Here is a 251,244-nt window from a genome sequence, read left to right as displayed (position 1 = left end):
TTCATAATCTAACACAGTGAAGTCTCAGAAATCTGCAGTTCATGGGATTTGCAGTTGACACGATTTATTCGGGGAGCGCACAACGTCTTCCTGGACAGCCGCCATGTTTGCTGCAGTTGTCACCAACTGAACCACTGAAGACCTTTTTTGCATCTGCCCCTGAACCAGTCTGTCAGAATGCTGTCACCCGTCTCCTTATGGCTTTGTCTGCTGGTGCTGATCTCACACCACGTGGTATTCGGCATTCACACTGTGCACACACAACACTGCAACCATTTCGGAGCCGGGTGACACGGACCAACAACTCGGACTACAGCTCTACAATCAGTGCCCACTGCTGAAGTGTCCACTTGTCTATATATAAATAAACGTGAGTTGTCTGTGTGTCCGCGTTTTATTCAGAGATGGCTCAACGGATCTTCATCAAACTTTCAGAAGTTCATCAGTGAGTGCCTGGGAGTTTTAGCCCTCCCCCCACCCCCCCCAAATATATATATTTTTAAATTATCCAAAAAAAGATTCGTTTTTTTTGGAGTTTAAAAAAAATAAAAAAACAAGTACAGATACATTCAAAGTACACCGCCCCCATGCCAAATAATTAAATATCCTACAGCGCGGCATTGCCGGGGCACCTCCGGCGCCCGGGAATACCGCAGTGCAGCTCATAGAGACTGTATTTAGAGGGAGAGGTGTACAATAATTGATCGATTAATTGTATAATTAAAATCAATAAAAGATTATCACAAAATATTTTCTTAATCAATTGGCTAATAGCATAACTAAACCACTAGTGCTTCATCCAAAGATGTTTCATGAAGATGCTTCATCCCTCTCCCTCCCACACATCTCCCTGCTCTTAAATGTTGTGTGCCCTCCAGTGTTTGTGTGCTTCCCCTTCTCATCTTCCGCTCCCTCTTTTTGTGTATTTTGTTTGTCTGGTTGATTTGTTTGTGAAGTAAATGTCAGCTCTTTCACAAGCCTCGATTCAGTATACAAAAAAATATATATATATATATTAATTGATTAATCAATAAATAATTAATCGATTAAATGATTATTCATTAAATCAAAAATATCCTTGATGGCCACATCACTTGGTCACTGTCATGTCCAAATATTAGCTTCCTCGCTCAAAAGGTGCCTGAGATATTGGCCAAATGAGAAAGAAAATAAATAAATGATTAATAATGAAAGTAAATAAATAATAATCATTTAAAAATTAAATTATTGATCAATTCGGTCAAAGAACACAAACCACCACCATTTCATCCGAATCTGTAACTAAAAACAAATAATTTTTTACTCATTAATCGAATAATTAAATAATTAATCGATTTATTTAATCAATAAATCAAAAATATCCTTCATAGCCACATCACTTGGTCACTCATGTCCAAATATTAGCTTCCGAGCTCAAAAGGTGCCTGAGATATTGGCCAAATGAGAAGGAAAATAAATAAATGATTAATAATGAAAATAAATAAATAATAATAATTAAAAAATTAAATTATTAATCAATTCGGTCATAGAACACATAAACCAACACCATTTCATCAGAATCTGCAACTTAAAAAAAAATTTTTTTTAATCATTAATCGAATAATTAAATAATTAATCGATTAATTAATAAAATAAAAAATAGGCTTTGCAGCCAAATCACCTGGTCATTGGCATGTCCAAATATCAGCTTCCTAACTCAAAAGGTGCCTGAGTTAATTGTCAGAAGAGAAAGGAAATTTGATTAATTAAATAAGTACTTAATTAATCGCTAATAATTAAATAACTCCTCAATTTATTGATAATCAAAAAACAAAAAATAACGTTTTTGACAAAGCACTTTCTCACTATTGTGCCGAAATTTCAGCTTCCTCGCTCAAAGGATGGCTGAGATATCGCCCGGACAAACAAACAAACAAGAAAGCAAGAAAACAGAGTGAAAACTGAGTACTCCCTTTCAGCGTGCGTCACTGCCGAGCCCCCTTCGGTGCCCAGCAATGACGATTTGCAATGCCTGGAGATGGCATAGGAAAGGTGTGGTGTACAACAAACAAACAAGAAAACAACCAGAGTGAAAACTGAGTACTCCCTTTCAGCGTGCGTCATTGCCGAGCCCCCTTCGGTGCCCGGCAATGACGTTTTGCAGCACCTGGGGATGGCATCGTAAAGGAGCGGTGTACAACAACGAGTGAAAACTGAGTACTCCCTTTCATTGTGCGTCACTGCCGAGCCCCCTTCAGTGCCCGGCAATGACGTTTTGCAGCACCTGGAGATGGCATAGGAAAGGTGCGGTGTACAATAGTGCCTAAACCTTTTAAAATTAATGACAGTTATATACAAGTGCACATTCGCATGAATAAAAACAAAACAATTACCAGACATTTGAATACAAATAAATCAAACAATTCCGGAAGTGTACAAATTTGGTAGTACGGCTTCTTCTTCTTCCTGATCGGCATCACACTTAACTCAGAAACGTGAGCCACATTCACTCAGAAACATGAGCCACTCCCCTTCCTCTCCTGTCTCCCCTTCCCTCCCTCCCCACTCCCCCCTCCCCCTCCTTTCAGATATAAATTCTCTGTAAAAAGCCTCCACTTCTGACTGCTCCCCTTCCCCCTCTCCCCACCCTTCCCCCCTCCCCTCCTCCCTCCCCTCCTCGTCGTCTCCCTCCCCTCCTCGTCTCCCTCCCCTCCTCCTCCCCCCCTCCTCTTTAAGATATAAATTCTCCGTAAAAGAGCTTCCACTTCCGACTGCCCCCCTTCCCCCCTCTTCCCACCCTTCCATCCTCCTTCCCCCCCTCCCCTCCCCCCACTCCCCCCTTCCCCATCCACCAAACCAATACATCCCCCAAACCAACACATCAGCCAAACGAACACATCCATCAAACCAACACATCAGCCAAACGAACACATCCACCATTCCAATACATCCGTCAAACCAACACATCCGCCAAACCAACACATCCGCCAAACCAACACATCCGCCAAACCAACACATCCGCCAAACCAACACATCCGCCAAACCAACACATCCGCCAAACCAACACATCCGCCAAACCAACACATCCGCCAAACCAACACATCCGCCAAACCAACACATCCGCCAAACCAACACATCCGCCAAACCAACACATCCGCCAAACCAACACATCCGCCAAACCAACACATCCGCCAAACCAACACATCCGCCAAACCAACACATCCGCCAAACCAACATCCGCCAAACCAACACATCCGCCAAACCAACACATCCACCAAACCAACACATCAGCCAAACCAACACATCAGCCAAACCAACACATCCACCATTCCGATGCATCCGTCAAACTAACACAGCCGTCAAACCAACACATCCGCCAAAGCAACACATCCGCCAAAGCAACACATCCGCCAAAGCAACACATCCGCCAAAGCAACACATCCGCCAAAGCAACACATCCAAACCAACACATCCGCCAAAGCAACACATCCGCCAAAGCAACACATCCGCCAAAGCAACACATCCGCCAAAGCAACACATCCGCCAAAGCAACACATCCGCCAAAGCAACACATCCGCCAAAGCAACACATCCGTCAAACTAACACATCCGCCAAAGCAACACATCCGCCAAAGCAACACATCCGCCAAAGCAACACATCCGCCATTCCAACACATCCGCCAAACTAATACATCCGCCAAACCAACACATCAGCCAAACTAACACATCCGCCAAAGCAATACATCCGCCAAACCAATACATCAGTCAAACCAACACATCTCAAACTAACACATCCGCCAAAGCAATACATCTGCCAAAGCAATACATCCGCCAAAGCAATACATCCGCCAAACCAATACATCAGTCAAACCAACACATCTGTCAAACTAACATATCCGCCAAACTAACACATGCGCCAAATCAACACATCCGCCAAACCAACACACCCGTCAAACTAAGAAGATAGCAGAAGATAGATAGTATAGAAGAAGATAGCAGAAGTACCCAGCGTTGCTGGGCGGGGGAAGGGCGCAGAAGGTGGAGTTGGGAGGGGGGGGATAGGAAGGTGGATAAGGGGGCAAAGGGGGGGAAGGGGAGGAGGGGGGGGGGGGGAGGGGAGGGAGGAAGGGGCTTCATCATCTTTTCGTTAAATATATGCATATGCTGGTGAATGTGGGTTCGTCCCATTTCTGCGTTAAGTGTGATGCCGAACAGGAAGAAGAAGAAGCCATACTTCCAACTTCGTACACTTCCGGAATTGATTTATTTATTTGTATTCAAATGTCTGGTGATTGTTTTGTATTTATTTATACGAATGTGTACTTGTATTCATATAACTGTCGTTCATTTAAAAAGGCTTTTTTTTAAACTCCAAAAAAACGAACCTTTTTTTTTTTCAATTTTTTTTTTTTCTTTTTGCCGAAAACCCTCCCAGGCACTCATTGATGAACCTCTGAAAGTTTGATGAAGATCCGTTCAGCCATCTTTGAATAATGTTTGGATGGACGGTACAACACATATGAACAAAAGGTGGGAGCAAAGGGGAAGCCGTAGGCAGAGGTACTCCTGGGGGTGAGGTGGAGAAAGGGCAGTGCAGGGAGAGCGAGGAAGAGTTTTTGATGAAGATAGCAACCCCACCTCCAGGATGAGTTTTAAGGGAAGGGGTGAGGGGGGAATTTAGGAGGGGCAGGGTGAGGGGAGGGGTGAGAGAGTTTGGGAGGGGAGGGGTGAGGGGGGAGTTTAGGAGGGAAGGGGCAAGGGGGGAGTTTAGGAGGGAAGGGGCAAGGGGGGAGATTTGAAAGGGATGGGTGATGGGGAAGATTAGGAGGGGAGGGGTGGGTTTGGATTTTAGAAAGTGTTGGACGATTAATGGAAAACGAACATTTATTGCAAAATTAGTTTCTTGTGATTTTCGAGTCAGAGATCCGTTTGAAAACGTTGGAGGAGGGGTGGAATGCAGGTGAGTTTAGGGAATGTAGGATGGAAGAACTGTAAGAGATGGAATTTTTATTTGAAATGAAGAGATTTGGTGAGCAAGTCGAAAGTAACCTTTTAAAGAAGAAGAAGAAAAATGTGTTATAATATACAACAGAATACAACACTTCAGGGGAAAGTTTAAACATTTTAAAACTAAACCATGAAAACTATCTGGGGAAATTGAGGTGAAACACGTGATCAAAGAACGAACACAAACAAAGAAGAAAAAAAAAATTTGTTTTTTTTGAATTAAGATTTTAAACAAAGGGTAAGATGTTCGGGGAAGTATGGGGTGAAAAGAAGACTGGGAAAAACAGTGAGAGAACAAAAGTAAATGGACCACAAACGACCGCTGAAAGAAGACAACAAGGCCTCAAGGCAGGAAACTTAAAAGACCAGGCCTGAAAAATGTGGCAGGAAATAACCGACAATTTTATACAGGTATGCATGATTTACAACGAGATCTTCCTAGAGACACACAGTAGGTACACACACCGTAAAATAAAAATACAGTTTTGACAAAAATACAAACAGGAACAATTACTTGACTGATAGCGTGGAGATCTTGGAAAAAACACAACCTCGCCGGCAAAACCGGAGGCGGAACTCCATTTGACTTCCGGAAATTAGTTATTAATCGTACTTTGTAAAAGTACGGCGACTGAAAACTGAAGTTGGGGATCGAACAGTAATGTAATTATATATTTTCATATTCCTGGGGTAAATATACTTTATTTTAGGTGAGTTAACTCTTTTCCAACTATGTAATTAAACTATTTTGAAAACTCTATACGTAATAAATTGTTTATATGGACCAACTATAGAATATAACATTTATTAAATAATAATGTTTGGTTTTAAGAAAATTTTAATTTGTAAGGTGAAGTTATTTTGATCGTTTCAAGTTTAAAAATGAACAACAGAAGTCAATCAGGTCAAGGTAGAGGTGTCAATATCAAGTCAAGTCAATCACCTCAACTCTGTGATGAGGTGGGAGGGAGGGGAGAGGAACTGTCAAGCTGTTTTTTGCTGTTAAAAATATATAACCTCCCATTTTTGAGCTCTAACAGCCAGCACAAGAATAAAAGGCTTAGTTTTCTTTTTTTTATACCGTGGTATTTTTACCATGGGTTTCTGCTCGTATAACATTATTTATCTACATCCATTACTCTGCCTTTTATAGACACAAGTTAATGTCAAATTTGAACCACCCTCAGATGTGCATGGCTCAATATAAAAATATATATCTGTGATCACAAAGCGATCACCAAGGGTAAGCCTCCCCCAGTACTCGCGACCCAATGATGGCCATATTATATGACCGCCATACGACCTTGACCTTCAACATTCAGGGATAGAGTGTAAATCAAGAAAACGTGTCCCCCATCTACAATGTATCCATAAAACTCAACATCGTGAAAATCGAGGAACATTATTCAAGGTATGAACACAATTGTTTTTTGTTAAATAGGTCACAATCTGTGAAAAGTATGTCAAATACACTAATCAAATATCAGGTGCACAACTTCAGTACAGGTACAATACTACAATGCAAGAACATCTTGGAAAGCCAAGAGACCTTTGAGATTCTGTATTGACGAAATTGAGAGATGACAAGAAACGTGTTATTTTTGTTCAAACTGCAATTTGACCTTGACCTTTAACCTGGAGGAGTATGATACAAATAAAGCATAAATGTGCCTTCCTCTAGGTCTATGCTATTTAGAGAGTGGAATTTTATTCTCATCAGACAAGGCTTGAGTTTTGGTGAAAAAAGTTAAAATATCCATAATTCGGTCATGATTTTAAAAATTAGGTCAATGTCAAAAAACATGTCAACCCCGTATATTTGTATTCCCATTATCCCATTGCCCAATTTCATTCTAAAAGTCCAAGCAGGCTCGGACAAAAGATACAGCTCGGACATCGGCAGAAAAAAGGGAGAAAACCCCAACTGGTAGTTTAGCAAGTACTCCAAGGAATTGAATAATCTGAGGTACCATTAAAACTTACAACATTGTAGAAACAAACCCACCAACACGTATACACCTGGTGGAGGAGTATTAAAAATGAAGATGAAGAGTAAACAAAACTATTTTTTTTAATGAAAATTCACCATCAATACAGAAAAATTGCACTCAGATCATCAAGTTTGAAATACCATAGATTCACCAATATACTGTTAATATAATAGTTACTAGCAAAAACAAACAAACAAACAAAACTCCCTGGATCTACTTCTCGCATTTTATAACCAGATACAAAAAGTACAAATCTCTAAATTCCACACACGTCAGCAAACTCTCATTGTCAACCTAAAGACATTTTCACGTGTAAACAAGATGCCTCTGGAAACAAAACTATGGAAGCTATTCGTTTGACAGCATTGTGTAAAAACAATTCATAACTTGTTCATGATGTCAACAGAATTTGTAATTACAATGAATTGCATTACGACATCGAAAATAAAGTTCGAATCTATTTATACTTGGCTTGACATTAAGCCACGTAGTTTCGTGTTAAACATCAAGTACAATCTCCTCGATACTTGTCTCTTAATTTCGATGTTATTTGCAGGTGATGCATTTTGACATCAAAACAATATTAACTACAAATGCTGAAAATATTTGAGTATACATTGAATTAATTGTGTTTTATGCAAAACAAACTTCAGTCAAGGTTTGGTTCCAGGAAGTCTTTCTTTTCGTGCCTCAACGACTTGTCGCTCATCTTCAAACACCCCTCTGTCGGCCGTTTCATTCCAGATGACCGTTCCGTCTGATTTCCCACCGAACATCCATTTCCATTCCCCGTGCTCTCTTCTTTTGGCAAATACAAAACTACTTCTGAAAAATAACGTCAATGAAAATGTAGCATCAATAATTATCTTTCAACAGGAGATCGGATTGAAACAAAACAATCACATTACACACCTCTTCATAAATATAAAAGACAAATAATGGATTTTTACTCCACCCTTCCAGCAAATCAAGCTGTTCAACTTTTTCAGTGTTCAAGGGCTCTTTTCAGGATCATCACCGAACCCCGGATTGCCTCCAGTTGCATTTCATTTGTGGTAATATTCCCGGGGATGGTTTTAAAAACTCAGTGAGGTTCTTCTTCATCATTCATGTTGCCCCAGTTATCACTGGTACAATTTCGACGCTCTTCAGCTTCCAAGATCTCTTGACCTCATTTTTGAGGTCCTGGTATTTGGTCATTTTCTTGATTTCTGCATTGTTTAGGCCAAAATCGCTGGGTACTGTTATCTCAATCAGCAATGCTGTCTTTTACTTTTTGTTCCTGAGTACTATGTCCGGACGCAATGCTTTGTTTTCTATGTTCACACTTAATGGAATTTATAAGGTCGTACGTAATCATGACGTCCTCATTTTCAATGATTGCCTTTGGTTCATGTTTCCATGAGTTTTCTGGGACCTGGATGTTTACATTTTTGCAGAAATGCCAATGAATCACTCTGCATACTTTGTTGTGCCGTTGTGTGTAAAGTTGTTCTGATAATAGTTTGTTGCACTGGTTTTTGTAAAACATTTTGTGGATGGTAAGGAGTTTTCTTGTTTTGATGTCTAACTTGTTGATTTCTGATTGGGCCCAGTTTATTATTCCGCAGCTATATTGGAACAATGGTACTGCGAGCTGGTGTATGGCTTTGATTTTCTTTCTTGGGGAGCGGTATGTTTTCAGGTGTAATGTGTGTCCTGGCCTTAACCTTTTACCATTTGCACTTTTGTCATCAAATTTTCAACAATCCTTTATTTTGAGAATATGGAGAAAATAATGAATAACTGGGTCAACATGTGAAAGGGATTAGTTTGAGTACAAAGCCGACGCAGATGCGTTCTATTTTGAGATGCTTTCTAGTCTAGGATTAAAATCCAACAGGTGCAATCAAGGTCAACATTTTTGGACTCAGTTTATTGAGATCAATGAGCCTCGCTTCTGTAAAGCAAAAAATAAAAAAGTAATAATGATAAAAAATAAAACTTGAAAAACTTGAACTTGAGACCTTGCAACTCAAAACCCAAATTGAGGACTTACTGAAGTCCACTGCAACAATATTTCCACAGTTGTGTCCTGAGAGTCAATCTGATCCTTGAAATGTATTACCTATGTTTGAATGTCAAACCTTCTGTATACAAAACTCGATTCTGTATACAAAAACCTAGCTGTAAATTGTCATCCTGGTGGTAATGAAGCAGGGCAATGGATCAATTTGTGAGATGGCCATTGGAAGGACCATTTGCTAGCACAGGTTGTTAGTGGACGTGAAAGATCGCACAGTGTTTTACATGAAGCGTAATTGCCGACATTGGGAAAAAATTACAAATTCCTACCACTTTCATTCAAACGACAGGCCGAGCCAGCCAGTTTGTGAAAGGCTTGGGCCAAAAACGTTCCTTGATTGTCCAAAAAGAAGATGGAAATCGTTTGGGCCGCTATAAAGGGCAATTTCAGGTTTTTGGCCAGTCTGAAATGTTGGAAAAATACAGAAGACCACATAACCTGGCGCTGTTACATGTTTTGAGGCACAAAATCCAGGTAGCGAAGGACAAACGTCACTGCAGAAAGACAAATGTGCTGGTACCTGGCCCTAGCTTCATGTGGACAACATGCAGCCGAGTCTGACTCCAACATGCGACTTCTAAGTCACCGATGACACAATAACGGCTCATTTCATCATATAAAATTAACACACACACACACACACACACATAAAATATTGTTACGTTTATGGGGGGGGGGGGGGGTAGGCAATGGATTACCTTAGTCCAGGTAGAATTGTACAGTATAGTGTGCTTCAAATGTCACGATGAAGAAGAAGAAACCCCACATGTACGTTAGCAGGGACCAGTTAGACCGGATGTCGTGTAAGAATGTATCTTAATTAGTTAGGGATTAAAGGTAAATCCCCTGCATGTAAATGGCCTCTGTGATTTCTCCTTTTTTTCGTGATAACATACACCACACCCCCCATGCACTCCACACCTAAAAATAACACTAAATAAAACGAGCAGGAAATAGGACATTCAACTACCGCTGATACCACCGAACCGGGTGATCACAAAGGCCAGCAAGTGGCCGTGAGGCCACGCCCCAAAGAACCATTGGTCAGGACGGCCATAGAGTGATGAGATGGCACTCGCTGATAGGAGCCCGCACGGACATCGTCTGATGACGTAAGAGCCCTGGGTACAAAATATTTGGGGTTCCGACATATTCTCTCTCTCTGCTTCTGGATTTGATCGCGTGCAGTCGGCATTTTATACATCTCTCTCTTTAGGTCCCGAGCTGACGAAAAGCGGTCACATTTCGTCTTCTTCTTAGTTCTGGATTTCATTGCGAACATTCACATTTTCCGATCTCTTGGGCCAAGGACATTGGTGTCGTGCAGTCGGCCATTGGTGCTTTTTGGTCCGGGCGATCGGTTTGAGTGGCCGCATTTTCCTTTCCCTGGCTCGTTGGTGCTAATGGTGTGGGGGGCTGTCCACGCTGAGAGACCGCGGTGCTGTGTGAAGCAGACGGTGAGTGGACGGGCATGGCCTGCTCGCTTCGCGCTCGGCGGCTGGAGGAACGAACTGCGCGCCAAGGCCTGCTTTCCCGCACACGGACTCGGGGACCCATGCTGTGGCTGGCGGGTGAACGAACTGCGCACCAAGGCGTGTTTTCCCGTACAGGGACACTGGGCCCCAACGATCTCCGACGAGGTTCAAGAGCCGTTCAAAGCTGAGTACACTGCATTTTTACTTTCGTTTATTTTATCATCCCCTTGTGTTGTATACGTGTCTGTATGGGAGTGCTCCATTTAGGAATTTTAGTTTACTGAGCATTTCTTTGTTTCCTGGCTTTTATTTTAATAAACCTTTTTATTATTGCAATTGAATTCCGTGTCGGGTTGATGGACATACCACTATGCTGCATGGTGGAAACGCGATGCATCGACCCAATGTTACATATTTATGTGAATGTATGTGAATTACCATTCAGGTCTTTGCTTATCCGTGTGTAGTATATTAAGTTGTTGTGTAGTTGTTGTGGTTGGAGGGTCAGGAGCCCTTCTGAGGGAGTGGCCGGAAACGGAAGTGACCGGAAAGGGAAGAGAAAAAGACACGAGGAAAAAAGGACGAGGATTCTTCTTCCTCGCCCCGCTCCGACAAAAGGTGGGATCGACCTTGCGCTGCGTGGAAAAGCGGCGTTCCGAAGCCTGTCTGGCGAGAGGAGTTACCGGGACGGAGACCTGCCCGGTGGACGGCAAACTGTCGTGTGGCCGTGCACCGATCCAGCGTTTGGCGCCGTGCGCGACACCGTCTAAAAAGACGCGTACGGGTCGCCCGTTGGGGCCTAACACGCCTGGCAAGCGGCGTGGGGCTGTTGGCTTGCTTTCCCGTCCCCGCTTCGCGTGGCCACGAGGGGCTGTAGCCGGGGTGCCTGGTACGATACCTGCCCGGTGGAAACACGTCCACCCGGGGTTCGTTCAACCGCCCGAGTGCGGTGACGCCGACCATCATCTTGGTCAGGAGGGGCCCAGAGACATTGTGCGGGACCGAGACCAAAAGGGTGTCGTGAGTACTCACCGGGACACCCGGATATAAGATGGCCATCTTACTCATAGGGAATTGATTGTGGCTGGGGAATTGTTGATGGTAGTGTATTGTTGATTGCTCGGGGAAAATCTCCGTGGTTGTGTCATTGAAATATTGTTGATGGTTGTGTATTGTTGATTGCTCGGGGAAAATCTCCGTGGTGGTGTCATTGAAATTGTATGGTATCATTACCATTGAAATATATCCTTGAACGTCAGTTGTCTCTTGGGTGAAATTCATATGGATTGCGTGGCGAAAGCGCATATATAATACAGCTTTCTGGCGAAGTTCCTCTCACGGTCCGGGGGTCACTGAGACCAGGTATTCACCGAGGGGACCACGTAACACCAACCAACCGCATTTTTTCTCTGGATAAGTGGAAATTTTATGCTGGAAGGAACTACAGATGTAAATTATTGCAATGATGTCTATAAATGCTTGCTTGAGTACTAAACCTGGCATTGAAGGCCACTTACCTTGCTGTGAGCATATGGAGGTGGGTTGTTTGGGACAAATAGCCCCGACACACTCACTCCTTGGTCCAAGCATTTGAACTGCCACTCGCTGTAGAGAAGAAACCCTTAAAAGGTCTCGATGCGAGTCCACATCAGAACTGCAGGCCGAGTGTCGAGTGACAGTCGTCGATGCGTCCAGAGCATTGGAAGAGTCCGAAGGACAGGAGCTCAAGCTAGAGACGTCCGTTCCGTCATCACTCTCATTTTCCGATGGCCCATAAACACTGCTCTCTTCTTCAAAAATGTCCGACAGGTCTGGAAGCAAATTTACCACAAGGAAAACCAAAAACAAACAAAAGGAGCAGGTGAAGTAATGAACCACACATTAAAAACAAACACCAATCAATGACTGTCCGTTTATCATGTACCCACAATACATACAGGAAAATAAAACAAAAAGAAAACACAGTCCCTTTAAATGTCGATTTCAGAAGTTCAACCATAAACCACACCTGAGAAGGAGCCAACATGGAGATGCATAGCAGCCAGCTCCTCTGTGAAGTTATCCTTCTCCTCAGCCCCAACGCCACAGCCTCGTTGACCCAGAGACATCTTTCGCCGGTGATGAATCTCCTCCGAGATCTGTTCGAGGCCGTTGAGTGTTGCCCCATAGCGCTGCTTTGCACTCGCGACGGCTGTTTGCAGCTGTTCCACACGCTGCTTCAGTTGCTTTCCATAGGTAACACAAGAGGCCGAACTCATACATTTCATGTTTTCCTTTTGCTACAAATTAGGCTGAAAATCTATTTTTAGCCCAGCTGATGGAACACACAAACAACTCGATGAAATCAGACATCTGGGGGCTGCAGAACCGGTGGTTAAATGTTTAAAGCACCTGTTTAATCACCATAGTCACCCAATGATGCCAATCTGTGGATTTGCTAACCAATGACGTTTTATTTTTACTGTATTTTTGGATTTTCTTGCAAAAACAAGTCCCTGTAAACCTTGAACTTTACAAATATAATAAAGAGACGGAGATCATCGTACCTCCATATGAACGTAATACTTCACTTTCAGGTCAAAATACGGTCTGAAAACAGAAAGAGTGGACAGGGATATTGAAACATGTACTAGAGGAAGCATTTCTTGAATTAAAACTACAACTGAAAGAAATATCAGTACAATGCTGCATTATTACCTCTGATGACATTATTATAAATGTGTAGCTTGGGTAAAGACTGCAATCTGCTCGTTACCTTACAAGAACTTTAAGATGTACAAGTTGAGAAAAGTCCATCTTATCAGGTTGCACGAGTAAATGATTGAGTCTGAGATGCAACCCTCCCTCCAAACTTGCAACATCAGTTGTGGTTGTGCAATAAGCATGACAAACATTAACACCAAGAGCTCTGCATGTTGGTGGTGCTGCACACCGAGACTTTTTGATGACACGTTTAAGTTTCTTCTCATGTTGTCTCGTGCGAGCCGCAGCATGGCTGTAACGTTCAGATGTCACTCGGTGCTCCAGTTCACTCTTCGTTTTCTGCTGTTCTGCCTCCCACACCTGAGCAGCACATAATGCACGGAAGCAGGAAGCAATAATGCACGGAAGCAGTGCACTCGCATCGACTGGGAGCTCAAACAGCTGACATGTTTAATCAACAGGGTACAGATAACAGAAGCGTCTCAACTTGCTGCTATTCAGTCACGATAATATGACGCAACCATTTAGTTTTCACTTTCCCTCACTGTTTCTCCCTCACTACATCCCCCTCACACACAAAATAGTTTCATTTTCAACCACACACCCCCAACATATATATATATATATATATATATATATATATATATATATATATATATATATATATATATATATATATGTGTGTGTGTGTGTGTGTGTGTGTTATATATACTAGGGCATGCCCATACGTGGGTGCAAAAAAACATGCGTGCAAACAACAACAACAAAAAAAAACTTTGAAACCACGTGGCAGTAACGACCACAGAACCCCCCCCCCCCCCTCTATTTACATGAAATGGTTTGGGTCCATTCGCAAAGCCAAAGCGAACGGCTTGCGAGTACGGTGACCATACCTTGGGAACCACTTGTCCGATTAATTTCAAACCTTGAAAAGGCACATCCTCGGGTCCCCAGCAATATACCTGGCAAGTTTCAAGTATATCGGACCCGTGGTTGTCGAGAAACAGCGGTCACAGACAAACGACACACACACATACACACAGAGATTACTGGAATTATAGATAGATGTGGATATATATATATATATATATATATATTATATATTGTTACTGATCTCTCCGTCGGCCTTCTCCCCTTAAGAAGGGGGGGATTAGTCCCCTTGTCCGCGACTGACCGACGTGAGTCCTGGGGGTCCCAACGCTCCTCCCGGTCGGGTGCAGCCAGAGTATTTGGTCTACAAAAAGTCCCAAGGACCTGATTGCCACTCCTGACCGCGAGCAAGGGAGGGACTCCCGCTCGAACCCCGGTTTGGATGGTCTAGTTGCCGAGCGGTTTTTAGAAACCCGAAGTTCGAGTCATTAGCAAAGACTAAACCCGATCCTGAAACGTTGGCCAAATCGTGCCACAGGTGTCCAATGAGGGAAATCACAACGACGACGGATGTAAGGGAAAGAAAGGCAAGGTAGGAAGAACAAATCTAATTTATTATTATTATTTACAAATCATCAAAATAACCAAGGAGAAAAGGATAAGAAAATAACGACAGAAAGGAGCCAGGAGACACAGTGCAATGATTAGCTTATATATATCAGTCTTACTTAACCCCAAGGACAAGACAAAGACAGACAACGAGCACACTTACACGGGGAATGATGGCAGGAACGAATGCAGGAGGTGGATGGCTGGAGGGAGAGGGAGGTCCACGGGAACTGTGTACTGATCGGGCCTGGGAGCGGCAGCTCCGTTCCTCCGCGGCCACGGTCGGCACCGCCCAAGCTGCGGTCGTGCGAGCTGCCGCGGGACGAGCTCTGCCGGTCGAGTTAAAGCTGCCTGGTGGAGCCAACGCTGCTTGGTGGAGTCAAAGCTGCTGGTGGAGCCAACGCTGCTTGGTGGAGTCAAAGCTGCTGGGGGGTGGGGGGGGGGGGTCTGGCTGGCGACGGGTTCTCTCTCTCTTGAACTCTCTTGAACTCCCTCCCATTTCTCTCGACCCTCGCAAAGGCTTCCGCGCGCGTTTATATATCGCCTCGGGCGATCAAGCCGCCGGCCTCCCGGACACGCCCATCGGTGAGCTCGCCTCGGCCCTGATTGGTCGTGAGGACTCGCCGATCCCGCCCTTAGAGGAGGTGTTGGCAAGGCCACGCCTTGTTCCCGGCGCTGGGCCGACTCCTCCCACCTTCGGCTCCGAGATGACCTCGTGGCTAATGGAGTCTTGCAGCGAAAACAACAACAACCCCACAGCAGCGGCAGAATGCAGCAAACCGCTCAATGCAGTTGGCAATTGTTGAAAGGGGAATGTGAAAGGAATCTACCTTGTTTGAATTTGGTGCAATGGAGTGTTAATTAATGGAAGACAGCCTTAATCTAATACACATAATAAGGAGATAACTACTGAACAAGGAGGAAATCTACGATTGGCTACGTGTGGTATATGGAATAACTAACGGGAACGACCTTTGACCTTTATACACAACAAATGGAGGAAGGAGGGTGATATTTTACAATTACAATAAAAAAAACACAATTCTCAAATCCATAAACTATATATATATATATCTATATATATCTATATATATATCTATATATATATTGTGAGAAACCCCCCGGTGAAACCACCTTTGTTCTCACCCAAAATGAGTGCCCCGCCCACCACTGACGTAACCTCCTTGGAGCCTCACGCGATTGGGAGGCGAGTCGGGACGTGATTGGTGGAGGGTCAGAGAGCGCGGCCGCCATCTCATGATACGGACGCAGCTCGGAGGTTCGAGGCCTCGAGGCGAGGGAACTTTCGTTACGCCTCACGACAGCGAGTTGTGCTGATCGTTTATAGTTATGGATTGTACGAGTGAGTGATTCCGGAAGAGAACGAGTGATTCCCGGAGATCGTAGATTGGAACTGTGAGTCCTATAATTGCCTGCTTCGTGTTGGAGCTCCTGGCCGACCGTTCCTGGCGGCCTTGTGTGGTATTCCATCCTGGTATCCTTCGAGTCCCGGAGCTCGTCGATTGGAGCCGCGAGAGATCTTACCTGCGTCTTGTTGGAGCGTCTGTGGCCGACCGTTCCTGCCGGCTTGTGCAGCCTATTCCATTTGTTACCTTTCATGGTTTTTGTGATCGAGCCAATAAAGCATCGTGCCTTACCCCTAGAAGGCCGATTAAAACACAATTGTGTTGATTACGTCTCTTTTGTCCACTCCGTGGATTACTTGAAGCCCGGACATTCACGTCCGTATTCCGTGCTGGGAACATTTACCAGGCGGGATCGCGACAATATATATATCTATATATATATATATCTATATATATATATATATATCTATATATATATATCTATATATATATATATATATCTATATATATATCTATATATATATATATATATATATATATATATATATATATATATATATATATATATATATATATATATATATATATATATCTATATATATATATTGTTGCGAATATGGAATTTGGCCTCCATATCCGCTTGTAAATATTCCCCTATTTCCCCAATACTCCCCAACTATCCCCAATCCCCCATTCCCTAGTCCCATTGTCTGTAAACAACAATCAGTAGAGCCGACCTTCCCCTTTTTCCCCCATTAAATGTCGTGCCCAGGTCCACCGCATCTCACGTAGACAACTTTCGGACATCTTGCTAGTTATTCTTAGTCTATGTCAGTTAAGGACTCCTTTCCATTAATTCTGACTCTTCGTTGCACCAGAATGTGATTATATGGCACCAGTAGTGAGTTTAGGGCCTTTCCCATACCTCCTTCCATCTTCTTCCCCAAACAACAACAACAACAACAACTACAGCTACAACAACAACTACAACCACGGCGCGCGGGGGGAGTGTGCGTCCTCCCACCAGCTCGGTTAGCCGCCATGACCATGCGCTCCACGGGGTTACCACGAAGGGGCTGGCTGTCAGCTCCTCGTCAAGGGCGGAGCCTGGTAAACCCCCCGCACGCACCCAATGAGAAGCAACGTGCCGATTCCACGAGGCGGAGCTAACGAGCCGAGGGCGTGTCACTCCCCGCCGGATATACGAAGCGACTCACCGGATGTGAGGTCAGATGCGCCCCCAGCTTGAAGAAGAGCAAGTCACTACCTCGAGCGCTGTGAGACCTCCCGCATCTCTGGACCGGACCGAGTCGATTCTGTCCCTGAGCCCAGGTGCACCTGGAGCCATCGATCCTGCCTTTCCTAGCCATCAATCCCCGTGTGAGTCAGCCTTTTGTCCCGTTTATCTGTCGTCTGTTGGGGTTAATATAAGATTGTTTCTAAGTGCTTGTCTTTCTATGCTGTACCTCTCGTCCCTGTAATCTGACCTTCCGAACGAATATAATCTCCTCCGGAGGTCTTGAGAACCGTATCCATGGTGTCGTGTCATTTTAATCCCAGCCGTGTCTTTTCCTTCATTGACCTAGTGTAGCGCGATTAGTCAACGTTCGGGTATAATCGGGTAACTTGTGCAGACGTGGTCATACCAAACCGCTCGGTAAATAACATCTAAGCCACGTCTGTAACAATTGGTGTCGAGGAGTGGAATTCGAACCCGGGACTAAATTTATTAGGCCCAAATTTGTAGTAGAGTCGATTCGGAGCGCGTTTCCCGCGCGAAATTATAACGGCGAAATTTGATTTTGTTATACGGAAATAAAAACCCGAATTTTGAAAGTCGCGCTATGGCAGACCAAGACAGCTGGGGTCCGGTAGTGGAGAGTGAGGCAGGGTCGGTCCAGGACCAAATTGAGGGACGCGAGGAGAGCGAAGCAGCGAGGGTAGCAAACGCACAAAATGGCGCCTCGCTGGTCACCGCGCCCGCGACCGTGGCAGCGCCCCCGGTGGATTTGAACTTGTTTTTTATGCAAATAAAGGCGCTCATGGTCCGGACAAGTGAAGACCTGAGGAATGACTTGGGGGGCCAAATGGGGGTAATGAGGGACGAAGCGAGGGCTCGGAGTGAGCAATTGGGGGTAATGGGAAACCAAATGGGGGTAATGAGGGACGAAGCGAGGGGTACTGGTGAGGGATTAGACAATAATTTTAAGGGATTAGACGAGAAATTTGGGAAATTAGACAATAGATTAGGGGAAATACAGGAGGGGTTAATGGGGGTAGAAAACAGAATGGCCGCTCAAGAGAATCAAATGGAAGGGATGCAAAAGGGGTTAGAGGGGGTAGAAAATAGAATGGCTGCCCAGGAGAATCAGATAGAGGGAGTGAAAAATGGGTTAGAGGGGTTAGAAAACAGTATGGAAGGCAAATTGAGGGACATGAGGGACCAAGCGGAAAGGGAAGTTAAACAAATGGGGCAGCAGATAGAGGGGGTCAGAATGGGGGTAGAAACCAAACTGGATGCTCACAGGGAGGAAATGGAGCAGATGAGGGTGGCATCTGGGCAGGAGATGCAAGTGATGGGAGAGGAGATCAGAAGAGGAGTGAGTGAGGAGGTCGGAGGAGTGCGCGAGGAGGTGAGGCACTGTAAGGAGCGCATGGAGAAGGAGGTGAGAAAGGGGACTGTAAAATTGCAAGGGGGTATAGAGGAGTTGACGCTGGGAGTAGAACAACTGACAGTGGGACAAAAGGAGTTGGGGGACCAGGTAAAGAAGAACACAGCAGTAATAGAGGGTTTAAAATCGACACAGAAGGAGATGAAAAAGGACGTAGGGGTAATTAAAAAAGAGTGTCAGACGGTACATGAGGACCTGACGAGGAAAATGGACAAGGTGGTAGAGGTGATGGAGGTTAAAGAGCGGGAGGTGCGGGAGCACATAGAAAAAAATAAAGTGGAGTTAGAGGAAGAACTTAAAGGGGCGCACGAAGAGATGAAGGAGGTGAAGCAGAAATTAGAAGAAGTGGAAGAAGGGATGAGCGAAATTAAGAAGCGACGGAGAGGGGATAAGAAAGAGATAAAAGAGGAGATAAAAGAATTGGTCCAAAGTCTGTGTTTGGATCGTGATGATGTGCTCATTAACCGGATGAGGGATTCGCAGGTGATGGAGGAGAAGCGAAGAGGAAGAGGACCCGGTGTAAGTGGTGACCAATATGGTCGTGCGTATGATGCGCCAGGTGATTTAATAAGCTTGGGGGTCGAGATGGACCCGGGTGTTCGTGAGAGGCCGTTGGTGAAGTGTGCGACAGGTCTGGTGTGCGAAAAAAGAGGTGTGCGAGAAAGTCCGACTCTGGGGTGTGTGAGGAAAAAATGCGTGCCAAGGAGTGTGTGCTGGCGAGAGTGAGTCGGTCGTAGCGAGTGTGCGAGGGAGCACATGGAAGCGCGGTGTGGTAAGTGTTACAGAGGGTGTGACGGGAGAGTGTGCGCAAGGGTGTGCGCGAGAAAGGTGTGTGACGGACAGGTGCATGGGGAAAGAGTGCGCTGTCAAAGGCAAGGAAGAATGCACACCTGTGGTGAGTGTTACAGAGGGTGTGACGGGAGAGTGTGCGCAAGGGTGTGCGCGAGAGAGGTGTGTAACGGACAGGTGCATGAGGAAAGAGTGCGCTGTCGGGAGTAAGGGCGAGTGCGTTGTCAGGAATGGAGGTGAAAGTAGTGAGAGTGACATGGAGCGTGAGTTAGTTGTGACAGGTGAGCGAGGATGTACACCTGGGATGGAAGGATGCACACCTGGAATGGTAGAGCGTGAGTGGGAATGCACGCTGGAGTTGGTGGTGAGGCACGTGGTTGGGTGTGCGAATGAGAGCACACCTGTGATTGTCACAGAGGAGGTGACAGAGGAGGGGGTGCGAAGAGGTGTGTTGGTGAGGTGTGCGACCAACGAATGTGTGCCAAAGTGTTCGGTGGTCAGGTGTGTGACCAAGGCTGTGAGTGGAATGGGTGTACCGAGGTGTGTAAGGAAAGGTACGAGGAGCATGGAAACGGCTGGATGTGTGAGCAAGGAACGGGCTGCGGGGTGTAAGCGTCCAGGTGAAGCATCGACGTTAGACGGGGTAGAGTTTATAACGACTTATAGCCGAATCGGGCCCTCGGTGCGTGCTGGGCCTCGCTTTGAACGGCCGCGTCCGTGCTCCACTAGGCGGAGCGGGCAGCCCGATAGAAAGGGTCGTCATGGCGACCACTTTTTGGTGAGACGTGCCGGCAGGTCGAGATCGGGCAATTGGATGGCTCCACGCCGAGGTGGTGCGTGGGATCTCGGCCCGGGTAAGCCCCCGTCCCTGCACCGAATGCGGGACGTGTCCTGCCGCCGGCACAAAACAACCAGCATCCATTGCTTGGCTTTACGAAGCCGGGCTTTGGACAGGAATTGGCGCACCGAGAGGCATTATTGAGTAGACTGGGTGATGAGGTTAGTGTTTTGGACCCAAAATTAGAGAAAAACAAAATTTGATGATTGACAAGGGATTGGCAGTAGTGATTGGCAGATGATGGGTAGTGATTGGCAAATTTTTAATTTGTTGAAATTTGATGTGCAAAATTGGTAGTGAGCGATGGGCCCGATGGGTAAGGGGGGCATCCCTGCCACCCTTCCCATAGTGGGGGCAAAGGAGCAATAGCTTATGGGGTTGATGGCAGTGGAAACTAGCCCGGGTGGGTTAGGTTATTAGTAGGGATCTAGAAGAGATTGACATTAGGTAACGTTAAGTTTAGTTAGTGACTGATACCTGTAGTGGGGACGCAGGTAGATTAGTGTGGATGATAATGACGAGGGAGCGCAATAGTTTAAAGGGACGACTGGGAAGCGCAAGTTTCAGAAGGGAGTAGTTAGCTGAGATGATGCCGTGTGTGTGAGAATTGAACAGGTGTGATTGCACAGGTGTGCAACTGGACAGGTGTGTGGAGCAGTGTGTGAGTAATGAGTGTTGTGGATCAGTGCGAATGCGCTTGGGGAGAGAAGGGTGCAGGTGGCACCAGGTGTGAGAGCACAGGTGTGCCAGTACAGGTGTGTGGAGAGAGTTGGAGTAAGTGGTACGGAGTGGTGTGCATGGTGCGAAGGTGTGGATGGGGGAAGAGTGGACCCCTATCACGGATACCCGGGGCGGGTAGTGTAAGTGTTAGGTAGAGGGTACAGGTAAATTGTGGTTGGATATTGGCATTTGTGGTGCGGTTGCAGAATGGTGTTGTGAATGGGTGCATTAGTGTTGTGGAAATGGCTGGGCGTGTAGCCTGTTAGTGTGTGTAGTTGGTTGGGCACTCCACCACTGTGAGGATGTCGGCCAGGTGAGGCCGCAGGTGGGCTCTGGGAGCCGGTAGTTGTGAGTGGGTGCCTGAGGATCCCGGGTGTGGATCGGGCAGCCCAGTGCCAGAGAGGGCACCGAGTGGGGAGAGCGCCAGAGGGCCTTCCCCAGGTAGTTAGGTTAGGGTAAGGAGCAGGTAAGCTCGGAGGCAACCGCAGTGGTGGAGGTGTGCAGGTGGGTAGACCCGCTGGGAGAGGTACACGCCACAGCCCAGAAATTGTGCGAGGGCACCGGGAGATGAATCGGGGGAGTGGGACCCCAAATTGAAAAGCACCACAGTTGGCCAATGGGAATTGGTTTTTAGAACCCATAGTGTAAGAGGGCCAATGGTTTGGCCGGAGAAAGACCCCGGGTAGTGTAAAGTTGTTAAAGTCATTTAGGAAATAGTTAGGATTGATGAACCTGTCGCACCATACGCAGCCACTTACCTGTGGTGATGATGATGACTCCACACCTGTGTTTTCTTTGTTTTGTTGCAGGAAATGAAATTGCTGTGTGGATTGTGAGACGCATCACGACGTGGATGAGACATTGGGGTGATTCCATCTCTCCCTCCCTAGGAGGGACTGATGATGAATTGGTAATGGCAAATTATGATGTTGAGTTGGAGATGGCAAATTATGATGTTGAGTTGAAAATGGCAAATTTGATTGGTTAGGAGGGAGAGAAGACGAATTTGGTATATGGGAGGAACGGGGAAGACAGTAGGGATGTTTGTTGATTTGTAAAGTAGATGTTTATGGGTAGTGTTGTGTTTTGTGGATACAGTAAGGGGTAAGGGAGGGGCCATGTAGGTTACCTGGTGGGGGGGGGGGGGGGAGCGTACGGTAGGAACGTACCTGTCTCACCTGGTTCCCATGTGCCCCCAGTGTGCATTACCTTGCATTGCGTGCACTTTTGCGCCCTTACCACCTTACTCACTTGTCTGCTTCTTTTGTCTCCCACCTCCGAGGATCTGGCTTTGGGGTAGAGAGAGAGGAGAGAGAGGTGCTGGCTTCGCAGTTGTGGGCCTGCACTTTCGCTGCTTGCTGCTTGGATCGATACACCATATGGACCGCAATGTTTGTGGCCACCCACAATGGACCGCAGTTCTTTTGCGGCCAAGCACCACCCATGGATGGACCTATGGGTCAACGTGGCACCTATGCCATACAAGGTGAACCACTAACAGTTGGCCCCCTGACGGCCACAATAAAGAAATGGACGCGGTTGGCGCCTTTCTTTATTTTTCTAAGGAAGTAAGAACACCAAGTGCACCACACGAAGGCAAGACCAGCGGCAGAACATCGGCCGGCTGCGACACCACACAATGATTTATAGACACTTTATTGGTGCACCGGATGGTGCTCACTGTGTGATGGGGTGGTGCTTGATGCTTGGAAGGGGTGCTCTGCACATTATTAAAGGCCGTAGGCCACAGAGCACTCGTGGGTTGGTGTATCGATGCTAGCATGCGTGCTCTCTCTATGCATAACATCTGCATGTGTTCCTCCAAAAAAACAGGTCCTGGATCGTAGTGTAAATATCAGCGTAGTCTTGTGTAAATAATGCTCCCTACCGGCTGTATGTTTAGTTTGAGGATTCTTTCCGGATTCGGTTATCCTGTGGGTGTGTTTCTGTGAGGAGAAGGGTGCAACGTCGCAGGGGGACATATTTACTCATTTGTGAATATCTGTAAAACTGTCGCACTCAGGGTAGAGTTAATAGTAGAGGGAACTACATTGCGTGCCACACTAAAGTAGGTAAAAATTTATCGGGTCGGGACGCCCCGAGGGTAGAGAAGGGTGCAATGTTGCGAATATGGAATTTGGCCTCCATATCCGCTTGTAAATATTCCCCTATTTCCCCAATACTCCCCAACTATCCCCAATCCCCCATTCCCTAGTCCCATTGTCTGTAAACAACAATCAGTAGAGCCGACCTTCCCCTTTTTCCCCCATTAAATGTCGTGCCCAGGTCCACCGCATCTCACGTAGACAACTTTCGGACATCTTGCTAGTTATTCTTAGTCTATGTCAGTTAAGGACTCCTTTCCATTAATTCTGACTCTTCGTTGCACCAGAATGTGATTATATGGCACCAGTAGTGAGTTTAGGACCTTTCCCATACCTCCTTCCATCTTCTTCCCCAAACAACAACAACAACAACAACTACAGCAACAACAACTACAACCACGGCGCGCGGGGGGAGTGTGCGTCCTCCCACCAGCTCGGTTAGCCGCCATGACCATGCGCTCCACGGGGTTACCACGAAGGGGCTGGCTGTCAGCTCCTCGTCAAGGGCGGAGCCTGGTAAACCCCCCGCACGCACCCAATGAGAAGCAACGTGCCGATTCCACGAGGCGGAGCTAACGAGCCGAGGGCGTGTCACTCCCCGCCGGATATACGAAGCGACTCACCGGATGTGAGGTCAGATGCGCCCCCAGCTTGAAGAAGAGCAAGTCACTACCTCGAGCGCTGTGAGACCTCCCGCATCTCTGGACCGGACCGAGTCGATTCTGTCCCTGAGCCCAGGTGCACCTGGAGCCATCGATCCTGCCTTTCCTAGCCATCAATCCCCGTGTGAGTCAGCCTTTTGTCCCGTTTATCTGTCGTCTGTTGGGGTTAATATAAGATTGTGTCTAAGTGCTTGTCTTTCTATGCTGTACCTCTCGTCCCTGTAATCTGACCTTCCGAACGAATATAATCTCCTCCGGAGGTCTTGAGAACCGTATCCATGGTGTCGTGTCATTTTAATCCCAGCCGTGTGTCTTTTCCTTCATTGACCTAGCGTAGCGCGATTAGTCAACGTTCGGGTATAATCGGGTAACTTGTGCAGACGTGGTCATACCAAACCGCTCGGTAAATAACATCTAAGCCACGTCTGTAACAATATCTATATATATCTATATATATATATCTATATATATATATCTATATATATATATCTATATATATATATATATATATATATATATATATATCTATCTATATCTATATACAGACTTGGCATTTAATATGGAATATTTTTTTTGTGGGGGTGAACTTACTTTTCAAGATGTCTTAGAACCAAAAGTTCATTGGAATTATGTTGAAATTATTCTAGATTTTGTTAATGTGACCATTAAAAGAAACAAAAACCACATTTGACATTTTGAAACAAATAAATTGATCCTTGAAAGTGATGTAAACTGATATCGAACTCAATTCATGGACAGTACTGTGTTAAACTTCTGTACGTTTTCCAGAAGTATCTCTTTATTTTGCACATTAGCCAAATCTTTTTTTAACAAAAACAAAAGTTAAATTACGACTGGGATTACGGACAGTAAAATTACAGTTCAGGACTTCGTGTAACCGCCACGAGCATTCAGGAGAGCACGTACATGTTGACGCATGCTGTTCACGAGATTTGCCAAGGTTTGGACAGGAATCGCTGGCCATGCAGTGACAATAGCCTGCTGCAATTCACGCACAGAGGTCGGCTGCTGGTCCAAGTGGTCGATTTGACGCGATAATTCTGCCCACAAGTTCTCTATCGGATTCATATCCGGGGACATGGCAGGCCACTCCATATGCTCTACACCACGGTCAGCAAGAAAGTGTTGGATCATCCGAGCACGATGAGGCTGTGCATTGTCATCTTGGAAGACAAAGTTTCCTCGAAAGGCTGCACGAGCAAATGGAAGCGATGTTTCTTCCAGAATGGCCCTGTACTTGAACTGGTTCAGGTTTCCATTCAGAACAACCAGGTCAGTTTTGCCCCCTGCATGAAAAGCAGCCCAAACGGTCACCCCACCACCTCCAGCTTGGACTCTTGGCACTATACAATCTTTGTTGTAGGCTTCATGCACTTGTCTGCGCACTCGGACGCGGCCATCTTGACGATAGACCAGAAATCTAGACTCGTCACTGAAGATCACGTGATTCCAGTGTCCTGGCTGCCATTGACGGTGCTCTAAGGCCCACTGCAATCGGCGCTGGCGGTGTTGTCTGGTCAGGTGTGGCTTTCTCAGAGGATGCCTGGCACGATAGCCTGCTTGAACCAGTCGTTGGTTGACTAGCCTTCTGGATACAGGCACATTTGTCAGTTGCTGCCACTCAGCCCTAAGCCAATTAGCTGACTTGGTACGGCCATTGCGGACTAACCGGTGCAGCTGGCGATCATCCCTCCTTGTGGTTCTGCGGGGACGTCCTGGCCTCGGTATTGGAGTAGGGACAACCCTCTGAGCATTTCGTTTCAGGATCTTTGACACCTGACCTTGAGTGATGCCATACTGCCGAGGAATAGCACGCTGTTTCATGCCGTAATTTCGTAAAGCCACAACTCCAAGACAAACAGCATTGTCGAGTTGACGGACCATCTCCAGAGGAAGCAGCAATAACTTTTGGAGACGTGCAGCAGTTGTTTTCCACAAATACAGAACGCAACAACCCTTGTATACCCGACTGTGAAGCCAATCATCAAATGCACCTGTCCATACATTTTGCCACGCCACCTGTGATATAATCCTGTTGTTGACTTCTTGCTGCGACAGACAATCAGTGACATGGTTATTTTAACAAATAAATCACCAAAGTGTAAAAGGAACTCACCAGATTGATATACTGAGTTAAGAAAGTAAACCCAAGTCAAGAAAAAATATATATTCCATATTAAATGCCAAGTCTGTATATATATATATATATATATATATATATATATATATATATATATATATATATATATATATATATATACATATATATATATATACATATATACAGTCACATGAAAAAGTAAGTACACCCCATATAAAGTTTTGACTTTTTCAACATATTTCAACATACAGCGATTCAACATACTATTTGATCTTCATTTCAACAATATTGATAGATAAAGGTGATATAATATAACAAATATCATGAAACATTTACATTTTGTAGTCCATTGTATAATTTAAATAAACATAAATGCAAATTTTGCATGTGGAAAAAGTAAGTACACCCCTACATTTGTCACGACTTCAAATACCTAAAATTAGAATCAGGTGCACCAGCTCAGGTGCAAATGATTAGAACATCATCAGAGAGGATCTTGGAGGAACCTGTCTTATTTAAACCTCAGACATTTAGTTTGGTTTGCTCTTTGTTGTTTAAGTGTGCGGCGTCACAGTGCCTAGATCAAAAGAGTTCTCTGAGGCCTACAGAAAGAAGGTTATAGATGCCTACGAGTCTGGGAAGGGATTTAAAAAGATATCCAAACAATTTGAAATCAATCATTCGACTGTCCAGAAGATCATTACAAGTGGAGAAGATTCCAAACAACTGCCAACTTGTTCAGGCCAGGCCGCCCCAGCAAGTTCAGCCCGAGAGCAGACCGCAAGATGCTGAAATAAGTCTCTAAGAACCCCAGAATGTCATCACGGGACCTACCGGTAGCTCTTGCCACTGTTGATGTCAAAGTGCATGAGTCTACCATTAGAAAGAGGCTGCACAAATTTGATCTACATGGGAGGTGTGCCAGGAGGAAACCTTTGCTGTCCAGAAAGAACATCAGGGCAAGACTAAAGTTTGCCAATGAACACCGAGGCAAAGACCAGCACTTCTGGAACAATGTGCTCTGGACAGATGAGTCAAAGGTAGAGCAATTTGGCCACAGTACCAGAAGACATGTTTGGTGAAAACCAAAGACAGCATTTGACCACAAGAACCTGATACCAACCGTAAAGCACTGTGGTGGAAATATTATGGTTTGGGGCAGCTTTGCTGCATCAGGGCCTGGGCAGCTCACCATCATAGAATCCACTATGAATTCTTTATTGTACCAGAGGGTTTTTGTTTTTGTTTTTTTGTTTTTTTTGTATACTGAATCGAGGCTCGTGAAAGAGCTAACATTTACTTCACAAACAAATCGACCAGACAAACAAAATACACAAAAAGAGGGAGCGGAAGACAAGATGGGGAGAAAAGGGGAAGCACACAAACACAACATCCGAGAGCAGGGAGATGTGTGGAAGGGAGAGGGTCCGGGGGGAGGAGGCATGGGAAGGGGGGGGGGGGGGGGAAGGGAGAAGTATAAAGCACAAGGACACCAAGGACTTCCAGGACAGAAGTTGGTATTTCAAAAAGTGGAATTGGGGTGAAATTAGCGGGGGTAGAAAAGATCAAGGTTTTGGATGGGGGAAGATAAGAGATGGTGGTGAACAGCTGTTTTAAAGACTTGGAGGGTGGAGTGGGATTGAAGAGAGTGAGGGAGTTTGTTCCAGAGGTGGGAGAAAAGAGGAATGAAGGAGTGAAGGTGAGCAGAGAGTCTTGATTTTGGCAGTTTAACCAAAAGAGGGTTGCAGGCAGATCTTGTGCGACCTGTAGGAATGTTTGCGGGACAGAGCCCAGAGAGAGCTGGGGGGGCAAGGCCAGAGAGGAGTCGGTAGAAGATGGAAAGACCACCAACCTGCCTGCGGTGAGTGAGTGAGAGGCCCTTGGAGTTAGCTTCATCACGGGAGATTCCAATGATTCTGAATGCTTTGGTTTCAACAGCGCGAAGGCGAGCTCGGTGTGAGGCAGGAGCACCAGCCCAGAGGGGAGAGCAGTATTCCATTGAGCTGCGGATGAAAGCCTTGTATGTGGTGAGGAGCTCAGGTGTGCCAAGGAAGGACTTCGCACGACGGAGGATGCCCAGTCGGCGACTGGCTTTGGAGGCCAGATTTGAAATGTGGTTTTTCCAGGAAAGATCATGGCAGATAGTGAGACCCAAAAGCTTGAGTGACAGAACTTCTTGGAGAGGATTATTCAGAAAGTGGATGGGAGGGTTGTCCAGTCGGTCTTTTCGGAGAGACATCGTAAGAGTGTGAGGATAATGTGAGGCCATCTGTCGGAAAGTTGAAGCTCAACTGAAGGTGGACCTTGTAAAATGACAATGACCCTAAACATACCAGTAAATCCACCAAGGAATGGCTGAAAAGAAAGAAATGGAGGGTTCTGGAATGGCCAAGTCAAAGCCCGGATCTAAATCCCATCAAGATGTTGTGGGGTGATTTGAAACGAGCTCTGGTGTTGGGCTGGCGGCTAGGGTGCCGGCTTAGGATCCTAGGATCCTGGGTTCGAATCCCGGTCGCTCGCTGAATTAACGCCAGGGGGGTTGACTCAGCCTGTCATCCTTCCGAGGTCGGCTAATTGAGTACCAGTTCACTGGTAATTCCCTGTTTGTCGTTAAAGGCGGCAAAAAGGGTTGGCGTCAGGAAGGGCATCCGGCCGTAAAACATTGCTTCAAAAAGGGGACCAAAAACAACAACAACTACCACGGTCCCCGAAAAGGCCAACCCCCGCTCTGCGGGGAAAAATGGCCTCTAAACGGTGGTGTGCATGCAAGAAGCCCCTCAAACATCGCACAGCTGAAAGAATTCTGCATGGAGGAGTGGGCAAAAATTTCTCCCAGTTGATGTCAGAGACTGGTAGACAGTTATAAGAAATGCCTTCTTGAGGTTGTTTCTGCCAAAGGGGGCAATACCACCTATTCGAGCCAAAAATAATAATCAAGAAATAGGGACAGTTTGGAGAAACTTTTTATCCCATTTTTTTTTCATTGGCACCGTGGTTTATATTATGGGTGCATATTATGTGCATCCATTTGAGCTATCAATTTAGCAATAAGTTGGAAACTCAGGATTGTTTCTTGATTATTATTTTTTTGTATTAGTGACTGTCCCTATTCACCCGTAAAACGGGGTGAATAGGGACAGCCATAAAAATCCTATTTATTCCTATTTAACCCATATATGGGGTTAATAGGGACTATAAGTTGCTTTTTAAAAAAACAAGAGAACACTTTCAACCCAAATATCAACAAATCAGTATGGTTATCAATTTTCAGCGAAAAAAGTTTCCGAACTTTTTTTCAGTTTGTGTCCCCATTCACCTTGCTGTCCCTATTCACCCCATTTCACGGTATATTAAGTTCTGAATCAAAAACAAATGTTCTGTAATATTAACAGTGAAATAAAGAATTATGGCGACCAAATACTTTTGTCAGTTTCAACTTATTTTTTACAGAAAATTGTGAGTTATTTGAAAAAAGTGCAAGGGTGCCAATATTTTTGGCCACGACTATGTACTGTATAGGTATACCCTTTGAAGTTTTTATATATTTAAACTTTTTAAAAACAAACGTGTAAACTATTTGTCCATATGTTACGTTCCACAGCCACGTTCTCCATTCCCCATTTATCCCATAAGGTCTTCGGCTTGCATGACAGTTTTGCCCGACGCGGCGTTTTCCAGGAACAGAACCCCCATGTTGGACGAGGGTTTACTGTAGCTATTCAGAGAAGCCACCAACCCGTTGAGTCGCATGGTTAAGCATCTCCTGCCATGCAGAGTCGAACTGCCGAGTGTTGTCATTTAAAAGCCTCTCTTCAGCCAGCGATATGGTCTCCTTGGCCACACGTAGGACCTCGGCTGCTCGCTGGAACTCCTGCGTCGACTTTTGTACTGATATCTGTGCCTGAAACAAAAAAAGAAGAAACCCGGCAGTTTAACAGGAAACTAAATGTATAATCCCAAATAAATCTAATATCTTGAGACAACGATTAAGCTTGGCCGAGCACCACCTGTGGGCTAAACCAGGCAATATATCCACTCGCTGAAAGTCGCATCAAGTTTGGTTTAATTTAAATTTTCTGAGCAAAGTGTTCATTATTCATTCCCGTAGGATGAGCTTGGTTGGTGGATGCTTAGGAATGAAATCCTTATGTTCACTACTTACTGCCTTTGGTCAGATTGGAGCTCACAATCTCTGGAATGCCAACTATTAACCCAACAAAATGCGACCATACCTGTGTTTTACGACATATATGATGATGAAACCCAAGAGTGGTGAAGAAAAAAAAAAACAATCATAACAATAATATGATCCAATAGACACTATAGTGAACATTCTCATATAGCAGGGAATCAATAAGAACAACACTTATACAGGCTCTACAATTGATATTTCTATGAATTGGCCCAAATATTTTACCCACTGTTGGGTCTGAACAGAAGAGGTGTCAGAATGGTACGTTTGTACATTCGGGTGATTCCAGCGTGCAGACCTGCTTGGCAAGTCTCCGTGCCTCCCAGTAAGGCTTCGACTCTTCTACCGCCTTCCCGCTTTTCTTAAGCTGCTCGTCCAGCTTCTGTGTCGCTTCACTCAGCACTTGCCGAAACTTGCTCCGGGCATCCTGGAAATATGAAATTAAAATTCTGTTCATTTGGACTGGAAGGTACAGTGCATATTTTCTACATTCGTCTTCCTTTATACAGTTGGGCAAGGTTTGCATTCCAATGCTAACTTGCGTTCCTTGGCACAGTAATGCTGATTTGTATAACTAACCCCATTAGCTGTGAAAATGACACAAACAAATTCAAGCATACCTCCACCTGGTGAACAGTTTATGTTTTGTATCCCACTGATAGGCCGGATCCGGATCTGGATTTTCACCAAAATCTAATCATTTCGTCCGTGTCACATACGCTATGTCTCAGCCAAATTTCGTCCGAATCCGTTCACAACTTTTTGAGATTTTTTTTTCACAGACAGACAAACAAACAGACAGACAGACAGACAGGGGTGAAAACATAACCTCCATACACCTTTGGTAGTGGCGGTAATTACTTGCAAATGCTACAAACACTGAGGGAGTTAAGTTTGCGTCCTACACCAATAACAAAATGTCCAACCATTTTTACCTCCAACTCAATTTCCAAGTGGTTGATATCAGCTGCGGCTTGGTTAAGCTTTTCCAGCTCTATCTAAAAGACAAACAGTAAACTCATTATAATAACGAATATAAAGAACAAATGATTCAAAAACCATCATAAAACAGGGTATTCTCTCAGTATAAAGAGGATGGGAGTTTGGAGCATTCTGTGATCAGTTGCTTTTTTCATTGAATTTGTTTTGGTCAACATAATGGCAAACACTCCAACACTCATGCAAGTGACGGCGTGTTCTATGTTGGTTAAACGCATTGGACATTGGATGGAATCAGATGCCAGTCATGATTGATTTAAATCCATCAATTATTGGCAAACAAGTGTTACGTGCTCCTCCCCAGACCCCGGTCACGGTGTACCTCCGAGCCCCGAGAGGAGTCACGGCAGAAAGAGGTGTTATTCTGTATGCCAAGGATCAATGGTGAAACCACACCAATTGTTACCAACAAACAAGTATTGTATTAAGGTCACACAAGAATAACGGTACAGTAACAATATTAATCAAAAGTACAATCAATATATATCATTCCTATGATGGTACCATCAGTTTCATAATATATAACTCACTGTGCTCCAAGTGAGCGAAAAGAACATCCCCAATGTCTCTTTCCCAGCTTCAAGCCAAAGTTGATTCCGGCTTCAAGCCAAAGTCGATCCACTCCAATGATCGTCCGTACGATGTCGTATCGAGACCAGAATCCCGTTGGGTTGACAGTTACACTGCCAAAGATGGGCGAAGGTGTCCTCGAGAAGCGACGGGGAAATCACACCTTCAGGTATGGACGTTTGACGGCTCTCAATCGGCAAACCGCAGATTTCCCACTCAAAAGCCACGTTACACATACACACCAAATTAACGTCTGGATGCGGTGAGAATGGTTGAAGCGAAGTGAAAAACCTTGAGCGATGCACAAAGCGCGCGAGTCAAAATGGCCGATGGCCCGTTCGAGGCGTAACGGCACCCCGATGATTCTCGTCGGAATCAACCGCAAAACCTGTCACGCAGGTTTATCTGTCACAGCGATAACAACTCTGTCGCAGGAATCCCTTTCCCGGGAAACCTGTGGGATAATATATATATTCATATATATTATCAGTATATGTTAATATTGCTAAAAACAGTTCAATTGCATCTCAATGTGATCTTGTGTAAAATGGGTTTTCAAATCGTGCAGCTTGAGCGCTTGCACTGGAAATGGGACCAAGACGATAAGCGACTATCTGTGAGATTGAACCATTGTGAAAGGCTCAGGGAAGAGTGTTGACTCAGCCTGGGTTAAATGCCAGAGTCAACTGACAGATTAAATTGTCAGAGAGTGTTGACCTTTTCGGCCCAAACAGTGACCCGGTTCCCTTCTTCCCATGATCGCCATCTTTTGTAAACCTTGAGTGACTGATAATGAAGACCAGATGGGTTTTGGCACCAGCCGCTGAGTTCTGTGTTGATCTCTGAATTTCAATCCCACCACATCAAAGGAGCAAAGGTCTATTTAAGCACCATGCTCCGAGGGCAGAGGAACTGGTCATCAGAGGAAGCAAGACGAGAGGGGAGAAGATTTCTTCAACCAAGCGTTGCGTTATGTCTTAGTTCGATTTTGTGTAACAAGTTTCCCTCTAACTTCAGAATAAACCTCGGCTCGGAGCTCCTTGAATCTGAGTTTCGTCTTGAGTGATTTCCTTAGATCAGGGTTCAGTAAAAGTTCCCTGACAAACCCAAAGTTCACATGTAACCCGCGTTCGCCAACGTTCGCTCAGGACCTTGAAGCAGCTCGGCTTCTTGTCCGACTAACTCGCTCCGCCTACTCTTCCTCCTCTTCCTCTTCCTCTTCGTCGTCGTCCGGTTCCGGTTTCATTTAAAACATTAACTTTTTTACCTTTTGAAAATATTAATCTCTATTTCCCTCAAACGACAACAATAATTGTACATGGAATCAAAAATCTTTACAGTGGATGAAAACCACAACAACGGAAGTGACGAATCCATAGCACCAGCTGTCAATCAATACTGCAATACTCTCAACAGTGTCCGTGCTATGAAAGTAGTTTATGGGAAAAGGTTATGTTGGGAGGTTTACCATTGTCTTGTAAGCGGTTATTCCGAGCAGGAATTTGTAATTTATTTCAGTGTGGTGGAGATGACTAGTCAACTTCTCACCAAAGACACCGTGGGATATTTAACATCAAACAATGACCAGTGCAAACAGATGTGTCCTTGGCCTAACGTTTGAGGAGCTGCAGTTGTGAGTATACATAGTTTGTATATGTATTCATGGGTATATATATATATATATATATAATTATATATAATTATATATATAATTATATATATATATATATATAATTATATATATATATATATATATATATATATATATATATATATATATATATATATATATATATATATATATAATCTCTCTCTATATATAAAGGAGGAGTGTGTGTGTGTGTGTGTGTGTGTCTGTCTGGATGTCCGCCTATAACTCAAGAACTACACATCGGAGAAAAGTTTTAGACACAGATTCGGAATCAGCATAAAATCCCGGTGGCTTTAGGCTACGTTTTATTTTAATATCAATGGTTTAAAAAAACCGCGCCAGCTGCAATTCCATGGTGTAGTTTGTGGCGGCGCTAGACGTTCGGGGTGTATTGCAATGGTTTGTCGGGTTTGGCTGTCGGTCGAGAATAGCTCCCATTTCCTTATGTTCTTCCACTTTTATTTTGATTCTTCTGTTACAACGCCTTCCTTATCTACCTTATATCCCCCCGACGAGGCCTCTACATAATTTCATGCGGCAGAATTTCGTGCATTTTGAGTGAAAGAAATGAGACGAGGTTGTAGGAGGAAGAAGAGGCGCGGACCCTGTGGAGGCCTCGATCGTGAGTGGAAATGGCGGGAATTGCGTTTGTATCGCAAAGTAAAGGATCTGCATTCATTTCTGAACTTGCATTGGTGGATTGTTATACATCTGCATTATTTTTCATAAAAAAACTTTATGTTGAACTTGAAGGCTCCAAGCACAGACTATATATATAGCCCTCATTGAGGTAAAAATAAAAGTAAAAAGCCTGCTATCGCTTGCCAAGCTAGTCGTTCTCCCCTCCCCCTCCCTCCCCCCCCCCTCCCCTCCCCCTTCCCTCCCCCCCTCCCCTCCCTTCCCCCTCATTCATAACCAATCAGGAAGCGACTCATTGTTACCCGGAAAGCTGGGAATTTTTGTTCATAATATATACAATACATGACCAAAAGTATGCGGAGACCCCTTCTAATTAGTGGATTCGGCTATTTCAGCCACACCCATTGCGGACAGGTATATATAATCAAGCACACAGCCATGCATTCTCCATAGACAAACATTGGCAGTAGAATGGGCCGTACTGAAGGGCTCAGTGACTTTCAACATGGCACCGTCATAGGATGCCACCTTTCCAACAAGTCAGTTCGTCAAATTTCTGCCCTGCTAGAGCTGCCCGGGTCAACTGTAAGTGCTGTTATTGTGAAGTGGACACGTCTAGGAGAAACAACAGCTCAGCTGTGAAGTGGTAGGCCACACAAGCTCACAGAACGGGACTGCCCAGTGCTGAAGCACATAGCGGGAAAAACTCGTCTGTCCTTGGTTGCAACACTCACTACCGAGTTCCAAACTGCCTCTGAAAGAAACGTCAGCACAACAACTGTTCGTCGGGAGCTTCATGAAATGGGTTTCCATGGCTGAGCAGCCGCACACAAGCCTAAGATCACCATGCGCAATGCCAAGCGTCGGCTGGAGTGGTGTAAAGCTCACCACCATTTAACTCTGAAGGAGTGGAAACGCGTTCTCTGGAGTGATGAATCACGCTTCACCATCTGGCAGTATGACGGACTAATCTGGGTTTGGCGGATGCCAGGAGTATGCTACCTTGCCAAATGCATAGTGCAATCTGTAAAGTTTGGTGAAGGAGGAATAATGGTCTGGGGCTGTTTTTCATGGTTCAGGCTCAGCCCCTTAGTTCCAGTGAAGGGAAAATCTTAACGCTACAGCATACAATGACATTCTAGACGATTGTGTGCTTCCAACTTAAGGCAACAGTTTGGGGAAGGCCCTTTCCTGTTTCAGCATGACGATGCCCCCATGCACAAATCGAGGTCCATACAGAAATGGTTTGTTGAGATCGGTGTGGAAGAACTTGACTGGCCTGCACAGAGCCCTGACCTCAACCTCATCGAACACCTTTGGGATGCATTGGAACGCCGATTGCGAGCCAGGCCTAATCGCCCAATGTCAGTGCCCGGCCTCACCAAAGCTCTTGTTGAAAGTCTGGAAGATAATGGAAGCAAATCCCTGCAACAATGTTCCAACATCTCGTGGAAAGCCTTCCCAGAAGAATGGAGGCTGTTATAGCAGCAAAGAGGGGACAAACTCCATATTAATGCCCATGATTTTGGAATGAGATGTTCGATGTTTGGATGTCCACATACTTTTGGCCATGTACTGTATATGTTCTTGTGACTCGAGTAGGATCGCGTGAGATCTCGAGAGAGTACGCCACAGTGTATGCCTGATGAACTAGACGGTATTCATAGAATACTTACCCTGCACAGTCAACTTGGTGCGAGCCAACTCTTCCGTTTTTCAAGGGTTTTTATTTGATCCAATATGGCTGCCAGACCACTTGAGCGATGACATCATAAATTTACATTCGGAAATATAATTGTTCCATAGATCATGCTCAATAAATTTCAAACTGATCGGACTAAGCGTTGTACTTGTCGAATTATGACGTCATAATAAAGGCACCGATGACATCATCATTAACACATCATATTCCCTATGCGGAGTACTTGACAACGCACCCCGTTACAATTTCTTCCATTGACCGTACCATGTGACTTATGACATCATAATTATGAATAAAAAAATTATAAAAGCGGAGTCGCTCGCATTGTAAAAGTTTTGTGTCAATTGGACCAACGGTTGCCGAGAAAATGAATTGTAAAAACGCAGGCACGCACGCACTGATCATTCAAGACTACTTTTCGCTTCACGCGCGCAGGGTAATAATTGAGGCAGTTATCTTACACCACCCACTCCCTCACCCTCCCCATCACCCTCACCCGGTCAATCACTCACACTCGGTCAGTCACTCACACTCGGTCAGTCACACACTCGGTCAATCACTCACTCAGTCAATTGGTCAATCACTCACTCGGTCAATTGGTCAATCACTCTCACTTGGTCAATCACTCACACCTGGTCAATCACTCACACTCGGTCAAACATTCACACTCGGTCAATCATTCACACTCGGTCAATCACTCACACCCGGTCAATCACTCACACTCGGTCAATCACTCACACCCGGCCAATCACTCACACTCGGTCAATCACTCACACCCGGTCAATCGCTCACTCGGTCAATCGCTCACTCGGTCAATCGCTCACACTCTGTCAATCGCTCACACCCGGTCAATCGCTCACACCCGGCAAATCAATCACACCCGGCAAATCAATCACACCCGGCCAATCACTCACACCCGGTCAATCACTCACACCCGGTCAATCACTCACACCCGGTCAATCACTCACACCCGGTCAATCACTCACACCCGACCAATCACTCACACTCGGCCAATCACATTCGGCCAATCACTCACACTCGGCCAATCACTCACACTCGGCCAATCACTCACACTCGGCCAATCACTCACTCGGTCAATCGCTCACACTCGGTCAATCGCTCACACCCGGTCAATCGCTCACACCCGGTCAATCGCTCACACCCGGTCAATCGCTCACTCGGTCAACCGCTCACCCGGTCAACCGCTCACCCGGTCAACCGCTCACCCGGTCAATCGCTCACACCCGGTCAATCGCTCACACCCGGTCAATCGCTCACACCCGGTCAATCGCTCTCACCCGGTCAACCGCTCGTACCCGGTCAATCGCTCGTACCCGGTCAATCGCTCCCACGCGGTCAATCGCTCACACTCGGTCAATCGCTCACACGCGGTCAATCGCTCACACGTGGTCAATCGCTCACACGCGGTCAATCGCTCACACGCGGTCAATCGCTCACACGCGGTCAATCGCTCACACGCGGTCAATCGCTCACACGCGGTCAATCGCTCACACTCGGTCAATCGCTCACACCCGGTCAATCGCTCACACCCGGTCAATCGCTCCCACTCGGTCAATCGCTCCCACTCGGTCAATCGCTCACACCCGGTCAATCACTCACACCCGGTCAATCACACACCCGGTCAATCACACACCCGGTCAATCACTCACCCGGTCAATCACTCACACCCGGTCAATCACTCACACCCGGTCAATCACTCACACCCGGTCAATCACTCACACCCGGTCAATCACACACCCGGTCAATCACTCACACCCGGTCAATCACTCACACCCGATCACTCACACCCGGTCAATCACTCACACCCGGTCAATCACTCACACCCGGTCAATCACTCACACCCGGTCAATCACTCCCACCCGGTCAATCGCTCCCACTCGGTCAATCGCTCCCACTCGGTCAATCGCTCTCACCCGGTCAATCGCTCTCACCCGGTCAACCGCTCACACCCGGTCAATCGCTCGTACCCGGTCAATCGCTCGTACCCGGTCAATCGCTCGTACCCGGTCAATCGCTCACACGCGGTCAATCGCTCACACTCGGTCAATCGCTCACACGCGGTTAATCGCTCACACGCGGTCAATCGCTCACACTCGGTCAATCGCTCACACCCGGTCAATCGCTCACACCCGGTCAATCGCTCACACCCGGTCAATCACTCCCACTCGGTCAATCACTCCCACTCGGTCAATCACTCACACCCGGTCAATCACTCACACCCGGTCAATCACTCACACCCGGTCAATCACTCACACCCGGTCAATCACTCACACCCGGTCAATCACACACCCGGTCAATCACACACCCGGTCAATCACACACCCGGTCAATCACTCACACCCGGTCAATCACTCACACCCGGTCAATCACTCACACCCGGTCAATCACTCACACCCGGTCAATCACTCACACCCGGTCAATCACTCACACTCGGCCAATCACTAACTCGGGCAATTCACTCACACCCGGCCAATCACACACCCGGCCAATCACGCACACCCGGCCAATCACTCACACCCGGCCAAACACTCACACCCGGCCAAACACTCACACCCGGCCAAACACTCACACCCGGCCAAACACTCACACCCGGCCAAACACTCACACCCGGCCAAACACTCACACCCGGCCAAACACTCACACCCGGCCAAACACTCACACCCGGCCAAACACTCACACCCGGTCAATCACTCACACTCGGCCAATCACACTTACTCGGTCAATCACATTCACTCGGTCAATCACTTACAGTCACACTCGGTCAATCACTCACAGTCGGCCAATCACTCAAACACCCGGTCAATCACTCACACTCGGCCAATCGCTCACACCCGGTCAATCACTACGCAGTCAGGTATCCTGTATCGGAATGGTTACCCGTTTGGGATTGTAAACCTTGTAAAAGAAAATGATCCGGCATAACCGATGGGGAACATTGATGATGATAATGATGATGATGATGATGATGATGATGATGATGATGATGATGATGATGATGATGATGATGATGATGATGATGACTAGAGCCACTATTATTGTATAAATTTAAATTGATAGATTCGGCCAAGAGCAAGGAAATCGCAATTCGCCATCTTCATGTGATGCACATTCGTCACATCATGTCATGTCATGTATCACGTGTTGGGACCGTTACATCCGGCCGAATTAGACACTCATGGAATACGAATACGATGAGGAAAAGTAGTACACATTTACGTATTGTCTAAACACGACACACAATTCGACACCAACACTACAACAACCTCGGAAGCTGGTCACGACCCTAACACCCCCAGCCTCCCGGGCAGCCCCGAGACACGACAAGACCCACAGCAAGCGGACAAACGCCGACGAACACCTTAACCCGCGGATCCACATCTTCTTCTTCCTCATTCGGCGTGGTCGTTTTGCTTTTGTCAGCCATGCCGAGGTGGAGAAGCGGCGTGAGGAGATAACGGGATAACCGGCTGTCTAGCCGAGTGGGTGGATAACACGGATGGATGGATGGATGGTTGGCTCTCCAATTTCGGAGTTGGTGATACACTGGATCTTTTCAATCCACCCACCAACGCATTGCAACATCACTGACATGAAGGCTCATTGGTTCATTTTACTCTATTTATCAACAACACGTTAATTTTTATGAAGGGATTAAAAAAAACTTTTTACTTATTAAATAATGTTCAACACATCACGATATGTGTTTATTTTATTGACAAAAAAGACAAAATATTTGAGAAATTAAAAAAATAGTAACATTAAGGCGAACCAGTTCAGCTATCTGTTCATTTCAACACACCCTAAAAAGAATAGCATCTGTACATGGAAAGAAAGGGACATTTGAGCCATCAGGTATGGCATGCGGATCATGCTCACAATGTATCTAATACATGACATACATGACAAATCCATCCCACTGTCGTCCTCTCAGTTCCTGTACAATCATAATAATATATCTACCCAGAATGGGGCAAAATGGGTCGACTGTTACAGTAACGTGTTAGAGCATTCGCTTTGAATTTGGGGTTGGTGGATCGACTCGACCTCGGTCCAGTCATACCAAGTACTTCTTTAAATGTTTACGTGCTGCTCCCTTGTTTGATAGTCAGCATTTTAAAAGGACAGAACACGGACAAACAACCATTGCACAAGCTTCTTTCTTGTATTGGGGAAGTCAGGGAACTCTTAATCTCTTATGCGTCAGCTTGCAATACCGCACCGCGCTTTCGAAACGAAATGACGCATGAAGCGCATGCGCAGTCTGTGTGTTTGCAGTGACTCGGTTCTGCTCAACGGGCACGACCTGCCGTTACTGGCGTGAAATCTGGGATTCAAATCGCCTTTTAAACATAATTTTCAGCATTTACACGAGAGTGTGGTAATTTTTTCTAAGAATGGTTAACCATAATTGTTCTGTTCCTAAAAATTGGACTTTATTTTATTTTATTTTATTTTTTTTGGTGCACAAGATCGAAGCTCGTGAAAGAGCTAACATTAATCATACAAAAAGTCAAACCGACACATAAAACACAAAATAAGGGGAGCGGTAGCCAAGATGTGGAGAGAGGGGGAAGGACACAAATACACCATTTGAGAGCAGGAACATCGAGAGAACTGTGGGAGGGAGAGCGCTTGGGGGGAGGTGGGAGAGGTATAAAACATATGAACACTTCAAGGACTTCTAGGAAAGAAGTTAGAATTTCAAAAAAGTGTATCTGGGGTGAATTAGCGGGGGTAGAAAAGATCAAGGTTTTGGATGGGGGAAGATAAGAGATGGGGGAAGATATGTGGTATGTGGTGAACAGCTGTTTTAAAGACCTGGAGGGAGGAGTGGGATTGAAGGGAGTGGGGGAGTTTGTTCCAGAGGCGGGAGAAAAGGGGAATGAAAGAGTGAAGGTGAGCAGAGAGCCGAGATTTCGGCAGTTTAACCATAAGAGGGTTGCTGGCAGATCTTGTGCGACCTGCAGGAATATTTGGGGGACAGAGCACAGAGAGGGCTGGGGGAGCAAGGCCGGGGAGGAGTCGGTAGAAGACAGAAAGACCACCAACCTGCCTGCGGTGAGTGAGTGAAAGGCCCTCGGAGATAGCTTCATCGCAGGAGATTCCAATGATTCTGAACGCTTTTGTTTGAACAGAGTGAAGCCGAGCTAGGTGTGAGGCAGGAGCACCGGCCCAGAGGGGAGAGCAGTATTCCATTGAGCTGCGGATGAAAGCCTTGTATGTGGTGAGGAGCTCAGGTGTGCCAAGGAAGGACTTCACACGACGGAGGATGCCCAGTCGGCGACTGGCTTTGGAGGCCAGCTTGGAAATGTGGTTTTCCCAAGAAAGATCATGGCAGATAGTGAGACCCAAAAGGTTGAGCGACAGAACTTCTTGGAGAGGATTGTTGAGAAAGTAGATGGAAGGGTTTTCCAGTCGGTCCTTTCAGAGACAGATAGTAAGTGTGAGATTTGTCAGGATTGAAAGACATGTTCCCCTTGTTTGACCAGTCTGTGATTTTGTCCAGGTCTGTAGAGAGTGAGGAGGAGGCTGCAGACTGCCGATCTGAGGGATGGAGCGGCAGAGAGTGGAGTCATCAGCAAAGAGATAGAGAGGATTTTGCAGAGAGTCGGAGAGATCATTGACGAGAATATCACCCACGAGAATATAAACCGGAGGTGATGGCTGTACCACATATATATATATATGCGCACCACCCTCTCTTTGCTTCGTTCCCTGCGGCATCCCTCTCATCTGTTTCTCTTCACCATCGCTCCCTGAGCTGCACTTCATCTGTGCCGCACCGACCTGCATGAGCACACCATTGTGGAAGAGTCACAACCCAGCTTGTGCTAGTCACAAGTCCTTGCCTGTTGTGTTTTCCCCCTTCATCATACAGGTCCAGTATTAGCCGCCATCTTTTGGTTAGGTTTTATTTATTTATCTTGTACATAAGTTCAGGTCTTCACGTTCTATCTTCCCCATTTGTCGGTCCTCTGTTGTCTTATCGATACCTGTGTGGATCTGTCCGGTTTCTGTTGTCTTAAGCAACCTGCGTTGGTATTTCTCTTATAATAAACCATTTTAATAATAAGAAGCGTCTTCCCACCTTTTTGCCTCCCGCGCGTTTCACAAACAAGCTCGGCTTTCATTTGGTTGATCTTTGGGGAATGGTAAATAGTAATTAATTGAACGCAGTGTCGTAAATCAATGTAAACACCATTTTGGGATCTGCTCTGCAGAGGCTTTAACAAGACCTCCAGCTCAGAGTGGTCTATATGAATGGACACCTTTGACGCGACACTATTTTGACAGGGATTTTTGAATTTCTGCTCCACCTTCATGTGGCAGAAATTATTACTTTTTAAAAAACTAGATGGTATTCATAGAATACTTATCCCGCACAGTCAACTTGGTGCTATTGTTTTTTAAGGTGTTTTTTTATACAATATGGCTGCCTGACCACGTTACCAATGACGTCATAAATTTACATTCGCCAATATAATTGTTGCATAGAATCCGTAGATTACGCTCAAGAAATTTCAAAATGATTGGATCAAGCATTCTTGTCGAATTATGATGTCATACTGAAGCCACAGATGACATCATCATTAACATATCTTATTCCCCATTGGGAGTACTTGACAATGAGCCATGTTTCAATTTTTTCCATTGAACGGTTTCGGAGATATAGAGGTGCAAAGTTTTTCCAAGATGGCGTCCGTACCACCTATGACGTCATAATTATCACCAAAATTTATACAAGAAGAGACGCTCCTATGGTGCAAAATTTCGTGTCAATCGGATCAACGGTTGCGGGAAAAGGAATTTTTTATAAAAATGCGGACACGCACGTACATACGCCACACGTATGCATGCACCCGATCGATTAACCCCGCCTTTCGCTTCGCGAGCGCAGGGTAAATATATCATATTAAATGGAACATACCATACATGTCAATGTAAAAGTCAAGTATAAATTGTAATGGTGAGTGCATTATTACGTACTAGGGCGTGCCCGTACGTGGGTACAAAAAAACATGCGTGCAAACAACAACAAAAAAAAACTTTGAAACCACGTGGCAGTAACGACCACAGAACCCCCCCCCTCTATTTACATGAAATTGTTTGGTCCATTCGCAAAGCCAAAGCGAACGGCGAACGGCTAAATCGCCATAGCTCGGTAACCACTTGTCCGATTAATTTCAAACCTTGAAAAGGCACATCCTCGGGTCCCCAGCAATATACCTGGCAAGTTTCAAGTATATCGGACCGGTAGTTGTCGAGAAACAGCGGTCACAGACAAACACATACACACACACACACACACACACACACACACACAGAGATTACTGGAATTATAGATAGATGACTGAATAATGCAACACAAAAGCCATACATGAATAACATAAACAATTTTAATGAAAAAAAGAGACTCTCACAAAGGGGGTTGCAGTTTAAAACATACAGAACAACAACAAAAGTATTACATTAAATATAACAATGTGATAATGTAGTTAAGATTGATACAAGGAGCGCTCAGAGTTCTACAAACGAAATACTCAAAATTATTGTCTCGGACTTGCCAAACGGGTATAACGAGGCACCTTTTTAATTTTACCATAAAACGAGGGTACTGGTTGTGATGGAGATGATGCTGTACATTGCGGGGGACCTTAACGAGCATGTCGCTGTAGCGGAGCCAGGTGAAGAGGAATGTGTTAGTAAATTTGGTTTGGGAATGAGGAATAGAGAGGGTCAAGAGCTGATGGAGCTGGTGACAAGGAATGGGATGGCCATAGCTGGTTCATTCTTTCAAAAGCGGGAAAGCCACAAGATTACCTAGAGGAGTGGACAGAACAGAACAGAACTGGATTTGGTGGTGTTAATGAAGCGACAGCTGTGGAGGGTTAAGGATTGCAAGGTAGTGGTGGGAGAGCATGTTACCACCCAGCACAAGCCTGTGGTGTTTGTGGTACGGATGAAGAAAAGGATAGAGGTCAAGAGTAGGGGTCGGAAGGTTATTAGGTGTGGAGTACAAGGAGAGGGTGAGGGTATCATACCTCTTACCGAGGTATGAGCAACTTAGTGAAGAAGCGGAAGGTTTGGAGAGGGAGTGGAAGAAGTACGGAGAGACTTTTAGGTGAATTGGAGAAGTGTTGTGTGGAAGGACGTCAGGAAAGGGTGCATCGTCGAGGGATAGAAACCAGGTATGTTAGACGGAGGAAGTAGTGAAGGCAGTTGGTGAAAAGGACGTTTGGACGAGGAAAGAGAAGATCACGGATAGAGAGAGGCAACCGGATGCGGGGTTTCTGCACCTGTATAGGCAGAACAAGAAAGCAGCAAGGAGAGCTGTGGATAAGGATATGGAAGAGGAGGTGTGCAACAAGTTGGAAGAGGCTAGTGGGAGGAAGGTGATCTATAAATTGGCTCATGACAGGGATTAGGATAGCAAGGACAGGAAGAGGTGATTAAGGATGGTGGCAGGAGGCTCGTGACAGAGAGGGGTGCAGTATTGAAGGTGTGGGAAGGATATTTCAAAGAGCTGTTTAACCGGGAAGGAAGCAACTGAGAGCTGGAGCTACCGAGTTATGTGGAGGGGAAAGTGGGGTTGGTGGAGATCATGGAAGAGGAAGTGTGGATGGCATTGAAAGGGATGAAGAAGGAAAGAGCACCAGGCATTGTAGAGGTATGTACAGAAATGATAATTGCAGTGAGAGAAGTCGGAGTCAGGTGGATGAAGAGGTTGTTGAAGGTATGTATTAGAGAGGGTTCAATTCAGGAGGATTGGAGGACATGGTTTATTTTGCCAATATGGAAGGGGTCATAAGTGACATCATAAGTGACAGTGACATATTCATTGCTTGATTGATTGTTATGGAAGGGGAAGGGAGATGTTCAAGATCCGGGGAAGTACATGGGCATTATGCTTCTTAGCCATGTCATGAAGGTGCTGGAGAGGGTTCGGGATGGGAGAACAAGGAAGAATGTGGAGAAGGAGGTCCGAGAAGAGCAGCAGGGGTTTAGAAAGGGTAGGGGAACGACAAATGGGATGTTCATGCTGACGCAGCTGGTGGAGGAGAGGATGGAGGTGCAAGACGAAAAAGATTAAAGATTAAAATAAATATAAAATTGAAAAAAAAGTTTGGAAATAATTTCACATGACGCCTCAAGGAATTAGATACCTCGGTAATATGTTGAAGTGAGACATGTGATACTGCAAAAACATCAATAAAATTGGGTATTAAAAGTGAACCAAAAATTGTTTGTTTACAAATATCATACAATGCAGCAGCTTCAACTCGGAAAATGAAGAAAATTATATTATTATACATCACAAAAAGGATTATGTTAAAAATGAAGAACACATTCTTCATTGAATTATTAAATTATTGATTAAAAAGTAATATTTTTCCTTTCAACGTCTTGTTTTTGTTTTGATCACTTCAATAAAAAGAGAAGAACCAAGAACCACGCTGCATGTGACTTTGATGAAAAGCTCAATGAGAGGTTTTGTAAATGACTCACAAATGGTCGTAATGGAATTGTCAAATTTCCAGTTTGTTCGTGCGGTGAATTAAAATCGACCGGTGAATTAAAATCGACTGTCTTTACTGCACCTCATTTAATAAATACTGTGATGTAATTATCAAAAGAATACATAATGGTATTGGGTCTTTAAAAAAAAACATCAAAAATGTTGCCGTCGGTGTGTTCGTTCTATTAACCTTTCGGAGTGACATCGAAAATTAATTTTAAGAATATCAGTTCGCTAAACATGACCATCGGCCTGCTCTTTCCTGTTTGTTTCAAAATTGCTTGAGTTGCACTTAATATTAGTATTTGTCTGCTGGCTGTGTTTATATTTGACAGCAAAAAACGAGACAGTTTTATCCACACGATAGATAGGTACTTTACAGTACCGGTATATACACAACAGTGCAGTGTGTATATACATATATATACAGTCACGTGAAAAAGTAAGTACACCCCATGTAAAGTTTTGACTTTCTCAACATATTTCAACATACAGCTATTTGATCTTCATTTCAACAATATTGATAGATAAAGGTGATATAATATAACAAATATCATGAAACATTTACATTTTGTAGTCCATTGTATAATTTAAATAAACATAAATGCAAATTTCGCACGTGGAAAAAGGAAGTACCCCTCTACATTTATCACTACTTCAAATACCTAAAATTAGAATCAGGTGCACCAGCTCAGGTGCAAATGATTAGAACACCGTCAGATAGGATCTTGGAGGAACCTGTCTTATTTAAACCTCAGACATTTAGTTTGGTTTGTTCTTTGTTGTTGGTGTGCGGCATCACCATGCCTAGATCAAAAGAGCTCTCTGAGGCCTTCTGAAAGAAGGTTATAGATGCCGACGAGTCTGGGAAGGGATTTAAAAAGATCTCCAAACAATTTGAAATCAATCATTCGACTGTCCGGAAGATCATCTACAAGTGGAGAAGATTCCAAACTACTGCCAACTTGTTCAGGCCAGGCCGCCCCAGCAAGTTCAGCCCTAGAGCAGACCGCAAGATGCTGAAAGAAGTCTCTAAGAACCCCAAAATGTCATCATGGGACCAACAGGTAGCTCTTGCCACTGTTGATGTCAAAGTGCACGAGTCTACCATTAGAAAGAGGCTGCACAAATTTGATCTGCATGGGAGGTATACCAGGAGGAAACCTTTGCTGTCCAGAAAGAACATCAGGGCAAGACTAAAGTTTGCCAATGAACACCTAGGCAAAGACCAGCACTTCTGGAACAATGTGCTCTGGACAGATGAGTCAAAGGTAGAGCTGTTTGGCCACAGTACCAGAAGACATGTTTGGCGAAAACCAAAGACAGCATTAGACCACAAGAACCTGATACCAACTGTAAAGCATGGTGATGGCAGCTTTGCTGCATCAGGGCCTGGGCAGCTCACCATCATATAATCACTTTGAATTCTTCATTGTACCAGAGGGTGCTTGAGGATAATGTGAGGCCATCTGTCAGAAAGTTGAAGCTCAACCGAAGGTGGACCTTGCAACATGACAATGACCCTAAACATACCAGTAAATGCACCAAGGAATGGCTGAAAAGAAAGAAATGGAGGGTTCTGGAATGGCCAAGTCAAAGCCCGGATCTAAATCCCATCGAGATGTTGTGGGGGGATTTGAAACGAGCTGTGTATACAAGAATCCCCACAAACATCGCACAGCTGAAATAATTCTGCATGGAGGAGTGGGCAAAAATTTCTCCCAGTCGATGTCAGAGACTGGTAGACAGTTATAAGAAATGCCTACTTGAGGTTGTTTCTGCCAAAGGGGACAATACCACCTATTAGAGCCAAGGGTGTACTTACTTTTTCCACATGTGAAATTTCATTTATGTCTATATAAATTATACAATGGACTACAAAATGTAAATGTTTCATGATATTTGTTATATTGTATCACCTTTATCTATCAATATTGTTGAAATGAAGATCAAATAGCTGTATGTTGAAATATGTTAAACAAGTCAAAACTTTACATGGGGTGTACTTACTTTTTCACGTGACTGTATATATATATATGTATGTATATATATATACATATATATATACATACACACACACAGTCAGAACCCGCTATTCACGGTTCTGCTATTCGCGGGTTCCGCATATTTGTGGTTGATAAAATGTGACCTGTTTCTCTATTTGCGGAAAAGTGTCCCATGAATTTGTGGGTTGTTTTCGATTCGCGGCCGTGTCCTGCAAATTCCCAGTTTTTGGGAGGCGCAAAAAATTTTTTTCCATGAGCCGCGAGCATGACATTTATAAAACCCATCTTTCACCAGCCATGCACAAAGCAGCTGGACATACGCAAAAAAACCATCTTCTATGAGCCGCGAGCATGACCTGATTCTACATTCCCTGCCATGTGCTTCGCGTTTTCATGGCTTTCGTGGGTTATCATTTTACATTCACGGGATTTGCCTCGCCATTTCCGGGATTTTCATCGACCTTCGCGGATTATCGTCGACATTCTCGGGATTTGCCTCACCATTTGCGGATTTTGCCTCGCCATTCGTGTTTGTTCCTCTCCATTCGCGGATTTTCATAACTCGGGAACCAATCCCCCCTTTTTCCATCGAAACAATGCCCCGCCATTCACAGTTTCGCAATTCGCGGCATTTCCCAGGAACGTATCCCCCGCAAATAGCGGGGTCCGACTGTACATACATATAAATACATACATGCACATATATATAGACAGAAAGACCACCGACCTTTCTGTGATGGGAAAGTGATAGGCCTATAGACTCAGCTTCATCGCTGGAGATTCCAATGATCTCGAAGGCCTTGCTTTTTCACTTTTATCAGCAAATCCTTACGAGCAAATTTTAATCGATTGCAATCACTGGATTGACAAACGCATTTGAATTATGTGAGATTTCCTCTACGAGATTGAGGCTCATGGAAGAGCTAGGTGACGTGACGGAGCATTCTAACGTTTTATCCTTATTCTGCTTGAATATTTTACTTGTTCAAAGAGGTTTGCAGTTACAAATGAAGTGATGTTGCAGTCAAGCGATGAGTTTATGTGCACATTTTAGCTAAGCATCTGTACATTCTCCTTTATATTTAATTCCTTCTACTTCTTGGCTCTAATTTCATGCATGATATTTTTCCTGTTTCTGTTTATACTTTTCAGATGACAATTGTCTTTGAAGATGCTTTTGCAAATACACCTACTTCTGTTTTACAAAATGAGTGTGGTGCATGCGGTAAAAAAAATTCCACTTAGTGCGTGGTGCACAGGCTGGGTACTTTGTTGGTGATCATTCCCGCAGAGTGCACACACTTCCCCTGGCCTTCCACAACCCCATCGTGCAGCTTCTCATTTAGACCCTTCACGGTCATGCCCAACTCTCCGCGCTTCCGTTGAATGTAGGCCAGTATATCTGCCGGGCTAACTGGTGGCTGATCCCGGGAAGCCAAACTCGATCTCTGTGGTGATCGGAGATCCGATCTGGTGACCGGCACGTCTGTAATAGTATGGCCATTGGGACAGGAGTCTCCAATCATCGGGATTCTGGAGAGCAGAGATGGGTCCTTTGGAGAAGATTCATCAATGGGTGTCGAGTGCTTCTCCGAATTCTGCAGTGCAATCAAACTGCAACGAAACAATGATGTACATCAATTGCAGGTTTATTTGCGGGTTTCACACCATTTCAAATCTCAACATTCACAAGCTAGGTCAGGAATTGTCTGGACTTTTGACATCAATATTTGTCACATTTTATTTGGAGGATTGGAGCAGCTTTTGAGGCCTATAACTGCTGACAGACACTAAATGAAATGAATATCAGTTGAATCTTTCACCTTCTCTTTTCTAATCGTCTACTTCGGAGCTCAACAACTGCATAGCAACCAACCGTTCTTTTCAGGGCGACCTCACTAATACTCACCTCTTTCCAGTTTCCTCCTCACACCTCACCCACTCCTCATACTCACTCCCACTTCTCCTATACGCATCTTAGACACCAACCAGTCTTCCTCCTTTTTACACCCTTCCTCAGAGAATGGACAACGGGGACTCGTCAGTCCGCACCTGGTGAGCGAAGAGGTGGCAAAAGCCCCGCACTGCTCCATCTTGCTTTATCTAGCTTCCTGGGGATGATTATGATTGGCCACCCTTGTAATGTGTTTATGTAAGCAACAGGAATAAGCTAGATAGATCGGGATTGTTCTGCTCTCTGTCCCTGTGCTTTATCAAAATCCCTTGTACATAATAGATTGATTTGAAATTCACCGTATGCTCCCCGCGGCCCTCTTTTCTTGTATATAAATCCTTCACTTGTTACCTGCGTCACCAAAGGTGAATGGAGGTTATGTTTTCACTCCTGTCTGTTTGTCTGTCTGTCTGTGAACAAGACATCTCAAAAGGTTGTGGACGGATTCGGGCGAAATTTGGCAGAGATGTAGCGTATGCGACAAGGACAAAATGATTCGATTTTGGTGAAGATCCGGATTCGGATCCGGCTACTATAATTTTTTAAGTGATTCTTCACCATTGGGAGATGGGGACAAAAACGATATATACACGATATCTCAAAAAGGTGTGGACGGATTTGGATGAAACTTGGTGGACAGGTTGGGTGTGTGATAAGGATTAATTGATTCGATTTTGGTGAAGATCTGAATATGGATTCGGATACATGAGTTATTTAATTTTTTAAAGTGATTTTTCACCATTGAGAGATCGTTCGAAAAGCGATATATAACATGATATTTAAAAAAAGTTATGGACGAGTTATGAATAAACTTGGTGGACGAGTTGGATACAGCAGTTGACAAGAACAATCCGATTAAATTTTGGTTCAGGTCTGAATCCAGATCCGGCCTATCAGTGGGATACAATACAAACTGTTCAGCCTGGCGGAGGTATGCACTCTACCGAGTGCAGCTCTAGTTGAATTCTGCTTTTCGATCTGCTTGAGGTGTCTTTTCCTTCATTGGTCTAGCACTGTCAACACCTAGTGTTAGCGTGGGAGACTTTAATTCCCCCAACTAATTGGCTACAGTCTATGTCTGGTGTGCAATGGCAGTTTCGCTCGGCTGCATTCCATTAAGATTTGATGATAAGACAAGATCAGTGCATAACTGAGGGCTCATTCTCCAACTAGGAAATCATGTGACCCCATGTAAATGGTAATCAGACGGAGAACCCTGGGCCACATGGTCAACTAATTGGCGTTCACGGTTGATTTAGCGACAGATTATCCATGTTCTGGTAGTCCAGGAGGACCGAGGCAACCCCACCACCCACCTCCATCGTAGTAGATCACGAAACCAATAGCTGTAACAAAATTTATGTTTCATGATCGTTATGGTAGTTGGAATAATTGAACCATTATAAATTTCATCTTTTAAAAATTTCACTTTTTTGTTATTTTACCAACAGGTAATTTTGGCACTTAATGGAAGATCTATGACTCAAGTCATTCCCAGGAAGCAATGGTATACAGCAAACAATTGTAACTTGAGAGATGACTCATCCACCAAATTTTGTCATAATCTGTCCACAACTTAAGAATTACTTTTAAAATTCTCGTATCCGGATCCATATTCGGATCCTCACCAAAATCTAATCAATTCGTTCTTGTCGCACACCCAATGGGCCCACCAAGTTTTGTCCAAATCCATCCACAACTTTTTGAGATATTGTGCTATAAATCGTTTTTGGTCCGATATCTTAATGGTGAAGAATCACTTTTTAATTTAAAAAAATGCTCTTATCGGGATCCGGATCTTCACCAAAATTGAATCAATTTGTCTGTGTCAGACACCCAACAGTCCCAACATGCCCACCAAGTTTCGTCTGTATCCGTCCATAACTTTTTCAGACATCTTGCTTACAGACAAACAGCTAGACAGAGGCGAAAAGCGTCGGTAACGGAGGTAAAAATGCAACTTGAATAACAGTGTTTCTTGCTAACACAGGGGTGGATCATTTCATTCTTTTTGAAATGGGGGAATCAGAACGAAGAAGAACCACCTTTCGAGGCCATTTTTCCCCGCAGAGCAGCGGTTGGTCTTTTTCGGGCACCTTGGTCCCCTTTTTTGAAGCAATGTTTTATGGCCGGATGCCCTTCATGCCGCCAACCCTGTTAATCACCTCTTGCGATACAGGGAATTACCAGTGAACTGGTACTCAATTTGCCGACCTCGGAAGGATGACAGACTGAGTCAACCACCCTGGTGTTAATTCAGCGATCGACCGGGATTCGAACCCAGGATCCTAGGATCCCAAGCCGGCACCCTAACCGCTAAGCCAACACCAGGCTAAATGGGGGAATCAGATTATTGCAAAAATTCTTCCTTGTGCATATTTTAAAAATGTAGAATCCATGAGCATACCAAGTGTTCTCCACACTGTCAATGCTGAGACATAGAGGACGCAACTCCCCCAGCTCCTTCATCCTTTCCTCAGTGCAGCATGCCGTAAGTCTTGCCTCCGCGTCCTGTTCCCAGCATTCCTCTATCACCAATTTGAGGTATACCAACGCCTGCAACAAAGGAATATGACACATTGAATGCCACAACATAAGAGAGCTTTGTGAAAGTTTTCGTTGTTACTGCCAGTGGAACAGCAAGAAAAATCAGGCATGAGGAACGTCTATTTGGTCGAAACCAAACATATATTTGGCCACGACTTTAGGTTTATGCAGCAAACATCAAATAAAAGAAACAACAGGCATTTTAAGGCCATTTTCCCTGCTAGAGCGGGGGTTAGCCTATGAAATAACAGAAACAAAATTAGAAGAGGAATCTCAGGAAACGTATTATTTTTTGAAACCAAAGTCAAGGCTCGTGTAAGAGCTAACACATATAACATATCATAAAGGGCGTGGGAGACCAGAGGGGGAGAGAGAGAGAAGGACGCCAACAGTAGGTAATAGGGACATTGGGAGATCTGTGGAAGGGAGAGGGCTGGGGTGGGGTACACGGTATAAAACAAATGGACCCTACAAGGAATTCCAGGAAAGAAAACGTAATTAGAAAAAGGTGGATTTGTTGTGGATTAATGGGGATAGAAAAGATCAAGGTTTTGGATGGGGAAAGATAAGAGATGGTGGTGAACAACTGTATTGAAGACCTGGAGGGAGGAGTGGGATTGAAGGGAGTGTGGGAGTTTGTTACAAAGGTGGGTAGAAAGAGGAATTAAAGAGTGAATGTGAGCAGAGAGTCTTGATTTTGGCAGTTTCACAAGAAAAGGGATGCCGGCAGATCTTGTGTGTCCTGAAGAAATATTTGGGGAACAGAGCACAGACAGAGCTGGGGGAGCTAAGCCAGAGAAGAGTCGGTAGAAGACAGAAAGACCACCAACCTGCCTGTGGTGAGAGAGTGAAAGGCCATCAGAATCAGCTTAATCGCGGGAGATACCAATGCTTCTAAAAGCTTTGGTTTCTACAGTGTGAAGCCGAGCTAGGTGCGAGGCAGGAGCACCAGCCCATGAGGAAGAGCAGTATTCCATTGAGCTGAGGATGAAAGCTTTGTATGTGGTGAGAATCTCAGTAGATCCAAGGAAGGACTTCGTGCTGTTTTGCCGTCGGCTGTTTTGTCGTCTGCTCTTTTGTCGTCGGCTGTTTTGTCGTCGGCTGTTTTGTCGTCGGCTGTTTTGTCGTCGGTTGTTTTGTCATTTGCTGTTTTGTCGTCGGCTGTTTTGTCATTTGCTGTTTTGTCATTTGCTGTTTTGTCATTTGCTGTTTTGTCGTCGGCTATTTTGTCGTCGGCTGGTTTGTCATCAGCTGTTTTGTCGTCGGCTGTTTTGTCGTCGGCTGTTTTGTCGTCTGCTGTTTTGTCGTCTGCTGTTTTGTCGTCTGCTGTTTTGTCGTCTGCTGTTTTGTCATCTGCTGTTTTGTCATTTGCTGTTTTGTCATTTGCTGTTTTGTCATTAGCTGTTTTGTCATTTGCTGTTTTGTCATTTGCCGTTTTGTCATTTGCCGTTTTGTCGTCGGCTGTTTTGTCGTCGGCTGTTTTGTCGTCGGCTGTTTTGTCATCGGCTGTTTTGTCGTCGGCTGTTTTGTCGTCGGCTGTTTTGTCGTCGGCTGTTTTGTCGTCTGTTGTTTTGTCGTCTGCTGTTTTGTCATTTTCTGTTTTGTCGTCTGCTGTTTTGTCATCTGCTGTTTTGGCATTTGCTGTTTTGTCATTTGCCGTTTTGTCATTTGCCGTTTTGTCGTCGGCTGTTTTGTCGTCGGCTGTTTTGTCGTCGGCTGTTTTGTCGTCGGCTGTTTTGTCATCGGCTGTTTTGTCATCTGCTGTTTTGTCATTTGCTGTTTTGTCATTTGCTGTTTTGTCATTTGCTGTTTTGTCATTTGCTGTTTTGTCATTTGCTGTTTTGTCATTTGCCGTTTTGTCATTTGCCGTTTTGTCGTCGGCTGTTTTGTCGTCGGCTGTTTTGTCGTCGGCTGTTTTGTCGTCGGCTGTTTTGTCATCGGCTGTTTTGTCATTTGCTGTTTTGTCGTCTGCTGTTTTGTCATTTACTGTTTTGTCATCGGCTGTTTTCTCGTCGGCTGTTTTGTCGTCGGCTGTTTTGTCGTCGGCTGTTTTGTCGTCGGCTGTTTTGTCGTCGGCTGTTTTGTCGTCGGCTGTTTTGTCGTCGGCTGTTTTGTCGTCAGCTGTTTTGTCGTCGGCTGTTTTGTCATTTGCTGTTGTGTCATTGGCTGTTTTGTCGTCGGCTGTTTTGTCATCGGCTGTTTTCTCATTTGCTGTTTTCTCATTTGCTATTTTCTCATTTACTGTTTTGTCAGTTGCTGTTTTGTCGTCGGCTGTTTTGTCATTTGCTGTTTTGTCATTTGCTGTTTTCTCATTTGCTGTTTTGTCATTTGCTGTTTTGTCATTTGCTGTTTTCGCATCGGCTGTTTTGTCGTCGCATGACAAAATGCCAATGAATAAGATATGCAGGAAGAGGATGAGAAGAGTGAGAGATCAGAGTACTGCTGGTACGTCACCAACGGTATGCCAGGACAAAGTGGGTGTGGTGTGTGGGTAAGGTTCAGGGCGGAGCTGGGGAGGGGTGGCTCAGGGAGCATTCAACAACTTACTAGTGGAACTTGCTGCATCATTTATTCGATATTTGGTAACTAATTTGGCACTCATTGCGGTTATTTAACACTCGACTGAAGCACAATTGGTGAAAATCCAGTGTTTTTGAAGGATTGTTGCCATCGATCGTGTTGTCCTGCTCCGATGGGCAATCCTCCCATAACCAAACATGGAACAAGTACAGATACAATCATTCAAAGTACACCGCCCCATGCCAAATAAATAAATAACATATCCTCCAGCGTGCGACACATGGAGATGATATTGGGAGGGAGAGATGTACAATAATGATTGATTAATTGATTAATTGCATAATTAAAAAATAATAATAACAATCAAAATGCTAATAGCATACCTAAACCACCAGTGTTTCATCCGAATCTGAAACTTTTTGAAAATTAATTAATTGGGTAATTATTTGAATAATCGCCCAGACAAACAAACAAACAAACAAAGTGAAAACCGAGTATGCCCTTCCGGCGCACGTCATCGTCGGGTCTGCTTTGGTGCCCGGTGATGACATCATGCAGCACCTGGAGATGTAAGAGGAAAGGAGGGATGTACAATATTCGAATCAAGTGATGATGCTCTGTTAATTGTATGATACATGCTGTTATTGTATATCTCAATACTTGTTTAAACTTCATGATTCACCGCCGTCAATCCATCACGGTCTCGGGGTGTAGAGCCCGACATTTATCTGGGTGGTGTATAGGCTACGGATCACTGGTTCGAACATCTCCTCTCAGGCTTTAGTTACTCCAGGGTAATAAATACATGCTGTGGCTGTGTGGTAACATGAGACCGTTTAAAACATAATGTTGCTGGAACATTACCAATGGATCGTCCTGCCAGGATGCCGGGAAGACCGGTCGGTGGCGCTCACGAGCTACCAGTTGCTGCATCTCATCAAAGGTGGGATGTGACCCGAGCTGTGCTTCGAAGGCCAAGGAAAATGGTGGTGCGACATGTCCTGGCAAAACAAAGCATGACCTTCGCATTACATATATATATATATACATATATATATACATCCTGTGTGGCATCCCTTCATACGGTCTCTTGGTAATGGTTATGCTAGGAGGTTTGCCGTTGCCTTTGAAAACTGTCACTCAGGTAAGGAATTTGGAATTTGTCAAAGGTGCCGGCGATAAGTCGCCTGTTTTTTGTAGAAAACGCATCTTTAACATCTACCAACGACCAATGCTGTCAGAGAGGTCCCCCGACTTAAAGTTCTTATCGCCATTCATAACTTGTAGTCATTTTGTCGGTGCTTCATGTTTTGTTTTGTTTTATTTCTTCCATTTAACAATTGTAAATAGCAACCAGTGTTACCGAAAACGAATTACTAATACATCACCCACAGCCTTGCCGAATATTTTTCCACATTACAAATCTGGCAGGAGAACAAAGACAGACACCAAGCTGGCAGAAGATATTTTTCATGTGTTCCATAAAATGTCTCTGTTTTCACTGTTTCAAGGATTTCAACTTAAGAAAAACAGTTTTGAGAAAGTATTCAGACATCGAGAATCATGAAGAGTACGACAGCACAACAAGTAACGTATTAGGATAGAAGAACAAAACATGACATTTTGAAAGGTTTTATTGCTTTTATTTACAGGAGCGAGGCTCATGGAAGAGCAAGGAAATGAAGTGGACAGGAAAAGAGGAGACGGAGGAGGGTAAACAAGATGATGGTTGAGTTATGAAAATCCAATAAAAAGGATCATTAACACATCTCGATCATTCAATACAGTCTGGTATTCTGCCTTGCCCTCCAAAGTCTCTGCCTATATGACATTCAAGGCCAACTCCACACATGGATTACTGGCCATCCTCTACTCTCTTAGCCAAGGTGTCGCTCTCAACGGAATCCTTTAATCTCCTCTCCCTGTCAAGACTGGAGTGCCCCAAGGCAGTGTTCTGGGCCCAGTCCTATTCCTGATCTTCATAAAGATCTCTCTGACTCTCTCGAAAATCCCTTTTATCTATTTGCTGATGACTCGACCCTCTGCCGTGACATCCCTCACCCTTCAGACAGGCGGGTGGCAGCCTCTTCCCTTTCTTTAGACCTTGACAAAATCATAAGCTGGTTATAAACACTAGGAACATGACTTTCAACCCTCACAAATCTCACACACTCACTATCACTCTCCAAAACAACGGTCTGTTAACCGCCCCCCTCTCCCCTCCCCCATTTCCCCCTTTCCCCGCCACCCCAATCTAACTTCTTACCAGTCTTCTTGAGCAAGGTCAGACACTCAAACTCCTGGGTCTCACGATCAGCCATGATCTTTCTTGGGCAAACGATGTTGTTGGCCTCCAAAGCCAGCTGCCGACGGGGCATCCTTCGTTATACAAAGCTACAAGGTATTCATCCACAGCGTGATGGAGTGCTGCTCTTCCATCTGGGCTGGCTCCTCTTGCTCACATCTTGCTCAGTTCGATTCAGTTGAAACCAAGGCCTTCAAGATCATTGGAATCTCCCGTGATGAAGCTGACTCTATGGGCCTATCAATTTCCAATCGTAGAGAGGCCGGTGGTCTTTCTGTCTTCTACCGCCTCCATTCTGGTCTTGCATCCTCTGCCCTTTCCGGGCTTTGTCCCCTCCCCCTCCCCCCCGAGGTTTCTGCATGGCACACACGGTCTAAAATCAACCCCCTTCTGGTGAAGCTACCTAGATCCAGGAACACTGCTCACCTCCACTCATTTCTTCCTCTTTTTCCCACCTGTGAAAGCAACTTCCACATCCTCTTCAATCTCATTCTTCCCTCCAGGTCTTCAAGATAGCTGTTCACCCCAATCTCAGATTGTTGCCAATCCAAAACCATGATCTTTTCCACCCCTGTTAACTCCCCACCCCAATCCCTCATCCTTTTAAATTTCCAGCTTTTTCCATCCTGAGTTTCCTTCTCTATCCATCTTGTCCACCCCATACGTCCTTTCCTGCCCCCAATTCCTCCCCACACCTATTGATTGTCCAGGTCTCACTCTATCATGCCCTTCAACTCTGCTGTTGGTGTTTCCCCTCTCTCTCTCTACTGTTCATTTTGCCCTGTTACGTCCCGATCCATTCAGTGTACTCGCTCTTCCACGGGCCTCGACTATGTATACAAAAAGAGTCATGGATGAGAATGGGAGTTGACATATTGGGGTACACTGTTTCATTGAAATCCTGGAGAGAAGAGTGAGAGAGAACAGGCTCTGGAAGGTGGTTCCATATATGGGAGAAGCAAGGAATAAGAGTTGAAGTGTGTAGTCAACCTGGATTTTGGAAGGATAACTAGGAGCAGAGCAGAGGAGCAGAGAGGTTAGGTGTGTGGCTGCTGCCTAGCAGAGGGTTACTGGAAGAGCACGTGCATCCTGCAATTGCTGGGGATGGTCATAGGACAGAGAGCAGAGGGAGCAATGTTGGAGAATAGACAGTAGAGAACATGGATCACCATCCTGCCCGCCATGTGAGAGCAACAGACCACTAGATTCGGACTCATCACAGGAGATGCCAATAATTTTTAAGAGCTTTAGATTCCACAGAATCCAGGAGAGACAGATGTAAGGCTGGAGCGCCAGCCCATAGTAAAAAGCTGTACTCCATCAAGCTATGGACAAAGGCCTTGGAGACCGTGAGTAGTTCCGATTTTCGAAGGAAATTCTTGCATCGACGGAGCATGCCATTGCGCACTCTGCGGCTGGCTTTGGAGGCCAGCTTTGCTATGTGATTGGCCCAGGGAAGATCATGGTCTTCAGATCATGAGGATCTTCAGATCACCAATCAGATGGTGAGGCTTGGAAGTTCAAGAGAATGAACCTCTTCCAGTGGATGACTAAGGAAATAGATATGTGGGTTTGTTTGATTATCACTCCGGAACGATAGGGTGAGACTGAGATATTCCAGGTTTGAAGGACATCAGACTGGAATCTAATAATTTCCAGATCAGCAGAGAGAGACGCAGCTTGCTCTCTGCCTAGCAGCGGGATGGGGGTAATGTAGAGTGTAGAGCATAATGCGGATTCATCTGCAAAAAGGAAGAGAAGGTTTTCCAGAACATCGGAGAGGTCGTTAATATTAACAAGGAACAAAACTGGGCCCAAAATACTGCCTTGGGGAACCTAAGCCTCCAATAGGAGAGCTCGTGGAAGAGGGTTCCATTGATGGCAACATATTGACTGCATGAGTGGAGGAAGTTTGAAATCCAGGAATAAAGGCGGCCATCTCTGCCACAGGCAGAGAGCTTGGTAAGCGAAGCAGGATGCCAGACTGTGTCGAATGGCCTTGACGTGTCTGGGGACACAGTCCGAACCTCGTTTGAGATTGAGTGCCTGTAACCGTTGCCGAGAGAGGAGCAGAAGCCTTTCCAGAGTTGAACGACACCGACATAGAATCCAAACTGATCTTCAGTGAGTTTGTGAAAGTAATCCCAAAGTTTGTGAAAGGAAAGATTTTGAGGCATGCCAAAGGAAGAAACAAAAATATAGGATTTCGAAAAATAATTAAAACTGACGAAGTTAATTGACAGAGGAAGAGAATAATAATTAGAGTGAAGCATTGACTACATTTTGTAACTTTGTTGAACTTACCAGGGTAAAGATCTGAGCACCGACTGAACAACTCCCAATACATCAAACCCAGCGCATACACGTCCACTTGTTTCAACGCCGTTTGGTGGTCGCTCAAGTTAATGGCGCCATCCAGAACCTCGGGAGCCATGTACCTGTAGGTTCCCACCTGCAGCGCAAGAGACAAACCTCATTTCAAAGGGACGCTCAGCTGTAAAGCTAAAACTCCGTCACGTGCATAAACGTATCCGAAACAGAGTTGAATCAATGGGGAATGGAGATGACGAGAGTTGAATACCTCTAGTGCTGATCAATAACTTCATTCATTCATGTGTGGGTGTGTAGCTGCAAATTTGCATAATTCCTGGGTGTGTGGCTGCTAATTTGCATAATTCCTGGGTGTGTGGCTGCTAATTTGCATAATTCCTGGGTGTGTGGCTGCTAATTTGCATAATTCCTGGGCGTGTGGCTGCAAATTTGCATAATTCCTGGGTGTGTGGCTGCTAATTTGCATAATTTATGGGTGTGCGGCTGCTAATTTGTATAATTCCTGGGGGTGTTGCTAATGCAGTGCCCCCTATCGGCTAGAGCAGGACCTTGCTCAGCTGTAAAGCTAAAACTCCGTCACATGCATAAACCTATCCGAAACAGAGTTGAATCAATGGGGAATGGAGATGACTAGAGTTGAATATCTCTAGTGCTGATCAATAACTTCCTTCATTCATGTGTGGGTGTGTAGCTGCTAATTTGCATAATTCCTGGGTGTGCGGCTGCGAATTTGCATAATTTATGGGTGTGTGGCTGCAAATTTGCATAATTCCTGGGTGTGCGGCTGCTAATTTGCATAATTTATGGGTGTGTGGCTGCAAATTTGCATAATTCCTGGGTGTGTGGCTGCAAATATGCATAATTCCTGGGTGTGTGGCTGCTAATTTGCATAATTTATGGGTGTGCGGCTGCTAATTTGTATAATTCCTGGGTGTGTAGCTGCTAATTTGCATAATTCCTGGTGTGTGGCTGCTAATTTGCATAATTCCTGGGGGTGTTGCTAATGCAGTGCCCCCTATCGGCTAGAGCAGGACCTTGGGATTTGTTCATGGTGCCAGTGATAAGTTGCTCCTTTTTGCCAAGCATATTGTGCAATATTTGACGTCCACCACCAGCCGGTGCTGGCAGATGGGTCGAGATTCGACAGACAGGTCATGGAGCAGACAGTAATGGTATTGTAGACAGGATAGCTTGGAAGAAGCATATTTGCTAAGAATCTGTCCAGTTTGTATTTGAATCATGACCCAGACCAAGAAGGGAATCACATCAATTACGCCATCCTTCGTAGCGGATGTTAAGCTAGCATTCATTGGTGGACATTAAAGTCCAATGTTAACTTCTAAAAGTATGCCACCTGTGTGCCAGTACCTGGGCACTGCATCAGCAGTATCGGAGTCACTCCAAAAATTGGAAATTATGCAACCTATGAAAGAATGTATATTTCTACAATTCTTTTTAAATATATTGCTCAGATCTCATCTCAGTGGTCTGTCCTCTTTCTGCCCCATGTGCCCCCAAATGAATGCACTTAAACTACTCGTTTAAGACGTCGAGGTCCCGAGGGCATGCTCAGTTATTATTAGTCCCCTACTGGTGTACACCGGAGGGGACTATAGGTTTGCACGCCGTCCCTCCGTCTGTCAGTCTGTCAGTCCGTCAGTCCGTCAGTCCGTCAGTCCGTCAGTCCGTCAGTCCGTCAGTCCGTCAGTCCGTCAGTCCGTCCGTCAGTCCGTCAGTCCGTCAGTCCGTCAGTCCGTCACGCAAAGAACAGTTTTCCGGACTTTTTTGCTAAACTCTTAATGCTAATGATTTCAAACTTGGCACATGGTTTCCTCATGATAAGTTACAGATCAAGTTCCAACTTCACGACGTTTCGATCATTTTTGACAAAGTTATGGCACTTTGAACTTTGGGAATTCTGATAATTCTGATGATCCTTAACTCAGTGCCATTTTAAGTTTTGATTTCCTTTTAAAAAGATTTTCTCTGCAATAATTGGACCGATTGAGATCAAATTTTCACCGTAGGGGGGACTCGGTCTGTAGAATATTTTAATGGTAATTATGACGTCACATGTCACGTGGTTCGGCCGCCATATTGTTTTTCGTGAAAACACGAAACCCCTTTTTCTCTGCAACGGCTAAACAGATCGAGGCCAAACTTTGCAGGGAGAATCGCATACCCATGACGAACAAAAAAGTCACCAAGCATGACATCATGCGTCACATGGTTTCAGAGTTATGACCTTTTTAAGCATGAACCTTTAAAACCGAGCTCCTCCCTCATTTTTTATCCAATCGAGGGGAAACTTCACAGATCTGTTCAGCACGTCAGTCTACTAAAATGTCCTTTTGAAATTTGCGATAGGGCACGTGGTTTGGCAGATATCGTTAATTGAACGAAAATATTTTTTTAAATGGATATCTCTTGTTTATTCTAGTTCTCCTCAAGCCGCACCGCGCGCCCTCAGCCTCGTCTCGCGAACGTCAACAGCGCGACACAGCGCGCGCTTTCAGGAGGGGCGGAGCCAAGCCGAGCAACATATATATACACATCGATCATTGATCGTGAACCGGAAAATATAATAAATTACTGATTTAGCGACTCGAAAGGTTCTTTATCCACAACTTATTTAGTCGTGCTTCTGCTGACCTGTCTGCAAGGTGTATAAATCGAAGTCCCGAGTGCGAATCACAGGTGAGCCCGTCCTGAGGTAATTAGCGATTGGGAACGATTCAGAACCTGTGGGTGAATAACCCTTGGTAATTTCCCCAACAGTGTTCCGGACGACAGACTGCCGGTAGGGGACATGTATTGCAGCGCAATACTCACAATGCTTGTTTTTACAGTCATTTGATGCAGTCACTGATCACTGTTTCGAGACCATGTTCTCCTTCTCCCCTCCCTTCCCCACCTCATTATTTTGTAATAAACCCTTCCTTGTTAATGACTACTTGTTGTGCGTGGTCATTGGGAGCAGGATCCACACCAAATTGTCAATTGGAAAATTAACCCGCTAGATGGGCAAGCTGAGTTTGCACTGAAGCACGTGTAAAAGGAATCGCTTAGTGGATTCGATCGGCCAATCTTGTCAGGCAGATTCACCCTGGTCGTGTTTTTAACGCCAATTCATTCACGCTTAGCGGACTCGATCGGCAAATCTTGTCAGGCAGATTCACCCTGGTCGTGTTTTTAACGCCAATTCATTCACGCTTAGCGGACTCGATCGGCAAATCTTGTCAGGCAGATTCACCCTGGTCGTGTTTTTAACGCCAATTCATTCACGCTTAGCGGACTCGATTGGCCAATCTTGTCAGGCAGATTCACCCTGGTCGTGTTTTTAATGCCAATTCATTCACGCTTAGCGGACTCGATTGGCCAATCTTGTCAGGCAGATTCACCCTGGTCGTGTTTTTAACGCCAATTCATTCACGCTTTACGGACTCGATTGGCCAATCTTGTCAGGCAGATTCACCCCAGTGGTGTTTTTAATGCCAATTCATTCACGCTTAGCGGACTCGATTGGCCAATCTTGTCAGGCAGATTCACCCTGGTCGTGTTTTTAACGCCAATTCATTCACGCTTAGCGGACTCGATTGGCCAATCTTGTCAGGCAGATTCACCCCAGTCGTGTTTTTAATGCCAATTCATTCACGCTTAGCGGACTCGATCGGCAAATCTTGTCAGGCAGATTCACCCTGGTCGTGTTTTTAACGCCAATTCATTCACGCTTAGCGGACTCGATCGGCAAATCTTGTCAGGCAGATTCACCCTGGTCGTGTTTTTAACGCCAATTCATTCACGCTTAGCGGACTCGATTGGCCAATCTTGTCAGGCAGATTCACCCTGGTCGTGTTTTTAATGCCAATTCATTCACGCTTAGCGGACTCGATTGGCCAATCTTGTCAGGCAGATTCACCCTGGTCGTGTTTTTAACGCCAATTCATTCACGCTTTACGGACTCGATTGGCCAATCTTGTCAGGCAGATTCACCCCAGTGGTGTTTTTAATGCCAATTCATTCACGCTTAGCGGACTCGATTGGCCAATCTTGTCAGGCAGATTCACCCTGGTCGTGTTTTTAACGCCAATTCATTCACGCTTAGCGGACTCGATTGGCCAATCTTGTCAGGCAGATTCACCCCAGTGGTGTTTTTAATGCCAATTCATTCACGCTTAGCGGACTCGATCGGCAAATCTTGTCAGGCAGATTCACCCTGGTCGTGTTTTTAATGCCAATTCATTCACGCTTAGCGGACTCGATCGGCAAATCTTGTCAGGCAGATTCACCCTGGTCGTGTTTTTAACGCCAATTCATTCACGCTTAGCGGACTCGATTGGCCAATCTTGTCAGGCAGATTCACCCGCTGGTGTTTTTAACTCCAATTCATTCACGCTTAGCGGACTCGATTGGCCAATCTTGTCAGGCAGATTCACCCTGGTCGTGTTTTTAATGCCAATTCATTCACGCTTAGCGGACTCGATCGGCAAATCTTGTCAGGCAGATTCACCCTGGTCGTGTTTTTAACGCCAATTCATTCACGCTTAGCGGACTCGATTGGCCAATCTTGTCAGGCAGATTCACCCCAGTGGTGTTTTTAATGCCAATTCATTCACGCTTAGCGGACTCGATCGGCAAATCTTGTCAGGCAGATTCACCCTGGTCGTGTTTTTAACGCCAATTCATTCACGCTTAGCGGACTCGATTGGCCAATCTTGTCAGGCAGATTCACCCCAGTGGTGTTTTTAATGCCAATTCATTCACGCTTAGCGGACTCGATCGGCAAATCTTGTCAGGCAGATTCACCCTGGTCGTGTTTTTAACGCCAATTCATTCACGCTTAGCGGACTCGATTGGCCAATCTTGTCAGGCAGATTCACCCGCTGGTGTTTTTAACTCCAATTCATTCACGCTTAGCGGACTCGATTGGCCAATCTTGTCAGGCAGATTCACCCTGGTCGTGTTTTTAATGCCAATTCATTCACGCTTAGCGGACTCGATTGGCCAATCTTGTCAGGCAGATTCACCCTGGTCGTGTTTTTAACGCCAATTCATTCACGCTTAGCGGACTCGATTGGCCAATCTTGTCAGGCAGATTCACCCGCTGGTGTTTTTAACTCCAATTCATTCACGCTTAGCGGACTCGATTGGCCAATCTTGTCAGGCAGATTCACCCTGGTCGTGTTTTTAATGCCAATTCATTCACGCTTAGCGGACTCGATTGGCCAATCTTGTCAGGCAGATTCACCCCAGTGGTGTTTTTAATGCCAATTCATTCACGCTTTACGGACTCGATCGGCCAATCTTGTCAGGCAGATTCACCCGCTGGTGTTTTTAACTCCAATTCATTCACGCTTAGCGGACTCGATTGGCCAATCTTGTCAGGCAGATTCACCCCAGTGGTGTTTTTAATGCCAATTCATTCACGCTTAGCGGACTCGATTGGCCAATCTTGTCAGGCAGATTCACCCTGGTCGTGTTTTTAACTCCAATTCATTCACGCCAAATTAAAGTGATGGATGCAGTGACCTTTTAGAGTTACCTGTCGATGGTGTGACCGTAACAATATTATCCATGCGACATTGAATTCACTAACCAGAGTACAGAGAAAAAAGATTTACCTTGAACTATGTAAAAATTAAAAAAAACCTGTTGAATTTTTACTGTGAACATCAGTGTTTGTTTTCACATGCATTTCTGTGGTACCTCCGCAATGGCCGCAGTTTCCTCCTCTAAGGGGCGACTGAAAGGCCGGCTGAGAGCCATCGCCATGCCAAAATCACTGATGGCACAGGTGCCATCAGAATGAACCAGTACATTACGACCATTAAGGTCTCGGTGAGCGATGGCTGGCTTGTACAGACCTATGGACCATGAAAGAGTGAGAGAGAGGTAGATATTCACAAACATATAGTCATAAATTTTACTGTCAATGGTATTTAGTGTAAGCCGACATGAAGAACAATGTTTACCAGCACGCTGGAGCTCTGTGTGAAGGTAGGAGAGACCACGGGTGATCGAGTGCGCCATGCGACATGCTTCCGGCCAGTTACAAGTTTTATGCTTCAGGAAATTGTTCAAGGAACCCTGGTGGAGGCATAAAATATCCAAAATCTTCATGAAACGTGTAAGTGGAGCAATAAATCTATATAACTTTGAAATTTGAAATGGCCCCGTATAACGTTGCTCCGGTTAGCGTTGTTTTGCTTCAATGTCCTTAATCAGGTAGGGAACAATGATTCGCTAAAAATCGCGACGTTCCACTTTTAAGTTGTGATGTGGCGACGTTGCGACGTCCGACTTTGAGTCGTGCGCCAAGCGGAGTACTTTGCGTTGCGGTGTAAACAGCTTTGCTCCATCGGTTTCGCTGCGCGGCTCGTCTTCCTGCCTCAAATCTCTCCCTGCCACCATTTTAACTGGGTTTTGGTGATAGCTGTCTGCCGCCATTTAAACTGGGTTTTGGTGCTTGCTGTGGGTGGTTTGAACGATTTACGAGGCGTTCACATTTACATAACATTGAATTGACTGGTGAAGCAGCTGAGCTGGTGCAGATAATGAAGGGGCTCAAGCATTCCTTGCCCCGTTAAAGGGAATAATACAATATGGCGGCTACTTGGCCCCTAAGCAACCAACAGACCATCTCTGTTGATTGTACATATTTTTTAAGGCCACGATGCACAGGAAGGATGAGCACGTACACAAAATGTGAAGTCGCAACTCAAGCAAAGTGTTTATATGAGGTACATTTCAGTCTTTCCATCCCTCCCGAAGTACTAAGGTTTAGCCGACCACACACCAGCGGGTAGTACTCGAGAATGATGAGCAACTCTGGTGCTTTTCCAGGAAGTTGCCGCTCTGTTGCATCGATGAAGCGTGCAATGTTTTCATGTTCCATCATTGGCAGTCGGTAGATGTCCCTCTCATTGAGGAAGTTCTGCCGGTTGTTCAGAGACAGCTGCTTCACCGCCGCACACTGATCCACCAGCTGGCCCATCCACACATTTCCGTAACAACCTCTTCCAACTACCTGCACAGAACACATGCACGAAGTAACCTCTTTAGAACAGGTTTATGCAAAAGTGAGTCAAGTTAATGTACAAACTTTGTGTCTGTAAGTAACAAAGTGATCACTGGGAAGAAAAGCTGCAAATGCATGCGTAGGCCTACCACGTGTACAAGCTTGTACTTTGGAATCACAGAAAGATCCCTACAAGGCACTGCCATGGACAACTACCCTAAGGAAGCAGTGTGCAGTGGTCACTTGGATTTTTAAGTTGATATCAACAACAGTCTCCAATGGAGTTGTTTCAGACTTAATGTTTTCATCAGCACGAGTAAACATTTCCCCCCCTTTTCTCACATCTGCGGAACTTCTTCCACATCCTGTCAGATCCTGCTTTGCCTCCAATCTCTTAAGGTGTCCCCTCAAATCCATTTGATACGGTGTCGCATACAAGACATGTGAGGAAAGTCTGTTGGAGGCAAAAAAAAAATCCGAGAGAGCACCTGCAGAAGCTGGAGCTGGCTGAAGTCCTTGTGCAGGTCACCTTTCTCCATGTCTTTCTGCCTTTTCTCCTTCCTTCGGGCTGGTGAAACATGTTTTCCACATAACGTTGGTTTGCAAATACCAAACAGCAAATCATTCCATTGGATGATATAAAACAATATACATGAATACCGTCACGTTGATAGGCTCACCAATACACCCTCTCCATTACCCACCCACCCCCATCCTCCCAAACCCCCGACACGCTAAAGCAATGTGTTTCGCAAATGGCCGCGTTAAATGAAGCCGCGTTCGAGCGGAATTGCAGCTTCTTTCCCCAGACAGATACTTGTAACTCGGCAGTCTCTTAAATGAGTTTCATTAACTGGTTTGTCTGTCCAATGAGGACTGTTCGTCTGTTCGCTTATGGCCAGCATTGTCCAGTCCAATGAGGTGTCATCAGTTATGACGTCACGTGAACGGGGTGTTGGCATCGCTGTTGTCCAAACCAATGACGCGCCACTGTTTATGGGACAGTGCCCTTCAGGTCCTTGTGAGGGCCGATGTCATGCCAGTCTCCTTGCACTGAGAGCGCGGACCACAAGGAGGGATTATCGGCAGAACACCCGTCCCGTCCTTTACATGCTTCACTGGCTCCCCATCCCCCAGAGAATCCAGTACAAAATCCTCCTCTTGACATACAAAGCCCTCCATAACCTGGCCCCATCCTACCTGGCTGACCTCCTCTCCAGACACACTCCCACCCGCAACCTCCGCTCTGCTGGTACCAACCTCCTGACCCCCTCCATCCGGACCAAATTCAGATCCTGGGGGGACAGGGCCTTCTCCATCGCTGCTCCCACCCTCTGGAACTCACTACCTCACACCATCAGAGACTCCTCCTCACTCACCACATTCAAAACATCACTAAAGACCCACCTGTTCAACACTGCATTCAACATTCAACCCACAGCATTTAACCCCTGACTATCTCTTCTCCTTCTCCCTCGTTTTGCTTTAAATATTTCCCTATTGATTCTTGTCTTTTTGCAATTGTTGTTTTCATGTATTGTTATGCATTATGTTTTCCACTCTGTCAAAGCACCTTTGGGCTTCATGAAAAGCGCTATACAAAATAAATGAATTATTATTATTATTATTATTATAAAACACAAACCGCTGAAACATCCAAAGCAGCCCCTCTTCTTACTTTGCCTGGTTTTACAGGGATTACACGTATGTTTACACTTTCCTATCTAATCCATTGGTGAACTATACCACTCGTCACGGTATACATAAAAAATAGGGGAAATACCCCTGGGCGCTCACCTGGTAGAATAAAGCAGTACACTACACTGACTAAAGGTATTTTAAATAATATCACGGTATTTTAAACCAATTTCAATGGTTGCTAGAAGACAGGGCAGCATGTACAATCATACTAACGTAATCATAAGACTTTAAACAAAAAAACAATAACTACCTCTTTTGGGGGGCAACCCGCCCCCCCCCAAACTCTCCCCCCACATACCTCCTCAGACCCCAATTTTTCTAATGCTTTGAACAAACAATTGGCACATCACCGGTGATGAAGGTTGTGGTCAAGTTTCATTGAAATTGTGTGTGAAGTTTCAGAGAAAAGAGCAAACACCTACTTTGTGGGGCAACCCCCTCGAACCCCCCTATAGACCCCTCTAGGGCCCGATTTTTTTATGATGTGAACAAACTTTGGTACATCATGGGTGATGAAGGTTGTGGTAAGGTTTCATCGAAATAGTGTTTGAAGTTTCAAAGGAAAAAGCAAATACATATTTTGGGGGTGTCAAACCTGGATCCACTTTGACCCCCGGTAAACCCCCTTAGACCACGATTTTTTAAATGCCGTGAACAAACTTTAGTCACAACAAAACAAATATCACTTGTGCCAAATTTGGTCACAATCCCATCAGCGGTTTCAGAGAAGAAGTTGCAAGTGTTTACAGACTGATGGACTGGCAGACTGACGTACTGACAGACTGACGTACTGACAGACTGAAGGACTGACAGACTGAAGGACTGACAGACTGAAGGACTGAAGGACTGACAGACTGATGCACTGAAGGACTGATGGTGAAGGACTGACAGACTGAAGGACTGACGGACGGACGATGTGCCATCACATAAGTTCCCCAGAACTACATTCCAGGTGTGCTAAAAACAGGACAACTTCATACTAATGGGTCCCTGGTTACAAAAAATGTTCTAACCTATACGAGCACACGGATCACGATAACTTAACATTCTATCTAGTACGTATCCCCTCCAACATAACAATACTTTGATATGCAGGAAGACAAATTAACCCCACCTACCAGTCCAAGGTTCTACTTGTGAAAAACATACATTTAGACTATTTACAAAGGATAGCATGCTCCCTGATGCAGTGCCTCCTGCTGGCGTTATGGCAGATGGCACTGTTAATCAAAACGTACTCTATCAGGAATCAAACCCAAGATCCGACAGCTGAGAGCGAAGCACACGAACAATGAGCGATGATGTCAGTGATAGAAATACACGAGGCCGAATGGATTTATTACCAACCTTCCTCCACACCCTGCATCCTCACTTCCTCCTCAGTCCTCAAGCTCCTTAAGGACCACCAAATACAAATCTTGGAACAGAAAAGAATTAATGCTAGTTCCAGCAAAATAATTTTTTTTAATTGGCACAAGATACGGAGGTGGTTCTGGTGGTAAAGTTGTTTGCTTCACTTCACAAAAGAAAGAATGTATGGAAAAGTAGAAGGAAGTTGTAAGCAGTTTCAATCCCATCTGACGGACAAGAGATTGTACAAATCCTATACTCCTGGCGTCTCGGATAGACAGGTGGATAATATATGGAGTAACAGACGAAGCGTTGACCGCTAAGATGGGTGACTGTCTTTCGAGGCCGATAGCTCCAGAGATACAAACACAGGTGGGGTGGACCCCTCGTGCCAGAGTCAAAATGGCCACGAGATTACCCCGAGGTGGTAACCTGGAACGATCCACCCCTTTCGGCTCGGTCCGTATTATTTTTCCTTGGCCTTGGCAGGCAGTTATCATTTGTTATCACAAGGGAAGTTTTCCAAGTCTCGGAGTGCCGTGCGATTCGCAAATCGACCGATAATACCAAAAGCATTGTCAACCAAATGAGTGAGATTAGATAAGAGCGACTTTCATGGAGAAATGGTGTGTCGATGTTACTGGGAGTCATACACATATGTAAGGGAGAAGGAAAGGGTGTGGATTGACAAAAATAGAATTGGGAAGAATGAAGGGAGGAGAAGAGGAGAGAGGAATTAGGGTATGAGAGGGAAGGTGTCATGGAGTAAGGAGCGGTGAGAGAGGGAGTCATGGAGTTAGGAGTGGTGAGGGAGGGAGTCATGGAGTAAGGAGTGGTGATGGAGGGAGTTGGAGTAAGGAGTGGTGAGGGAGTCATGTAGTAAGGAGTTGTGAGGGAGGGAGTCATGGAGAAATGGTGTGTCGATGTTACTAGGAGTCATACACATATGTAAGGGAGAAGGAAAGGGTGTGGATTGACAAAAATAGAATTGGGAAGAATGAAGGGAGGAGAAGAGAGGAATTAGGGTATGAGAGGGAAGGTGTCATGAAGTAAGGAGCGGTGAGAGAGGGAGTCATGGAGTTAGGAGTGGTGAGGGAGGGAGTCATGGAGTAAGGAGTGGTGATGGAGGGAGTTGGAGTAAGGAGTGGTGAGGGAGTCATGTTGTAAGGAGTTGTGAGGGAGGGAGTCATGGAGAAATGGTGTGTCGATATTACTAGGAGTCATACACATATGTAAGGGAGAAGGAAAGGGTGTGGATTGACAAAACTAGCATTAGGAAGAATGAAGGGAGGAGAAGAGAGGAATTAGGGTATGAGAGGGAAGGTGTCATGGAGTAAGGAGCGGTGAGAGAGGGAGTCATAGAGTTAGGAGTGGTGAGGGAGGGAGTCATGGAGTAAGGAGTGGTGATGGAGGGAGTCGGAGTAAGGAGTTGTGAGGGAGTCATGTAGTAAGGAGTTGTGAGGGAGGGAGTCATGGAGTAAGGAGTGGTGAGGGAGGGAGTCATGGAGTAAGGAGTGGTGAGGGAGGGAGTCATGGAGTTAGGAGTGGTGAGGGAGGGAGTCATGGAGTAAGGAGTGGTGATGGAGGGAGTCGGAGTAAGGAGTGGTGAGGGAGGGAGTCGGAGGAAGGAGTGGTGAGGGAGGGAGGGAGTCATGTAGTAAGGTGTGGTGAGGGAGGGAGTCATAGAGTAAGGAGTGGTGAGGGAGGGAGTCAGAGTAAGGAGTGGTGAGGGAGGGATTCATAGAGTAAGGAGTGGTGAGGGAGGGAGTCATGGAGTAAGGAGTGATGAGGGAGGGAGTCATGGAGAAATGGTGTGTCGATATTACTAGGAGTCATACACATATGCAAGGGAGAAGGAAAGGGTGTGGATTGACAAAAATAGAATTGGGAAGAATAAAGGGAGGAGAAGAGGAGAGAGGAATTAGGGTAGGAGAGGGAAGGTGTCATGGAGTAAGGAGTGGTGAGGGAGGGAGTCATAGAGTAAGGAGTGGTGAGGGAGGGAGTCATAGAGTAAGGAGTGGTGAGGGAGGGAGTCATAGAGTAAGGAGTGGTGAGGGATGGAGTCATGGAGTAAGGTGTGGTGAGGGAGGGAGTCATAGAGTAAGGAGTGGTGAGGGAGGGAGTCATGGAGTAAGGTGTGGTGAGGGAGGGAGTCATAGAGTAAGCAGTGGTGAGGGATGGAGTCATGGAGTAAGGTGTGGTGAGGGAGGGAGTCATGGAGTAAGGTGTGGTGAGGGAGGGAGTCATGTAGTAAGGTGTGGTGAGGGAGGGAGTCATAGAGTAAGGAGTGGTGAGGGAGGGAGTCATGGAGTAAGGAGTGATGAGGGAGGGAGTCATGGAGAAATGGTGTGGTGAGGGAGGGAGTCATGTAGTAAGGTGTGGTGAGGGAGGGAGTCATGTAGTAAGGTGTGGTGAGGGAGGGAGTCATAGAGTAAGGAGTGGTGAGGGAGGGAGTCATGGAGTAAGGAGTGATGAGGGAGGGAGTCATGGAGAAATGGTGTGGTGAGGGAAGGAGTCATGGAGTAAGGTGTGGTGAGGGAGGGAGTCATGTAGTAAGGTGTGGTGAGGGAGGGAGTCATGGAGTAAGGAGTGGTGAGGGAGGGAGTCATGGAGTAAGGAGTGATGAGGGAGGGAGTCATGGAGTAAGGAGTGGTGAGGGAGGGAGTCATGGAGTAAGGAGTGATGAGGGAGGGAGTCATGGAGAAATGCTGTGTCGATATTACTAGGAGTCATACACATATGCAAGGGAGAAGGAAAGGGTGTGGATTGACAAAAATAGAATTGGGAAGAATAAAGGGAGGAGAAGAGGAGAGAGGAATTAGGGTAGGAGAGGGAAGGTGTCATGGAGTAAGGAGTGGTGAGGGAGGGAGTCATAGAGTAAGGAGTGGTGAGGGATGGAGTCATGGAGTAAGGAGTGGTGAGGGAGAGAGTTGTGGAGTAACGAGTGGTGAGCGAGGGGATGGTGGAGGCTGGAAGTGTATCCTAGATGTACGCACACTTACCGTTTAGCTGTCTCATCGGGGTTCCAATCCCGACTCAGCTTTCAACCGTCACCCTGGTGTTTCTCATTCAGGAAGATGCATCGCAGTGTGCTCCATCCCTCAGATGGATTTTAACCCAGATAATCCACCTGCTACCACTGGTGGAGTTCGTAAACATGAAAGACTCCACGGTGTCTTTCACGAAGAGCAGGTGAGTTACAGACGGCATCCTAGTTAAATTACAATTTCTCCCATAGCCGAACATCTGACTTGACCAGCCAGTTCCACAAAGACTTGGACAGAATGTTCCTGTCGGCTGACCTCAATATTGGGTGGGAATAAATGAGCCCATTAGAGATGAAGGAAGAAGAAAGGGAGAAAAAGGAAGAGGGCGTGGGGAATGTGTGGGTCATGGATAGGAGGGATGACGGAGAGACCAAAAGTTCTGCTATTTTTACCTTCACCACAGAAGGTGGGCAGAGGATATATTTTCACCTATGTCTGTTATGACGCAAATTTTCAATTTGACGCTGGACTGGTCTCCCATCTCTACTGCGTCTGACATCAACACTTCCTTTTTCTTCCAAAGTAAACTGCTCTCTCTCATGCACAGATTTATCCCATCCCGTCTTCAGTTGTCTTACCCTTCCTCCCGTCCATGGTACACGGAATCTTGTGGTGAGGAAGTTGCCCTGAAACAACCTGCCTTCTCCTCATGGAAGGCAAATCCAACTGAAGGCAATCTCAGTTCCTTTCATAAAGTTCAGAACAAGTGTGAGTCTACTCTCAGGAGTGCCAGGAAACAATATCTCTCCGTTCTCAAGACTGAACTCTCAAACCTGTCTCCCTCCTCCAAATCCTGGTGGCATCTGGTCAAATCTGTTTCTGGTGTTTGTTCCCCTTCCATCCCCTCCCTCACCTTAAACGGCTACACGGCTGACTCCGCACGTGAAAAAGCTGAATGATTCAACTCTGTGTTTGCCTCAAAATCTTGTGTCCCAAACCCATCCCTCCCTGTACCCACCGTACCCAGTCGTACCCAGCTGCTCCTGGACTCTGTGTCCTTTCCTCCTGACAAGGTGGAGAAGTTTCTGTCAACCCTCGACTATGATTCTGCAATTGGACCACACGGCATCAGCCCACGGGTCCTAAAATCCTGCTCTGCCGCTCTATCTCACCCTCTCTCTGTTGTTTTCACCCTCTCTTTTGCTCAAGGTCATCTGCCAGCATCTTGGAAATCAGCAAACATCACCGCTTTACACAAAAAGGTGCAAAAACAGATCCTTGCAACTACAGACCAATCAGCCTGCTCCCAATTATCAGCAAGGTCATGGAATCCATAATCGTTTTGGTTATCAAATCCTTCCTCTTCTCCAATGGCTTGATCTCTGATCAACAATTTGGTCTGATCAAAAAACGTTATATGGCACGATATCCCAAAAAGTTATGGACGGATTCGGACGAAACTTGGTGGAGAGGTTGAGTGTGTGACAAGGACAAATCAATTCGATTTTGGTGAAGAGCCGAATCCGGATCTGGATACGAGATTTTAAAATTTTTAAAGTGATTCTTCACCATTGAGAGTTAGGGCCAAAAACAATATGTAATATGATATTTCAAAACGTTGTGAACAACTTATAACAAAACTAGGTGGATGAGTTGGATAGGGGACAATAACAATGGATTCGATCTTGGTTCACGTCCCAATCTAGATCTGGCCTATCAGTGGATACAAAACGTAAACTGTTCACCAGGTGGAGGTATGCACGAGGTATGTGTTCTACCGAATACCATTCTAGTTGATGTAAAACTCACCGAGGAACAAATGAAGCAGGTAAAACACAGCGAGGAACAGGAGGGCAGCTGCGATAACGCAGCCGAGAATAATGAAGGCACTGGCCATCTGGAGTGGAGGATGTTCTGGGTAAGAAAAAAACTGATCAGGTGCATCATTATCAACACCCACACACTAAATGATAATTGACGCCATCTTGACAGGTTGGAGTTTGAAACATAGCATTAAACAGCAGATGAGCATCTAATAAAGTATCAATGTGATGACTTTTATTGACAAAACTTATTCACTGAACAAATGCAATCCTAGTGTATAATTAAATAATTCTTTAATTTCAACCTAAAAATAGTTGACTTTACATTTTATTTAAGAACAAGAACAATGCGACTGTGTCGCCAATATGCCTCCGCATAGTCCCACAACGGATAGATGCCATCACTCTGCATATATATGGGTAATGGATCACGTTTGTGAAGTTTTGTGTTGATCGGACAAGGTTCGTTTTTCTATCCAAGATGGCTGCCAAACCACGTGACCTATGACATCTTCATTTTCAAACTATATGCAATAGTGCTGTTAGACGATATTTGTAAAATTTCGCATCGATAGGGTGAGCGGTTTCAGAGACATAATTATTTAATATTTTCCTTCAATCCAATATAGTTGCCAAACCATGTGACCTATGATGTCATAAATTTAATATTTCAATACAAATGGGTCGTAGATCATGTGCATGCAATTTCAGATTTTTAGCATAAGACATTCGATGAAAACATTTTTGGCTGGTATACCTCTTCTCACCTATGATATAATTATCATGCCTTTGTTCCCCATTGGGAGTACTTGACAATGTGCAAAGTTTCAAATTTTTCCATTCAGCGGTTTCCGAGAAATAATTTTTTTACGATTTGCATTTAATCCAAGGTGGCTGCCATACCACGTGACCTATGACGTCACAATTATCATAAAAACATTATGCATGGGGGTCACTCCTACCCTGAAAGTTTCGTCTCAATCGGACATGTGGTTGCTGAGAAAAACGAGGTTTAGCCCGGACGGACGGACGGACAACCCAAAAACATAATGTCTCCGGCGACTTTGTCAGCGGAGGCATCAAAAGTAATTTGACATAGCCATAGTGTTTTAATTAATGTGAAATAGCAAAAAATGCAATTACAAGCATTGTGCAATTACAATTATGTACAATTACAATTATGTAATTAATAATTACAATTACAATTACAATGCAATTACAAGCAGCAAAAAATGCAAAACATTTTTTAATGAAACTTTATACAAGCAATCAACATTTGGGGACACAAGAAATTTGTAACCATTTCTTTGGATTTGACCACCGGTTCATGCCCCAGGGGGCTTAGGACTTGGGGGTCCAGGGGTCAAAAACGGGAAAAAAAAAATTAAACTCAAAGTTTGATATCTGGTCATTCCTGGTGGATCTTTTTGCCATCTTCCAACATTCCTTTAGGTGGGAAGTGTGGGGATTTTTGATGGCGTGACATCGACTTCATTCCAGTCTAATATGTAAAGCTCTTTCCATCCACTGACCGACTCACTCATGTAAAAGTTTAGCACTTTCTCGGTGGTGGGGAAAGCTGGAATGTTGCACACTTAAATGTAAATTGAAGTCAACATTCCAGGACAAATCATGAAACTGTCCGTAAATGACCGTAAACGAAAATATCTGTAAACAAAAGTCAGTCCGTGGAGGTGGATCGAGATGATCACTCCTGCTGATGGAGGGTCACGTGACCAAAGACAATGGCACATCATGTGATGTTGCACGTGCACAAACGCTCGCGAGTGTTTCTCGGTGTTATTGTCGAATGGTTAGTAAAGTGTCTGTGGGTTTTGTCATTTACAGCTGATGTACGCTGGTACGAGGTTGTAAACATTTATCCTTTACAGTGTACAGTGACTGGTAAGTGTTACAGTGCATATTTTAATCATTGCATGTTCACTCGTACATATACAGTCGTACACTGTTTGAGACATCCTGGTTAAAACAAATATTCAGAACATATAGACAAACACATTGATGGAAAAACGGATATTTAGAAAGATCGTTTTGTCTCGACAAGTTGAACGCAGACGCAGGATTTTTGTCGTTTACAAGAATATGACAAAGTTTGTTTTCCACTTTGGTTTATATGTTCCAGATGCGCCCCCATAATGTTTGGCTTCAGCTTAGAATCATAAACTCTACCTCTTAACGTTGCCTAGCAACCAACTAAAATGTAAACAATAGATTTATTTTATAGCTTTTCACGTATTTACATTAAAAATGACTACACTTGTAAACTGTTAAAGAAAGAGCTCATTCTTCATTTACTTGAGTTATTATCTCCTTGCAGAATACAAACACAATCCACTTCATCTATGTACAGTCACGTGAAAAAGTAAGTACACCCCATGTAAAGTTTTGACTTTTTCAACATATTTCAACATACAGCTATTTGATCTTCATTTCAACAATATTGATAGATAAAGGTGATATAATATAACAAATATCATGAAACATTTACATTTTGTAGTCCATTGTATAATTTAAATAAACATAATTGCAAATTTCGCATGTGGAAAAAGTAAGTACACGCCGACATTTATCACTACTTCAAATACCTAAAATTAGAATCAGGTGCACCAGCTCAGGTGCAAATGATTAGAACATCGTTGGAGAGGATCTTGGAGGAACCTGTCTTATTTAAACCTCAGACATTTAGTTTGGTTTGCTCTTTGTTGTTGAAGTGCGCGGCGTCACCATGCCTAGATCAAAAGAGCTCTCTGAGGCCTTCATAAAGAAGGTTATAGATGCCTACGAGTCTGGGAAGGGATTTAAAAAGATCTCCAAACAATTTGAAATCAATCATTCGACTGTCCAGAAGATCATCTACAAGTGGAGAAGATTCCAAACAACTGCCAACTTGTTCAGGCCAGGCCGCCCCAGCAAGTTCAGCCCGAGAGCAGACCGCAAGATGCAGAAAGAAGTCTCTAATAACCCCAGAATGTCACTACGGGACGTACAGGTAGCTCTTGCCACTGTTGATGTCAAAGTGCACGAGTCTACCATTAGAAAGAGGCTGCACAAATTTGATCTACATGGGAGGTGTGCCAGGAGGATACCGTTGCTGTCCAGAAAGAACATCAGGGCAAGACTAAAGTTTGCCAATGAACACCTCGGCAAAGACCAGCACTTCTGGAACAATGTGCTCTGGACAGATGAGTCAAAGGTAGAGCTATTTGGCCACAGTACCAGAAGACATGTTTGGCGAAAACCAATGACAGCATTTGACCACAAGAACCTGATACCAACTGTAAAGCATGGTGGTGGAAATATTATGGTTTGGGGCAGCTTTGCTGCATCCGGGCCTGGGCAGCTCACCATCATCGAATCCACGATGAATTCTTCATTGTACCAGAGGGTGTTTGAGGATAATGTGAGGCCATCTGTCGGAAAGTTGAAGCTCAATGGAAGGTGGACCTTGCAACATGACAATGACCCTAAACATACCAGTAAATCCACCAAGGAATGGCTGAAAAGAAAGAAATGGAGGGTTCTGGAATGGCCAAGTCAAAGCCCGGATCTAAATCCCATCGAGATGTTGTGGGGGTATTTGAAACGAGCTGTGCATGCAAGAAACCCCTCATACATCACACAGCTGAAAGAATTCTGAATGAAGGAGTGGGCAAAAATTTCTCCCAGTCGATGTCAGAGACTGGTAGACAGTTATAAGAAATGCCTACTTGAGGTTGTTTCTGCCAAAAGGGGGCAATACCACCTATTAGAGCCAAGGGTGTACTTACTTTTTCCACATGCGAAATTTGCATTTACGTTTATTTAAATTATACAATGGACTTCAAAATGTAAATGTTTCATTTGTTATATTATATTTGTTATATTATATCACCTTTATCTATCAATATTGTTGAAAGGAAGATCAAATAGCTGTATGTTGAAATATGTTGAAAAAGTCAAAATTTACATGAGGTGTACTTACTTTTTCACGTGACTGTATATATATATATATAAAGCTTGTATATGTATTATGTCTCCACGTAGGATGCACCCCAGGTTCTGCTTGCAGTCTGCGCGCATCCCTCACTAGGATCATGATAACCGTATCCTTTATTTTCTGAACCTTTTCACTTTTTCAGAACTTTTTCACTGAACTTTACATTTTCTTTTGCAAAATTTGGTGGAGATTAGCCCAGCCGTGTTTTTTTTTTTTTTATCTCCACCACCGAAGGTGGATGGAGGTTATATTTTCACCCCTGTCTGTCTGTTTGTTTGTCTGTCTGTGAACAAAATATCTCAAAAAGCTGTGGACGGATTTGGAAGAAATTTTGCCCAGAGGAAGTGTATGTGACAAGGACGAAATGATTAGATTTTGGTGAAGATCCGGATTTGGATCCGGCTACTAGAATTTTTCAAGTGATTCTTCGCCATTGAGGCGTAGGGCTAAAAGTGATACATAGCATGATATTGAAAAAAGTTATGGATGGATTTGGATGAAACTTCGTGGACCGGTTGGGTGTCTAACAAGGACTCATTGATTCGATTTTGGTGAAGAACTGCATATGGATTCGGATATGAGAATTATTTAATTTTTAAGTGATTTTTCACCATTGAGAGATCGGGTGAAAAGCGATATATAACATGATATTTAAAAAATGTTATGGACGAGTTATGACTAAACTTGGGGGATGAGTTGGTTCGGTGACAAGAACAAGCCGATTCGATTTTGGTTCAGGTCCGAATCCAGATCCGGCTTGTCAGTGGGATACAAAACAAACTGTTCAGCCTGGCGGAGGTTTGCATGTGCTCTATCAAGTGCAGCTCTAGTTTTCTATGATTTTCAGGCGTACACACAGAGAATTGCCTTTTTTAGAATATTAGGATTAACGCATGAAATTTCAACATTTGGTGTGACAGTCTTTTTCATGTAAAAAGGCAGATATCCGATTGGGAATGCTTTCCTTTGATTTCGGGAGAAATTCCATTGGGAGGTTGTTCCGTGCATTCTGTTTCCCATCATTCGTCCTTTGATTGTGGTTGTTTTTCGTTTTTCTTCCTGGCCAAATAATCTCAAACAGCTTTTATGTTGTGAAGGTCAGGAATTTGAGGAGCAATTCTAAATAGTTGCGGAGTTCCTGACTGTAGTTTCCTTTGTAAATATGCGTTCGCGACATTTTCAGTTTGCTGGGGTCGTTGTCTTGCTGGAAAACAAAGTTGTCACCGATTTGCCTCCTTCCTGATGGGACACCATGGTGGATTAGGATTTGCTCAATTTGTACTTGTCAGCTTTCTTTGTTTCTTCAATTCTCACCAAACCACCAACACCGGCAGCAGAACTACATCCCGAAACCTGAACCGAGCCTCCGCCATGCTTCACACAGTAGGCTGTGCACATATATCCTTATACTTCTCACGAACTCTCCTTCTGACAAGTGCAACAGTGCGAGCGAGTGTGTTAGTACAGAAATGATGTTTGTGGAAAAAAAAAATTATGAAAAAAATTAAACTAGAACGCCACTCAGTAGAGCGCATACTCCCGCCGTGGGTCAAGTTGGAATAGTACGATTTCACAAAAGTTTGAGGGAGTAGTTCAGTGACAGCACAAGACAAGACAACACAAGACAGACACTGCACAGATATATATTGTTGCGGATATGGGATTTGCATCCATCCATATCCGCTTGTAAATATTCCCCTATTTCCTCAATACTTCCCAACTATCCCCAATCCCCCATTCCCTAGTCCCATTTTCTGTAAACAGCACTCTGTAGACCCGACCTCCCCCTATTTCCCCCATTAAATGTCGTGCCCAGGTTCACCGCATCTCATGTAAGACAACTATAGGACATCTTGCTAGTTATTCTTAGTCTATGTCAGTTAAGGACTCGTTTCCATTAATTCTGACCCTTCGTTGCACCAGAATGTGATTGTATGGCACCGTTAGGAAGTTTAGGACCTCCCAATACCTCCCCGCAGCTCTTCCTCACGGTTCAGCAACAACAACAACAACAACAACAGCAACAACAGCAACGGCAGCGGCGGGCGCGGGAAGTGCGCGTCCTCACTCCGGCTTGGTTGGTAGGGGGTGTTGGGAGGGCATCAGGCCTTCCCAACGAGCCGCCATCGAACATGTGCTCGACGGGGTTACCAAATAGGGGCTCCCTGTCAGCTCCTCGTCAAGGGCGGAGCCCGGTAACCCCCGCACCCAATGGAAGTAGCGGACCGGCCCCAGTGGGGAGGAGCCAACCAGCTGAGGGCGTGTCACTCCCCGCTGAGCATGCGCAGGGAGAGGGAGGTGACGTCAGATGCGCGCTGAGCTTGGAGCAAGCAAGACCACCTCCGAGCGCTGTGAGGCCTCCCCGCATCTTCTGGACTGGACCGTGCTTTATCCTGTCCCCGAGCCAAGGTGCACCTTGTGCCATCGAACTACCTGTCCCTCCCTGCCATCAATCCCTGTGTAAGTCAGCCTTGTTCCGTTTGTCTGTGGTCTGTCCGGGAATAGATAAGATTGTATTTAAGTGCCCATCTCTTCTGTGTCTTTTACCTCACTCTGCCGTGTAATCTACCCCCTTTTCTCCACCACTGTAATTATACCCTCCTCCGGAGGTCTTGAGAACTGTACCCCTTGCGTCGTTTCCTCTTTCCCAGTCGTCGTGTCCTTTCCATCATTGATTTGGCATAGCGCGATTTGGTCAACGTCTGGGTGAATCGGGTGAGTTGGGGAAGAATCGGGGGAACTGTTAGGTCGCGGCAATACCACCGCTCGGTAAATAACATCTAAACCGCGTCCGTAACAATATTTACAAAATATAGAAGATAATGTTAAAAAAATTCACTTACATTTTCGGATTCAGCGTTCAATTCCATATAAGTGAGTGTATTTTGAGGCATGTGTGACTTCAAATAAAATTGTAAGCCAGAAAAAACGTTCGTTTCATTCCTTAGGGATACAACATGTAAAACTGGCCCAAACGTCAAAACAAAACTCGCTCATTTTAAGTCGTACAAGCTAATGCGACCACTCATTCTGGGAAGAATCCCGTGCACATGCTGGTCACACTTATAAGTCACCTAAGTCTTTATAAGTTCATCAAATACTGACACCGCGATTGACATTCGCTGAGGTAAATGTTGATATCTCTTCTGAGGTAAACAACAAACAAACCCCCAAAAAAGTTTTAAAGCATTATACGTATCAAACGATACATTTTATGAAACGGGGAAACCTAATACACACCTTGGTGGTTTTAAAATGACAGAATATGTCTTTATTAGAAAAAAAAATAAAAGAACCTTGAAGACGACGCTGCTAACAAAATACACCGCTCGAACGCATAACCACGAGTTTAAACTACATTTACAACAAATATGAAAACTATTTTCATATCACAATGTTAAATATAGAATATATAGAAGATAATGTTAAAAAAAAAAATGAGCCCCATCTTCCAATGGTAAAAAATCCTTCAAAAAATTCCTGCATCTGGAATAATATCCTGAGCCTCACCAAAAACTAATCAATTCTTCCTTATCCCAAGGGCAATCATCCCACCAACTTCCATCCAAATCCGTTCAGAACTTTTCCAGATATCTTGTTCACAAACACACGAACACACACACGCACGGACACGATCGAATGCATTACTCCCTGGCGTGAGTAAAAATTGTTCATTGAAGTACGTCAGGCCAGAGGACTCGTCTGCCAGCACTAGTTGTTGGTAGACGTTAAATATCCAGTGGTGTGTCTTTCATGAAGATTAGGCCGGTTGTTGCTGGCACCCTGGACAAATTCAAAATTCCAAGATGGCGGCACTGCATCAGCAGCACAGCCATGGTCCGAGCAATGACACAAAACGGCCACGACATGCTGCGCACGGATGCATGAACATCAGGGTAACAGCACATCAGTGATAACACTTCACGGATAACCTTTATCCATCTCTACGGTACAACCTTCCCTTCGCCGTTTTAACTTTGCACTTCAGGCCTTGTTTTAGCTAATGCCCATCGAGACTTACCAGTTGGTTGCGATGTCGTTGCGATGATGGGCGCTTCCACGATGTTGGTGTTGCACATATTTTCATGGCAGCAGCAAAACGAATTGGGACCGAGGATGCAGGTAGCATTCGTGCATATCTGTGCACCGGAGTTTTTCCAGCAGCCACCTTAAAGGACCGACATTGATATTCACAAATTACATATGCAAAAAATGGGAACATCTTTGAAACTTCTTTCCCCCATTCCCCTTTGCTAATAGGGCACTGATGTCTCATAATGTCTTTTCCATACCAGAGATATATGTACATTTTACATGTACAAGTTTTTTTTAAACTAGAATGGCACCTGGTAGAGAGCATACCTCCGCCAGGCTGAACACTTTACGTTTTTCATCCCACTGATTGGTCGGATCTGGATTTGGACCTGAACCAAAATCGAATCAGCTTGTTATTGTCACCTAAGCAAGTCATCCACCAAGTTTTGTCATAATCCATCCACAACTTTTTGAAACATCATGTTATACATGTTTTTGTGGATACCTGAAACACTCCCTACACCTACAAAGAAAAATGTATTAGCTTGTTATTACAACCCAAAGGTTGGTTGATTGTATCAAACAGCATGTCACCCTGGTGATTGGAGGAAATAACTTGGGAGTGAAAACACAACCGGTACGAGCTTGCAAGAACATTCAACGACTTCCGGCCATTGCTTCTTCTTGTGCTTCTTCTTCTTCTTCTTCTTCTTCGGCCATCGCACTTGGCTGCCAATCCCGATAGTGCAGACCAGTATGTTACATCTACGTATGTTCGAAGTATCCATTCCACAGACCTTATATTGTGTCGTCAAAAGGAATTTGTACATTCTCCCATTCTCTTTCAACATGGAAAGTGTCATGTATGCAGTGCAAATGTTCACCGTTGTATCCCTACACCGGGACCGGGTTGTATCCCTACGCCAGAGCTCGGATGGCGCTGCTGTGAATCGGGCCTTGATCGGCAGAGTGAATAAACGTGTACGACAATTGATCGCAGTTTGTCGAGATACTTTACATGGCGACGAGGATGGGATCATCTTGAAAATCTGGGGATCATCGAGCAAATCCAGTATGCCGAATGGGCGGCGCCCATCGTTCCAGTCATAAAATCGGACCAGTCCATCCGCATATGTGGAGATTATAAAATGACCGTGAACAGGTGTTCTTCATTGGATAAATATCCAATCCCGAGGATCGAAGACCTCTATGCTCGTCTCACGGGAGGCAAGACTTTTACGAAACTCGATCTCAAATCCGCCTATCTACAGCTCTGCTTGGACGAGAATTCGAAACAGTATCTTACCATCAACACGCATCGTGGGTTGTATAGGTACCACCGACTTAGTTTTGGAGTGAAATCTGCACCTGGAATTTATCAGCGTGTCATGGACAGTTTGTTTGCCGCCGAACGCAACGTCGTTTGTTACCAGGATGATATTCTGGTTACTGGTCGTACGGACGCGGAACATCTACAGAACCTGGAGAGAGTTCTGAAGAACATTTCGGACTCCGGCCTACGTTTGCGTCGAGACAAGTGCAAGTTTATGGTGCCATCAGTCACGTACCTGGGTCATACGATTGATGCCGAGGGTCTACACCCGACAGATGAGAAAGTCCGAGCTATCAAGGATGCTCCTTCTCCACGAGATGTGACCGAATTGAAGTCATACCTCGGTTTGCTTCAGTTCTATGGTCGTTACATCCCGAATGTGACCGACGTTTTGGGCCCCCTTTATCGGCTTTTGAGGAAAGGAGTCTCCTGGAGCTGGGGGTCTAGTGAACAATCAGCATTCCAGACCTCTAAGGATCTGCTCAAATCGTCCAATGTTCTCGTTCATTTTGATCCAGAGAAGGATCTTGTGCTGACATGCGATGCCTGTCGGTATGGAGTGGGGAGTGTATTATCGCACGTGATGCCTGATGGTACAGAAAGACCGGTTGCATTTGCATCCAGAACGTTGACCCCGGCAGAGAAAAACTATTCCCAACTTGACAAGGAAGGATTGGGAATCGTTTTCGGCGTCGGCAAATTTCGCCAGTACCTTCTTGGACATCATTTCACGATTCGCACTGATCACAAGCCGCTGATCAGTCTGTTTGGTCCAACTAAGGCGACATCTGACACACTACCGCCCAGGATCATCCGCTGGTCCCTGTTTCTCGCTGCTTATGACTACACCATATGTTATAAGCCCGGTTCGTCTATCACAAATGCAGATGCCATGAGTCGGTTACCCCTTCCAGAATCCGTTGATGATTCGCCTACACCAGGATCCATTATCGCACTGATGGATCATCTGGAAGATTGTGCTGTCGATTCTGGCCAGATCCGCACTCATACTCGACGAGACCCCGTTCTGTCCAGAACTGTCCAGGCTGTACAGCTTGGATGGCATTTGCTACCTGAGGGTGACCCAGATTTTGCGGCTTTTAAAGCACGTAAAAACGAACTCAGCGTGGAAAATGGTTGCCTACTCTGGGGATGTCGTGTCGTGATCCCGAAAAATCTGCGTTCCAGGGTCATGGATGAAATCCATGACTGTCACCCCGGGATTGTGAAGATTTAGTCACTCGCCAGAAACTATGTGTGGTGGCCGAATCTTGATGCTGATATCGAACATCATGTTCGACATTGTTACCCCTGCCAGAGCACCCGGAATACACCTGCGAAAGCGCCACTGCATCCCTGGGAATGGCCCAGCGAACCGTGGCATCGCCTACATCTCGATTATGCCGGGCCTATTAACGGCAGCATGATTCTAATAATTACGGACGCGCACACAAAATGGATTGATGCCTATGTGACGCGTGGTACTACGTCAGCCATTGTCATCGAAAGACTCAGACGCTGTTTCGCCACTCATGGTCTGCCCAGGATGATCGTGAGTGATAACGGTTCGTGTTTTTCCAGTACCGAGTTTGCCAAGTTCACACGTCGGAACGGCATCAAACATAAGTTTGTCAGCCCACATCACCAGGCTTCAAATGGCTTGGCCGAACGATCCGTGGGAATCATCAAATCCGGATTGCAGAAACTTCAGGAGGGAACCCTGGAAACAAAGCTGTCTCGTCTCCTGTTCAAATACCGCATCACGCCACAATCAACAACCGGTGCAGCTCCGTCTGAGTTATTGATGAAACGACACTTGAGATCGACACTTGACAATCTCAAACCAGACATATCATCAAATGTTTATCAAAGCCAGCTTAATCAAAAGTTGGTGCACGATAAGACGTCCAACAGTCGATGTATCAACATTGGAGATCCAGTGTTTGCCCGAAATTTTGGTGCAGGTGCGACGTGGCTACCGGGAAACATCATCGAGAAGCCAGGTCCACTGTCCTGCGTGATTCGCCTGCAGGACGGCCGCGAAATTCGTCGACATCAGGACCACATAACCTACCGTCACTGTGAGTCGATGGAGCCTGTAGCATCGTCACAGTCAGGACAACAGTTCGACCCGCCACTGCCGGAGATCGTCGTGGCCGCTCCAGCCGGCTCGGATGCCCCGAAAACCTCTGCAAACGCTACACCCTTCGTGGAGACCAAAGGAATCACCTCGGACTCTGTATCCACTGGTACACCGCGACCCAAAGGAATCACCTCGGACTCTGTATCCACTGGTACACCGCGACGCTCAATGCGTGAGAGAAAAGCACCCGACCGGTTGAATCTTTGAAGATGTTTTTTTTTCACGTTGACACATGTTCTATTTTCACGTATTTTCATTATTCTCATAACCGTTTGCACACATGTTTTCACATGTTTTGGAAATGTTGCTTTTGAAATGTCAATTCTGGAAATCTAGCACGTATTGCTCTTGGTAATTTTGGACTTAAAGGGGAGGATGTCATGTATGCAGTGCAAATGTTCACCGTTGTATCCCTACACCGGGACCGGGTTGTATCCCTACGCCAGAGCTCGGATGGCGCTGCTGTGAATCGGGCCTTGATCGGCAGAGTGAATAAACGTGTACGACAATTGATCGCAGTTTGTCGAGATACTTTACAGAAAGGTTAAAGGTGTTGCACCGACCACTGTCCATGGTATGTCTGCAAATGTGTAGTCCCAGGCTTTGGGGGGGAACCCCATCCCCTCCCCCGGGGGAACCCCATCCCCTCCCCCTCTCCAAGGTATTGGTGCTGGTGAGTCATTGCTCTCAATTCCACTCCAGCCAATCGGAACCAGAGATAGTGGTGATCGAATCAACCAATGGGTGTTCCGATTATCAATTACGTCATGATTGATGAACCAATCAGTGTCGCTCTTAATAGACGGGCTTAAATATGCATGATCTTTCATTTCCTTCTTTCTCTTGCTGTGATTTACCTTAAAGAGTGCAGCACGAAAATCTTCGGTTATTCTTATTATGTCGTGTGTATTCTTGTATTTTAAAAATGTATTATATAATAAGTTCATTAATAACACACACATACACACACATATATAAACACATATACAAACATATACACACATACACACATATATACAAACACATCCACACATACACAAACACATATACACACACATACACACACACATATACACACACATACACACATATACAAACACATATACACAAACACATATACACACACAAACACATATACACATATACACACACACACACATATACAAACATGGACACACATATACACACACACATATACAAACACATATACACACACACATATACACACATATACAAACACAAATACACACATATACAAACACATATACACACATATACAAACATATACACACATACACACACATATACAAACACACACATATACAAACATACACACATATACAAACACAATATATACACACACACATTCACACACATATACACACACATATACACACATACACAAACATATACACACACATATACACACACACAGACAAGCAACTCTCTTCTATATATATAAAAGAAAGTTTTTGTTTGTTTGTTTGTTTGTTTGTTTGTCTTCGCAAGCTAATCTCCTGAACGATGAAAGATAGGAGGAAACCTCTAAAACACAAAATGTCGGGACGGGCCCCGGGAAGGTTATAGGCTAGGTGGGGAGGCAGGTCGAGGCTCACCTCGGCCGGGCTGGGCCCATTTCACAATTAAAAGCTGAATTATAGTAGTCAATCTTCTACGGCCGCGAGTAAAAGCTGAATTATAGTAGTAAATTCATTCAAAAAGAACCAAAAATGTCGGGACGGGCCCCGGGAAGGTTATAGGCTAGGTGGCGAGGCCGGTCGAGGCCCACTTCGGCCAGGCTGGGCCCATTTCACAATTAAAAGCTGAGCTGAATTCTAGTAGTCAATCTTCTATGACCGCAAGTAAAAGCTGAATTATAGTAGTAAATTCATTCAAAAAGAACCCGGGCAACGCCGGGTGCTTTCGGCTGGTATACATAGTATAAATATGTACGAGCTCCTTCTTGAGCCTTTTTTGTTTACATCAGTGGTGCCACAGGGCTGACAAGATGGCCTAAAGGAACACACACTCACCTCTAAGCTGTCGAGCCTGGGTTCGAATCCCGACCCAGCTCTAAACTGTCATCTTGGTGTTTCACATTCATCAACGGTGATTCATCAACGTGTGTGCCGTCAGGTGGACATTAAACGGGTGCCCCGTCTGCCAATATTCATTGGTGAACATTAAAGATCCCACGGTGTCATTCATGAAGCATAGGCAAGCTATCGCTGGCACTATGGCCAGATTCCAAATTCCTGTCATAACCAGCAAAGGACGTTGCATCAACGGCACAGTCACACCCTCAGCCAATGACGCTACCCCACAGTCTTGTGCTGCATACGAATTAAGAAGAGGTGTTGCTCACAGATGCACACAAGAAGCAAGTAAATGAGGTAAAAACAAATAGGGGAGGAAGGGAGTGGAGGAACTGAGTTAGGTAGAGTTAATGATGAGATGAAAGTTGCAGGTAGGGATGGAGGATGTAGTTGTTGGTGCACATGAGGTGTTGGTGCACCACGTGCTTTATGCCCTTGAGGAAAATGTTATTAAAATATCTCCAGAAGGCAGTTTCACCAACGGGAGGCAAAAAAAGGAAGAAAAGTGAAGATGGACAGAAAACCTGGATATTTGCAATCGCACAGTTTTTAATTTTGAGAATTTTGCTTAGATTCAAAAAAAAGTCTAAAACAAGTACAGATACATTCAAAGTACACCAACCCCATGGCAAATAAATAAATAACATATCCTCCAGTGGGAGACATCGCCGGGGTGGGGGGCGGTGCCCAGCGATGCCGCCGTGCAGCACAAGGAGACAGCATTGGGAGGGGGAGAGGTGTACAATATTTGATTGAGTAATTGATTAATTGCATAATTAAAAGAAATAAATAATAATCGTAAAATGATTAATTTCTTAATCAATTGGCTAATACCATACCTAAACCACCAGTGTTTCATCCAAATCTGTAACGTTTAGAAAATTAAATAATTAATTAATTGGGAAAATAAATAAATAACCCATTAAAAGAATAATCAAAAGACAATTAATCGATTAATTGATTAATCAATAAATCAAAAATACACTCTACAGCCAAATCACTTGGTCATTGTCGTGTCCAAATATTAGCTCCCTAACTCAAAAAGGTGCCTGAGATATTGGCCAGATGAGAAAGGAAATAAATAAATACTTAATAAATCAGTAATGATTAAGTAATTAATCAATTAATTGATTAATCAAAAAACAAAAAAATACTATTTTTGCCAAAGCACTTGCTCACTATTGTGCCGAAATTTCAGCTTCATAGCTCAAAGGATGGCTGAGATATCACCCAAACAAACAAACAAGAAAACAAACAAGAAAACAAACAAACAGAGTGAAAACTGAGTACTCCCTTTCAGAGCACGTCATCACCGGCCCCCCTTTGGTGTCTGGTGATGACATCATGCAGCACCTGGAGATGGAATAGGAAAGGAGCGGTGTACAACAAACAAACAAGAAAACAAGAAAGTAAGCAAACAAACAAGAAAACAAGAAAACAATCAAACAGAGTGAAAACTGAGTACTCCCTTTCAGAGCACGTCATCACCGGCCCCCCTTTGGTGTCCGGTGACGACATCATGCAGCACCTGGAGATGGAATAGGAAAGGAGCGGTGTACAGCAAACAAGAAAACAAGAAAGTAAACAAACAAAGAAGAAAACAAGAAAGTAAACAAACAAAGAAGAAAACAATCAAACAGAGTGAAAACTGAGTACTCCCTTTCAGAGCACGTCATCACCGGCCCCCCTTTGGTGTCCGGTGACGACATCATGCAGCACCTGGAGATGGAATAGGAAAGGAGCGGTGTACAGCAAACAAGAAAACAAGAAAGTAAACAAACAAAGAAGAAAACAATCAAATAGAGTGAAAACTGAGTACTCACCTTTCAGCGTGATGTTGTCATTCAGCACCAGGAGATGGCATAGGAAAGGAGCGGTGTACAATAACGTAAACAAAAAGGTGATAACACGTGCAACCATTTGGTTCTGTGTTAATAATACTCAAATTAATATGGATTTCCTAAAATAAAGCAAAAGCAAGGCACATAGGCCTCAGGCTGATTCAGCCAATGACTTATGAGACATCCTGTATCTTACATCATCCCAGCTATTGCATTCTCCACAGGCAGTCTTGGTTTGGTCTATCTGCCTGTTGCTGTCAACGAGTGATATGAGCACTAGTGCAGGCCGCCTCGTGCCTCGAGCCCCACGAGGAAGCACTACATGTCTGTTCAGATAACGTAATCTCCAAACATCCGAAAACTCTCATTAGAGTGCCTCATGACAATGACACTTGACACGAGGTGAAATAAGAGGCATATCTACATGGTTTTCTTGTCGTTCCTTTTGTATGATTGTACAATTCCTCTTAACTCAATTATTTACAAATGATACGTAAATGCCGGGTGTGTCGAAGCTTTTTAAGCTGAATGAAATATCATTCCGATGCTTTGGACAGAAAACACTTCCTGCAAAATGGAACTTTTATTTTCAAAGCAGTTCATGCTGATATGTATATATATATATATATACAGTGCATTCAGAAAGTATTCAGACCCCTTCACTTTTTTCACATTTTGTTATGTTGCAGCCTTATGCTGAAATAGTTTAAATTCATTTTCTCCCTCATCAATCTCCACTCAATACCCCATAATGACAAAGAGAACACAGGATTTTAGAAAGTTTTCCAAATTTATTAAAAAGAAAAAACTGAAATATCACATTGACATAAGTATTCATACCCTTTGCTATGACACTTGAAATATAGCTCAGGTGCCTCCCATTTCTCTTGATCATCTTTGAGATGTTTCTACACATTGATTGGAGTCCACCTGTTGTAAATTCAAATGTTTGGACATGATTTGGAAAGGCACACACCTGTCTATATAAGGTCTCGCAGCTGACAATGCATATCAGAGCAAAAACCAAACCATGAGGTCGAAGGAACTGCCTGCAGAGCTCAGAGACAGGATTGTGTCGAGGCACAGATCTGGGGAAGCCAACAAAAAAGATTCTGCTGCATTGAAGGTTCCCAAGAGCACAGTGGCCTCCATAATTCTTAAATGGAAGAAGTTTGGAACAACCAGGACTATTCCTAGAGGTGGCCGCCTGGCCAAACTGAGCAATCGGGGGAGAAGGGCCTTGGTAAGAGAGGTGACCAAGAACCCGATGGTCACTCTGGCTGAGCTCCAGAGATCCTGTGTGGAGATGGGAGAAACTTCCAGAAGGACAACCATCACTGCAACACTCCATCAATCTGGGCTTTATGGCAGAGTGGCCAGACGGAAGCCTCTCCTCAGTGAAAGACACATGAAAGCCCGCTCGGAGTTTGCAAAAAAGCACCTAAAGTCCTTTGCAGATACGTTCAAGATATTGAGCCGAAGTCGGAGTGTTACATTGTTACATCTACATATGTTAGAAGCAACCTTTACCTTTACAAAGGTTACCTTTACCTTTACAAAATCATTTTAAAAAAGCACCCAAAGTAAACTACACAAAGCATTCAGGAATAGTTACACAAAAAGAATGGGGGTTCATTCATTTGATAATCCTAGCCATCTGGGGTAATTGATGATGTGAGAGCTCATTGGTTATTCCCTCCAATTACCAAAAGTGATTGGGTCTTGATATATGTGTATATATATTGTTACGGATTCGTCACTTCCGTTGTGGTGGTTTGCATCCACTGTAAATATTTCTGATTCCATGTATTATTATTGTTGTCATTTAAAGGGAACAGATATTTCTATTTTCAAAAGTTAACAGTTATTGTTAAAAGAAACAGGAAACCGGATCTGGAACCGGACGACGAAGAGGAAGAAGAGAGAAAGAGGGCGGAGCGAGTGAAGTCGGACAAGAAGCAAGTCGCTTCAAGGTCCGGGGCGAACGTTGTCGAACGAAAGTCGCTCGTGAACTTTCGGGGTTCCTGGGAAAGGAATTCCTGTGACAGAGTTGTTCTCGCGGTGACTGATCAACCTGCGTGTCAGGTTTGGGGTTGGATTCCGAGGAATCATCGTCGTGTCGTTTCGACCCGAGTACGGGCCGTCGGCCATTTTGACTCATGCGCTTCGCGCGTTGAGCAAGGTTTCGTTGCTTCGTCAGCCGTTTCCACCGCTTTCAGACGTATCTGATGTGTGTGTGTGTGCACCGTGGCTTTTGAGGATTAATTTGCGGCTCACCGACTGTGAGCCGTGAAAGTGCATACCTGGAGGGCGCCTTTGGATTTCCCAGTCACCTTGAGTGCGCATTTTGACGCAGCTTTGGGGCACGTGACTCTTTGCGCTGCTTTAGCCGCGTACGCCTTTGTGCAGTTTTGGCGGCGTGACGAGGCCTGTCAGCTGAATGGGATTGTGGTTTCGATTCGACATCGCTCTGACGATCGCTGGAGGGGATCAACTTTGAGCTTGAAGATGGGAATATAGAGACATTGGGGATTGTTCTTTTTTCACTCACTTGGAGCACAGTGAGTTACCTTATACTAGCTGATGGTACCATCATAAGATGTATTGATTGTACTTTTGATTGCTATTATTGTTGTACTGTTATTCTTGTGTGATTTTTTAATACAATATTTGTTTGTGAGTAACAATTGGGGTGGCTTCTCCATTGATTTTTGACACCCAGAATAACACATTTTTCTGCCGTGACTCCTCTCGGGGCTCGGAGGTACCCCGTGACCAGGGGTCGGGGAGGAGCACGTAACAATATATGTATATATATATACATATATGTGTGTGTGTGTGTGTGTATACCTATAAAAGGCAAAAATCTCTTTCTCTCTTTGAATGTGTTTTATGCACGGCCACATATTTTAAGTTCCAAACTCCAAACTCGGGTACAAATACAAATCTGTGTGGGGGGTAACATAGGCTATGTAGCTGCAGCCTCACGTGGGGATGTTGGGGGTCAGGGGGTGTAAATTCTCGACGTTCATGTATACGGTGTAGCGCCACCAGGTAGTGGTGGCAGAGGGTATTACAATTCCCTTTTTTTTTTTTTTACCTTGGCAACGCTGAGGTTGAAATACTACTTGCAAAGCCAGACAGTTCAGAGCCAAGCATGCTATACATCAGGCTATCCTGCAGTCCTCTAAACTCACAACACCGACTATTCCATGGATGTCTTCAGTGTTACAACTGCTTGGGAAATTTATCAAGATTTTGGAAAATCAAGACCCATTTACCAAGTCGAGGAGATTTCCTGATAATTTGATGCAAATTATTGAGTTAAGAAGAGACGAGTAATGATCATCTACATAAGCTTGGAAAATATCGGAATGAGTCGGGATTCGAACCCAGGCTAGACAGCATAGAGGCGAGCGTGAGTACCTCGAGGTCATCCTATCAGCCCTTACTCATACTAATGGAGGCCAATGTCCATCAATATGGATATTTTAAAGAAAAGGCGTTGTCAGGGAAAATTGTTAGCAAGAGGTTATTTCACCATTTTCTTACTAACATTTTAGTCCAAACTTATCAGAAAGACTGCAGAGCAAAGTGCAATATGGAGTATCTGGTGCAGTACATCAACTTTTCCTGGCAGTGTCCCACGGTACACCAATCCAGGCAGATGTAAAACCGAGGAACGCACACATCGAAGGGTCCACTCCCCTGCCTTTTTGGGGTGAAACAGTTGAGGTTCAATGGCAAGACAGTGAGAATGGTCCACTGACCGTCTGGGGCCCATTGTTTGAGCCTGGTGGCAATGGCCGAACAAAAGGGGATTTGTCAAGTCAATCAATATGCTGTACATTGTAATTCGTGTCCAGTCTGGATAGGAATGGAAAAGGCATTCAATTCCCTCAAACAAAACTTTTCTTTTTTTCTGAAAATTTTTTTAAAACTTCACTCCACTTAAATAATTTTTATTGGATGCAATATCACTTCAATATCATTGATGACTAGAAGAGCCTATCCGTCGCTTCGCTGACAGACCAATTAGTCGCCACCTCTCTTGCTGCCAGAAGGGGGAGAGAAGGGGGGGGGGGGGGGGAAGGGTGGGGAAGGGAGGAGGAGGAAGAGAGATATACTGTTGATAAATCTTTTTGGGGGGGGGGGGAGGGGGGACTTTGACAGGCCTCTCCATTTTGGGGGGGGGGGGGGCCTGGAGGACAAGGAGGACAAGGAGGACAAATTTACCTGTGCGAAGGGTGCTTCAACCTCAGCATTGCCCTGGTAAAGAAGGAAATTGTAATATCCTGTGCCACCACCCCCAGGTGCCACAACACGGTACACATTTACATAGAGAATTTATTCCCCTGGCCCCCCACACCCTCCGTGTGAGGCCACAACCACATAGCCTATGTCACCCCCCACACAAAGTTGTATTTGTACCCCGAGTTTAGAGTTTGTAGCTTAAAAGATGTGGCCGTGCATGAGGAACAAAAGCAGACAGACTGCCACGGAGAGACAATAGCGTATATCTATCTATATATATATATGTTTTGTGAGCTTCTGTTTGGAAAACGGTATCTTGAATGGCCCCGGCTTGACCTTCACGGAGAAATGGCTAATTCTTTCATCTGAATAAAGAGTAAAGTAACATCGGCCTCTCCGGTAATCTTTCCTAAAACCCACTGGACCAACCAAACCGGAAATGCACCTTTGTATCGCTCTCCTACATTAACATGCTCATCCTGGTCCCATTATCACCTGCAGTGCCCCATAGAGTGTGATGATTTCAAAGCACAGCACCAATCGCTTGATTATGGGTTTCAGGGTTGAATTGTGAGATTGCGATGGCACCGCCATTACCGCTTGTGGTGATTCCTGATTGGACGTGCGCAAAACAGCTGTCTGTTTCTTCACACTTGATCCCGCCCTTGTAGGTTTTCTTGGACTTTGGGAACTCTGCACACCAGCGGCTTTCTGCTCGACTCTGACCTGTCAAAAACACAAGTTTATCATTCACCATGAGGTACACCATCAACTTCAACAGCAAAACAAAAGCAGTCACACCTGGTAGGGGGTGAGATTACATCACAAGCTGATTTCGCCATTTAATTGTTCATCTCACCTTGTCTGCCAATCCGAACATCCTCGTTTTGTTTTGGCCTTGTTTATATAGCTAAGGGGCTGGCAGGATCGCCTAGAGGTAGGCACACTAAACTTTAAGCTGTCTAGCCTGGGTTCAAATCCCGAACCAGCTATAAACTATCACGCAGATGCTTCACATGCAGGATGACGATTCATCTGTGTGTGTGTGTGTGTGTGTGTGTGTGTGTGTGTGTGTGTGTGTGTGTGTGTGTGTGTGTGCGCGCCGTCCCTCGGATGAATGTTAAACTGGGCGTACCATCTGCTGGCACTAGTTGATGGATGTTAAAGATCCCACTATGTCCTTCGTGAAGAGTAGCTAAATGCATGTCCGACAAATGGTTGAGGACGTGTTCAACATCGGCTTTTTACAACTAAAATGGCCGCCAGTCGGCCAGATTTTATCGCACCCTAACCCTAACCCGAACAACCTTAACCCTAACAATCTTAACCCTAACAACTAATAACCCTAACCCTAAACCTAACAACGAACCCTAACCCTAACAACTAACCATAACAACCCTAACCCTAACCCTAACAACCCTAACAACCTTAACCCTAACAACTAATAACCCGAACCCTAACAACTAATAACCCTAACCGGAACCCTAACAACTAACCCTAACCCTAACAACTAATAACCCTAACCCTAACAACTAATAACCCTAACCCTAACCCTAACAACTAACCCTAACAACTAATAACCCTAACCCTAACAACCTTAACCCTAACAACTAATAACCCTAACCGGAACCCTAACAACTAACCCTAACAACCCTAACCCTAACAACCCTAACCCTAACAACTAATAACCCTAACCCTAACCCTAAACCTAACCCTAAGCGAGACAAAAATGATGTACCTATGTATACCGTCATGTACTGTCTTTGTGCAAAGCATGAACAAAATTGCTCCATACATCTCCCATATATGGTTGCGGACGCACGGATGGACGGATGGATGGACGAGACCCAATCCATAAGCCCCCGTTTCGGACTAAGTCCAACGGAGGCTAATAACATGGTATGTGCTGCTTTCTTGCTTGACGTTCAGCATTTAAAGGATAGAGCACGGACAAACATCGCTGGCAAACCAATGGCAAACCACCAAGTATAACCTTCACTAAGAAACTGCTTCGGCAGCACCAACGCTCTGTAAATAGCACAGTGACGTCAAATAAAATGCGTACATAATCAATTCCCGTGTAATTAAACTTGGAATCCCTTGCAGTGGAATCCATATTATCAGTCAAATATTTTATAAGACATCTTGCCAAAACAAAAGAATTTCACTTTCAATCCCATGAAACATGGATATGGATTTATAAACATTGTAAAAAAGCCCTAATTACTTACAAGTGTCATATGAAACCTTCAGTAATTACATCCATGATTACATCCATGAATCGCAGGCAATGAGTAATTGAGTAATCGATTCAAAAATGTTACTCACAACATTTCCCTCGATTCTATCCCGCATCGAAGAGGCGTTAGCGACTCCCAATGCTTTTCTGGCTTCCCAATTCGGCCAAAAAATATTACGCAGATAACTATCCAGACTTGCAACCCCTGGCCAAACCTTTAACAAAATGCTTTCATTGCCGAAAGAAAAACAAATAAATGTTGTAACGCTTTGTTCCATTGCTGAACTAAAATGCTGCAGACTTTACTTTTGTGACCATTTCTGATGCTGCTCGGCCATTGCAAGTGTATTATTAAGGAGAGGGGCGGCAGACAGGAAGGCAGTTGAGGTAAGGGCGGCCTTCCTGGCGTCATTCAGGCTGAGAGTGAGTTCAGAGAAGGCAAGCCTTATTGGGAAAAGGAGTGGAAACTCACAAAACTTTTCCAAATGTTGATGAAATTGAAAGCAATGATAGAGAATTTAACTTTTTTTGTCCCAAAAGTGGCCGACACCTTTCCTCTTTCTTACACCGATTATGGATCTCCATCCAATGTGACTCGTTAACAGACTTGCATGTGTTGGATTTGTCAGGTTCCATTGTCAAATGTTTATGTACATGAAGTGACAGATATAAATGTTCCTGCACACAATGCAATGGGCTGGCAGGAGAGCGTAGATGTAGATGTAGAGCACTCACCTCCAAGTTATCTAACCTGGGTTCAAATCCTGACACAGCGAGTATAAACTGCCCACCTGGTGCATCACAGGCAGGGTGATCCATCAATGTGTGCGCTGTCCAAGAACACGTGGACACTGCTCGGACTAACGGGAAAGAAGTTGGTATTTCAAAAAAGTGGATCTGGGGTGAATTAACGGGGGTAGAAAAGATCAAGGTTTTGGATGGGGGAAGATAAGAGATGGTGGTGAACAGCTGTTTTAAAGACCTGGAGGGAGGAGTGGGATTGAAGGGAGTGAGGGAGTTTGTTCCAGAGGCGGGAAAAAGGAGGAATGAAGGAGTGAAGGTGAGCAGAGAGTCTTGATTTTGGCAATTTCACCATAAGAGGGTTGCTGGCAGATCTTGTAGGAATATTTGGGGGACACATAGAGCTGGTGGAGCAAGAAAGGAGTCGGTAGAAGACAGAAAGACCACCAACCTGCCTGCGGTGAGTGAGTGAAAGGCCCTCGGAGGTAGCGTCATCGCGGGAGATTCCAATGATTCTGAACGCTTTGGTTTCAACAGCGTGAAGACGAGCTAGGTGTGAGGCAGGAGCACCAGCCCAGAGGGGAGAACAGTATTCCATTGAGCTGCGGATGAAAGCCTTGTATGTGGTGAGGAGCTCAGGTGTGCCGAGGAAGGACTTCGCACGACGGAGGATGCCCAGGCGGCGACTGGCTTTGGAGGCCAGCTTGGAAATGTGGTTTTCCCAGGAAGGGCTAAAAACAATATATAAGAAGATGTCTCAAAATTTTATGGATGGATTCGGACGCAACTTGATGGACATTGGACAGGTTGGGTGCATGACAAGGCCGAATTTTGGATGGGATTTTTTGATTTGGTCAGGAGCTGGAGATGCCGAAGGCTTAATATCAAAATGATGGACGTCTTGTCCTAATGAAACGAGCAGGATGTATACCTTGGTAGACTGTGTTCTTTGTGTCATTCTAAAGACTGCAAGTTCATAAGACAAAAATAAAAGTTTTTGGAAGTTCAAATCCCAGTTAATTAATTTTTCTAAACGAGTTACTTTATGAATAACTAAGCAGGGGCACCCTTGTGCTGTTATAATCCTGTTGGCATTTTAAAGAAATACAATTTTGTTTTGTTTTTCTATTTTCTTTTTGGGAGCCTAAAACACTTCCCTGCACCCACTAAGGAATGGGGTCGTATCGGGATCATTTGATATAACCTTTCACATAGCTACAAAGGTTTGCGATTTGAAAAAAACAACAAAAAGCAATTTTTTTGATGAAGATGACAATGCTTTGGCCATCCCTGATAAAAATGGCGATGCACACAGACACACACGCAGAGACACACAAACATATACACACACACACACATACACACATATATACATACAAACACACACACACACACACACACACACACACATACATATTGTTACAGATACGACTTTGATGGTATGGTGGGCCGAGCGGGATGGCCGCCGTATCCGTACAAGTTACCCCGATTGCACCCGGGGTTGACTAATCGCGCTATGCTGGCTCAATAAGAAAAAGAAGACACCCGGCTGGATTACAATCACACAATACGACACCAGGGATACGGTTCTCAAAGGTTGTTATTACAATTGCGGAAGGTTTAGATTACAGGGACAAGAGGGAAACATAGGAAGGTGGGCACTTAAACACACTTATATTATCCCCGGACAGACGACAGGTAAACGCGGGACAAGGCTCACTCACACGGGGTTTGATGGCCAGGAAAGCGGGTAGCGATCGCTCCAGGCGCACCTGTGCTCAGGGCAGGATCACGTACGGTGGTGTCCAGAGATGCGTGAAGGTATCACAGCGCTTGTGGGTCGCGACTTTGGTGGAGATGCCGGGGAGGTCGCTCAGCGCTCGGGAGGGTGGCGTCTTGTCCTTCCAAGCTCGGGGCGCATCTGACGTCACGTCCGGCGCGGGGCCGCGTATATCCGGCGGGGAGTCACGCCCTCGCTCGTTAGCTCCGCCCCATATGGCATCGGCCCATGGCTTCTCATTGGGTGCGGGGGTTACCGGCTCCGCCCTTGACGAGGGGCCGACAGGGAGCCCCCTTCTGGGTAACCCCGTCGAGCACATGTTCAATGGCGGCCAACCGAGCCGGAGTGAGGACGCAAAGCCGCTGTTGTTGTGGTTGTTGTTGGAGCTTGAGATGATGGGAAGAGATGCGGGGAGGTATGGGAAGGTCCTAAACTCCTACTGGTGCCATATCATCACATTCTGGTGCAACGAAGAGTCATAATTAATGGAAACAAGTCCTTAACTGACATAGATTAAGAATAACTAGCAAGATGTCCTATAATTGTCTACGTGTGGTGCGGGGGACCTGGGCACGACATTTAATGGGGGAATGAAGGGGAAGATCGGCTCTAATGGGTGTTGTTTACAGACAATGGGACTAGGGAATGGGGTAAGGGGAGAGTTGGGGAGTATCGGAGAAGATAGGGGAATATTTACAAGCGGATATGGAGGCCAAATTCCATATTCGCAACATTGCACCCTTCTCTACCCTCGGGGCGTCCCGACCCGATAAATTTTTACCTACTTTAGTGTGGCACGCAATGTAGTTCCCTCTACTATTAACTCTACCCTGAGTGCGACAGTTTTACAGATATTCACAAATGAGTAAATATGTCCCCCTGCGACGTTGCACCCTTCTCCTCACAGAAACACACCCACAGGATAACCGAATCCGGAAAGAATTCTCAAACTAAACATACAGCCGGTAGGGAGCATTATTTACAAGACTACGCTGCTATTTACACTACGATCCAGGACCTGTTTTTGGAGGAACACATGCAGATGTTATGCATAGAGAGAGCGCGCTTGCCAACATCGATACACCAACCCACGAGTGCTCTGTGGCCGACGGCCTTTAATAACGTGCAGAGCACCCTTTCCCGAGCATCAACAGCACCACCCCACCACCAATCGGTGCAGTCACCATTGTTCATTGGAATAAAAATAACTTCAACAACCCCTAACCCTGCAGGTGTCTCTTGCTCTTCTTGTGGTGCACTTGGTGGTAATTATTAGTGGTTCACCTGTATGGCATAGGTGCCCCGTTGATCCATAGGTCCATCCCCGGGTGGTGCTTGGCCGCAAACGAACTGCGGTCCATTGTGGGTGGCCACAAACATTGCGGTCCATATGGTGTACCGATCCAGGCAGCGAACAGCGAAAGTGCAGGCCCACAACTGCGCAGCCAGCACCTCTTTCTCCTCTCTCTCTACCCCAAAGCCAGATCCTCGGAGGTGGGAGACAAAAGAAGCAGACAAGTGAGTAAGGTGGTAAGGGCGCAAAAGTGCACGCAATATAAGGTAATGCACACTGGGGGCACATGGGAACCAGGTGAGACAGGTACGTTCCTATCGTACGCCCCCCCCCCCACCAGGTAACCTACATGGCCCCTCCCTTACCCCTTACTGTATCCACACAACACAACACTACCCATAAACATCTACTTTACAAATCAACAAACATCCCTACTGTCTTCCCCGTTCCTCCCATATACCAAATTCGTCTTCTCTCCCTCCTAACCAATCAAATTTGCCATTTTCAACTCTCATCAAAATTTGCCATCTCCAACTCAACATCAAAATTTGCCATCACCAATTCATCATCAGTCCCTCCTAGGGAGGGAGAGATGGAATCACCCCAATGTCTCATCCACGTCGTGATGCGTCTCACAAATCCTCACAGCAATCTCATTTCCTGCAACACAACAAAGAAAACACAGGTGTGGAGTCATCATCATCACCACAGGTAAGGGGCTGCGTATGGTGCGACAGGTTCATCAATCCTAACTATCTCCTAAATGACTTTAACAACTTTACACTACCCGGGGTCTTTCTCCGGCCAAACCATTGGCCCTCTTACGCTATGGGTTCTAAAAACCAATTCCCATTGGCCAAACTGTGGTGCTCTTCAATTTGGGGTCTCACTCCCCCGATTCATCTCCCGGTGCCCTCGTACAATTTCTGGGCTGCGACGTGTACCTCTCCCAGTGGGTCTACCCACCTGCACACCTCCACCACTGCAGTTGCCTCCGAGCTTACCTGCTCCTTACCCTAACCTAACTACCAGGGGAAGGCCCTCTGGCTCTCTCCCCACTCCGTGCCCTCTCTGGCACTGGGCTGCCCGATCCACACCCGGGATCCTCAGGCACCCACTCGCAACTACCGGCTCCCAGAGCCCACCTGCGGCCTCACCTGGCCGACATCCTCACAGTGGTGGAGTGCCCAACCAACTACACACACTAACAGGCTACACGCCCAGCCATTTCCACAACACTAATGCACCCATTCACAACACCATTCTGCAACCGCACCACAAATGCCAATATCCAACCACAATTTACCTGCACCCTCTACCTAACACTTACACTACCCGCCCCGGGTGCTCGTGAAAGGGGTCCACTCTTCCCCCATCCACACCTTCGCACCATGCACACCACTCCGTACCACTCACTCCAACTCTCTCCACACACCTGTACCTGCACACCTGTGCTCTCACACCTGGTGCCACCTGCACCCTTCTCTCCCCAAGCGCATTCGCGCTGATCCACACACTCACTACTCATACACTGCTCCACACACCTGTCCAGTTGCACACCTGTGCAATCACACCTGTTCAATTCTCACACACACGCGGCATCATCTCATCTAACTACTCCCTTCTGAAACTTGCGCTTCCCAGTCGTCCCTTTAAACTATTGCGCTCCCTCGTCATTATCATCCATACTAATCTACCTGCGTCCCCACTACAGGTATCAGTCACTAACTAAACTTAACGTTACCTACTGTCATCTTCGCTAGATCCCTATCAATATCCTAACCCACCCGGGCTAGTTTTCACTGCCATACACCCCATAAGCTATTGCTCCTTTGCCCCCCACATGGGAAGGGTGGCAGGGATGCCACCCTCTCCCACCGGGCCTATCGCTCCTCAATCCCCCAGTCCTCTGGCACTAATAAGCCCCCCCTTATTCAGAGGTACTGGGTCCCGCCTCGGCATCTAAAGCCGAGGCAATCCACGGGGGCGCCTGCTCGCCGGTGTAAGGTCTTATCCGGTCGGCGTGGACGATCCGAGGGAGGGCTCGTGGCCCCATTTTGATCTTAAAGACCACGTCACAGATTTGCGACAGGACGACTCCTGGGCCTTGCCAGGGGGAGGTGAGTTTTGGGCACCTTCCCTTCCGCCTCCGGGGATTAAAGAACCAAATCTTCATCCCCGGAGCGTATTGACTCCCCTGGCTCCGGTCGTCGTACCTGCGCTTCATCTTTTCCCCCGCCAGATGGAGTTGGCGGCGGGCGAAGGCATGGACTAGCTCCATGCCTTCCTCTAGGTGACGTGCGTACCCCTCCCTCGGCGGGTTAACCACTGTGTCTGGCACGGGACCGCATAGCAAGTCGGCGGGAGCCCGTAACTCCCGCCCATACATAAGCAACGCTGGACTGCATGCGGTGGCCCCGTGCTGGCTGGTTCGGTAGGCCATGAGCAAATAAGGGAGATGTTCGTCCCAGTCATCCTGACGGGTGGTGGTGAACAGTGCCAGTTGTTGGATTAAAGTTCGGTTGAATCTTTCCACCATCCCGTCAGATTGAGGTCTTAAAGGCGTTGTCCTGGTTTTTCGAATTGACAGGAGACTGCACACATCTTTTAGTAATTTGCTCTCAAAATTTCGTCCCTGGTCGGTGTGCAACTCCTGTGGAATCCCATGCCGGCACACAAATCCTTCCACGAAGGCCTGCGCTACCACCCCTGCTTCTTGGTTGGGGAGGGCGTAGGCCTCCGGCCACTTGGTGAAATAGTCCATCACAACGAGGATATACTTATTACCTTGGCGGGTGCGGGGCAGCGGTCCTAGAATATCCATAGCCACCCGCTCAAGGGGGGCCCCCACCTGATGTAATTGAAGGGGGGCCCTCATCCTCCGTGCTGGTCCCTTTTTTGCAGAACAGGCGTCGCATCTCCGACACCAGTCCTGTATGTCGCGCCCCATATTCACCCAATAGAACCTCCGGCGGACCCGAGATATTGTCTTTGTCCTGCCCAAATGGCCGCCGGAGCGGGTACCATGCACCTGTTGCAATATGACGTTCTTGAATTTGTCAGGGACTATCACCAGCCAGGAAGTTCGATCAGAGGGAACCTCCACCCACTTGCGATACAAGATGTTGCCTTTCAATTCCAGGGTCTGCCACTGAGCCCAATATGCCTTTGTTTGTGCCCCGAGGGGGGTGACCTCTTCCCCCTTTGGTCTTTGCCCCAATTTGACCCATTGGACCACCGGCCCCAGAACAGGATCCTCCTGCTGGGCCGTGCTCCAAGCCAACTCTCCAAATTCCTCGTCCGCGGTTAGTGGCAAAATTGGCCCTCTCACCCGGGTTGCCCGGACGACGAGAATCGGGGCGGAATCGCCCAATTGCTCCCTCTCCTCGTGTCTCGCACAAAATTTACAGTTTTCCCCCAGACAAGGACGCCGAGAGAGTGCGTCCGCATTACCATGGGCCTTCCCGGCCCTATGGGCCACATCAAAATCGTACTGCTGCAACTTTTCCAACCACCTTGCAATTTGGCCCTCCGGTTCCTTGAACCGAAGGAGCCATTGCAAGGAGGAATGGTCAGTTCTAACCAAAAATTTCCGCCCGTACAAGTACGGGTGGAAATGGTTCATGGCAGCCAGCATAGCCAATAACTCTTTGCGAGTGACGCAATAATTTCTCTCGGGCCTACTTAAGGCCCGACTATAATAACCAATCACTCTCTCCACGCCCTCCTGTGTCTGAGACAAAACTGCGCCCAATCCTTCCTGGCTCGCATCCGTGTCCAGGGTAAATGTCCCGTCACTAGTGGGGTAAGCTAGAAGGGGTGCGGATGTTAGACACCCCTTCAATTTTTGGAAGGCCTCGTGGCACTCCCGTGTCCAATTAAATCGCGTCCCCTTCTCCGTAAGCCGGTGGAGGGGACGGGCCAACTCCGCAAATTTCGCCACAAAGCGCCGGTAGTAGGAGCAGAGTCCCAAAAATCCCCGCACCTCTTTGATGGTACGTGGTGCGGGCCACTCCTCTACCGCTTTAATTTTGTCTGGGTCTGTTTTTACCCCCTCGCGGCCAATCACGTGACCTAGATAGGCCACCTCTCTTGCAAACAAAGTGCACTTACTCGGGTTCAGCTTCAACCCTGCCTGTCTGAGGCACCCGAACACCTGGTCCAAATTAGCTAGTGCCTGGGGGAACGTTTGGGCATGTACCAGGACGTCATCCAGGTACACCAGGCATGATTGCCATGGCATGCCGCCTAGTACATGCTCCATCAATCTCTCAAAGGTGGCGGGGGCGTTACACAAACCAAACGGCATCACAGTAAACTGATACAGTCCCTTACCTGTGGAAAATGCCGTTTTCTCCTTCCCTGCCCTATCCATCTCCACCTGCCAATACCCACTCTTGAGGTCCAAAGTTGTGAACCAATTTGAGCCCGCAACGGCATCGAGGGTGTCATCAATCCTTGGCAGGGGATATGAGTCCTTGAGTGTCACGTTGTTTAGCTGGCGATAGTCCACGCAGAACCGCGTGGTCCCATCCTTCTTTTTGACCAGCACAACAGGTGACATCCAAGGACTTCCCGAGGGCTCGATCACACCTGCGTCGAGCATTTTTGCAACCTGCTCGTCAGCTTCCGCCCTCTTGCTCCAAGGGAGCCGTCGGGCGGCCTGACGAATAGGCCGGGCCTCACCGGTGTGGATCTGATGTTTCACCAGGCCCGTACGTCCAATATCCTCGGTGGACAGGGAGAAGAGGTCCAAATGGGACCCAACCAGTTTGTGTAAGGCCTCCCTCTGGGTACCTCCCAACTCTACGCTACTACGATTTACCATCTCGCAAATGGGATCGGGCCAATTCCTACTTGTTATTGAAGGCTCCCCCCGGGGTCGGCTCGGCTGGACGTTCTCGCCCCTCACTGTCGCGACTTCCTCAACTGGGGTGCAGCCAGCTACCCTCGTGCCCCTTACTATAGTGCGTGGTTCTGTACTCACATTTACTACTCGGACGGCCACTACCGGTCCGTCCGTTTTTACAAGGGTGCGGCCCACGATTAAACCCGGTATGGACTGCGCTGCCACCGGTTCGACCAGGCCGCAGGACTCCTGCCATGTTGGGCGAGCTGCCCACCGGGCCGGCACTATCGCCTCGGCCCTTGGGGGGATGGTCACGGCCTCGGAAGCCTCCAGCTCCGCTCTCTCGGCCGTGCTCACTCCCCCTAACGGCAGCTCTTCTACTCCCACCTGCAGGATCCCCCGGCACAAGTCGATTTTACAACCGCTGGCAGTCAACAGGTCCAACCCTATTAAACATGGGTCGCACACCTCCGCCACCCAAACATCTATCTCCCTCCTTACCGACCCTAACTTGAGGGTCACAGAACCACGCCCTATGATCGGGGCCGTTACCCCGGTAGCAAGCTGCAAACTATAATTTTGCAGGCGCTGGATCTTATCCCAGCCACCTGCGCTCGAATCAAGGACCACAGGGCTGATGATCGTGGCGCTAGCTCCTGTGTCCACTACGGCGTCTACCCCCACGCCGGCAATTTTGCATCTAATTGTCAGGCTACCGGTTCCAATTTGGCCACAATAAATGACCTGTCGCGTCAATGAGGGCTCTCCTCCATCCTCTGCTGCCGAACACCGCCCTACGTGCCCGACACCTTCTAGTTTCCCGGGGTCTGGCGGGGGGGTGTCTGGGGTCGGCTAACCCGCTCCCCCCTGGGCGGAGTTGAGGACCTCAACTGCCGGGGATCATCCCGGCGCGCGTTTCGACAGTGCCGCGCCAGGTGACCCAGGCGGTTGCAGGTATAGCACCTCACCTGGTAAGGTGCTTGCCTCCGGAATTCCAAATTCCCCCCCCTGTAGGTCCGAATTGGATTACCCGCTCGTGGTCCACCGCGGGCCACCTCCGGGGCCGCCTGCCATGGTCCAGGTCCTGCCAGGCGCTGGTCCACCAGCCTCCGGACCATGCCCGCCAGGTCAGGACCCACGTCGGGGGCGGGCCCCCTAAGGGGTCCGCCCTCCATCGGGGGTCCCATCTGGCGGACCGCCATTGCGAGACGCTCGCCCCCCCGGGCCAGGGGCCTCGCTGCTTCCCAACGGGCCGCAGCGTCAGCCGCCTGGCTCAGAGTCTGCGGGCGCCACATGGCGAGCTGTTGCCGGAGCTCAATATCCGGGAGGGCCTGGATAAAATGGTCCAGCGCCAGGCTTTCCCGGGAATCCGCTGCCATGCTAGCATGTGCGATCCCCACTGCGCGGCGAATGTCGTGGGCAAGTTCCCCGATGGCTTCCTGGGGCTTGCGCTTTCGCAGCGCGAGCTGAGCTTTAACAAGCTCGCTCTGCTGTTCTATTCCAAATCGATTAATTAGGGCGTCGCGGAGGGCTGGCAGGGTGAGAGCACCCGCTGGTAATGCCGTCAGCACCTCCGCCGCCGCGCCGCGCAATGCGGCCACCAGGTGTACTCCACCTTCGTCCTCACCCCAACCGTTGCCCTTACACACACAGTCGAACTGCGCCAGGTACGCGCGTAGATCACTCTTGCCGTCATACGGCGCGAGTGGGACCTTGTGGGACCACCTCGTATGTGAGTCGTTGCCCGCCGGCCGGACCCCGTGCGTCGCCCCTTGCGGGGTCAGCGCGGGGCCGAACCGGCCGGGCCCCCACAGTACACTACCCCCAAGGGGCTCTCGTGCCTCCCCGGTCCCTCCAACAACTACCCCTGTTGGTGTTGATGCCTGGGTCACACCTCCGCAACCCGCTACCCATTCCATACCACCACAACCTTGCTCACCCACACCTCGCACCTCTCGTTCCATACCCTCCGGACCAGCCATACACCTCACTCTCGGCCTCTCACGAACATCCGGGTCTATCTCGACCCCCAAGCTTATTAAATCACCTGGCGCATCATACGCACGACCATATTGGTCACCACTTACACCGGGTCCTCTTTCTCTTCGCTTCTCCTCCATCACCTGCGAATCCCTCATCCGGTTAATGAGCACATCATCACGATCCGAACACAGACTTTGGACCAATTCTTTTACTTCCTCTTTTATCTCTTTCTTATCCTCTCTCCGTCGCTTCTTAATTTCGCTCACCCCTTCTTCCACTTCTTCTAATTTTTGCTTCATCTCCTTCATCTCTTCGTGCGCCCCTTTAAGTTCTTCCTCTAACTCCACTTTATTTTTTTCTATGTGCTCCCGCACCTCCCGCTCTTTAACCTCCATTACCTCTACCACCTTGTCCATTTTCCTCGTCAGGTCCTCATGTACCGTCTGGCACTCTTTTTTAATTACCCCTACGTCCTTTTTCATCTCCTTCTGTGTCGATTTTAAACCCTCTATTACCGCTGTGTTCTTCTTTACCTGGTCCCCCAACTCCTTTTGTCCCACTGTCAGTTGTTCTACTCCCAGCGTCAACTCCTCTATACCACCTTGCAATTTTACAGTCCCCTTTCTCACCTCTTTCTCCATGCGCTCCTTACAGTGCCTCACCTCCTCGCGCACTCCTCCGACCTCCTCACTCACTCCTCTCCTGATCTCCTCTCCCATCACTTGCATCTCCTGCCCAGATGCCACCCTCATCTGCTCCATTTCCTCCCTGTGAGCATCCAGTTTGGTTTCTACCCCCATTCTGACCCCCTCTATCTGCTGCTCCATTTGTTTAACTTCCCTTTCCGCTTGGTCCCTCATGTCCCTCAATTTGCCTTCCATACTGTTTTCTAACCCCTCTAACCCATTTTTCACTCCCTCTATCTGATTCTCCTGGGCAGCCATTCTATTTTCTACCCCCTCTAACCCCTTTTGCATCCCTTCCATTTGATTCTCTTGAGCGGCCATTCTGTTTTCTACCCCCGTTAACCCATGTTTCACTCCCTCTAATTTCTTTTCTAATCCCTCACCGGTACCCCTCATTTGGTTTTCCAATCGCTCACTATTCTTTTCCATAAGGGCCGTCATTTGTATAAAAAAAAGTTCCAATCTTCCCAGCGGCGCTACTTCGGTCGCGGGCACGGTGACCAGCGAGGCGCCATTTTGCGCGCCCGCTTCTTCGTGCGTGACGGCGCTATTTTGCGAACCTGCCGCCCTCACTGCTTCGCTCTCCTCCTGTCCCTCATTTTGGTCCTGGATCGACCCTACCTCACTCTCCCCTACCGGACCCCAGCCGTCTTGATCCGCCATAGCGCGACTTTCAAAACTCGGTTTTTATTTTTTTTATTTTCGTAAAACAAATTGAAATTTCGCCGTTATAATTTCGCGCGGGAAACGCGCTCCGAATCGATTTTCCCTCCCAAAATTTGGGCCTAACTAATTTAGTCCCGGGTTCGAATTCCACTCCTCGACACCAATTGTTACAGATACGACTTTGATGGTATGGTGGGCCGAGCGGGATGGCCGCCGTATCCGTACAAGTTACCCCGATTGCACCCGGGGTTGACTAATCGCGCTATGCTGGCTCAATAAGAAAAAGAAGACACCCGGCTGGATTACAATCACACAATACGACACCAGGGATACGGTTCTCAAAGGTTGTTATTACAATTGCGGAAGGTTTAGATTACAGGGACAAGAGGGAAACATAGGAAGGTGGGCACTTAAACACACTTATATTATCCCCGGACAGACGACAGGTAAACGCGGGACAAGGCTCACTCACACGGGGTTTGATGGCCAGGAAAGCGGGTAGCGATCGCTCCAGGCGCACCTGTGCTCAGGGCAGGATCACGTACGGTGGTGTCCAGAGATGCGTGAAGGTATCACAGCGCTTGTGGGTCGCGACTTTGGTGGAGATGCCGGGGAGGTCGCTCAGCGCTCGGGAGGGTGGCGTCTTGTCCTTCCAAGCTCGGGGCGCATCTGACGTCACGTCCGGCGCGGGGCCGCGTATATCCGGCGGGGAGTCACGCCCTCGCTCGTTAGCTCCGCCCCATATGGCATCGGCCCATGGCTTCTCATTGGGTGCGGGGGTTACCGGCTCCGCCCTTGACGAGGGGCCGACAGGGAGCCCCCTTCTGGGTAACCCCGTCGAGCACATGTTCAATGGCGGCCAACCGAGCCGGAGTGAGGACGCAAAGCCGCTGTTGTTGTGGTTGTTGTTGGAGCTTGAGATGATGGGAAGAGATGCGGGGAGGTATGGGAAGGTCCTAAACTCCTACTGGTGCCATATCATCACATTCTGGTGCAACGAAGAGTCATAATTAATGGAAACAAGTCCTTAACTGACATAGATTAAGAATAACTAGCAAGATGTCCTATAATTGTCTACGTGTGGTGCGGGGGACCTGGGCACGACATTTAATGGGGGAATGAAGGGGAAGATCGGCTCTAATGGGTGTTGTTTACAGACAATGGGACTAGGGAATGGGGTAAGGGGAGAGTTGGGGAGTATCGGAGAAGATAGGGGAATATTTACAAGCGGATATGGAGGCCAAATTCCATATTCGCAACAATATACACACATATATCCATACAAACACACACATATACATACAAACACATACACACACATATATACATACGAACACACACACACACATACACATACAAACACACACACATATACATACAAAAAAAACAACAAAAAAAACACACACACACACATAGATACACACAAACACATACACACACATATATACATACGAACACACACACACACATACACATACAAACACACACACATATACATACAAAAAAAACAAAAAAAAAACACACACACACACAAACACATACACATATACATTATACATACAAACACATACATACACATATATACATACGAACACACACACACACATATACATACAAACACACACACACATAGATACACACAAACACATACACATAGATACACACAAACACAAACACACACACATATATACACACAAACACAAACACATATACACACACACACACACACACACACACACACACACACACACACACACACACACACACACACACACACACACACACACACACACACACACACACACATATACACACACACACACACACACACACAAGGCATTCAAAGTCTATTAAAAAGGAAATAATCATGATAGTCCAAGACACACTAACATTTGTATTTTTAATATACAAGTAGATAATATAATTACAAAGAAAAAATATTTTCTTTAATTTACAAAAGTAATATTTCTTTCTTTTTTTAATGTTGGCTATATGTTGGACTATGGGATTATATAGTTCGTACAACATTTACACACCCACGCCATACTTGTGGAGAACTGGGATTACATTATGTAGAAGGATAATATTCCGATGGGAAAACGAACCGACACTTGGGAACTCAAAGTCAGGAATGCTACCTCAAAACGGACCTATCGGACAAAGTCATAATAAGGAAAGGAAGAACCAATCCCAAGCCACAATGAAACATCCCAATTTGTAACACTCGTTTTTAAAGGATTGGCTTCCTCGGTGTAGAATAGTTGGGGCCTTGTTGCATTTCCTTAACTAGTGTGCGTTCAATTCCCATGGCTGCTCGGTGGATATTTGCACACCCCGCGATCGAGTGGCGACTTGTGCAGGATCGGTCCTTTGCAGCCAAGGAAACTTTCAAGACCCATCGTGAGCCCCCCGAAGCTCTGCCAAGAGCACGGGCCTTCACCATTTGCATTAGCACTACGCGAGCCAACATGGAACAGTCGTCACACGAGACACAACCAGTTACTGCAAACAAACCGTTGCCGCACAACTTGTCCCTTTGTGACGTTAAACAATATGCTGTGGTTTCTGTAAAGGTCAGCGAGCCCTCTGTAGTGCTGGTTTCAGGCCAAGGAGCGAAAATACCAGAGGGGGGGAAAAAACAACAAATGGCAGGAACAAAGGCACAACGGCAGGCAGGAGCGGGCAGACGCCACGTCGTCTCGCAAATCAAACGGAGCCGGTCGTCGAGCTAGTCGTCTGGAGCCGGAGTCGGGTCACCGTGCCGGGGTCGCGGATCCAGGACCACGCTCCTCCTCGATGTCTCGGCCCTTAAGAGGCCCGTGATGCGCGTACACCCGAAACAACATCGCAATGCGTCCATGGTTACGGAAAAGCTTCTTGGGAATCGTTTTCGCCCAAAGTCCTCGCGCATGCAAAACAGCAGTAACGTTGACTCTGTTATCCGAGTCAACGAGGACATTATCTTAAAATAAATGTTAAATAATCAAGTGATTCCGATCGTGGTTCAGTTTGTTCTATCGGTCAGTGAGTGCATTATTTGAATCAATGTCACAAGCAACAAGATGGCGCCCATACCACGTGACTTACGATGTCATAATTATCATTTAAAATATTCTACAGGAGGAGGAACTCGTATGGTGAAAATTTCTTGGCAATCGGACCAACTGTTCTGTGTTCAACTCACGGTTCTGTGCGGACAAACAAAAAAGACAGACAAACGGACACGAATGCAATGGCCGCTCCTCCAGCGAGGGCAAAATATTACCCTAATTATGAACTAGAGCCTGATTAGTGATTAGTGTGGTAAATTGAAGCTATAATTTCTGTTTCCTAAAAACATTTCTCTTTACATTTGCAACTTGTGATGCGTATCAGGAGCAAATAAGGTTCAGTAAAAGTTATTCCCGGATTTCCAAAGTGAAAATCCAAACAAATAGGCAGTCATGTTATTTTAAATAATCACTACGTATATAAAACTTCATGAAAAAACCAGAAACGAACTCAAACATAACAAGTTGTCTAGCTCGCTTTGTTTGAGTAGATCCTACGCATTTGGCCGAAGTTCCAAGATATACACTTAAAAGTCAGTTTTATGTCCTCCCTCCATGGGCAGCAGGCCGGCTGTTGTCGCTCACTTCCTGTGTTGGAGCGAGGGTCACAGAGGGCAGCAAACAGAACTTCCTTCAAGGCTACCTCCTCTCTATGTCACATTCAAACTGTCTTCATGGGACACTGCTTTCTCCAGCTGCGGCTGACGGAAAACCGTGCCTCTTCAAAATGCGTATTATTATTATGCGTTCCACCATTATCACAGTTTTTCTTCATATACTGTGTATATAATGTATATATATATACACATGTACACACACTACACACACACACACACACACACACACACACACACACACACACACACACACACACACACACACATATATATATATATATATATATATGTACACTACACACACACACACATATATACACTACACACACACACACACATATATATATATATATATATATACATATATATATATATTGTCGACGGTGGCTTGCAAACCGAGCCTCAAGGGCGGTGTTCAGAAGCTTTTTTTAAAATAACAATAAATAAAAGGTGCAGGGAGATGACATTTCTGCACGTGATGTGCAACGCGCACTGGGTAAAATGAGTGTTCATTTACATCCGTATGATGTCCAATAAATAAAGAAGATATAAGCACACCTGACACTAGGCCGAGGCTTCAGACTTTGACACGCTCACGAGGCTGCACCGTCAAATAAACTGTTCGACCCGTCGTTTTTGACGGGCTTTTTGCTCGTTTTAAATAAAGTCTTAAGTATTATTTTGCATCACATTTCATTGCCAAACCGTTTCAGACACCTTCCTGCACAATATATCGGGGTCCAAATACATACTTATTGCCACATACACTTATTTAAGACAAAGCTTATGGAACGTTGTGGTTGTCTCTGGAATACCATGGGCATTTTTCCAGGATGTAAATTCAAAAATTTAAAGTGCATGTCATGCTTGGGAAACCGAACTGGAGTCAGATTTTCCTTCCAATGTGCGCTCAGCAAACAAGCTCCAGCTGTCCGCGGCTCTCACGCTGCACAGAGTTTGCTCCGCTGCGTAGGAGTCGACAAGGGTTGGCGGAGATTAACGATAGCCGGCACTGCCACGATCATCACTATTAATGGGTTTCTGCAGTATTTCCCCTTTGATGACTTTGGCATCCGCACGAGTTCAGATGTGGTGAAAAAATGTCTAACCAAATAAGTTAACTTCGTTCGATGTGATAACAAAATATGGATGGCGTGTTTATAAGAGGAGGATGGAAAATGGCTTCGATTTTTTTTCTTTTGCTATAACTTCTACGTGTTAGTACGAGTTTGCCAAGTAAGCTTGCCAAGTATTAAACTGTAATATACAGTGTCACACACACACACACACACACACACACACACACACACACACACACACACACACACACACACACACACACACACACACACACACACACACACACACACACACACACACACACACACACACACACACACACACACACACACACCTAAAGTTTTTTTTTTTTTTTTTTACAAAATACAAGAAAGTTTCAGAAAGATGTTTGATGCATTTATTCTTCCTTACTACGTAACTGACATTATTGAAGAACTCCGAAATTAAAATGTAAACTGAACTTCTAACTTAGCTTCACACACCAGTTACCATCATTCCATGTATGCATTCCACAACATTCGTAAAAAAAAAAAAAAAATTTATTGCAGTTTGCAAAGTTTCAATGAAAACGCGAGAAAGTGCTTTGGTTAAAAAAAAAATTATAATTAAATAATTATCATAACTTAAAAAAAAAACTTCACCATGCACACCTGAGATAAAAATGATCATATGACCTACGATATTAAACTAGAGAGTTCAAAGAACACGTGACTCCAAGCAATGTTCAAATAAATAATGATTTTAAAGGTCGTATAAAAAATTCCGAAAGTTTAGTGACGATGCATTGAAAATAATGATGCATGCGGCAGGTAGCACTGGGTAACATGTTACATGTTAGCAGTGGCAGTCAAGAGACTGACCTGTTTCCTCCTGTCTCCATATTATCGCGTCCACGGGGTTAACACCCCAAAAGGACGTATGACCGGAACGAGCTTCAACTCAGAGGCGTATTTCGAACTTGGCGGAATTATTTCTGGCGCGTGCGGGAAGGTTCAAGGTCTTACCTGGGACGGACGGCCGACATTGGGTTAATCTAAACCCACAAACATAGAAACGAATCAGGACAAGAAAAGTAAAATTCAACAAATAATACATTTATTAAAAGTAATTGTAAACCAAATAAAACGAATGTGAGGTAAAAACTATTTCATAATTTGAGACGTCTCCATTCAGACTCATATACAAACAAGGGAATGATAAAAGAAAAGAAAAGAAAAAGATTTGGTAATTGGCCGGCACTCAGCTTTGCATCCCCAAATGGCTGGTATGCCCGCTGGCCGTTCGTCACCTCCAAACCACCACGCAGGAAGTGCACAAAACGGCACGGAGTCGCGCTCCTCGACATCCCAACGTGAGGTACTTCTCGCGATGCCGACTGCCCCAACCTCTCTTGTTCAGTCTCTTTCCACAAGGGCACACAAACCAAAGGTACGCCACCACCCGCGACCAAGCCAGACAAGGAGAAAACGGCAAATACAGCCGTTCTCTTGTAAGCCAGCAAACAAGAGAAATGCGACCGCCTCCAACGAACGCCAGGACAGAGAGAGAATGCGACCGCTTCCATTGAGCACCAGGACAGAGAGACAGAGAGAATGGGACTGCCTCCAATGAGCGCCAGGACAGAGAGAGAATGCGACTGCATCCAACGAACGCCAGGACAGAGAGAGAATGTGACCGCCTCCAACGAGCACAAGGACAGAGAGACAGAGAGAATGCGACCGCCTCCAATGAGCGCCAGGACAGAGAGACAGAGAGAATGTGACTGTCTCAAACAAACGCCAGGACAGAGAGAGAATGCGACCGCCTCCAATGAGCACCAGGACATAGCAACAGAGAGAATGTGACTGCCTCCAACGAGCGCCAGGACAGAGAGAGAATGCGACTGCCTCCAACGAACGCCAGGACAGAGAGAGAATGCAACCGCCTCCAATGAGCACCAGGACAGAGAGACAGAGAGAATTCAACCGCCTCCATCAAGCGCCAGGAGAGAGAGACAGAGAGAATGCGACCGCCTCCAACGAGCGCCAGGACAGAGAGAGAATGTGACTACCTCCAACAAGTGGCAGGACAGAGAGACAGAGAGAATGCGACTGCCTCCAACGAACGCTAGGACAGAGAGGGAATGCGACCGCCTCTAACGAGCACCAGGACAGAGAGACAGAGAGAATGCGACTGCCTTCAACGAACGCCAGGACAGAGAGAGAATGTGACCGCCTCCAACGAGCGGCAGGACAGAGAGACAGAGAGAATGCGACTGCCTCCAACGAACGCCAGGACAGAGAGACGGCAAGAATGCGACTGCCTCCAACGAACGCCAGGACAGAGAGAGAATGCGGCTGCCTCCAACGAACGCTGAGACAGAGAGGGATTGCGACCGCCTCCAACGAGCGGCAGGACAGAGAGACAGAGAGAATGCGACCGCCTCCAACGAGCACCAGGACAGAGAGACGGCGAGAATGCGACTGCCTCCAACGAACGCCAGGACAGAGAGAGAATGCGACCGCCTCCAACGAGCACCAGGATATAGAGACAGCGAGAATGCGACTGCCTCCAATGAATGCCAGAACAGAGAAAGAATGCAGCCGCCTCCAATGAGCGCCAGGACATAGAGACAGAGAGAATGTGACTGCCTCTAACGAACACCAGGACCAAGAGGGACAAATGTGACTGCCTCCAACAATTGCCAGCACAAAGAGAGCGAGATGCGACTACCTCCAACAAACGCCAGGACAAAGAGATCAAGATGGTGAGACAGCTTCTCTTTCCTGCAGCTCTCGAATGTTTGACCGCTGACGTCACACTCCGTCCAATCACCGAGTGCTATTCCATCATCCATCACTCTGACGAATCACGAAGGCCGGGGAGTGGCCTCCCCATCACGAGTCATCGGTGGGGCAGAGTTTCGTCGTCATTCGGGAATGTTTGGACAACGTCGTTCCCTTGCCGATTGGCAAAATCTGTCTCTGACGGCCCTGACGGCGCCGTGAGCGCCTGAGTCCATTTGTTATAGTTGTTGTTGTTTTACTGAGGCCTCGATTTCCTGGCTGGCCAAATGTAATAAAACCAAAGGGAAAACCACAGGAGGCAAATTACACCACTGGGGAATTAATCTTTAAGCCCTAGAATTAATTAGCACAAAGTCACACCCCTTATGGCGACATGCAAACATTCTTACTCGGGCAGATGGCCTACTTACGTACATCGAGATGGCTTCATCGCGGCATATGGAGCATGCTAATCTACACGATTCTAACTTTCCTAAGATGCATTTCATGCCTACCCCCACAAACGTAACAATATTATTCACCCTATGCATCCTCCCCTGTCCCTCTTTCCTGCCCACATCCCTTATTCATCCTTGCGGTATGCTGCCTCCTTTGGCATCATTTCGAGCATGGCCAATATACAGGATTATTAAACGCTGCAGAAACAAACCCCCAAGATAGCCACCATTAAAAACAGGCAAATTAAAAACAGCTTTTTATGCAAATAACAACAACCAAAGATCACGTGATACCAGTTCCCTCATCCCTAATCCAAAACCATTATCTTTTCTACCCCAATTAACCCACACCCTACTCCCACCTCCGTCTAAATTTCCAGTTTTTCTTTTGCTGAGAGTTTCCTTCTGTATCCATCTTGTCCACTCCGTGGGTCCTTCCCTACCTCTCATTCCTCCCCACATCCCTTATTTGTCCGAGTCTCCCTCTATTTTGTCCTACAACCCTGTTGTTGGTGTTTTCAAGAGACCTCTACTGTTCCTTCTGTTCTGTTGCGTGCTGAACTGTTCAGTGTTCTCGCTCTTCCACGAGCCTCGACTCTGCATACAAAAAAGTCTTACAAGATTACAAAGAGGAATATGGATACCCTTTTGATTTCCGAAATATATGTTATTCTTCATTTAGGGATACAGCTTTGCTGTATTTTCACATGCGTCGATAAAATTGATTCCTCTCAACCGTCCTTGCTTTTTGCTCCTTGTACATGATATTGATGAAGAGTGAAATTATTGGGTTAAAACATTTGCTTCATTCACTATTTTGTAAGAACTTTCATTCTTGACCCTGCTCTGCAACGTTTTTTCCTGTTTTGAGTAGGGAGATTTTGGGGGCGCTCCCTTTTCATTGACCAACTGCACAACTGTTGAGAAACTTCGCAACACAAGTTATAATTATGTAAAATGTCTAATTAATGTAATTCGTGGACAAGTTACAAATATGGAATAAAAATATTGTGCTTGTATGATATTATACTTGTCCTGTATTTTAACAATCTTAATAATGATCTGAAAACAAAATCAACACTAGACCTTCAATTGCCGCCTTTTCTCAACTTGTAGATAGCATCGGTGTTTGTACAAAGTTATTTCTAAACATTGAGCTCTCCAATTCAGTCTTCACACTGACCTAATGCCCCCCAAACTATTTTCCCAGCCCCCTTCTTCCCCAACCCCCATTGGACTCGCTCGTGGAATCGGGTGTTTGCCTTGGCGAGAGAACACTCAGTAATGTTTATGAACCATGAGCAATCGAATAGCAGTCATAACACAAGCAATCGGCCTTGCAATCAGCAGAACCCTATCTAATGGCTTTTCCTGCTGAGTGACATAAAGCTTGTCCAAACTGGGCCAGAACCGCCAGAACAGCATTTCACACTAAACAGTTCCAAAGGGATCGACATTCCAATTTCACTTTACAATATTTCATTTGACCACTCCAGGTTTAAATTGTCACTCCCCGCCAGGTACGGCTGGAGACTCCACGTATCAGTTTAGCATGATGAATACAGACTAGTGAGATGTGAATTATATCAATACTAGCAACGGTACCCGCCCTATGGGCGGGGCTTCAATTGCGAGGCCCAAATGAAAAGGCAAAATATCAGATATTGAAGGCTTTTTTATTTTAAACGATTTATATGAACATCCGTTAAATCATATCACACACAAATCATCAAAATCTAAACAGTATTTGTCGAATTTCAATAAAAGCCACATCACTGTTCATATCGGTAAATATTATTCCATCGTTTTTGGAAAAACTGGAAAATTTGAAAAATTGGAAATTGGAAAATTGTGGGAAAATTTGAAAAACTGGAAAATTTGAAAAACTGGAAAATTTGAAAAATTGGAAATTTGAAAAAAAATTGGAAAAACAATATTGCCTATTTTACTCCAGGGGGTCCCAGGATTACCAACCCAAAATTTCGTTGCGATCGGTTCATCCGTTTTTGCGGTACCCGGGAACAGACCATGACATTTGGTGAACAGACAGACAGACATTTGGTGAATTATAGTAAGATTCACCTCCGCCACCGAAGGTGGACGGCAGTTAGCTTTCACCTATGTCTGTCTGTCTGTTTGTCTGTGAGCAGGATATCGTAAAAGGTTGGGGATGGATTCAGACGAAATTGGGTAGATGGGTTGGGTGTGTGATAAGGACGAATCGTTTCGATTTTGGCGAAGATCCGGATCCGGATATGGGAATTTTTCGAGTGATTCTTCACTATTGATAGATGGGGCCAAAACGATATACAGTATAGCACGATATCTCCAAAAGTTATGGACGAGTTAAGACAAAACTTGGTGGATGAGTAGGTTAGGTGACACGAACAAGCCGATTCGATTTTGGTTCAGGTCTGAATCCAGATCCGGCCTATCAGTGGGATACAAAAGATAAACTGTTCAGCCTGGCGGAGGGTTGCACTCTACCGAGTATCGTTCTCGGCATATCAGTCATACTGTTGTAGATTCTTGATATACAAGTTGGTTTTTTCAAATGCATGCAAGATATGTATGCAAAATTGTGCTACTGACATGCTGGTGGATCAGACTCGGCAATGGTTGCTGGAGTGAGATGTGCATGGAAGAATTTTCGGGAACTGAGTGGCGTGCTGATGAGGAGGGGAGGCGAATGTTTCGGTGGATGTGCGGAGTAGCGTTGAGAGAGAGGAAAAGAAATGATGAATTGCGAAAGATGATGGGAATAGAGCCTGTGATTGATGCTGTGAAGAGGAACAGGTTGAGATGGTTTGGTCATGTGTTGAGGAAGGATGAAAGTGACTGGTTGAGAAGAGTGATGGAAATGAATGTAGAAGGAAGTGGAGGACGGGGAAGACCGAGAAAGACTTGGCTAAAGATGGTGGAAGAAGAAATGCGGGCAAGGGGGTTAACAAGGAGAGATGCAGAAAATAGGGCAAAATGGAGAAGATTGTCATGGGGACCGCAAGGCGAACCCCCGCTCTAGCAGGGAAAATGGCCTTAACATGCCTGTTGTTGTTGTTGTTTTATACAAGATCTTAAACCCAGGATTACTGTATTAACCCAAGTTGTTTAACAATCTGAGCTCTTGTCCGAAAACACACAGCCAATGCCTTTAAATCTTGTATCTTCTTCTCCTCTTCCCTTTTTTAAGGAATGAGGTACAAAGCTCCTGCCCGACCCTGACCACAATACTCCCCTCTGTCCTCAGCCAACTCTCTTCACTCTCCCAACCACCCCCACCTTACTGATATCCCTCCTCACACAATCCTTCCATCTGAACCGTGGTCTACCTCTTTTCCTCCTACCTTGTTCCCTCAACCTATCTGCTCTCTTTGCCATTCTCTTCCCCCCATCCGCACCAAGTGTCCAGCCCATCCCAGCCAGCATTTCACCAATCTCCCCGACAAGCTCATCCGCACACCAATCCCCGCCCTCAGCTCATCCATCCTCCTTCTATCCACCCTTTTCGTTCCCACAATCCTCCTCGCCCAGTGGAATATCTGTATGAAAATGCGTGAAAATTGACTCTTGCCAATTCCAATTCAGTAATTCAAACAGGGGGACACGTAGACTACTCTCACTGATACCATCACATGTACTAGGCCTGGATTGGTCGCTTTTATTGTATTACATCCTGCATCTATTTCCTTGTGTTACTTTAATGTACATTCAAATTGTCAAGTGTCGACTCGAGATAGAGTTCATTCTGCCACCTGTATGTCAGGAAGAAGATCGTTTAAAATGTTATTCGGGTAGATAGCCTTGGATCGAGGAAGTAGTTAGGTGTTTGTGGAACGAGATATTGGAGGAAGGGTGAGCGAAGTTGTTGAATATGTGGGAGTAGCGGTGGAATCTTGATATAACAAGAAGTTATAGCAGTGTTAAGGATCGATCACACACTGCCGAGAAAAACAGTGCATCGAATGTTCAGGTGATCTACTTCCTCTTATGATCTTATGATTGTTTTGATTTTTTTTTAGCATACAAAGTCGAGGCTCATGGAAGAGCTACAACAAAGAATAGATCCGGACGCAACAAAAAAAACAGGAGGAAGAGAAGGGGTAAATGCCAAAAGCAGGGCTGAGGGACAAAATAGATGCATATGGACAAACAAGCGATGCGGGTTTATGGGGACAAGATGGAATATGAGTAGGGGGGGACAAGATGGATGCAGAATCAAACTTTCAGGAAGGAAAAACTAGAAATTAGGGAAGGCGGTGGTGGGGGGCAGGCAAGATCATGATTTTGGAATGGGGATGATCTGAGATGGTGGTGAACAGCTGTCCTGAAGATATGGAGGGAAGAAGAGAATGTGGAGGTTGGGGGGTGGGGTTGGGAGGGGAGAACAAAGCACGGTAAGAGCAGATGGGACAAGACCAGAAAGGAGACAGTAGAAGACAGAGAGACCACCGACCTGTCTGCATTGGGAAAGTGATAGGCCCATAGACTCAGGTTCAATGCTGAAGATTCCAATGATCTTGAAATTTGAACAATGAAAGTTCAAGTTTCGAAGTGATATTGATTTATTGTTCCATTTACATGTTGCATGTTGCATTGTTGCATGTTGCATGACACTCGACATTGATCAGCCTTTTCTGGCTTTAACTTTGATCATTACTAAGATTGAGAATGCAAGTTCAGATCGGTAAGTCGTTGGGACCGGACTGGAACATCACTCGGACTTGTGTAACTACTTAACGCAGACAGCTCGTGACCCCGGAAACCTACTCACGGCCCCCTTAGGGGTCGCAACCCACCGTTTAACAAACACTGGTCTAGCAGAAGGATTTGACTGAATAATATTATCTGATGTGCAAGACAGAAAATCAGCTCGCCATTTTTTTGCTATGATTACGCATTGTTGTATTGATTAATTTTGTCCATAAGAATATGGCGGGTACTGTATGAAAAGCCTTGATGATGTATAATATCCAATGCAAGAGGAGTGTGTGAAGGGGGGAGGGAGGCGGAAGGAACCGCATCTGTTCCACAGAGCCCGCAGAGGCCCTCTGAGGCCCCGGGAACCAGTTCCGCTGAGCAGTGATGAGGACAGTAACAGTGTTGGGAGGTAGCGAGGGGTTGTGAGGGTTGACGTCTTTGAAAATCAATTTAAGTTCTTGGGTGGAGTGAAAAGGAGGGAAATCGGTTTGCAAGAAGCCGGGTTAGTGGGACGTTTGTTGGATTTTCAGAATAGGAATTATAGATTTTTTTCCCAAATTGCAGGAATTTTATTGTGGATCCAAGAGCAGTTGTAAATTTGAGTATTGATGGCTATAGGCCCAAGCTGTTTAAGATGTCAATTGGATATTAGATTTGGTCATGTAGCTTTTGATTTTTTTGGGAGTAATTAATTAGTTTCATCACGCAAGGCGTTGAAGAGACCTGGGGACTCGATAGTCCGTCCATTTGATTTTATTTCGGGTTCTGGTGATTTCTGTTTTTTGAGGATGTTGGTTTCTGACATGTGACTGCATAGTGATTGGTTAGTTTGTTCGCTTGCTCTTTATTACTCGGAATTGTGCTACTTGGTATTGGGTAATGCTTCGTGAGAGGGTGGAAGACTGGTTTTGTTACCCCCGCCACCAAAGGTGCATGCATGGAGGTTATGTTTTCACCCCTGTCTGTTTGTTTGTCTGTGAACAGGATATCTCAAAAAGTTGTCGATGGATTGGGACGAAATTTGGCAGAGAGGTAGCGTATGTGACAAGGATGAAATGATTAGATTTTGGTGAAGATCCGGATTCGGCTACTGGAATTTTAAAAGTGATTCGGCTACTGGAATTTTAAAAGTGATTCGGCTACTGGAATTTTAAAAGTGATTCGGCTACTGGAAAAAAGCAAAATTTGAAAAGGCCTGTTTCGGGCACCTTGGTCCCCTTTTTGAAGAAATGTTTTATGGCCGGATGCCCTTACTGCCGCCAACCCTGTTAGTCGCCTTTTGCGACACACAGGGAATTACCAGTGAACTGGTACTCTATTTTCCAATCTCAGAAGGATGACAGGCTGAGTCAACCCCACCGGCGTTAATTCAGCGATCGACCAGGATTCGAACCCACGATCCTAGGATCCCAAGCCGGCACCCTAACCGCTAAGCCAACACCGGGCTATGTGCTCTATCGAGTGCGATACATAGCACGATATCTCAAAAGATTTGTCGACGGATTTGGATGAAACTTGGTGGAGAGTTTGGGTGTGTGTCACGGACTAATTGATTCGATTTTGGTGAAGATCTGAATACGGAATCGGATACGATAATTATTTAATATCTAAGTGATTCTTCACCATTGAGAGATCAGGCCAAAAGTGATAAATAACATGATATTTTAAAAAGTTATGGACGAGTTATGACTAAACTTGGTGGATCACTTGGTTAGGTGACAAGAACAAACCAATTAGATTTTGGTTCAGGTCCGAACCCAGATCTGGCCTATCAGTGGGATACAAAACATAAACTGTTCAGCCTGGCGGAGGTATGCGCTCTACTGTGTGCCGTTCTAGTTTTGAATTAGTATTAGTGGGGCGGCTTAGCCCAAATATTCAAAAGAATTGTGCATTTTGTGATACAAGCACCAAATTTGGCACACTAGTAGACTATCATATTATGAAAAGATCTGGATATTGGGCCATCTCAGATTCAGAGATTTGATTTTTGCAAGATTTGCAGATTTTGCAAGCTGAGATTGCAACGCCAGGGACGGCCGACTCCTTCCTACGAGCTGCCCACGTCACCCGCACAAGAAGAGCTCATCAAATCACTGCAGCGGCACTGCACATCCTGCAACACCGTGCGTATGAACGCCACTGTATGACATATGCTGATGATGCAGAAGACCTGCCTGAGTTCGAAGACTGGTGTCACCAGAGAGGAGAAGACATTCCCAACTTTCAGTACTGGGCAACTGTGCTGGAACTAGAGATGTTGGTACTGGTCTACGTGCGTTCTCTGCGGCAGGCTTCATTCACGACGTACCTTGATGCCCTGACGGAACTGGTCCCATGGTTCCATGCCTTAGACCACACACACTATGCCAGGTGGGTCCCTGTTCACCTGAGGGACACGGTTGCACTCCCAATGAAGCACCCAGATGTAGCCAGAGCATTCAGGGCTGGCAACTTCACTGTACAGAAGACGAAGAAGGTGTTCTCTTCGATCCCAATCTAATCGAAATCTTGCAAAAATCAAATCTCTGAATCTGAGATGGCCCAATATCCAGATCTTTTCATAATATGATAGTCTACTAGTGTACCAAATTTGATGCTTGTATCACAAAATGCACAACAGGTTTGCTATGCTGCTACACTATATTTTAAAGTGTGAATGTTAATAATAATTGTTCTCCAGAATTTTCAATTTTTGCTTTTTGGAGGCCAGTTTTATTTATTAAATTTTCCCAGTTTTGTTTCAGGTTAGTGATAGTATTGTTTAGTGTGACATTGTGTTCTGTGACTTTGTGTTTACCGGTGAGTTCAGGTGAATGTGTTTGAATGTTTCTCTCTGTTTTAGTGAATTTATGATTTTAATAATTTTGTTAATTTTGGGGGTAAAATTGGGATTGAAGTAATTTCTATGTCCATTAAGTATATGTTTGTTGGTTGTTTCATTATAGCATAAGCATGAGCAAATAGATGTGGCCTTTAATTACGACGCTTCGATTTAAAATAAATAACAAAATAAAAGTTATTTGTATTGGAAAGTTTTTTTTTCTTTTTTCCAATATTCCAAAAAAGAACACATCATAAAAGCAAAAGTATCCGTCCCCATTGACGGAAAAAGTTTAAGTTAATCGATCAATTTAAATGATTTCATGGACTTAATTATTAAATTAATTATTAAATTAATTAAATTAAAATTAATTATTTAAAATTAAATGAATTAATTTAAATTATTTATTTTAATTTAAATAATTAAATAATTTAAATTTCAATTAATTTAAAATTAATTAATTTTATTTAATAATAAAATTAATTAATTAAATTAAATTATTAAATTAATCAACAAAGGTTAATTGGGTTGCCCTCTTCGTTTCACTCGGAACCAATGCTCTGAGCTCCTTATACCACCCACTGCAAAATGGTGGTGCAACATTGGGCGTCGGAGGTTCAATTTGGCTAAAAAGAGGGCAAAATATCCTGCTTGTGAAATAAAATTTGGCATCAGCATTATTCATGCCTGCTGTGCTGTCAAAAATGAATGTTGAGCTTTTCAAAAGCAGCATGAGCAGTGGCCACCATACACGGGAGACAGACTAACCCACGGACAGACACCACGGTCAAAATATTTAATAGATATCTAGAATATTTGCTCTGTTTACAACTGAAACTTAATCCATAAAATCCCCTCAGAACTCATGGGTTGTGGATTATTTAATTTTAATTATATTATACACTGTTTAAGGTTCATGGAGGAGTTTTATGTAAATCCCCATTTAAACAAGGATGGATGGATTAGTATGATATTCGCGAAGGAGGAAGTAGTCTTGCAGGTGAAGATGAGTATCGCTCTGCATCGACAGACAGGTACAGTCACGTGAAAAAGTTAGTACACCCCATGTAAAGTTTTGACTTTTTCAACATATTTTAACATACAGCTATTTGATCTACATTTCAACAATATTGATAGATAAAGGTGATATAATATAACAAATATCATGAAACATTTACATTTTGTCGTCCATTGTATAATTTAAATAAACATTAATGCAAATTTCACATGTGGAAAAAGTAAGTACACCCCTACATTTATCACGACTTCAAATACCTAAAATTAGAATCAGGTGCACCAGCTCAGGTGCAAACGATTAGAACATCGTCAGAGAGGATCTTGGAGGAACCTGTCTTATTTAAACCTGAGACATTTAGTTTGGTTTGCTCTTTGTTGTTGAAGTGTGCGGCGTAACCACGCCTAGATCAAAAGAGCTCTCTGAGGCCTTCAGAAAGAAGGTTATAGATGCCTTCGAGTCTGGGAAGGGATTTATAAAGATCTCCAAACAATTTGAAATCAATCATTCGACTGTCCGGAAGATCATCAACAAGTGGAGGAGATGCCAAACAACTGCCAACTTGTTCAGGCCAGGCCGCCCCAGCAATTTCAGCCCGAGAGCAGACCGCAAGATGCTGAAAGAAGTCTCTAGGAACCCCAGAATGTCATCACCGGACCTACAGGTAGCTCATGCCACTGTTGATGTCAAATTGCACGAGTCTACCATTAGAAAGAGGCTGCACAAATTTGATCTACATGGGAGGTGTGCCAGGAGGAAACCTTTGCTGTCCAGAAAGAACATCAGGGCAAGAATAAAGTTTGCCAATGAACACCGAGGCAAAGACGAGCACTTCTGGAACAATGTACTCTGGACAGATGAGTCAAAGGTAGAGCTATTTGGCCACAGTACCAGAATACATGTTTGGCGAAAACCAAAGACAGCATTTGACCACAAGAACCTGATACCAACTGTAAAGCATGGTGGTGGAAATATTATGGTTTGGGGCAGCTTTGCTGCATCAGGGCCTGGTCAGCTCACCATCATATAATCCACTATGAATTCTTCATTGTACCAGAGGGTGCTGGAGGATAATGTGAGGCCATCTGTCGGAAAGTTGAAGCTCAACCGAAGGTGGACCTTGCAACATGACAATGACCCTAAACATACCAGTAAATCCACCAAGGAATGGCTGAAAAGAAAGAAATGGATGGTTCTGGAATGGCCAAGTCAAAGCCCGGATCTAAATCCCATCGAGATGTTGTGGGGGGATTTAAAACGAGCTGTGCATGCAAGAAACCCCTCAGACATCGCACAGCTGAAAGAATTCTGCATGGAGGAGTGGGCATAAATTTCTCCCAGTCGATGTCAGAGACTCGTAGACAGTTATAAGAAACGCCTACTTGAGGTTGTTTCTGCCAAAGGGGGCAATACCAACTATTAGAGACACGGGTGTACTTACTTTATCCACATGCGAAATTTGCATTTATGTTTATTTAAATTATACAATGGACTACAAAATGTAAATGTTCATGATATTTGTTATATTATATCACCTTTATCTATCAATATTGTTGAAATGAAGATCAAATAGCTGTATGTTGAAATATGTTGAAAAAGTCAAAACTTTACATGGGGTGTACTTACTTTTTCACGTGACTGTATATCAATGAATTGAATCAACAGGGCATTGGTTGAGGTATGATAACTGCCGTGGGAAGTGAGCAGAATCTGACCTTTTTGGGCGTTAGCCCTTCGTCGGAGACAAGGAAGGCACTAACTCGTTTTTCCTCCAACGAAGGGTTAATGACTGAAGCGTCAGTTTCTCCTTGCTTTTCATGGCAGATGGATTAGTATACTTTTACATTAATTTCAGGGACTTAGGAGACAATGGACAAACCAACACAATTTGTATTGTTGGGATTGGAACCTGGAATTCTGGTATCTTGAGATGGGATCTTCTGGTATCAGATGGGAACAACAAAAATGCCATCCTGGCTGTTATCAAATTGATTGTGCAGTGAGACAAGACATGCTCAGATAGTGAAAGACATTAAAGGTTTCTAGGAACCAGACATAACTTCCCAGACCATAACTTGAGATAGGTGCGGATTGTAATCAGATTTACATTCTTGCTTCATCAGCTTAAGTTTGTTATTCAGACCTTAGCATTAAAAATGTTTGACTATTAAAGAACAAAAAATAATTTGTTTGGCAAGTTGACAATTCTCCACTTTTTTGGAAAACTTATTGCTTTGAACTTTAATTTTAAATATATATATTATCATTATTTACATTTGACATCACACACACAATTTAAATGAAAAAACAAATAATATTTAATATAATAAACACACGGAGTCCGAGACCGAGAGGTATGCACAATCGCCTCTGAACTGTCAAGCCTCTGCGTTGGAATCCCGATCCATACATATATTCCCAAAAATTACACACGAAAGTCCGATGTTTACTGTACATACAAAATTATGTCTCAATTAAGTATTTCAGAATACTGTACAAACAATTTTCTTATTTCCCTAGCCCCCGACCGCACCTGCTAATATAATGTCACATTGTTGAGAAAAAGTGATTCTTATCACTTTAAGCATGTTACCAAACGTGTTGGTAGAGCACACTGAAACTTGAATCAAATCCTCCCAAACTGCTTGTGTATCTACTTTTCCCACAATACAAAGCAGTATTTGTTATATAAACGAGTTTTATTGTGATATTTTGCACCATTGATGCAATAATACAGGGTGAGGGCCTTTAACAAGGAATACCAAGAAGCAACGCAGGAGGAGGCCATTCGGCCCATGATGCCTGCGCTGCACCAACACCAAACCAAAGAAATCCATCTCATGCCACAGACTGGATCTCAATGGGGGTAGAGGGAGGTACCATATATGTAAAAAAATATATTTAAACTAAAGGCATTTTTATATTATTACTACTAGCAATGGTACCCGCCCTACGGGCGGGGCTTCAATTGGGAGGGCCAAATAAAAAGGCAAAATATCAGAAATTTAAGGCTTTTTTTATTTTAAATGATTCATATAAACATCCGTTAAATCATATCACACGCAAATCATCAAAATCTAAACAGTATTTGTAGAATTTCAATAAAAGCCACATAACTGTTCGTATCGGTAAATATTATTCCAGTTTGGAAAAACTAGAAAATTGAAAAATTGGAAATTGGAAAAATTGGAAAATTGGGAAAACAATATAGCCTATTTTACTCCAGGGGATCCCAGGATTACCCACCCAAAATTTCTTTGCGATAGGTTCAGCCGTTTTTGCGGTACCTGGGAACAAACGGACAGACAGACAGACATTTGGTGAATTATAATAAGATAACTAGATTTTTTTATTACTTCTTCATTGGTAGGGTGAAGGAGGTGAACGTAGACCCTCCCGCAGACATGACATTTACTACACGCATATACTATTACCAATCCACATGCAAGCTAACTACAGGTCCTGCCAATATCCCTGTACCCCTCTATCTCCAATGCATCCAGGTAGGTATCTAAATCTAATTTTAAACTATTGTTACGTTTGTGGGGGTAGACAACGATTACCTAAGAGCCAGGTAGAATTTGTATGGGTAGTGTGCTCCGACTGTCATGAAGAAGAAGAAACCCCATGTATCCTAAGTGGGGATCCGGTAGGCCGTATGTCGTGTAAATGTATAAATGTCCCCATGAGAGGGTTATGTTAATTAGTTGGGGATTATGGGTAATGAATCCCCTGTATGTAATGGCCTCTGTTATTTTTCCTCTGTTCCTTATGACAATGCAGCACACATACATAGCAAGAAATCGCGCATTTATAACACTAAATAAAAGCGACCGGAACCGGGACGTTGAACCACCGCTGATACCACCGATCACAAAAGCAGGCAGACCCGTGAGGCCACGCCCTGAAGAGCAGCGATTGGTTAGAGTACGATGGAGTGATGTGGCGGCGGCTGCTGGTTGGAGCAGGCACGGGCGGCATCAGACGATGTCAGAGGACTGCGAACAAAAGAACGGAGTTCCCGACATTTTGTCTCTCTTTATTTTGGTCCTATCGCTCTCTCTGGGCTGGCCTCCATAGCGAACTCTCTCTTTTTGGTCAAATAGGCTCTTGGCATCTGGATTTCATAAAGAACGGTCAAACATACGGTGCCTCTTGAGCTGGACCTGGAGGTGTTGGTGGAAGGCGGACGCATTTGCGTGCTCTGTTTGCACTGGGTTCCGATCAGACTCGGCATCAGAACAAATCTGACCGGGGGCATTAGGGTAACCGCGGAGGGGCGGGCACAAACTGCCTTTCGAGAACTCAATCTATGATGTAAATGCTTGATAATAAGCACCACACAAACACGGCCAAGCACCGTCTGACTTGCTAATGCTAACTGTAGGTTATGCACGCTCATTTCTGTTTGAAGTGCAGTCTGATAGTTTCTTGCTCTCACTGAAACATTTTGGCGCCAAGCGCCGTCTAACTTGCTAATGCTAACTGTACGTTGTGCGCGCGCTTATCTTGACGTAATGACAACAAATCAAACCAGTAGGTCATAGGTCAAGCACCAGACCAATGAGCATACTACTTCCCCAAATGTGACCTCATGCAAATATGACCAACAGGGTGTGTTTTTTTTTCTTGTTTTTTTTTCATTTCATTTAGCGAAAAGGTTTTCACTTTTAATATGATAAATATAAATTAATTCATAAAACGCAAAGTTTGGCGCCAAAGCTTGGCTTGCAGGTGGGTGGGGGGGGGGGGGCACAATAACTCATTTGTGGGGGCATGGCCCGCGAATGCCCCCCCATGACGCCGACCCTGGTTCCGATTGAAGGCACAGCCGCATTTTCTTTTCCTTGGCACGTCAGTGTTGGTGAACGAGATCGACGGGGACGAGCAGGGGCGAGTGGAACGGGCGCGACCTGCTGACTTCGCGCACAGCGGCTGGAGGAGCGGACTGTACAGCGAGGCAATAGTTCCCGCTCGTGGGCAGTGCAGCCTGTGTTTCCCGCGCAGGGACGTGGATGCCTGTGACGATCCGGGACGGTTCCTGACGAGGTTCAAGAGCCGCTCGAAGCTAAGTACAAACTAACACATATTTATTTTCCAGTTATATTTCCACTTGTGTTGTATTTGAGTCAGTGGGGGGGCTCTCCATTTAGAAATCTTATTTTATCTTGCATTATTTGGTTACCGGCATTTCTTCAATAAAGCCGGTATTTTTGCACATTGAACTCTGTGTCGGCTTGGAATTAATTATCATGGGTTTGAAGACTCGTGGCCTTTCCCCCACTCCCCCCCTCCGCCCATTAAGAAGGCCCGCCATTGACTGAACGCTTCGGAGTTAAAGCTCGTTTGGTCATCTGTCGCCCTGCGGTGTTCACTACAGGGTAGACACACGACACTATCTACTTTTTCTGTTGTTGACCTTTCCAGGGAGACCATTCTATGCATCAACAAACCCTCTGAGTGAAAGACCCTTACTTTATTACTGTCCTAACTCTCCTCTTCTTAACTCTCTCAGGTTATGATCCCTAGTCAGGGTCGGTGCAAGGTAATTAGGCTCCCTAGATGAAACTTCAGCTTTACTTTTTAAGGCCTTAGCACTGTATCTGTTTTCATGGAGTTTATAGCCCTCGAGAACCACTGTATTAAGGACACCTGTTAGGGTAAAGCTGTCTGGTGTGCTCTAGCTGGGTGGGCTGAGACATTTTCACGTCGTCAGGGTAAGATTGTCCCGTACTATATCCCATGTGTTGAACTGTGTGGGACCCGGTTAATAGGGTGGCGCCCCAGAGTGTCCCCAACATAACAGTCTGTGGCTCACGGAATGGGCCACAGCATGCCTTCCCTACTCTGTCTCACACATCAGAGGGGTAGAGGAAGATGCTCCAGTCCCTCTAGCATTGATCAGGATTGACAGACATCCCTCTTTCCCACCCAGCCTAGCCCCCTCTGATTGGAGACTCGGGCCCTGCAGGCCCTGCCTGAAATCAATGCCTTGGGGGCGAGAAAGGGGGTGGAGTGGACGTTCATATCTCTTCTCTTTTCTGTGCCTGATCTCCTCTGCCTTTGGATGCTGGCAGCTTCTCTGTACTGCTCCTGATCCTGCTGAGACATTCTGCCATGGCGAGCTTCTGTCTGCTATTCAAACTGATACTTTCCCCACTCACCCTGTTCTGTGTGAATGTCTGTTTTGTATGTGGGCTATAGACGGGGTATAGTCCGTGTTGCAAGGTGGGGAAATGTGCCTAGAAATGAGATCAAACCCCCTCAACTTTCCGACTAATGGATCTTCGTCCATCCTGGTCAAGGAAATGGTGCTCTTTCAGAAAAAACAATGTTCCAGAACCGATCATGTCATGTTTCGGAAAAATGGGGCAAAATGTACAGAAATCCCCAAATTTCATAAAATCCTTAAATCTCAGGAGCATAGGCTGATCTAGACACACCTAGACTGACCAAACTTGGCAAAACGATTCTTTCCATGAGGACCAACATGAAAAAGTGACAATTCAAGTTCTCCGACATTCGATAATGGCATTTTTAGGGGGTAATAGTCAAAAATCCGAATAATTTGTATAAATCTCAAAAATAGAAATTTCCCTTCTTGGCCTCCATGTCAGGTTGGCTGTAGACTGTATGGACATCAAAATGGCATGAAAACTTTGGTCAGGGCTTCTCCATGCAATAATACAATGTTCCAGAGCACGAACCCAACTTTGAGGAAACAGGGAAATTGAGGAATTATGAAAGAAATTGTAGAAATTTGATAAAATCCCCTAGATCTCTGGAACCATCTGGTATAAATTAACCAAATTTGGCAGAAAGATTCGTTCCATATGTACCGGAAAACTCTTGCCTCATAATCATCTTTTGATCTCAAATCCAAATTTCTTGAGGATATAGCAACAATAACAAATTTGACTTCACTGTTCCAATACTTATGGAGGGCACTGTATGAACTCTTGCATCATTCCAGGTTTCGCACTTCCTTTGTCCATATAGATCACAGGTAAACTTCTCAAAGACCTGGAATGGGATATCGTTGGAGTCCCACGACTCTCCAATATGTGTGAATATTGTTACACACGATGGAGACGACACCATCATCCCAAAGGGTTTTAGTTTTCCTTTCCCATCCAACTTATAGTATCACAGCCAGTGAAGGCATATAATCCTATGAGGGCATTTGTAGTGTCCTGTGTCAGGGAGTCCGCTATAGCACCAACGTTGACTGTTGTTGGCATGGTGGAGTTTCCAATGCCTGGGACAAACTGTCCTGGAAGCCGATCCCTGAATGTTGTTGCGATGCCGAGGACGTCGGTATCACAACAGCGAACGACACACTGTGGTGCAGAGCATGGGCAGCGTGCAGGAACATGCGAGTGTCCACTTACTTGTGGTCACAACTAAGCGAGGAAACTTCACAGACCCACTCTGCTGAGAAGATGTAAAAATCTCCTCCATGGATGAGGTACACAGCAAACATCATGCTAAGGAGTTGTAGAGATATTCGATGAGCATATCTTTGTTTGAACCGACATGGAAAAATGTGTGGAACTGCATTCGGTGTTTTCTGGTCTAAACAGGTGGTTTGCATGGCCTGAGCTGCAGGAAATGCTCCCCTCTTTTTCCTTTCCGCGCCCATAATGCTGACAGTAGGATACCTAATGGTTACAAAATCCACGTGTTGGCTACCCTTCCTGCGAGCAATAGCTACCAGCTGAGACAGCAGACCCAAAACTTCCGCGAATGTGGCAGGAATATTCTTCATTTGCGAGAGGTTGGCCATGTCGTCGATGCTCCATGGTAAACCTTGTGATGTTGCCGCTTCAGCTTCTCCCATGGCTTACAGGTGGTGAGCAAATTTTGCTTTGCACGTTTTCGCAAGTGTCCCATCATATTGTCGCGTCTACCTTATAGTGAAGACCTCAGGGTGGCAGATGACCAAAACGAGCTTTAACTCCGAGATGTATACCCAATTGATGGCGGTACCTTTTGCATGCGTGGGGGGGGGGGGGGGGGGGGGCGAGGGGGTTGGAGGGTAGCGAGGGTAGCGAGGTTGGAGGGTAGCGAGGTCCTTACCTGCACGGCCGGACTGCACACTGGGTGTTATCCGATCCCCACAACAAATAAATGTACAAGACAGGCAAATCAACAATACAACAATTAAAATGCAACAAATAATGGTTTAATTTAAATTAATGGCAGCATAAGAAAAGGAATGTGCGGTAAGCTAAAATCAAATTCCTAAATGAGGATCCTCTACTCAGACACAATTACAACATAAGGGGAAAATGAAAGTTAAAAAAATGTGGTGTGGTGCGTTGCCTGGTACTAAGCTCCGGTCTCCACGACGGTTTGGGGCCGTCACAGGTCCCGCGTCCCTGCACGGGAAAACATGCAATGGTGCGAAATCGGGTCCTTCCTTCGGGGCATGGCCTCATGGCCAACCAATCGTCCTTCGGGGCGTGGCCTCACGGCCACAATTGGCGCCCGTTGAGAACTTTAGACTGGGTGGTGTCGTAGTGTCTGGGTACCGTCGGCGATTATGTTATTTTAATCATGGGCCGGTCACATGGCTAGCCGAGTGTGCTTATCCATAGGCCCCAACTAATTAGCATAGCTCCACCCCTCTCATGGAGACACATAACGCTTACACCGACATCCGGTCCAAACTTAAATACATCGAGGTGGCTTCATGGCATACGGAGCACGCTACTCTATGCAATTCTACCTCGACTGCGGTATTTCATCACCTACCCCCATACACGTAACAATATTTTCCTAACGACAGAGGAACTGGGGTTAACAAAACGAATATGACGGAATGAGCTTCATGTCCATTTCCTTCGCCTTTGCAACAGTAATATCCCGGCCAGCAATTTGGAATTGGCATGAAGCGCTGTTGTTTCCGGATTTGTCTTGGTGGTCTTTCCAGGCTTCAGAGCCTTGATGGGAGCGAACATATCCACGTCCGTCATGCCTATCTGCTCGCTATTATACTTCATGAGTACACACTCACCAAGCGATTCCGCCCCTTCAAGATCGCCCTACATGAGATCCGACGAAACCAAACACGTAACGACATCAACGAGATGATCATCTGGCATGGTCATGGTTCACCATCTCCTGAAACGTGCTGACTACATTCAGGATGTCTGACTCGTCCTTTTCCAGGAAATTGCTGTCCAGCTCCTTCCTGTGTCCTTTTCTTAGGTCTTGTTTTTTGTTCAGGATTCTGTACCGTATTTGTTCTGTCTTGTGTGACTATTAAATTATTTATATTTCATAAGTCACGTGTGCATGTCTGTTTCTGGCATCTTTCCTGGCTAATTGGTTCATCGGAAACCATTGGTAGTAAAAAAAATAAAAAATTAGGATAATCTCTGCCTGATCATGCATGTCCAAAATGTGCATCTGCGAGACTGGAGGGGAACAACTACCTCCGTCCAAATTTAGACTAAAGGCAGCAAGTCAACTGGATTCCTGGCATGTGCAGTTCCTGCCTTGAATAATTTGTCGTTTTTGGTGGGGACGGAACATGCCACAGTGGTGTAAAGACTCAGTGGTGTAATGGTTAGAGCATCTGCTCTGGGAGGTCTGCGGTTCAAACCCCGTGTGAGTCATACCAAAGACTTTACCAATGGTACGTGCTGTTTCCTTGCTTGACGTTCAGCATTTAAAAGAAAAAGAGCACAGCCAATCCCCATAGGTTGGCATCCATGAGGAGGAGGTATTCCTCCAAAGGAAATGCCCCGCTGAGTGCGGCAAAAAGTCGGCGTATTGTTGTGGCGTTTCTGGTACCCAGAGTTCCCCGGGAAGTGACGTCACTTCTCCAAAGCTCAGTCGCTGTTTTTGTTTCATTTATCAGTCCTGTGTGATGTTTCATGTATTCGTCTCTATGTCTATGTGTGTGTGTGTGTTGTTGGGTGTCATTTCAATATGCGGATTTCAGAAGGTGGAACTGAGCCCTCTACGTCTAAGGTCTTGAAGTATCCACCTTTATATGTGTGAGACGTGTGTTTGTGTGTGTGTGTGTGTGTGTATGAGATGTGTGTGTGTGAGGTGTGTATGAGATGTGTGTGTGTGTGTGAGGTGTGTGTATGAGATGTGTGTGTGAGAGACGTGTGTGTGTGAGATGTGTGTATGAGACGCGTGTGGGAGACATGTGTGTGTGATATGTGTGACATGTGTGTGTGTGTGAGACGTGTATGTGTGTGCGTGAGACAAGTGTGTGTGTGAGATGGGTGTGTGTGACATCGGTGTGTGTGAGATGTGTGTGTGAGACGTGTGTGTGAGACGTGTGTGTGAGAGATGTGTGTGAGAGATGTGTGTGTGAGACGTGTGTGAGACATGTGTGTGAGAGACATGTGTGTGGGAGACATGTGTGTGGGAGACGTGTATGTGTGTGTGTGAGACGGGTGCGTGTGACATCGGTGTGTGTGAGATGTGTGTGTGACACGTGTATGTGAGACGTGTATGTGAGACGTGTATGTGAGATGTGTATGTGAGCGTGTATGTGAGATGTGTGTGAGAGATGTATGGGTGTGAGAGACGTGTAGGTGAGATGTATGGGTGTGAGACGTGTGTGTGTCGTTGGTTGTTATCTCCATATGTGGGTTTCATAAGGTGGAACGCAGCCCTCCCAGGTCTCGAAGTATCCACCTCCATTTCAATAAGGGATCATTTTTCATGGACCAGTTTGTGAACTTTTCTTATTCTCAAAGTTTTGTTCCGAAAGCTCTTTTGAGGTTCGTCACCGATCCCCGGACAGCTTCCAATTGCAGTTCATTTGCCATAATATTCTCAGGGATTTTTTTCAAAGATCTCTGTAAGGTTCTTTTTATCATTCCCGTTGTTCCAATAATCGGTAGTACAATTCCAGCACTCTTCAGCTTCCAGGATCTTTTCACTTCATTTTTTAGGGCTTTGTATTTGGTCATTTTCTTTATTTCTGCATTATTTAGGCCAAAATCGGTGGGGAATGACACCTCAATTAGCAATGCCTTCTTTTCTTTTTTGTACCTCAGTATTATATCCAGTTGCAATGTTTTGTTTTCTACGTTCATGCATGATCATTAGATCATACGTGAGCATTACTTCCTTGTTTTCAGTGATTGCTTTTCGTTCATATTTCCATGAATTTTCTGGAATTGGGATATTGAGATTTCTGCAGATGTTCCAGCGGATTACTCTACATACCTTGTTGTGTTTTTGTGTGTCCAGCTGCTCTGACATGAGTTTATTACATCCCAATATGAGGTTGACTCCTGCTTTCTGTTTCCACTTTGCAGAACCTACACTTGTCTGATTGACTCAGTCTCCCCATTTTTGTGTGTGTGTGGAGGGTAGTGGAGGGGGGTGGGGGGATGGAGCAGCTCCACTAGGAGCCTTATATCCAGTTTAAAAAAATACACTGATGTCTACGAATGTCTTCATCATGATTCTGGTTTACGTACAAGCTCCATCGGGAGCCTTGTATCTCTTTTTAAAATAAATGCATTTCATGCTGTATTCATCATGTTACCATCAATCCACAAGCCAATGACATTTTGTAAAACAAACATTAAAAAAATATATCACCATTCAAGTTTAAATTTCAAATGTAGTCTAAGCTTTTGTTTTTTATTTTAAACGCTCTGTGGAGTTGTTTTCATTTACACCAATTTATATAGTGTTCTTATTTCAGGATAAACAGTCACATTTCATAATACAAGTATTTTCATCGAAACGACACTTACTTTTTGGAATATTAAGTCACAAAAAAACAGAACACCAACTTAGACCAACAAAAATAGTGTTAATTATAAATTGTTGGGGGGGTGGGGGGGGCTTAAGACATACTGCTTATCTTTGGAAAATAAGGATGATTTGGGCCGAAAGTCTGCCGGCATTAGTTAGTGGACGCAAAAGATCTCACTGTGTCCGTCTCGAAGTGTAGGCGAGCTATCTCCAGCGCCATGAAACAAATTACAAATTACTGCCACAGCATACTTTGTCGAATGTCGTGAAAGACTTAGGCCGAATACATTACCTGACCGACCCGACGAGATGGTGCAGCGAATAAGGCAATCAACTACTTGCAAATCGAAATTTCAAAAAGATATTTGAGCTTTTCAGATATAGCCAAAAATACCGAAAACAATGATGCTCATCACTCACTAATTTCCATCCAAGTGGCCACCAAAAGTTTGGTTCATGTAAGAAAAAATAAATAAATAAATAAATAAGCTTGGTCAAACTTCAAAGAGACAAATCTTTGACTCCCCCACCCCTTCTCTCACTGTCTTTTTTATATTTTTCAAAATTTACCTGACATTCGAAGGATTTAGATATATCTCTGGTGGCCATTACGAGGGTTTTTGTCATACGCCCCTCACCTGCCCATATGCGGAGCTCAAAGTTTTGATCATTGGATTTGAAAACCTTCAAATTAGGTTTATCTTTTTCTAGGTTGAAAAAAACCCATCAAAAACACCGGAAAATGAGAGATCTCGCAGAGCTGCTCCTTTTAACCGATATAAGTATATACCCGACTCAACGTAAATAGAGTTAACGAGAGGGGTCTCAGGGGGCTCGATACACTATAGGTAGTTAAAGAAAGAAATAAGAAGGTACATGGGTGTAACCAGGTATCATCTTACTAGAATTCACCAAATGTCTGTCCGTCTGTCTGTCCGTCTGTCTGTCCGTCCGTCCGTCCCCAGGTACCACAAAAACGGCTGAACTGATCGCAACGAGATTTTGGGTGGGTAATCCTGCGACCCAATGGAGTAAAATAGGCTATATTGTTTTTCCAATTTTTTCCCAATTTTCAAATTTTTCCAACTAGAGAAATACCCGTGCTACGCACGGGTGGGAGGCCAGAAGCAAACAGGCAATGCAGAAACGGCGAATGCTAAAGCATGAAACCAATAAATTCCACATTCCTGTAACACCTTCAGTCGCACATCAGACATGGACAGCAAGTTCGTGAAGGACTTCCATGAAAAACGTACCCGTTCGCAAACAAACAGGTACGTTCACGTATAGAAACATCGATCGTGGGACTGTGGCGAATCTGCATATGGCGATGGCAAAATATCAGAAATTGAAGGTTTTTTTTATTTTAAACGATTCATATAAACATCCGATGAATCATATCACACGCAAGTCATCAAAATCTAAACAGTATCTTTAGAATTTCAATAAAAGCCACATCACTGTTCATATCGGTAAATATTGTTCCATCGTGTTTCAAATCGTGATCGATACACTATGATCGTGATGATCGTGATCGTGAATCGTGATCGATAATCATGTTCACAATCGCTTTGTCGTATGTACTCCCGATACGTGTACCAAATTCCCGAATAGTGTAACTGTACCAAATCAACAGTTAAAAGGATTTTGAGCCGATAGCTGTCGTAACAGCTCAGCTGTCTCCACATCTTGCCTTGGCAAGATCGATGGAGACAGCGATCTGTTAGCGATCGATGGAGACATGTTGCTTTCCCGGGTGCAGCCGTTTGTGCGTCGTCACAATGAGAACAATGAACGTTATGCGAACGCGAATGTTATGCGGGAGTCCAAACCTGAGAATGCTGGAGACGAAAGCTGAAATTGGGAAAACAAAATGGCCTATCTTACTCCTGGGGATCCCAGGATTACCCACCGAAAATATCTTTGCGATCGGTTCAGCAGTTTTTACGGCACCTTCGAACGGACAGACAGACAGACATTTGGTGAATTGTAGTAAGATTTTCCAATTTATTCAATTTTCCAGTTTTTCCAAACACTATGGAATAATATTTACTGAAATGAACAGTGATGTGGCTTTTATTGAAATTCTACAAATACTGTTTAGATTTTGATGATTTGCGTGTGATATGATTTAACGGATGTTTATATAAATCATTCAAAATTTTAAAAAAGCCTTCAATTTCTGATATTTTGCCTTTTTTGCCTCCCAATCTGATATTTTGCCTCCAAATTGAAGCCCCACCCATAGGGCCGGTACCGTTGCTAGTATTAGTAATGAGACATTGACAGACATACAATAGGCTATCTCACCCAGGACAAGTTGGAATACACAGAACCCCAAACCCCATACACAAAACCATATACACAGAACCCCATACACAGAACCCATGTGACCCCCAAACTCCCACATTTCATAAAGGGAAGGGATACAAAACAGTGCAACAGTCAAAATTGTTACAAGTTTGCAATTTACACCCTGTAGCTCCCATCAAACTCATTTGAATGGTGTCCATAAGAAACAGCAAATAGTTAGAGTTAGTGATAGCGATGCAACAAATTTCAACATGCCACTGTTTACCTGCACGTGTAACTTTTCAACACGAACAGGTAAATAAAGAAATAACTAAATAGATAAATAAATCGAGCAGAAGAAATGAATTCTGAGCTGTTTGGTACAAAAACTAATTAAAGATTCGAATTGCAAACTTGTAACAATTTTCACTGTTGCATTGTTTTTATGTCAAATTTGCCTTGTATTGTGTTTCCTGGAAGCACAGGACCCATGAGACTGGATGTGAATATATATATATATATATATATATATATATATATATATATATATATATATATATATACACGTATATATATATATATACATATATATATATATACATATATATATATATACATATATACATATATATATATACATATATATATATATATATATATATATACAGTGAAACCTTGACTTAAGAGTTTAATTCGTTCTGTGACCGAGCTCGTAACTCAATTTGCTCGTTTCTCAAATTAAATTTCCCCATTAAAATGCATTGAAATGCTATTAATCCGTTCCAGCCCGCCAAAAACCACACCAATTTTTTTTTTAAATATACAGTATATATAAAAATATCTCGCGCTTTATATTTCACCTGTATGCAGCATACAAGTTGGCAGGATGGCCTGGACTGGAGGTACGCACACTTGACTCTAAACTGTCCAGCCTGGGTTTGAATCCCGACCCAGCTATAACCTGTCATGTCGGTGTTTCACAGGCAGGGTGATTCATCAATGTGTGTACCGCTAAACTGGGCGCCCCGTTTGCGTCCCATTAGTTGTTGGATGTTAAGGATCTCACCGTGTTTTCCACAAAGAGAAGGCGAGCTATCGCCGGCACTCTGAACAAGTTGTGGCCTGGCATGCTCTTCTCCTCTGCCGTTATATACGTCCTCCTCGGCATCTTTTTCCAGAAGAGCCCTGTCTCGTCACAGTTGAAGATTTGCTGGGGGATGTATCGTTCGGCTTCTATCAGTTCGGCAAAAGTTATAATAAAATCTTCAGCTGCCTTCACATCCGCCTCACCAAGTCGACAACACGCACACCTCGCTCATGTTTTTCGACGATTGCGTGTTTTATATCCAAGCACATCATCCTCTTCTTCTTCTCAGTACTGCCCTTGGCACTCAATTTCTTAGGACCCATGGTTAAAACTAAGAAATTTTCCAAAATAACCAACATGCGAAAACAAAGCAGCAGTGATATACGGCAGAAATGCTTGCACGGCAAGATAACCACGTGACCGGAACCCACCTGGTGGCGGGTGGCGTCAGCTCCAAAATAACCAACATGCGAAAACAAAGCAGCAGTGATATACGGCAGAAATGCTTGCACGGCAAGATAACCACGTGACCGGAACCCACCTGGTGGCGGGTGGCGTCAGCTCCAAAATAACCAAAATGCGAAAACAAAACAGCAGCGATATACGGCAGAAATGCTTGCACGGCAAGATAACCACGTGACCGGAACCCACCTGGTGGCGGGTGGCGTCAGCTCCAAAATAACCAAAATGCGAAAACAAAACAGCAGCGATATACGGCAGAAATGCTTGCACGGCAAGATAACCACGTGACCGGAACCCACCTGGTGGCGGGTGGCGTAAGCTCGTAACTCAGATCTCGGCTCGCATCTCAAAGCAATAAACCGCCTGAGCGATGGCTCGTATCTCGGAAAACTCGTAAGTTGGTGCACTCGTAAGTCAAGGTTTCACTGTATATATATATATATATATATATATATATATATATATATATATATTGTTGCGGATATGAGGATTGTATTTTTTTGATTGTGTTGTATTGTATTGGAAATTATTATTATTATTGCTTGAGTCTGGCCCCTCCTGCCTCCAGTGTTGTATAAAGGTTAAAAGGGCGTCCCGGTAGTTAATTCCATAAAGCATCCATTGAAGGACACTATAATACCCTTGTTCAGTAGTTTATATCCTTATTATGTGTTTTAGGGTAAGGCCTTGTCTTCCATTAGAATGACACTCCATTGCACCAAGTGAAAGAGATAGATTCCCTTCATCCTTCATTCCCATTCCCAAAACCTCCATTTCCCCTTTCGTCAATTGCCATTCGCATTGCCAACTACAATTGCCGCCATTGAACATGTGCTTGGGTTGGGGAAGAAAGGCGTGCCCGCCCGTCGTCATCAAGGGCGGAGCCAGAGGGTCGCGCGACCAACCAGGGCCGAGGTGAGCACACCGATGGGCGTGTCCTGAAGGCCGGCGGCTTAATCGCCGGAGGCGCTATAAGAGCGCGCGCGCAAGAGTGACTAGAGCTGAGCTGAGCTGCGTGGTGAGGTGCAAAGCAAAGAGCTGGGTCGTCAGAGGAGAGCTGGGTTGTGAGGTCCGAGAAAGAGAAGAGATCATGCAGCAGCGATTCAGGTCCAAGAGAGAGAAAGGAGATCATCCAGGGAAGCACAAAGCCTGCTATTCGTCGCCTTGCTCGCCAGCAGCAGCGTCCACAGCAGCAACAACACTCGACAGCCGCTAGGGGCAGTTTGGAGCAGGGCCGCAAAGGAACGGCGGCTGCCCAACGAGCCGATCGTGCTGCAGGACCAGTTGGACCTCCCTATCCCGCCAGCCATCCACCTGCCACCCCTATCATCATCATTCCCCGTGTAAGTGTGGTCGTAGTCTGTCTTTTGTCTTGTCCCTGGGAATAAGTTAAGCCTGTTAGGTAAGCTAGTAATTTTCACTGTGTCACCTGCTTTTTCATGTCCCCTGTAAATAACCGTGACTGCTCCTTTTGCTTGTGTGTGTAAATAATAAATCCCGTTACTCTTCTGTACGTCTTCTTCTTCCTCTTTGCCTTCGGTCGCTTTAGAGTTTTCCACATTGAATATCTGTGGCGCGATACGGCCAACGTTTGGGTGACTCGGGGAAACTGTTAGGTCGCGGTGCCTCCGCTCGGCAAACAACATCCTTAACCGCGGACCGTAACAATTGGTGTCAGGAGTGTCGGATTCGGACCTGGGACTAAATTCATTTAGCCCAAATTTTGGACACAATTGTACAATTGGGGTAACAATTGGTGTCGGGAGCGGGGTCGGACCCGAAGTGCGCTTAACGCGCTCAAAATTACGAGCTGCTGGAAATTGTGTTGTTTTAAAGCAAAACCCGAATTTTGAAATCGCGCCATGGCTGGTCAAGGCGACGGGATGTCGGTGGGAGAGATAGACGGGGTAGAATCGACCCAGGACCTCGGGGAAATGTATGTGGAGGAAAGGGAGGAGGAGAAAAATGGCAATGTGGTTGCGGAGGTTTCGGACGTGCAAAATGGCGCTCTCGCGCACGAGGTTACGGGCGCGCAAAATGGCGCCTTTGCGCACGCGGTTACAGCGGCACCAAATTTGGTGGCGCCCGTGACCGTAGCAGCACCGATGAATTTGGACCTCTTTATGATACAAATAAGGGCGCTCATGGTCCAGACAAGTGAAGACCTGAGGAATGACTTGGGGAACCGGATGGATGCTCAGGGGGAGCGATTGGGGGGCGAAATGGGGGGCAAAATGGGAGAAATGGGGGAACGGCTAGAAGCTAAATTTGAGGGTTTAAACAGCAAATTTGAGGGGTTAGACAATAATTTAAAGGGATTAGACAAGAAATTTGAGGGGTTAGACAATGGGATAGAAGGGGTGAAACATGGGTTAACAGGGGTGGAAAATAGAATGGCTGCCCAGGAGAATCAGATAGAGGGGGTGAAAAATGGGTTAATGGGGTTAGAAAATAGGATGGAAGGCAAATTGCGGGAAATAGGGGAGCAATCCGCCCGAGAAATTAAACAAATGGGAGAGCAGATAGAGGAGGTGAAAATCGGGGTAGAAACCAAACTGGATGCTCAGAGGGATGAATTGGGACAGATGAGGGTGGCATCTACAAAAGAGAGGGAGGATATGAAGGAGGAGATACGACGAGGTGTAAGTGAGGAGGTCTCGGGGGTACGCGAGGAGGTAAAGCGAGGTGAAAAGCGTATGGAGAAAGAAGTGAGGAATAATACGGCGAGGTTACAAGGGGGCATAGAGGGTCTGACGAGGGGAGTAGAACAGCTGACAGTGGGACAAAAGGAACTAGTGGACTAAGTGGAAAAGAACACTGCAATAATCGGGGGGTTAAAAGCGACACAAAAAGACATTAAGAACGAATTAATAGCGACACAGAAGGAATGTCAGATGGTACATGAGGGGTTGACAAAGAAGTTGGGAGAGGTGACAGAAGTAATGGAGACGAAGGACCGAGAGGTGAGGACGCACATAGAAACGGTTAAAGTGGCGTTAGAGGAAGAGATAGAGGGGGCGCACAGGGAGATGAAGGAGGTAAAGGAAAAATTAGAGGAGGTGGAAGAAGGGGTGAGTGAAATTAAGAAGAGACGGGGGGAAACTAAAAAGGAGATAAGGGAGGAAGTGATGGAGTATGTGCAAGGTCTGTGTTCAAATCATGATGATGTGCTCACTAACCAAATAAAGAGTTTGCAGGTGGCAGAGGAGGTGCGACGACGAGGTACCGAGGTGAGTGGCGATATACGCGGAAATGTATATGGTGTGAGGGGAGCTTCAGTCGGCTTGGGGGTTGATTTGTATCCGGTGTTCGTGAGAGGCCGTTGGTGAAGTGTGCGACAGGTACGGTGTGTGAAAGAGGAGGTGTGCGAGAATGTCCGACTCTGGGGTGTGTGAGGAAAAAGTGCGCGCCGAGGAGTGAGTGTGCTGTCGAGAGTGAGTTGGTCGAAGCGCGTGTGCGAGGGGGCACATGGAAGCGCGGTGTGGTGAGTGTTACAGAGGATGTAACGAGAGAATGCACGCCTGTGGTGAGTGTTACAGAGGATGTAACGGGAGAGTGTGTGCAAGAGGGTGCGCGAGAAAGGTGTGTAACGGACAGGTGCATGAGGAAAGAGTGCGCTGTCGAGAGTAAGGGTGAGTGCGCGACCGAGAGTGGAGGTGAGAGTAGTAAGAGTGACACGGAGCGTGAGTTGGTTGTGACAGGTGAGAGAGGATGTACACCTGGAATGGAAGGAAGCACACCTGGAGTGGTAGAGCGTGTGTGGGAATGCACACTTGAGTTGGTAGTGAGGCACGTGGTTGGGTGTGCGAGTGAGAGCACACCTGTGATTGTCACAGAGGAGGTGACCGAGGAGGGGGCACGAAGAGGTGTGTTGGTGAGGTGTGCGAACGACGAGTGTGTGCAAAGGTGTTCGGTGGTCAGGTGTGTGACCAAGTCTGTGAGCGGAATGAGTGTACCTGGGTGTGTAAGAGAAGGTGCAATGACGAGGAGCATGGGAACAGCTGGATGTATGAGCAAGGAATGGGCTGCGGGGTGTAAGCATGCAGGTGAGGCATCGACGGTAACTGGGTTCGAGGTTAGAGCGACTTATAGCCGAATCGGGCCCTCGGTGCGTGCCGGGTTTCGCGTGCCGCGAGGACCAGCGGGGATCCGAACCACGGCGGGTTCGAAAGGACCGCCGTACGTGATCCACGCTGGGCCGCGCTTGGAAAGGCCGTGTCCGTGTTCCGCTAGGCGGAACGGGCAGCCCGATAGGAAGGGTCGTCATGGCGACCCCCTTTTGTTGAGGCGTTCCGGCAGGTCGAGATCAGGCCATGGGATGGCTCCGTGCCGAGGTGGTGCGTGGGATCTCGGCCCTGGTAAACCTCCTTCCCTGCACCGAGTGCCGGACGTATCCAGCCGCCGGCACCAAACAACCCGCATTCATTGCTCGGCTTTACGAAGCCGAGCTTTAGAGACGAATTGGCGCACCGAGAGGCACTAGTGAGAAGACTGATGACGAGAATAGTGTTTTGGCCCGAAATTGCAAAGCAAAATTTGATGATTGGCAGAGTGATGATTGGCAGTAATGATTGGCAGATGATGGGCAGTGATTGGCAAAATTTTTGATTGGCTGAAATTTGGTGAGCAAACTTGGTAGTGGAACGTCCCCGATGTGGTGGGATGGCAACTCTGTCATCCCCCACAGCGGGGGCAAAGGAGCACTAGATTTATGGGGTTTATGGCAGTGAAAACTAGCCCGGGTGGGTTAGGATATAATGATAGGGATCTAGAAAATATGACCTTAGGTAACGTTAAGGTTAGGTAGTGACAAGGATACCTGTAGTGGGGACATAGGTAGATTAGTGTGGATGATAATGACGTGGGAGCGCAATAGTTTAAAGGGGCGACGGGGAAGCGCAAGTTTCAGAGGGGAGTAGTTAGATGAGATGATGCCGTGTGAGTGTCGGAGGTGTATTCAAGTGTATTGAGCAGGGTATGAGTAAATGAGTGTGAGGAACAGGTGTGATTGCACAGGTGTGCAACTGAACAGGTGTATGGAGCAGTGTTTGAGTGAGTAATGGTGATGTGTGTTGTGTTGACCAAATGGTCCAGGAAGGAAGGAGGGTGCAGGTGGCATCATGTAAGATTGCACAGGTGTGCAACGACAGGTGTATGGAGAATGGTTGTGTGGAATAAATGGTATGGAGTATATGGAGTATTGGAATGGATGGTCGTGGAGTGAGTATGGTGGAAACTATGGAGTGGAGTGGATGGTGCGAAGGTGTGAATGGGGGAAGGATGGACCCCCATCACGAATACCTGGGGAGGGTAGTGTCAGTGTTAGGTAGAGGGTATAGGTAAATTGTGGTTGGATATTGGCATCTGTGGTGCGGGTGAAAGAATGGTATTTGGATGGGTGCATTAGTGTTGTGGAAATGGCTGGGCGTGTAGCCTGTTAGTGTGTGTAGTTGGTTTGGGCACTCCACCACTGTGAGGATGTCGGCCAGGTGAGGCCGCAGGTGGGCTCTGGGAGCCGGTAGAGTTGAGTAGAGTAGAGTAGAGTTGAGTAGGGCTGGGAGTAGAGTTGTGGATGGGGCCCGAGGATCCGGAGGACGGACCCGGGTAGCCCAGTGCCAGAGGGCACCGAGGGGTGACAGAGCCAAGAGGGGCCTTCCCCAGTAGATAGGTTAGGTTAAGGAGCAGGTAAGCTCGGGTGGCAACTACAGTGGTGGAGGTGTGCAGGTGGGTAGACCTGCTGGGAGAGCTACACGACCCAGCCCGAGCTTTGGAAAGCCCGGAAAATTGTGCAAGGGCACCGGGAGATGAACCGGGGGAGTGAGACCCCAAATTGAGAAGCACCACAGTTTGGTCAATGGGAATTGGTTTTTAGAACCCATAGTGTAAGTGGCCAATGGATTGGCAGGGAAAGACCCCGGGTAGTGTAAAGTGTGTTAAAGTCATTTAGAGGATAGTTAGGATGAAGAATCTCCTTGCACCATCTGCATCCACTCACCTGAGGTGACGTAACTCCACCCCATGCCATGTTTTATTATTTTTATTGTGCAGATGTTTGGAATGTGAGACGTATCATGACGTGGGTGTGACATTGTGCTTTGTGTTCCATCTCTTCCTCCTTATGAGGATTGATGATGAATTGGTGATGGCAAATTCTGGGTAGAGGGAGTGAAGACGAATTTGGTATAGGGGAAATATGGGGAAGACGTGACATTAGCGACGAATTTGTAAATGTGTAGATTTTTGTAAATATGGGGTAAGGGCAAGGGTAGTGTAGGTGACAGGGGGGGTGACGTACGGTAGGGACGAGCTTTCTCACTTCGCTCTCCGTACGCATTTCGCCCTGCATTGCCTTGTTTAATGTGTACCCTTGTGACCTTACCCCTCGCTCATCTGTCTTTATCCCCTTTTGTCTCCCACATGACCTGTGCGCCATTGGGCGCCGAGGGGAACGTGCGTGAGTCCGCCATTGTGCGCCCGGAACTCCCAGAACCAGCTGTCTGCATCGATGCACCACATTATGGACCACACCACTGTGGCCGAGCACCACTTATGGACCCCATGGGTTGGGGCATGGCCCCTCTGCTGGAACCGGCCATGAAGGCCCGAAATCTTGCTGGCGGACCTTGGCCACAGGGCACCGATGCCCCACAGGTGAACCACACTAGTCGGCCCTGTGGGCCATAAATAAAATAAATAAAAATGGACACGTTGGGTGCATTTCATTTTATGCTCAAATAGGCCGCCAGTAAGAAAATGAGAGAAAATGACAACACCAGGAAAATAATAATAGCCAGCAGAGGGAGCCGAAGAGCAAGAGACCACCTGCAGGGTTAGGGGTTGTTGTTTTTATTTTTTATTCATGAACATTGATGAACTGTGGTGACTGCACCGATTGGTGCTTGAGGGTGTGTTGGTGCGTTTTGGGTGCTTTCATGGTGCGTCGATGCAGAGCAGACTGTCTTCCCCCCAGAAAGAACAATCACAGGTCCTGGGTTGCGTATTGTAAATAAAGTAGCATCAATTGTAAATAATGCTCCCCACCGTCAGTGTATAGTTTGAAGACCATTCCGCAATTCGGTTAACTGTGGGCGTGAGTCTGTTAGGTAGGGTGCAATGGAGCAGCGGGACATATTTATCTATGTTTTAAAACTGTCGCACTCAGGGTCAGGTTAAAAGTAGAGGGAACTACACCTACGTGTCACACTAAATTAAAGTTGTAGGCCCGGGTAGGGCCTAAGAGGAGGAGGGTGCAGTGTTGCGGATATGAGGATTGTATTTTTTTGATTGTGTTGTATTGTATTGGAAATTATTATTATTATTGCTTGAGTCTGGCCCCTCCTGCCTCCAGTGTTGTATAAAGGTTAAAAGGGCGTCCCGGTAGTTAATTCCATAAAGCATCCATTGAAGGACACTATAATACCCTTGTTCAGTAGTTTATATCCTTATTATGTGTTTTAGGGTAAGGCCTTGTCTTCCATTAGAATGACACTCCATTGCACCAAGTGAAAGAGATAGATTCCCTTCATCCTTCATTCCCATTCCCAAAACCTCCATTTCCCCTTTCGTCAATTGCCATTCGCATTGCCAACTACAATTGCCGCCATTGAACATGTGCTTGGGTTGGGGAAGAAAGGCGTGCCCGCCCGTCGTCATCAAGGGCGGAGCCAGAGGGTCGCGCGACCAACCAGGGCCGAGGTGAGCACACCGATGGGCGTGTCCTGAAGGCCGGCGGCTTAATCGCCGGAGGCGCTATAAGAGCGCGCGCGCAAGAGTGACTAGAGCTGAGCTGAGCTGCGTGGTGAGGTGCAAAGCAAAGAGCTGGGTCGTCAGAGGAGAGCTGGGTTGTGAGGTCCGAGAAAGAGAAGAGATCATCCAGCAGCGATTCAGGTCCAAGAGAGAGAAAGGAGAACATCCAGGGAAGCACAAAGCCTGCTATTCGTCGCCTTGCTCGCCAGCAGCAGCGTCCACAGCAGCAACAACACTCGACAGCCACTTGGGGCCTGGACGGCAGTTTGGAGCAGGGCCGCAAAGGAACGGCGGCTGCCCAACGAGCCGATCATGCTGCAGGACCAGTTGGACCTCCCTATCCCGCCAGCCATCCACCTGCCATCCCTATCATCATCATTCCCCGTGTAAGTGTGGTCGTAGTCTGTCTTTTGTCTTGTCCCTGGGAATAAGTTAAGCCTGTTAGGTAAGCAAGTAATTTTCACTGTGTCACCTGCTTTTTCATGTCCCCTGTAAATAACCGTGACTGCTCCTTTTGCTTGTGTGTGTAAATAATAAATCCCGTTACTCTTCTGTACGTCTTCTTCTTCCTCTTTGCATTCGGTCGCTTTAGAGTTTTCCACATTGAATATCTGTGGCGCGATACGGCCAACGTTTGGGTGACTCGGGGAAACTGTTAGGTCGCGGTGCCTCCGCTCGGCAAACAACATCCTTAACCGCGGACCGTAACAATATATATATATGTATATTGTATATATATATATATATATATATATATATATATATATATATATATATATATATATATATATATATATATATTGTTGCGGTTTTGAGTTTGTAAAGTGAGCCTAATAAAGGTTAAAATCTGCCCCTCATAGATAGTCACACAAGCAACATGTAGCTTCGTGATAGTTTAGTTATGTCTTAGTATTTGTGAGCTTAGTTCCTTTCCATTGTTAGTCTGCGTTGAGTAAGAGCCAGGAGAAAATAGGCCCTACTGCCACCGATCATCCTACGTCCGTAGCCTCAATCTCTTTTGCGCTAACGTTGGTTCATTTTGGGCGAGTTAACACGAGGCAGGCAGAGGAGGACCGGGGCAGAGTCGAGGGCGGGGCAGCGGAAGCGCTGACGGTAAGCACGAGCCGCCAATCAGAGCTCAGAGGTGGTGACGGTGGCGTTGCGTCACAGGGCATGGTGAGAGGGATCGAGAGTGTTCCAGAAGGTTTGGGGGGCGTAGCTATAAGACCCGCTGCGCAAAGCCCTTGACAGGACTCGCAAGTGGAGAGCGTTAAAGGTCTCGCGGCAGTTGATGAACTTGAGGATTTGATGAGCGGTGAAAGCTGTTGAACACAGGACTAGCGCGGAAGAGGATCGTTATAAAGAACTTGCATGAGAACTCGCGCACACTAACCAGCTCGGAGGATCGAGAAAGAGGAGTTGGCCGTGTGTGAGAACTGTACATATACGCGGGCGCAGCCAGACGCGCTGAAACCGAGAATCAGTGCATTTGAGACGCGCGAGTGAGAACGGCTAAGTAATCGCCAGCCGCGCTAAAAGTCCCGCCCTTTGCCGTTCCGCCCCATCATCTGCCTTGTTCACGAGACGCGCGAGTCCCTGCCTTCACCTGCCACCATCTTCGCGGGACGTGCCGGGGCCGTGGAGAGCCAGACGGGGACCATCTCTGGACGACCACATCGACGCGTTGGGGAACATCTACCCATCTGCAATTCCCTGTGTGAGTGTGAGACGGGCCCATTGTCCAAGGGATAAGTTAAGGTTGTCTAAGGTTGCTGTGTGTCTCTGTGTCCCTGAACATTGTATATACGTGTGGGAATAATTAAAACCTTTGTTCTTCCTTTCTTCCTGATTTGATCGTTCCTGTGGTTTCCTCATTTGATTAAGCGTGGCACGAGCACAACCGCTCTAATCGGGTTCCAACCTCTAGGTAACTGCAAGGACCACGTGTACGCAATCCGCTCGGCGTACTCAAACCACACGTGGTTCGTGCGAGGCTTGTTTCCTCGCTCCCAGGGCAGCGCGGGGAATTAGGTACGAGCGAGAAGTGGTCCCGAAACCCTACTCCGCGTTTGTCCGGAAGGGACGTTGCAAGTCTCGGTTCCGCCAAGCCCAGTAAAGACAAGGGGATTAAATCCCCCCTTTTGTAAGGGGAAGTAGGGTGGCGTAGAGAACCGTAACAATATATATATATATAAACACATACACAGGGTGTCCGAAAAGTCTGGAATCATAGGGGAAATCTGGCGCCCCCCCCCCCCTCCATTACGCACTACCTGTTCGTAACTGATTTAACAAGGTTTCCTAACTGATGGATAGGTAGGAGAGGATCAATTGAATGGGCTCCCAGATCTTCTGACCTGAATCCTCTCGATTTTTCTTTCTGGGAATACCTCAAGGAACAAGTTTATTCTGACAAAATCCAAACCCTGAAGCATCTGCAATGAACGAATTAGTGTCTCCTGCCAAGATGTTGATCCTCTTATGCTTCTTCGAATACAGAGAAACATGGTACTTCGTCTGCCAAGGTGCCTGGAGGTCGATGGGAAGCATGTTGAGCATATTCCTTGAAAATAAAATTTTCCTATGATTCCAGACTTTTCGAACACCCTGTACATATATATATTGTTATATTGTTACGGATATATATATTGTTACGGATCTGGGGGACGGCACTCCCGTTAGCAAGGGGAGGTTAATCCCCTTGTCCTGTTAAGCTGGCCGTCCGACCGTCCAACCACCATGTTTGTTTGGTGCTGTGGATTCTGGATGTGGAGGCGATTTTGTTATTGTAGTCTGCATTCGCACTGGCTGGGGGTGGGGGTATGTACGCATCCAGGTGTAGTTGCTGCATGTGGATGTGTATGTGCCCCTGCTGGCCCACCTTAGCTGACCGTATCGAGGTTGAAGGGCCGAAACGGGATGACGCCGAGGACCTCGACTGAGGACCCGGTCAGTGCGGCACACTTGTGACCAGGTGTGTTTTGAATATATATATATATATATATATATATATATATATATATATATATATATATATATATATATATATTGTTGCGAATATGGAATTTGGCCTCCATATCCGCTTGTAAATATTCCCCTATTTTCTCCAATACTCCCCAACTTTCCCCAATCCCCCATTGCATGTAAATAACAATCAGTAGAGCCGACCTTCCCCTTATTCCCCCATTAAATGTCGTGCCCAGGTCCACCGCACCACACGTAGACAACTTTCGGACATCTTCCTAGTTATTCTTATTCTATGTCAGTTAAGGCCTCGTCTCCATTAATTATGACTCTTCGTTGCACCAGAATGTGATTATATGGCATCAGTAGTGAGTTTAGGACCTTTCCCATACCTCCTTCCATCTTCTTCCCCAACAATTACAACAACAACAGAGGAGATGGCGGCGGAGCGGGGGAGGATGCGTCCTCACACCGGCTCGATTAGCGCCATTGACCACGCGCTCCACGGGGTTACCACGGAGGGGCTGGCTGTCAGCTCCTCCTCAAGGGCGGAGCCTGGTAACCCCCCGCACCCAATCAGAAGGGCGGACCGATTCCATCTGGGGCGGCGCTAACGAGCCGAGGGCGTGTCACTCCCCGCCGGATATACGCGGCCCCGCGCCGGATGTGACGTGAGATGCGCCCCCAGCTGGAGAAAGAAGGACCTGCGAGCGCTGAAACAGATGCGCCTGAGTTTGGAGAGGCCTGAGAAAGAACGTCACCTCTGAGCGCTGCGACGAGACCTCCCCGCATCTCTGGACCGAACCGTGTACCCTGCTTTGAGCCAAGAGTGCACCTTGAGCCATCGATACCCGCTTTCCTGCCATCAACCCCCGTGTGAGTCAGCCGTTGTCCCGTTTGTCTGTCATCTGTCCGGGAATAATATAAGCTTGTGTCTAAGTGCTTGTCTTTCTATGTTGTACCTCTCGTCCCTGTAATCTGACCTTCCGCACGAATATAATCTCCTCCGGAGGTCTTGAGAACCGTATCCCTGGTGTCTGTCATTATAATTCAGCCGTGTGTCTTCTTTTTCCTTATTGAGCCAGCGTGGCGCGGCTTCGTCAACGTTCGGGTACAATCGGGTAATTTGTGCGGACACGACGGCCATTCCGCTCGGCCCACCTTAACATCAAAGTCGTGTCTGTAACAATTGGTGTCAGGAGTGGGATTCGAACCTGGGACTAAATTTATTTAGCCCAAATTTTGGAACACCAATTGTACTATTAGAGTAACAATTGGTGTCGAGGAGTGAGATTCGGACCCGGGACTAAATTAGTTAGGCCCAAATTTTGGGAGGGAAAATCGATTCGGAGCGCGTACTGCGCTCGACGAAATCGATCCGGAGCGCGGTTACTGCGCTCGCCGAAATTATAACGAAAAAAAAAAAAAATTTGGATTTGTTTTACGAAACTCGAATTTTGCAAGTCGCGCTATGGCGGATCAAGACGGCTGGGGTCCGGTAGGGGAGAGTGAAGCAGGGTCGGTCCAGGACCAAATTGAGGGACATGAGGAGAGCGAAGCAGTGAGGGCGGCAGGTTCGCAAAATAGCGCCGTCACGCACGAAGTAGCGGGCGCGCAAAATGGCGCGCTCGCTCACGTGGTTGAAGGGTCCCAAAATAGCGGCGCCGCGGAGGGCGAGCCTGCGGTGGCGGCTGGGGACGCTGGGCAAACCGGGTTTGACCTCAGATTATTCTTGACCCAACTGAATGCAAAAATGGATAGGATGGAGGGCCAAATGAGGGTTGATAGTGGGCGATTAGAGGGCCAAATGAGGAGTACCGGTGAGGGATTAGAAAAAAAATTTGAGGGGTTAGACAACGGGATAAAAGAAGTAAAGAATGGGTTAACGGGGGTAGAAAACAGAATGGCCGCTCAAGAGAATCAGATAGAGGGAGTGAAACATGGGTTAACGGGGGTAGAAAACAGAATGGCCGCTCAAGAGAATCAAATAGAGGGAGTGAAAAATGGGTTAGAGGGGTTAGAAAACAGTATGGAAGGCAAATTGAGGGACATGAGGGACCAAGCGGAAAGGGAAGTTAAACAAATGGAGCAGCAGATAGAGGGGGTCAGAATGGGGGTAGAAACCAAACTGGATGCTCACAGGGAGGAAATGGAGCAGATGAGGGTGGCATCTGGGCAGGAGATGCAAGTGATGGGAGAGGAGATCAGGAGAGGAGTGAGTGAGGAGGTCGGAGGAGTGCGCGAGGAGGTGAGGCACTGTAAGGAGCACATGGAGAAGGAGGTGAGAAAGGGGACTGTAAAGTTACAAGGGGGCATAGAGGTCCTGACGCAGGAGGTGGAACAGCTGACGGAGGGACAAAAAGGACTAACGGAGCAGGTTCAAAGGAACACTGCGGTATTAGGAGGTTTAAAAGCGACACAAAACGACATAAAAAACGACTTAATAGCGACAAAGAGGGAATGTCAGATGGTACGTGAGGGACTGACAACGAGGTTGGACGAGGTGGTAGAGGTAATGGAGACGAAGGACCGGCAGGTGAGGACGCACATGGAAACGGTCAAGGTAGCCTTAGAGGATGAGCTTGAGGAGACGTACCGGGGAATAAAAGAGGTGAAGCACAAATTAGAAGAAGTGGAAGAAGGGATGAGTGAAATTAAGAAGCGACGGAGAGGGGATAAGAAAGAAATAAAAGAGGAGATAAAAGAATTGGTCCAAAGTCTGTGTTTGGATCGTGATGATGTGCTCATTAACCGGATGAGGGATTCGCAGGTGATGGAGGAGAAGCGAAGAGGAAGAGGACCCGGTGTAAGTGGTGACCAATATGGTCGTGCGTATGATGCGCCAGGGGATTTAATAAGCTTGGGGGTCGAGATGGACCCGGGTGTTCGTGAGAGGCCGTTGGTGAAGTGTGCGACAGGTCTGGTGTGCGAAAAAGGAGGTGTGCGAGAAAGTCCGACTCTGGGGTGTATGAGGAAAGAGTGCGCTGTCAGAAGTAAGGAAGAGTGTCCACCTGTGGTGAGTGTTACAGAGGGTGTAACGGGAGAGTGTGCGCGAGAAAGGTGTGTGACGGACAGGTGCATGAGGAAAGAGTGCGCTGTCAGAAGTAAGGAAGAGTGTCCACCTGTGGTGAGTGTTACAGAGGGTGTGACGGGAGAGTGTGCGCGAGGAAGGTGTGTGACGGACAGGTGCATGGGGAAAGAGTGCGCTGTCAAAGGCAAGGAAGAATGCACACCTGTGGTAAGTGTTACAGAGGGCGTAACGGGAGAGTGTGCGCGAGAAAGGTGTGTAACGGACAGGTGCATGAGGAAAGAGTGCGCTGTCAAGAGTAAGGGTGAGTGCGCTGTCAAGAATGGAGGTGAGAGTAGTGAGAGTGACAAGGAGAGTGAGTTGGTTGTGACAGGTGAGCGAGGATGTACACCTGGGATGGAAGGATGCACACCTGGAATGGTAGAGCGTGAGTGGGAATGCACGCTGGAGTTGGTGGTGAGGCACGTGGTTGGGTGTGCGAATGAGGGCACACCTGTGATTGTCACAGAGGAGGTGACCGAGGAGGGGGCGCGAAGCGGTGTATTGGTGAGGTGTGCGACCAACGAATGTGTGCCAAAGTGTTCGGTGGTCAGGTGTGTGACCAAGGCTGTGAGTGGAATGGGTGTACCTGGGTGTGTAAGGAAAGGTAGCATGGGCACGGCTGGATGTGTGAGCAAGGAACGGGCTGCGGGGTGTAAGCGTCCAGGTGAAGCATCGACGTTAGACGGGGTAGAGTTTAGAACAACTTATAGCCGAATCGGGCCCTCGGTGCGTGCTGGGCCTCGCTTTGAACGGCCGCGTCCGTGCTCCACCAGGCGGAGCGGGCGGCAGGATAGGAAGGGTCGTCATGGCGACCACTTTTTGGTGAGGCATTCCGGCAGGCCGAGATCGAGCCATGGGATGGCTCCGTGCCGAGATGGTGCGTGGGATCTCGGCCCAGGTAAACCTCCTTCCCTGCACCGAGTGCCGGACGCATCCAGCCGCTGGCACAAAACAACCAGCATCCATGGCTTGGCTTTACGAAGCCGGGCTTTGGACAGGGATTGGCGCACCGAGAGGTATTAGTGAGTAGACTGGGTGATGAGGTTAGTGTTTTGGACCCAAAATTAGAGAAAAACAAAATTTGATGATTGGCAAGGGATTGGCAGTAGTGATTGGCAGATGATGGGCAGTGATTGGCAAATTTTTAATTTGTTGAAATTTGATGTGCAAAATTGGTAGTGAGAGACCCCCGATGTGGTGGGATGGCAAATCCACCATTCTTCCCATGTGGGGCAAAGGAGCAATAGCTTATGGGGTGTATGGCAGTGAAAACTAGCCCGGGTGGGTTAGGATATTGTGTGTAGGGATCTAGAGAAGATGACCTTAGGTGACGTTAAGTTTAGTTAGTGACTGATACCTGTAGTGGGGACGCAGGTAGATTAGTATGGATGATAATGACGAGGGAGCGCAATAGTTTAAAGGGACGACTGGGAAGCGCAAGTTTCAGAAGGGAGTAGTTAGCTGAGATGATGCCGTGTGTGTGTGAGAATTGAACAGGTGTGATTGCACAGGTGTGCAATTGGACAGGTGTGTGGAGCAGTGTATGAGTAGTGAGTGTGTGGATCAGCGCGAATGCGCTTGGGGAGAGAAGGGTGCAGGTGGCACCAAGTGTGAGAGCACAGGTGTGCAAGTACAGGTGTGTGGAGAGAGTTGGAGTAAGTGGTACGGAGTGGTGTGCATGGTGCGAAGGTGTGGATGGGGGAAGAGTGGACCCCTTTCACGAATACCCGGGGCGGGTAGTGTAAGTGTTAGGTAGAGGGTATAGGTAAGTTGTGGTTGGATATTGGCATTTGTGGTGCGGTTGCAGAATGGTGTTGTGAATGGGTGCATTAGTGTTGTGGAAATGGCGGGGCGTGTAGCCTGTTAGTGTGTGTAGTTGGTTGGGCACTCCACCACTGTGAGGATGTCGGCCAGGTGAGGCCGCAGGTGGGCTCTGGGAGCCGGTAGAGTTGTGGATGGGGCCCGAGGATCCGGAGGATGGACCCGGGTAGCCCAGTGCCAGAGAGGGCACCGAGTGGGGAGAGTGCCAGAGGGCCTTCCCCTGGTAGTTAGGTTAGGGTAAGGAGCAGGTAAGCTCGGAGGCAACTGCAGTGGTGGAGGTGTGCAGGTGGGTAGACCCACTGGGAGAGGTACACGTCGCAGCCCAGAAATTGTACGAGGGCACCGGGAGATGAATCGGGGGAGTGAGACCCCAAATTGAAGAGCACCACAGTTTGGCCAATGGGAATTGGTTTTTAGAACCCATAGTGTAAGAGGGCCAATGGTTTGGCCGGAGAAAGACCCCGGGTAGTGTAAAGTTGTTAAAGTCATTTAGGAAATAGTTAGGATTGATGAACCTGTCGCACCATACGCAGCCACTTACCTGTGGTGATGATGATGACTCCACACCTGTGTTTTCTTTGTTTTGTTGCAGGAGATGAATCGCTGTGTGGATTTGTGAGACGCATCACGACGTGGATGAGACATTGGGGTGATTCCATCTCTCCCTCCCTAGGAGGGACTGATGATGAATTGGTAATGGCAAATTTTGATGTGCAGTTGGAGATGGCAAATTTTGATGAGAGTTGAAAATGGCAAATTTGATTGGTTAGGAGGGAGAGAAGACGAATTTGGTTTATGGGAGGAACGGGGAAGACAGTAGGGATGTTTGTTGATTTGTAAAGTAGATGTTTATGGGTAGTGTTGTGTTTTGTGGATACAGTAAGGGGTAAGGGAGGGGCCATGTAGGTTACCTGGTGGGGGGGGGGGGGGGGCGTACGATAGGAACGTACCTGTCTCACCTGGTTCCCATGTGCCCCCAGTGTGCATCACCTTACATTGCGTGCACTTTTGCGCCCTTACCACCTTACTCACTTGTCTGCTTCTTTTGTCTCCCACCTCCGAGGATCTGGCTTTGGGGAAGAGAGAGAGAGGAGAGAGAGGTGCTGGCTGCGCAGTTGTGGGCCTGCACTTTCGCTGTTTGCTGCCGGGATCGATACACCATATGGACCGCAATGTTTGTGGCCACCCACAATGGACCGCAGTTCGTTTGCGGCCAAGCACCACCCGGGGATGGACCTATGGGTCAACGTGGCACCTATGCCATACAGGTGAACCACTTTTAGTTAACACCAAGTGCACCACAAGAAGAGCAAGAGACACCTGCAGGGTTAAGGGTTGTCGAATTTATTTTTATTCCAATGAACAATGGTGACTGCACCGATTGGTGGTGGGGTGGTGCTTTTGATGCTCGGGAAGGGTGCTCTGCACGTTATTAAAGGCCGTCGGCCACAGAGCACTCGTGGGTTGGTGTATCGATGCTGGCAAGCGTGCTCTCTCTATGCATAACATCTGCATGTGTTCCTCCAAAAACAGGTCCTGGATCGTAGTGTAAATAGCAGCGTAGTCGTGTAAATAATGCTCCCTACCGGCTGTATGTTTAGTTTGCGAATTCTTTCCGGATTCGGTTATCCTGTGGGTGTGTTTCTGTGAGGAGAAGGGTGCAACGTCGCAGGGGGACATATTTACTCATTTGTGAATATCTGTAAAACTGTCGCACTCAGGGTAGAGTTAATAGTAGAGGGAACTACATTGCGTGCCACACTAAAGTAGGTAAAAATTTATCGGGTCGGGACGCCCCGAGGGTAGAGAAGGGTGCAATGTTGCGAATATGGAATTTGGCCTCCATATCCGCTTGTAAATATTCCCCTATTTTCTCCAATACTCCCCAACTTTCCCCAATCCCCCATTCCCTAGTCCCATTGCATGTAAATAACAATCAGTAGAGCCGACCTTCCCCTTATTCCCCCATTAAATGTCGTGCCCAGGTCCACCGCACCACACGTAGACAACTTTCGGACATCTTCCTAGTTATTCTTATTCTATGTCAGTTAAGGCCTCGTCTCCATTAATTATGACTCTTCGTTGCACCAGAATGTGATTATATGGCATCAGTAGTGAGTTTAGGACCTTTCCCATACCTCCTTCCATCTTCTTCCCCAACAATTACAACAACAACAGAGGAGATGGCGGCGGAGCGGGGGAGGATGCGTCCTCACACCGGCTCGATTAGCGCCATTGACCACGCGCTCCACGGGGTTACCACGGAGGGGCTGGCTGTCAGCTCCTCCTCAAGGGCGGAGCCTGGTAACCCCCCGCACCCAATCAGAAGGGCGGACCGATTCCATCTGGGGCGGCGCTAACGAGCCGAGGGCGTGTCACTCCCCGCCGGATATACGCGGCCCCGCGCCGGATGTGACGTGAGATGCGCCCCCAGCTGGAGAAAGAAGGACCTGCGAGCGCTGAAACAGATGCGCCTGAGTTTGGAGAGGCCTGAGAAAGAACGTCACCTCTGAGCGCTGCGACGAGACCTCCCCGCATCTCTGGACCGAACCGTGTACCCTGCTTTGAGCCAAGAGTGCACCTTGAGCCATCGATACCCGCTTTCCTGCCATCAACCCCCGTGTGAGTCAGCCGTTGTCCCGTTTGTCTGTCGTCTGTCCGGGAATAATATAAGCTTGTGTCTAAGTGCTTGTCTTTCTATGTTGTACCTCTCGTCCCTGTAATCTGACCTTCCGCACGAATATAATCTCCTCCGGAGGTCTTGAGAACCGTATCCCTGGTGTCTGTCATTATAATTCAGCCGTGTGTCTTCTTTTTCCTTATTGAGCCAGCGTGGCGCGGCTTCGTCAACGTTCGGGTACAATCGGGTAATTTGTGCGGACACGACGGCCATTCCGCTCGGCCCACCTTAACATCAAAGTCGTGTCTGTAACAATATATATTGTTACGGATCCGGGGGAAAGCACTCCCGTTAGCAAGGGGAGGTTAATCCCCTTGTCCTGTTAAGCTGGCCGTCCGACCAGTCCTGGGGGTATGACGTCACTTCCGGTCGATGGTAAGTAGGGTTGTAAGCCCAATTTGTCTTAATACCTAAGTACTACCACCGGCCGTAAGCGAGGAAATACTCCCACCCGGGCCGCAGCGTGATTGGATTGCACCGAGCGAAGCGAGCTGCGACTCGGGCCGTTAGCAAGAGACTAAACCCGACTATAAAGCGTTTGGCCGAAATCGCGCCACAGGTATTCAATGGGAAGAAGGGACTAAAGCGATCGGGGGAAAGAAGAAGCCAAAGTAAGGAATACCAGATATTTATTAACTATATACAAAACCAAAACCAAAGTGGAAACAAAAGGTAATGTACAGTGAAGAAGAAGAAGACACAGGGCAGCCTTAAGCAGTCTTATATTATTCCCCAGGACAAACAAACAGACTCACATGACAGGGAATGGCAGGCAGGAATGGCTGGAAGGAATGAGAAGGCCCAGGCAGACGGTAGGCGTCGAGGTCCGGCTCCAGGAGTCGACTCGCGTCGTGGCGGGAAAACCCTGGCAGGCAGCGAGCGCGTATCGTTGACCGCGAGCGGACGTTGCTTATAGCGATGGGACTGGGATGCTCCGTATATAATAAATGGCTCGTGTCAACGCTCTCTCTCTTGAACAAAATGGGGGAGATGCCAGTTCGTTGCGCACTCCAGTTCCTCCTCTTCTCATCTGTCCCTTCTCACTCGTCTCTTCTCGTACCTTCTCACCCAACTCTCTCGTACCTTCTCACCCAACTCTTGTAAGCAGTCCCTCGCAGCCGCTTTAATTGCCCGTGTTGGAATCAAGCCGCCGGCTCTGATGACACGCCTACCGGTTAGCTCACCGCAGCGCTGGTTGGCCGGCAAAGGGCTCGCTGACTCCAGCTCTGATGATGCGTTGACGTGCCACACCTTGTTCTGGTGGCTCCGCCCCCTTCTTCCTCGGTTTGACCGCATGGCTTATGGCGGCATGGTGCCAACAAAAACAGCCCAATGCAACGGTGGCGAACGCGGCTGGCAAACGAAGTACTGGGGCCTATCTTATTTGATTAATGCAACGCAGATTCAACTATTGGGAACAGATCCTTAACTGAAACACACAATAATGAAATAACTACGGAGAGGTCCTATGGTTTGCTACGTGTTGTACATGGACTAACGAGGGTGCGATCTTTAACAAGCCAATTGATGGGGATATTTACAGGGGAACATTTATAAGGGAAACATTTACTAAAATTTACTAGTGAAGGCTCTAAAAACCGTAACAATCTATATAAATAAAGGAGGAGTGTCTGTGTGTGTGTGTGTGTCTGTCTGGATGTCCGCTTATAACCCAATAACTACACATCGGAGAAAAGTTTTAGACACAGATTCAGAATCAGCATAAAATTCCGGTGGTTATAGGCTACTTTTTATTTTAATATCAATGGTGTAAAAAACCGGGCCAGCTGCAATCCACTTGAGGCCACGGCCAGAGCAATTTCCGACTTTTGACGAACCTTGGCCAGGATGATATTAATGAGGAATGTTTTTCCTGTCCCGCCAGGAGCATCGAGGAAGAATATCTTGCCAGCATCATCATCAACACTCTTCAGGATAGAATTAAAGGCTTGCTGTTGGTCCTCAACCATTCTTGGGACATTCTGCTCTACAAATGTGGTCAGCTCTTCCATGCTGTAGTTTGTGGCGGCGCTATTTCCGCTTTCCGATCCCATGACGCATTGCAGTTCCGATTCGCGATAAGGTCTATGCGCTATCACCGACACTTTTCCACCTTTTTCATACCTTTTAATCAGATTTAACTTATCTTCCATCGTAACCACATTACGCTTGGAAACACTAGCATTATCCTTCTTCGGACCCATGGCTAACACAGACACAGTAAAGGCATACTGTACGTCGCCTCTGTTTTGAATGAGAACCAGCAGTTGCGCGTACGTACAGTATACTGTACGTACATTTTAATATATTTTTTATGTGCTTTTTATTGTATTTTAAATTGTTTTTTAGCTTCTTTTATTGTTAATTTATGTACTATTTTATTTATTTTAAATATATTTTTAAGGAAAACAAATGTTTTCACATCTGTAGGAGTGACGTAAAGTCGCACATAATGACGTTCGCTGCCCGGTCATGAAAGAAATTATGATTCTCTTGACAAAGTGACAGATGAAGATCAGGCAGTAAACTTCCCAACTGAGTTTCTCAACAGTCGTCAGCCTCAAGGACTCCCAAACACACAGGTTGATTCTCAAGGTGGGAGCACCAATCATGCTTCTAAGGAATCTTGATCCACCAAAGCTGTGTAATGGAACACGATTGACAATCCAGCAAATGATGCCGCATGTCCTAGAGGCAACCATCCTCTCAGGACAATACAGAGGAGAGAAAGTATTCATTCCAAGGATACCACTTATTCCACCTGACCTTCCATTCTCCTTCAAGAGGATTCAGTTCCCCATCAGGCTATGTTTTGCTGTGTCCATCAACAGGGCGCAGGGGCAATCAATGAAGGTTGTAGGCCTGAATTTCACAGAACAAGTGTTTGCCCATGGCCAGCTGTACGTGGGCTGCTCGAGGGTTGGAAAACCAAGCAATCTTTGTCTTGGCACCACGTAGGAAAACCAGAAATGTTGTATACCCAGAGGTTTTGAGAAATTGAAAATTGAAAAAACGTCATGTAGGAAATGTACTGTGATATTGCTCTAAAATATACATGTTCTTTTCATCATATATTTGTCTTATTCTTATTCAACCCGGGCGAAGCCGGGTACCTCAGCTAGTATATATATGACGATGATGTCCACTCCTGCATCTTCAGATGCATATGGCGGCCGAAGCAGTTTCTTCACTATTGGACACAATCCTGATCGGGGCGACACTCCTACGTAAAGCCCCAAGTCACACCGGGCCTGCGACCAGGTTACGACCTAGCTGCGACCGAAAATTTTGTGAATCGCGGGCAAATCGTAGAAAGAGCACGCGACTGGTCGCAGAGGTTGTGGGTGATCGCCAGAGCAAAATCAGTCGCAGGTGGGTCGATGGTCATGTTCAAAACTTCTGACCTGCGATTCCAAATCGTAAGAGGTCGTAGACAGGTCTTACATGGCCGTACCACCAGTTGCGCCTGGACGCATCACCAGTCGTGCATGATCGCAGGTCAAGTAGTCGTACGATTGGTCGTGCTACTGGTCCTGCCACCTGACGATTGGTGGTGCCACCTGTCGTACGACCTCACGATCGGTAGTGCGACCAGTCACGACCTGTCCCGACATGTTGCACGACCTTACGATTGGTGGTACCACCAGTCTTTAGCTCGCAGACCCAGTATACTTGGATCATTATACTATAATATAATATTATTATATTATATTGTGGCGGACACAAAAGTCCACTGGCGTGGTGACATCATTCCGCGCACCAAGTGGGCGGTGGCCACGCCCGAGGGGTAGGCGTGGCCTCATGATATACACCGGGCGCGCAGCCCGGAGCGCGCCAGTGTTACAGTGAGCTCCTGAAATAAAGACGCTTATAAGTTACCGCTTGTCCGCTTCCTCCTTGCTCGCAAGCAGCGCGCGTAACGCCGCGCTTTACTGGTGACCCCCTTGACGTTGGATCTGCCGGAGCGATCCTTCCACACGCGACGCCATTGCCATGGCCAACTTCATCAAACTTCCCGAATTTTGGGAGGCTCAGGCCGAAGTCTGGTTCGTCCAGGCCGAAGCCCAATTTCAGCTTCGGCGCCTCACCGGCGATGACACGCGCTATTGCCACGTCGTCGCCTCCCTCGGGCCCGGCACGGCCGCTCGAGTTGTGTCCGTCCTTCGCCACCCACCGGACGGCCACAAGTACGAAGCACTCAAGCGGCTACTCCTAGCCACGTTCGGCCTCACGGACGACGCACGGGCCGACCGCCACCTGGATCTCCCCGAGCTCGGTGACACGCGCCCGTCGGTCCGAATGGACCATATGCTGTCACTGTTGGGCGACGAAGCCCCCGGTTCTCTATTCCGGGCGCTTTTCCATCGCCAACTTCCAGCGCAGGTTCGCCTCGCGTTGGCCGGGACCGGGCTAACGGAACCCCGAGCATTGGCAGCCGAGGCGGACAAGTACTTCGCCGCTTCGGACACGCGGGCGAGAGTCGGCGTGGCCGTCACGGCCCTCGTGGCTGATGCTGCTGATGCTGCTGCTGATGCTGCTGATCCACAGCATCAGCTTATACAGCATACGCAGCATGCTGATACGCACCTCGTGACCGCCGCCACGCCCCGCCCACCGCCGCAGCGAAAACCGCCACCGCGGGGAAACCCGCCAACTCCACCGGCCTGGCGGAGCCAGCCGCGCTCCTCCAGCTCCACCACCTGGTGCTGGTTCCACGCCAAGTTCGGCCACGAAGCTCGGCAGTGTCATCCGCCATGCTCCTTCAACAGGTCGGGAAACGCCTGGGCCGGCGCTCAATAGTGGCGATGAGCGCCGGCCGTTCGAGCAGCCTGCTGTTCATAACGGACACCTTCTCCGGGTGCCGTTACCTGTGCGACACGGGAGCGCAGGTGAGTGTCGTTCCCGCCGGCACGTCAGACAAGCACGCCGCGGGTGGGGGCCCCGCGCTGCTTGCCGCGAACGGGACGCCCATCCGTACGTACGGAAAACGCTGCCTCTCTCTGCGGTTCGGAGGGCAGGTTTTCCGATGGACGTTCGTCACCGCCGACGTGCCCATGGCACTGCTTGGCGCGGACTTCCTGTGCGCTAATGGGCTCCTGGTCGACGTCAAGCGCAGACGTCTTGTCCAGGCCGAGACGTTCAGCTCGCTCGCTTGTGCGTTGCCCAGCTCAACGAGCGGCTTGCCAAGCGGCTTGCCGAACGGTTCGGTTCCGGCCACGTTGGTCTGTACGCTTCCGGCAGCGGACGCATTCACCCGCCTCCTCGCCGGCTTCCCGGCCCTCACGCGGCCCACCTTCTCGGCGGGGGCCGTCAAGCACGGGGTGGCCCATCACATCCCCACCGTCGGGCCACCGGTCTACGCCCGGGCACGCCGCCTCGAGCCGACGAAGCTGGCGGTGGCAAAAGCGGGGTTCGCTACCCTGGAGCGACTCGGCATCGTTCGGCGCTCAGAGAGCGCTTGGGCGTCGCCGCTGCACATCGTGCCGAAGCCCGGCGGGGGATGGCGACCGTGCGGGGACTATCGCCGTCTCAATGACGCCACGACTCCCGACCGCTACCCCGTCCCCCACATTCAGGACTTTTCCGCCCGTTTGGCGGGCATGTCCTTCTTCTCGAAGGTGGACCTCATACGCGGCTACCATCAGGTCCCCGTCAGGCCGGAGGACGTCCCGAAGACGGCGGTCATCACGCCATTCGGACTCTTCGAGTTCCTGCGCATGCCCTTCGGTCTGAAGAATGCGGCTCAGGCGTTCCAGCGACTGATGGACAGCGTCCTGCGTGACTTGGATTTTGTCTACGTCTACCTGGACGATATCCTCGTCGCCAGCGCGTCCCGCGAAGAGCACCTACGCCACCTCCGCACGCTCTTCGAACGCCTGGGCCAGCATGGCCTGATTGTGAACCCCGCAAAGTGCCGGTTCGGCGCCACCATAATCGATTTTCTGGGGCACCGTGTCACCAGGCACGGAGCCGTCCCCCTGCCGGCCAAGGTGGAGGTGGTGAAGGGGTTTCCGCGCCCCCGCACGATCAGAGGGCTGCAGGAGTTCCTGGGCATGGTGAACTTTTACCATCGGTTCCTGCCCCGTATCGCCCAGCTCCTGCGCCCCCTGCACGAAGCTCTCCGAGGTAAGCCGGGCAAAGGCGACGTTACCTGGACCGAGCAGATGGACACGGCATTCACGGGCGCGAAGCTCGCCTTGGCTAACGCCACCATGCTCGCGCACCCGGCGCCCGATGCACCGATCGCCCTCACCACCGATGCCTCGGACTACGCGGTGGGCGCGGTGCACGAGCAATGGGTGCGTGGAGCTTGGCAACCGCTGGCGTTCTTTAGCCGGCAGCTTCGCCCGCCCAAACGCCGTTACAGTACCTTCGACCGCGAGTTGCTCGGGCTTCACTTGGCGGTCAGGCACTTCCGCCATCTGCTCGAGGGCCGTGCGTTCACTGCCTTCGTCGACCACAAGCCGCTGATCTTCGCGATGGGCAAGGTCACCGAGCCGTGGTCGGCCCGGCAGCAGCGTCACCTCTCGGCCGTGTCCGAGTACACGACGGACATCCAGCACGTCGCGGGGAAGGACAACCCGGTGGCGGATTGCCTTTCCCGGGCCGTCGCCCACGCAGTCCACCTCGGCATCGACTATGCCCGGATGGCAGCGGACCAGGCCGCTGACCCCGACGTCCAGGCCTTGCGGACCGCCGTCACGGGCCTCCGCGTCACCGAGGTGGCGTTCGACGGCGCGGGCGCGGCCCTCTTGTGCAACGTCTCCCTCGGGCGTCCTCGCCCCATCGTGCCCGCGGGCTGGCAGCGCCAGGTGTTTGACGCCATCCACGGCCTGTCCCACCCGGGCGCGAGGGCCTCCCAAAGGCTGATCGCCGACAAGTTCGTCTGGCATGGCCTCCGGAAGGCCGTCCGCGGCTGGGCCAGGACGTGCCTCGCGTGCCAGCGCGCCAAGGTGCACCGGCACACCCAGGCCCCGTTGGCCCCGTTCACGGTGCCGGAACGCCGGGTTGACCACGTCCACGTGGACCTGGTGGGACCTCTGCCCCCCTCGCGGGGTTTCACCTACGTCCTCACCATGGTGGACCGCACCACCCGGTGGCCGGAGGCCGTGCCCTTGGCGTCGACAACGGCGGCCGATGTCGCGCAGGCTTTCATCGCCACCTGGGTCGCCCGGTTCGGCGCCCCCTCAGACATCTCGTCCGACCGCGGCCCCCAGTTCACCTCGGAGCTCTGGGGGGCAGTCGCGCAGGGGCTCGGGGTCTGGCTGCACCAAACCACGGCCTACCACCCCCAGGCTAACGGCCTGTGTGAGCGATTTCACCGCTCATTGAAGGCCGCGCTCCGGGCCACCCTCCGCGACGGCGGCTGGGTCGACAGGCTCCCCTGGGTCCTGCTGGGCCTCCGGACGGCGCCCAAGGAGGACCTGCGCGCATCCGCGGCGGAGTTGGTCTTCGGGCAACCGCTGCGGGTGCCGGGCGAGTTCCTCCCCGACTCCACGGCACCATGGTCCACGGCACAGCAGCGCTCCGCTCTGCAAGAGACCGCCCAGAGGTTCGCCCCGGTGCCAACGGCATGCCACGGGCACCCACCGACGCACGTCGCCCCGGAGCTTCACACAGCGGAGTACGTGCTTCGTCCGCCACGATGCCCACCGGACACCACTGCGGCCCCCGTACGACGGGCCTTTCCGCGTGCTGGAGACCGGGGCGAAGCACTTCACCCTGGACATCGGCGGTACTCCTGACCGCGTTTTGGTAGACCGCCTCAAGCCGGCCCACCTCGACGTGGACCATCCACCGCCAGTGGCCCGACCCCCACGTCGGGGCCGCCCCCCTGCGGGCGGACCCCCGGCACCGCCCAGCCCCGCCGCCACGCCGCCCCACGGTCCTGCACCCATCCCAGGGGCAGCCAGGGGCATCCCACCTGGCATCCCTGCACCCCGGACGCCGCCGATCGCCAGGGGGCGCTTCGGCCGGGTCATTCGTCTGCCCCGCAAACTGGCCCTCCAGGTGCGCGGGAATTCTGGGGGGGCGCCTGTGGCGGACACAAAAGTCCACTGGCGTGGTGACATCATTCCGCGCACCAAGTGGGCGGTGGCCACGCCCAAGGGGTAGGTGTGGCCTCATGATATACACCGGGCGCGCAGCCCGGAGCGCGCCAGTGTTACAGTGAGCTCCTGAAATAAAGACGCTTATAAGTTACCGCTTGTCCGCTTCCTCCTTGCTCGCAAGCAGCGCGCGTAACGCCGCGCTTTAATATTATATTATATTATTTTATACCATTCGCGTGTGTTAGGCGTGTGTTTTGCTGTGCGTGTACAACAATGTTTTTGTCAGTGTTTAAGGGTTAGACGTGTGTTGACAAGACGCTCGCTAAACGACTTTAGTAAATTTGGTCCGATGTTTTGATTTAAATCGCTTAATTCTTAAACAAGGGCTGGCAGGTACACAAACTCGGCTCCAAGCTGTCTACCCTGGGTTCGAATCCCAACCAAGCTATAAAGTGGCATCGTGGTGATTCATAGGCAGTGTGAATCATCATTTCCAGGATCGACGTTAAACGGGAATCCCGTCTGCTGGCGTTAGTTGGTAGACCCCACGCCACGGTGTCCTTCATGAAGAGTAGGCGAGCCATCACCGGCATCCTGAATAAAGTACAAATTCCTGTCCGAAATACTTCTGGGAATGCAATGGCAAACCACCAGTACAGTGTGACGATTGTCAAGAAACTGTTTCGGTAGGACGGAGTCTTTGTCATACAGTATGGAGTATGGGCCTGTACATCAGAATCATTTAACTTTAACACGATATAAATAAATATTTAATACAGCATGTCATTCTATTCTTCAACACGATCTTATTCCTGTGACTTCTTCTTCATTAGCCCACCTTTCTTGAGGGGTCGGCCGGGGGAAGCTTGGCCTGAGTTTGTCACGAACCGGTTGGCCAGGCCTGACGTTCCGCTAGTCAGGGCAAGGATTTGTAATTTGTTGAGGGTGGCTGCGATAGCTCGCCTACTCTTCGCGAAGGACACCTTGGGGTCTTTAACGCCCACAAACGAACGTCGGCAGACGGGACGTCCGTTTAACGTCCATCTGAGGGATCGTAAACACATTTATGACATTTTATAGCTGCGTCGGGAATCGAACTCACGACTGGCTGCGACTGGCTGCGATCGATCGTGCGAGCGTTCGCAGGTCGCCACGATTGATTGTCCGAGCGGTCGCAAGTCGCGACGATTGATTGTCCAAGCGGTCGCAAGTCGCGACGATTGATTGTCCGAGCGGTCGCAAGTCGCGACGATTGATTGTCCGAGCGTTCGCAGGTCGCCACGATTGATTGTCCGAGCGGTCGCAAGTCGCGACGATTGATTGTCCGAGCGGTCGCAAATCGCGACGATTGATTGTGCGAGCGTTCGCAGGTCGCCACGATTGATTGTCCGAGTGGTCGCAAGTCGCGACGATTGATTGTCCGAGCGGTCGCAGGTCACCACGATTGATTGTCCGAGCGTTCGCAGGTCGCCACGATTGATTGTCCGAGCGGTCGCAAATCGCGACGATTGACCGTACGATTGGTCGCTGATCGCCACCACTATTCGCACGATTACCTACGATTGATCTTGCGATCGATCTTCTCCAATCGTTGGTGATCGCACAACCACACTACCACCAATCGTACGATGACCCCCTAAGACCAATCGCTGTTTGCGATCGCAAATGGAGAGCGTAGCAAACATTGACGATTGGTCGTACCTCGGCCAGATTGCCATCAATCACACGATCCAGAAATCGTACGATCCAGTGTGACTGAGGCCTAAGACACTCAAATGGCTCATTCATCCCAGTAAGCTGGTACTCATTCCGCCGACCTCAGAATGATGACAGGCTGAATCAACCCACCTGATGTTAATTCAACAATCGACTCGGATTTGAACTCAGGACCCAAGCCAACACCAGGCTATATATACATTATACACAAGAATACATTATACACACGTATACATTATACACACGTATACATTATACACACGCATACATTATACACACGTATACATTATACACACGTATACATTATACACACGCATACATTATACACACGTATACATTATACACACGTATACATTATACACACGTATACATTATACACACGCGTATACATTATACACACGTATACATTATACACACGTATACATTATACACACGCATACATTATACACACGTATACATTATACACACGTATACATTATACACACGTATACATTATACACAGGCATACATTATACACACGTATACATTATACACACGTATACATTATACACACGTATACATTTTACATTATACACACGTGTACACTATACATTATACACACGTATACATTAGACACACGTATACATTAGACACACGTATACATTAGACACACGTATACATTATACACACGTATACATTAGACACACGTATACATTAGACACACGTATACATTTTACATTATACACACGTGTACACTATACATTATACACACGTATACATTAGACACACGTATACATTAGACACACGTATACATTAGACACATGTATACATTATACACACGTATACATTAGACACACGTATACATTAGACACACGTATACATTATACACACGTATACCTTTTACATTATACACACGTGTACACTATACATTATACACACGTATACATTTTACATTATACACACGTGTACACTATACATTATACACACGTATACATTAGACACACGTATACATTAGACACACGTATACATTAGACACACGTATATATTATACACACGTATACATTTTACATTATACACACGTGTACACTATACATTATACACACGTATAATACCATTTTACATTATACACACGTGTGTGTGTTATACACATTATATATACACATTATACACACGTGATTGAAACCTCGAGGAAGAACGGTGCCCAGCTGATGATCCGTGCAGTCGGGAAACAAATCAATTGCTTACGGGTTAACGTTCTTGCTTTAGGTGGAGAAACTATGTTTGAGGTTTACAATTTAAATAAAGTTGAATATGGGATGTTGTGAAATTAACATCATTTACAACAATCCTTTAAATTATTTAAGTTTAGGAACAACCGATACTGTACAATTAATTAAGTGTGTGTGTGTGTGTGTGTGTGTGTGTGTGTGTGTGTGTGTGTGTGTGTGTCTGTGAATTAAAGAGAGGGATAGAATTGTGAGGAACAGAAATTAAAAAACGAGATGTGTATATGTATATATATATTTTTTTTCTCAGATATAATATATATATGAACAATGATCGTCTCAACGCCGTTGTCATACATGTGACGCATGTATAAGCTCATTCCTGAGCCTGAAACGCAATTTGGAAGATGGAGTAAAAGAGGCGAATGTATTTTTGGAGTTTGGGACCCTCATGGAGGAAATCCAGGACACTTTTCCCGTGCAGGTGTCCGGTGAAACCCCCACAATGCCCGTGCGGTGCCCGTTGGCACAGTTATAATTGGCAGCGAATGCCAAGCGGAGAGACCGGGAGCGAGATGGTCACGTGACTTTGCCAAAGGTTTACATCGACACGAGATTTCGATGAGCCTCGACTCACGTCCTCTGCTGTTAATAATAAAGATCGTCCATGTAGATCGGCCCTACCTGCAGCGACCATCACCAGAGGGACGAGCAAAGCCACGTGGCCCCGACGTGGATCCATGGAGGCAGCAGCACCAGGAATCCTCGGCGAAGGCTCCAAACCTCGCACGGCTCTCTGGGGCTGCCCGAGTCGGGGCCTCCGGAAGAGCGGGAGCGTTTTTAGAGCCGCCCAGAGTGAGCGCGTCGTGTCGGTGTCGATCCGCGGGCGCTTCCTCCGCCCTTTTCCTGCCACCTGCAGAGACCGCGCCAAGGGCGGGATCGCTCATCGGGGTGGGGAGAGGTCGGGGCCGGAGGGGACGTACGTTCGCCATGTTCCTCGGTCGGAGTGGACGAGGTTTTCAGAACGAATCGTGCGACTTGGAAAACTTCCACGTGAAGTTAAACTCAGGTTTATGCGCTCCGACGCCCGGTGCCAGCAGGAGGTGCTGCATCGCGGAGCAGCGTCCACTGTTGGGAGACGTGAAGTGGGCTATCTCGTGTGCTCGCACAACATTAATAAACACAAGATTCATATTTATATGATGTCACCTGACAAGTACAAACTATTTAGAAATTACGTGTTTCTGACATGTCACGGCGAATCCATGCCATGCCATGTATGATGCAGCATGATCTGCTCCATGTCCATCCATCGGGATGATGCATGGATTCTGTGAAACAGGTATGGAAAATGGTGGAGTGGATTACACAAACATTTACTGCCCATTTATAACCATTCACAAGAACCAAGACTCCTTTTCAGATTAATTTCTTGTTAATTCACCCTTTCCCTGTGCTCGTTATAGGTACCGGTATTTAAATTTAAAATGTATGGAATGGTCTTCCGGTGGAGAGGTACTGACAATGTAGTGGCTGGGCAAGTTTAAATGGGATTTAGATATGTATACCTGGATGTATTGGAGATAGAGGGGTAAAAATGGCGATATTGGCGTGTGTGCAATTGTATAGAGGTATTGGCTACCTATATTGGTAGGTATAGGTAGCAAATGTGTGTGGATGAGTGAGGGATACTGTTACGACCTATAGCTCCAGAGGTCTTACTTGTACTCGGGAGGTCAATACGTTACCCGTGTGCGGGCCGCACCGTTTAAGCAGTTAGATGTGACCGAGCGGAGTTGTCATCCGAATGCTGACGCAACTTTACGTCCCCACTCACCGATACACAGTATGCAAATGTAGGCCAATCCCGTAATGCCATGCAAATTCAAAACAGTGGAGTGAATGCAAATCCTTTACTCAGGATATACCAAAACACAGGATATACAACCAAGCAATACAAAAACCATAGGAAAATTCCACGGAAATGTGGGGGTAAAGTATAAGTAATTACATAAAGACAGACAGGCGCCAAGACAAACGCCAACAGATATCCCTATCTAATCCCAAGAAGGGGAAAGGAGGGGGGCACAAAATAACAAAAATTATATTTGCCAGGATATAAAGAAAATAATAATGAAAAGAAAAAGGGGGGGGGGGGAAGGGAAATTCAGGCCTGTTTGAGATGACTTCCATTGGCCTAGTCTCAGCCGCAGGCCTCAGGGATGGCGCCTCACCATCTCTCTCTCTCCCTCTCCCTCTCTCGGGACGTGTCCTCAAACTTCACGAACCAATGGATCAGCGTAATTCTTTCAACATCAGGAAACAGCACGTTGCCTCAGGTTGGCCAAGATGAGGGGACAAGGAGCACACGCTTCTGCTCCTTCCCTCTTTGCTACACGACGCCACATGCACCGTGCCCTGATAGGCTCTCCTCCACAACAGCTCCACACCTGTCCCTTCCATGCAGATGGTGCCTCCAACCGGCAGCCCTCAGGGAGGGGGGGGGGCATGAGGGGGATCACTGAACTCCTCCATGAGCCCTCACAGGCCGAGTTACTCGTCGCAACAACTGGGCGCCCATCTTGCCTTTGTTCCTGCTTTTTCTCTCTTGAGCCTGCCTTTCCAGCCACTGCTTCCTCTTCCTCTCTTCATTCCCTTCTCAGGCCACTCATGAGGTTCTCACCTATGAAACTATGTAGAGGCCTCGAAGGGGGGAAGAAGGTAGATAAGGAGATAAGGAAGATCTTTTAACATAAAAATGAAAATAAAATTGTAAGAAAATAAATAAAAGGAGCTATTCTGGTTCCACAGCCGACCCGGCATTCCACCTGAGGTACACCTTAACCGTCATGCCTTCCCAACGTTACCAAGCAACCAGTCTCACGAGCGTACCTTCATACTGAGCAATCATTACGCAATAAACCCCATGAGCATAACATACTTGGGTTGGTGTAGCGCAGGTATGATGGGCAAAATGGCCACCTCATGTGTATCAACAACAACAAATCATTTTATTATCAAGTACAACAGTCAACAAACAGCACTTGGTGGAGAGCACACCTCCCTCCACCAGGCTGAACAATTTACGTTTTGTATTCCATGAGCCATGATAGGCCTGGAATTGGATTCAGACCTGAACCAAACTCGAATCAACTTGTTCCTGTCGCTAAACCAACTCATCTACCGAGTTTCATCTGAATCCGTGCACAACTTTTTTAGACATCGTGCTCACAGACAAACAGACAAACCCGGGTGAAAACATAACCTCGTCCACCTTCGGTGATGGAGAGTTGGTGACAACACCAATTCGCTAATTTAACCAACGTTTTGCCCCAAACTGTTCATTATAACCCGTAAATGGACAGGTAAAGGTTCAGAGTCTAACTGAAAAACGATTTCCTCTCGGGGTTGAACTCGAACCACTCGATGGAACTTGGTGGTTCAGGAAACATTTTTGTTTCGCCCCGAAACTTTTGGTTCTTCTGGGTCCTCGTGGTCTTTTGGGTCCTTGTGGACTTTTGGGTCATCTGGGTCTTTTGAGACCTCGGGGACTTTTGGGTCCTCGGAGACTTTTGGGTCTTCTGGGTCATGGGAGACTTTTGGGGTCTTAAGGACCTTAGGGGTCTTGAAAGGTCAAATGAACCTCAGCAGTCGAAAGAGTTAAAAGGTACATTTCAATCGTACGTAATTAATTAATTGATGTACGTAATTAATAGACACAAAAAGTATGACACACACACTTCATCCATTTATAGTAGAGCACGGACAAATCATGCAAGTTGGGAGGAGGAAATCCCTCCGTATTTTCCCCAGAGTGGGATGGGAAAAGTGACGTCATAACGATGGTGTCACTGGTACTCAGACTGCTCTGGGAAGTGTATTTGTTTGACGCCAAGTCAAATGTTGTCTCATGTATTTCTCTACGTGTGTGTGACTCGTTTTGCAGGTCCTCCACGAGCCTTGATATGTCGACAAAAAAAAGGAAGAAAAGAGATAGCAAGATGTGGAACCTCGAAGAAGACGAGACCCCTTGCTACTCTCAGCCCAGGCAGAAACTTGGAACTTAGCCAGAGTGCAGGAGATAACTCTCACCCTTTATTTAATATTTCAATGGTTGCAGGGTCTAGCCTGGAGACTCGTAAGAAAATGTTTTCTGGTTTGCCTCGGGATGCATGGACACACCTATTCTGTTATGAGCCGAAAGCAGTGACCTGAACTCACCCTCAGTCGGGTTTGCTTTTCCAAGTTGGGACAAGAAATTGCTCGACTACAACCGCCTCCCCAAATAAATCGGTGTAGGATGGATAGGAAAACCGCAGATGGGATGGAATTCAAACTGGTGCGTGAGAGGAAGTAGGCTTTCGTGAAAGTATTTCCAGGTGGAATCAATTTCGGATTCTGCATGGAGATGGTCCAGGTCCAATCCTTTTGTGATGGGACAGACTGCAGTCCCTGCCAGTTGGCCTGTGTGAACAGCCTCGTTGTGGGGCATTCGGGTTGCCCGCTTGTGATGGGCAGATATATATGGGCTTTGGGAAGAACATCATCAGAGTAGCCAAGAGGGGCAGAGGAGGAACAGGATGGAAAGTTATTCATAACTATTGCCAGGTGGGAGGATGTACCACTGTACCAGTTCCAGAAATCCGGGTTGGGAAGTTTACACATTCGGTCCCAGAGTCGCACAAGGCTTTCGCTGAAATGCAATGGCTGCCTGTTGTCGTGCCAACACCCCAGCCAGCCTGGCATTGTGACAGTTGGAATCGCTGCAGATGAGAAACAGGGAGTTGGGATGGATGATTATGAGTCGATATATGGTCGAGGAAATCGAGGATCGTGAGGTGGACGGTACACCACACATCTAGACTGTAGGTTTACGTGTACCTAGTCTAGCTTTACCCCCTTATACCTCATGGATTTTGATGTACTCCACTCACCTGTAAGCTGTACAGCCTGGATTTAAATCTCTGTCCGGCTATAAACTGTCATCCGGGTGTTTCACAGACAAGGGGTTTCATCATTGCGGCTGTTTGGTGGTGTCTGGCAGCAGACATCCCATGTGGCTGCATTAGTTGGTGGACCTCAAATATCCCAACGGAGTCCTTTGCAAAAGAATAGGTGAGATGTCGCCAGCAACATTGCCAAATTCCAAATGCTGGATAGTCCAATGGCAGGACTGGCCCATTGGTTAGTGAAAGACTTGGTCCGAGCTTCCCCCGACTAACCCCACAAGAACATGGGGATAATTGTGGCCAATAAAGGAGAAGATACACTTTACAGAGCGTTGGTTTTGCCCAAGCAGTTTCTTGGCAAGAGTTATACTTGGTGGTTTGCAGGTTGCCTTTGCAGCCTTTTTTGTTCCGTGCTATATCCTTTTGAATGCTGAGTGTCAACCAAGGAAGCAGCACATTATATTCTTGAAGTCTTTGGTCTGACCCGGACAGAGTTCGAACCGCCGACCTCCCAGATTCAGAATAGACGCTCCAGCCATTACAATACCAAATGCAATGATATATATATATATATATATATATATATATATATATATATATATATATATATATATATATATATATATATATATATACAGTGCATTCAGAAAGTATTCAGACCCCTTCACTTTTTTCACATTTTGTTATGTTGCAGCCTTATGCTGAAATCGTTTAAATTCATTTTTCCCTCATCAATCTACACTCAATACCCCATAATGACAGAGAAAACAGGATTTTAGAAAGTTTTGCAAATTTATTAAAAAGAAAAAACTGAAATATCACATTGACATAAGTATTCATACCCTTTGCTATGACACTTTAAATTTAGCTCAGGTGCCTCCCATTTCTCTTGATCATCTTTGAGATGTTTCTACACCTTGATTGGAGTCCACCTGTGGTAAATTCAATTGATTGGACATGATTCGGAAAGGCACACATAAGGTCTCACAGCTGACGATGCATATCAGAGCAAAAACCAAGCCATGAGGTCGAAGGAACTGCCTGCAGAGCTCAGAGACAGGATTGTGTCGAGGCACAGATCTGGGGAAGCCTACAAAAAAAATCTCTGCTGCATTGAAGGTTCCCAAGACCACAGTGGCCTCCATAATTCTGAAATGGAAGAAGTTTGGAACAACCAGGACTCTTCCTAGAGCTGGCCACCCGGCCAAACTGAGCAATCGGGGGAGAAGGGCCTTGGAAAGAGAGGTGACCAAGAACCCATGGTCACTCTGGCTGAGCTCCAGAGATCCTGTGTGGAGATGGGAGAAACTTCCAGAAGGACAACCATCACTGCAACACTCCACCGATCTGGGCTATATGGCAGAGTGGCCAGACGGAAGCCAAACAGTTCAATCTTGGTTTCATCAGACCACAGAATCTTGTTTCTCAGTCTGGGAGTCCTTTCGGTGATTTTTTTGCAAACTCCAAGCGGGTTTTCATGTGTCTTTCACTGAGGAGAGGCTTCCGTTTCAGAATTACTATAAAGGGGCGCCAATTTGATTCATACAGCTGCATGAAGAAGTAAATGTATTTTATTTGCCATATGCAGGGTGCCCCGTTATATGAACTTTTCTGGAGCATTACTTGGTTCCTCCTAAGAACACAAGGGTAGTTCAGCATGCACACAAGATTTTTTGAATGTCCCTTCTTTTCTATTTTTTGCCATTTTCTGCAAGATATGGAATGTCCCTTCTTTTCTAGTTTGCCATATGGCACATACCATATAAAGGGGCCTTTTCTATGCCCCTGGCATTTCCCCAAGAATCCCATCATGCATCTGTAAGTTCAAGAAGTGTGATGTAATATTGTGGGCACTGTGCTTTCACAACTAAGCAAAGGTAACTGGCAGTTGTACGGTGACCAAATTACTACGCTCTCTGAATAACACTCGAGAAGTTTCCCACAAGCTTTTTAAGGCAGTAACAACTGCTCCAAAATATTTCAACAGGTAAACAGGAGAGATGATATTTACCTTCATCACCGAAGGTTATGTTTTCACCCGTTTGTCTGTTACCTGGATATCTCGAAAAGTTATGGATGGATTTGAATGAATCTTGGTGGAGAGGTTGGTAGGGTGGCAAGGGCAAATCGATTCGACTTTGGTGAATATCTGAATCCAGAGAAGAAAAGTTTTAAAATTTTGAAGCGATTCTTCACCATTAAGAGGTGGAGCCAAAAACAATATAGAACATGATATTTCAAAACGTTATGGACGAGTTATGACAAAACTAGGTGGATTAGTTGGTTAGGCGACAAGAACAAGCCGATTAGATTTTGGTTCAGATCTGAATCTAGATCTGGCCTATCAGTGGGATACAAAACAAACTGTTCAGCCTGGCGGAGGTATGCGCTGCACCGAGTGCTGGTATACAGGGTGTCCACAGTCATGCATCATAGGCAAAACATATATTTGTAAGGTTGGCTACATCAGTTGTTCAAAATGTGTCCCACCAATCTCAAAACATGTTTGTAAACGGAAAAGCAGGTTTCTCTGAATGTTCTTCAACATATCCGGGCTAATTTTTGAATTAAATAATTCAATTCCCTATGATAAATATCAATTAAATAATTTCCTTTGATGCGCGACTTTGTGGATGCCCTGTAGTTACCTCCACCCCGGAAGGTGGATGGAGGTTATGTTTTCACCTGCGTCTGTTTGTCTGTGAATAAGATATCTCAAAAAGTTGTGAACGCATTCGGACGAAATTTGGCCGAGGTAGGTAGTGTATGTGACAAGGACGAAATTATTAGACTTTGGTGAAGATCCGGATCCTAGAATTTTAAAAGTGATTCTTCACCAGTGATAGGGCCAAACCGACATATAGCAGGATATCTCAAAAGGTTGTGGACAGATTTGGACGAAACTTGGTGGAGAGGTTGTGTGTGTGACAAGGACGAATCGATTTGATTTTGGTGAAGATCTAAATATGGATTCGGATACGAGAATTATTTAATTTTTAAGTGATTCTTCACCATTAGTGACAGGACTAAAACCGATACACCACACGATATCTCGAAAAGTTAAGGACGGATTTGGACGAAACTTGGTGAACAGGTTGTGTGTGACAAGGACGAATCCATTCTGTTTTGGTGAAGATCTGATTATTATGGATTTGGATATGAGAATTATTTCATTTCTAAGTGATTCTTCACCATTGAGAGACCGGGCAAAAAGCGATATACTGTATAACATGATATTAAAAAAAGTTATGGACGAGTTATGACTAAACTTGGTGGATAGTTGGTTTGGTGTCAAGAACAAACCAATTAGATTTTGGTTCAGGTCTGAATTTAGATCCGGCCTATCAGTGGGATACAAAACATAAACTGTTCAACCTGGTAGCGGTATGCGCTCTACCGAGTGCCGTTCTCGTCGATTTTGTAGCTGTGCAAAGCCTGAGGCCTGAACTGCAATATTGCTCACTGCATTGCATTTCATGTTTCTAAAATTTAATTATTGTCAACTGATGTGTCTTGTAGAAGTTTGTCTTCAAATATCAAAGTAAAAAAAAAAAAAAGTAAACCCCATAAACTATAAACCAGCTTATTTGAAAGCACCTTGACTCATGTGCAAGGGTGTTTGGCTCAGCCAAACCAGCCACTCATTTTATTGCTGCAATTTAAATCAAAATAAATCTCAACTAGAATGGCACTCTTCATCGTCGCGACGTCAATCAATATGCCTCCGCCCACATTATTACATCATTATACAGGTGTTGGGCTATACAGGTTTATCCCTGGTGTTGGGCTAGCGGCTAGGGTGCCGGCTTAGGATACCAAGGATCCTGGGTTCGAATCCCGGTCGATCGCTGAATTAACGCCAGGGGGGTTGACTCAGCCTGTCATCCTTCCGAGGTCGGCTAATTGAGTACCAGTTCACTGGTAATTCCCTGTTTGTCGTTAAAGGCGGCAAAAAGGGTTGGCGTCAGGAAGGGCATCCGGCCGTAAAACATTGCTTCAAATAGGGGACCGAAAAACAACAACAACCACGGTTCCCGAAAAAGGCCAACCCCCGCTTTGCGGGGAAAAATGGCCTCTAAAGGTGGTTTTTTAAATTTATTATACAGGGTGAGCCAGAAATGGTCATTTTTGAAATTCGTGTGAAGCAAATAAAAAAATTGTATTTCAAAATAAATAAATTAATGATATTGAAATACACAACATGCATTTTTATCATTTTTATATTTTACCGATTTCGTTTTCTTTTTTTGCGGGCAGAACACTCGAGTGACCATGTGGAGTGGAACTGGTCGGGTGAGGAACGCGCTTTCGCTATCAAAGCTTTTTACAAGAATAATGATAGTGCAACTGCTGCACAACTTCAATTCAAACTCCATTTCAATGTTCAACATCATGGAAATGTTCCGTCTGTTCGTGCTATCAAGTTATGGGTTGAGAAGTTTGAGAGGACCGGTTCAACTGTAAAAGAGAAACCGCCGGGAGCACCCAAATCAGTAAGAACGGCACAAAAGATTGAGTGTGTAAGGGAGTCAGTTTTGAGAAGTCCGCATCGCTCCACCCGAAAGTATGCATCAGCCTTAAGAATTTCTCACACGTCACTACGTCGCATATTGCATGAGGATTTTAACTTTTATCCCTATAAATTTCAAACTGTCCAGGAATTAAGCCAAGATGATGAGATTGCCCCCAATAATTTTTGTGAGGGAATACTTTCATTTAAGGACGGAAATGAAAACCAAAACATTGCTCACAATTTGTTCATGTCTGATGAAACACATTTGCATCTGTGTGTCGATGTCAACAAGCAAAATACTCGTTTTTGTGCAGCCGAAAACGCAAGAGAAATGCACACAGAACCGTTACACAGTCCCAAAGTCACAGTGTGGTGTGCACTTTCGTCGTTCAGCATCATGGGGCCTTACTTATTTGAGAACGATAACGGAAATGCCATCACTGTTACTGCAGCTCGATACACCGATTTGGTTTCTAACTTCCTCTCCAGAGAATTAAACAGATTTGCAGAAGTGAGCCCAATGACGTGGTTTCAGCAAGATGGTGCAACCTCCCATACCGCCAGTGTCCAAGACTACTGTAAGGGCGCTCTTTCCAAAGCATGCAATTTCCAGAAACGGCGATATTCCATGGACAGCGAGGTCACCCGATTTGACTGCATGTGATTATTTCTTGTGGTCATATCTAAAGGACAAAGTGTATGTTAACCATCCACATACTCTTCATGAACTTGAGGAAAACATCAGACGCGAAATCAATGATATTGACGTGACCATGTTGCAGAACGTCATGAATAATTGGCGTCCAAGATTGGAGGAATGCGTCAGACGAAATGGTGCGCATCTCCTAGATGTTCTTTTCCACAAATAAATGGCATGTTATGTACTTCACTTTATTGTAAGAATTTGTTTTTAAATACAACTTTTCATTACCTTTACACGAGTGCTAAAAATAACCATATTTCTGCCTCACTCTGTACATGTAACCAAGTTTGACTTGCATCCCTTCAGTCGTTCTTAAGTTATCGTGGGAATGAGAACCTATCACGGACAGACAACTGTTACATATTTATGTGAATGTATGTGAATTACCATTCAGGTCTTTGCTTATCCATGTGTAGTAGATTAAGGGTTGTTGTGGTTGGAGGGTCAGGAGCCCTTCTGAAAAAGAAACAGGAAACGGCAGAGAAAAGACACGAGGAAGAAAAGCGATGAGGATTCTTCTTCCTCGCCCCGCTCCGACGAAAGGTGGCATCGATCTTGAGCTGCGTGAAACAGCGGCGTTCCCAAGCCCGTCTGGCGAGAGGAGTTACCGGGACGTGTACATACCCGGTGGACACGTCAAGTTGCCGTGGGGCCGTGCACCGACCCAGCGTCTGGCACCGTTCGCGGCACCGTCAACAAAGACGCGTACGGGTCGCGCGTTGAGGCCTACCACGCGTTGCAAGCGGCGTGTGGCTTTTGGCTTGCTTGACAGTACCCGCTTCGCGTGGCCACGAGGGGGCTGCAGCCGGGGTTCCCGGTACGATACCTGCCCGGTGGAAACACGTCCACCCGGGGTTCGTTCAACCGCCCGAGTGCGGCGAAGCCGACCATCATCTTGGTCAGGAGGGGCCCAGAGACATTGCGAGGGACAGGGACAAAAGGGGGTCGTGAGTACCAAAGGGGACACACATATATAAGATGGCCATCTTACTCGTCTAGGGGATTGATTGGGGATTGTGAATGGTTGATGGTGGATTGCTCGGGGAAAATCTCCGTGGTTGTATCATTGAAATTGTATGGTATCATTACCATTGAAATATATCCTTGAACATCAGTTTTCTCTTGGGTGGAATTCATATGGATTGCGTGGCGAAAGCGCATATATAATACAACTTTCTGGCGAAGTTCCTCTCACGGTCCAGGGGTCACCGAGACCAGGTATTCACCGAGGGGACCACGTAACACAACCCAAAAACATAATCATGCCTCCGGCGACTTTGTCGGCAGAGGCATAAAGATTGGAGGGAGGAGTTCGGGGAGCCTGAGGTCAATTTCCATGTTCTGATCACAGGATTATCCAGTGATGTCATAAAATAATAATTATATCGTTATTGCTACGATAATATTGGTCTTGTAAACTCACAGGATTTGATTTTCCAGAGGCAGAGTAATCTAGGTAGAATTATCTAGGTAGCTAGGTAGCAGAGTAATCTACAACTTCGTGGTGACATTAAATTTTAAGGGAAAACAATTTGTTTCTAAATCAGAATTTGCTGAGTTACCTTAACCTGTCATTTTCTATCATTGTTGCACCTGGTCTCCTCACACAATGACGTGCATATAATACGACAGTGCAAATGTTAAACAAAAATAAATAAATAAACGACTTGTGCTTTGTTATGAAGAATTCAGCCAAATGTGTTTAGTTATAACTGAACGGATACATGTTCATTACCTACAAGCTGGGGCGAAACTCAATTCAGATGTACAACAGTTTACTGGCATCAAAGACATTTCCAGGCCAAAAATATACACGGCATACATCAACAAACGGGCTGAGGTGGCGACAATTAGTTGTCACACAGGCCAAAAAGAAACTGATAAATATCCATGTAAAATTGTGTCACACAGGCCATTTCCACTGATTAGCAGGAGCCGTGCCAACCAGCAGCTCCCAAGGCTTCCACTCCACCATCTTCCGTGCAAGAAAGAGTTCCGCTTCAGCCTAAGTGCAGATGATCAGAAGGAGGGGTTAAGTTAGGGTAACTTGAGGGCAGATGATCAGAAGGATGAGTTAGGGTCACAGTAAGACCTGGATAGTAATACAATAACCAACAACAACAACAACAACAATTGCTTTGCAATACATGGCCCCTACCAATGTGATATTTTCTATGTCCAAAAAGGGCATGACTGAAAAATTGACGAAACGTCCTGAAACTAGAACTTGTTCTTTGACTTATCATAATAAAGCCATGCACCAAGTTTCAGTTTAATATGTTAAAGGGTATGGGGAAAAAGTCTGGAAAACCACAGGTGGGATGGACACTGGACAGACAGACAGATGGAAAGCAAAGCTATAATCTCCTCCGGTGAATCTGGGAGGGGAATAATAAGCAGACAAAACTAGAGGGTGGATCATATTTGATACTAGTTGTCGTGTATATTAATAATTTGAGGCTTTTTCTAGCCCGGACTCCACCAATCGGTGTGTGTGTGTGTATAATATTCTGGTTCCTCCTGATGACTCCATCTTTGTCTATTTGGGTTCCTCCTGATACTCAAACGCTGTATTTGGTCAGTTATTGGATCATAAGTATAATCAGAAGTCAAAGTCCATTTTAAAGCCAACTCGTAGAATAGACCCTTCTGCTAGTGGTCCAGGCCTTTGCAGCAAATGTTATGCCAAGCTGACCTGTTTGTGGCTTGATGTTTCCAGGTGAGAACAGGGATGGCACAAGACTTGAGTGTAGACTTAAGGATGTCCTTATAGCACTTGATAGGGTGTCCAAGATTCGCATCCATGCAGGAGTGTCGATAAGACAACAGCACGATAGACACTGATCTTGGTGTCCAGGTGAATGCCACGTTCATGCCAAAGGCGATGTGTCAATCTTCCAAAAGACACACAAGATGACTTTGACTGAGTCTTGATGTTACTTCGTCGTCAATCATTGGATTTTGAGAGAGAGGACACCTCCAAGATAGCAGAACTTATCTACAACTTTGAGTGCTGTGTCATCAATGGTAATGGATGTCTAAATGGAACAATCAATGGTTCTTGTCTTGGCTGAAGCAAGGCCTTGGTCTTCTTGAGGCTTCTTGAAATAGTGAATTGTGGAATCTTTTTATGCCTCCGCCCCCGAAGGTGGCTGGAAGCATTATGTTTTCGGGTTGTCCGTCTGTCCGTACGGGCTAAACCTCATTTTTCTCAGCAACCACATGCCCGATTGAGATGAAACTTTCAGGGTAGAAGTGACACCCATGTAGAATGTTTTTACGATAATTGTGATGTCATAGGTCACGTGGTATGGCAGCCATCTTGGATTAAACGCAAATATTAAAAAAATCTCTCGGAAACCGCTGAATGGAAAAATTTGAAACTTGGCACATTGTCAAGTACTCCCAATGGGAAACAAAAGCATCTATCTATAATTCCAGTAATCTCTGTATGTCTGTGTGTATGTCTGTGTGTATGTCTGTGTGTCTGTGACCACTGTTTCTCGACAACCACGGGTCCGATATACTTTAAACTTGCCAGGTATATTGCTGGGGACCCGAGGATGTGCCTTTTCAAGGTTTCATATTAATCGGACAAGTAGTTACCGAGCTATGGCGATTTAGCCGTTCGCCGTTCGCTTTGGCTTTGCGAATGGACCAAACCATTTCATGTAAATAGAGGGGGGGGGGGGGGGTTCTGTGGTCGTTGCGAATGGACCAAACCATTTCATGTAAATAGAGGGGGGGGGTTCTGTGGTCGTTACTGCCACGTGGTTTCAAAGTTTTTTTTTGTTGTTGTTGTTTGCACGCATGTTTTTTTGCACGCACGTACGGGCACCCACGTACGGGCACCCACGTACGGGCACGTCCTAGTGATATTGATGACATCATAGGTGAAGTGGTATACCAGCCAAAAATGTTTTAATGGAATTCCTTATCCTAAAAATCTGAAATAGTCTAGAGGTACGCACAGTCGTCTCTGAACTGTCTAGCCTGGGTTAGCATCTTGACCAAATTATAAACCATCACCCTGGTGTTTCGCATGCAGGGCAAGCCGTCAATGTGCACAGCATCCATCTGTGGGACGTTAAGCCAGAGGACCCGTCTGTCAGCACTGGTTGTTAAATATCCCATGGTGTCCATCGCGAAAAGGTGATTTATCACCCGCACCCTGAACAAATTGTAAATTCCTGTTGCCTTCAGTCGGACGTCAAGCATCGTCAGCCGGTTCATGAAAGACAAGGACCAAAAACCTCTCCCAACCAACGCCACCAGGTGAAGATAATTGTGGCTGTTATCGTAATAGTAGTAGCAGTAGTAGTAGTAGTAATAGTAGTAGTAGTATTACGAGTACTACTACTACGACTACGACTACTACCCTGGTGGTGCAGGTCACCATTACAAAGCAATAATAATTATTGTCAAAGGGGAGTGTCAGGTTGGACGGTATAAAAAGGTGAAATGTAGAACGTTACCTGTTGGATCACTTCTTCTAGTTGCCCACAGTTAATTTTCTTTTCCAGCTTTTCTAGATCCGGTTCCTGAGACCAAAAACCACCCAAAAAACATTTAAATCGATCAGTTTTAATTATTTATTTATTTTATTTCACCACTTTTGCAACAGGAAGAAAAGGAACAACATGATAAATTTTGAACGTTCTTTTTAATGAAACAATGTTGTGCAGACATGAAGAATACTTTACCGTATGCAGAGATTGTAACCTTTCTCCAACCAGCTGCGCCGTAAACTTGCGGTATGCCGCCTCCTTGGGTATAATTTCGAGCACGGTCAATATCTTGTTGTACAGGATTTTTAAACGCTGCAGGAACAAACCCCAAAAATAGCAGCCATTAAAAACAGGCGAATTACAAACAGCTTTTTCTGCAAAATGACAACAACCAAAGATCACGTGATACCAGCTCAGATCATCCCCAATCCAAAACCATGATCTTTTCTACCCCCGTTAACGTACATCCCACCCCTCTACCCTCACCCCTCCTAAATTTACAGTATTTCTTTCCTGAGAGTTTTCTTCTGGATCCATCTTGTCCACCCCATGTGTCCTTCCCCACATCTCATTCCTTCCCACAATGTCTCCCTCTATTTTGCCCATCAACCATGCTGTTGGTGTCCCCCCTGTCTCTACTATTTATTTTGTTCCGTTGCTTCCTGATCCATTCAGTGTTTTCCACAAGCCTCGACTCTGTCTACAAAAAAACCTGTAAATAAATTAAGGGAATATATTTTGCACGGATAATTGTTCAGTAAACATTTCACGAAAGTTTGATTTGACAAATGCAATGAGATCATCAAAGTAACCTCCACATTGACGTACCTCATGGGGATTTTGTGCAACGGCCAGTCCAACAAGGCCAGTTGTCTGCAACACAACACACAAAAGTTTTATGACATGTGTTACGGATTCGTCACTTCCGTTGTTGTGGTTTTCATCCACTGTAAACATTTTCGATTCCATGTATTATTATTGTTGTCGTTTGAGGGAAATAGAAATTATTATTTTCAAAAGGTAAAAAAAGTTAATGTTTTAAATGAAACCGGAACCGGACGACGACGAAGAGGAAGAGGAGAAAAAGAAGGCGGAGCGATTGAGTCGGACAAGAAGGAGCCGAGCTACTTGGAGGTTTGGAGCGAACGTTGACGAACGAGTCACGAATGAACTTTTGGTTTCCCGGGAAAGGGATTCCTGCGACAGAGTTGTTATCGCTGTGACAGATCAACCTGCGTGTCAGGTTTTGCGGTCGATTCCAAAGAGAATCATCGTCGGGCCGTTACGTCTCGAGTACGGGCCGTCGGCCATTTTGACTCGCGCGCTTTGCGCAAGGTTTCTTTGCTTCGCTTCAGCCGTTTTCACCGCATTCAGACGTTTATCTGGCGTTTGTGTGCGGGTGTGTGTAACATAGATTATCTAGGTGTGTGTAACATAGATTTTGAAGGTTAATTTGCGGTTCGCCGACTTTGAGCCGTGAAACGTCCATACCCGAGGGTGTGATTTCCCAGTCGCCTTGAGGGAGCCTTTGCGCAGCTTTGGCCGCGTGACTGTGACTGTCAACCCAACGGGATTCTGGTCTCGATACGACATCGTACAGACGATCGCTGGAGCGGATCGACTTTGGCTTGAAGCCGGAATCAACTTTGGCTTGAAGCCGGGAATAGAGACATTGGGAATCTTCTTTTTTTCACTCACTTGGAGCACAGTGAGTTATATTGTACGAACCTGATGGTACCATCATAGGAACGATACACTATTTGTTGTATAATTGATTACTATTGTTTTTGTGTTGTTATTCTTGTGTGACCTTAATACAATATTTGTTTGTTGGTAACAATTGGTGTGGTTTCACCATTGATCTTTGACACAGAATAACACATTTTTCTGCCGTGACTCCTCTCGGGGCTCGGAGGTACACCGTGACCGGGTGTTGGGGAGGAGCACGTAACACATGGTTCTTCGGGTCACAATGTGGTTCTTGTGACCTGTTTGACCCCCATACATAGACAGCCAGCTATAAACATACGTAGACAGTTAGCCATAGTGTTGGCGAATGGTAGCTTTACCATACGTGGGAGGCACATGAGCAATAGATTATGGGGATGGCAGTGTAAACTAGCCGAGGGCGGGCTAGGATATTGTTAGGGATTTAGAGATGACAATAGGAGACGTGAGATTTAAGTAGTGACTTTTGTACAGGTAGAGGGGACGCAGAGAGATTAGATGGATGTTAATGATGAGGGAAGTGCTTATTGTAAGGGAAGACGGGAATGCACGAGTATTAGGGGGAAAAGCAGTTAGTTAGATGATGCTGTGTGTGTGTAGTAGTGTGGAGAAATTGTGCGCGAGTATGAGCTTGAGATTGAGGCGCAATTGAGGCATTGGTCGGGCATGACCAGAGGTGGTGTATTGAGGACGAATGGAATTGTGTTGAGTGAATTGACTTGCATGGGGTGCAAGTGGAGAAAAGGTGTGAGAGCACAAGAGGTGTGCAACAGAGCTTGGTGTGTGGAATAAATGGTGTGGAATGAGTGGTGTGGAATGCTTGGTGCAGAATAGAAGGTGTGGAATGCATGGTGCGAAGGAGTGAATGGGGGGAGATGGACCCCTTCACGAATACCCGGGGAGGGTAGTTTAAAGTTAGGTAGAGGGCTTAGGTAAATTGTTGGATATTGACACCTGTGGTGCAGGTAGTGGCAAAGAAGTGCTTGGATGGGTGCATGAGTCAGTGAATGGCTGGGCGTGTGGGCTTTGTTGGTGCGTATGGTTATTGGGGCACTCCGCCACTGGTAGTCTGTCGGCCAGGTGAGGCTGCAGGTAGGCTCTGGGAGCCAGTCAGAGTACTGTTCAGTGGGGCCCGAGGATCCAGGAGAAGGACCCGGGTAGCCCAATGCCAGAGAGGGCATCAGAGGCGTGAGAGAGCCAGGAGGGGCCTTCCCCGATTTAGGGTAGTCACAAGGAGCAAGGTAAGCTTGGGTGGCGACTTCAGTGGCGGAGGTGCGCAGGTAGGTAGAACTGCTAGTGGAGCCACACGACCCAGCCCTGAAATTGTGCAAAGGCACAGTAGTGGAAAATTGGGGAGTGAGACCCAAATTTGGAGGGCACCACAGGGTGGGTCAATGGGAATTGGTTTTTAGAACCGCATAGTTTAAAGATGCTGATTGGCAGGGCATGACCCCAGGTAGTGTAACTGAGTTAATGTTATTAGAGTATAGTTAGGATGAGAAATCTCTTCGCACCATCCACATCCGCTCACCAAGGGAGACGGAACTCCACACCAGGTTTTGTGAACTATTTGAGAGTGTGACGCATCTCAACGTGAATGTGACATTGTGTAATTCCATCTCTTCCTTCTTAGGAGGGATTGGAAGACGAATTTGGTTTAGAGGGGGATGTGGGAGACAAGACGTAGAGACGGATTTGTAAATTGTAAATACAGGGAAGGGCAAGGGTAGTGTAGGCTGACATGGGGGGTACGAACGGTTAGGGAAGAGCTTGCTCTCCCACGCCCCTCATGTTGCATTGCCTTGTATTGATGTGTACCTTTGCATCCTTTCCTTGGCTGTGCTTTGTCTTCCTCCCCACCCATGGACCCATTTTGGAGGGGAGTGTGCAGGGACACTGAACTGTGCTGCGGCACGTTGCTACACCTGTGCGGCACCCCTGCTGCATTTTGCTGCACCACAATACACCTTATGGACCACACGTTCTGTGGCCTCGCCTTTTTGCTGAGCAGTCATTTGCTGCAAACTTACCTTGCACCTGCGGACCACTGGTTTTAAGTGGCATCGATGTCACGCAGTCAGACCACATGAGATTGGCCCTGCTAGCAATAAAAACAGACACGGTTTGTACATTGTATTCTGGTGTGCCAGGAAAGAAGACCTTTAAGTTTTTTTTATTTTTGCACACCGAAGATGAAGCAGGAAGCAAGAAGATGCAGCCAAGCAGCAAATATGACATTTGAAGTGTGAACTTTTTGTGAAATGTGTATTGGTGCATTGGTGCATTGCTGTGTTTTCTCCCCTCCAAATTTCTTTCCACAAAAGAACAGGTCCTGGGTTATAGAAATGTAAATAATTAGGTTGTAGTTGTAAATAACCCACCGGGTTTATGTGTAGTTTGAGAATCAATTCCGCAATTCGGTTAGCTGTGGGTGTGAATCTGTTAGTTAGTTACACAACGCAGTAGGTGGGACATATTTAGTGTTGTAAAACTGTCACACACAGGGAGTTAGATTAAATGTTAGAGGGGAACTACATCTAAGTGTCACATGTAATTTTAAAACTAGTCCCAAACCTTTCTCAAAACCGGTCGTTCTCACTTGTGTGGGTTCGACTCGGGGACGAGTCTGGCAAGGGAGGGGGCAATGCTACGGTTTTGAGATTGGCACATTGAAGTCATTAAAGGTTAAAGGGTTGCCCCCCATAGTTAGTCACACGAGCAACATAGGCCCATTTGTAGTATAGTTATGTCTTAGTATGTGTAAGAATAGGTCATTTCCCCTCTTAGTGCCGTTGTGTAAAGACAGAAAATAGGTTTTACTTGCCACCGATTTCCCAGCCACCCTAGCCTCGATCCAGTTTGTTAAGCATTGGCTGTCCACTAGTCGAGTAACACGAGGTAGGCCTCAAAAGGGTGGGGCCGACATTGAGGTCGGGGCGGAGTCGAGGCAGAGGCGATGACAGTAAGAGCCACCAGCCAATCAGGGCTCTAGCAGCATGGCGTGAGAGGGCGTGGTGAGGCGCGTCTGGTAAGTTCGAGAAGGTTCGCGGGGCGTGCCTATATAAGTCGGTGTGCAAAGCCCTAAAGAAGACTTGTTGAGAGAGGACTTACAGCGAGGGAGCTTGAGAGAAAGGGCTGATCAGCAGGACTTTGATGCAAGAGGGTCAGAAGGACTTGTTCAGTGGACGCGCCATTGTGAACTATAACCTCGCAGTATAACGTGCGCGCCCAGGGGAAGAAGGAGAAGCGTTGGCGGTACACGTACGCAGGCGCAGCCAGACGCGCCGGTAATGCTTATTGCGCTTTCCAACCACGCGAGTAAGCACGGCCATAGCCGCAAGTGAATAACCGCCAGCCGCGTCGAAGTCCGCTCCATACCAATTCGCCCCGTGATAACTCACTCCGAACAAGACACACGGAGAGCTCCTGCCTTCTCCTCCTTCCATCTACACGGGACGCGCCGGGGACCGGAGAGAGGGCTGCACGGGAGCCATCCCTGGATGCGGTGAACATCAACCTGCTCATCAGCAAGCCCCATGTGAGTGTGTGTGTGAGACGGGCCCGTTTGTCCTGGGTATTAAGTAAGACTGTATAAGGCTGCTCTGTGTCCCCTTTTTCTTGAACCATTGTATAGTGTAAATAAACCTGTTATTCCTTTGCTTCCCAATTCGATCGCCTTTGTGATTCCTCCATTGACTAAGCGTGGTACGAATAGGAACCGCTTGAATCGGGCTCCAGTAAGTGGTAACGGCGTGGATCGCGTGTACGCAAAACCGCTCGGCGTATCAACACACGTGGTTCGTGCGGGGCTTATCTCCTCGCTTCAGGGCAGCGCGAGTATTTAGGTAATAGCGAATTTGGTCCTAATACCCTATTTTGCGCTGTCCGGAAGGGACGGCATTGGTCCCGGGTCCCGCCAGGCCAGTCAAAGACAAGGGGACTAATCCCCCCTTGGTAAGGGGAGAAGGCCGGTGGCAGATCCGCAACAATATATATTAAAAATTATATATATATATATATATATATATATATATATATATATATATATATATATATATATATACATATACATATATATATATACATACATATTATACACGTTCACACAAATAAAAGGCAGTAACATAGTTAAATTACAACAGCACTCGGTAGAGCACATACCTTCGCCAGGCTGAACAGTTTACGTTTTGTAACCCACTGATGGGCTGGATCTGGATTCAGACCTGAACCAAAATATAATCGGCTTGTTCTCCTCACCAAACCAACTCGTCCACCAAGTTTTGTCATAACAAGTACACAACTTTTTGAGATATGTTATATATCATCTTTGGCCCTATCCTATCTCCCAATGGTGAAGAATCACTTTTTAAATTCCAGTATCTGGATCTGTAACCGGATATTCACCAAAATCGAATCATTTTGTCCTGGTCATATCCCCAACCTCTCCACCAAATATCCTTTGAATCCATCCACCAACTTTTTGAGATATCCCGTTCACAAAGACAGACGGAGGTGAAAACATAACCTCCGTCCACCTTTGGTATCGGAGGTAATAAAATACCCTCTCCCTAAGGGGTTTTTCCGTCATGGCCACGCGTCTCGTGTTAACGCGAATACATACCTTAAAATGTGTACAAATACCTTATTGTGGAATTTCGTGGAGGCACACCTCCCGGAAGTAAAATTAAAACAAGCGTTACGCATAGGTCCCCCGTCGGGGAAGTGATGTGAGTTGACAAAGTGGAACACGCAGAAAACATGCTGTATGATATGATATTTCGCTCACAATATTCAGACATACATGGCGGCGGCCATCTTGGATTTTGACGTGGCGACCCAATTTTAAACAGCGTTCTTCCGTGTGCCTAGATACACCCACACACCAGATTAGAAGTTGGTACTTCGCTTATTTTTCGATATTTCACTCACAAGGTTCACATATATATGGTGGCGGCCATCTTGGATTTTGACGTGGCGACCCAATTTTCAATAGCGTTCGTCCTTGTGCCGAGATACACCCAAACACCAGATTAGAAGTTGGTACTTCGCTTATTTTTCAAGATATTCATCTCACAAGGTTCAGACATACATGGCGGTGGCCATCTTGGATTTTGACGTGGCGACCCAATTTTCAATAGCGTTCTTCCTTATGCCTAGATACACCCACACACCAGATTAGAAGTTGGTACTTCGCTTATTTTTCAAGATATGCAGGTTACAAGGTTCAGACATACATGGCATCAGACATACATGGCGGCGGCCATCTTGGATTTTGACGTGGCGACCCAATTTTAAACAGCGTTCTTGCTTGTGCCTAGATACACCCACACACCAGATTAGAAGTTGGTACTTCGCTTATTTTTGAAGATATGCAGGTTACAAGGTTCAGACATACATGGCATCAGACATACATGGTGGCGGCCATCTTGGATTATGACGTGGGTTGCACCCGCACACCAAATTCGAATGCAGTCCTTCGCTTACGCACGCATGCCGCGCACACACACAAGCACGCACACACACAAGCACACACACACACACACACACACACACACACACACACACACACACACACACACACACACACACACACACACACACACACACACACATACGGACACATACACACACGGACGGAGGGGAAAGCCATATTCCCCCTTTCGCTCCGCTGAGCGACGGGGGACAATAAACCACAAATACCTACGATTACCTTTGTAAACAGTCACTAGCGTTGTTTAACTCGAAACTGAAAGGGAGGCAACCCGATGTTCTTGAGGCATCATATGCTCATCGAGTACCCAAACGGTCCCGAGCCTAGATCTAATGTAATCTAAATACCCCACAGAAGATGATAACGTGGACCTTTTTGCCACTCCTGTGGGTAGTGAATGTACTAGTAATGTGGAATTGGAGAATAAGAAACCTCAACACAAGGTACAGTCACATGAAAAAGTAAGTACACCCCATGTAAAGTTTTGACTTTTTCAACATATTTCAACATACAGCGATTTGATCTTCATTTCAACAATATTTGTACATAAAGGTGATATAATATAACAAATATCATGAAACATTTACATTTGGTAGTCCATTGTATAATTTAAATAAACATAAATGCAAATTTCGCATGTGGAAAAAGTAATAGCGTTCCTCGGACGGGAAGGTAAAGCCGGCTGTTCACGTTGCATTAAGTCGTGGACATTAAAGATCCCCGGGGATTTCTCGAAAACAGCAAGCGGTTTTGTGCCGGTACCCTGTTTACCTGCTTATGGAATGGGAAAGGTAAGAGAAGTATAAAGGGACGTTGACATTTTTAGATCAAGATAACGCGCAAGAATTGGATTCGGTCACATCAAGATTCAAGCCCAAGGTCGCGTAGCATGGACACAGCACAGGTAACCGCCGCCTCTGGTACCTGTCGGTTCTGCGAACACCTTGAAACATTATATTTACACAATATGCTGCAACCTCGACCAATAAAACATTCATCAACTCGTTTCACTTGTAATGTGCAGTGGACAAAGCGTCGCACTGTACTACACTGTACATAATTAAATATTTATCACGCCTCGGTTGACAATCCAGTCAGAAATACCGTACGAAGGTGCGCCAGGTCATCCAGATTACACGACCTCGCAGACACCTTGAGAGAAGGTACACGGTCACATAGCCGTCACAGCAAACCGACCAACGCTCCCACATCATATTCACCTTCTTAATCGCCGCCATAATGCACGAAGCGTTGATCTTGAAACGACCCGGAAATGAGAGAAGCGCGAATAAAGACGAGTTGTAGATATTAACAAACTGAATAAAATTACTTTACTGTACTGTATTCTGGTCTTGCCAAAACCATTGGGTCGAAGTATTAATTCAATCGAATGTCACAAAGCACGTTATTTTTTATGGGCGGTGTATTAGCTCCACACGGTCCATAGTGTATATAGTCAGGTTCCTTGTGTCCATAAATCTGACGCTCGCTGGAATATTTTGGAGAGTTGCCAACCCTCACATTTTTGGAAAGGTCAAACAATGCCAAAAACAGAAAATCCATGTTTCAGATTTTTTAAATGTACATAACATGGTCAAATAGGTCGTTTTGGGGCAAAAAGCCAATTTTTCGAATTTTAGCTCTGAAAATTCAAAATTACTCGCAAGGAAGTAACTGATGATAGCCCAGGAGCATTAGGTTAGGACCTAGAAGAAATTAGTAGAAAGCTGATTTTTTGCACAGAGCTCCAGAATGTCATGTGGATACCCACGGTACAAAGTCCCACGAGTCCCACCTTGTGGCATTTTCAAAATTCAAGATGTCCGCCAGTTAGACGGAAAATGCATAAATTGCGATAACTTCAGCCTAGAACCTCATAAAAGTATACTTTTTATGTCTAAATGTATTTTTTAGCATCCTAGGATTTCAATAGAATATCTTTCAGTGACCTCAGATAATGATATGTAGATATAATCCAAGATGGCTGACAAAATTGCCGCTGCTGTAATGCAAAAAAACATCAAAATCATGATAAGTTTAATTTGCTATTATTTTATTTAATGCAAAATGTTTCACATTGTGACCACAAGTAGCCATCTTGGATTATATTTACTCATCAATGTCAAGGGTCATACAAGGACATTCATTTGAAATACATGGGTGACATAACAGATATATTGACAGAAAAAGCTAGGTATTACTTCATGAGGTATATATAAGCAGAATAATGATAATTGCAATGTTTTATAGTACAATAGGCAGCCATCTTGGCCGCCATTTTGGATGTTATTTACACTTCATTGTGAATAGTCATTCAGAAATATTTGATTGCAATTCCAGTATGCTGAAACAGACAAAAAAGTACACCTCTATGTGGTAAAAGAACAAAATTATCGTGATTTTAATGTTTTTTGCATTAGGGCGGTGGCCATTTTGTCGGCCATCTTGGATTATCTCTGCATATCATTATCTGAGGTCACTGAAAGATATTCTATTGAAATCCGAGGATGCTAAAAAATACATTTAGACATAAATAGTATACTTTTATGAGGTTCTAGGCTGAAGTTATCGCAATTTATGCATTTTCCGTCTAACTGGCGGACATCTTGAATTTTGAAAATGCCACAAGGTGGGACTCGTGGGACTTTGTACCGTGGGTATCCACATGACATTCTGGAGCTCTGTGCAAAAAATCAGCTTTCTACTAATTTCTTCTAGGCTTCCCCTTCATTTTTGGCTAATGCTCCTGCGCTATGATCCATAACTGTTAACTCGAGGACTGTTCTTGATACAGATTATATATATATCTGCACTTTGAGTAATGGTTGCCATGGAAACTGCTTTAAATTTGTTCAAATTAACGTTTTTAATGCATTGCTTTCAGTACTTGAATCAAGTAACGCATGATAGAATATAGTGATCACTGATCAGTGACAGTCCGAATATGAATTGAGTGCAACTTGGCTTAAAGGTTGTCATGCCAAAAGCTATGTTTGGGATAAAACTCTTATGATATGTATTGAAATAATAGTAGTAACATGATTATTGCATGATGCCGAGAACGTTCCGATAAGCCGATAGGCCGGAGCAGTTGCGTTATTCGTAAAACAAACAACACTCAATCATTGAGCCAGACTGTTGTCCAATGCTGGTTTCGAGTTTCAACTATCTACTCGATGCTACGTATTCTACTTTAGAAGAACGACTCTATTGTCATCGTTAAAACAGCTGCCAAGTAATTATGCCAATTTGCCAAAGCAGGTATGGCATCATTGACTCCAATGTCACTCATCATTGCCATCGTCATCATCGCTATCGTGGTCCTGCCTTTCAATGTTTGAGTCCTCGTCATTCTCACACGAAGTGCTGCACATGCAAAGATCAGTGCATGTTAGGTTCTTGGCCCGGCAGGGACGTCTCTGTGATGAACATTCAGTCTTGCACTGGTACTGTAGCGGCTACCGCTGGGTTTTCACAATCGCCTTGCACCTATCAAGGACGCGGAGCGATCACCATGCCGGGCTCGTCCAGGACGCCCGGGCAGGCCCGCGCTCAACTTGCCAGGCCTCGGTCGGGACGCCCGGGCATGCCCGGGCAGGCTCGCCCTCAACTTGCCAGGCCGCAGCCAGGACGCTGGGCCACGCCCCCTCTCGCCTTTCCTGGGCAAACGCTCCGGGATAATATGTATATATATTGCTGCCCGATAAACGGGCTTTTCAGAGTGCCTGAGTGTTTGGTTTGATTAAAGCAACTCGGATGAATTCCAGCTTTTTGTCGCGTCCATTCTTCCGATCGACGTGGGAGCCCCAGCTCCTTCAGTACCTTACCATCTCGATAATTGCCTTTGGTGCAGGGAGAATGTCTGTGGTAGTCGGTTTGAGTTGATCACACGTGTCCTTGTGGTATCCATTCTTCAATGGATCGAGAAATGTTTGCTGAGAAATGGCTGATTGACCCCACACATATGCCTGGATATGTACCCGCATGATATGTTGTCTCAGAGCACCAAAAGTTGGTGGTAGCCTGTCGTTCTCAGCCATGTTCTTACAGAAGAGATGCCACCGAAGTTCAGAGATGCTGGAAATATTGACACCTTTTGGACAATAAGCTGAGCAGACAAATCTAGCTAAAGTTGTGTACAGGTCCTCTGACAGTTCAGCATCCGTACAGAGTGTAGCAAAGGCAGCTACTATGTCGTCATCGGCCTTCAGATAGCACTGGAACCACTTTGCCTTTCCAAGTCTAGCGAACCGCCCAGTATTATCGGCACCTGTGAAAGCGTGGAAGGCTGGCAATGCCTGGGCTCTCTCCTCACCAAGGGCCTTCCAGATTGGCTCAATTTGGATAACACTAGATGCCATTGAGATAGATGTGTGTCTTGGCAGCAGATGATAGTTTGCTGTTGCAAGAACTAGGACATCTGTATCAGGTGAGAATATCGTCAGCTCAACATCTCCCTTATGTTGCTGTGATGCGGCTATTGCTTGCTTGATCATCAGCATGTCGGCCTCCTCATGGTTATCTGCCTCAAATTGGAGACTCCTGTTGCTTGATGTCCGACCAGATGCTGAGACAACTACCACCTTGGTTGAATCACGGTTGTATTCTAGAGTTTTCTCTGCCAAGTAGTCCGTCAAATCAGCCTTGGTTTGATCATGAGACAGAAATCGGCTCATCGTGATGTGTTTGATACTGGTATAATCCTTGACCTGATACTGGACAGGTGCCTTTCCATGACGTCGTTTGGCTCTGGTTGTGCTCTTGAGGGAATCTTGCTTGTATGTATCAAAAACAAGTATTATGTGTTCGAAGCCCCTGGTCAGACTCAACACCCTATCATTGAAACATTCACTGAGATCCTTCACAGTCACCACCGTTGCTGGTTTCTTGGTCATTTTCTGGACAACAACCATTCCATCTATGACTGCGAGCTTCTTGCTAGTGCATGTACTGCCATCGGTTGCAAGATCAGTGGACACTGGTGCCATGTGTGTGGCATCAAGCTCATCTTCTGGAGAAGACTGTGCCTCGTTGGCAAACTTCTCCAAGATGTGGATAAGCTTTGACTTGTCTGTGCAAGAAAGTAAGCTACCGTCTGGTGCAAACAGGGCCCTCGGTGTCACAGTGAACTCAAAGTTGCCAATTGCGTCCTTTTGGTTCACAGCCCTACTGGATCTGGAGAGCACCATCAGTCTACCATACAAATCTTTGGTTTCTTTTAGATCCACTGTCTTGTCCCTAATCTTGATTGCTAGTGTTGCATTGCCAGACTTGTACATTCTGTTCTTCTCCTTCTTCACTGGTGCCCATAGGCTGACATCACCATTGATCCGTTCAGCAACAAACTCTTCATAGAGCTTCTGTCCTGTTTCATCAATATTCAGTATCTGTGGTACAAATTCTTCTGGCACATAAGCATGGGTGACTACATTGAAGAGCTGGTTACCCTCAACTTCAAATGGATTCCCATGACTAAGTATGGCAGTGTTGATTCGGTCAATTGCATTGTGTTCACGCTTGATGACACTTGGAGAAAGGCCATGGTGCTCACTAATCTCACTTTCCTTGAGAGTCCAAACTGTCCCTTAAACTCGCAAGACAGACGTGACAGTTCCGGTGCAGCCGAAAAGAATCGTTGTCTGGCATTTGCATTATTTGATATGCCAATCAGACCTGAGTGAACCTTCAGCAATCTGTTCAGATGCTCAACAGCGTGGTATGCTCCAATCGATACAAATGGGATAGTAGTCTTGGTGACTGAGATATTGCCTGCTTCGAGCTCCCTCCATGTCTCTGGATGGCTGGACTTCAGCGCATACATGTCAGATATGTACCTTGGCCAGAGCCGCTTGTACTTGATTCTGTCCATGGCGAAATATATCTTGCTGAGTTCTTCACCGGCTTAAAGATGAAGGTTTAAGTCAGCCTTCCGTGAAGCTGCAACGAAATGCAGAATCACCTCTACTCTGTGAAGGTAGTTCATCATGGCCTTAAACATGGCATTCTTTGAGCGGCTGGTCTCCCATTCATGAAGTCTCTCTACCAAGTTCGCATCGATGATGACTTGGAGCAGGCAGTTGCTGGCTTTCTTCACTGATTCAGCTTTCAGGGCTTTGTCATGTTCTCCACAAGCAGTTTGAACCTTATCTGTTGCAACAACGCACACTTCCTTGAGATGCGGATTGTTCTTGAAGAATTCTTCGATTGCCATTTCAGAGAGTGCCACATACGAGTATATGTGAGCTTGTAGCGAGCGTTTGTAATGGGTGCATTTCAGTATCTGTCTTGTAGTTGCAGATCCATAAACATCGGCTTCTGTCCAAGCATCATCTATGCCAGAGTTCTCTATGGATGCACCCAGACCTCTCAATGCAGCCATGACAATGTGCAGCTCTCCCAATCTGGGAACAATTATGCCTTTTAAGTCAGGCCGAGCATCCAGTAGCTGAACTACTTTCTCACAGAGGGCCAAGTCACAAGAAATGACAGTTGGGTGATCTTTCCCAACAGCAAGCTCCTTCAATCTGCGACATTGCTCCAGCACAGTCATTAGTGTTGACCACTCATGTGCTACCTCGGGAAGTAGAGGCAGAGCTCCGACCTGCGTCACTGAGAACGAGCGTGTTGGAAGGAGAGAGTTGTAGCCAGCCCAACATGGGAGTTTTGTAAGATTCCCTTCTGTGTTTGTTCTGGAGAGAACCGACGCTAAGACCCAGCCCAGGTGTGTCAGCTGGTAGTGTTTGTCAACACCTGTCTTATTGACTGTGAACTCCTCCAGTCCATCTCTAGAACCTCTAACCGGGTTTGGCTTGTTACATGGTATAATGTCCGTATGGTACGGAGTAACAGTCAAGTTCTTTGCTTCTGTGATCTGTAGAGGGGGTGCTATTGTCTCTCCGGCACCATCTGACTTCTGAAACACTACTACAATGGTTCCATGGGTTGTGTCCTTGCCATTAGGAGTATCCTCTTCAAAGTCGGTATTGTCAAAACCAAAGACCGGTAGTCGTCCTTGCTTGAGAATTGGTGGTCTCTATCAAACGGCGGAATGACTCGACTTTTGGTTGCAACACCAAGGCTCCTTTCTGGGAAGAATCATCTTGACACAGAATGCATTTTGACCAGTTCGTTGATTCTTTCACCTGGCAGGGATCCGCACCACTCAGTGGTACCTCATCCATCCTGTCGTTGGTCCTGCAAATATAATAAAAATTCATTAGCTCAAAACAGAAAATCCATGTTTCAGATTTTTACCCCAAAAGCGTTTTTACCCCAAAACTAGTTACCATGGCAACCAACAGTTAAAATGCAACATTTCATTATCTTATAAAATCCATTGTTAGCTATTTAAGTGTAATCCATCATCAGTTGGTTATCTTGTATTGTTTAAGAATTCTTTAAATTTAAATTTAGAAAAAAATGATTTTCACCCCAAATCTGCTGTTTCCATGGCAACCAACAGATTGAAAAAAATCTGAAACATCATTTTTTTATTTAAATAGATCCTAAACTTCTCAAAAATCTATAGGTTTGCTACTCTCCAAGAAATTCTGGCGAAATTACACAAGGAACCTGACTATTATGGCAGAGTGGCCAGACGGAAGCCAAACAGTTCAATCTTGGTTTCATCAGACCACAGAATCTTGTTTCTCACAGTCTGAGAGTCCTTTAGGTGCTTTTTTGCAAACTCCAAGCGGGCTGTCATGTGTCTTTCACTGAGGAGAGGCTTCCGTCTGGCCACTCTGCCATAAAGCCCAGATTGGTAGGGCTGGAATCTCCCCCATCCCGAGCGATCGAACTCCCTCCCCTGTAAAGTTGGAGTCTGAGACGTGGGGAATAGGCCCGATGGGTTTCCAGGCCATGTTTAAATTATTAATGGGAGTGAATAGTAATATGAAGGAAAAAATGAAGGGAATGAGCGAACAATTGGGGGGGCCAGATTAATGGAATGAAAGGGGAAATGAATAACAACAGTGAACAATTGAAGGGACAAATTGAGGGAATAAATGCACGATTGGAAGACAAAATTAAGGGAATAACACAAGGACTGGGGGAACGAATTGATAACATTGAGGGGAGAATGAATAATCAAATTATGGACAGACTGGGAGAATTTGAGAGAAAAGTGGACACTAAATTTGGGGAAATGGAGAAGGAATGGGCATTAGAATTTGAATCAAAACGGAAGGAGATAGCATTAATAATAATCGAATAGGGTAATACCCAGGCTGTCCGAATGGGGGAAAAGTTGGATTTGTTGGAAAGTTTGGAAAGGATTGGGTCAACAAATAAGAGAATTGACAAAGTAAATGAGAACCTGGTAGGCTATCAGACCTGTGTAGATGCCAGAATGCTACAACAGTAGTAGAATGGGGACTCTTTAAACAACAAGGGGGTGAATTGGCTGAAGAGGTAAAAGGGTTGGAAGCCCAAATTGCGGAACCAGAGCGGGTGATGGTAGATAAAGACCTATGGGGGCCCCAATTGAGTGGGGAAATTGTGAATGAGATGGTACAGGAGCAGCCTAGCACTTTGGACAGTACCGTCAAGGTAGAGTTTGCTCGAGTCCAAGAGTCTGGGAGATGAGGTAAGTCGGTCCGGTAAGCATCCCCAGGATGAGATTAAAGTGACCCAGGGGACCCTCACCACGAGCCCTAATTGGGCACGGGATGCTCCGAAAGTGAATGCCCAGCTGGAGGGGTGGGGGGGTTGGCCCCGAGCTGGATTCAGACATGGGGTAGCCAGTAAATAGAGCCTCGGAAAAAGCGATCCCCTTAATGAATTTGGAGCAGCTGCAGGGATGGGCAGAAAAACCCGAAGAACGGGTTGTAACCTGCAGCTGTGGTTGGGCACACGAGGCTAAAAAAAATTAAATTAAATTTAAACTCAAATTTAAATGGGAATTTGATTTGGCCCAGCCATGTTGGGAGTTGGTTCCTGGGCTGTGGAATTCGGACCAAGGGAGATCTTTGGGGTCGGCCTCTTGGGAAATTGCCCCACTTGGAAATTGAATTATGCCAAGCAACCAGAGACTCTGGGACAGCCAGCATGTGATGACCTGCCATGCTGTGCTGGTCTATGGAAGCGGGTCGATTCGCATGGACAGGTACGGATATAGCCCACCGGACAACCATTGGAGCATCTGTGGAATGTGATGGTAAGAGCGTAGTCTTCCACAGATGTTCCGCTGTGATTTGTGGACTCTCGGCTTGGGAAGATAGCCCTTGGTTTGATTGGCAAATCAATTGTAACGAGCTGAGCATACGGGGCCATGCTTGACGGGCAAGTGTGTGGAGAAGCGCCCTTCTTTGGTGAAAGCAGTGAATTATGGAAAATTTGGCATGGGTAATTTGAAGGTTAGATGCAAAATTGAGGGGAATTTTGTGAAGCCATGGTGGACATTGGGGCCAATGACACCATTATTAATCCAAGTGTGTTGGACCAAAGTGTTGAAGGCTGGGAAAAAAAGATAGGTTAGCAGGATACAGCCTCCAACTGGCTATGGGGGCGATGGAGCCAATATTGGGTGCGGGTTGTAGGGATGGAGTTTCGGGCAGTCTGGAGGTCAATTTGGTGTTATGGGTGACCGAGGTGTGTGACCAGTGTCTTCTGGGATTGAGTCTCCTGGTGGAACACAACTGTCAACTAGACTTTGGGCGAGGTCACATGTGGTTGGGCACTGAGGGACTGCATTTAGTCGGACTGGGGGATGTGAGGAGGTGGAGGGAATGTGGCTGGTGGTGTCACGCACTGTGACCGTGCCTCCCATGTCCGAGGCCTTGGAAATGGCGGAGGTGGCAGCAGGTGCTCACCACATTGTCCAGCTTGGGCTAGTGGAGCCGTGGTCTTCACAGGGGGCCAAAGGATTGATGGTGGGTCGCACCCTTGTGGACACTCGTGCGCCTATGTTGGCAGTTCGGCTGCTCAGCTTGTCCGATAGCCCTCGCATGGTAAAGGGGCGGAGCTGTCGTAGCCAAGTGTAGTTGTGTAGGAGAGGTCACCGGAGGAGGCGGATCCACCCGCTTGCCAGTACGGCTGGATAAAAGGAAAATTTGGGGAAATTGATTGGCCCCACGGGATACATTTGGATTTCTTGGCACTCTTGGACCCAACCAGCCTGCGACGACCTGCACTTAAAGTAAGGTGCCTTGATGTGTACTGTTCCAAGCGTTTGGTACTTGCTCAGAAATTGGGACATAGAGTAATTTGGAGTGGGGTGGGCGAGAGTGATTACATAGTCGGTGAGGGGAGCAGTTTGAATGCCACAAAGTGTCTTGTGGGTGGCGTTTGTTATTTGTGTGAAAGGTTTTATGTTTTTGTGTTGTCATGAGGAAGGATTGAACTGTGTTTTAAAATGTGAATGTGGGGAATCACATGTAAGCAGGCCATGGCAGTGTAGGAACACAATGACATGGTTCTTTTGCACTACAGTGTTGGAGAATTGAATGGCAGCAGGAGAGGGAATGTCATTTTGGGATGTTGTGGGTGGGGAAGGTGTGTGTGTCCGCAGGTGCGGATCAAGCTCTGGAGGGGTGGTGACTGCGGCCCCCTGAGGTAATTTGTCCCTGGCAGCCGGTGTTGTCTGGAATTGGAAGTCTGTCGGAGGGGAGTCTGGTTCGGCGACCAGTGGGTATGGAGACCCCTGGCAACCCAGAAGAGGCTATGACAGCCTGAGGCTAAGGGAGCCTGGATGTTGCGGAGACCCTCCCCTGTGGGACGTACAGTTAAGGAGTTGTTTGGCTGTCAGGGACCAAGAGTTGAAGTGGGGGGCGGGGGTGAGGTGAAGAAGTCACAAGTCGGGTACTTGCTTTTGGACTGCGCGCACCACAGCCTGAAGCGCCCCCACCATCTGGTTGTGCGGTACCTCCCCGCTTCCAAATTGAGGAACACACCTGTTTGTGAGGACATTTAAGCCATGGTCTTGCAGGGGGGTTTGGAATGAGTGAATGTTTTGGATTATTGGGGTTTATGTGTGAGAAAATGGGGGAAAATCCACCGATCCATGTCACTAACCTGTAGCAGAAGGACAGGGCCCACAGAAATTTGGGTAAATTGGGATGGCTCCACAGGTAACGTTGGGCATTGTGGCATCCACCGGGGAACGTGGTCTTTAGTGGGGTTGTACAAATGTTTATGGTTTTTGGCTAAGATTTGTTGTTAAGATAGGTTTTTGTGTTTGACATTTTCTTCCCGCCCCAGGAGTTAATAGCGAGGAATCAACGGCGTATATATGTGAATGGTTGCTTAAGAGGTGTAGAACGTTAAGGAGAACAGGTAAGTTAGCTACGGCTCACTTCCCACAGCCCCTCCTAATTTATTTCATAGGCTAATTAAGTGTGAGTCGGTAAGTGTTAAGGCTGGAACGGTATCGCCTGCTTTGAACCTTGCAGGAGCTACAGTTCTCTGTGGGCCAGAGAGATCATTGTAGCCGTGTTAGCAAAGAAGGAGCCGTTCCCGCCTGCTTGCCTCACGCCGGCGGCTGGCTACAAGTGCGATTCCACATCTTGTGCGTTTCCCACGCGGTGGTTCGAGGCGACGACCTGCAAGCATTACCAGCCATTTGGGGACACAAAGCTGAGTGTCGGCAGATTACCACTACACGATTTATTTTCTTTCATTATCTTTTCCCCTTGTTTGTATACGAGTCTGGATGGAGATGTCTCAATTATGAATTTTAGTTTTTACCTCACCTTTCATTGTTATTTGCATTTATTTTCATTAAATCATTATTTGTCGAATCTTACTTTTCTTGTGTTGTGGATTTTGCTGTCCTGTCTTTACGTTTGTGGGTTCGGATAACCCCTGCGTGTGTTCCCGATTGCAAGGCTCGGACCTTCCCGCGGGCGCCAAAGACAATCCCGCCAAGGTTCGGAGTACGCCTCGGAGTTTAAGCTCGTTTCAGCCATTCGTCCTCTTGGGGTCTGTTGTCGAATAATATTGATGCTTCAAATTTTAAGTAATCCAATGTCCAAGCAATTCCTTCTTTTCCTCAGATTTATTATTTGAGACAGACCATACTCAAGAATATCATGAAAATATGTTCATATAACAGTATACACCTACTTCAGAGGTACAACAGAAAGCACATAGTACACGTCTTCAATAGGGTCTGTGTCCAGGCAATTCAACACTCGGATTATATAGGATTCATAGCTGGACTGAATAACGTGAGGCCTGTTCAATGGCGCCACTACTGTATCTGGTTAATGTCTCCCTGTAAGCTTGGAAAGACAAGTAAGACGATAAGACTGCTTGGTGAGAGAGGAATTTGCCTGCGTCTAGGAAAGGCATTAATTAATATCTAAAAGCTGTAGTATTTTCCTTGCAAATCTTGTTCTCCTTGTGGTCCATTATTAGTTCATACAGTTTCAAAAACCCACTCTATAATATATGCTGCTTTCATAATTATCAATGGATGTACAAGATACTTAGAATAAGCGTCCTGATGATGCCAACAATTAATCTGGAAGATGTCATTATGTTTTAAGTATTAATTTGGGATTTCGCAGGAGATAACTCTCCTACACTGTACATAAAAATAGAGTCATCCAGGTCAGTGGAAGCAACCTTCTACAGGTCTTAACCCTGGGGACACGACAATATGATTCACAAAAAAAACTTTAACAGAAATCTGGACAAAACTTGAGTTGCAACATACCAAATATAATTTGTGCCTAGTTTGCTCACAATGCCATTAGCAGTTTCGGAGAAGAAGTTGCAAGTGTTTACAGAGTGACGGACGGTTGACACACCACAGCATAACCTCACCGAAACTACGTTCCAGATGAGGAAACAAAACAAAACAAAAAAGAACAAGAAAAATAGCAAACTCCTCGCCAGGATGTGTTTTCAGTGGTTTTGAAGGCTTTTGTGTGAAAACAAATATGGCGGCGGAACCACGTGACTGATGACATCATTTTTTTTCTCCATCAATTTATTCCTAGATTACGCTTAAGAAATTTCATCTTGATTGATGAAGTTTTGTACTTGTCGAATTATGTCGTCATAATGGAGGCACCTATGACACCATCAACATTTTATTCCCCATGGAGAGTTTTTTACAATGAGCCATGTCTCAATTTTTTCTATGCAGCACTTTCAGAGATATAGAGGTGCAAATGTTTTCGGTTTTCAAAGATGGCGGCCGAACCACGTGACCTCTGACGTCATAATTATCATAAAAAATTCTACAGGTGGAGTTGCACCTAAGGTGAAAATTTCCCGTCAATCGGACCATCGGTTGCAGAGAAAATCATATTTATTCTGTGCGGACAAACAGACAGACAAACAGACAAACAAACGGACTCAAATGCAATACCCTCTCCTCAGGCGAGGGTAATTAAGGGTCATTTCTCGATCACAGACCGACGTTTGTCAGATAGACAGAACCAATACGAGACTTTCAAAATGACATGATCTGGCCCAGGATGCTCAACACATATGTGCAGAAACCCCTTAGCAGCGCAATGTTAATCGAGGAATGTTAATATATATCGTGTGTGCGAGATATGGTTTTGTTACCTAAATTTGAAACCGTTTTAAATGTTGAAGTCTGTTAATAATATTTTGGGTTTCTTTGTTTAATATTTAAATCAATATAATAATCAAGGATATGCATAAATGGGTATCATCCATAGACTTACATGCACCGACTTGACTGCGTGTGTACAAATCAGATGGCCAGGATTTAAAGGTGGCGGCGGCCATCACCATTCCGGGCAACCGAGCTTGGAGAACCGGATGTGCCTGTACGTTTTCACGTAAAAACTCTGTGGAAAGGATTTGCTCGAATCCACTAGTTCTACATTATTAACTCCATCTCCCTGCTTTTTAGCTCAACCCGAAACATAGTTCCGGGGAGCTTATGTGATGGCGCGTTGTCCGTTCGTCAGTCCGACACTTGCAACGTCTTCTACGGCCGAAACCGCTGATGGGATTGTAACCAAACTTGGCACAAATTATATTTGATATGTTGTGATTAAAGTTTGTTCCCTGCATTTAAAAAAATCGTGGTCTCAGGGGATCTACAGGGGGGTCAAAGTGGGTCCAGGTTTGACCCCCCAAAATAGGAATTTGTCTCTTCTCTGAAACTACACACACTGTTTTGATGAAACTTGACCACAACCTTCAACTTGATCCATCAACGTTTTTTCATGGTATAAAACAAAGTCGGTTTAAGGGGATGTGTGGGGGGTTTGACCCCCTAAAATAGATATTTGCTCTCTTCGCCGAAACTACACACACAGTTTTGATGAAACTTGACCACAACCTTCAAGAAATAAAGAAAGAAACGACAGTGAAAACTGAGTACTCCCTTTCAGCGCGCGTCATTGCCGGGCCCTCTTCTGTGCCCAGCAATGACGTCATGCAGCACCTGGAGATGGCATAGGAAAGGGGCCGTGTACAATAAATACCCCTTACACTCGGCCGAGGCTTCAGACTTTCTCCTCCTTCGGTTGGTGCAAGTGCAGCTTTCCGGCATCTTTCAACTACTTCAGATGCAATTTTGCCCGGAATGATGATGGCGGACAACCTTTCTAATCTGGCCATGATTTAATCAAGCTTCGCCATCTAGTGGTTGAAATGTAACTCGATGACATCATCATATACACACCATAAACCGTGTGTAACTAATACACCGCCCCATAAAAAAAAAGTGTTTTGCAAAATTTGATTTAATTAATTGTTTGCCCAATGGTTATCACAAGACCCAAATAATGTAATTTTATGCAGTGTGTTAATATTTACAACTCATCTATATTTAGCGATTCCCTCATTGAAAATGTGTGCGAGATAAGGTTTGATATCGAAATTTAAACCCTTTTAAATGTTGAAGTTTTTGTGAACAGCGTGTTAATAATAAGAGAGTGAATAAGAAAACGAAGGATTTCTCCTTCAAGAAGGGACCGTTCGCGAGATCTTCAGGTTGAGTGGGGAAAAAGGTAAAGGGGTGAAAGGGACGTGGAAGAAAAAACAAAGGTTGGAAGATCTGCGACCGTTCACTCTGTCTCCTCGTCTTAAACACTGATGTGAAAACGGAAATGTAAAGAATTTAATAACTAAGCGCGGACGTCGTAGGAAACACCGATCAGATTTTCCGTTCGTTCGTGTTTTCTCTTGAACTTCTCCCGCCGTTGGTCGTGTTGTTTGACCCGCAGGATTTCAATAAATTGAAGTGATTTTCCCTGAAACCTCCGGTGAGTAATCCCCAAACGATCTCTTGTTATTATCCTCCACGGATTTCAAAAACAACATTTACCTCAGCTGAGGGAGAAGATTCGAGAATTTTGCACGATCCGCAGGTGCTTGGAATACAGACCACGCCCCTAAAGGTGAATTCTTCTGTTTAGAAAAGTCTTCGTCCTGGTTTTAACAATGTTTTATTTATAATTCAGCCATTCTACAATCCATCTGCGGTAATATTCACATTTCTTATTTGACTAAGTTACACTTTCACGCCTGATCCTTTGTATTGGACTCGTGTCCAACTCGTGTCCAACTCCTGGACTCGTGTCAGGCCTCAGAGAACTTGAAATCGGCGTTGGTCTCCCGAGAAAACGCAAAAAGCGAGGCGGGAGGAGAAAGCAGAGAAAAATACCGATTGTGATTTCTCTTTGCGACCAGCGACGGCCCACATTTTAATAATTCCTGCGAAAAAGTGTCCCCTGTCAACTTCAATAACCTCATCTATCCCTGTAGAACATACACATCACCAAAACAACACCGTTCTGACCTGTATCTCGCCTTATTCAACGCTGAGTCTGTAAGTAGTCCTGACAAGCGAACCAAAATTACCTCTTTTATTCAAGATAACGATATCGACGTGTTTTTTCTGACCGAAACTTGGCTCCGACCCAGTGGCGACGAAGCGAGATGTGCTGATGTCACCCCACTTGGATACACCCTGCAGTCATTTCCTCGCTCCTCTAGGGGTGGGGGTGTGGCTGTTATTTACAGAGACAACTTCTCTCCCTTTGTCTCCTTCACCACGACTTTTTCGTTCGACCATTCATCCTACAAGCTAGCCCATGTCACCTTCACTCTGTCAGAAAACACTCTTCATTTCTTCTGCCTCTACCGACCTCCACCTAACCAGAAAAAAAAAGCTTACTGACTCTATGTTCGTGACCCAGCTTCCTAATCTGCTCGACCACTGCAATACTCTTCCTGGTTTCGTCTTGATTCTTGGAGATTTCAACGTCCACTACGACCAACCACAACTTCCTCTCACTTCAAAGATCATTGACCTCCTTTCTACTTTTAGTCTGTCTCAGTCTGTCTCCCAACCTACACACGTTAAAGGACACATCCTGGATTGGTTAGTGCACAGATGCGATGATCAGTTGGTGCAGTCCACGTCAGTGACCTGTGCTATCACCTCGGACCACTTCTGTGTCACCAGCCACCTGAGTATTGCTGTTCCTCGTCTTCAGCCCACCTTCATCACTGCCCGCAACATTCGTGCCATCGACCGTTCCGCCTTTAAAGAGGACCTTCACACCCGTCTCTCTGGCCGTTCCTATGTTACTGCAGAAGACCTCGACTGTTGCCTCCGCACAGCGTTGGACTGTCATGCTCCAGCGACACGGCGCGCCGTTCCCAGACGCAGGAGTACTCCGTGGTTCAGCGCAGTCAGCGACGAAGTCAGGGCTGCCAAAAAGGAATGACGACGTGCCGAGAGACAGTGGCTGAAGACTGGCCTCACAGTCCATAAACAGTTGTATAACATAGCTAAAAGACTCGTCATAAAAATCATTCTGAAAGCAAAAACGTCATATATTTCTGATCGGATTACTAGGAGCTCCTCCTGCAAGCAACTGTTCAGTATTACCAACCGCCTGTTTGTCACCAAAAATAAATCCGTTCTTCCCACTGTATTTCCTCAAAACGAACTACCCCAATGCTTCCTGCATTTCTTTCACAATAAAATTCAGTCAATAAGAAACAATCTTGACAAGCAGTCACTCCTTTCCTTCGAAGATGCTGAACACTGCTTTCACGGACGACCTCTTAGTTCGTTTACTCCTGTTACTGAGGAAATCGTCAAATGTACAATCCTCAAGTCAAACACAAAAACATGTGATCTTGACCCCCTTCCCACCGATTTCTTTATTGAGTGTTTGGACACCCTCCTCCCATTTATTACTGCAGTTATCAATGATTCTCTGACTACGGGTTCATTTCCGCTTCTCTTTGAGCAAGCTCTTGTTAAACCACTTCTTAAAAAGCCCACCCTTGACCTTAACAACATGAAAAATTACCGTCCTATCTCCAACCTGTCTTTCCTGTCAAAGATCACAGAAAGAATTGTGCTATCACAGATGAATGACCATCTAGTTTCAAATAATCTTTTCAATTCTCGCCAGTCAGCATATAGACCAGGCCATAGCACCGAGACCGCTCTCCTAAGAATAACCAATGATCTTCTGACCTCTCTTGACTGTGGTAAAGTTTCCGTTCTTGCTCTTTTGGACTTGTCTGCCGCCTTTGACACGATTGACCAGAGTGTCTTAATTCGTCGTCTTGAAATCACATTTGGTATAACTGGTACTCCCCTTTCTTGGCTGATGTCCTATCTTACTGATAGAGTGCAAACAGTTGTTGTCAATGGCCAGAAATCAGCCCCTTCTCCGCTTTCCTTTGGCGTTCCCCAGGGCTCAGTCCTGGGACCGATCCTCTTTCTTTTGTACACTCAGCCTCTATTTGATCTTGTTGCCAGACATTCAGTTGATCACCACGCCTTTGCGGACGACAATCAGCTGTACAAAGGAAGCACGATTCAACAAATCGTGCCCACTGTTGAAGTGTTATAAGGCTGTATTGCCGACGTGAAGGCATGGATGACCCAAAACAAACTTCAGCTGAACGATGCTAAAACAGAGTCTATGATTGTAAGATCGCACAGATGTCCTCTACAATGTTCACTTCCTACCACTATTCATGTTGGTGAAACCGATGTAAACTTTGTTTCGTCGGCCAAGAACCTTGGTGTGGTTTTCGACTGTAACATGACATTTTCCAAGCAAGTACTTCAAATCAGCATACTTTCAGCTGCGAAAGATCGCATCCATTCACCACTTTCTTACTCCTCAAGCTGCTCTAACTCTGGTCTGTGCCCTTGTCCTCTCAAGGCTAGACTATTGTAATTCTTTGTATGCTGGCTGCCCTCAGTTTCTCTTGGATAAGTTACAAAAGGTTCAAAACTCTGCCGCTCGTCTTGTCTGTAAGGCGAAGAAGTCTGACCATGATACTCCGCTTCTTGAATCTTTACACTGGCTGCCTGTCTCTGCTCGTGTGCAATACAAAATTTGCACACTATGTTATAAATCATTGTGTGGAGCGGGACCTCACTATCTCTCCGATTTGCTCACTCTCTATGAACCTCGGCGACGGCTTCGTTCAAGCGACGATTCTATGACCTTAGAGCCGCCGCGCACCAGCACCAACTCGTTTGGTGAGAAATCCTTTTCCTTTGCTGCACCTCTGCTCTGGAATGACTTGCCTTCCTCTGTTCGACATGTTGACTCTCTTCCTGCCTTTAAAACCTCCCTCAAAACCTATCTGTTTCATAAGTCTTTCAAAGTCTAAGTCCTATTTTCCCTTTGGTTTGAGGTGGGACAGAGATCGAGAGTATGTCTGTGTACATGTGCGGGGGAGGGAGGGGAGGAGGAGGGGGAGTACACATCTGTGGGTTTTGAATGGGGAGGGAGAGGAATAGGGCAAGAGTGAAGGTGTCTGTGTGTGTATGTTTGTGTATGTGAGTGCTGTGTGTGTGCGTTCGCATGATAATGTAAAGCGCCATGAGGGTCGTTTACTCTGCTTGATGGGGCTATATGACTCCTTTATTATTATTATTCCACTTCCGCCTCTTCGGTTGCCGAGCAATGGTGTTCTGAGGTAACGGAGGTCGCATGAAGGATTTATATAAGAAGGAATGGGGGAGAGGAGCGAAGGTTGAGGGAAGGAGGTGAGCAACAAAGGTGTGTTCTGTTAGCAAGCAGCTCGTTATCGGTGATAAGAGGTGTCGAGCACTCCGTTCCGTTACCTTGGAGTGCTTGCTTGAGCGCTTTGAATCAAGCGAGCCGCTTGGCGAGCGGTAAGCGAGCTGCTTGCTAATGGAACACGCTTGGTATTGCGGCCGACGTTGTCCGTGGGCTGGAGAGGTGGCCGTGCACCCCCAGTACTCCACCTGGTTGGTATTTTTTTGTTTCTTGGGATGTCCTGCGTGATTACGGTGCAGCGATTGGTGCAGCCGTTTGTGCGGCACCCGGGAAAATAACGTTATGCGGGAGTCCACAGCTGAAAATGCTGGAGACCAAAGGTGAAATTGGAAAAACAATATACCCTGTTTTACTCCAGGAGATCCCAAGATTACCCACCCTAAATATCGTTTGATTCGGTTCAGCCGTTTTTGAGATACCTGGGAACGGACGGACGGACATTTGGTGAATTACAGTAAGATACCCACTCCTCCCTTTTCCAAATTGCACAATGGTCGGGTCTGCAGATAACCTTGGTCGGGGATCCTCCTCCTCACTTTCCTTTCTTTCTCTCTTCTTCACACTCTGTAGCTGATGATAACACAATAAGTTTGTTTGGGGAAGTTCTCACAAGAGGATCGAGTAAAACTGAAAACATTTGAGTTCCACGGACGCATTGTTTGCATGGAGGCCGCCGCCATGTTGTTAAGCGGTGCCAGGCTCCCCGTCCCAATGGAGTGCTTTGAATCAAGCGATGAGGCAAGCTGCTTGCTGAGGGAACACACCCCCTCATTGTGAAATGTTGAAGTAGTTGTGCTGTTATAGACGTGCATGGTGTGGTCCGTGCAGCCATTTATCAGTTGATTTCCCGAGGCCATCAAAGTGGTGTTAAGACGTCATTGTGTTCGCTTGAGTTTGTGGGCCCCTGTTGAGTGTTGGTGTTGAGTGGACTGGCTTACAAGTTTGGTCGAGTAACTGTGATCGATGGACTACCTATCGATGTATTATCACGACGAATATGATTTTGCAATCTTAGAATAGCAGATCTCTACCTGCACGCTCCAATCCACCAGCCCATGCAGAGCGAAGCTCAAATCCTTTTAACGTCTTCACTCAAACTTTTCTTTCATTCAGCTTCGCTCACCTGACCTGCTCTTCTTTCATTCATCTATTGGACAATGGCATCAACTCCATTTACTTTAAATTCACCTGGTTACATTTTTCATCCACTTGATCACTTTCCTTTTCATGGTCTTGGTATCTATGTCAACGATCTTCAGCTCATGAAAATTCCCTTCAAAGGGGCACTCACAGGTTTGTGTTTCCACCTTTCTCTTCTACATTCACAAACATACTCCCTTCATGCTGGGCTGGATGCAACTGAGGGTTTTTGAAAGTGCAGACAAGGTGATTTGTTCTAATGTTCGTGTATAATTCAATGAAATAAAATGAAAATGGTGGGAAAAAAATAAAAACTTTTTGGGAGGTTTACCGCTGTTTTTGGACCAAGCTGTTCAACTTTTTCAGAGTTTTGTTCCAAGTTCTCTTTTCAGGATCATCACCGAACCCTGGATTGCCTCCAGTTGTAGTTCATTTGTGGTAATATTCCCAGGGATGGTTTTTTTCTTTTTTAAAAATCTCGGTGAGGTTCTTCTTCATCATTCCTGTTGCTCCAATAGTTCATTTGTGGTAATAGTCCCAAGGATGGTTTTTTTCTTTTTATTAATCTCGGTGAGGTTCTTCTTCATCATTCCTGTTGCTCCAATGGGTGTGTGTGTGTGTTCACACGACTCTCTCTCTCTCTCTCTCTTCACTCCCATAGGGTTTGTAGGATTGCCAAAAACACTCGCTCCGGGTCACATGTTCGTTCAACCAGGACGTTTTAAACCAATTCAACCAAGATTTGAACTGTTGACAAAATTTTTATCAAAGCATGATCTGTACAATCTTGACTCCTTTTGAAATCATTGTAAACCGATTTATTTGGTTGTACGTAGTACCAGAGCAGTGATGGTCACTGCATTTCCATCGTGTATGTTAATTACACAACCAACACCCGGCACCAAATTACCTCGATTTTTCATGTCGAATAAATATCAAAATTCACAAGTAACGAGCTGTCCTTCTAGTGGTCTGTCCGATATGAACGTGCTGGGACTCCGGTCTTCCTGAACGTCTGCCGTTCCTGCAAGTACTCCTGCTCGCACTGGTTGTAAAAAATTGGATCTTTATAGCTGTTGGAACAGGACAAGTAGAAGAGTTCATGAACATCCGGCAATGGGTTGGGACAATAAAAGAACCATGCAAAACAATGTTTGAGCTTTACTAAAAAATAAAGCCGATAATGCATTTATTAATTTTAATGAATAAATTACAAGATTGGATTTCGTTGTTAAAATAAAATGAATGAATGAATGATCGTTTTGAGGCCATTTTTCCCCGTTAAAGCGGGGGTTGGCCTTGCGGGCCCCATGACAATCATGGTTCCCTGTTTGAGGCAATGTTTTTATGTGTGTTAAAGGGGAGCCGAAATGCTCAGAACGCCACGACACAAAACAATCCCTTGATACTCAACAAAATAGATGTCTTTTTCCAATTTCTGATTTATAAGGTGGGTAATTGGTTAACCTCCCCCCAAGCCCTCTCCCTCCCACAGATCTCCCGATGTCCCTGCTCTCAAGTGTTGTGTTCGTGTCTTTCCCCCTCTCTCCCCATCTTGTCGACCGTTCCCCTTATTATATGTTTTTTTTTAATGTGTCGGTTTGACTTTTTGTGTGATTAATGTTAGCTCTTTCACGAGGCTCGATCTTGTATACAAAAAAAAAAAAAATTTTGGGCGATTATGAGTCAATCTTCTTCATGATTAACTGACGTTGCACCAGGAAGCCGACCGCCATATCCGTCCTGATAACGGGTTATATTGTGGTACGATATAATGTGTATTGTCCACAGAAATTGCAAATTTGCACTGTCAAACAAAACTCACAATGATAAATGATGGCAAAACAATAAGCAGAGAACAAAGCCCCTGTCAAACAATCAACGTTACACAAAGAGAACAATTCAGCAGACAACTATAGTATCCCCACTGCTACCCACTAACCCCATTAATATCACATTTATGCCTCGTCGATGCGTCCTTGGTGGTTGTAGTGATACAAATGGAGATGATTTCACGCTACACCGAAAGACCCGAAGTTTGCCGGATATTGGATGAGGTTTGTCTGAAATACCCGAGTGTGGATCGCACCCACAAAAACACGAGAGACAAGGCGGGATTATGCCGACGATTCGGTCCACCCTTACATTGGCCGATACCCTTATGAACCACGGCATAGTAACCGATGACCAGAGCAATGCAGTCAGACAAAATTACAAGCAAGGGGCAGACATTGGCTGAAAACGCATTTACACTTTCGTCGAGTGACGTCACAATAATATGACCACTTCAGATGAACGAGACTCTCGTGCGGTTGTGTGCTGCTGGTTAAACACTCACAGTTTTGTGAGGCACTCCTTCAGCTCCGAGTTTTCCTCTCTGCACTTCACCACCATCAGGATGCCGCTGTCCTTGCAGCATCGTGTAAACGCTGCGACACAAGGCAGGAGGTACATCCCACGTCAAGCGTGTTGCAATTACTGGACTCGGACATTGGAAACATATATATATATATAGTTGCGGTTTCTAGAACCTTCACATGTAAATTTAGTTGTAAATTTCCTTATAAATAACCCCTGTGTACATTTCCCCTTAATTGGCTGTTAAATGAAATAATTGCACCTTAGTTAGTCCACATTGCAACACGTAGCAAATCATAGGCCCTTTCGTAGTTATATCATTATTATGTGTTTCAGGTAAGGCCATGTTTCCAAAAGTTGAATCTGCGTTGCATCAAACAAATAAGATAGTCCCCCTTTTCAATTTCCCCAAAGCGCCTCTGCCAGCCGCAGCCGCCTTCGCGCTCGCTCCAAAACTCCATTGCCCATGAGGCCAGGATCGGAGAAGAAGGGCGTGGCCCCACTCGTCATCGAAGGTAGATCCAGAGAGCCCACTACCTAATGACCAACCAGGAATCGGTGGGCATGGCTTGAGAGGGCGGGGACAGAAACATCTAGCAGGTTAGAGAGGGTTCAACGGGGCTGTCCATATAACCCGTTGCACGAAGCCCCCACTGCAGTTCTGTGGAGTGGTGAGCTTGCAAGTTCTTATGGGAAAGGCGCTTGTGTTGAGCAAGTTACGAGTTCTGAGAGAGACGCGCAGGGTTTTTGGAGGAGGTTCAAGAGAGTCGGCCCTGCCGCGTGAAGCTACGAGATGCTGCTTCAAACAGCCCCTGCCGCATGAAACTCTGACGCGCTGCTGCGAGCAACCCTGCCGTGTGAACCCGAGTGCGGGGAGTCAGCGGCCGCTCGCTTCCAGCCCTGCCGTTCTGCACGGACCTGAACCTTCTCCTTCCAGCCATTCATTCCTGCCTTCAATTCCCCATTGGTGTACGTGAGTTTGTGCTGTTTGTATTGTTCCTGTGGGAATAAGTTAAGCTTGTTATAAGAATTGCACTGTGTCTTCTCTTATGTAAATTACCTTCGTTCTTCTTCTTCTTTAGTCTTGTATAGTAATTAATAAATATCTGTTCCTCCGTACTCTTCTGGTTTTCATTCTCGTCCGATCGTCCTTGTCCTTTCCATGATTGAATACCTGTGGCACGATTTTGGCAGAACCGCTTACAATCGGGTTAGTCAATTGCTAACGGCTCGGATTCCGGATTGCTAAACCGCTCGGCAAATACCATCTTGTCCGGGGTTTGAGCGGTACTTGTCTCCCTGTTCTACGGATGGACTGATAAAGGTATTCGGGATAAACCCTGGACCAATAACCCTGATCAGTCCCCTCCGCAGAGGAGCGTTACAGGTACCAGGAACGAAGACGGCCAGCTTAACAAGACAAGGGGTTAACCCCCCCTTGCTAAGCGGAGTGCCGTACTCCGATTCCGTAACAATTGGTGTCCGGGAGTGGGATTTGACCCGAAGTGCGCTTAACGCATTCGAAATTACGAGCAGCCGAAATTTTGTTAAAATCCCAAATTAAAGTCGTGCCATGGATAATCAAGGCGATCGGATGCCGGTGGGGGTAGAAGAAGAAGGGTTAGAGGCAGCCCAGGACCCCAGGGAGGAATTGGGAGAGAGAGAGGAGGAAAGCGACGAGGATGTGGTAGAGGGGGCGGCAGGCGCACAAGACGGCGGCCTCGCGCACGAGGTTTCAGGCGCACAAAATGGCGCAGCCACACCCGCGGCGCCGATGAACTGGGACCTACTCATGCTGCAAATGCAGGCCTTCATGGTCAAGTCGGGTGAGGAGATGGAAAAGAACAGGGGGCTGGGAAGCCAAATCGAGCAATTGGGAGGCCAAATTGGAGCAATGAGACATGACATGGGAAGCCAAATCGGGGCATTGAGGAACGACATGGGAAATCGAATCGGGGGGCTAGAAGCCAAATTTGAGGGTTTAGACAACAAATTTGAGGGGTTAGACAACGGGATGAGAGGGGTGAAGAATGGGTTAACGGGGCTAGAAGACAAGATGGAAGGCAAATTGAGGGAAATAGGGGAGCAATCCGCCCGGGAAATTAAACAGATGGGGAATCAGATCGAGGAGGTGAAAATCGGGTTGGAAAGTAAATTGGATGCCCAAAGGAATGATTTGGAGCAGATGAGGGCGGCATCTACCAAAGAGATGGGAGAGATGGGGGAGGAGATAAGGCGCGGAGTGGGCGAAGAGGTCATGGGGGTACGCAAGGAGGTAAAGCGGGGTGAGGAGCGCATGGAGAAAGAGGTGAGGAATAGTACGGCTAGGTTACAGGGGGGCATAGAAGACCTGATGCGGGGAGTAGAGCAGCTGAAGGTGGGACAAAAGGAGTTAGGGGAGCAGGTGCAAAAGAACACGGCGGTGATAGGAGGGTTGAAAGCGACACAAAAAGAGATAAAAAAAAGAACTGATAGCGACGAAGAAGGAATGTCAGATGGTACACGAGGGGTTGACAAAGAGGTTGGACGAGGTGACAGAGGCAATGGAGACGAAAGAACAGGAAGTCAGGACGCACATAGAAACGACCAAGGTGGCGCTAGAGGAAGAAATTGAAGGGGCGCTCCGGGAAATAAAGGAGGCGAGACAAAAATTCGAGGAAGTGGAAGAGGGGGTAAGTGAAATTAAGAAGAGACGGAGGGAGACTAAGAGGGAGATAAAGGAGGAGGTAATGGAATTGGTGCAAGGTCTGTGCTCACAGCGTGATGATGTGCTTACTGACCAAATAAAGAGTTTGCAGGTGGTGGAGGCGGAGCGAAAGAGAAGAGGTGCCGAGGTGAGTGGCGATATGCTCGGGAATGTATATGGTGCGAGGGGAGATTCAGTGAGCTTGGGTGTTGGGCTAGACCCGGGCGTTCGTGAGAGGCCGCTGGTGAGGTGTGCGACTGGTGCAGAGTGTGTGGAAAGAGGAGGTGTGCAAGGATGTCCGACTATGGGGTGTGTGAGGAAAAAGTGTGCGCCGAGGAGTGAGTGTGCTGTCGAGAGTGAGAAGGAACGCACGACAGAGTGCGGTGGTGAGAGTGACACGGAGTACGAGTTGGTTGTGGCAGGTGAGAAGGAATGCACACCTGGAATGGAAGAATGCACACCTGGAATGGTCGAGCATGTGCGGGAATGTACACCTGAGTTGGTGGTGGCGCGGTGCGAGAGGGCACATTGAAGCGCGTGATTGGGTGTGCAAAAGAGTGCACACCCCTGGTTGTCACAGAGGATGTGACCGAGGAGTGGGCGCGAGGAGGTGTGTTGATGAAGTGTGCGAACGACGAGTGTGTGCCAAGGTGTGCGGTGGTCAGGTGTGTAACGAAGTCTGTGAGCGGAATGAGTGTACCTGGGTGGTGTCTAAGAGGAAGTACAATAACGAAGTGTGTGGAGACACCTGGATGTGTGAGGAGGAAAAGGAACGAGTGGTGTATGTACGGGGAGCATCGACACTAAACGGAGCAGCGGTTAAACCGACGGTTAGCCGACCTGAGCCCTCGGTCCGTGCCGGGCTGTGGGTACTGCGGGTACTGCGGGAACCGGTGGGAGTCGTAATCACGGCGGTTTCAAAAGAACCGCCGTGCGCGAGCCGCGCCGGGCCTCGCCCTGCACGGTCGCATCCACGCTCTGCTAAGCGGAGCGGGCGGCCCGGTGCGAGGGAAGGTAGGAAGGGTCGGGACGGCGACCCCTTGTGGTTGCGGCGTTCCGGCCGGGCGAGATTTGGCCATCGGGCGGGGGACCGAAAGGCTCCGCGCCGAGGTGGACCTCGGAATCTTGGGCCGAGTAAACCTCCTCCCCTGAACCGAGTGCCGGACGGATCCAACTGCAGGAAACAAACCACCCGCGTTCATTGCTCGGCTTGGCGAAGCCGAGCTTTGAGCATGTAACGACGCACCGAGGCTCAGAATAATGGACGATGGTAGGGGTAGTGAAATTTGATCGGCAAAAATTTGATGGGTAAATTGATTGGCAAAATTGATTAGCGAAGATGATTGGCAGAAAATTGGATGGGAAAAATTGATAGTGGGAGATGCCCGATGTGGAGGAATGGCAAATCTGCCATCCCTCGCATCCCCGGGCACATGAGCTATAGATTTATGGGGTTTTAGCAGTGTAAGCTTGCCGAGGGAGGGTTTGGATAATGATTAGGGATCTAGAAAAATGACCATAGGTAACTGTAGAATTAAGTAGTGACATTGTACAAGTAGTAGGGGACGTAGAATAGGTTAGATGGATTATAAGGGGCGACTGGGAAGCGCGAGTTTTAGAAGGGCACCAGTTAGATCAGATGATGCTGTGTATGTGTGTTGAAAGTGTATGGAGCAGCATATTGTGAAAAGTGTGAGGTGATTGTGAGTTGTATTGAGCGTGAAAGTGTATGGAGCAGTGTATGAGTGAATAATTGTGATTGTGCATTGTATTGAGTGAATGAAGAAGCCTGGGAGGAAAGGAGGGTGCAAGAGCCACCAGGTGTGTGTGAGCACAGGTGTTCAAGTGAAGCACAGGTGTGCAGAGAATGGTTGGATGAAATGAATGGTCTGGGCTACATGGAGTATGGAATGGAGTATGGAATGGATGGTGTGGAGTGAGTATGGTGGAAAACGTGGAGTGGTTGGTGCGAAGGGAGTGGATGGGGAAGATGGACCCCCATCACGAATACCCGGGGAGGGTAGTTTAAGAGTAGGTAGAGGGTATAGGTAAATTGTGGTTGGATATTGGCATCTGTGGTGCGTGTGGTGGAATGGTATTTGGATGGGTGCATTAGTGACGTGGAAATGGCTGGGCATGTGGCCTGTTGGTGTGTGTGGTTGGTTGGGCACTCCGCCACTGTGAGGATGTCGGCCAGGTGAGGCCGCAGGTGGGCTCTGGGAGCCGGTAGAGTTTTGGATGGGGCCCGAGGATCCGGAGGACGGACCCGGGTAGCCCAGTGCCAGAGGGCACCGAGTGGGGAGAGCGCCAGAGGGCCTTCCCCAAGTAGATAGGTTAGGATAAGGAGCAGGTAAGCTCGGAGGCAACTGCAGTGGCGGAGGTGTGCAGGTGAGTAGACCTGCTGGGAGAGCCACACGACTCAGCCCCGAAATTGTGCAAAGGCACAGGGAGTTGAATCGGGGGAGTGAGACCCCAAATTGGAGAGTGCCACAGTATGTGCAATGGGAGTTTGGTTCTTAGAACCGCATAGAGTAAGATGGCCAATGGTTTTGCAGGGAAAGACCCCGGGTAGTGTAAAGTGTGTTAATGTCATTTCGAAAGTAGTTAGGATTAAAAATCTCCTCGCACCATCTGCATCCACTCACCTGAGGTGACGACGGTGCTCCACACCATGCCATGGTTTTTTGGGGTTTTTTTCTGTGCAAATGTTTTGGAAATGTGAGACGCATCATGACGTGGGTGTGACATTGTGCTGGTTGTTCCATCTCTTCCTCCTTATGAGGAATTGATGAGGAATTTGAGCGATGGCAAATTTGTTTAGAGGGATTGGTAACTAATTTGGAATTAGGGGAGATATGGGGAAGACAGGACGTAGTGACAAATTGTAAATTGTTTTGTAAATACGGGGCAAGGGGCCAGGGTAGCGTAGGTGACAGGTGGGGTGGCGTACGTTAGGGACGAGCTTTCTCCGCTCGCTCTCCAGACGCGCCTCACTCTGCATTGCCTTGTGTTGATGTGTACCCTTGCGCCCTTGCCCTCGCTGATGCTGCTTTGTCTTCCTTCCCCCCCCGCACCCCCCCCCATGGACCGTGCTCTCTGGGCACTGAGGGAGAGCATGCGGGAGCCGCATTTGTGTGCCCGAGCCCCCGCTGCCAGCTGCCTGGATCGATGCACCACTTATGGACCGCACGTCTTGCGGCCATGCACCACGGTTCTGTAGCCGAGCACCACTTATGGACCCCACAATTTGGGGCATGACCCCTCTGCTGGGACCGGCCATTGTGGCCAAAAATCTTCACTTGCGGACCTCGGTGAGGTGGCACCAAGCCTACAGGTGGACCACCCATAGTTGGCCCCTGTTGGCCATAAATAAAAACAGTGGACACGGTTGTGTTCCTGGTACTTGGCTTGCGGCCTACTTTTCAAATAGGCCGCAAGCCAAGAAGGAACATCAAGAAGAACAACATCTGGAAGGAACATCGGACCAGCAGGAGCAGAAGGAATAAGAACAAGACCACCAGTTGTTTTTTTATGGTGTGTGTAATGTAGCACCGGATGGTGCTTGATTGGTGCTTTGGTGCTTGCATGCTCGGGGATGCATTGCAATAAAATTCTGCATCCCTGGGCATGAGGTGGTGTATTGATGCAGTGCATGCTTTCTCCTCCCTCCCACAGGATTCTTCTTGTTTCCAGAAATGACAGGTCCTGGGGTTGCAGTGTAAATACGAATTAGTGTCACTTGGAAATAATGCTCCCCACCGTGAATGTTTAGCTTGAGAATTAATTCCGCAATTCGGTTAATTGTGGGCGTGAATCTGTTAGGTAGGATGCAACGTAGTAGGGGGACATATTTAATTGTGTTTTAAAACTGTCGCACTCAGGGTAAGGTTAATAGTAGAGGGTATTACACCTGCGTGTCACACTAAGTTAAAGTTTTGTCGGCCCGAGACGTGCCGTGAGGAATGAGGGTGCTGTGTTGCGGTATCTAGAACCTTCACATGTAAATTTAGTTGTAAATTTCCTTATAAATAACCCCTGCGTACATTTCCCCTTAATTGGCTGTTAAATGAAATAATTGCACCTTAGTTAGTCCACATTGCAACACGTAGCAAATCATAGGCCCTTTTGTGGTTATATCATTATTATGTGTTTCAGGTAAGGCCATGTTTCCAATAGTTGAATCTGCGTTGCATCAAACAAATAAGATAGTCCCCCTTTTCAATTTCCCCAAAGCGCCTCTGCCAGCCGCAGCCGCCTTAGCGCTCGCTCCAAAACTCCATTGCCCACAAGGCCAGGATCGGAGAAGAAGGGCGTGGCTCCACTCGTCATCGAAGGTGGAGCCAGAGAGCCCCCTAACGACCAAACAGGAATCGGTGGGCATGGCTTGAGAGGGCGGGGACAGAAACATCTAGCAGGTTCGAGAGGGTTTAACGGGGCTGGCCATATAACCCGTTGCGTGAAGCTTTTCTGTGGAGTGGTGAGCTTGCAAGTTCTTATGGGAAAGGCGCTTGAGTGTTGAGCAAGTTACGAGTTCTGAGAGAGACGCGCAGGGTTTTTGGAGGAGGTTCAAGAGAGTCGGCCCTGCTACGAGACGCTGCTTCAAACAGCCCCTGCCGCGTGAAGCTCTGACGCAGTGCTGCGAGCAACCCTGCCGTGTGAACCCGAGTGTGGGGAGTCGGCGGCCGCTCGCTTCCAGCCCTGCCGTTCTGCACGGACCTGAACCTTCTCCTTCCAGCCATTCATTCCTGCCTTCAATTCCCCATTAGTGTACGTGAGTTTGTGCTGTTTGTATTGTCCCTGTGGATGGAAAAGATGATGGGAATAGAGCCTGTGATTGATGCTGTGAAGAGGAACAGGTTGAGATGGTTTGGTCATGTGTTGAGGAAGGATGAAAGTGACTGGTTGAGAAGAGTGATGGAAATGAATGTAGAAGGAAGTAGAAGACGGGGAAGACCGAGAAAGACTTGGCTAAAGATGGTGGAAGAAGAAATGCGGGCAAGGGGGTTAACAAGGAGAGATGCAGAAAATAGAGCAAAATGGAGAAGATTGTCATGGGGACCGCAAGGCTAACCCCCGCTCTAGCAGGGAAAATGGCCTTTAAAATGCATGTTGTTGTTGTTGTTGTTGTTGTTGTTGTATTGTCCCTGTGGGAATAAGTTAAGCTTGTTCTAAGAATTGCACTGTGTCTTCTCTTATGTAAATTACCTTCGTTCTTCTTCTTCTTTAGTCTTGTATAGTAATTAATAAATATCTGTTCCTCCGTACTCTTCTGGTTTTCATTCTCGTCCGATCGTCCTTGTCTTTTCCATGATTGAATACCTGTGGCACGATTTTGGCAGAACCGCTTACAATCAGGTTAGTCAATTGCTAACGGCTCGGATTCCGGATTGCTAAACCGCTCGGCAAATACCATCTTGTCCAGGGTTCGAGCGGTACTTGTCTTCCTGTTCTACGGAGGGACTGATAAAGGTATTCGGGATAAACCCTGGACCAATAACTCTGATCGGTCCCCTCCGCAGAGGAGCGTTACAGGTACCAGGAACGAAGACGGCCAGCTTAACAAGACAAGGGGTTAACCCCCCCTTGCTAAGGGGAGTGCCGTACTCCGATTCCATAACAATATATATAAAATACAAAACCGGTCAAAAGTTTTAAGACACCTTAATTTTTCCAGTTTTTATTGAAATTTACGCAGTTTCATGTCCAGTAAATAACCTGAAATGGTACAAAGGTAAGCAGTAAACTGCTCGAGGTAAAAAAAAAAAAAGTTTAGGTTAGCAAAAACGGGAAAATAATATAAATTGCACAGTTATATTGTAAAAAAAGGACTTTTTCAGGGAACAAGTAATGGGTTAACAACTTACAGCTGTTCTGTAGCAATGTAAGTAAATTAAGCCTTGAAAGTTGATGCAAACCAATCCTACAGGTGTCCCAACCTCTGCTGATTACTTGATCACAAACCCACAGTCTGTATAAAAACAGTATTGGAACAGACTGTTAGTACACCCTCTGAAGCATTATGTGAACAATATTGCACTGCAGGAAGTAGTATATTGGAAACTGGAGGAAACTCTGACAGGAAGAGGTCTGGCAGACCCAAAAACCACAATAGAATCAGAAGACAAGTTTCTGAGAATCAACAGCTTGCGTGATAGGCGGCTCACAGGACAACAGCTTCAATCACAGCTTGACACTGGTCAAAGTAAGCAAGCCACAGTTTCAACTGTGAAGAGAAGACTTCGAGCTGCAGGTTTGACAGGTCGAGTGGCAGTAGGAAAGCCATTGCTGAGATGGCAAAATAAGAAAAAGAGGCTTGCCTGGGCCATGAAGCACCGCCAGTGGATTACTGAAGACTGGAAGAAGGTCTTATGGACAGATGAATCAAAATTTGAAATCTTTGGTTCATCACACAGGGTTTTTCTATGCCATCGAGTAGGCGAAAGGATGGTTCCTCAGTGTGTGACACCAACTGTCAAACATGGAGGATGAAGCATGATGGTTTAGGGCTCTTTTGCTGGATGCAGAGTCAGCAACTTGCACAGAGTGACAGGCACCCTGAACCAAAAGGGCTACCACAGCATTTTGCAGTGCCATGCAATACCCTCTGGTATACACAACCCTGGTGTTGGGCTAGCGGCTAGGGTGCCGGCTTAGGATCCTAGGATCCTGGGTTCGAATCCCGGTCAATCGCTGAATTAACGCCAGGGGGGTTGACTCAGCCTGTCATCCTTCCGAGGTCGGCAAATTGAGTACCAGTTCACTGGTAATTCCCTGCTTGTCGTTAAAGGCGGCAAAAAGGGTTGGCGTCAGGAAGGGCATCCGGCCGTAAAACATTGCTTCAAAAAGGGGACCGAAAAACAACAACAACCACAGTTCCCGAAAAAGGCCAACCCCCGCTTGCGGGGAAAAAATGGCCTCTAAAGGTGGTTTTTTATACACCTAGTTGGTCAGGGGTTCATCCTACAGCAAGATAATGACCCGAAACACAACTCCAGACTGGGTCAAAACTACCTTCGAGGAAAAGAAGAAGACGGTAGGCTTCAAATCATGGAATGGCCAGCACAGTCTCCAGACTTAAACCCCGTCGAGCTGGTTTGGGATGAACTGGACAGAAGGGTGAAAGCAAAGCAACCTACAAGTGCAACAGATTTGTGGGAACTTCTGCACCAGTGTTGGGAAGAACTTCACGGAGAATATTTTATTTCCATTGCAGAAAGAATGCCAAGAGTGTGTTCGGCGGTTATATCTGCAAAAGGTGGCTACTTTGCTGAGTCAAAAATTGAAATTAAAGTTTGTTAAACAAAATGATTCTCTGATTTCTTTTTATCTCCAATTGTTTATTTATTCTATGCTTAATTTAAGAGTACATTGAGACATTAAACGGTGTAAATTTCAATAAAAACTGGAAAAATTGAGGTGTTCTAAAACTTTTGACCGGTGGTGTCGATTGTATATACAATTTGAGATGTGGTTATTAGAGCATTGGTGAAAATGAAGGGTAAAATAACATCTCCAAAAATAGGTCTTCAAGGACAATGTTAAAAGGCTTAAGGACTTGGTACCCATAGAAATTATCAGGTTAATATTGTTACGGAACCCAACGTCGGCCTATGTTCCCCTTAGAGGGGGGATTAATCCCCTCTTCTATAACTGACCGACGTGGTCCCTGACGCTGTACAGCTACCTCCGGAAAGGTAGGTGCACAGCCCCGTTCGTACCGCGGACAGATGTTAATTGCCGAGCGGTTTAGCAACCGCGGCACGAACTATTAACAATTACTAGACCCGATTCCTGAACGTTGGCCAAATCGTGCCACAGGTATTCAATGTGGAAACCTCAAAGACGAAGGATGTGAAGAAGAAGAAGACAAAAGGTTGGAAATACAAATATAATTTATTACTACTATTATGTACAATCAAAAGAAACCAAGGGAGAAGGAAGAATAAGAAAATAAAGACAGAAAGAGGGACGGACCAGAAGGACACAGTGAAACTCTAGCTTACCTATTAACAGTCTTACTTAAACCCCAGGAAAACACAGAAGACGGACGAACAATCAGACTTACACGGGGGATGATGGCAGGAACGAATGGCGGGAAGGATCCGGGTGGTTGGGATGATCGCGGCTCGAGTTGGGCAGCCGCCGGCTCTCCTCAACCGTCTCTCGTACGGCGACGTTGCTTCGAGGCTGCAACTTGGTTCACCGCTCAAAGCTGCCGGGGTCAAAAACTGCGGTGGTTTCAAAGCTCCGTTGGTTCAAGCTGCTGTGGTGTGCCGCATCTGACGTGGGGGCGTTGCGTGACAGGTTCTCTCTCTCTCTCAAAGGGCTTCCGCGCGCGCTTTTTATTGCCCCTGGGGCGATCAAGCCACCGGCCTCCACGACACGCCCATCGGTGAGCTCGCCTCGGCCTTGATTGGTCGCGAGGGCTCACCGATCCCGCCCCTAGAGGAGGCGTTTGCAAGGCCACGCCTTGTTCCTGGCGCTGGGCTGACTCCTCCCACCTTCTGCTCCGAGATGACCTCGTGCGTAATGGAGTCTTGCAGCAAAAAACCACAACCCCAAGGCAGCAGCGGAATGCAGAAAACCGCCCAATGCAGTTGGCATGACAAAAGGGGAATGTGAAGGGAATCTACCTTGTTTGAATTCGGTGCAATGGAGTGTTAATTAATGGAAGACAAAGCCTTAATCTAATACACATAATAAGGAGATAACTACTGAACAAGGAGGAAATCTATGATTGGCTACGTGTGGTATATGGAATAACTACGGGAACGACCTTTGACCTTTATACACAACAAATGGAGGAAGGAGGGTGATATTTTACAATTAAACACAATTCTCATATCCATAACACTATATATATATATATATATATATATATATATATATATATATATATATATATATATCTACAGTGAAACCTTGACTTACGAGTGCACCAACTTACGAGTTTTCCGAGATACGAGCCGTCGCTCGGGCGGTTTTTTGCTTTGAGATGCGAGCCGAGATCTGAGTTACGAGCTTACGCCACCCGCCACGAGGTGGCCCAACGAGCGTTCAGGTCACGTGGTTATCTTGCCGTGCAAGCATCTCTGCCGTATATCGCTGCCGCTTTGTTTTCGCATGTTGGTTATTTTGGAAAATTTCTTAGTTTTAACCATTAGTCAGGTTCATTATGTTCAGATTTATAATTTCGTTCTTTTTTTGTGATTAGCAAACCTATACATTTTTGGAAAGCTTATAGCACCAGGAATCCGAAAAACCATGTTTCCATTTGCGCAAATTTTTCTTTGGCGGCCATATTGGATTTTCAAAATGGCCACCATCGGAAACCTATTTTTCGCGATATCTCAACATCTGAACCACCTAGAGTGCTGATTCCAACACCTATACCCACATTTTTGGGGATGAGGAATCACATGAAGCCATCTAAAATAATCTACACCTACCCTGGGATACCAGGTGGCAGCCTACAGCGGATTTTCAAGATGGCCACTTTCAGGAAACATGTTTTTTTCTGAATATGTATACCACATTGAGTGATGTTTCGCCTCAGTACAGTCATAGTCATAAATGGGATCATTTCAACATGTTCAGTTCATGTACATGGAAAGTCATTATATCAGACCTAATAGTTCATTTAAAATAAACCTCATGAAGCTCACAATTACTTACCTGTTGTCGTTTTATATATTTGCAGGTCTTGAGAGAAGATGAGTGAAGTTACGACTCAGCCCACACAGTGGCAGCACTGCATAATTTGTCAAACCGCTTCAGCAAAATATGGAACGCTTGTCCAGCAGCCCAAACCGGACTCGTTTGAACACTTGCTACAAACCCTTAATGATAGAGCAGCCTACCATGATGGAAAATATGTTAAAATTCACAGTCGCTTAAAGGATGAAACAAGTGAAAGTCTGCAATTCAATAATGCAGTTTGGCATCGTATCTGTTATTCAAATGCAACCAACAAAGAGAAGGTACAACGTGCCAAAGACCGCCATCAATATCACATTTCAGCCGGCTCCTACACAGAGAAAAAACGTGGACAAAAGCGAAAAAGCACAGAACTGGACGAACCATCAACTTCCACCACCAGTCCGTTTACACGTTCTGCAACAGCTCCATTCATTAAGGAACATTGCTTTTTCTGCCAGGAAGATAACGAGCAAAAATTGTACACATTGAGAACAGAAAACGGTGGGAAAGCATTACACGATGCTGTGGAGCTGTCTGGAAATCTCACCCTGCAAACTAGGTTAAACACATCCATCTCACCCACTGATGCACATGCAATCGATGTTCAATACCACAAGTCATGTTGGACAACAAATGTATTCCATGTGTTACGTACCAAGGATAACAAGGGAACAACAGAGAGAGGTCATCCGTTTCAAACATCATGTTTGATCGAGTTGATTAGCCTTGTCGACTGTCAAACTCAGAATAAACAATACTTATCCATGGCACATATTGAAACAACATACATCAACTTGCTTGGTGGCACAGATGCATTGGCGCACCACTTCCCTGCATATAGTAGACACTGGCTCAAGGAGAGAATTCTTCTAGAACTACCACACGTAACACGTCTGTTAGGCAAAAGGACAGGAGAAAACCTTCTGTTCTTTACTCCCCAGATGCATGCGAATCCGATATGGTTCAGTCTGCCATGATAGAAAGTGAAGTAGACGATCTGAATATTATCTATAAAGCAGCAAAGGCATTGCGCAGAATTATCAAGAACTTCCACCAACAGGAAAACTCATCCGATGCTATACAGGTCACTAGCAGCACAGATGATGTTCCAGCAGCACTCCACGCAATGATCAGATGGGTTATGGTGGGGCCAACAGAAACACTAGAAACTGAAAAACGAACCACTCATGTTAACAGAGAAGTACTCACTGTTAGTCAGATGCTATTGGGTGGATTCAAATCTGACAAGCAAGTGAACTATAGGCCCAAAACTGATTCTGCGACCTTCCGATCAACCAAATCACAAGAAACTCCACAGTCTCTAGGATTAGCCTTGGCAGTTCACCATGACACAAGAAACAAGAAACTCCTGGAAAGTCTCTGCTCTCAAGGTTACTGTGTCTCGTACAGTCGTGTTATGCACCTCGAAACAGCCCTAGCAAATGCCATTGTGGAAAACACCCTGAAGTTCCAAGGACTTTATGTTCCTCCATTTTTGAAGAAGGGAACTTTTGTGTTTTTTGCAGCTGATAACACAGACTTTGCTGAAGACAGCGTGGATGGCAAAGGGACAACCCATGGAACAATCATTGCTGTTTATCAAAAACGTGACACTCAAGGAGAAACATTGGCGCCACAACTGAGCATAGCTGACACTACCAGTTTGTCAGTGACCCCGTACCAGGTTCCTATGCTTCATTGTGACAAGCCGGTGCCGAAAACCATAAAGAGAACAGACACATTCCACATCAGCAAGGATGGTATATCACCAGCGTATCACCTTACACATCTAGGATGGTTGGTTGCTTCTATGATCACCAGAATGCAGAAATCAAACAGCACATATATACCTGGTTGGGCAGGATACCACTCATTGCTGTCGGGTAGTCACAGTTTGACACAAGTCGGAGTCTTACCCCTTCTACCTGAAGTAGCACACGAGTGGTCGACTCTTCTGACCGTCATCTCTCAGACAACTCAGCTAAAGAACTTAGTTGTTGGTACAAGCCACCCTACAGTCATTTCCTGGGATATGGCCCTCTATGAAAAGGTGATAAGGCTGCTGGATGCAAGGCCAGACCTGAAAGGTACCGTTGTACCTCGGCTTGGCGAGCTGCATGTGGTCATGGCTGCTTTGAGAGCCCTGGGTACTTCCATTGAGAACTCAGGTATTGATGACGCGTGGATAGAGGCCGACCTCTACGGACCTTCAACAACAAGGCAGATCCTGAGATGTTCGCATTACAAACGCACTCTCCGTGCTCATATTTATTCATATATAGCACTTTATGAAATGGCGCTGGACCTGTTCTTCAAAGATTATCCACAGTTGAAAGCCGTTTGCTCAGATATGTCAGAAGAAATAGACGAGGCATGTTCAGAAAAGGACAAGTTCACCAAAGCCACAAGTGTGAAAGAAGCCAACACAAAACTGTTGAATGTCATCACTACAGCTGATGTTGTGAACATATTCAAGACTTGGGAAACAGAACAATCCAAAAAAGCCATGTTCAAGTCCTTGATGAATTACCTGCATCGAGTGGAGACAATTCTGTTCTTTGTGGAACCTTCTCGGGACGCAGATCTCAAACTCCACCTCGAATCTGGTGAGGCACTCAGCAAGCTATTTTTCTCCATGGATCGTATCAAATACAAACGTCTTTGGCCGCGATACATAGCAGATATGTATGACCTGAGGAAGACGCATCCGGCCACATACAGGGAACTCGAGAATGGAAATATCTCAGTAACGAAATCTAGCATCCCCTTTGTATCAATCGGTGCAGACCACGCTTGTGAACAGGAAAACAGAGCAATGAAGGTTCATTCTGGACTTCCAGGCATCTCCAATAATGCCAATGCAAGGCAGAGATTCTTTATGGCCTCTCCAGAATTGTCACGGCTGACCAGAGAATTCAAAGATCAGTTCGACACCAAAACAGACAAAGTGACAGAACACCACGAACTTAGTCCGAGGGCAGTGAATCTGAACAATACAGCGGTTGAAAAGATCAAGGCTGCTATCATGAGTCATGGCAATCCATTTACCACAGAAGGAAATAGCATATACAACTTGATCACACATGCCTATGTCCCAGAGGAGCACACGTCACAAATCCTGAATATCGACAACATTGGTCAACACTTGTACGAAGAGTATGTTGACGAAAGAATCAACGGAACAGTCAGCTTATTTGCACCCGTGAAAAAAGAAAACAACACGATGTACTTGTCTGGTGTGAAGAAGACCAAGATCATGCTCAGGGACAAGTCAGTCGACTTGAAGGAAACAAAAGACTTGTATGGAAGGCTGATGATATTGACAAAATCAAGCCGTGATGTTGACCAGAAAGACGCAATAGGCAACTACGAATTCACCCTTACACCTCGCGCCTTGTTCGCACCAAACGGTGACCTGCTTCCTTGCCTTGACAAGTCAAAGTTAATCCATCTCCTTGTGAAACATGGAGACTTAGCTCCGGGTGACTTAGCTCCGACCTCAGGTCCTCAAGCTCAAGTCCATAACTCTGCAGCTATGAAAATAGCAGTAGTCGACGCCATGGTTCTTGTACAGAAATTGTCGACAAAACCAGCTGCAACAGTAACCGTTGAAGATCTCAGTGTCAGCTTTAATACCAGATTGATGTCACTGACAAGACATTTTGACGAAGTTATCCTCGTGTTTGATACTTACAAGGCCGATTCGTTGAAGCAAAGCACAAGACAAAAAAGACGAGGGGGGCACAATCCAGTCCAGTACCAAGTGAAGGACAATACCAAGATCCAACACATCACCATGAAGCGGTTCTTGTCACACGATCAGACAAAGTCAGATTTGGCAGAATATCTGGCTGAGAAAACGTTGGAGTACAACAGAGATGCCTCCAAGCTGATAATTATATGTGCAGCAGGAAAGGCCAAGAGTAACAAAGGCGTGCATTTTGAAGACAATAATCATGAGGAGGCAGACACTCTGATGATTCACCAAGCAGTGCTGGCAACTCGCCGCAATCCCAACGCAGAACAGCTTACCTTCTTCTCTCCTGATACGGATGTCCTGGTCTTGGTCATAGCTAACTATGATGTTCTGCTCAAAAACACTGCTGTCTCCCTTGTGTCGGGCCTTGTGCAAGTACAACCAATCTGGAACAATATTGGCGTCGAAAAGGCCAAGGCATTGCCAGCATTCCACACATTCACAGGAGCAGACAATACTGGACGGTTTTCGCGAATAGGCAAAACAACATGGTTTGAAGCTTTCGTCAGAGCCGATAGTGACGTGATACAGGCCATGAGAATGTTCGGTGATGCTGCAGATGTGACCGCAGATCAGATGTCCAACTTGGCAAGATTTGTATGTGCAGTGTACGTACCAAAGGGAATATGTATCAACAGCATTCCGGAGTTGCGCTGGTACCTCTTCTGTAAACACATGACTGAAAGTCACAAGTTACCTCCAACGCTAGGGGCTCTAAATCAGCATGTTGATCGTGTACATCTTCAGGCAAGGGTATGGGCTCAGGCTACTATCGCACATCAAGTGTTCCTGGATCCACAGCAACATGGCTACTTCAAGGACAACGATGGGGAATTGAAACCACTAATGACAGATGTACCACCAGCACCGAAAGCAATACTTGAGATGGTCAGATGTCAGTGCAAAGGAGACTGCTCATCGAGACGGTGTTCGTGCCGTGCCAATGACTTGGCATGCACAGACTTGTGTTTGTGCAGCTCCGAATGTGAAAACGACGATGACTGTCAACCTGTTCTCTGCTCTGACGACAGTGATGAGGACATTTGAAAACCTATGAGGACAAAATGTTGATGAATGTTGACAAAGATAAAATTTCATCTATGGGAAATATTCTATGTTCAAATAAAAGTAATTATTACATGTATAATTACGGATTGTATAGCCTCATCTCTATATACTTACCTCTTGAATACATAAATCACCTGTTTAGGATATATGAGGGATGTGGTTTCATAATTATGATCCGTGTGCCACAATGTAGCGAAACATCACTCAATGTGGTATACATATTCAGAAAAAAACATGTTTCCTGAAAGTGGCCATCTTGAAAATCCGCTGTAGGCTGCCACCTGGTATCCCAGGGTAGGTGTAGATTATTTTAGATGGCTTCATGTGATTCCTCATCCCCAAAAATGTGGGTATAGGTGTTGGAATCAGCACTCTAGGTGGTTCGGATGTTGAGATATCGCGAAAAATAGGTTTCCGATGGTGGCCATTTTGAAAATCCAATATGGCCGCCAAAGAAAAATTTGCGCAAATGGAAACATGGTTTTTCGGATTCCTGGTGCTATCAGCTTTCCAAAAATGTATAGTTTTGCTAATCTCCACAAAAAAAGAACGAAATTACATAACAAACCTGACTACATGGGTCCTAAGAAATTGAGTGCCAAGGGCAGTACTGAGAAGAAGAAGAGGATGATGTGCTTGGATATAAAACACGCAATCGTCGAAAAACATGAGCGAGGTGTGCGTGTTGTCGACTTGGCGAGGCAGTACGATCGTAGCACTTCTACGATATGTACGATTTTGAAGCAGAAGGAGTCGATAAAGGCTATAACGCCAGCCAAGGGCGTTACGATTATTTCAAAGCTCCGGACCTCTATCCATGAAGAGATGGAGAATTTTCGAAACATTTTGAAAGGGAGGAAGAAACAAACCTCGTTGGACAGGTTTTTATTGAAACGCCCTGCAAGTGAAAGCGAGGAAAGTGTGGCAAAAAGGGCAAAAGTTATCTCCTCCACCTCCGCCAGCATCTTCGTCTGATCTTCAAGGTAAATACACTGTAGCGCGATGCTGCACGCGCTAATGCTTACGCAAGGAGCAAGCGGACAACGCGGTTCATACAAGAGTCTTTATTCAAACTGCAGCACTAAGCTGCTCAAGGCTGCGCGCCCCGTCTATATCCTGAGGCCACGCCTCTCTCCCCGGCGTGGCCCACCCCCACTTGGTGTGCGGGGTGATGTCACCACGTCAGTGCTTTCGTGTCCGCCACAACACTTAATAAAACCAGTTTATTTCTTTACATTGAAGGAATCTGGACTCCAGCGGAATACGGATAAAAGGATGGCAAGGCACAAACTCGTCCGAGAAGATGTTTATTCGTAAAACCAACTCGGGAACACTAAAAAGTCAGTTTATCGGGCTGCCTTATAAAGCAAAACCAAAAACCCAAACCGAAACCGAAAGCCACGCCTATCAAGCGAGGCGTACTTCGGTGGTCACGTGATCCACAGGTGTAGCTCATTATACCCGCACGCGCGGGACGCTTTGGCGGTCACGTGACCAGCCACTCTGGCGCCGGGGATCCCCGCCGGTGACGTCACCGGCTGGAGCAAGGAGATTCTGATGCCGGTCTTGCTTGGGGGATCCATGGGTCGCTACAACATTCTCTTTTATTATGAACAGTATATACGAGGTCGTGCTTGTTTATACATTATTTGTTATTTATAAAGTACATTTTTCTTATTTAAAAACACGTAACAAAAAAAATTGGTGTGGTTTTTTGGGGGCTGGAACGGATTAATAGCATTTCAATGCCTTTTAATGGGGAAATTTAATTTGAGAAACGAGCAAATTGAGTTACGAGCTCGGTCACAGAACGAATTAAACTCGTAAGTCAAGGTTTCACTGTATGTATATATATATATATATATATATATATATATATATATATATATATATATATATATATATATATATATATATATATATATATAAATATAAATAAATAAATAAATAAAATATATATATTGGCCATGATAAGAAAGGATGCGGTTCGAAGTTGAGGTCATGTGATTCATTCCCAATGTGTGCCGCCATCCCTCGGATCTGCTGGCATTGCTTGGTGAATGTTAAGGATCCCACGGTGTCCTTGGCGAAGAGTAGGCAAGCCATCGCCAGCACCCTGAACAAATTACTAATTCCTGCTCTAACCTACAGGGGGCACTGCATCAGCGGCACAGCGGCACCTCCAGCAAATTATGCCACTCACAGCCATATGCTGCATACGAAATAAAAAGAAGAAGAAATCATTTGTGAAAACAAAAGCTGACAGCAGTCTCCAAAAAACAATTCCTTTTTGCTCCCGAATGTCTAATTTGTCCTCCATTTCTCCAGGAACTACCAATGGTATGCACTCGAATGGGAATGTGCAGAATTAAATATATCTTTTGCCCAATCCAGTTTTTTTTTGTCGCTTGAAACAAGCGTAGCAAAAATGAAGGTCACGCAAACTGAAGACTCCCTGACGAGCGAGGAAGCATTTGAAATAATTTACTTTTTTTTTTTCACTCGATCATACCGTCCACTTTGTCAGAACAGATCTCTCGTGACTTGGTCCTCATAATCTTCGGAATGAGTACATCCTTCTCCACGTGCCGCAGATATTGCTCTGTGGACGGAGCATAAGATGCACAAACAGCGTCACAACTGAACGGAAGATCCAACAGGTTATTGCATCGTTTTGTATACATTGCAAAAGGAACCTGATTTGCTAAATATTTTAATATAACTAGCAATGGTACCCGCCCTATGGGCGGGGCTTCAATTGTGAGGCCCAAATGAAAAGGCTAAATATCAGAAATTGAAGGCTATTTTTCTTTTAAACGATTTATATGAACATCCGTTAAATCTCGATCGGTGCAGCCGTTTGTGCGGCACCCGGGAAAATAACGTCATGCGCGAGCAATATCAGCAGGATGTGGCAGTGTGGGAGTCCAGATATGTTGATGATGATATGTTGATGATGATGTCATCGGTGCCTCAATTATGACGTCATAATTCGACAAGTTCAACGCTTGATCTGATCAGCATGAATTTTTCTCTGCAATTCTTGGTCTGATTGACACGAAATTTTCATGATAGGAGGGCCTCTCCTGTAGAATATTTAAATGATTATGACGTCATCGGTCACGTGGTACAGGCGCCATCTTGGAAGAAACTTCACACCTCTATCTCTGAAACCACTGCATGGAAAAAATTGAGACCTGGCTCATTGCCAACTACTCCCCATGGGAAATAAGATATGTTAATGTCATTGGTGCCTTCGTTATGACGTCATAATTCGACAAATACAACACTTAAACATCCGATCATTATTATTAGTCCCCTACCGGTGTACACCGGAGGGGACGATAGATTTGCACGCCATCCCTCCGTCAGTCCGTCTGTCAGTCTGTCAGTCTGTCAGTCTGTCAGTCTGTCTGTCTGTCTGTCTGTCTGTCTGTCTGTCTGTCTGTCAGTCTGTCAGTCTGTCAGTCTGTCAGTCTGTCAGTCCGTCATGCAAAGAACAGTGTTCCGGACTTTTTTTCTATACGCTTAATGCTAATGATTTCAAACTTGGTACATGGTTTCCTCATGATAAGTTACAGGTCAAGTTCGAAATTCACGACGTTTCGATCATTTTTGACAAAGTTATGGCACTTTGAACTTTGGGAATTTCGATAATTCTGATGATCCTTAACTCAGTGCCATTTTAATTTTTAATTTCCTTTAAAAAAGATTTTCTCTGCAATAATAGGACCGATTGATCTCAAATTTGCACCGCAGGGGGGACTCGGTCTGTAGAATATTTTAATGGTAATTATGACGTCGCAGGTCACGTGGTTCGGCCGCCATATTGTTCCTTTTTCTCTGCAACAGCTGAACAGATCGAGGCCAAACTTTGCAGGCAGAATCACATACCCATGACAAACAAAAAAAGTCAGCGAGCATGACGTCATGCGTCACATGGTTTCAGAGTTATGACGTTTTCAAGTGTGAACCTTTAAAACCGAGCTCCTCCCTCATTTTTGATCCAATCGAGGGGAAACTTCACAGATCTGTTCAGCATGTCAGTCTACTAAAATGTCCTTTTGGAATTTGCGATAGGGCACGTGGTTTGGCAGATATCGTTAATTAAACGAATTTTTTTTTTTTAATGGATATCTCTTGTTTATTGTAGAGTTCTCCTCAAGCTGCACCGCGCGCCCTCAGCCTCGTCTCGCGAACGTCAAAAGCGCGACACAGCGCACGCTTTCGGGAGGGGCGGAGCCAAGCCGAGCAACATATATATACACATCGATCATTGATCGTGAACCGGAAAATATAATAAATTACTGATATTTAGTGACTCGAAAGGTTCTTCATCAACAACTTTTTTTGTCGTGCTTCTGCTGACCTGTCTGTAAGGTGTATACATCAAAGTCCCGAGTGCGAATCACAGGTGAGCCCGTCCTGAGGTAATTAGCGATTGGGAACGATTCAGAACCTGTGGGTAAATAACCCTAGGTAATTTCCCCAACAGTTTTCCGGACGACAGACTGCCGGTAGGGAACATGTATTGCAGCGCAATACTCAGAATGCTTGTTTTATTTTTTTCAGCAACTGTTGGTCTGATGGACACAATTTTCACCATAGGAGCGCCTCCTCATTTATATTTTAATGATAATCATGACGTCATAGGTCATGTGTAACAGGCGCATTGTTGGAAAAACCGAAAAACGTTGCACCTCCATATCTCCAAAACCGCTGCATGGAAAAAATTGAAACGTTGCTCATTGTAAATAACTCCATATGGGGAATAGGTGCTGTTAACAATGACGTCATTGGTGCCATAATTATGACGTCATAGTTTGACACGGACAACGCTCAGTCTGATCAGTTTGAAATTTATTAAGCATAATCCATGCAAAAATTATTTCGAGAATATAAATTTATGATGTCATCGCTCACGCGATCTGGCAGCCATATTGGATTTTAAAAAAAAGAAACGTTCAAAAATAGAAGAGTTGGCTCACACCAAGTTGACTGCGGAGAGTAAGTATTCTATGAATACCATCCAGTTCTTGTAGCATCAAATAACATGTGTGATGTCGTTAGAAAAGTTAGATTGGCCTGATTACCCAAGGTTCGTGCTGTTGGGATCCCAGGTGCTAATCCCATGACTCGTGCAGCTGGGATCCCGGGTGCCAATCCCAGGGTTCGTGCTGCTGGGATCCTGGGTGCCAATCCCAGGGCTCGTGCTGCTGGGATAACAGGTGCCAATCCCATGGCTCGTGCAACTGGGATACCAGGTGCCAATCCCATGGCTCATGCAACTGGGATACCAGGTGCCAACCCCATGGCTCGTGCAACTGGGATACCAGGTGCCAATCCCATGGCTCGTGCAACTGGGATACCAGGTGCCAAACCCATGGCTCGTGCAACTGGGATACCAGGTGCCAAACCCATGGCTCGTGCAACTGGGATACCAGGTGCCAAACCCATGGCAACTGGGATATCAGGTGCCAATCCCATGGCTCGTGCAACTGGGATATCAGGTGCCAATCCCATGGCTCGTGCAACTGGGATACCAGGTGCCAAACCCATGGCTCGTGCAACTGGGATATCAGGTGCCAATCCAATGGCTCGTGCAACTGGGGCATCAGGTGCCAATCCCATGGCTCGTGCAAATGGGGTATCAGGTGCCAATCCCATGGCTCGTGCAACTGGGACACCAGGTGCCAATCCCATGGCTCGTGCAACTGGGACACCAGGTGCCAATCCCATGGCTCATGCAACTGGGATACCAGGTGCCAATCCCATGGCTCGTGCAACTGGGATACCAGGTGCCAATCCCATGGCTCGTGCAACTGGGATACCAGGTGCCAATCCCATGGCTCGTGCTAATGGGATACAAGGTGCCAAACCCATGGCTCGTGCAACTGGGATATCAGGTGCCAATCCTATGGCTCGTGCAACTGGGATACCAGGTGCCAATCCCATGGCTCGTGCTAATGGGATACCAGGTGCCAAACCCATGGCTCGTGCAACTGGGATATCAGGTGCCAATCCCATGGCTCATGCAACTGGGATACCAGGTGCCAATCACAGGACTCGTGCTGCTGGGATCCCAGGTGTCAATGCCAGGACTCGTGCTGCTGGGATCCCAGGTGTCAATGCCAGGACTCGTGCTGCTGGGATCCGAGGTGCCAATCACAGGACTCGTGCTGCTGGGATCCCAGGTGTCAATGCCAGGGCTCATGCTGCTGGGATCGCAGGTGCCCATCACAGGGCTCGTGCTGCTGGGATCCCAGGTGCCAATGCCAGGGCTCATGCTGCTGGGATCGCAGGTGCCCATCACAGGGCTCGTGCTGCTGGAATCTCAGGTGCCCATCACAGGGCTCATGCTGCTGGGATCTTAGGTGCCCATCATAGGGCTCGTGCTGGTGGGATCCGAGGTGCCAATCACAGGACTCGTGCTGCTGGGATCCCAGGTGTCAATGCCAGGGCTCATGCTGCTGGGATCGCAGGTGCCCATCACAGGGCTCGTGCTGCTGGGATCCCAGGTGCCAATGCCAGGGCTCATGCTGCTGGGATCGCAGGTGCCCATCACAGGGCTCGTGCTGCTGGAATATCAGGTGCCCATCACAGGGCTCATGCTGCTGGGATCTTAGGTGCCCATCACAGGGCTCGTGCTGCTGGGATCCGAGGTGCCAATCACACGACTCGTGCTGCTGGGATCCCAGGTGTCAATGCCAGGGCTCATGCTGCTGGGATCGCAGGTGCCCATCACAGGGCTCGTGCTGCTGGGATCCCAGATGCCAATGCCAGGGCTCATGCTGCTGGGATCGCAGGTGCCCATCACAGGGCTCGTGCTGCTGGAATCTCAGGTGCCCATCACAGGGCTCATGCTGCTGGGATCTTAGGTGCCCATCACAGGGCTCGTGCTGGTGGGATCCCAGGTGCCAATCCCAGGGCTCATGCTGCTGGGATCAACAAACAACAACAGGCATTTTAAGGCCATTTTCCCTGCAAGAGCGGGGGTTAGCCTTGCGGTCCCCGTGACAATCTTCTCGATTTTGCCCTATTTTCTGCATCTCCCCTTGTTAACCCCCTTGCCGCATTTCTTCTTCGACCATCTTTAGCCAAGTCTTTCTCGGTCTTCCCCGTCCTCTACTTCCTTCTACATTCATTTCCATCACTCTTCTCAACCAGTCACTTTCATACTTCCTCAACACATGACCAAACCATCTCAACCTGTTCCTCTTCACAGCATCCATCACAGGCTCTATTCCCATCATCTTTCGCAATTCATCATTCGTCTTCCGCTCTCTCAACAATACTCCACACATCCACCGAACCATTCGCATTTCCACCCTTTCCAGCCTTCGTTGCTGCTCGACGTTCATTGCCCATGTCTCGCTCCCAGAAATCATAACACTTCTCACACATGCAGCATACACCTTTCCCTTCAGCTTCAACGACACTCCCCTCCTCGTCAGCACGCCACTCAGTTCCTGAAACTTCTTCCATGCACATCTCACTCTTGCAACCGTTGCCGAGTCTGATCCACCTTCTCCATTCAGCATGTCTCCGAGGTAACAAAATGTTTTCACACCTTCCAGCTTCACGCCATCTCCAAGATCCAACACAACATTTCCTCCATCTGCAGCTTCCTCTGTGCACACCTTACACTTGAATGTAGCTGCCACACTGGTTAATGACCCTCTCAAACCACTACATTTTTGATGAACCCACTCAGCGCACATTGTACATTGAATGGAATTCACTCCGACACCCTTCCTGCACACAGCACAAGGCCACTTCCCAGTTCTTTCCACCTCACCACATGCTTTACCACTTGCCATCACCTTCGTTTTTCCGATATTCACCTTCAGACCTTTTGTCTCCATACATTCCTTGCACTTGTTCATCTTCTCCTTCAATCCATCCATACTTTCTGCAATCAACACCAGATCATCTGCATACAACAACTCCCACGGTAAACCCTCCTTTACGTTCTGAGCCAGCACCTCCATCACAGCTACAAATAGTAGTGGACTTAGTACCGACCCCTGATGCACTCCCACCTTCACCTCAAACTCACCACTGTTCCCGTCCTTCGTCCTTGCAGCTGTGCGCTCTTTTCTACATTGCCATCACTACTCTGATCAACCATTCCTCCACTCCTAACTTCCTCAATACCCATGTCACTACTTCACGTGGAACCCTATCGAATGCTTTCTCCAGATCAACAAACACAAGAAACAACTTCTTCCTCTTCTTCATGTACTTCTCCTGCAACTGCCTCACAATAAAAAGCGCTTCTGTCGTTCCTCTTCCTGGCATAAATCCAAACTGCATTTCATCAATCTTCAAATTCTTCCTAATCCTCCTCTCCAACACCCTTTCCAATACCTTCATTCCATGCTCCAATAACTGTATCGCTCGATATGAGCCACAGTCCAGAGGGTCACCTTTCCCCTTGAATAGAGGGACGAGGGTACTCAGTTCCCAAGCCACTGGAATGCAGCCTTCTTTCACCACCAGATTACAGATCTCTGTCATTCTCTTCACACCCCAATTTCCCGCTGCCTTCAACATATCTCCCACAAATCCCTTCGGCCCGCCCGCTTTTCTACTCTTCATTGCTTTTCTCGCTTCGTCAACTTCCTTCTCGGTTATCTTCTCTACCGGTCCTAAAACTGGGTTACTCTCTGTGTTGCCATCCCATTCATTCTCTGCATTCAACATTATTTCCAAATATCTCTTCGATATTCCTTTAATTCCATCTGGGTCCACAACGATTTGTCCCACTTCATCCTTCAAGCAACTCCCCCCATCACATCACACCTCTCTTTCGCTATCTGCTCTGCAATCCTGAATACTGCTCTCTGAGCCTCTTCCAAATCCAAGCGTTCTCCGAACATTTTCCTTCATGCCTGGAAAATGAACATGCATGCCTGCTGGGATCCCAGGTGCCAATCCCATGGCTCATGCTGCTGGAATCCCAGGTGCCAATCCCATGGCTCATGCTGCTGGAATCCCAGGTGCCAATCCCATGGCTCATGCTGCTGGAATCCCAGGTGCCAATCCCATGGCTCATGCTGCTGGAATCCCAGGTGCCAATCCCAGGGTTCATGCTCCTGGGATCCCAGGTGCCAATCCCATGGCTTGTGCTGCTGGGATCCCGGGTGCCAATCCCAAGGCTCGTGCTGCTGGGATCCTGGGTGCCAATCCCAGGGCTCGTGCTGCTGGGATCCCAGGTGCCAATCCAATGGCATGTGCTGCTGGGATCCCGGGTGCCAATCCCAGGGCTCGTGCTGATGGGATCCCGGGTGCCAATCCCAGGTCTCGTGCTACTGGGATCCGAGGTGCCAATCCCAGGGCTCGTGCTGTGTGTACTCTCGAGATGGAACAGTGGTGGTGTGCACTCTCGAGATGGAACCGCAGTGGTGTGTACTCTCGAGCTGGAACCGTGGTGGTGTGTACTCTCGAGCTGGAACCGTGGTGGTGTGTACTCGAGCTGAAACCACGGTGGTGTGTACTCTCGAGCTGCAACCGTGGTGTTGTGTACTCTCGAGCTGCAACCGTGGTGTTGTGTACTCTCGAGCTGCAACTGTGGTGGTGTGTACTCGTGCTGGAACCGCGGTGGTGTGTACTCGAGCTGCAACCGTGGTGGTGTGTATTCTCGAGATGGAATCGCGGTGGTGTGTACTCTCGAGATGGAACCGCGGTGGTGTGTACTCTCGAGATGGAGCCACGGTGGTGTGTACTATCGAGATGGAGCCACGGTGGTGTGTACTCCCGAGATGGAGCCACGGTGGTGTGTACTCTCGAGACGGAACGACGGTGGTGTGTACTCTCGAGACGGAGCCAAGCAGCTTGTTAAGAAAGCAGTTCCTCATCAACGGTTTCGAATCGAGAGCTTAAGCTAGTTGGCCGGCGCTCCACAAGAAACTTGGTAACTGAACGTGAACACACCCCATGACCAGGTACTGTACACGGAATGATAAGCACTTTAGCAGTCAGGTGCGAGTGGATGCGCCCACAGGTCACCTGGACTTTAACGAGTTACACATTATTAATTACACCTCACTGCACGCAACGTCTGGAACACTATAATAATGTATGTCCGGAATATCAAGCAGGCGCTTGTTCAAAATGAAAATTTGACCTTTTTGTGAAGAAAATCCTAACACAGTAACAGGAATCCATTTTATGAAACCGCCATACCTTCTGCTGCCATAATCAACACGAATGTTGTGGAATAATGATGTCACATAACGTTTATACTGGGCTGTTATATCTACAAATAACTACTTACGCGATATCTACTACACTTCATTTAAAACAAATTATAAAACACAACGAATGATGAAAACACTTGATGCTGAAGGAGAATAACAACCCAACTGAATAATACACCTGTAGTACAACTCAAATAGTACATTTACGAAACGCGAGAGTTTTATGCTGAAAATATTCAATAATGACATTAACATCTTAATATAATAGAGCAAACGCATATGGTTATGTTTGTTTGTTTATGTGCGACTAAACGTCTTCTTCTTCTTCAATTAAAATTAACACCCAAAACACAGTCCGTGAACTCTTTATTGCGTTTAGACTGCTGAGACCCCTCAGACCTTTGACGACCCATAAAATCTCCCAACACCCCGAACACCCAAAACACCCCAAAGAGCCAAAATACCCTTAAAGGCCCTGAGGACCCAAAAGACCCCGAAGACCCAAAACACCCCGAAGGCCCAGAAGATGCAAAAGACCCCGAAGACCCAAAAGACGCCAAAGACCCGAAGACCGAAAACATCCCGAAGACCCAAAAGATTCTTAATGACTCAGAGGAACCAAAAGACCCAAAAGCCCCTGAAGATCCAAAAGACCCTGAAGACTCCGAAGACCCAAAACACCCCAAATCCCCAGAGGATCCAAAAGACCCCGCAGATTCAAATGGCCCCGAAAACCCAAAACACCCCAAAGACCCCAAAGACCCAAATAGCCCTGAAGACCCAAATGGCACTGAAGACCCAAAACACTCCAAAGACCCCGAAGACCCAAAACGACCCCGAAGACCCAAAACATCCCAAATACCCAAAATGCCCGGAAGACCCAAAAGACCCCGAAGACCCAAAACACCCTGAAGACCCAAAACTCCCCTGAAGACCCCAAAGACCCATAAAGATCCAAAGGAAACAAAAGACCCTTAAGACCCCGAAGACCCAAAACTCGATGTGTGTACTGGAAACCCAAAAGCACTCTTCTCTACAATAAACAAACTCCTCAGCCCCCTGGACACCACCACCCAGTCATTCACAGTAGACAACTGCATCTCCTTCCTTTCATTCTTCCAAAGCAAAATTGACAACATCTACAACAGCTTAACCACCACCGCACCTGCTCCCCCTCAAACCACCTGCCCCCCCTTAGCCTGCCAACCCCTGTCTCAGTTCTCCCCAGTCTCCCTTACTGACTTCTCTGAACTCCTCATAGGAATGAAAACTGCCACCTGCACTCTTGACCCCATCCCCTCCAGCTTTGTCAAGGCCTCCCTTCCTGCTCTCTCTCCACTTATCACTGCAACAATAAACTCCTCCCTGTCTACAGGCATCGTCCCACCATCCCTCAAAATTGCTGCTGTTACCCCCATTCTGAAAAAACCTGGTCTAAACCCTGACACCCTAAACAACTTCAGACCCATTTCCAACCTACCCTTTCTGTCAAAAGTTTTGGAACGCGCTGTAGCCGCTCAACTCAAGCATCATCTCTCTGCCAATAACCTGTATGAAACATTCCAATCCGGATTCCGCTCCAACCACAGTACTGAAACTGCTCTCCTCAAAATCACCAACGACCTTCTCCTCTCCTCTGATGCTGGCAACCTCAACATTCTCATCCTCATCGACCTCAGTGCCGCCTTTGACACCATCAATCACACCATCCTCCTCACCCGACTTGAAACCACCTTTAACATTACCGGCACTGCCCTCTCTTGGATCAAATCATACCTCTCTGACAGACGCCAGCTCATCTCCATCAATAACTGCAAATCCTCCCCCAAGGTGTCCCCCAAGGTTCAGTTCTTGGCCCCCTCCTCTTCATCTTGTACCTGTCCCCCCTTGGTCACTTAATCCGCCGTCATGGTCTCCAATTCCACTGCTTCGCCGATGACATCCAGCTTTTCATCTCCACCAAGTCCATCTCCACCGCCACCCACTCTATCCTGACAAACTGCATCACTGAAATAAAATCCTGGCTTCAAATCAACTTCCTCAAACTTAACTATGATAAATCTGAAATAATCATCATTGGCCCAAAAATGCTCACCAAATCCACCCATAACTTTGCCCTCAACATCGACGGTTTCCCAGTATCCACCTCCCCTCACATCCGGAATCTTGGCATCATCTTTGACCAAACCCTCTCCTTCGACAAATACACTAAACAGATCACAAAGACAGCCTTCTTTCACCTGAAAAACATCGCCCTTCTCCGTCCATCCCTCTCCTCCACGGCTGCAGAAACCCTCATCCACGCCTTCATCACATCCCGTCTTGACTACTGCAACAGCCTCCTCTTTGGTTCACCCTCAATAATCACCAATAAACTCCAATACATTCAGAACTCCGCTGCCCGTCTACTCACCCATTCCCGGACCAGTGACCACATCACCCCCGTCCTTTACAAGCTTCACTGGCTCCCATCCACCAGAGAATCCAGTACAAAATCCTCCTCTTGACCTACAAAGCCCTCCATAACCTAGCCCCATCCTACCTTACTGACCTCCTCTCCAGACACACTCCCACCCGCAACCTCCGCTCTGCTGGTACCAACCTCCTGACCCCCCCCTCCCCCCATGCGGACCAAATTCAGATCCTGGGGGGACAGGGCCTTCTCCATCGTTGCTCCCACCCTCTGGAACTCACTACCTCACACCATCAGAGACTCCTCCTCACTCACCACATTCAAAACATCACTCATGACCCACCTGTTCAACACTGCATTCAACATTTAACCCACAGCATTTAACCCCTGACTATCTCTTCTCCTTCTCCTTTCTTTTGCTTTGATTATTTACCTACTCGCCGAAACCCGTGGAACATCCACGGAAGGGAGGATGTGGTGTATGGATAGAGTGTACCATTATGGATGGCATAGGGGATTTGCTTGTCCGAGTAAGAGTTAGGACGAAAGATGAGAATGAAGAGTGCGTATATGAACAACGATCGTCGACACCGGCACAAATGCATGCTCTGGATTGTCCACTCAGTGGACGGCTTGCTTTTGCCTTCGCCTGTCCAATCAGCGGACGGCTTGCTTCGCCTTCGCCCAGCAGACGCCAATACGATGGCGTCGTAAGATGGCGTCGTATCGGCAGTTAATCGGATGCTTTTGGGCCCCAACGTCGGCTTATTCAGATTTTTCGAGTATGGCTGTACATGATAAACAAAGAGCGCGGTTCATAGATCGTAAATCCATTAGTGCCGTGGGCATCGGGTCACTGGGTGCGGCGTAAAAGGGATAACAAAGTCGAGTCCTTACGCTATTATTAGATAGATTGATTTTTGTCTTTTTACACTTGTTTTTTGTACTCTGTCAAAGCGCCTTTGGGCTTCTTGAAAAGCGCTATCTATCTATAATTCCAGTAATCTCTGTTTGTTTGTTTGTACGTTTGTACGTTTGTACGTTTGTACGTTTGTACGTTTGTACGTTTGTTTGTCTGTGACCGCTGTTTCTCGACAACTACCGGTCCGATATACTTGAAACTTGCCAGGTATATTGCTGGGGACCCGAGGATGTGCCTTTTCAAGGTTTTAAATTAATCGGACAAGTACTTACCGAGCTATGGCGATTTAGCCGTTCGCCGTTCGCTTTGGCTTTGCGAATGGACCAAACCATTCATGTAAATAGAGGGGGGGGGGGGTGTTCTGTGGTCGTTCGCTTTGGCTTTGCAAATGGACCAAACCATTCATGTAAATAGAGGGGGGGGGGGGGGGGTTCTGTGGTCGTTCGCTTTGGCTTTGCGAATGGACCAAACCATTCATGTAAATAGAGGGGGGGGTTCTGTGGTCGTTGCGAATGGACCAAACCATTCATGTAAATAGAGGGAGGGGGGTTCTGTGGTCGTTACTGCCACGTGGTTTCAAAGTTTTTTTTTGTTGTTGTTGTTTGCACGCATGTTTTTTTGCACCCACGTACGGGCACGCCCTAGGATGTTTACACACACACACCCCTACACAAATTTTTTTTTTTTTTTTTTTTTGGCAAGGAACGGGCACCCACGTACGGGCACGTCCTAGCTTATATATAGTACGGGCATGCCCTAGTATAAAATAAATGTATTATTATTATTATTATAAAACACCCTAAAGACCCAAAATACCCTTAAAGGCCCAGAGGATCCAAAAGACCCTGATGGCCCAGAACACCCAAAAGACACCAAGATGGTCAAAGATGCCTATCCCTCTGAAATGACGTGTGGTGAGGCGCTGGTGAGGAGCGCAGAGCGCGCTGAGTCACGCTAGTTGTTACTATGGAGAATGCATCGTCCCAAGGGACAGAGGCTCGTTTCCCAATGGAGGACGGTCGTAGTTGGGGGTGCATTCGGTGATTTTCGTTTTGATTCGATCGGAAATTAGGGGATAGTGGGAAGTGAAAGGCCTGATAACACGATTGTATTGTGAGATGTTGAGATGTGAGAATCTGATAACACAACACCCATCAGTGAAAACGATGTACAGGGTGAATCATAAGTCCCAGGACACGGTTTTAGCTGCTTATACGAGATTTGTTTGTACTATGTATTTATACTGTTTTTATTTTTTCCAGAGAATATTGTTGTGGTTTTGGAATAAAGGATAATTCCCCCTCGTCGGTAGATGCACCACAACATGAAGCCTCGCGATAGTTCAGTTATTTCTTAGTGAATGTAAGCGTAGTCCTCTCCTGTGTTTAGTTTTGAGTTGAGCAGGCCCGTGAGCAGGGCGGTTCTTTTGGCGATAGCATGCCACATGGCAGGCCTGAACAAGTCTGGCGAGGCCGAAGGCAGGCGCTGCAGGAGGGAGTGGCCAGTAAGCACGAGCCGCCAATCAGGGCTCGAGGGGAGTGGCTAACCACGACGATGAGAGTTGGGGTTTGGAACATTCGAGTGAGACTCTGGGGCGGGGCCATAAAACCCTGCTCCGAATCTCCCCCCCCCCCCCCTCACACCCCCACGTCAGATGAGTCAGAGTCGTGTGCACATCAGTCAGAGCCAGAGAGTATCGTGAGTTAAAGTGCTGAGTTACAGTTCCCTGTGAGTCGAGTTCAAGTTCCCTGTGAGAGTGAGTGAAGTTGAGTTGAGCTTGAGAACGCACGAGAACGCGCCGCAGAACGAGTGCATCGAATTGCCGGTCATCGAGATGGTACACGAACTTTCCCCGTGCCCTGCGCTCTGCGCTGTATTAATCATGCGCTCGAGAGGACGACCCATGCCGGGCCACAGACGCGCGATCTCCTCCTGCCTGCCTTCGCCTGCATACGTGCAAAGCGCGTTCGGCACGTGAACTTCTTCTCCTCTTCTCCCCGTGTGCGTGAGTGGGCCCTGTGTCTGGGGATAAGTTAAGATTGATTAAGCTTCTGCTCTGTGTCCCCTTTCCTTCTGCGAATCATTGTACATAAATAATAAATTATGTTATTCCTCTGATTTGACCGTTCCTGTCCCTTCCATCAATTGGCCTCGCATGGTACGAATAGAACCGCTCGAATCGGGTTCCATAAAAGTAACGGCACGAGTCACATGCTCCGCATACCACTCGGGCGTACTCGATTAAGTGTGGCTTGTGCGAGGTTCGGTCCCCGCTTTCGTGGCAGCGTGGGTTAAAGGTACGTGTGACGTTGACCCGATACCCTTTTTCACGCTTGCTCCGGAAGTGGCGATTCGGCCTCGTGGTAACGAAGACCCAGGGGGAAAAAGGGGGTTTAATCCCCCCCTTTGTAACGGGAACGGGATTCGGGAGATCCGCAACAATATATTAAACCACGATGGCAGACACCATTCCATTTACAGTGGAAGGTAGGCTGGTAGCGGTGGTGTTGTACCACGAGAGGACAAACAGGATGATGGAACAGGTGCATGAAGACTTCGAGGAGCGTTTTGGAAAGCCAGCACCGTCAAAATCAAATCTTCATGTTTTGGGGGAAAAAAGGAATTTCAGACTGGAAGTTTACTCGACATCAAGCACAGCGGCCGGCCAAAAATGATTGATTTGGGAATTCAAAACATTAAAACATCCGTTGTCAAATCTCCGAAAAAAATAATTACGGAAACGTTCTGCAAAGTTGGGTGTTTCGTATTCATTGTTATGTCACACAATGAAAGTAATATGTTATTATTACTCCTGTTATTATGTATTACTGTAAAGTTATTACTTCTGGGCCTTATGTCTGACGTTGTAGATGATGTGAACAAATCTTGTATAAGCAGCTAAAACCGTGTCCTGGGACTTATGACACCCTGTAGAAAGAGCAGGCCCTGAATTGGTTAAAAACGTTCCATTAGTTTTCGTCCAGTGAAAACTTTTTGGAATTCTTATGGTCTAAAGTGGTGTAAAGGGTGTAACGGTCTAAAGTGTCGAAAGGGTGTTAAAAGGACAAAAAATATTCCGAGATTCCGTCCTCAGGATATGTATTATGTTTTGAGTTAATTAGCTACGGTAATTATCTCACCACCTGGATGGAAATTTAAAAAGCGCTCCATTCGTTTTTGCACATGGGTGTCATGAATCATGTTATTAAGTTTCAAAACGATCAATGCGTTGAGCAGTGGGGAAGAAACCAAAAAAAAAAATGGACTAATTGATTGCAGGAAGGAAGGACACACAGAAAGACTGAAGGACATTATTATGGCTTTCTCAGCTCATCTTGACTTTGTTGTAGACGAGCTTAAAAAGTAACAATGACGAACGATCTAATGCCAATCACTTCGTGGTTATGAAGAAAAATATATTCGTTGCTTTATGCACGAGCACAAGCCGCCATTTTGTCTGAATCTCTATAGCCCCGCCCCCGACCAGAAAGAGCGAGTGGTCAATTTGATTGGTCGAGATGGCGTCAATGTTTGTGCAGGCACTGCTAAACTGAGGGTTTTTGGAAATGTAAACAAGGCCATTTGTATTCAAGTGTATAATTCAATCGAAATACTTGAGCGGCACTCGGTAGAGCACATACCTCCACCAGGCTGAACAGTTTATGTTTTGTATCCCAATAATAGGCCGGATCTGGATCCAGATCTTCACCAAAATCGAATCAATTCGTCCTTATTGCAAACCCAACTGTCCATCAAATTATGGCAGAATCCGTCAATCATATTTTGAGACGTCATGCTCACAGACAGACAGACAGAAGTGAAAACGTAACTTTCCTCCACCTCTTGTGGCGGAGGTAAAGATAAAAGTGTTAAAGGGTGTAGAAAAAAAAACATTTTTTTCAAAATTTTATCACATTTGATTACAAGGCTGAAGCAATTCTGACACCGCGAGTACGCGTTTGTGCTGGGGTTGAGATTCCGTACAATTTGACAAGTTCAGAGCCAAAGTACTGCAAAGCTACAGGTTCATGTTCTACAGTATGGTGTTCAAAATATAAAATTCAACATAAACAACAAAGAGCAATCAGAGATTGCAGACCCCCACCAGGACCTGTTTTGTCTGGTTTTGTAGTACTTATTTTATAGACATACTCACATTCTAATGGTACATCCTAGAGTCCCTGTATATAGAGAGTTGTGTCAACTCAAATTTGGACGCCATTTTGTGTCTAAGTGTATCGGATTAGATATACATGTACATTCGCGATATGGGGTGATATATTCTAAACCTGCTAAAAAAAAAATTTACTACACATATTTAGTCTTATTATTACATACAGGTGATATTTGTTTTGTCAAAAACTCAGCTATTGCCGTGAAAAAGAGCTGTGTGGTGATATTAAAAGTGGTATGGCAATGCATATTACAAGCCAACACTGCATATAAGAGCTAACATTATAAGTAAGACAAACCAATGCTGTCGTTCTCTGAATTTTTATAACTTTTAGAAAGGAGTGTGGGCATATCCAATATTTTTGTGGGTACACAATTTGTGGGTACACAAATACACCTGTTTTACTGCATTAATCACCTAGAAATATTGTATGTTTTGGGAACGATAGCTGTCACCAGGTTAAATATATAGGGATTGTCCAATGTGCAAAATCTTCCATCACTACAATTTGGCCATAAATCCCGGGGTGGGAAATATTTGAGCAAATATGCCACAAGACGCATGAGCACTGTACAAAGCAAACAATAACTCGTCAAATTTTGGACGTATGGATGGCTGCACAACCCGCAAAAAAATTGAGCAGGTCCCCCCCTAAAATTGCTTTTATGATTGCCGATTAGGCTAAAGATTTTAAACCAAAAAAATAACTTGCCTCGGAATAAGTTTTGAATGGACGGACAGACAACTGAAAACAAAACGGACCATGGGTTTCCCACCCCTATAAAATCAAAATTAATTCCCTCTGAAAAAGTACAGTGACATTGCCCGCAGACTACCCAACCGCAGACCAGGCAATGTCACTGTACCGGGACATTTCATCAATCAATGACAATATGCGGTCCGCTAGGACTACCCGAAAAAAATTGAGCAGGGTTCTTCCCACGGAAATGCATTTTTGGTCAGCTCCTTGAAGATTATAAACAAACACAAATCACTTCCCTTTAAAAGGGTTTTCAACGGACAGACAACCAAAAAAAAACCGAGCAGATAGAATTGCTTTTGAACATCGATCATCAAGCGGCGTGGGCCTACCTGGCAGAGTCTCGAGGAGTCGATCGCTTTCCAGCTCTTTCGTCTGACTTTCGCTTCCCAAATTTGTCTTCTGACTTTATCACTTGGAAATCTATACATCTTATATTTCCCAGATTGGTTTGAACAACCAAAAGCAGAACAACCAGTCATTTTGTTTGGCAATAAACAACATTCCCGTACCAACCTGACGTTCACGCACGGTGAAGTTAGACACAAAATGGCGCCACGAAATCACGTGACCAGAAATCTCCGGTCAGCGCATGGCGCAACTCTCTTTATACAGGGACTCTAGTACATCCTATATAAGAGGTACTCAGTTGAAAAAAGGACAGACCCTCGCCAGGATATGTATTTGTGGTGTACAGTTTGTGTTTGTGTGACATGGAAGAGATGCATTGACGACAAAGGCTTTTGTACATACAACGGCTAACCAGACCTTATCGGTTTTATTGTATACTAGGGCATGCCCGTACTATATATAAGCTAGGACGTGCCCGTACGTGGGTGCCCGTTCCTTGCCAAAAAAAAAAAAAAAAAAAAATTTGTGTAGGGGTGTGTGTGTGTAAACATCCTAGGGCGTGCCCGTACGTGGGTGCAAAAAAACATGCGTGCAAACAACAACAACAAAAAAAAACTTTGAAACCACGTGGCAGTAACGACCACAGAACCCCCACCCCTCTATTTACATGAATGGTTTGGTCCATTCGCAACGACCACAGAACCCCCCCCCCCTCTATTTACATGCAATGGTTTGGTCCAAAGCGAACGGCTTGCGGTGTTTGGTAAAGAAATCGCCATAGCTCGGTAACTACTTGTCCGATTAATTTCAAACCTTGAAAAGGCACATCCTCGGGTCCCCAGCAATATACCTGGCAAGTTGCAAGTATATCGGACCCGTGGTTGTCGAGAAACAGCGGTCACAGACAAACATACATACATACATACAAACATACAAACATACAAACATACACACAGAGATTACTGGAATTATAGATAGACTAGGGCATGCCCGTACTATATATAAGCTAGGACGTGCCCGTACGTGGGTGCCCGTTCCTTGCCAAAAAAAAAAAAAAAAAAAAATTTGTGTAGGGGTGTGTGTGTGTAAACATCCTAGGGCGTGCCCGTACGTGGGTGCAAAAAAACATGCGTGCAAACAACAACAACAAAAAAAAAACTTTGAAACCACGTGGCAGTAACGACCACAGAACCCCCCCCCCCTCTATTTACATGAATGGTTTGGTCCATTCGCAACGACCACAGAACCCCCCCCTCTATTTACATGCAATGGTTTGGTCCATTCGCAACGCCAAAGCGAACGGCGAACGGCTAAATCGCCATAGCTCGGTAAGTACTTGTCCGATTAATTTCAAACCTTGAAAAGGCACATCCTCGGGTCCCCAGCAATATACCTGGCAAGTTGCAAGTATATCGGACCCGTGGTTGTCGAGAAACAGCGGTCACAGACAAACAAACAAACGTACAAACGTACAAACGTACAAACAAACACACAGAGATTACTGGAATTATAGATAGACTAGGGCATGCCCGTACTATATATAAGCTAGGACGTGCCCGTACGTGGGTGCCCGTTCCTTGCCAAAAAAAAAAAAAAAAAAAAATTTGTGTAGGGGTGTGTGTGTGTAAACATCCTAGGGCGTGCCCGTACGTGGGTGCAAAAAAACATGCGTGCAAACAACAACAACAAAAAAAAACTTTGAAACCACGTGGCAGTAACGACCACAGAACCCCCCTCCC

General features: G+C 46.3%; 4 protein-coding genes and 1 long non-coding RNA gene across 8 annotated transcripts; 2 read left to right on the top strand and 3 right to left on the bottom strand.

The window, feature by feature from the left end:
- Positions 1-7,033: 7,033 nt before the first annotated feature.
- LOC137438192 (SH3 domain-binding protein 5) lies at positions 7,034-39,394 on the bottom strand. 3 transcript variants are annotated; one of them, XM_078766490.1, is made up of 9 exons: positions 39,111-39,394; positions 31,101-31,163; positions 30,464-30,592; positions 29,710-29,874; positions 13,449-13,579; positions 13,063-13,105; positions 12,525-12,741; positions 12,034-12,327; positions 7,034-7,801 (listed from the first exon to the last, which is right to left on the bottom strand). In XM_078766490.1, exons 1-9 carry the CDS (start codon positions 39,168-39,170, stop codon positions 7,626-7,628), a joined length of 1,278 nt encoding a protein of 425 aa, XP_078622616.1. In that variant the 5' UTR covers positions 39,171-39,394; the 3' UTR covers positions 7,034-7,625. The 3 variants fall into 3 exon arrangements, with proteins under 3 accessions (XP_078622616.1, XP_067989326.1, XP_067989327.1); XM_068133225.2 differs by having other exon boundaries at positions 39,105-39,373; XM_068133226.2 differs by lacking the exon at positions 39,111-39,394 and adding an exon at positions 31,695-31,865.
- Positions 39,395-48,362: 8,968 nt separating this feature from the next.
- LOC137438191 (bone morphogenetic protein receptor type-2) lies at positions 48,363-169,950 on the bottom strand. The gene is made up of 12 exons (XM_068133223.2): positions 169,767-169,950; positions 94,102-94,230; positions 81,824-81,970; positions 73,792-73,896; positions 66,433-66,512; positions 65,723-65,953; positions 64,899-65,013; positions 64,633-64,790; positions 58,900-59,047; positions 55,155-55,291; positions 51,631-51,779; positions 48,363-48,883 (listed from the first exon to the last, which is right to left on the bottom strand). The coding sequence occupies exons 1-12, from the start codon at positions 169,822-169,824 to the stop codon at positions 48,511-48,513; spliced, it is 1,830 nt and encodes a 609-aa protein (XP_067989324.2). The 5' UTR covers positions 169,825-169,950; the 3' UTR covers positions 48,363-48,510.
- An 8,163-nt stretch (positions 169,951-178,113) lies between these two features.
- On the bottom strand, positions 178,114-240,902 carry NDUFA5 (NADH:ubiquinone oxidoreductase subunit A5). Of its 2 annotated transcripts, XM_068133229.2 has the most exons (7): positions 240,872-240,902; positions 233,196-233,285; positions 213,454-213,544; positions 184,584-184,628; positions 183,951-184,067; positions 183,723-183,788; positions 178,114-181,252 (listed from the first exon to the last, which is right to left on the bottom strand). In XM_068133229.2, the coding sequence occupies exons 3-7, from the start codon at positions 213,532-213,534 to the stop codon at positions 181,151-181,153; spliced, it is 411 nt and encodes a 136-aa protein (XP_067989330.1). In that variant the 5' UTR covers positions 213,535-213,544; positions 233,196-233,285; positions 240,872-240,902; the 3' UTR covers positions 178,114-181,150. The 2 variants fall into 2 exon arrangements, with proteins under 2 accessions (XP_067989330.1, XP_067989331.1); XM_068133230.2 differs by lacking the exons at positions 213,454-213,544; positions 233,196-233,285; positions 240,872-240,902 and adding an exon at positions 192,195-192,245.
- LOC137438194 (uncharacterized) lies at positions 191,860-208,932 on the top strand. Its single transcript, XR_010986672.2, has 3 exons — positions 191,860-191,878; positions 202,174-202,248; positions 202,365-208,932. It is a non-coding gene; the product is annotated as an uncharacterized LOC137438194 (long non-coding RNA).
- Positions 234,778-238,262, top strand: LOC144888488 (uncharacterized). Its single transcript, XM_078766489.1, has 2 exons — positions 234,778-236,625; positions 236,662-238,262. Exons 1-2 carry the CDS (start codon positions 235,815-235,817, stop codon positions 237,651-237,653), a joined length of 1,803 nt encoding a protein of 600 aa, XP_078622615.1. The 5' UTR covers positions 234,778-235,814; the 3' UTR covers positions 237,654-238,262.
- Positions 240,903-251,244: the final 10,342 nt, after the last annotated feature.

Source organism: Myxine glutinosa, chromosome 12, assembly GCF_964187855.1.
Source record: "Myxine glutinosa chromosome 12, kmMyxGlut1.1, whole genome shotgun sequence".
Taxonomy (NCBI): Eukaryota; Metazoa; Chordata; class Myxini; order Myxiniformes; family Myxinidae; genus Myxine; species Myxine glutinosa.
Note: the sequence above shows the minus strand (reverse complement) of the source record. Positions and strands in the feature narration are given on the sequence as shown.

Bases quoted from the DNA above. Each gene is read 5' to 3' on its own strand.
- NDUFA5 (XM_068133229.2), bottom strand. From the start codon at position 213,534: ATGCTGCAAGGACAGCGGCATCCTGATGGTGGTGAAGTGCAGAGAGGA. The intron at 184,629-213,453 runs GTGAGTGTTTAA...GTTGTGTTGCAG, and splicing joins AAGGAGTGCCTCACAAAACT to ACAACTGGCCTTGTTGGACT. The intron at 183,789-183,950 runs GTAAAGTATTCT...TTTTGGTCTCAG, and splicing joins GGTTACAATCTCTGCATACG to GAACCGGATCTAGAAAAGCT.
- LOC137438192 (XM_068133225.2), bottom strand. From the start codon at position 39,170: ATGGCTGACAAAAGCAAAACGACCACGCCGAATGAGGAAGAAGAAGAT. The intron at 13,106-13,448 runs GTGTGCAGCACC...TTCTGTTTTCAG, and splicing joins CGTGTCATCAAAAAGTCTCG to ACCGTATTTTGACCTGAAAG. The intron at 12,742-13,062 runs GTACGATGATCT...ACCTATGGAAAG, and splicing joins AGTATTACGTTCATATGGAG to CAACTGAAGCAGCGTGTGGA.
- LOC137438191 (XM_068133223.2), bottom strand. From the start codon at position 169,824: ATGGATCCACGTCGGGGCCACGTGGCTTTGCTCGTCCCTCTGGTGATG. The intron at 65,014-65,722 runs GTGTGTGGTCGG...TGCCTCCACCAG, and splicing joins TTCTCGAGTACTACCCGCTG to GGTTCCTTGAACAATTTCCT. The intron at 55,292-58,899 runs GTAAGTTCAACA...TTGTTTTGCCAG, and splicing joins GTGCTCAGATCTTTACCCTG to GACATGTCGCACCACCATTT.
- LOC144888488 (XM_078766489.1), top strand. From the start codon at position 235,815: ATGACTCGTGCAGCTGGGATCCCGGGTGCCAATCCCAGGGTTCGTGCT. The intron at 236,626-236,661 runs GTGCCAATCCCA...ATGGGATACCAG, and splicing joins TCGTGCAACTGGGATACCAG to GTGCCAAACCCATGGCTCGT.